The sequence below is a fragment of the Spinacia oleracea genome, chromosome 3 (assembly GCF_020520425.1).
Source record: "Spinacia oleracea cultivar Varoflay chromosome 3, BTI_SOV_V1, whole genome shotgun sequence".
NCBI classification, from domain to species: domain Eukaryota; kingdom Viridiplantae; phylum Streptophyta; class Magnoliopsida; order Caryophyllales; family Amaranthaceae; genus Spinacia; species Spinacia oleracea.
In genome coordinates, this window is record NC_079489.1 from 2854672 (window position 1) to 3138259 (window position 283588).

A 283588-nucleotide genomic window follows, 5' to 3' on the forward strand; every position below is an offset into this window, starting at 1 on the left:
TTGTCGTGTCGGGCCATGTGCCTTTTTAAAAAAATTGCGGCCCAAGCCTAGCCCACGACCCACCAATTCTTGCTCGTATCGGGCCCTGCTTTTTTCGTACCCGTGTCAGGCCGTTTTTTTTCGTGCTGGGCCGAGTCGTATCTTGGCCTGGCCCAATATCATCTTTAATTGACCCCAAGTGAAATGACGAAACTGCCCTCATGTGAGGCTTACAGCATACGATTCAAAGAGAGGAGCGCCACGAAACAAAACCAAGAAAGCAAAAACAAAATTTCAATCAATTTTCAAATCCCAGATAGGAAAAACTTGTAACGGATACTTTCTTCCCCTCTTCTCAATTCATCCAAAAAAATTCCCATTCAAAATCCCCATTACCACATTTCTCTTCTTCACTCTCCCCTAAATTACCCTTCAAATCCACTGAAATAATTAGTCTTTTCTCTCTCCTCTCACTCTTTTGGAGCAATTTTTCAGTCAATTTCAAGAATCAAGCAAAATGGGTTCGATCCCTGGTTGTAAAGTGAGAATTGTTGCTAGAATTAGGGCTGATTTGAAGAAAGATGGTGATACTTTTGATGGGATTTCAGTTTCAAAACCCTGGATTTCAGTTTTGAGACCCGACCCGGTAACCAACCCGAATTCACGCCCAAGTAGAGTGAAAATCTCGTTTGGGTCAGATCAGTCTTCTAGGTTAGTTTCTTGTCAATTTTGTTCAATTCGGAGCATTTCTTTTAATTAGGTTGTTTTCGCTGGTAATTTGAGACTTTTCATGCTTCTTGAGTGTTGTTTATGCTGTTGCTTGAAATTATCTTCAAGTTTACTGCTCAATTGATTTTTTTTTTGCTCAATTTGTTGCTCAGTTGATTTTTTTGCTTAATTTGTTGTTCAGTTGAATAGTTTTTGCTCGATTTGTTGCTAAGTTGAATTTTTTTGCTCAATTTGTTGCTCAGTTGATTCTTTTTTGCTCAATTTGTTGTTCAGTTGATTCTTTTTTGCTCAGTTGATTTTGTTTTGCTCAATTTGTTGCTCAGTTGATTTTTTCCCCCTCAATTTGTTGCAAAATTGCTTTTTTTGGGGTCAAATTGTTGCTCAGTTATTATTTTTGTTGCTCAGTTTATTTGTTTATCGGTTAACTGTTGTTGCTCAATTTGTTGATCAGTTGATTGTTGTTGCTCAATTTGTTGATCAGTTGATTGTTGCTCAATTTGTTGGTCAGTTGATTGTTATTGCTCGATCAGTTGAGAGTTGATTGTTGTTGCTCGATTAGTTGACAGTTGATTACTGTTGTTCCTCAATTTGTTGATCAGTTTATTGTTGTTGTTGCTTCTGCTGTTGGATTCTGCATCGATCAATAGGCTGACAAGTTAAAATTTACCAAATTTTGACAAAAATATGAAAAAAAATGACGCTTAAACAGAAAACAAGAGTACTGTTGACACTTGAAGTCGCTTAGGTGTGCTAAGCAAAGTTAGTTTAATTATTTGATTTTATTTTTGGGATTGGACAGTGGCAAGCAGCAAAGTTGTGAAGTAGATGAATGTTATGAGCAAGATGTAGGCAATGAGGAAATATTTTCTAAAGAGATTAAACCCCTGATCACTGGATTGTTTGGAGGTCAGAATAGCACAGTTTTCGCCTACGGTCCTCAAGGTAGTGGCAAGACTTACACCATTCAGGTTAGGGTTCTTTCACTTCTTTCACTACTTTGTGTTGTTTGTTATGCAGTTGAAGCTCCTCGAAAGAAAATTATTCATTTACTCGATAATCTTGTTCATTATGTAATTGAAGCTCCTCGAAAGCAAATTATTCATTTGTTCGATAATCTTGTTTGTTATGTAATTAAGGCTCCTCAAAAGCAAATTATTCATTTGTTCGATAATCTTGTTCGTTATGTAATTGAAGCTCCTCGAAAGCAAATTATTCCTTTGTTTGATAATCTTGTTCTTTATGTGTGCAGGGATGCGAGGAAGTACTTGGATTGGCTGTGCTTACTGTGGATGCAATTTTCCCTCAAACAGAAGAACAAGGAAACATTATCACTGTTTCTGTATTTGAGGTATATCAGGACAGAGTTTCGGACCTTTTGGATGCCAAAAGACCAGAAGTTGCAGTATTTGAGGATGCACAAGGAAAAATTAGGCTCAAGGGGTTATCTAAGGTAAGCTTTAGAGGTTTTTGGTTAACGGCTTTGATTGTAAAAAACCTCCACAGTTTTTAACATTTTTTTGATGTACAAATGGTGTATTTTTTTCCTTCTAAACTTTTAGGTCAAGGTGAATTCAACTTCGGAATCCCAGAGACTATATTTACAGGCAGCAAATTCACGCAAACAGTCGCAAAAGGCAATGGATCTTCCTCATCGGAGCCATATAGGTTGCATCATCCATGTCGTGTCACCCCAAACCGAGAATTCAAACGCCCAACTAGTGGGCAAAATCAACTTCATAGACTTGGCAGGTATGTTATCTACTCAAAGTTTTGTCCGACTTCAACATATCCCATTGTCCATGTTCATTATTTTATTTAATTGATTGTTATGTGATTAGTATATGATTGTTTTGATATTAGGTTATGAGGATTCGAGAAGAAAGAGTAGTGATGGCTCGAACTTAACGGAAGCTACAAGAATAAACAAATCCCTTTACGCTGTGCACAATGTTCTGTATGCACTGAATGCAAAAGAAGCTCGTGTCCCCTATAGGGAAAGTAAGTTGACTCGGATGCTGCAGGACTCCCTTGGGGGCACAAGTAGGATTCTGATGGTTACATGCATGGTAAGTATTTCTACGTTGACTAATTATTTACCTGAGTTGGGAAAAATTGTCCCTTAATGTAGTTTTCAATGTTTTTTACCAGAATCCATCTCTTTGCCAAGAAACTGTGCAAACAATCAGTTTAGCTTCTCGATCATGCATGGCAGGCTTTTTGGCTTGTTTAGACCCTGGAAAAAGTAGTAGAACTACTGTTACCAAGACAACAATTACCCCATCATCTCCACAAGTTATGAAATCAGCATCCAAACTGAATATAAGATCAAGTATGATGTCTCCTAAATTAGTGGAACCCATGAGTGCTTCAGCTTCTGGGAAAAAACAAGTTGGACCAAAGCTGCACAAGACAACTGCCATGTCATCACCACAAGTTATGAAGTCGGCGTCCAAATTTAATATAAGATCAAGTATGATGTCTCCTAAAGTTGTGAAACCCATGAGTGTTTCAGCTTCTGGGAAAAAACAAGTTGGATCAAAGTCGCACATGTCTATGAAAAAGCCCAAAGATGTAGCTATTGAAGAGGAAAGAAGGTTTGTGATTAAGCATGACACATTCTATTCTATTATTTGATAATGGTGATTGGGTTAACTAGAATGCTAAAATGTGGATGTGCTGTTTTGGCAGGAAACTGTTTGATGACACTAATCTTTCGAAGAAGTCAGAACTGGTATGGCTTTTCTATGTAGTCCTAGTAACATAATTTCGTATCATCTACCTTTTCCACTAGGTAGTAATTTAAAAGAACATATTCAGATTGCAGTATATCTCTACGGTGTTGAACAAAAAGTCAATTTTGTCCCTCGTAGTTACTCCCTCCGTCCCTTTTTGTTTGCCCCATTTTCCTTTTCGGTGTGTCCCTTTGAGATTGCTCCATACCTTAAATGGTAATTTTTTTTTTCACTTGTTTTCTCTCTATCTCTCTCCTTATGTGACCATGTGCAATTTTTTTTTTTTTCACTTGTTTTCTCTCTATCTCTCAAACCATGTGCAAATTTTACACCCAGTTCTTAATAAAGTGAATTTTTGCTATGGGGCAAACAAAAAGGGACAAGATATTACAAACATTATGCATAAAAGTATAAAACACAATGCAAAAATGTTCCTTGAGAAACAAACTAGCATGTTAAGTCAACAAATAATCAGATAATCCTGTCCATTACTCCTCTAGATGCCGCCTAACTGTATCTCATGAGATATTAATGTTATTTCTCAATGCAGGGAAACATAGGCCCTAAAAGTCCCTTAATCATGGATTCTTCAACACAAAGAGAGGTAGATATCCATACCCTTGAACATTTTGTGCAGACAACTCTCTCCCCAAGTAAGGCAGGACCAAATTCTTCTACTCAGCCAGAGGTTGGTCTATGATGATGTTTGTTGACAACTACTTCATATCAGTTGTATATGTCAATAATTGGGAATTTTGTTTTAAATTTAAATACTTCTCATTTCAGGCGCAATTGACATTGAGGGCTATGGACATGTATGCTACCCAGTTTCTTTTTCCAGAGGTGATGTATTTCTCCCGCCATCTTTATTAGATATTTTGTGGGCATCTTAGTATCATGTAAATAATTTCAGTAAGATTTTTTCAATTATGGTTTTGAGCAAGTAATTCATTATACATCTTAAGACAAGAATGTGGACTTCTCTCTCTAAATTGAGTACTTTGCATTTCAGGAGAAGAGTACGAGTTCACTGAATGATTCTTCTCAGCCTCCTTCTGGAAAGGTAGTGCATTTTATTCCTTCAAACTCCTCTAAAACACTTCAGTTCTAGAATTTGAGAATTGAGATCATCTTTTTTTTGAAGATGTAATGGCTTTTGAGTACATTCTTTATAAAATTTGTTTCTTTTTCCTGCATTTTTAGGATGTACTGCCAATTGCAAATCAAACACCACCAACATTTCTTTTCGAAGGTACATCTCATAAAAAGTTTACAGCATGTTGATTTGATTAATAATAATTCTTTCCGTAACTCGTGCATATGTGGGTTTAGATAAGGAAAACAAGAGTTCTGTACTTGAAAGTGAGGCATCATCATCACCGCCACTGAGTGTAAAAATACGCGAGCTCTCAGACAACTTAAAAGCACTTTCCTTTTCAACAGAGGTAAAAACTTAAAGATATCTGAGGTTAATTTGAACTTATTTGACCAAATTTTTGTAGAGAATTGAGGCTAATAATGATAGGATCACTTCTTTCAGGAAAAGTTTGAGTTTAAAACTCCCATTGCGGAACAAAAAGTTAAAGCTAATGAAAAATGTGAACTTGACAATTTGGCAAGCAGTCAGGAAACTCCCATTGCTGAACCAAAAATGCAAGGTTCCGGAATGAAGGTCCGCGTTTCTCTGCTTATCAATATTGCTCTCGTTCCTCTGCTTATCGTGCCATCTTCATCTTGCTAAACCAAAATATTTTATTTTATTTTATTTTGTAGGATGTCCTTGTTCAAACTTACTTGAAGTTTTTAAACACCGCGAGCAAGTAAGTTGAAATTTAATTTGTTCATTTTGCAATGTCCTTTGATTCTACCATATACATTTCTTTTCCAAAACGAGTGAAAATGAGTACTTTTATCTAACACATTTATGTTTGTTTTCAATTTTGATTTTTCATATCGTTTAACTTAGCTATTTTTCTTTTGTTCTTGCCCCTGTTACATTAACAGGGAGGAGCTAAAAGGACTGAAGGTCAGTTTTATATTTGGTTTAGCAACATACCTTCTGTTTAATACGAAGTATGAAGGAGTCTAAGAATTGTTTTTTCTCGTATTTTTTGTATCGCCAATAGGGAATCGCGGAAAAAAGAGCTAACCTCATTCTCGAAATGCGAGAAGATTCACCCGAACCCTTCAAACAGGTACACAAGTTTGTTAAAGAATATTTCATAAAAGAATATTTGAGTACGTAATTTATTTCATTTTCATGTGTATTAACTTAGTTTAATTTTTGAAATGATCAATTTGTAGCTTGATGATCTAAGAGATCTCGGCTTTTCAGCAAAGCGGGTAAAAACAATTTCCATAATTTGTTATTTCCTTATTTGTAACATTTCATTTGTAACAATTTCGGTGATGTTTAACTTGAGCTACATTTCATTTTGTTTTTTCAGATCATGAAAATGAAGAAAAACATGGATGGGTTTCTGTAAGAGTGTTCATTCCAAGGATTTTGCACCTTTTAGTACCAGCAACAGCATGTTGCTCTTTTAATTGTACAAGTAAGTTATTTTTAGGGTTTCTAAACTTCTTTAATGAACTCAAAAGGCATGCAATATGAAAAAAAGGTGTTGTTAGTCTTGTTGTTGATCTCACAAGGTGTACGTAAAGTGTAAAAGTCGAACATATTCGACACTGAACACCATTATTGATCTCCGTAATATAAATGGGTTTGACATGTCCTTCAGCTTCATCAGATGTAAATGTCTGGTACTCTGGTTCAATATTTGAGCTTTGCGATTCTTGAGTTACAGACTAATGTGATTCATACTGCTTGTCGTTTTAGTCTCGCTTATTCTCGTGTGTCGATTATTTTTGCTGCTACACTAATGAGTAGACCAAATACTGGGTCTTGAACAAGATTTTGTGACTCGTAACCCGACTTTATTCGAACCCAAACAACCCGAAAAGTAATGGGTTAAAACCCGACCGAACCCAATTTTGACCCGACGGATTGAAAGTTGCTGTAATTATACATCATTTTGTGGTTGAATTTGACTAAAAATAAACTTGTGTATGGAAATTTGTTAATTTGTGCGCATATTTTTTTTATTACTCAAAAATAATGAAATATAATACGCGTTTTAAAATCTCTCAGCCCGTTGGGCCGACCTGAAACTGAAAGTTCTGGGTCTTGAACAAACATTTATATACCCAAACCCAAAAGTGACCGACCCAGATTAACCCGACCCGTTTGACAGGTCTACAAGTAACTTGTTAATGAAGAAAGGTTTGCATTTCTGGTCTCACACGTCTTCTTATATCCAAATCCAGAACTCTAGTATTATTATTAGTAGAATTTGCAGAATTAAGAGCTAGCCATGGCCAACATATTCGCCTCATCCTTCTTCTTCTGTTATTGTTTTTCTGTCTGTTTTCATCTTCTTCTTCCAATTGTCTGGTCAGTTCTTCAATCCTCTGTCGTAATCCTGCAGTTCTGCTGTCAGCCAGTTGCAGAGATTTCTCTGCAGCTGATTGTGCTGCCATTGCTGCAGCAACTACTTCGTCCTTTAACTTCAACTTCTTGTTCGATACTTGTAGAGTTGTTCTTGTCTTCTCTAACTCTTGTTTCAAAATATTAACCTAGAAAATACATGAAACTGTTAATTTTCTGTCATACTTTGTTAGGGGTGGAGTCGAACAGAATTGTTTGTGAACAGTTCGTAATCGGTTTGATTAAAAGTTTGGCTCGAGCTAGATTCGTTTGAAAATGAACCAAGCTTGAGCCCTAGAATTTAAGTAATGGTTCGGTAAACAAACGAACCAAACTCAAACTCGGTGTTGTTCGGCTTGTAAGCTCGTTAATTTTAGATGATAAATGCACATTTATCAATGTCCAAACTATCAGTTAAATGACAAAGAGGGGATAATATTTTAAATAACTTGTTTTTATAATGTTAGATTAAGAAAATTATTAATATATTATTGTTCTCATTGTTGCCTTGTTGGAATGTGGTTTATCAATTTATCGAGTCAGGGTTCGAAAAAGCTTGAAACTCCGCTCGAACTTGAAAAATTCTTATCGAGTCTTGCTCGATAAGGATTTTTTTAAGCTCGAGGGGAGTTTGAGCTCGAGTTCGAATAACTCGGAAAAAATTAACCGAACCGAGCCTAGCCATGTTAGAGTTCAGCTCGGTTCGGCTCGTGTCCACCCCTATATGTTCAAACAGGTCATTGGATTGATCACAGTTAAAGATGCAGATCTGTTACCAGTTTATCATGTTCACGAGCAACATGTTTTCCAGCATCCACTTCCAATTCACAGGCTTTTCTCCATCTCTGAACCTCCCTTTCAGTTGCTTTTATTTCTGCAACGAGTTCTTCGACCTTAGAATCATCGAATGATCAGAAATCAGGAACAAAATATTAAGAACGAATGAACATGTGTGAATCATGAAAAGGAAATTTACATTTTGAGTTAGAATTCTTTCTCGATCTTCCATCTCTTTGATGTAATCGCCTTGTTCGGTGATCTGTTGAGCTTGTTTCTCTGTCAGACTCAGCAACTGCTCAGTTTCTGACCTGCATTGAACCAAAAAAATTACTTGTATCATTGCATGGTTTAGCAAAATCAACATACAATGGCAGTCTTCTTAGGATGCCTATGCAACTCAGCTACTGCGCAATACCCATAATGGCCATTGGGGAATGCTGCAGACTACCAACTTTAAGAGGTGGCCATGTGCCGGGCCGTGTAGGCCCACGTGCCTAGTTGTGCCCTAATGAACTGTACTTAGACGGGCCAAAGGAAAGTCGTTTTGGGACAGGCTCGTGCCTCTCTCCCATAAATGAAACCATGCACAACCTGTCCCACATGTGGGGCCGGATTGTGCCGTGATATGCTCTCTTAGAAATTTTAAGAATTTTTGTTATTATTTAAAAAATAAGTTTGTCGACATGCGGGCCAGCTCGACGGGCTCATGCCAAATTTCTAATGATGTCCATGCATGGCTCATGGCCTATTGTCGTGCAGTGTCGGGTTTACAACGGTATCGTGCCTGCTGGACCAATTTTGTGTCGGTCTCCAGCAGCCCGTGTGCTGGCCCGGCTCATGTCCGGCTCTACCAACTTGCTTTAATGCTTCATCTATGGTTCATTTACCCTTATGCAGCATCAAACAATTCTGGTGTTTTTAGTCCTAGAAGAACATTGTTGGAACTGGTAAAGAAATCAGAACAAATGTCCTAGATAGAAAATCATCATGAACACTGCCAAGTTTCTATAAAAAAAAAAAGGAATGAACATAAGAAAAACCAGAAAGTAATTAATTAACCTGGACTCCTCCAAATCATTCCTTAATTGAGTGATCTCGACTCTTAACCCCTTCATCATCTTCTCCACAGTCGAAACCTAATCAAAGAGTTGCAGATATATTACAAATCATTCAGTTTTCCAGAACAAAAAACCTGCACAAAAATTGACATAATATGGAGAAATTGAATAAAAAAGGACTGTACCAAACTCACAACTTCCTCTTCAAATTCAGATTCAGATTCACTACTACTCCGTATCTGAACTTTCTATAACCAATGGCTCGTTCTATATCATTGTCAGTTTCCAGTTTTTGGTTTTGAAAATAATATGATCTATATAGAATCGTGAACAAAAACATAGTCATACGTTTAATAATCATGTTGATTTTGAAAACTGGTAACAACAAATCGGAAAAACTACTTTTCCTGGTTTTCATAATTTTTAAAAAAAACAGAAAATTGGAAGAAAAAAAAAATGATTACCGAACGGACCCTAAATTTGTAGTTTTGAGTTACCCAAAACCCAACTAAAATTTCTGACCAAATTCGAATTTTTCTGGTCGGGTTGGGCTAACGGGTCGGGCTCAGATGACCCAGTCTAACTAAAAACAACAGAATATTGAATCATAAAGGACTGTACCAAACTCACAACTTCTTCCTCTTCAGATTCAGATTCACTACTCTCTGAACTTTGATCACCATTTTCCTTTCGATCTTCATCTTCCACATTACTCGAACCGCCTCCAACTATAAACCCGAACCCAACTCTCTGCAACCCTCTCTCAGCAAACTGCAACAAAGCTGTTCTACTCTGTTCATTATTCTTCTTCAATTTACCAGCAACACTCTTCTCCATTGCTTCTTTCTCAACAACAGCAACACGAAACAACACATTAACATCTCGATTCTCCTCAATTAAACTCATCACACTGCATTCTAATTCCCTCTTCTCTTTACTCACTTTTTTTAGATGAGAATTCACCTTTTCTTCAACCCTTTTCACCATCCTAAAAACAAATTCCAATTTTTCCAACATTAATTCTTCCAATTTCTCCTCAAAATTCGACACTTTTTCAGTTTCATTACATTCATTATTATCATCTAAACATTCACTAACTCTCATCAAAGACTCTTTAATGAATTCAATAACTTTCAATAACACCTGTTTTTCTCTTAAACCCTTATCAATTTCCACCTCTAAACACTCTTTCTCCCTTAACACATCATTAATCCTCCTTAACAACTCATTTTCTCTCTCCCTAATCTTCTCCTCGACCGCGAGAATCTCGGTTTTAAGGTAATCTCTCTCGATTGAGAGCGCCTCGATAACCGCGAATGTTTCGAGATTCATAGGGGTGTTTTGGTCTTTGATTATTTGGTGTTCTTGGGTATCCATAATGGTTTTGATTTGGGGTGTAAGAGGAGGAAGATAGAGAATTATCATAGTCCTCTAATGGAAGAAGAAGAAGAAGAAGAAGAAGGTTAGTTAGACACAAGGGTAACTACCGGTCCAACTTCCAACTAAAATTGGAGGGAAACTTTATTATTATTATTTCTTTTAATTGATCACCCTCTAATTTAATCGTATACTACAACCTCGCTTTGAGTTATTGTGCAACCGTCTCATACGTAACTAAGTGTAATATAATTATCCCCAAATGCAAGTTGTTATTGCAAATGCATATTCATTATTGTCTAATACGTAGTATTACCTCTGTTTCATAAATATCTGGATAGTTGCTATCTCCATAAATATTAAGACAAAAATAAGAAAAAAGTTGGTTAAATATAATAAAATATGGATAAAGTAACATAAATGTGTGAAAATTAATGAGAGAAAAATGAATAAAGTAAGAGAATTGAATAAAAATTGTAAATAATAATGGGATAAAAAGAGTAAGGTAGTAAATAGAATTGAATTGAATAAAAGATGATTTAAGTCAATTAAATGTGCTTAATAATAACACATTTGTCCAGGAATATCTGATTAGTCATGATCAATATAACAGATTATGTGAACAATTTTATAGGGTGATGAAAGCGATAAAGAATGTAAATTTTAGGAACACTATCCACTTGTCATTGTTAGATTTCCTTTTCTACGTCGAACTTTTCGGTAACTGACTGACTGCGTTATGTTCCTGTTATGATTCCTCTAGAGTTTCCCCTTAGATTCTTCAGTTTAGGCTAGTGAATTGGTCAGAACTTCGGCAATATTCGGAGAGGGATGAGTGCTTATGCGGGCAGAGTCTGCTTAACAATGAGTTAATATAGCAGACGATTGCGAATACGGGGCAGAGTTTAAAGTTTCGGTCAATACTCAAGCTTAGGGATTCGGGAGTATTTGGTTGATACTTGGTGATTTGGTAATTCTTGGTACCGATTTTCTGAGTTTAGAGGGTTGTATTTATAGTGTAATAGGCCGAAATAAGATAAACGTTAAAGATATTGAGCTTTTGTGAAATTGAAATAACTCAAAGCAATTCATATGAAAGTAGCCAAGTTAGTGGGTGTATGGGCACTAGCAGCTTTTGGTAATATGCTTTGCAATTCAGTACGCAAAACACTATTCAATTGAGCATTAGTAAGTACTCCCTTCGTTTCTTTTGTTTGTTACGTTTTTTTTTTAAGGCGTTTCACACTATTTGTTACGTGAGAGAATCTTTTCTTTTATAAACTTATTATACTATCATTTTTTGTGCCATCTTTTAATTTTAATTGGTCTAATTTTTTCAACTCATTAAATATCTTTACAAATCCAAGCATGTTAAGTTAGCAATCTTTGTGCTTTTCCATTATTGGTTCATTTTGATAAATAAAACAATCTTATTGGTTGTTGTAATGATTACTAGATTGAGGTTTTACTTGATGTTATTTTTTCAATAAAAAAGAAAAATAATCTTTATTATACGTTAATAAACGTGTAAAAGTCCAAACGTAACAAACAAAAAGAAACGAAGGGAGTAGTAACTTATACCCAGATTTAGTCTGGGATAAACTAAAGTAGTAACAAGCTACTAGTATATCATAAGAAAATCTACATTTAAGGTAAAGCAGAATAATGCTTGGCGAAGACAGTAAAAAAGAACCTTACAAAGTTAAATTAAACACTATGGTTGAAAAGAAGAGCGATTTCCTTCAATATTGAATAACGATCCAATAATTCCATAAATACGTTACTTTCTAAGTTATTTTCCACCATACCGCCCACGTAAGCAAAGGAGAAAGAGAAGTAATTTTTTATTTCCGGTTCAGCATTGAACCGTTATATGAGATAGCGGTTTCGTTTTAAAGCAAACCGCCATCTCAGATGGCGGTTCAATGTTATAAACCGCTATCTGAGATAGCGGTTTGCATTAAAACAAAACCGCTATCTCAGATGGCGGTTTGCTTAGTTGTAAATTATTTTTAACATGAATTACAGTTTAAATAGAAATATAACTTAGAAGTAACCTCTTATGACATCAATTGTGTTTGTAGCTCAGTGGATAGAGCGAGTTGTTTCTAAGCAAAAGGTCGTGGGTTCGAACCCTACCTGACGCACTTATTTTTAAGTAAACCGCTACCTGAGATAGCGGTTTAGTGCCGCTTCGTTAAAAAAAAAACGTGGACGGTACGGTGGAAATTAACTTAAAAAGTTGCGCGTTTTGGGAATTTGACGTTCTTTAAACAATATTGTAGGAAATCGCTCTAAAAAGATCATAAATGATGAGGTGAGGCAAATAAATTTCACACATAAAATATAAAAAAACCAATATTAATCCTAACTGTAAACAAAAATCAACCAAATCACAACTTTAATTAAAGTAACACTGCAACCAGTAAAGCTATTTTATTCCATCTGCAATATGTTTATTGATATCAACCATTGAAAATCTTAATGCGCCATCTCTACATATGGACTAGCCTTGTTGATAATGGGAACAAACTTTCTACATATCTAAAATAACATACATAACCTAGTATCAATTCCTGGAACTCACTTGTTGTGGGATTATAAAGGCAGTAGTTGAGTATGCCTGGATTTCTTCCATCTTCACTTGGGAAATAGAACATGAGCAAAACATCACCATTCATTTTTATTGTCTGGACATATATACCTTTTCCGGCATGATATGGTCCGATTGTAAATAAGTGTTGCCATGACAACGGGACTCTCGCAATCATCAAATTCTGTCACAACCCAAATATCAATGTTGTACAATGTGTTGCCCTGGACCTGATGGCAAATGACCAGTGCAAGAGATTCCTTATACAATGTAATTTTGGTTTGAACAGGGAAGCTCAACACACGGGACACAATATCATTTGGAGCATCAGAAACCTTGAAAACCTCGGAGCTAAAATTGAAGGATACAATCACTAACGGCCATGGCCACTCATCTATTGGCTTCAACTCTGTAATCCAATAATACACACCATTTAAGTATCCATCAGTTCCGTAGAAATCCAGAAAATACGGCGGATTTTTTATCCTCTTCCAAGAGTTGCCTTTCACAGAATACAATTCATAATATGCATCGTACCCACTTGTAGCTCTATTTAAATATTGACCCAAAACCTTGAAATCATTGGATAAAGAATCGAACCCAAATACCTTGTACCTAAAATCGTAGCTATAGTGGATATAATGTGGATATACAACAGTCTTGAATTCTCTAGTGGCTGGATTCCACAAGGCCAAAAAACTATCTTTGGCCAAATTTGATTTCCTGCGTTCCCAAGTGAGGCAAATGATGCCGTTCACACATCCGTTACATTCTATATGGAATTGATCACGACCAATGTTGATCACCGCTTTACTATCACGTTCTAGATCAGCAGTCAAATCCAAAGTAATAGATTCCCCTTGAGGCGTGTAGAGAAGGCTAAATTTGTTGTATGTCATATCCATGACAAAGTGAGGCATACTCTCATCCACTTTACCGATGGAATACCGAAGCATGTAGACCTTCCGGATAAATCGAGGGTTGTCGATCAGGGCACACCATTCTTTGCTAACACATCTCAGTCGCAACAAATCCCTAATTGTCAACCTTAAGAGTATGTCCTCCACCAAATCATCCGGAAGGATGTTATTTCTTTCCATGGTAGCAATCAAGAGATTAGATAAATTCCTTCGACCTTTGTTTAACGGTTTCTTCTCATTGGTCAATTCACTCAACATATTGTTCCTTCACAAAACAAAAAGCACATCAACAAGCTTATTTAATCTTCGATAGACAACCATAACGTCATACTCCCTCCGTCCCGGAATAATTGACTTGTTTTCCTTATCAGGCCGTCCCTTAATACTTGACCTGTTTCTAAAAATGGAAATATTCTAATAATATTATATTATTTCTCACTCCACCCCTATTAACCCACCTACCCCCTACTCCATATAAAATAATTAAAAATTCAACCCCTACTCTCCACCCAACACCACCTCTTAACCCACCTCCCACTAACTACATTAAAATAATACCCCACTATCAACTACAACCTATTAAATTAAATAAGTCAATTCAAGTCCCTTAAATTCTGTGCCGGTCAAACCGGGTCGAGTATTACGGGACGGAGGGAGTACTCTATAATGTAATACTCAAAAGAAATACTCTCAAGAATACAAGGTATAGTAGTCAGAGAGATTCAAATGTTCGCAACCACAAACTAATTTTACCTAAGTTAACATATGCGAAGTACATATTTTGTTTCCAATCGACTTATTTTCAAAAAATTGAAAGAAATTTGTCGGGCATATATACTCCTCAAAATATAGGATCATCAGACATAATGCAAATTTCCATCTAATTTATCAAAATTCTGAACACAAATTTCATAATAGTGGGAAAAAATAGATAATTAGTTCCAATTAAAAACCGCCGACGAACCCTAACACAAATAAATTGGGGGATGCGAATTGAGATTCTGGAATTGCTCATCTAATTTATGTAATGCAAACGGGAACCCTATATAGATAATTAGTTTTTCCAATTAAATTTTCAGAGAAATTTAATTTTAAACTACAATTTATCTTCAGGTATGAACTATGAAGGTAATGTAGGAATGAATAATAAAAATAATTAAAGCAACAATCAAAGTAAATACAAATAAAATGAAGAACAAAACACGAAGATTGAAAATTATTACTTATTTGAGTAAGAAATTCAAACCTTTCGAAGCATTGTTCCAGACTTCCAGCCTTCCAGAGAAGAAGATGATGAGGAAAATGATAGAGGGATTATGTGACTGATTATCTCTTCTCCGCTCATGAAAAAATTAAATCTAATGATCTCTATTTATAGTCTACAAACTTTAATGACATACTCCGTACTACACTTCGTATGTTTTACTATTCCCTACTAAGTATAAGGAAATAAATCAACACTCGATTTATATTTTACTAACTTTAAGGGAAATAAATCAACAATCAATTTATATTTTCACTAACTTTAAGGGAAATAAATCAACACTTAATTTATATTTTACTAACTTTAAGGGAAATAAATCAATAATAATTTATTTCTCTTTTTTTTTTGCAAATAAATCAATAATAATTTTTACAAAATTTTATATTAGTCGGTCTTACGCAATTGATCGTCTTAATGGCAACCAAGTTTCCCCGCGTTGCTGATGTCAGCATGACGTTAGCGTTTTTTATTTTAAAAATAATATATATAGTATATATATATATATATAATATAAAAACAAGTAGCAAACACTAGATTATCGAAGAAGCTGGGATAATACGTTCTCTGTAATTATTTTTGTGGAGGGGAGGAGGGAATTTTTAAGGGTTACATTCATGTATACTCTTACTCAGAGTTGGGGTCTAATTTGTTCAGCGTATTCTACCGTACTCACATCACTTAGTTTTTTGTTGTGTGAGTTGTTCTTTGTTGTTTCTAAGTACTAGCAACACTGGTGCAGTGCCACAGATTCAGGCAGGCCACCTGATGTTAGTTTATTCACCGAAGTGTGCTGATGTTTTCGTTTTCTGGCTTGAATAAAGTATGCCGGTCGGAGGCAGTGCATCAAGTTAGTTCAGGCTTGTTAGGTAGTCTGATTTTCTGTTGTTGGTTGTGTTTGTAGCTCTGTGAAGTTTTAACCAAAGTGGTCATGTTGACTTGGTGTGTTGCTGTTGTTTGCTCTAAAGGGCACATAGTCCCCATGAGTTTGCATAATGGAGAATTCATAAAACTGATCGATTTCTTATTTATATATCTCTTGTGTTTGCATAATTGTAATTTTTGATCATTTTGAATCCTCATTTGTCGAAATTGGAGGTGTTGCAACATGATATATTACAACGGATTTTTCATGAAATACCCCTCAATTTTCACGAAATTCACCAAATACCCCCCAACTTTCAGAAAATCACCAAATGCCCCTCACCTTTAATATAATACCCAAACTACCCTTACTAATGACACGTCGTTAGTCCGTCGTTAGTCCGCCGTTAGCCTACTTTTCTAATTCACCAAATGCCCCTACAATGTAACTTATTTCAACAAATACCCCTATTTTAAAATATAATTCACCAAATGCCCAAATGTAAAAATTACCTTTTTAAAGCCAAACGACAAGTTTTTTGGGATTGAAAAATAGCCGTAGTTTATTGTTTTAGTATAAATAACCCTGTTCTGAGTATTTATTTAGTCACCAAATTGTTTTGTTGTAGTTTCATCTCACTTTGTGTCATGAGTTATCATTCAAAATCATCATCCACACATAATGAGTCTATTACCTCTTGTTTTGCATGAATATAAGTTAAAATCACTACTCAAGGAAAGGAAAGGAAAAAAGGGCCTCCATATTGCAGATAACCAATTGATATTACACTCTATTACCTCTACTAATGGAGTATCATATTCCTGTTATCCAAGCAGATAAGCGGGAAGAAAGTCATGTTCTTAATTTCGTTTCGTGGCCTCAAATAACCGTGAACCAAACACGCATCAAACTCATTAAGTGGTGTTAGTCTTTTGAGTAGAGTTTCATTTGGTTGGTCTTTTATTTTGGAGACATTCTCTTAATTGTATCGCTCTTTTCATATGCCACTCTATAAGAAATGTAAATAAGTAAATTGAGGCATTATATATTTGTATCAAGTGTATTGCTTGCATATACAAAGTACCAAGTAGTACTTGGCCTAACCTAGTTGTTGAGATTGTATCTTACAACCTCAAAGTTGTATTTTGGGGTGAGGATTCCCTTCCCTTGAGTATCCTCTTATACTCAAGGGGCTTACTTATTAACTCGGGTCGAATAGTTCTAAACTGTAATATACCATTGCCACAGTATCTATCATCACACTGCCTTATATCTTCCATAGTCTCAACTCTCAAGTGACTGGAAAGTTTTGGTGACTAAAACAATAAGCTACGACTATTTTTCAATCCCAAAAAACTAGCCGTCGGGCTTTAAAAAGGTAATTTTTACATTTGGGCATTTAGTGAATTATATTTTAAAATAGGGGTATTTGGTGAAATAAGTTACATTGTAGGGGCATTTGGTGAATTATATACCTCTTGTGTTTGCATAATTGTAAGTTTTGATCATTTTGAATCCTCATTTGTCGGAGTTTGAGGTGTTGCAACATGATATATATATACAATGTATCTAGTTAGTGTTGCTGAGGAAGGTCTTGATATTCGACCAATGGTGGACAAGCTACTTTCAACCTAATAAAGAATTCTGGGAACAACAATGGAATAAGCACGGAACGTGCTCTAGGCTGTCAGTCAAAAGTTACTTCCAACGTTCTCTCGATCTGTTCAATCAAAATCAAATGTACAGGGAAATTCTCATTGCTCTAGCAAAGCAGGGTAAGTATTTAATTTTATGAGGTTGTAACATTTTTTAACGAGAGAGTATCTTATTATGTTTTGGTTTTGGGCACAGGGATACGTCCTTCTACCAGCACATACATAAGATTTGCACACCCGGTCAATGAATATTATGCTGCTATGACTAATATACTCGGCTTTGAGCCAATCATTTCCTGCCAGTGGCTTCGGAATGAGTTGTATGTAGTTGAAGTCAGACTTTGTGCCACAGCAGATCTCCTGTATTTTCGAAATTGTACTGGCCCCCAGGTTAAGCGACTGCCTGGTTGTGTACCAAAATCCCAAAAAAGTACTTTTCTACTTAAATCCTAACAATGATGGTTTTGATAATAAATCATAGTATTAAGTATTAAGTGAGAAACGAAGATGTTTATGGGCCTGATGCCATTTTTTTAATAAATGAAGTTGTTTTAAGTTGATATTTCATATTGCTTTTGTTCGATATATTACCATTCAAGATTCAATTCATCAGGGTCTGAAATTGTCTATCTAACTTCTACAACGCAAATGAAAACAAAACATGACAGAATAATACTTTGTAATACTTTATTGGGCCATTGAAATAACATATGGTTTGCCCATTTGACATGGCCCAATTTTAAATGATTTTTAATAAAGGACATGATAAGTAAATGCAAAAATATTGAAATAAGGTGAAAATGATCAATGTATTATTTTTAATAGAGCGTTAAAGTCAAAAGAATTAATAATTTCTGACCTTAGAGAAACCAGTAGAGGTGGATCTAGGGGTGGGCCTATGTGGGCAAAGGTCCACCCCATCATTTAAAGTACCTTTATGTATAAAAAGTTGCATATTAGTTTGTATTGAAGTATAAGGTTCAAACATATATTATATTTTATTACACATATTGCACATATATTGCACATACATTCCACATATATTATACAAAAATTATACATATATGATACAAATATTGTACAAATTAACCTATATTGTATAGGTACATAAATTGACATATGTAACAAGATATCTCTAAAATTGGTAATTGCATTGAACCCACATGCTATCTTTCTCATTTTAACTAGCTAAAATAAGGGATCACATATTCATATGCACATTTAAATGAAATTTATGGGTTAAGTGTTGTCAAATGACCCTCATTATTTAATCATAACTCCACCCTTGTCTCAAACTATAACCTTAGTTTTCGTTTGAGAACAAAATAAAGATCTAGTGTATAGTCTGGCCTGCAAGGGCCTCCCCCCCCCCCTAAAATTTAGCCCAAACCAAATTATATCAAACAACTTTAGTAAGATAGGCCCAATAAATAATATAGCCCCCAATAAACTTGGCCCACTGAAGAGACGAGTGTAAACACATAACAATTTGCTAGGCCAGATTTCTTTGTTGTAAAAGCAATATATTTGGGTAAGAGACCACATGAAGTCATGAAGGAAACGGGAAAGAAGAGAGAAAGAGATAGACAAGAAAGTGATGTCTTCTAAAACTAAAAGGAAAAGGACAAGAAAAATAGGGAAAGAGGGTCATAGTTTCATAAAATACTCGTAGAAGAAGATATAGAAAAAGAGAAAAAGGATAGAAAGTGAAAGAAAAATAGGAAAAAGTAAAGGGAAAATGTTTTTATTTACATAATATGTTATACTTATTCTAGGAAATATGGTTAATCATGAGAGTATTTTAGTTATTGGTAATTTAATTTACTACGAAATTGAAAAAAATAGAACTAGAATATTATTATTTTAACTATAGTTAACACGGAGTACTTAATAATAATATTAATACTACTATAATAGATGATAATAATAATAATATATTTAAACTTGCTATTTGCAATTACCAAAAAAAGAAGTTGGTTTTTGTATCGGCTAGAATTTTACAACATATAATTATTTTTCCGTTCGTCAAGATCCGCCACTGATAAGGGTGCCACATAGGACAAAGACGCATATTTCTGGTTGCAGCTAATAGCGACATTTATCATCGCCCTTATTTTAATTGATCACCCTTTCGCATATGCTAAGATCCTCTCCATTTTCTTTCTTAAGATGATGAATTGATGACATGTGCTTAAACTGTCAATAAAAAGAAATCCCCGAAAGAAACCCTCTATTATTCTCATTCACGCATTCACAACCATTGATATAGGAAATGGACCAAGAAATGAAGAGGCCGGTCTCCCCAATGCGCACACTACAACATCACTTTTGAGTTATTATGCAACCAGTGACGAATCCAAAAAATATAGCTTATGGAGGCACTACTTAAGTATTATTTTTCAAAAGTTAATGAAAAATTAACTAAAATTAAGTAACTTTTTTTTGTCAAGTGGGGTCACGCGACCTCACTTAAACCCCCTGTATCCGTCACTGTGTACAACCGTCTCATACTGATTTTTGTTATCGTATAATATAGCTTAAAAGATCGTATAGGATATTATCTTGAATAAATTGAGTATCCATGAAGTTAGTGGTCGATGATCAGCGACAGAGTACCAACATTGTTTTGCAAGAAGTACTTGCGATGTTTTTTAATTTTTTAATTTTTTAATTTTTAATTTTTTAATTTACAAAAGGAAGTACTTGCGATGTTGAAAGCCTAAAGGACATACGTTCAAGACTTTTGAGCTTCATTCTATTCACACGTCTAGCTTTTCGGCCAACCATAAATCTTAACACAGTACATAACGTCTTACGTAATTTAAAGTATGCAACATTGCTTTAAGTTATTGTGCAACGGTGCAACCGTCTCATATATAAGTGACTGATGTAACGTAATTATCCCCAAATGAAAGTTGTTAGTGTACGAAATGGATATTCGTTATCGCATAATAATTCCTCCATTCTTTTTTAAATGACACAATTGTACTTTTGGCACTATTCATATAATATACTTTGACCATCAATTGTGATTTATACTTAACAAAAAATATAGTCATGTGGGGTCTTGTTATAATCGTCTCATCCTATAGTTTTATAATATCAAATTTTTATAATTTTTTACCATTGATAATAAAAGGTATTAATGGTTGAAATATTGCATTGACAAACGTGACAAAAAAAATTGTGTCATTTAATAAAGAATGAAGGAAGTATAAAAGATCGTATCGTATATATTATCTCGAATAATTTAGGATTCTTGATGTTAGTGAGCGACGAAGTGCCAACGACTTTGCAAGAATGAAGTACGTACGTACCATGTTGAAAGCCTAATTAAAGGATGTTCAACCTCACTTTTGAGCTTCGATTTACACACTACTCTGACACCAGAAATCTTTACACGTACATTATTAGAATATACCTTGAAACGGCCTAGTCCCTTTAATGCAGCACCTCAACACGGTATCTGTTATTTTTTACTAGAATTATCCGTTTTGTACATGTTTTTATAGGTTTTTCGCATTTGTCTAAAAAATACTATATAAGCTCTTGAGATCATAACTTATATAAGCATATTGGACTAGGGTTATCTGATCATTACCATCCATTATCATTTGGGGAGTGAAATTAGGTGAAAATGCAAATTTACGAAGAAAAACGCTCAGTTTGAGAGACAAAATTTCATTATCACAGACATCATGATGTTATTTTCCTGTCAATATCATTCATTACTATTTGGGGAGTGGTATTTGTCAGAAAATGCAAATTATGAAAAAAAAAACACTAAATTTGAGACAAAATTTCACTACCATGGACATGATGATGCTATTTTCTTGACAAACAACACTTAGATTTATTCTTATTCCGGTCATTTATATATTACAGGCTACAAATAGAAGGTATATTCTTTCTTTATGTTTTTAATTGTTTTTCTTACTTCCGTTGTAACATACAGTGCACAATGGCATATTCTATGTTCCAAGTTATGAGTTTAAAGCATTGCATATCGTTCATTCGAATAGACCAGTCTACCTACTTAAAAGTTAAAGGATCGGACAGCATCTATGTTCCAACAATGTTCGATTCGATTTAAAACATCAGAATAAGAGATATGATGGGAACATTGTTATGTTTGCGTCACGTACTCATGATCTTGCTAGGATTTCGCTTTTCTGTCTTTACCAATACAATGCACGGCGGGTAGACATTTGGGGGTGTAATGTAGACCTGATCAAAAGGCGGGTAGTGTAGGGTTTGGAACTTTGGATCCCGCGGATATCAAAATCTGTTTATTATGTCGGGACGGGTCAAACTTCGGGCAATTTTTTGTCCCCAAAACCCGCTATTTCGGGGCAAAAGTAACGGGTTTTTTGGGTCATTTTGAGTTGGACGAAATTTATAACTAAAATTGTAGTTTTACGTTGTCTAAAGGCCACACATTTTTTTAAAAGTCCGGGCGGGCCAGAATATTCTGCCCAAAACCCGATAATTTCCGGGTTGGGTCAGCGGATCGGGCCCATGTTGACCAGCTCTAGTGTGATGTTATTCGAGCACTTAGTGTTGGTAAAATAACTGTTGAAATAAAATAACCGTTGGTACTATCTAGCCCTATTGGGCTCGACTTGGAAAACTCTTTACGCATTATTATTTTCGCAGTCACTAGTTTGGAGGACTATCTGTTCCTAAACTATTGTCGCTTTAATAATTTTCACAGTTCCCAAATAATTGTCCTTTTTAGAATATCAATGTAACTTTCACTTTAACAACTTAAGTTGTTGCAGTAAAATATCAATTCTGTTCAATTGAGCCTCACCATCTGCTTGTGCTAGGGAGTGGAGTTTCCCTTATATCCACCCTACTTCAAACTTTAACCTATGTAGCTAGATTGACTGGCCTAAGACATACTTCCTCCGTCTTTTAATACTCGCAACGTTTGGACTTTTGCCACTATTCATATAATCTACTTTGACTATTCTTAGTGCTTTTTATATAATATAAAACATAGTCATGTGGGATCTTGTTAGATTCGTCTCAATGTGTATTTTCAAAAATCAACTTTTTATAATTTTTGTATTTAAGATATAAATGATCAAAGTTGTGCATTGACATACGTGAAACTAACAAACGTTGCGAGTATTAAAAGACGAAGGGAGTATAAGGATACGTTATAGTCCTTCATCTTACCTTATTAAAAAAAATAAAAATAAAAATAAAAATTCCTTTCAACTCTTTTTTTTACAACCCATAAGTATCTTTTACATATATCTTCCACAAACTAAAAGAACGGACCACAATAATACATCAACATATATTAGTTTAAAATCATTTGCATGATTAACTTACATAGACTAAATAAATAAATAATTTATTATTTATCTAGTTACAAATTTACAATAATGAAACAAGCACACAAAAGTGGAACAACACAATTAACAACATTTAAAATGATGCCATAGTTAGTGGGTAATGCTTGCTGTCCTCAGTTTTACCAATTGCATATATTCATCATTCATATATGAATCTAATCCGAGTATAGTACTTCCTCCGTCTTTTAATACTCGCAACGTTTGGACTTTTGCCACTATTCATATAATCTACTTTAACTATTCGTAGTGTTTTTTATATAAGATAAAACATAGTCATGTGGGATCTTGTTAGATTCGTCTCAATGTGTATTTTCAAAATATCAACTTTTTATAATTTTTGCATAAAGAGAATTTAAGATATAAATGATCAAAGTTGTGCATCGGCATGCGTGAAACTAACAAACGTTGCGAGTAATAAAAGACGGAGGAAGTATTATTTTGTAAGTCAAAAAGATGAACCAACAAAAGCTATAATTACCCAAATTAATTAATTATAAAAAAAAACATTTCCTGATAAGCACTAACGGCTGAAAATGTAGAAGTTGGATACGAAGGTTCACTTTTACTTTGATAAGTGCACTCAAGTCTCACTAACCTACTCTATTATCACTCTATAATTAGGAAGGTGCAAATTTTTATTTGTCCACCCCAAACACTTCTTTATTTGGTTTACTTTTGTTTTTAGTCAAAATTACTTTGTTTGATTTGTAGTGGAAAACAAGTCACAAATGCACCATGGTTTAACTTGTAAAGTACTTTTGTCATTGTGTTGTTTCTCCTAAATTGTTACTCCCTCCGTCCCATTTGACCAAAAAACGGATTTTAAGAAAAATGGAATATAGTACATGAAAAGTGGAATAAAGTACAAATGAAGATTGAGTTGTATGGAAAAGAGGAATAAAGTACATGGGAAAAAGAATATAGTACATATGAAAGTGAAATATAGTACACGGGTGTTGTTTTCAATGCATTTTTAATTAATAAAATACATGAGAAAGTGGAGACCTTAATAGCCAAAATTAGAAATAGGACTATAATTTTGGGACGCCCGATTTGAAAAACAGAACTATAATTTTGGGACGGAGGGAGTATGTCTTAATCTCTTTCTTTTCTTATTTTAGACTAATGTTTTTTTTTACGAAATTACCCTATGAATATATATGCAGCCCTAAGAGCTACATATTAGAAATTAAAAATGAAAAAATAACTTAACACACTAAACATTATTTACCCCGATGAATGCCTGATTTTGGCATGCATTAGTAAATAATTTAAATTAATAAAAAATATATTAAATGCTTAATTACAGCCTAAGAACTGTATACTTCCTCCGTCTTTTAATACTCGCAACGCTCCTTAGTTTCACGCATGCCAATGCAAAACTTTGATCATTTATATCTTAAATTCTCTTTATGCAAAAATTATAAAAAGTTGATATTTTGAAAATACACATTGAGACGAATCTAACAAGATCTCACATGACTATGTTTTATCTTATATAAAAAGACACTAAGAATAGTCAAAGTAGATTATATGAATAGTGACAAAAGTCCAAACGTTACAAGTATTAAAAGACGGAGGAAGTATATCATTACCCTTATAAAAGATTAGAGATGCTTTTTTTTTGACGCAACATAGATTAGACCTACTTTTGGTGGTTAATTTATATAACCACATTCACGATTAGTAATACTTAATTTTCATACTAGATTGTGCATGAAAATGCATCAACAAATTATAACTAAAATAATGCGGAGTAGTTTAGTAAGGGAAAAAATCATTTAACTGATTTTAACTTATCTAAATTTTATAAACATATCATAAATTATTTCAATTATGTATTGAACTCGGAAGTCTTTATTTTACCTAATAGTAGTACTTATCCGGGATTTATACGAACTATCTTTTTATGCAAATATAAATTACAAATGCAAAGAGAAGATTCAAACATATGACTTATCATATACAGTTTTTCAGTCTCATTCAGTAAGCCAAGATCACAATAATGTATTGGAGAATTTATGAATTTAATTAAAACAAAGTATTGTCCACCAAATTTTGACTTAGAGATCTTTAAAATCATTGTCGATCCGGTGGATTATGCGCAAAGCTAATAACCTGTACGGAATATCATGGTATAGTCCATATACTCCGTACGAAGGCATATTATTTCAATCTTTCGTCTACTCTTGTTGACAACATGTGCATATGTTAGTGGGGAGTTTAATATAGAATAAAATAATAATTATTATATTATTAGTGTATGCTTAAAATCTTAAATGAAGAAAATTCAACCCACTCAATCATACTTCATGTTACTGTTGAAAATGTCAAATTACAAGTAATAATTATCTTCTCGCACTTTTTATAGGGTACAAAAGATCTTGCCAAATATTATTACGAGTAGTGATTAATTACCCCATAGTGTATGTTCTATGCTTAATTATAATAACATGAACAACGTTTTAGTGATAGTTAAAAAAAATATCGTAAATATATTAAATCTGGTTGATTTGATAGGATCGGATATGATCAAATCTAAAAGGAACGTATCATACTGATTAAAAAGAGAAAACTTAAAAAAGTCAACTTTTATAAGACCTGATCGATTGGAACTTATGGACCTATTACTCGAACTTATTAGACATATGACTTGTTTGTATATGGTGAGGAGAACTCACCCTAACTGTTAGAAAGTAACCCATTTTAGAAAATAACCCATTTCGGAAAATGAAAATAACCCTCACACCGTGTTCTAGGCTTATGTTTCAACACTAACTCCATCACAACCCAACTAATTGCAAGTTGTAATATACGTAATACGTACTTATGAATAATTTATAACTTCCTTTCAACGAAGGTTCATTCATAAGTTAAAATTGCTCTAATATTCTCTTATGCTTTACAATATTCCATTATTTGCACCTTTTCCTTGTAAGAAATACTCCTAATTTTTCTTTACAATATACTTTTGAAAAATTATACTGTAAACATTACACACACCAGTTAGAACATCACATTGCGCCATACTTTGACTAGTTCCACCACCATTGTGCCATACTTTTTTTTTCTCTTTTCCACTTCTCCATATAAGGAGTATTTAGCAACTTGTATAATACCAGTAATTTTATATCACGTTTAAAGTACAAATGTATACGTAAAACATGATAGAAATTTGAGGACGCACGCGGAGGTTTTAATGGACCTGAACAATATAACAAAATTGCATTTTTATAAATGATTACATTAATAAGAATTGTACAACAGTATTTGCATTGGTAGAACACTTGTTTCTACCCCTCATATTTTGTGGGAGGTCTCTTGATTAGCTCACCTTAACTTATGCAAATACAACATATTTATAGTGGTTGTATCCTAGTTTCTAGATTTCTCTATACTTCTCTAATATTAGATATTTCCCCATCACAATGTCTAAGATATTTCTAGATACATCATCACTTGATTCTTCATTACATATCTAAATTATTCTAGAGTAACGTCTAATCTAATATATATATATATATATATATATATATATATATATATATTTTATATATATATATAAAGGAGTCATATTTGCTGAAATATCAGAGCGCCACCTATGATTACTAATGATTTCGGCCAATGAAAAATAAGATTTCTAATTTATTTTTGAATTAAAAATCGAGTGTCACCTAGATAATTAAATAGGTGGCACGTAGATATTTTAATTAAGTAATTACTAATACATACAACTCCATCTAAAATCAAACACTCTAATAATTAAAAGATAAAATCTAAAATAAAATTCATCCAAAATCAAACACTAATCTAAAATAAAATAAAATTCAATCCAAAATCAAATATTAATCTAGCATTAGAGCACCACGTAGGAAATATAATGGTTTTGGCCAATGAAAAATAAGATTTCAAAAATAATTTTGAATTAAAAAAGTCGAGTGTGCCACGTAGATATTTTTATTAATTAATTATTAATATTAGTATATTACCCATATACAATTTCATCCAAAATCAGTCACTCTCATAATTCAAAAATAAATCTAAAATGAAATACAATCCAAAATCCAAAATTAATCTAATCTAATACGGATTATTTAAAATTGGTATATATAAGAGTTTTAACTTAACAATTTAATAGAGTTCGTGCATCGCACGGGCTAAAATCTAATAAAACATATTACAAGTCAACTTGGTTTTCAATTGTGTTTAATTGATTTTCAATTTTCAGAGATTTTTTAGGTATTTAAGGAGTCACGATAAAAGAAGTAATACCACATATCGATTATTATACCACTTGCTAGTTGCCAAATACCAAATTGTTTATCCACTAGGGTAATTCGCACCAAATTTTTGTACAATAATAGTTTTCTTATGCAATGTTTGGTTAGAACTTTTTCATCCTTTGACAGATATGATTCGAATTTTGTTTATTACTAGTCAAATGGATGTACTACGTAGATGATAAATGCAACAAATAAGCTAAGCTTTATTGACAACTTGGATGACAAGAAATTACTACTCCGTACTATGTATATTCTTATAATGGGCCATTCTTTAAATAATGTCTGACCTAAAAAAAACAAGGATTTAGATCGGATTACATTTAAAGAACGGTGATCGAAGTGTACAAGTTGATAGAAATATTAGAGACGCACGCGGAAGTGATCGAAGTGTACAAGTTGATAATATCGATGATGGTTCCTAAAAGTAAAATATTACCAACTTGTACACTTCGATCACTCGATATAACAATGCGTAATAAGAACTTAAGTACTTCAATTCCTCCGTTTTATAAATATCGAATCATGATTGACTTTTACTCATCTAACACATTACTTTGACTCTTAATATCTCAAATCACATTTAAGTAAAAAAGTATAAATAAAAATTGATATTTAGAAAATATATATCGATACAAATTTAACAGACCCCACATGATTATAATATTCGTACGTATAAGTCACAAAAAATGGTCAAAATCGGAGTGTGAATAGTGTAAAAAACCTTAAGGTACGATATTTACAGGACAGAGGAAGTATATATACGATATTAATTGAAAACAATTGGACTAAAACATATCTATACATATAACCGCCGACGAGGGAAATATTCGAGAACCTAAATTCTAATACATCAGGATCATCATCAGACCTCAGTCTTAACCATACGAATACAAAATTAAGGCATCATTGGCTAGAAAAAGCTTCTCTAAATTAATTAAAGAATCAAAATTACATCCCACTAAGATCATTACATCAAACATAATGATCTCAATCAATTAGTTGAATATTATCTCATTAATTAAGCCAACAATTAATTAATGAACGAATTTGTTATCCATTTACACTACGTTACCCTCCTACACATCTGTAGTACGAAGTATTATTAATTACTCGTGTTATATACTAATCATCTGAACTATGCTGACTATCTGAATTACCCACCGTAAAATTCCCATCATCAACCGGATTAACCGACGTAATTAACGCTAATTCAGCAATAGTAATCACAATTTCAGGACATTGATTATCAACAATATCAGAAACTTGATTATTATTTTCTGGTTTTGGGTTGACCTTCTCAAAATGTGCTAGGATTGCAAGATCATAAGTACATTCTGCAATTTTCTCCGTACAATCGACGATATCGATAAGGAGAGAAGCAATAGTCGCGATTGGTATGATTTGTAATAGTTCGTCTGAGTTTTGAGTCGTGTATATTGATGATGATGATGTGAGGAAACACGTGAGGCTTTTGACGGCGGCTTTTGAGCTTACGATGTGGGCGTTGACGGAAGAAGACGGGTATGTTGTTGCCCGAATGCAGGATCCGAGTTTTTTTAGGGTTTTGCTTGATTCTAAGCTTATTTTTGTGCATGCTTCTCTTATTTCTTCTTGGAATTTTTGTGGTTTCTGTAACAAATATCAGGCAAGAAAAAGGGTTAGTGTTATATTCTCTAGTTGTGTATTAGATCAGACCGGACCAAATCAAATCAGAACAGAAACTAGAAAAAACAGATCAAGAACAGACCAGAAACTAGAAAAAACAGATCAAGAACAGACCAGAAACTAGAAAAAACAGATCGAGAACATACCAGAAACTAGAAAAAACAGATTAATAACGGACCAGAAACTAGAAAAAACAGATCAGAACAGACAAGAAGCTACAAAAAACAGACCATGATAGACCAGATGAAGAGAACATAGTCTTAATTAGGCTAGTTCATCAATTTAAGAAAACAGTTTTAATTAGTAAAAATAAGTTTCGTAAGGCTTAATTAGGCTAGTTCTTCAATTTAAGAAAACAGTTTTAATTAGTACTCCCTCCGTCCCGGAATACTCGACCTGGTTTGACCGGCACAGAGTTTAAGGGACTTGAATTGACTTATTTAATTTAATAGGTAGTAGTTGATAGTGGGGTATTATTTTAATGTAGTTAGTGAGAGGTGGGTTAAGAGGTGGGGTTGGGGGAGAGTAGGGGTTGAATTTTTAATTAATTTTTGTATGGAGTAGGGGGTAGGTGGGTTAATAGGGGTGGAGTGAGAAATAATATAATATTGTTAGAATATTTCCATTTTTAGAAACAGGTCAAGTATTAAGGGACGGCCCGATAAGGAAAACAGGTCAAGTATTCCGGGACGGAGGGAGTAAAAATAAGTTTCGTAAGGCTAGCTAGCTAGCTAGCGCGATTTTGTAACATATACCTGTATGTCGGGCTTGCAGAAAGCGTTAAGAGCATCGATCCTATAGGCACATTGTCGGATTAGACCTCCTAACTTAATGTATTGATTCCATGGATGATGGTATCTGAACTTCCCATGTCCCGGCTCCCATCTGGCGAAATTTGCCTGAAATTCGAGCAAATTAAGTATCAGATATGAAAGGTGATTATTCCAAAGAATAATTTCGATTCTTCTAAAGAAATCATCATTTTTCAAAATTATTTCCTTGGCAGAATCATTTGCCGTTAGATTTATAAATCAACTTTTTAAGACCGAACATAGAAAATAGAAAATATAGAAGTTGTGAATTAATTACCATGTTCTCCTCCACATTTTTGGAATTTAAAACACTTTTATATCCTTGAAAAGATGATTTATTATTCCCATCCTTTGAATTATTAGTTTCATCTTCGGTTGTTTTCAAGTATTTAGCTCCGAATCCTGCAAGAACAAATCTTGTCACGTTAGTTAGTTAACTACGTGTATATGAGTAGGAAAAAGTTACGCACAATTCAAATATTGTATGTATGAATTATGATGTATACCTTCTAAGAAAAGACCGAGTTTTTCCATATTAAGAGCAATTGAATTATGCAATTCTTCACCGGCCCAAACCGGAAAAATGAGTGAATTTATAAGCAAGCTAACGGATCCACCTATCGCGATAGTTGTCAATCTCTTGTGTGCTAATTCCAATATTTCATCTGCTCGATACCCGGATATGGATATAAAACTGAACGTCAATATGAAAATCAAGAATCCATAGTCATATCGCGCTTTTATTTTTGGGAAAAATCTCATGAATGTTGATGCTGCAGCTGCATTTTTATCAACCAAACAATGTTCGTATAGTAATTAGTAACGCATTTTAGATGTACTTGTACAAATATGTTATAAACTAGACAAAAAAAATAATAATTACAAGTTTGAAGTTTATTGTTATTACCAAAAATGTATACAAATAATCCAATAAGGACAGGTTCACCAATCTTGCCACAAAGATTAGCCAAATGATGTGCACCAACTCCTAATCCACCGGCTATTAAAGTCGCCATTGCTCGATTAAACCCTTTTCCTAATGTTGCCCCTGCAAATAAATCAACCCAAGATATTTAGTTACTAAATGCACCAAATGTACCACGTTTTATTCACCTGATTTTCACTTGTTTTTCCTGAATTTAACTTAATTTATCTAAACTTATAAGAACTTATTTTAATTATAAATTTTAATTGGGTAATCTTTATTCCTTATTTTTTCTGAATTTATCTTATTCAAACTTAACTGAATTATCCGAACTTAATTTTTCTGAAATAAGTGGAAATATGGTGAACAGAACAGAGCCTTATCTAGCTTTTCTTATCGTTAATGGACATGTTCAACGGGTCGGGTTCAAGGTCAGGACCGTTCTAATTTAAATGGACCGGGTCAGACTGGACTTAACCTATATTTTTAATGGGTCGGGCCAGGCCGGGCTAAACCTATATTTTTGAGGGATTCATTAATTATTCATTATATTTACCAAAATTAGTAAAAGAATATGTAACAAAAGCTTACCAACAGTGAACTCAAATACAACAACCACAGTCATAACAGCCCACATAGCAGAAACACCAAAACTTTTATAGAGGGGTTGAAAATAGTAAAACAAAGACACCAAAGTTATGGCTAGTCCAACTTTGAAGGAATGTACAACCCTTCTTGGATCATCCCTAGCCAACTTATTAGCCATTGTCGCGACCCCAACCACCTTGGCGACTAGCTTCTCCGGCAACTGACGAGCCCAACACCAGGCCCGGCCCGCAAGGCTAAGTTTAACATCGTTGCTATCTCTAACACTAAACCCCATTGTATAAAGCTAAGTTTGTGTGTTTAGAAGTTTTAGAGAAAATAATAATGTGGGATATGATGGTAATTATGTGAGTTGAGAAATGACAAATAAGCTAACATATTTATAAGGGAAATATGTTAATTAGAAGTAATGTCATTTTCAAAAGGAATTGTGTACTTGTACAATGCAAGTACAAGGGGGAATTTTTATTCATGGTTGATCTCATTGTTGTCACTTTCTGCGGTCTACTTTTGGGTGATGGTTGGTTGTTAAGTAAAGTAGGATTATTATTTGTGATTTTGTGACTGTCACTTTCTATGTTTATCTGTAGGCCATTTACATTTTAAATCATCATTCCGTACTGTTAAATACGAGTTTGGATTTCACCCGTCATCAAGAGAGATAGCCACTTCAGAGTTCAGGCTGATTAACTCTCTTTTTTTTTAAAAAAAAAAACAAATCAATGTAGGACTCTCATACGTAATGTTTAATGGGTTGGATCTGACTTAAGGAGCTTTTCAGTCATTTCAATTTTTCAAAATGAGAAAACTGATCAAATGAGGAGAAAAAGTACCATCGAGGGTCTGTTTGTTTCAACCTATTTTGACTTGTTTTAGCAAAAATAAGTTCAGATAAGTTCATATAAGAAAAAATAAGTTTTTCAGACAATTTACACACGCAAATAAGTTTTTTCAGCAAAAATAAGTTATGTTAAATTCAAATGAATTAATATCACTAAAAATCAGTTGAACCAAATAGAGCCTAAATGTCACCTCTAGCCTCTAAGTGTACTCGGATACACGATAGATTTTGTAGATGCGTGACAGAACTTATGTATTTACAGTGGAAAGGAACTTTCCTAGACTTTCTAGAGATCGAAAATTGTTTTACCTGTGGTAAAAGTGATTTATGTGATAGTCAAAATTGGCACCTAAACTAATCTTTGAGGCATTTCCTTAAATAGTAGGAGATTCCTTTCATTACCTTAAATATGTTTCTCCTATTGTTTTAAAAGACATGGTATATTCATGCAAATATTAACAATTTGGTTCGTATTGTACTGGTATTTTGAAATGACAACTAATATTATATGATACTTAATTTTAGTTAATTAATTAAGCGGTGAGTACTTAGGAGGAGGGAGAATGCTCAGACTGGAACGAAAATCCGTTGAAAAAGAACTAGGTAGCCCTAATTTGGTGAAAATATATTATATTTATCGGCGTATGAATAAGAGGAAGGCACATGAATCCGAGTAATCGAATGTGACCAATGGCGACCTTTTCACGAACGAAATGTAATATCCAGGTGTACGTGCATGTGCTTATATAATTAGTTTGGTGGTGTTGAAAGGAGTAACGTTGTGAGACATGTAAACGGATGAACTAATATTATCACAATAAACAATTGTTGCCTTACGCAAAGGACAATGAATTAGCTAAATAACAAAACCAACTGATTGCATGATCGATTTGATTCGAAAAAAGCAAAACGAATAAAAAGGAAAGAATGTTTAATGTAATTGGTTAACAAAAAAGAAGTTGAATAACAACGTTAATAACAAGCTTAAAACTCTAAATAATGCATATTGCACAACGTACTATCACTATCATATATTCATATAACCTATGGTTATTATTTGGCCAAAAATGAACTACATATATTCCAATAATTACATGTGCAAATGTACTTGTAACAGATAGATCAGAAATGTATACATATCTAACTATATAATCGACATAACTAGTTTTTTTTTTTCACAAGGAAAAATATAAAAGTTAAGATAGTTTTCAATTCTCTCAAAACTACAGTATATTGTAACTTACAGAAAGAAAAAGATAAATTTTGATGCCTATAAATAGGTTGATATATATCCTGGTGGAGTGGTGGGTCAGAAATATATCTGGTTATTGGACATGGTAGCCCGTTTTGTCACGGTCTGAGTGTGTTGACACCGGATCGTGCGGCGCGATCTTGCCTATGGGGCGGCAAGGGCGCAAGCCTTGTGCAGAAAGTGAATCTCAAGGCTTGGGGCACGAGCGGATGTTTGCTTTTAAATGGACACTCTTGTCTATTGGCGACAAGAGCGAGGGGCGAGGGTCGATCGGGGCGCTTTTGTGCACACATCAGGCACAAGCGGGACCGACGACGGAAATTTATTATCCTGGTGGGTCAGAAGTAGACCTGGTTATATATCCTTTATTGGACAAGATCGATATAAGGTCAGAATGTTAGCACATTGATTTAGTAAAATAAAATAGATAACGCAAAAATAAACATAAAATAAATTAGTATTTACATGGATTGCCTATTAGCTCTCTTTTTCATCTCCTCTTCTTGCTAGTTTATTGACACGCCCGTTATCTTCCCGCTATTGGCCTTGTCTCGCACGACCGCACCAACCTGACCCGCTTTGTCCCTTTTAAAAGTGACCCTTCAATAACCCGCTACCTGTGCGCTAATGACCCGCACTGATCCTGACCCCACCCACCCGATAATTAGTTCTAGCCTAAACATAATGACATAAAGATACAACATAATCTGATGCACAATTAACTTAATCTTAATAAACGTGACGTAAATCAACAGTGTCATGAGAAAAGATGCATGATGTCACCTACCAGCAACTGGATTTTCCAAGTGCTCTGAGCTTTACCCTGCAAAATACTAATAACCAAGAAATTGATACAACTAGTTGATAAAACAATGGCATGGTAAGCAAAGTATGTAAAAAATGTAATATTCTTATTACTAAATTTGTATGAACATAATGCTAGTATGGTTGGATTAGAATCGATCCTTATCCAGAGGCCTAAATCAAAAGTTATAAAAGCCTAACATGGATATATAGTACGAATCGTCTTTTTTGTTCCACTGATAGGATATTACATGTTTTTACTTGTGACATTTTATCTTATCAGATCAATATATAATAATGTACGTACGTCTCATTTACGAGTTAGGCGCATCCATGAATATAATCGCATGTAATTTATTTATATATTTTAATTCTAAACAACGTGGTTATTGATATTCTATTAATGGATCTTAAACGGGAATAATACGAATGAGGTTAATTAACTAGATCATGATACTTACACTACAAGAATTTATATCTTTAACGACAACCTAATTACTACGACGGATCAAAAATCCCGTCGCAAATGCCTTTTGCGACGGGGCTAACAACCAAACAATGACGGGAATAACCGTCGCAAAATGTCTTTTACGACGGGTTAACGACGCGATTTTCTATTAACGACAACCCCCTTTTATGACGGGTTCGCGATAGAAAATCCCGTCGTTAACCAATGATTATTGACATTTTGCGACGGGATTTCCCGTCATTAATAGTACAATTTCTTGTAGTGTTAAGTATCATTGATGCATCATTTATAAACCTTCCCGGCTAGGAGTTTGAATCTTTTATCTCATAAATAATCATATTATATTTGTATGTCATTTATTTTTACTAAGTACTCCCTCTGACCCTTAATACTTGCACTGTTTTGACTTTTTTCACTATTCACATAATTCACTTTGACACTATTTTATTTCTAATATATGAAAACAAATGTTAGTATATAGTATATTTTTGGCTTCTTCTTAATATATATTTTCAAAATATTGGGGTAATATTTTTATAAGTTTTTATAATATGTAGTTAAAAGTATTGGTGATCAAAATTGTGCATTAGCAAACGTATCCAGTCAAAATGGTGCGAGTATTAAGGGACAGAGTGAGTACAAGTTAATATGTGTGCTTGTTGATCCATATGTCTCTTGCAAATTTAAAATTATATTATTGTTAAGAAATATAAAAATATAAATTACCCCCTTGTGAGTAGTTGGGTTGATAATTAAAAAATCAATTAAACTAGCCGACTTGTTAAGAGTACGCCCTAGCCAAAATATGATTTATATACCGAGATGTACAATGCTCACCGTGTTCATTGGGCCAAGCCCAATGAGCTGAAATTATAAAATGAGTTGGCCCAATGAGCAGAAATTATAAAATGATATATACATGGCATCAATACATGTAACATATTTAAGTGATCTAAGAGCTAATTATTAATATATAGATACTTATCTACGCATCTATGCGTGCATACTAGATAAAACGACGTCGTTTCTGGATTAAAGACCACCTCCATCATAATATCACCCATAAATTCAGCATATACCCATTTTCTCTCTCCTCTAACCTCTCACCATCTTCTCTCTCATCAACTCCATTTTCTCTCTCCATTTTTTTTTACTGATATGGCAAATCACCGGCGGCGCCACCACCACCTCCATCATAATATCACCAGCTACATTGATTTTCTTGGTGGTTTCTCCCAGCAATTACCTCCATCGTCGGCGTTATGTTTCTCTGTTTCTTCGTCCTTTCCTTTTTCGCTCCTCGTCCTTCTCGCCTCCTTCACCGTGGTCGCACTCGCAGCTAGCTCATCCTCCTCATCTGTAATCTCTCTTTCTCTCTCCTTCTCCGAAACTGCGATTGCAATTTGTTGAGTTTTAATTTGCTAAAATTAATTAGTGGTTTTTGTAATTATTTGTCGGAGTTTGGATCTCTTACGTTCCGGTTAGAACATTTGTTGCTCTCTCGATCTTTTCAGAGAGCAAGGAACACGAGATTGACGGAGCTGAGCTAACGAATATGATTTGATATTGATTTAGGTCAGATGTTCTTGAGCTTCTGGAGCTGATTCATCGTCGGCGATTTATAAATCTCATAGATGCGTGAATTACCTCAGGAAGCACAATTTTAGTTTTGTAAAGAAGCCAAAAAAGATGATGCAGAGGATGCAATGATCTAATTTTTTGTTCAGTTGCTTTATGGTTCGTGCTCAAGTACACATGGTACATTTCATCCCTTTATGTTTTCATTTCCTTTTCATTACTATTGTAATGTGGCTAATAGAAGAAAAAAAAATGTGGATTGTCCTTTTTTATGGTTTGTGCCTGTCAGAAATTGTTGAATGGTAATTGTCATGTACTCTATGAATTTTGATATTAACAAATGTTACAATAACATAATATATCTCGGTTAATGTTCACGAATAAGAACCTTTTTTGTGTGATGTTCAATTTCTCAGAACTTATGTTCAACTTATAAAGAATCATGTTCAAATAAATTCAAATTGTAAAATTAATATATGTTCAATATTTTTGTGTTATGTTCAGTTTCTCAACTCTCGTGTTCAACTTATAAAGAATCACGTTCGACTAAATTCAACTTATAAAAGTCATGTTCACAAATAATAACATTTTTTTGTGATGTTCAGTTTTTCAACTCTCGTGTCACTACAACAAACCAGGGATGTAGCGGCATTTAATTTGTTCTTAGGCGGCATATAAAATTGCCGCTAAAACCTGTAGCGGCATTTACCTATATGCCGCTAGATCCAATGTCGGGAGAACTTCTAGTGGGATTTAATTGATTTGCCGGTAAAGAGTGAAATAAATGCCGCTAGAATCCTATTCCTAAACGCGTATTATTGTCCTGCATTCCTACTTATGCTTTCACTTCTATTTCATCTCACTTACATTGAAATCTTCATATTTCACTTCCCATAACAATACACAAATGGATAATAGTTGCAAAATAATTAATGTATATATATGCATAGTTGTAGTTACATTATCCAAAGTACACAAAATTCTCATTACATTTTGCATGTTGTCGAACTTCTAATACACACTTCGTACTACTTATAAAGTACACAAAAAAACTCATTTCAAAGGCTATGTTGTACACTTCACAAGCTTCCGAAATCAGCAAAAACCAGCATCAAACCTTCACGAATAATATAGACGAATTCGCCCTACTCGATTAAAATAATCTGAAAACAAAGATCATGTTAAGAAATAATGTAATGGAAAAAGAAAAATAAGGATTCAAGTATAAATTATAAAGTATACTTGGTCAGTACAACACCTTTCATCACATATCATTTTGCTCAAACTCATCCCTAAATGAAAAGTGTTAACCATGCAAGATGTACTAAGTACCTTCTCATTAACATAACAAGCAAAGCTTTTTGATCCACCAGTATGCGCCATAACTTGTAGCTCACGACTCATTCGAATTTTCTATGTATACATAAAATCAAAATATCACACAGAGGGGAGACAAGATAAATAAATTATCAATAAAACCTTTTCTTTAGGGGAATTCCAATATGTTACCAACCAAAGCCACTGGCCCTCCGACACACAATCAGGCCTAGGTTTAAGAATATTTGTTATTTCATTTGAAAACAAGTTTGAGTCTCCCATATAATTTTTCCACTTCTTTCCCATTGATTGTTTTACATACTTTGATGCTAACAGGTGATGAATGATGCTTTGAATTTAAAAACAACCAAAACAAGTTAATCAAAATGTTACTCATAAAAAATCATCATACAATAAGGGTCATATTTGCAAAACAACCAAAGCATTAAAATTATTCATAAATTACCTTGATATTTATCAAGTGCTCTGTCTTTTTTTTTCGGGAAATAATCTACAATCATCTGCATTATTACAGATCAATAAATCAGGTTATTTCTCACGAAAAAATTACATATTGGTCTCAGCACTATTTAAAAACATTAGCAAACACAAATGAGGAAAGTTCCATTACCTCCTTCCCAAATCCTCAAAGATCAATAAATGGGGTTATTTATCTTTTAGTGGTCTGCACGGCTTTCACCTGGTCAAGAGTACAAAATTAAATGAAGTTGTTTAAGACTACAAATTTATTTGTGTTCAAGGCTCAATTTCAAACACAAATGAGGAAAATTCTATTACTTTCGCCAATAAGCTTGGCTCTAAGAAACAAGAACATTTACAAGCGTATAAGACCAAACAGAAATGGCAGCAAAGTCAAAAACTTTAGTAATGCAACTTTAATGAAATCAATTTTGAAACTTAATTCATCCATTAGACACGAATTACCATCTCAAATTAAAAGCTTACATATTATAAAAGTAAAATAAAATAAAATAAACCTTAATTATGAACTTTAACTCTTAACAAATAAAAAGAAAAGAAAAGGAACTTTGAGTATACCATCAAGATCAAAGAAGATCTACTAACAGCCGACCAATTAAACCCTTGCTGCCGCCATCACCATTGCAGCAACCGCCTCAAAGCTGCGCCTCAATTGTTCAATTGTGAGAGATAATCCGAAAATTTGTAACGACAATAAGAATTTCAACACTATTATGCCAAGGATTGAATCTTTAATTTTGAGCAGATAGAATTGTAGATAAGAGAGAAAATGTTTAAAGGAGATGAGGGTTTGAGACCTAAGTTTTGAGTTAGGTGAGAGTATGAAGATGAGGGTTTTTGGGGGTTGGAAAAACCTGAAGTGCGATTCAGTTTCATTTTGCCCAAATAAGCGCGCCCAATGGGCTATTGCACCGCATAAAAAAATTTGGGCTTTTAGTGGCATATAAAAAAAATGCCACTAGATATGCCGCCTAAAAGTGTAATGTAGTGGCATTTACTATATATGCCGCTAGACAAATGCCGCTAAACCCATAAATTGTTGTAGTGTGTTCAACTTATAAAGAATCATGTTCAATTTTACGCAAAATATGATACCGAATAGTTCTTCGATCGTCATCGTCGCTGTTTTTTTGCGTAATTCTCTTGCTCCCAATTTTAACCTTTAAAGATTAAATTAAACTCTTATTTTTATAAATTCTAATTTGATTTTTCGAGGGTAATTTTAGTTAGGTTTGGTCTATTCCTGTTAGTTTCCAGTATCTTTCATCTCCTTGCTTGTGGTGACAATCATATAGATATATTATTGATCTATTGATAGCCTGGGAAATGCACTTAATGAGCGGATAGCTTTCTGTACACTGTCGATTGAATGCTGCTAATCGCTAACTCTTCAAATTAAGATCTTATTTGATTTAAAATTTTCATGTTCAAATTAATATTGTCGATGAAATAAATAATAACACTTTTGAGTGATGTTCAATTTTTTAACTCTCTTGTTCAACCAATAAAGAATCATGTTCAACTAATAAAACGATATGTTCAATACTTACTAATATATTTTCTATACTGTTGTGTGATGTTCAGTTTCTCAAGTCTCATGTTCAATTTATAAAGAATCATGTTCAATTAAATTCAACTTATAAAACTATGATATATTCATAAATAAAAAACACTTTTGTGTGATGTTCAGTTTCTCAAGTCTTATATTCACCTTAAACAGAATAATATTCAACTAAAAACATTATGATTTTCTTGCAGGAAGGTAAATGTTAATAAGAATGCGGCAACGAAAGAAAAAAATTGATTTAGAAATGGAAGATATGGTATGAAGAGATGTTGTAAGAATTGAAGAAGAATTGAAGGCAGAAGCAACAAGAAAAGAATCTGGAAATAAGGTCGCAGATAGAAAGAGAAAAGAGACCGATGTACATAAAAAGTGAAAGCCGAAAGGAAGGAAGCAGAAAAATTAGAAGCATATAGAAAGAGAAAATTGGAAGTAGGAGTAAATAAATGAAATGTTCATTTTTTAAACATGAATGTTCATTTGTGTGTTTTTTATGTGTGCTTCTTGTATCTTACTCAAATGTTCATTTTTTTTTTTAGGAAAACAAGTGTGATAAAAAAGTTTTTTTAAAAGAAAAATTCAAAAAAAAAAAAAAAAAAGGACACAGAATAATGGACTAAAAAAAGAAAGAAAAAATCACACAAAACTGCTAAAACGAAATATTTGTAGCTCATATGCATGCAGAATTGCATGCATAGGTATGCAGCCAAAAATTTGAGATTTAAGACCCTCCAAAAGTTTGACAGTTAGAACTAACCAACTGGGCCTAGCCCACTTATGAAATAAGCCCAAACTTTATGGGCATATGCTGTTATCATTAGTGTTCATGACGTGGCCTGATGAGTGATGAACACTTTCTCAACAACATAGGAAAAAGGAGGATGAAGGAAAGTTCTAGCAAAAGCAAAACCCTCATTTTCAACATAAATAATTTGGAAAAAATTAATATAGTATTGATAAATTTAAAATTAGTCGCATGACTAAATTAGGATGCAATTAGAAGTCAATTGAGTGTTGTATTACCCACTAATTAACTTGAGTAGTCCTTAAATTTGGGGGTTGATTTCCGCACACCTCTACTTTATAGTCGTACACCTTCAGAAAATGAGACGGACAATTAAAATACACATGTGATAAGAGAGCCGATATCATTTTTGGTGTGTGGATATTACCTTCCCCTCGATCTAGATGAACACATGTTCATATTTTTTTTCTTTTTTTTTTGTTAACATTATACTTGCGTGATCATACTCCTATACGTAGATTAATTTGTGTCACTTGTGACTTTGTGAGTAGGTATGGAGATGTACATTATTTTGGATGAAAATTAATTAAGAAAATATGTTTTAGATGATTTTTACACATGTAGGTTTTATGTACTTAGTCATATCATCCGCTGTAAGTAAATGAGATAAAGCTTAATGTATAGGAAAAATTGATATTGACCGTTCCAACTATGGCCGTTTAACTTTTAAAGGTCCCAACTTTTGATTATTCTAGAGTAGTCTCAACTTTAAGGTGTGTTTTCCAAGAATGGTCCTTTGGTTTATTAAACTACTAATTAAGTTGATTTAAGCATATCATACTGTTCCATTTACTTCATTTAATTAAAAAATATGATTATTGCACGAGAGATATGAGTGTTAATTAAGTTATTTAGCACTTAATTTTAACTAAGGGACCATTTTTGGAAAACACTCTCTATAGTTGGGACCACCCTGACATAATCAAAAGTTGGGACCTTTTAAAGTAAATCGGCCATAGTTGGGACCGATAATATCAATTTTTCCTAATGTATACTACCTCCGTTTCAAAAAGATCTTTACAGTTACTATTTGCACGGACTCCAATGCAATATTTAACTACTAATATTTTCATTTTCGTATGTGAAAAAATTATAAAAATTTGATATTTTGAAAATACATCACGAGACCAATCTAACAAGATCTTACATGTAACGTTTTGATATATATAATGGTGAGAATTCACGGTCAAAGTTTTTATACTTTGGACACATTTTCCAAAGCGTAAAGAACTTTCTGAAACGGAGGTAGTACTTTGCATGTAAACCAATGATGTCTTGGCCTAGTGGTTAAGACTGAGGGCCTGTGTACAATAGGTCTCAGGTTCGAATCCCCTGCCCCAATTTGTAATTTATATTGCCCTTGCGGTTCATTTGCACCAAAAAAAAAAAACATACTCCGCATGTAACATGACCTATGTTGAAGAAAAAACATTTTGATAGTCTTACATATATGTGCCATTGAAGTTGAACCCCTAGTATGATTTTCATGCTAGATTAAAATAACAAATTAAAAAATGAATTCGTGCTTGTAAAATGTTCTTTTTGTATTAGATCGATTGCTATCAGAGAAAATCAATCGGTTTAAGCGTTAAGCTTTATAATCTCATAACCAATCACATATCCAATGTTTCGATTCTCACAATCTTCCGAGTTAGGCATGTACACCCTCAAAATTTACTTTCTTTGTTTTACAATAATACATATATATACTATTTTGACGCCGATATTATTTATGATACACGTTGCACCTATGCCAATAGTTAGTGATAATCTAGTTATTAGCCACATGCATGTGATGATGCACCAAAGCCCTAATCCCATAGTTAATGCTATTGAGGCGAAGTTTTTTATTTCGGTTTTTTCATGAAATGCCCCTGAGGTTTGCAATAATGCACCAAATACCCCTGCGCGTTTCAAAATTCATAGAATACCCCTAATTTTTCCAAACTGTTCATAAAATACCCCTATTATGACTTTCCGTTAGTCCTCCGTTAAGTCATGTTTATAATTCATAAAATACACCTACATATAAAGTTATTGCATAATATACACCTATTTATAAAGTTCTTTGCACCAAATACCCAAACTCCTTTAAAACTGCAGAATTTGAATTCAACGGCTAGTTTGAATTTCTAATTTTCCTAGCAATGAAGTAGTACAGTTTGTAACAAATTTCCAGCAATAAATAGGAATTATATTCCATAAAAAGCCGATTAATTTGCAGAGTAGCTTTACAAAAACTCTGATTATATTGCCATTGCCATTACATTTGAAAGTCTATAAAAGCTCTTGAAAATTCAAAGTAAGCCGGTAATAATACCCTTGCAATGAACATTTACAATCACTCTTGTACTACAATGCATCACATTCTTGGTTACCTTGCTTGAGCCATTTCCACCCTTAAATAGAAACAACCACACCAGTAGAACGCAAATTAGTTTTGCAGTCCCAATTCCAACAGCAAACCAAAGTAATAACTTCAAATATTCCGCCTTTAACCTTCATCTGATAATCTATTGCAGCTGAATCGTGTTTATGTCACCAGCTTCACAATAGAGCTTTAACTGATATTGAGCTTCAGAGTGTTGTTCAGAGACATGATATAATGATGTTTAGGAATTTGAGATGCACAATTCATCTATGAAATAAAGAAATAAATTCTTCACCATTATTGTATCGAACGAAATGGCAATCGATATCACAACCAGCAAGGAGTTCAATCAACTATAACACTAGTGTTCTATCACTTCTATGCACACTAATAAATCAATTCTTCACCAAAGATAAAAACACAATTGGCAATTTAGCAGCTCACAACTTGAATAACTAACATAAAAAATAAAGGAAAGTTGAATCAAACCTTCATCCTCGTCATCCTCAGGCAAAGGGAAATCAATCCAAGTCTCAGGATGCATAGCATGATAGCAACATCCCTAGCAAACGACACCACCTCTTCTGTGACACCAATGACACCTCGTTCAGTGTAATTCTCAATCGACAGTTCCTCCTCCGAAGCAAACTGCAATATATTGAAAGCGATCTTCCAACATCCGAAAACCGCCTTATTACTTGAGAGCTTCGAAATTCTGTACCGAAACTTCCCGGACTCAAAACCCTAATTTCTCCCACCGAAATCGCCGCCGAATTCACCCACCATGACCACGCCAACCATGGACGTTTCTGGTGTTGTCTCTCCTCCGCCATCTCCGCCCAACGATGGTGGAAGCTCCTCTTCCTCTGCAACCCGATTTTTCCTAATTCTCTCTCCTCCGCTTCGGGATCAACTCCTCTCGCCGTCTTCTCCTCCCTTTAATCAACGCCTCTCACCTTGATGAAATCTCACTCATCGACAACACCAATGGAGGAGATAGAGAGTTGACCGGGTCACCGATGCCATCGACGGTGCACCAGAGAAAATCAAACCCTGGCTGAGGTTGGCGACGGTAGCGGGGGCGAAAATGGTGACGGGGTGAGGAGTGGTGTTGGTTCAGTGGGAGGAGAGAGAAAGTTTGGGTGGGTTGGGTGGGAGAGAGAGAAAGTATACAGATGAATGGGATTTAAGCCACATAAGGGTAACAACGTAAATTCATACTAACGGAGGACTAACGGACGTTAAGTCCAAGTGTATTTTATGAACAGTTGGAAAAAATAGGGGTATTCTATGAATTTTGAAACGCGCAGGGGTATTTGGTGCATTATTGCAAACCTCAGGGGCATTTCATGAAAAAACCGTTTTTATTTTTTTATTTTTCCCAGAGTATTTATATTATTATGTATCTCTATTATATGAGTAAACTTATGAGGAATTTAGTGTCCAGTTATCCACCTAAATTGGATATAACCCTTATTCAAAGTTTAAATTGTTGAAAAACATTTACTCCGTAGAAATGTTATAACATTCTTACATATAAAATCAAAATTTGAAAATGTTTGCATACATCAGTGAATATAGGATTAGTAAAAATTATTACTCCGCACAAATCAGAATAAAATACTTCAAATATAAATAGCGCCAAAAGTCAATACTCCGTACATTATTATAACCACAAAAAAGTATCATCTAAATTTTTAATTTTTTTTTAGGTCTTTGCATTATTTAAGAAGGTAAAGAAAAAAGCACTTAAATAAAGGAGAATAATATGCCATCCTTCTACTACAAGCATTACCAAAGAGAAAGCATTTGGCAACTGCCACTTGTTATGGCAACTGTCTTGTCACAGACCACCATTGTAAGTAGTAAATATATTTTCTTCTGATCTTTGCCGTTTTTCCCAACCAATTAATGCAATCACCCTCAAAAGCAAACTAATTCTTAATTCAATTTCTAAAAAAATCAATAAAGTTTCTGCCTTTTTCACCGATTTTGATATGAACATTTGCATTTTTCTTAATTTTCATCAGAAAAATCGAAGAAAATTTCTGGGTTTTGCTGAACAGATTGAATCAGGAACTGGGTAGTTCTTAAAATTATTGATTATGGGAAGTAATTATGAGAAAGAAAATGAGGAGCAATTGATAAATTATTATGCTGAGAATACTGTTTTTGTTGCTGTGGGGAAGAATTTGAATGAGAGTGAATCTGTTCTGACATGGGCTGTTCAGAAATTTTCTGGGAAGAAGAGGATTTGCATCCTTCATGTTCACCAACCTCACTTACTCACTTTTTGTAAGTCCCTTTTCTCTCTCTTATTTTTCCTACCCTTAAATTTGAAATTGTTGTTGGAATTATGGATTTGTTTTATGATTTTTGGATGATTGAATTTGGTGCAATTCTGGGGTTGATCTGAAATTTTGATGTTGGGTTTTGTTGACTGTGTTTAGTTGTAATACTTTTTGTTTTCCTGATGATCTAATGGAACAGTGAATTTACTTGTACTCAATTTGTTTGGTAGGCGGTAATAAATCGTGGTAATTATTGGGATTGAATGACAATTTCTGGCTGATTTGAGGTGATTTATAGAGTTATAGACAGATAGACTAGTGAAGTTTTGGTTTTGGATTTGTTGATTTTGTTTAATTGTAATACCTTTGTTTTTAATGATCTAATGGAACAGTGAATTTACTTACTCATAGACGACTCGTTTGGTAGGCAGTAATAAATCGCGGTAAATGAACAAGATTGAGTGACTTTTTTGGCTGATTTGAGGTGATTTGTAGAGTTATAGACAGATAAACTAGTGAAGTTTTTGTTTTAGTTGATTGCCATTATTTTTTATTGGATTAGGTGTCGTAATCTTAAGTAAGGAAATGGATGAAAAGAAACGGAGATGATCCTAACACAATTTCTACACCCTTTGGAAGATCGGTCCGAATTCTGGAGTGTTTTTTTCAGTTGAATGACAATGTTGGCTGACTGAAGTGTTTTTTTCAGTTGAATGACAATGTTGGCTGACTGGAGGTGATTTATAGAAAGAAAGTTTAGTGAAGTTTTGGATTTGGGTTTCAGTTAATTGCCATATTTTCTGTACTCTTTGGGAAATCGGTCTGAACTATACGAAGTATTGAATATGCTTTGTATTAAATCATGTAGTATTTTTATATAATTGTGAAAATTTGTCCATTTGGAATGAAGCCAAAAGAACAATTAATATATGGGTTTGGATTATAAAATTTAAATGAATACTAATCAAGAGGGCTTATTAAACTATTTGTTCGTCTTTTCAAGGGTGAAGTAGCTGATGGTTGTGTTTCGGCCATATTATGTTGTATTATTTTAGATGCATTGAGGTAACTTTGTTGTTCGGCTTGTGAGCAAAATAGGGTTGACCTACTTTATAGTGGAAGATAGTATGTTGTGTTGAGAAAAATTGTAATTTGCACTTTTGTATCGTCATGATTAGTTTGACGAAAAATGCTGAAGTAGTAGATCCTTCATTTCAGTTGCGCCAGCCGCCAGACTATAGTATGGCATGATCACACTTTTTGAACACTGCATAGAAAATGGTACTTTGACACTTCAAATCAAACCAAAATCATGGGAAACTTCCTCAAGATTTCCTGATCCAACCCTTAGATCTCTCCTAGATTGGATCCGTTTCATTGAATCCAACATATCTCATTGTTTTCTTTAATACTTAGAACTATGAGGTATGATTTAGACTCGAACATTTAAATGGTTGAAGGAGAGGTGGACATAGCCATGATTTACTGAATTTATGGACATATTTTAGTTCTGACTTCTGAAACAAGTTTTTCGATGTCAGAAATGGCGTTTCACGACTGATTCTTTATCTTTGTATTCACTTATATGAGTTATATCACGGGTTTGGGATCATTTGCTGAGGCATTTTAAGGCTATAACTAGGACGATCTGTCAAGTTTCCTGTGACGGATCTGCGTACTGTAAAATATTAGTCTTTGAGCCATCATGCCAATTTCAGTTCTTAAAACCAAAATATTTTGGCAAGTTTTGATTAACGGACTGATTACTGATGCATTTTGATCTACTTTTTAATACTTGAATCCTTGATATTCTGATCACGTGGAACAGTTGAACCACCATTTGTTAAAGTACTCCTGCTATTTCTAATGTTTAAAATACTTCAGTTGATGGGAAGCTGTCAATCAGCAAATTCAAACAAAGAGCAGTAAAGGCACTCCATGAATCACATATGCAGAAACTTCATAAACTCATCAGTCAATACGTTCTCTTTGTTTCTCAAATGGGGGTAATTCTCACTTTCTTCATCCTTCTATACATCATAATTCATATTTAAGCATGCTATTCTTTTAGATTAACGCTAGCTATACTTCATAATGCGTATTTAGGCAAGCTATTCTATTAGATTAATGCTAGCTATACTTCATAATGCGTATTTAGGCATGCTATTGGTTTAGATTAATTTATTTGTCGGCTTGTTCTTCTATAAGACAGTTGCCTGTATTAACTCGTGTTCCTAGGTGCGTGCGGATAGGATGTGGATAGAAACGGAAAGTATTGAAGACGGAATAGTTAAGATGATTGCTCAGCACGGTATCAAATGGCTGGTTATGGGAGCAGCAGCAGACAAACATTACACAAGGTATGAAGAGCTTTTTTGAGTTTGTATGGTTTTAAGACATTACATAAGCAGGAGGATTTGCAATATAACTCATTCTTCAACTAAGGCTTTGTTCTGTTCACCTTATTCCCACTTATTTCAGGAAAAATAAGTTTAGATAAGTTTAGTTAAGTCAGTTAAATTCAGATAAGATAAGTTCAGGAAACATAAGGGTTGACCAAGTACAATTTATGACTAAAATAAGTTTTTATATGTTCAGAGAAGTTCAGTTAAATTCAAATAAGTTTAGATAAGATAAGTTCAGAAAAAGTAAGTGAAAATCAGGTGAATAGAACGCACCTAAATGACGAATGCTATTAAATATAACTAATAATTCAATTAAACCGATAAATGCTGCAGGGAAATGGCAGTGTTGAAGTCCCAAAAGGCGATATTTGTCTATGAACAAGCCCCGGTTTCCTGTCACATATGGTTTACTTGCAAAGGAAAGCTCATCTGTACAAGGTTCCTTCTTTTTCCTCTTCTTTTACACATTCCTTCAGTAAACATATGTGATGTTGCAAAAGTTGATTCCTTTTCTCTTCTTTTTCGCACATTCTCATCCCGTCTCTTCTTCGTGTTCTAAATAGCTGATCCATTAACTTACTTAATTTAACAGGGAGCGTATTGTAAATGATCCTGTGGTGTATACGTCCGAGGCAACTGAATCACAAAATTCAAACTTGGACACCAAAGAGTCGGATAATACTACTAGATTAGGTAGTGCTGGTGCAGAATTTTCCTCTAATCCACAACCAGTAGATTTGAATACTGTGACTAAAGAAGCAGAACATCTGACAGAAGAAGCTCCTGATAGACAATCATTGTATTCAGATGTTTCAACAGAAGAATCTGAGTCAGAATCTCTCGAATCAGATGTTTTAACTGAAGCAGAAGAAGCAGAACATGTCAGATTAAATACTCTTGTTGCAGATACACTGTCGTCAGAGCCGCATGTTGTTGCCAAAGAACCGGGGCCCGTAAGAATAGATCGCATGGCTGGTGAGAATGGATCGCCCCCCCGGTTGACATTTCGAGAACGTGGGTCCATTCTCCGTGCCTGTTCTGTTGATTTCAGCTCAGATTTTGAGAAACGTATGGTGTTATATTCTCCAAAGAATTGCAGTACTTCACATGATTGTATTGACATAGAGAAAGAAGACTATCAATCTGAGGGAAACTCGCAGTTGTCCGAATTCCGTTCTTCAATCAGATCAGTGTCGTCCGAAGGCAAAATGGTAGGCCCCATGAAATCTCTAGCATGACAATCTTTGCCTAGCTCTTAAGTTGCTGAAAAACAACGTGATCCGAGTCTGATATTGTTGGCTTTTTTGAAGAAATTAATGAACAAGACTAGTTTGTGGTTAATAAAATTTTGAACAGGCGGGAAAAGATAAATTGCAAGCGCCAAGAGAAACTCATGGTAGACTGGAACAAGCCATTTCAGATGCTGAAAACTTGAAAAAATTGGCATTTCATGAATTAGTCAAGCGATGGAAAGCTGAGGAGGATGCCGTGGATGCCAAGAGAAAGGTATTCCTTTCATACATTATTATCTTCCTTTTCCTCTATATTTATGATATTCCTACAATGAAGTAAGGGCTAAAGACATAATTTTAGACCTGATCATCATGAGCCTGACCCGCTGGCCCGGCCAAAAATAGTGGGTTTTGGGCAGAAATTTTAGGGCCGTTTTCAAAAAAATGGGATGGGTTTTGGCCAATTCAAAGTTCATTGGTCCAGCCCGAAAGCCAGATGTTTTGGCCCAAAACAACGGGGTTTGGGCAGAAATTTTAGGCCCGTTTTTAGCCCCATCCCGAATTCGAAATTTTGTGGACGGGTTTTGGGCAACTCAAAATTACAGTTTTAGTTAAAAAAATTGACTCGACTCGAAAAGCCCGTGTTTTGGGCAGAAAATTTCAGTCCGAAGTTTGGCCTGTCCGACCTACTGTGCAGAATTTTAAAGGTATGGCCCAACCGGGCCTGCCCGCAATTTAATCAGGTCTAGGACATATGAGAGAACTGGAGGTCAACAATCTAATACTGTGTAGGCCACAACCCCAGTCGATCAAAATTGCTGTAATCACACATAAATTTTTCATTGTTGCAGGCTGATGCTGCAGAAAGTAAATACATCGAGCAGATAAAACAGAGAAAATCCACGGAACAAGCTCTGGTAAAACAAAATCTCGAATGTGAAAGTATCAAAGAAGAATATGAGAAGTATATGAAAGAACTTCCAATCATCCAAGATCAATGTTTTGGCCTAAAAACCCAGATAAGAGAATCTGAAACTGCAGCTAAAGAATTGGAGGAGAAGATCATTTCAGCTGTTGAGCTCTTGATATCTTTCAGGAACAAGAGGGATCAGCTACAAACGGAGCGTGATAATGCTGTCATAGAACGTAACAATCTGAAGAAATTGGAGCAAAGGAGAACTTCAGCATTATCGGGCTTACAATTTTCAACGTTTTCCTTGGTCGAAGTTGGTGAAGCGACTTGTAGTTTCGACCCGAGTAAACGAATTGGAGATGGGAGATATGGAAGTGTTTATAGAGCGATCCTTCGACATGTGCATGTTGCTATACAGATGCTTCCGGATGATGGATACTTGAGTCAGCAGATGTTTGAACACGGGGTAAGTACGTAGATGTACCATAAGATAGTACAAGCATTTCTTTTTATACTAGGTTAATTAGCACCTGTGCATGTAGAAACCTTTTCTTCTCAGTTTATATACTTTTAGTATACTCCGTTTTAATAGAGAATAGATTAATACAACGAAAATTACGAATAACAAATTTACATAATGAAAAAGGTGCCATCTTTAACAGAGAATAGATTAATGCAACTTATATATTTTGATAAAAGAACAAGAAGAATAGAAAGTAAAAGATGCATTTATTTTGGAATTTAGAAAGCGTGTAAATTAAATTCTAACCCATCTTAATAATTTATTTAATGTAAAAGCATAGATTAATGACATCAACTTTAGATTTTGGAGGGAAATTTTTTCTTGTGAGGTTGCCATGTGGACAGTAATGACTTCAGCGGTTATTACTTTAGTAACTAGTGTACTAGTGTATGGCTCGGACGCTGTTCTGGATTTTACTTTTAGTGGGGTTTACTTTTTGTAAAAATGTGCACATTTTTAAAGTTGTATTTTACATTTATATGGGAAAATATAACATACATGATACATTGTAGCTAGCTAAGATGGTAGGAAGTGAAACTTTTAATCCAAAGTTTGGTGTTCGATCCTTGGTACATGATTATTGGTGGTGATGTGGCGTAATAGTGAGGTGTACACGTAACACATACATTTTCATAAACGCCTTTTAATATATTAGCATAGATAGTTATAGATATGCTAAATCTGAACCTTGCATGTTACTGATGTTATTGAGAAAATGTTCATAATTTCTTATGTGTTGGAAATTGCAGGTCGAAATTCTAAGCAGAATAAGACATCGAAACATAGCTACAATCATCGGTATCTGTCCAGAAGCACGATCCATCATTTACGAGTACCTTGAAAAAGGTAGTTTGGAAGATCAACTAACATGCAGGGGGAAAACCCCCCCTCTGCAATGGCAAACTCGAGTTCACATTGCAACAGAACTGTGCTCAACCTTGATCTTCCTTCATTCGAACAATCCTCCAATTTATCATGGAAATTTGAAGCCCTCGAAAGTCCTTCTTGATGCAAATTTTACCAGCAAAATTGGTGATTTAGGCATCTTCTTTTTAACCCCACAAAATCAACACTCTAATTCTGTGTATATAGACCCGGTATTTCTCAAGACTGGAGTTCTTACTCGAGATACAGATGTGTATTCATTTGGGATGATAGTTTTACGACTTTTAACTGATAGACCTGATACTGAGATTTTGAAGGATGTTAAGTGTGCTTTACAGAAGGATAAGTTTGAGTCAGTGTTGGATTTTTCAGCTGGAGATTGGCCGGTTAATCAAGCAAGAACACTGGCTCGAATGGCGTTACGGTGCTGTGAGAGGAATTTGACTAAGAGACCGGATTTGGGTTCGGATATCTGGAGTGTTCTTGAGCCGTTGAGGAAATCGTGTGATGCTCAAGCATCATCATGCTTGCAGAAGAAGGAAAACATCCGGCCTCCCTCCCACTTTGTGTGTCCAATTTTTAAGGTAAAATTAGCATATCATTTTCAGATGCAACTTCATAATTTTACAAATGTTGGTGATACACTGGCAGCTAAAGATGGACGTGGGGTTGGGTCGGGCCGGATCGGATTGGGCTTCATGCCAATCCCACGCCAAGCCACTTGTTTCGTGGCAAGCCGTGCCGAAAGTTCGAAAAGGATGCCCAAGCACGGCCCAAACCCATGTTCCCTCGTGTCGGTCCGAGTCTTCGTGTCTAAACCTAATTTTAGCCAATTTAACTTGCTTTGTCGTGACGGGCTGGGCCGGGTCGTGCAATGGCTGAGCCACGCCAAACCCACTTGTTCATGGTGGGCCGTGTCGGAAATTTCTAAAAGGAGGCCCAGGCACTGCCCAAGCCCATGTGCCCTCGTGTCGGGCCGGGTCTCGTGTCTAAGCCTAATTTTAGTTAATTTCAAGTGTCTTTCTCGTGTCATGCCTTGTCGTGTTTTTTCCGAAAAATGGGCTCCAAGCCCGGCCCACGACTTCGTGCTCGTGCCAGACCATGTTTTTTTCGTGGCCAGGCACTGTGTCTAAGCCTAATTTTAGTCAATTTAACGTAATTTGCCGTGCCGGGTCGTGTTTTTTCCAAAAAAGGGATCCAAGCCCGGCCCACGAATAGATTTGCAAGTTTATTCATCAGTGTCCATAATCATAGTATGTCATATGGAATGCAAGGAGTAGAATTTATGTTTTTGACTGTTTGGTTTCTGTGACTTAATACAGGAAGTTATGAAGGATCCTTGCACAGCAGCAGACGGCTACACCTACGAAGAAGACGCGATAAGAGGATGGTTAGAAAGCGGGCATACAACTTCACCCATGACAAACCTGAAACTTCCAACCTGCAACCTAATCCCGAATCACACGCTTCAGTATGCAATCCAAGAATGGCTGCAACGCTGCTCATAAATCGTACACAACTACACCATTTCTAACCTTATGTTGCACATAATATTTCTCCCCATACTTCTGTAGTTCTTTACCTGTCACACTTGCTCTATATACACCAAAAACCTTACACAATCAATAATAACTAACAAGCCTATGTGGAATCCAAGAATTACCCTAGTATTTATCTTTACAGTTACATTTTCTTTTTAGAAGGTAAGATAGAAGGACCCTACTGTACTGGTACCTCGCACAGGTATTTCCAGCCAGCTTTGGAGCTTTACTGTTACATATTATAGTTACTAACATGATGATATACTTGTAGTCCAGATCAGACGATATTAGTGAAATTGAGACTGGTAATTAGGTAGGTTGAAGCTCCATTTATGTTAAATCAGTGTAATAGCTAGGTGATTAGGGATTCAAATGATTGGATTAACTATCTCAAAGGGGTTTGAATGGTTTGATGAGGAGCTTTAACATCTTTGATGTGATTACTATTGTATTATCCATGACAGGAGTTTTCTACTGTATTATCCATGATACTGTCAGTTTTCTGCTGCATTATCCATGATACTGTCCGTTTTCTGCTGTATTATCCATGATACTGTCAGTTTTCTGCTGTATTATCCATGAAATTGTCAGGTTTGTTTCTGTAATTAACAGCAGTAATCACTTTGCTAAAAATTCATGAAACATTGCATATGTGACAAAGAGAGTAAATTTCCCATCTAAAGTACAAAGTACAAAGTCAGGCCACCATGGCAGCCTGGCAAGTAACACTCCAACAATAAAGGAAGTTGCTTGAATAAGGAAATAAGGAAATAAGGAAGGTCTCTTTGCTACAAATACATGAAAGTAGATGGAGCTACTTTTATTTGGGTTGGGTAGGTCCACATTTTTGCTCCATGGATAAATGGGAGTTGTCACTCATCTTCTCATCCCCCCTTGGCCTTTCCATTATTTGGTCTAAAAGGTAAAAGACAATTGGGGATAATAATTGTAGTAAAATTATTATTGGAGCGAATGAGCCATCAGCCCAATACAATTTATTTTTGATGTCCTGTTTGTATACAATACACAATACATATTTCACCAATTTCATGTTTGTATGCTCAAACAACTAGAATATTGGAAGTGATGTTTCATGTTTGTATACAATATACAATACATATTTCCAAAATACCTCAATTTCACACAAGTATACACGGAAAAATATAACTCATATCCGTGTATAAATTAACAACGCAAATTCTTAATTCGTACAAAAGATCGTCTTATAGTTAGTAAACTGTCAAATTATATGTCACCTAACTCTTACCTATTTGACATACTATTAGACATGGATCATGATATGTCAGTTAGTTAAGTGTCAGACGACATGATAGGATATGGAAAAATCCGTGTCTATCTACCGGGTAAACTCCTCATGATCACCACCGTATAAAAGACTGTCTTACAATTAGTAAACTGTCAAATTACTGTCACCTAACTCTTACCTGACATACTATTAGACATGAATCATGATATGTCAGTTAGTTAAGTGTTAGACGACATAATAGGATATGGAAAAATCCTTGTCTATCCATCGGGTAAACGTACTACTCATGATCACCACTAATAAAGAGCATTGAGAGTGGAATTCACGCGAACTTTAATAACTATTTTTTAATGTTCTATTAATTTGTTGCATTGAGTAGGTGTAGCAATGTCTGCATACTAGCTGAACAAATAATACCATCTTCGATATTAGTTTTGGGTTCGGACAGTGCCCGCTTTACTACATAAATTTTATCCTTATATCGACATTTATTATTATTTTATGTTGAACATCTAATATAGTAATATGTAATACGGAGTGTTGAATAGCTTAATGGTTAAATTTTTTATATTATACATTTTACTTAATGTCTCGATAAACTGAAATGATTAAAAGAGAGCACCACGACACAAATACATACCTTCTTTTTTTTGACGGGGAAGAACAATTTCATTAGTAATCAGTCGTACGACATCTACAATGTTAAAATAGATCTGTATACCATAGATTCAAAGAAAATACATAACCATTAAATCAAAATAATTACTATTCCGCATCCTAAATTACATCTCATATTCCACCGCTTCTAGCTTAACGCGAACAGTAATTTTCGATGTTGTACATTTTTTTTTAGAAACACCTAATGTCAAACAAAGTACAATGGACAAGGAAAAGAAAATAAAAATTTTGAATTTCTATAGTATTTAAATTTCCTTGATCTCTCTATTATTAAAGTGCAAAAAAACCAAAACAATTAAAAAAAAGTGAAATAAAAAAACAAAGAAAAGGTGGCATTTCTCTTGCTCTTCTTCTTCCCTTTCTCTTCCTCTCTTCACCGTCTCTAAGGTTTCGCCGACCACCTTTCTTCACGTTACTTGCCCACCCCGTTTTTTCCCCAGAAACGTTTCTCTCTCTTCAAACCCAGAAAACGCCGCCCTCTCTCCTCCGATCGACGCTTCTGACTCTCTGAATCACAAAGTGTCAACTCACTACTGGGGTATGTCACACTTTTTCAAATTACTATTCAGCTTTATAGTCGTAATAAATGAATATGATTTCAACATGTTTGTTATATTATATGCCTTCCCAGATCATTTTGATGCCTGAAACTTTATCAAGTATTTGAAATTTGATCTGATTTTTCTGGGTTTTTGGAATTTTGGTGATCTGCCTCTCCTTTTAGCTGGGTTGTAGTCATTATTTTGAGAACTTTGGTATTTTTTGTTGATTTGGGATCATTGTAGATCCAATGTAGATTGTGGGTATCGTAGGATTGTTGCTCTATTTGATTTTGGGTATTTATTTGGTGGGTTTTGTTTTGTGATTTCCCTTATACATTTAATTGATTTGTGTGATTTGAAATTGCTACTTTTTTTATTTGATTTGTGCCCCTTTTCTCTTGTTTTGAAGAGAGGTATTCTGTGCGTTTGCTTTGGGTTTTGTTGGTGGATATCCATGTACATTATACACTATGTTGTTAGGAAACATGTATTGTGTTGAAGTTTTTAAGACGTTTTTTTTTAATTGATTTCTATTACTGCTCGGCATTTATGGAATACATTGCTTGATTGCCTGAATCAGTGAAGTTTTTCGGGTTGCACGGTCATGGTTTGGTACTTTGCCTTTGACCCTTGTGAAGAACATTGCAAAAATTAATAAGAATTGGTGGATGGATGTTCGGTGGTTTACATATCAATAGGAAAATCTTAGGTTTCCAGCTGTTCCACTGTTGCCACTTCTGTTCAGTTGAAAGGCTATGCATTATACTCAAAGCTTTCAAGGATTGATATGAACCTCATTCTATTTGGAAATGCAGTTTTTGAGAATGAATATGATCTCAGCTTTTATCTAGAAGGAATTGGAACGCAGTTGTTGCTGGTCCAAGAACCAATGGGATAGCTAATTAAGTGAGAGTTATTTTAGCAAGAGAAAGTAATACTACATTACCAGTATGTGAGTATTTTAGCCGTTTTTATTTAAGGGTGTGCCAACTGCCAACTTCCAAGGGAAATAAGCAGATTATGCAGCGGAATGCTGGTCAACGAGGGAAGATGATTGAATCAAATAGAAGTTTCCCATTAAGGCACTTGGTTCTCTGACGTGGGAGGTAACAACACGTTCTTGGATCTTGGATCTTGAAAATTGAAATATAGTGGTCATATCTGTCCTGAATTTGGCATCTATCTATGGATTGCTACCAAGATTTGATTTCATGAAGTTCTGAGGAATTCGCTATCCAGCAAATAGTTTCTCTTGTTCCTTTATGTATCATCTATAGTCTCACTGACTTGGTGACTACTTTGCATAGACATTGTCTCGGAGACCTGCAGTTCAAGATGTCTGGAGCAAAATTCTGATTGTCTTCTCGACAGTATAGGGGGCTTAGGTAGTTCGGTGCAGCAAAGTAAATTTTCCATATCAGTATTCTGTTTCTTACCTCACAAAGTATACCCGTAAATTGCAGATTACTAGAAGTTGGGGTCAGACCAATTTGTATGCTGTTTTAAATGGAAAGATATCTTGGGATTTTGATGGCTATCGGCTCTCTTAACAAGTTTCTTAGTTCATCAAAGACATGGAAAGGGTGATTAAGACAATGACCTTTCAGGAAAAAAAAAAATCTTTTGTGGATCTTACTTCTTGAATACCTTTGTGAAAGCTATCAGGATCTTTTTGACCATTGGAGCAGCAATTTATTTGGTTTTATTTGCCACTGGAATTTGTTATCGCATTTTGCAAGCTGTTGTAGAAGGAATGAGATGAATGTTTTTCTCCACTGCACAGATTCATGTTTGATGTATGACTAACTTCTACGTTGTACTGGCATGTTCATATATTGAACTTTGAAGAGATTCGCCATCTATTATTGAGTGTGTTGACACTTTTTCATTTACTTTTTATGAAGATTCCTGGTTTTGTGAAATCTTTATTATTTCATCAATAAAATTTCTTGACCTAAAGTACTATTGGTTAAACGGAAGTTGTTTTGAAAATGTATGGGCATTTTTCTGCTGACATCGTGTGATCCATTTATGGGGTTACTTTAAGTAGGATGACTATGATTTATATGTTGATGTCTTACCTGAAACTTGTTGCTGTTATCTGCAAATATTGTCTCACTTAATTCATTTTCTTATATTTTCTGAACCTTTTCTGCCTTGCCTTTACTATGTTTTTCTGAAGGAGAATTTCTTTTGTAGTACATTTTCCTTAGGTTGCAACCATTAATAGCACTTGGAGGATAGATGCCGCTTCCGAAGATCAAGGCCTCTGGTGTAGCAGACGCAATGAAAGTGGATGATGGAAATGATTCTTTAGATACATTCATCAGACAAGCAATAGGGAAAGAGCCTTCTCTTTCTTTCTCAAGGGCAAATGACAGTCCAGTTCAGTGGATTCAGTTACTTCATGCCTTGGATCAACAAGGTACTCACAAATTTTCTAGTGTTCTAGAGTTAAATAGGATAAAAGTAACTGAAAGAAAACTCTAGAGCATGTCGTTGTTACAACTCTCTTATGCATCTGAGGTTATTTGTTCAAAGGAATCTTTTCATTATGGTTAAATGTGGTGGACACCTTAAAGGTGCGAAGAATGTCTTGGCACTTGCTAAGGCCGTGAGTCTGAAAATGTTGTCTTTAGCAACCTAGCAGGTTTGTAGTTAGGCGCTAGGCTTAGGGTGAGACTTTTGTAGAATCACTTTTTCTAATTTCTTTCTATATATACCATGGTAGATCTGCCAGGGTGGCCTTTGCTATCTCCATTGAAGGTCCAAATGCAGAAGTGTGAAAAGTGCTCTCGTGAATTTTGTTCAACCATCAATTACCGAAGACATATGCGTCTACATAGGCGGAACTTGAACCTCGATAAGGTATCTTTCTCGTACATGCCCTTTGTACCTGGATGAAAGTTGTGAAATCGTTTCTAAATTATGTTTTTTAAAATAACTTTTAACCTATTTGTCATCCAAATATATGTTTGGCTTTTAGACTACTTTTTTCTTTGACTAGTACCCTCTTTTACCTTGGCTGATGTTGATATACGTTCTACAGGATTCAACTGTGAAAAATAGGGACCTGTTGCAAGCATTTTGGGACAAGGTACTTTATTTTTTATTTCTTGTGCGACCTCTGTTATGATAGAAGCTCTTATTAACTCTGTAACTTTTCCGGTTTTTTTTATGCAGCTTTGTCCAGAGGAAGCCATGGAGGTTATGTCATTTGATGACGTTTCTCTTGAGGTAATAACTTGATCTTGGATCATGGTTGGCTTCACAAGCTTGTGATTGCTCTGAGATTGTGTACTGTTGGTTGCTTGTTTTTGGCTATTTTCACCTTTTAGTTATTATCTGCAATAGTGTCCTACCGTTAGAGACAACGCCTATAATATATTAGATTTAGTACACTAGTTGCACATGTCATTTAAAAAATATCATGTATGTAGTCTCATATAGGCATATTACATACTACTTCTGTTTCATGAAGATAGTTACGCTGTACTTTTCACAAAAGCAATAAAATTATTCGAAATCGTGGAATTTTGTAAGAAGAATAATAAAGTAACAAAAGTAGTGGAATGTTGTAAGAAATAGATAATAAAATAATGAAAGTAGGGGAACGTTGTAAGAAATAAATAATAAATAATGATGTGTATTAGTGGAATGTTGTACGAAAAGAATGACAAGTAAGGTAAGTGGGGTAATAATGGAGAGAATCATTTGTCTAAAAATAGAAAAAGTGAAGCGTAACTATTTTTGTGAAATGGAGGATTAATGATTGTGGAGCTCTTGATTCAAACCATCTCTTGTTTTTGTAGATTTTTTAGTAGCATCATCTATTTTCCGACATTTTCTAGACATATTTGGAACACCTGGATTATTAGTTTAATTATTTTTTAATGATCTGTCATTAGGGAGTTAGTGGGTGTTCGATTGTAAAGGCATTGGCATCATTTATTCGGAAACCTGGATTTTCTCTACCTCAGAGTTACGTAAAATCTGGATCTGCACTCCTGGTAAGTGACACTTTTGTTTCTGATTAGCTACACCAGCTGCTCTCTTGTTTATTGTCTCCAGTCAAACTGTTAATTTATGGTATATATATCTTTTCCAGTATAATCTCCTTTTGGTTGCTTAAGAACAATTAGGAGATTCCCTAGAAGAAATACGGAATCTTAGTTTTAACAATGCTGGTTTATGTGGCAGGACCTTGTCCAGGGTAGACCGTCCAGGTTCCCTATAACATCGCAGGAATTATTTAGTATCTTAGATGAAGCAAGCGAGAAAACATTTCTATGTGCTGGAACAGCTGAATCATTACAGAAGTATGTGTTTGACGGTGAGGCTGGGAAGATTGGGCTTGAGATGAGGAACTTGGTTGCTTGTACTAGTTTCCTTGTTGAGCAGAAAGTGGTACGGATTTGACTGATTCTTAAGATTTGTGATGTATTTTTTTACAAGCATGTTCTTTAGATTTGCAAATGTTTATTAACTTTTCGTGAGCAGGTCAAGGCATGCCTTGCTGATATGGATGCTGAGGCTTTGAGGCACCAGAAATTGCTTGTGGAGGAAGAAGAAGCCGCTCAAAGGAGGTATCTTGCTGTTCTTTATGTTTATTTCAACTTCATTGACTTCAATAGTCGACATTCTTTCTCATACTAATAGATATATACACCAATCCAAAGTAATTGCTCGTGCTTGACTTTTGTGGTCAAACCCTGTGAAGAACATATTGTTGATCAGATAGAAAGACAAGTGACAGTCTAATCTTGTTGATCAGTCTTGCATTGTTTACGTGTGTATTCCTTTTATGGAATTATGTTGTTGTGAAGAGCTTCGTTTTTGGTTTTCTACTGCTTCGTAATAGAAACAGTAATTGCCTATAAAATTGGTTATGGATTTCATTGGGTAGGCCAAACAAGTTAGTGTTCTGGTAATTTGGTCAAATAATTTGTTTTTTAGGATTTACTGTTAATATCATGAACTTGGTGACAAGATCCTAAGATATGTAGCTTCCATCATTCAGTTATTGAATGAATAGGTGTCCAACCTCGGTGTTCTTTAATTTATACTCCCTCCGTCCCTTTTCTTTACTTTTGGTAACATGCACGTGATTTAACGATTAATGAATTTAATTGGTTAAAATAATCCTTAGCCACAATTTTTGAGAGAATATTAAGACATTTATGTGACAATATAAAAGTTAAGATTGTCAATGTAAAGAACAAAATGGGACACCGTAAACGGAATACGTAAAGAACAAAAAGGGACGGAGGGAGTATTTGTGTGTGTGTATTGGGGGGGGGGGGGGGTGATTAGGAACTGATAATAAGCTTAACTTCAAGCCTACCTCTACAAACGTTGAGCAGAATATGCTTTCTACGAACTATTGGAATTTAGTAGACGTGTTACTTGAAATTTTGACTTAATTTGAGGATGTTGACCTGCGGGTTGATCCCTTTTAAAAATTGAAACTGATATACCTTGGATATACATTATCACAGACAAGCTGCTATTTTGGAAAAGAAAAGACAGAAGAAACTTAGACAGAAAGAGCAAAGGGCGAAGGAGCAAGCCAGTGTAGAAACATACGATTCTCCCGAAGAAAGTTCCCCTTCCCCACCAACATCAAGCCCTGTCATCACCCCTGTCTCTATTCTAGATGTTCCCGAAATTCCTCACGACTTAACTCTGTCTTCTTCTGATCCTGTTCAAATAATGAATGTGGAAGAAGCAGACAATGACAAAATTCATGAATATGAATATTCAGATTTGGAGAATTCCCAATATGTATATCCTGATTTGGGTACTTACCACAATGTTGAGCATAATAGAACATCGCATCGAAGTGGCCGAAGATACACAGTTAGCTCTCGTTGGCAAGTACCGAAATTGCAGAAAACACCTAATGGCTTCCATAACAGTCACAACAACAACTATCAGGCAACAAAGCTTGGAACCATGCAAAAGCACACCTCTTCTAGGGATTCCCGCTCTTCTGCTGCCGCCAATGGTACTAAAGTGTGGACCCCAAAACCAAAATCAGACACTGATGAAGAGGGTTGCAAAAATAGGTTACAGATTGAAGCACCTAATCCACTTGGTCAGGATAAAAAGCATGAAGTTCTAATTGGTTCTATATCTATCACACTTGGAAACTGCAATAACTTGCAACATGAAGAAAAAAGTGCATCGGAGCTTTCTACACCAGATGTAAATGGTGTTCACGAAAGGGTTGTGAAAAATGAGGCGGTTCAGGGTACGGCAAATCGGTCTACTGTTAAGCTGTGGAGACCTGTTAGTAGACATGACCAAGGAGGTCAGCTTCCCATCGAAAACGGTGGCAGTGCTGGTGAAGTTGGCACCATCCCTTGCAATAACAGTAATGAAGTTCAGCAGACATGTGAAGCAGAGAGTTATTCGGACTGCCGTGGAGAAAATCATGCTTCTGTTGAAGGTGGATTTCAGAGAGGATCAAGTTTTTCAAGCCATGTAGCAGAAGCTTTTCTGGCAACAAGTATGTTCTCTGTTCCCAAATGCTCACCTTTCTTTCAAACTTAGTGTTTCAGTTATTGAATATTAATAGTATGTAGATAGTAAGAGACCTTGTGCTTTTCTTATGGCCTTGCATGCTCTTCTAAATTTCTTTTGTGGGGATCAGGGAAATGTTTTTATCAATGACTTCAGTTAGGGCATGTGGTATTCTTAGCAGGGAGAAAAAGTTCACATTTACACCCTGAAAGAAATGATGGGAAAAAACAGTATGGAATTCATACTTCCTCCGGAGTTATTTTTTTACTTGCACCATTTGGGTTGGGCACAAAGATTGAGAAAAATTGAAAATGTCAAAATTGCCCATATAATACAAACCAAAGAGAGGGAAAAGGTTAGGTAACAATGTGAAATGTGAGTAAGGGTAAAGTGGATATTTAGTGTGTGAACACACCAAAAAGCATGTGAAAACATTACCATAAAAAGAAATGGTGCAACTAATATGCAAATTCCGTAAAAGGAAAATGATGCAAGTAAATAAAAACGCAGGAAGTATTAGAAATATTAAGGGAGAGGGAGTTTTTTTGAAGCATATGTGAAGTTTGTTTGGGTGTAAACCACGTAAATACGCACATTAATTAATTTACAAGTGGTATTCTATTGACATCTTTTGCATCAAAACTCATGTAGGATGGAAGGAAGCTATTGCATCAAACCATGTACAACTAGTCTTATTCACTGAAGCTAGACCTCCTGGATGCCCCGAGATACAGAACGAAACCCAAGAAATAGTTCGCTTGTCCAGGTTAGAACAACGTGGCATCCTTCACAGTGCGGAGAACCGTTTGGAAAGTTACACAAACAACCTCGAACATTCAGTGACAGTCAAATCAAAGAACAGAGCTAAAGCAGAGAAGGGGGGCAATAAGGTCAAATACATCCCAAAACAAAGAAGCGCGTATTAAAAATAACAAAAACTCGGAGATTTTCATAGGTGGTATAGCATATGTGCAGTTTTTCATCTACTATATCTTTACATTCTTAGCAGAGGTTCCAGTTTTAACAGCGGTCTTCTGTCCGGAAAATTTTGGGGGAAGTGATTGTTAAGTAGTGATTATCTATTTTCTTTTTCTGGTTTCAGGCTGCAGTGAGCTCTATTTTTTTCGCCTTTTCGGTAGGGGTAGATTTATTTTTTTCCCATGTAATAAACTGGGTTTTTAGTGTTATTGCAGATTTTACCCTCTGGCTTTTTTGCTGGCAATATAAGGTTTTGCATTTCTCCTGTCTGTTTGAAGTTTTGAGTTTTTTAGCTGCCATTGCTAAGGGTAGTAAGGTAATTTCACTCCTTTTTGCTAGCAAATTTTTGATGTGATAGTCTTATTTATATTAGGGGTATTAAAAAATACTCGACCCGCATTACCTGACCCACCACAAAATATCCGGGTAGGGAAGGTTTTATTCTGAAATTTAACGGGCTGGGTACCGACCTGGTAAACATGTAAGTATCTGTTCATATGGCATGACCCTCTAGGCCTCTAGTGCAAAGTTACCACTTCTTTTCATTTCTCTTTTTATTTTTCAATCATTTCCTCGCTTTTCAGAGCGAGTGTAATCATTATTTCAAAACGGGAAGATAATGTATGAAGTATATTTTATTAATGAAGCATAAAAGTATGTTATTGGAAATACTTATTATTAAAGTTCCTCGTTGTTTAGTTGCAACGTTGTGACTTTTATGCTTGTCAAAGCACAAGTTTAATCAGAATGTTGCGACTAATAAAAACGTAAGAAAGTATTAAACTTAAGGTAGTGATTACTGATTAATTAGATAATTGTCAATATCAGGCTGTCAGAAAATCTAGACCATAAAAATTCAGTGAAGTAAAACTCAAGGCAGTGTGATTAATGAGATAATAGTCAATGTCAATGTCAATTAGTACTATATTAAGAGGTTAACCCTCTTCCATTCCATAATTGCACAATCAAGAAAATCCATTTCTAAATCTCATAATTTTTTTCTGATGCCGGAAATCACACTCAGGCCGTACAAATTATCCGACGTCGACGACTTTATCCGGTGGGCTTGTAACTCAGAAGTCCTACAATACATCAATTTACAATTTTGGGTGAATGTCAACTCTTCAAGGGAACAAGTTGTAACCTATTTCAATGAAGTGGTCATAACCCATCCATGGTACCAAGCCATATGTTTGGATGGTCAAGCCATTGGCTACGTCGTTCTCGAACGAGAACCCGGGAAGTACGGGCTTGATCGGGGTAGGGCGAAATTGTCTTATGCCTTAGGTCGCGAGTACTGGGGCCGAGGCATCACCACTATTGCGGTCAAAACGACTATTCCGACTGCCTTCCGGAAGGTTCCGGATCTGGTTAGGATCGAAGCTTTGGTCGATATCGAAAACGAGGCGTCCGAAAGGGTGCTAAAGAAGGTAGGTTTTGTTAAGGAAGGTTTGCTTAGGAAGTATGTTATGGTTGTGGATGGTGAGGGTATTGATCTTAATATCTTTAGCATCTTGCCTAATGATCCTATACTTAATTGAAAGCCACTTTCTAGTAGTATTGATTTGTGTTTGCTAAATTAATGAAGTAGTATTAATTTGTGTTTGTTTAATTGTTAGTTATCCATCTCATTGTGATAGCGGATACCTACCCATAGATTTCCTCGAGGTTGGCTAAATCCATATCAGAGCTGGTTTATTCTGGACGCTAACAAGTTTCATGGATACAAATTAGTACAGTTTGTTATCTTTAGCATCTTACCTAATGATCCCATAATTTATTGAAAGCCACTTTCTATGTACTAGTTACTTAGCTAGTGAAATAGTATTAATTTGTGTTTGTGTTTGTGTAATTGTTAGTCATCCATCTCATCCTAATAGTGAACCACCTACCCATATGATTCCTCTATTACATCTCATCTTAATTGTTTGTATTTGTTTAATTGTAATGTATTCTTTTCAGTAACAAGTAAAATTGAGCATAAGAGAAAGGCAAAGGTTACATCTAAGATAGATCCCACATTACATATAGTACGTAAGGGTTGTCAAAAGTTGACACGATCCAACCGATTTCTGACAAAAATCGAATTGACCTGGAAAAAAAAATCTCAAATTCAATCTGCATAAGCATAATGGCCTCGTACAACTACATCCGATTATACCTGAACCGATTATACTCGACCCGTATCTAACCGATAACCCGATTTGATTGATCAAATCATATTATTCATATGATCATATCCCATCATACTTCCATTTAAATGTCATCATATTACACAATTAGAAATTTGAATTATTGGAGGCATCAAACATGATCACTATGCTGAGTTGGTGATGATAAGGAATGTTCCATCTGGATATTCTTTACATTATTATTTCATGATCATAAGATGGAATTCATGACATGTACAAACAACAACTAACAACGATGCCTTTATCAGTCCACAACACTATGTGCATGAATCTACAATAACTCCCAAGATAAAAGGAGAAGAAAAGTTACACACGCTACACCACCTAGATTTAACTAGATCAGATCAGATCAGTTACAACATATATTCATCGATTCACCCTTTTCATAATTAGATGAAATGATTTTAACTGTTAAAATGTACTACCTCCGTTCCTAAAAGTTCTTTACGCTTTCCGTTTTAGTCTGTTCCTGAAAGTTTTTTACACTCCTACTTTATTCCATTTATACTCTTATTTGGCCCACCATAACTTACCCACTCACAATACTTTAATATTAGTTTCCACCCACTCACATTGTTGGACAATTTATAGTCACTCATTTTCCATTTGTTACCCCACCATCACATGTTCACCAAAATTCCTTAATTACCGTGCAAATAGTAACCGTAAAGATCATTTAGGAACGGAGGTAGTACGTCTTTACGCCCCGACAATAAGAATGTTCTCAAGATCACTCATCGACCGTCCGATAGCCATTTCATTGTCTTTCTCTGACCCGTTGATCATCCATATCTCTGGAATTGCTTGTGCTAGGTTATTCACCGATTCTAGAGCGTAATCTGCCTCTTGAGTTTTCATTGTTCGCCCAACCTGACAATAAATTAAATATGGACTTTTATTGTTTATATAGTGACTATAAATCTATAATAAACTAAACACCAAATTTCTGTGATATAGTAACCATTTTTGGAATCATAGTAACCATGTAATTTTAAAAGTGAATTGTGACTTAAAATCAAATTATTCAAGCACAACATGTATCAACAACACCAATTTGATATTTTTTTCATAACAATCCTAATAAACATACCAAAACAAATTAAGAACAAGTTGTTGACCTTTTTTAGGCATGGTCCACAATAAATTTATTGTGGACTTGATCCATTTAAGAATTTGTGAAGTTAGTTTATTTGAATCATAGTACTACGAACTAATTAACGCTGTATAATATTGTATTCTTGTTTTATTCTGTTCAAATATTAAGTTCAAATTACTAAATATTAAATTATTGATTTTGGGTCCACACTAATATTATTGTGGATCAGATTCACGTAAGAATAATCCAACTAACTTTGTTTTTTTAGGTAGACTTTGCTATTACTCCATTTGTCCCGCACCGTTTAGTTTTGACTTTTTGCACTATTCACACAATTCACTATGACTCTATTTTATTTCTAGTATATGAAAATAAATGTTAGTATATAATATATTGTTGGCCTCGTATTAATATATATTTTTAAAATATTAATATTTTTATAAGTTTTATAATGTGTAGTTAAAGATATTGATGGTCAAAATTGTGCATTGGCAAACATATCCAGTCAAAAACGGTGCGAGTATTAAGGGACGCAGGGAGTAACAACTAAATAAGACACGCAACTACACAAGGAGAAAGTTGTTTGATGATGATAGGAAGATGAGATAACCAATGACCATATGCCATGTAGATTATTCGTAATCTATCTATCTATATATTATACTAAAAGAGAGGAAATCAATGTGGTGATGACAAATGTCACTCATTGATTGGCCTCTCTTCTATATATTGAAAAAAATTATAAAGAAATAAAATATTTGATTCTATAATTATTTTGTTAACTTTTATGTCAAAAAAATATTTGATTCTATTTAATTTCTTCAAAATAAAAAACGATTTCATTCTATACACAAGGGGATTATTTTTTAAAATTATACATCTTTTCTATATTTGGTTGTACTTATTTTCTATATTTGATAACAAATATAACCAATATAAAATTATCTTTTTATAAAAAATTCATCCATTATACGGAGTATGTAGTACGGAGTAAGATTTTTATATAAAAAATTTAAGAGTAGTATACTTATTTGTATTTCGTACTTACATAATTTCAATACAAATAAATTAGAAAATCAATCAAGCATGAATAAGATTGTGTAAAAAAATTACAATAGTACTCTATAATATTTTAACAACTAAATGCATAATTATAACCATCATTGGTTGTGTTATTTTATACGTAGTATATCTATATACTACCTTCGTTCCTTAATGTTCTTTACCCTTTGAAATATGTGTCCAAAGTATGAAAAATTTTAGCGTGAATTCTCACTGTTATATACATCAAAATATTTTCATGTAAGATCTTATTAGATTGGTCTTGTTATGTATTTTTAAAATATCAAATTTTTATAATTTTTTCACATACGGAAACGGATATATCTATTACTATATAATAAAAGAGACACCAGGAAAAAAATATTAGATTATAATTTATGGCAATAATAGATACCACGTAATAATTATAATATTTTCGTCAAATCGATACATTAATAATGGAAATTATATTCACTCGATATGTTGGTCAAAGTAGCATATTACACATATATAATATGCATATTAGATAACATAAATATAAATGAGTATGTTTATTTGCTTTTTTAATTATGCAGTAGTTTGGGAATATTTAGTTAAATATTTTGTAAAAAAATTATCATAATCCGTGCGTGCACGGGATCTAATCTAGTTATTAATAAAAAGGGTCGTGTAGGTCTCGTGGAAAATCACGTGTTATTATTTGCGAAGTATGTAAATGGACAGTTGGACACGTCGCACATGAAAACAATACGAAACGACCGTCACTATGGAGAGTACATACAAAACAAAACAAAAAAAAAAAAAAATTCGTATGAGTTAAACTCTGCGTTTTGTGACTTTTGTCGGTGGAATTAACTAACTTACCAGCACCGTTTTCAGTCCTAAAGCTTTGCCAGCGGCGACGTTTCTCACATTGTCGTCCAGAAATAACTGCAAACAAAAAGGCCAATTCACACATTTATTAGTTTTACAGTTCAAAACTATTATTCTGCGACAATTTTTGTGTAAACTCGCCTTATCGGAAAAACCATTTTTATTTGTTAACTAATTGGTTATATTGTTTAACTAATTTGTTTCATTGCTTAACTAATTAGTTCCATTGCATGCTTAACTAATTGCTTTCAATGCTTAACTAATTAGTTTCAGTGATTAATTTATATAACACAAATATGGTCTTTGTATAAGACCGCCTAATATAAAAGTTTGTACTTATCCTGTTAGTCTGAAACATTTGCTAAGACACTAGTTTAACTATAAAGAGGTTTTCTAATTCCCGGTAGAGATTAAAAATGGTATACTAAGGACAAAATAATAACTTCAGAGGGTATATTAAGGGCTAAATGGTAACATCAGGTAATAAATTGAATCTGGCCACGAAAAATAACATTTATCTTTGACTTGTGAGTAACAATTTGGTACTTAATGAAAATGCAAACTAGTACTCCCTCCCGTCCCAAAATTATATTTCAAATTGAGCATCTCGTAATTATTATATTTGAACATAAAATAATTCTCATATTGCCCTCATTTGGGACCACAAATAAAATTAAAAATGCATTGAGAATTTCCTCATGTACTATCCCCCGTCCCCATGTACTTTATTTCTTTTTACATGTACTATATTCTACTTTCTTATCATCAATGTACTATTTTTCAATTTCTCGCTCACTACATTCCACTTTTTTTAAAATCCGTATTTTTAGTCAAACAAGACTATAATTTTGGGACGGAGGGAATATAACATTTCAAATCTCTACCGATTATAAAACAAGATTTCCCCTTAGTATAACCGTCATTATAGTACTTAGTACACACTAGTAAAAACTTTTTTAAAAAATGATACTTCCTCCATTTTTTTATAATTGCACCATCTTAGGTTTTGACACTATTCACATATTCTTATATAGTTATTTTTTGTGATTTATATGTAAAGAAAAATATATTCATGTGGGATCTTGTTAGATTCGTCTCGAGATATACTTTCAAATTATCAAATTTTTATAATTTTTTCAATTGTATAATGAGAGATATTAATGGTTAAAATAGTGCATTGGCAAGCGTGAAATCTAAGACGGTGCAATTATAAAAAAATAGAGGAAGTATAATTTAAAGGAGTACTTACGGTGCGATGAGGATTGATATCAGCAGCAGAAATAGCAATTTGAATAGCATCAATCGAAGGTTTTAATACAACAGGGATCTCATCTGGACGAGTAGCCATTGATAAGTTTGGATTAAGAGTTTCAAAGCATATAATTTGCTCAAAACAATCCCCTATTCCGAGCCTGTTTAACGCCTTCTTAGCATGAACCCGATCCGAATTTGTAAAAATCTGTCCAACAAAAAAAAGAAAAATTAAATAAAAATGAATCATCAAAGGTTTCTTAATTTTAATCTCTATTTGGCTCCATTCTATTGGACTTATTTTTTCTGAACTTATATTATCTGAACTTATTAAATTTGAAAAAAAAAATATTTTGTCTGAAATAAACTTATTTGTGTTTGAAATGTCTAAAAAAAACTTTTTTTTTTGCTGAATCTTATTTGAACTTAACTGAACTTATATGAATTTATTTTGTCTGAAATAAGTCAAAATAAGTTGAACATAACAAGGTCTCAGGCTCCGTTCTATTGGACTTATTTTGACTGAACTTATATTATCTGAACTTATCTGGACTTATCTGGATTTATCTAAACCTATCTAAACTTATCTGAACTTATTTGTGTATGAAAATATCTGAAAAAAAACTTATTTTTGTTGAACTTATATTATCTGAAGTTAAGTGAACTTATTGAACTTAACTAAACTTATTTTTTCTTAAATAAGTCAAAATAAGTCGAACATAACAGAGTCCTAATATGACAATTAGTTCCGGGGTGAGAAAGTTTTTGTTTAATTAAAACTCACAATTTTCCTTTGGGTGATGCTGAGTAAGATGTTACGTAGGTGAGGATTTGGCTTAATCTGTGCGTATGGCAATCTCCCATGTACGAAGCTGACCAATATTATAAACAAATTTACAATATTTTATTAGAAATTTAATAAATCAATTCAAAATAGTACACAATGGAGTACTAATTTAACAGACCAAGGTATAAATTAACTTAATAATTACGTGTTTAACAACTAAATTGGAACGTAATTCCTCACCTATGGTAATCATCAGCATCAACATCATACCCTAATGCCTGCAAATCCAATATACAATTAAGTCAATAATCTATACCTAGTATTTAAAAAGGAAAACCACAATTTATTAGATGACATGTGTCAATACATTTGATTAGATAACATATGTCATCCATTCTTTCCTCCATCAATTTGGTTTTTATTTTATTTTTTCTTTGTTGTTTGATATATTATACAACTCCAATCGATTCTTTCAATCCATCTTCCTCATAAAACATCAATTCACTAATCCATTCATTCAACATTTTCCACTCCATCTTTCCGATTAACACTCAATATTAATAAACTATTTAATTTATGTATTAATTAAACTTTTAAAATTTACCTCTATTTAATCATATATTCTATCTAAAATCACACGCTCAATAAAATTTGAACTTAAAAAGATAAACTAAATACAGAGTAACCACTACACAATCGCCCGTTCTTTGAACGGGCTCAAAAGCTAGTTATAATTAATCAACTACGGTCTACGGAGTATTATTATCATCAATCAATTATTATTATTATTATTATTATTTTATTATTAATATTATTATAAAGAAGCGATTACACAAAGTTAGATGGGAGCCTAGCTACTAATTTTGATCCAACACCCTTATTATTATTATTATTATAATTATTATTTATTACAGAGTATTATCGATGTATTGTGATGTTTACTTGTTCTTTCAAATCATAGCGTAATCATAATAAGATGGATTAAAGAAATGGTCAAGTAATAAAAATGGTACGTTAAGGTTTGATCAAATGTTCTGATTAGAAACGTACTAGTCAATTTTTAACCTTTACGAATTATGCAACACTACGTATGTTTTCTTTTATTTATTTATTAATATTTGGTCTAACAAGTAAATCTCGTTTGAGAATCTTAAAGTTCGTTACAGTTAATTAGAGTACCTAAAAAAAAATATACGAAGTATATTTTTCATGTATCTAAAAGTATCTCAATTTTCATAAAGAAACGAGCTCTCGCAAATATTGTTGTACAATTCTTGTTAATGTAATCAATGATAAAATGCAATTTTGTTATATTATTAGGGTTCATCAAAACTTTCGCGTGCGTCCTCAAATTTCTATCATAGTATCAGAGCCGCAAAAGTGATTACGACAAAATTGAAGACCGAAGACCCAAGACATGAAGGGTTACAAGATTTGAAGAAATTATGGAAGAGAAAAGAGTGATGGGTGGTGACATGAGCACCACAACAAAAGAAAAAAAAAATGGAGAAACAAATGACAATGGAGAAAATGAAGAAGAAAATTTTGAAGCTTGCTAATGACAAGAGCATTAGCGGGATAGTTGGTGACATGAGTACCAATAACAAAATAAAATTTGAAGAAAAATTTCAAGAGATGACTGGTGACATGTGTATCAGTGGGATAGTTGGTAACATGGATACCAACGAGAAAATGATCAAGACTAATAAAAGATATCGATAAGATGGAGGTTGGTAACACGGGTGCCAACATTAATAAAACTCGAGCATTCATGACGATTGGTGGTTGGTGACAAGTGCATCAACGAGATTTTTGAAATATAAAATATTTTTAAAGTACAAGATTTTTCTAGATTAAGGGGGAGTGTTAGATGTTACTCTAGAAAAATCTTCATGAGTAATGGAAAATCAAGTGATGGTGTATCTAGAAGCATCTAGGACATGTGATGTGAAATTATGTAATATTAGATAAGTGTAGAAAAATCTAGAAAGTAGGATACACCAACTATAAATAAGTTGTATGCATAAGTTGAGATAGTGAGCCAATCAAGAGCTCCCACAAATATGAGGGGTAGAAATAAGGGTTCTACCAAAGAGATAAGTGAGAGACATGAGCTCTCGCAAATATGGTTGTACAATTCTTGTTAATGTAATCAATGATAAAATGCAATTTTGTTATATTATTAGGGTCCATCAAAACTTCCGCGTGCGTCCTTAAATTTCTATCAATTATTATATCGGTTTCTCCCTGAAAAAAGTTTGACTGTACATTTTCCCTATTTTGTATATTTTTTAATATGTTATTTAAATGTTATTGTGTGAGTTTTTTTTTGAGTTGTCTCATTTTAAATTATCAACTTTTCATTTTTCTTATATAAAATTAAACATATCAATAGTCATATTTTATATTAGAGTCCGTATAAATAGTTTAGTTGTAAATACATTACTACAAAAAGTGAAATAAGAAACACAAGCTAGAGAACGGTCTAGTGAGATGAGCGATTTTCACCATTATAGAAAACGAAAACGTCTTTCATTGATCATTGTTGTATTGAAAATAGAATAGACAACGCCTTTCTCAAATACCCGTTTACCACAATAAAATAAAAAATACTTCTTCTATTCTTATTTATATGACACAATTGAGGTTTTGACACTATTCAAACAAGTTTCTTTGGTTTCCATTTGTGATTTATATCTAAGAAAAAACATAATCGTGTGGGGTCTTGTTTATTTGTCTCAATAAATATTTTTTAAATATTAAATTTTTTATAATTTTTATTATTCACAATGGTAGATATTAATGTTTGAAATCGTGTATCGGCAAACGTGACTAAATAATTGTGTCATATAAATAAAAACAGAGGAAGTATATTGTTTATAGAATAGAGAACGGTTTTCTCATGTATCGTTAAGGCTCTGTTCTGTTCGCCTTATTTTCACTTATTTCAGGAAAAATAAGTTCAGATAAGATAAGTTCAGGAAAAATAAGGGTTGGCCAAGTACAATTTATAACTAAAATAAGTTTTGATAAGTTCTAATAAGTTCAGATAAGTTCAGTTAAGTTAAGATAAGTTCAGATAAGATAAGTTCAGGAAAAATAAGTAGAAATCAGGTGAATAGAACGCAACCTATCTTTTACAAAAAAAATTACAAACCCATAATTGTAGCCTTTTTTTTCTTTTTTTTCATCCTTTTTTTAACTTCATCTTCTCTCACCTCTTCATTTTTCGTTCCCTCATAAAGAGTAGTTATATACTTATATTATTATATTAACAATTTCTCCATAATTGTATTTTTTCCATTAATTCCTTCTTAAAAATTTTGTAATCCTTTAATTAATAAGGTAAATTAAATACTAACCCGTAATCCAGCAAGTGTGCTACCATAAGATTTGAAGAGTTCAACACGAAGAGACGAAGCTTGATCAGTTGTGAACCCAAGTTTCTCCACCAAAAAATCTGCATATATAAGTTTTTAATAATTGATTAATAAAATAAAATCTTCAATCATCATATTATTATTATTAATATTTATTATTAATGAAAGAACCTTGAATATTCTGTTTGAGAGCAAGACCAATTCCAGTGTGGGAAGAATACAGAGTATCATCCAAATCTGCGTAATAAATTAATTTAAGCATCATTTAATTTAATTTCCATCTTTTTTTAATTTCCATCTTTAAATGTACTATTATTAGTAAATAAATAAATAGAAAATTAAAACATGACACAAGTAAAAAGTAAAAATATTAAGCATCTATCATCATTGACTAAAAAGTTGATCATATTAACTTATTAAGTAAGTAGTTAATTACCAAACATAACACAATCAAAGGGGGAGGAGGTGGATGATCGTGATAGCTTTCCAAAATCCATCAAAAAAAACAGGGGAATTATAAACAAAATGTGATTTTATTTTTTATTTTTTTTTTGAGGGAAAAATGTGAAATTAAATTTGAAGAATATATTGTTTTTGTATAAGAGAGACAATAAGCAAGTAGGAGCTTTTAGGGAGGAGGGAGGAGGGAGGAGGGAGGAGTAGGTATTTATAGGAGAGAGAAAATGGAGGATGAGGATGAAAATGATGAGAATGTTGATTGCTGACTCACTTTCACATTTGATTTTTTTTCATGGTGGGCCCTCATTGATAAGTTTTTTTTATGGTGGACCCACATTTGATAAGTTGTTGCCCTGTTTGACAATTGGTTGTTGGTTGTTGGTCGGTGGCTGTTTTACTTGGCTTGTTTGACTAACTGTTTGTCTATTTAACTGCAGATTTTCTAAAAATGTGTTTGGTAAAGTTGGATGTTGACTACTAGCTGTATCATAAAATGTACTTAGTAAAATGAAAAGGGCAACAACCAATGTAAAAAGCTACTCTTACTAGTTTTTAGATTTTGGCAGAAAAGCCGACTTTTTAGCCAAGGAAAAAGCCAACTTACCAAACATCTATATTGGTTGTTTGACAGCATGAAAAAATCAAAAGCCAAAAGCCAATGAAAAAGCAAATAAAAAGCCAATTAACAAACAAGCCATTGTTGTTTAGGCTATGTTCTATTGGACGTATTTTGACTGAATTATATTATATGAACCTAACTGAATTTATCTGAACTTTTTTAATGTGAAAATAAATTATTTTATCTGAAATAAACTTACTTTTGCGTGTGAAAATGTCTGAAAAAAAATTATTTTTGCTGAACTTATATTATCTGAACTTAAGTAAACTTATCCGAACTTATTTTGTCAATACAAAACCTTAATGACTTTTACATTTGATAAGTTTTTTTTATGGTGGGCCCTCATTGATAAATTTTTTTGTTTTTATGGTGGACCCACATTTGATAAGTTATTGTGGTTTGCTTATTATTATGGACTATGCTTTGAAGTTTGACAAGCATATTTAACGTTTCATATTCCAGCAACAAGTGCACTGTGGCCCCACACGTTGTACGTATACTTGTATATCTTTGTTACACGTTTATTTTGCAACTCTACTAATTTTTTTTTTTTTTTTTTTACATGAACTACTAAAAAGTTGTTCCTTTTGAGATTAATATTTTCTTTGATATTCTTAATATTCCTTATTAAATTAGATAATCAGTCTTTTTTTTCCTCATAAAATGAATAAAAAGATGAATATCAGAAAGGGTAAGAACAATTATTGTTTAAAAAACCAAAGATTAAATAAATCCCTATTCTATTATGGGGGAAGTGTAAATAAATGATTTTACACGAGTAGTAGTATATATTTGCTCTATATTTTTGAGGAGCAAAACATCTTGGTTTACCGCACGAAGAAGAAGATGGAGAGAAATTTCAAAACAATCCCCTTAATTGACATATCAAGTGACATTCTCGTAATTATAATGAAAAAATATACTTAATATATTGGGATGGTATGTCAATTTAAAATATCAAATATATTGAGATGGTATGTCAATTTTTAGATGGTATGTCAATCCCAATTTCATTGTAAAAATTGATATATTGGGATTGATATATTGTACCATCTAAAAATTAGGATGTACAATATATTTGATATTTAAAAAAAATAAAAATAAAAGAAAATAATTTTAATATAGAAAGAGATTGTATATTTAAATATGTCGAATTTGTATATTTTCACATTTTATTTACGAAAATACCCTTTGATATATCATGAAGATTGAGAGTGAATTTTAGATCTACAAATGAGAATAAAGCAGACAACTTAAAGAGTTTTTAGGGATTTTAGAGTCAAATGGGCTGGACTTTGAGCATTTCAATTACAAGTTAGTGAATTAGAATATCTTTTAACCCAAAAAAAAAGTCCAGTGGGGTAAGTCAGTAATGAATAATGACACTTGCAACTTTTGGAACCCGAACCAGTACCGGCGAGATTGGGTCCGGGTCCGGAACCGGCAGGACCTTCGCGGTTCCGGTTCCAGGATCGGGTACCCGTTCTTTTTGCTCACCCCTAATTAGATATTTAGCGTCTCGAAAACATACTGAATAATAATATTTATTTAGCACCCAAGAAAAAGTCTCGAAAACATACTGGACAATATTATTTATTTAGCTATGAATACAAAAAATAATATATAAATATTCCTTTTCAGGAAACAAATTACATAAAACAATTTGTGGGGTATATAATCAAATTAACAACTTCATTAAATCAATTTATAAAATAACAAATACTAAAGACGGTGTATTATAGGCTTATAGCCTTCATTTTATGAACTATCTAATTCGTCTCTTAAATGCCATTTTAGTCGATCTTTGTAAAAATAGATGTTGTTTGAATCAAGGGGCGCAATTTCATAAAAAAACAGATGTTATTCGAAACTTACTTATATGACCATGAGACGCATTCACAAAAAAAAAATTAGAGGTTTCCAAGACATAGTTCCGTAACCTCCAACTTTGGTAAAAAACGATGTATTAACCTTCATTTTTTTGCAAACTTGAACATGTTTAACACGTTAATATTCTAAAAGTTTAAATTGTGTGCACGTTTAATATAACCGGGGGCATATTACAAGTTTTAAGCACCAATTATGTTACATCTAATATCGACACACTATCAACCGTTTCTAACAATTAAATTCGGCACACCATTTGAAATACGACAACTTTTGTGTAAGACTGTCATACCGAAAATGTCGATTTGACTGCTTAACTAATTGGATCTAATGGTAGAGTGGTAGACTAATTAGTTTCATTGCTTAACTAATTGGTTTCATGCTTAACTAATTAGATCCAATATTTAACTAATTATTAGTTTCAATGCTTAACTAATTGGTTTCATTACTTAACTAATTGTTTTCATTGTTTAACTTATATGACACCAAAACGATCTTTTATATAAGACTGCCTTATATAAAAGCTTGTATTTTAAATGTTGAAGAAATGCACACTATAATTTCCTAAAAACTATGCAAATCATTTAGTTGATTTTTGCTCACCATTCCATATCTTTAAGTTCTCAAAAATGTTAAAAATAATAAAGTAAAAATGACAATATGATTTCCTCTTAGTAAACCACGTCATGTGTCATTACATCCACATAAGAACGTAACAAACCTCAACCTCAATATCTTCTTTCCTTTTCCTTAGACACTTATCTTTCTCTCTCACAAAATACAACCAATTTTCCTCCCAAAATTTAGTAAACTCCCCAAATTTGACATCAAAACACCCTTTAAAAAAGCCGGTTCGAATCCTCTGTCCCAAAATCGTGTCTCGTTCTTTATCCCACTCGGCCGATAACCGGCAAAATGTTCTTAAATTTTAGACAATTGAATTGTTTAGCCATTATGGTTATCTTAGGTGCTAGTGGCATGGTTAGTCTTGGAGATTTTGGTATATTTGTTTTCTCAACTATTTACATGTGTTTTCTCTCCAAGTTTGCCTTCCCTACTAACAACTCTCAAGATCAAGCCCAACAAAAACCCGTTTTCGACCCGAATAGCACGATTCTCGGCCTTTATATCCTATTTGCCGCGGTTATCGGGCTTTTTTTACCCATTTTGTACATACTTTATGGCATCTTAGAAGGTGACAAAGATGGGATCAAAGCAGCTGGTCCTCATGTTTTTCTCCTAACAAGTCAAGTTTTCATGGAAGGTGTTTCGGTTTCGGACCGTTTCTCGTTGCCTATTCGGGTTTTTATACCCGTTTTCTTTAATTCGTGTAGGTTAATCACTCTTAAAGAGTGGCTTATAGAGGAGATGTTGAAGGTTGGGGAAGATAAGTATGGTGGGTGTTATGTTAGGTTGTGTGTTGGTAGAGTTCTTGCTGTTGCTAATTTGGTGTTTTGGTCTTATAATTTGCTTGGGTTTTTGTTGCCTGTCTATCTTCCTAAAGCTTTTAAGAAGTACTACTCTAGTAATGGTTCAAGTACTTCAAAGGAGGATTGAAGAATATAGTAGGGCCGTCAAATCGGATCATCAGACGGTTTCAGAATGGGGTAAATTCAGTTTGCATATCCGATAATGTTCTATGCAGGATCATTGTGCTCATGCGGATTGAATATGTGAAGCCTTTTCTCAGGTCACTTTGGTTTTTGTAAGATGTCGGTCGAATCGGATCGGATTTTAACAGCCTTTAATGACGGGGTATAGAATCGTCAAAAATTAACTCGTTCTCGGGAAAAAATATTGGTCTCGAACAAGATTTTGTGACCCGAAGTTAGAAATTGCAGGGACCTAAATAACCCGAAATTTTGTACCGGTTTAAGATTGACCCTTTTGGTCTGGTACATATAATGTGTAAGATATAAAGTAGTCCCGTAATTTTCGTTTTTCAATGCCTTCTTCATTGTGTCGTAGCAAATATTTCCTCCGTTCCGGAAAAATTGTACCATGTTGACTTCACACTTCCCAATACATGATTTGACTCATTATCTCTTGAGTTATGTATAAGTAAGAATTATCAAAATTTGATATTTAGAAAGTATATATGGATTCGAATCTAATAAGATTCCTACGTGATTACATACTTTTTACGCATATTTTACAAAAGATGGTCAAACGCACAACGTGAATGTGTAAAAGTTAACATGGTGCGATATTTGTGGAACGGAAGAAGTAGCATAATTATATTTTCGAATGGTTAGGCCTTGCCTAGTTGAGAGAGAAAATACTAGACCAGTAGACTTGATCAAAAGACGGGCCAGATTCGGGTCAGGCCTCGACTTAAAATACTGTCGATTATGTCAGGTCAGGCCAAGTTTTGGGACAATTTTCTGGCAAATTTTGTGTGTCCAAACCCGCTATTTCGGGACAAAATAGCAGGCTTTCACCCATTTTCAGGCCGGGCCAAAATTATACCTAAAAGTGTGGTTTACATTGCCCATAATCCACCAAAAAAATTTAAAATCCGGGCTGGGTCAACAAGCCGGACTCATGTTAATCAGCTCTAGAAAATACATTGCTCGGATTGTACATTATAAGGCCTTTTAAGGCATTCAAACTTCCCTTCGATTCCTTGACCTCTATCTCTGTTATACTTTGCGAAAACATTATAAGATCTAATTCATTCGAGATCGAATAGTAAACTCATTCGAACATAAGTGTATAATAGGAGGAAATAATAATCTTTTACATTTCAACTACTGAGAGAGTGATAGGGTTCTTGCTATGACAAAAATCTGTAAAGAAAATTTTACCGTAAATAATCTGGAAAGATGATTTACATTCCATAACCTCTGATATGTGCAAACACATTTCGTTTGTTCAAACGGGTACAGAAAACCACTGTATTCAAGCCAGGAAAACTCGCAAACTCGTATAGGGGAAAAAAGTTAGGGTGCAGGAAAAAATGCAAAGAACAAAGCTATTAGCCTATTACATAAATGAAAGGTATAAATAACCAACAAGAAGTTCCCACTCAACCTCGAAAATATACAGATGTTGCAACTAAGAAGCCTAACCGTCCTTTCCCATCGCTTGATTTAGCATGGTAAATGCAGTGTGCAAGATGTAAATATATGCTCACTATCAGGACGAACAAACTAACCGAGAGAGAGGGGGCTGAATCAATAAAGTGTCGGCATATCTCGCTCCATTATTATCTTCGTTGCAAACCTGGTTTCACAAGTCAAACGTTTCAACTCAAATAGTTTTCATATATTTATAGCCACAATTACAATGCAGTGATGGATTTTAGTACGACTGTTATAAATTGAGTTAGAAATGATGAGTTTATGTGCAGTTTTGTATGAAATAATCCATGTGAATGTCTATGGTAAATAATGTTTTATAGTGTTACGTTTGTACTAGTCCATAATTAGTAGCACTAGTTACTTGTTATCACCCTTGATAAAAGAAAAGGAAAAAAAGTGAAGACGTTTACCATATAGACTCACATGTGCTAAATCAACCAGAAATTACACAAATTTACCATCTCAGTTTATGAATTGTACCGAACAGACTGCCTAAGGTACTAGCATTTCCGTAGATCTAAGACATACAACTATACAAGTACGTTGTTTCTAGTTAATTACCATATTCTTTTTATCCAAAACATACGTCGTTTTATAAAACAACGCAACATTAAATTCATTTTATTATATCATACTACTTACTCCGTACAACATTATATAACACATTTTAAGTCATTTTGCAATGTAATACAAGAGTAAAGGACACTTGATAATATCAATACAACTTCACTATATTTTATAAAAACTTTTAAATAAAAGTTGCTTAAATGACTTATATTGTCAATCAAAAGGAGTACTCATTTGGTAAGCAAAAGAAAACTGGCAGAAGTCAAGGAAACAATAAAATCACTTGAAAGGCTAACCTGTATATCTTTGTGCAGAGCCATTGCCACTTATTGATAGAGGGGTTAGCCTTCTTCCTTGGCCCAAAGAAAGAATCTCTTGCATTCTTTCTGGCCAATCTGCATTCAATATCCGAGCAAAGTCCTCCACCTCCCTAAAATAAAAGTAAACTACCATTAATGAATACTTCCACATGAAACAAATATGAAATATTTGATAATGATTACTCTGCTGGGGCAATATATCACACGTGCACATTTCGAAATGGTAATGACAGTGGGACACCCCTACCACATTCGTCCCACTTCAAGTTCAAGGCCCTTTTCTTTTACACCAGAATATATCTGATCTTATTTTGAACCTTGCTAACCTAACTGGGCTAATCAAAAAAAATCTGAACTTCTATAAGAATCAGTATATAACGTAATTTGAAGAGAAAAAGGCCCTATTTATCTCCAGATCTTCAGTTGTTAGTCATATAACGTTCACGTATGTTATTTTTCCTTAGAAGAAATAAGTATCATCGCATAAATGTTTTGATAATATTGAGATCCTTATAAAGGGTTGAAAACACATTCCATTTCTATAATTTTTGAAGAACTAGTAGAAATTCGATGATCAGACATTTCTATTTGAAAGTTTTCAAGGCTAACTGAAACAAAATAGCTTCTTTCTATCTTTTTCTACCTAAATATCTTAAGGAGTACATTTTAACAGGCAAGCTACGGCCTCAATCATGCAGGAGCCCCCTCTTCACATATCCTAGGATATTTGCTACAACAACAGCACTATCAGATTATAACACCATTATAATTGGACCCAGAATGGCTCTTCGAAGAAGACTAGATGAGTTATCTCGGCAGAGGTTCTTAATACTTCTACTTATAAAATTCAATATGAAACTCCATACACCTTAAAGTTCAAAGGACAATCAAATCTTCCACCCTGTAAGTTTTACATGGGGTTAAAAAGAGAATCCTATCACTTGTTCCGATCATTTGGTTAGATGCTAGTGTAAGCTTAGCCCAAAAGTTAAGAAAAATTTGCTAGCAACAGGATGTTGCTGGAAGAATATCTCTGTAATTGGAATGCTGGATAATTTCCCAGGTAATAAGATGTTCCTAGCAACACATTATCACTTTCGAAAACTAGAAAAGAAAATAAAAGCAATTTAGTTACACTACACAAAAAAAAAAAAGTCTGTGCTTGGTTCAATAGATTCAAATCCTGATGTTTTTTGTAGCGCGTGATGAATGTACTATTTCGGCACAAAATTTGGTCATGAATGCAAGCAAAATATTCCAACAAACCTGTCAAGTTCTTCCTTCATTGCTGGATCCAGTTCGTCATCAATATCACCGTCATCAAAGTCGAGCTTAGGTGAAAAAGGACTCATTGGATCCAGTGATTCTGAACTAGGACCAGAATCCAACAACGTCCCATCATCAGCATTGCCATTTTCATATAAATGGGAAGTACTGTTTGCCTCCTGATTATAGATCACAAGAAAATCAGTATGATTTACCAGGTGAGACAAGTAGAAATAAATAGAAGGTAGGGCACTAACCTTATGGTCTCCGCACTCATTGTCCGAGGACACTTTGCTGTGGGTTTTCTTCCGACGATTTTTCTTCTTACTTTTACTAGTTTTAGCTCCTTTTGTTTCTGCATATCCCAAATAAAGGTTGAAGCTTAGGTGTCTTCAGAAGACATAATAACATAAACCCATTCCAAACAACATGAAGAATTCTCAGCAAAAAGTTAAACCGAGGTCTACTTTCAAAATTTCAGAATTCATTAAGCTGCAGGTACATCTTAATGGAGGAGCTTGTTGACCAATGTGATTTAAACACCTGGAAAGACAATGTGGCCAAGTAATTGCAACTATCTACACTTTGAAACAAACATTTTCATCTCTCTAAAAGAAATACTGGAAACTCAAGAGGGAGGTGGGGGGATGAAGACAGGAAAGGAAGCTACACGTAATTGGCACAAATACAGAGTTCATCCAACGAGTGAAAAGCTCTATTATACTCCGTATTTTATAATATCACCAGTATCAACAAGTAGAACAGAGTAATAAAAAAACAAGGCATTTGGCGATCCATAATAAGAAGTTAGATTATCAATATCACGACCAGCTGAAAGCCTGAAATTGAAGTTCTTAACAGTATCATGTACCTTGCTGAGAAGCACCTTCTCTAGTATGCGATTATCCTTCTAGAGAATATAGAACATTTGATAGGAGCCAACTTGCTCAAACATCGCATGGGAAAGTTAGGGAGCTGAAAGAAGGTATATTCTTCTCATGAAGTGGTACTTGAAAACCCATCTTAAGAGGTTGGATGGCCATTAATCCTTGTTTTCAAGATAAAGATCTTATGAGGATGTTGTTTAGCAAAAGAGTTATGAGAGGTGATAAACCTTAGAGATCCAATTTCCAAATACCCTAAAAAATGGCCTCACTTAAGGAGGGCTTGTGGGTAATAACTTGGAAAGGTAAGTAGAAAGTTAGAAACATTCAGACAGTTCTTTTCAAGATTTCCTATTCATGGGCAGAAGATTAGGTAGTAAATTTGCCAGATAGCTATGCACTTAAGGAGTCCGATCCCCGTGGAAATGAGAAGATGATTTGGCTGCATGATGAATTTCATGCAGCAAGTATGAATTATGATACTACATTTAAATTAATCGAGATTAAGCTATAAATTAAGTAAAAGATAGCCCAAAAATGTAGGTATCATGGATACTTCTAACAAGTGCCACGATAACACATGTACACATTATAGTCATAATTTTCAAAATATCATGTCTCCAATATAGCCACTACAGGTTCACTGGTTCAGTCACATATAGTAAAGTAAAGCACTGTTACTTTTTCCAGTACATGTGCTATAAGATCTAATATTCAATTCCACACCCAAAAACAAGTAATGGGAGTAGTAAAGAACAAATGCATTCCCACGTCGCTTTTGGGATCCAAGGTTTGTTGTACTATGTATGACCATGAGTCCATGACAAACTTTGAAACACCCGACTCATAAAGTCCTTATATTCAAAGGCCAAATCACATGCACCACAACACCTTGAAGGCTTGAACCACTGAAGTTACAGTTATGAATATGTTATCTCTCGTCTGAGAAAAAACAACCCTGTGAAAAATACATCTTTGGGCATTTTCTATATCTTCCCCAAATCATAAAAACTTGTCACGCAAGTGTTATCACAGGAACTAAGGGCCCTATTCAATTCACCTGGGTACTTTTTTTTACTAAACTGGCATTAAATTTACTGATTAAGTTGGTTTTTACGGGTCGAAAACTTGAAGTTGATTATTACATTCATTAACGTATATTTTTACTGATTAAAGCTGATAAATACAGAATAGTTTTTGAGTTGAAGTGAGCAGAGCCTAAACATCATTGCAAACAAACAAACAAAAAAAAAAAATTCCTCCACTTATCAGTTCTCTGAAACCTCATCATAAATTTTCTCCAATCAATCAAATGGTGGAGAACAATGGAACAAAAACCTCAGTCTCACCTTAACAGCGATTAAAAGGATAAAACTCTGAAAGTGTAAACTATAAAGAGTCCTGCACATCTTTCTTTTTTTCTTTTAGTGGCAGTACTGCATTTTAGTACTTGGTGATAATGTCCACCAAATGAAGGAATGCCATGATAATTAACAGCCTAAAAGTAGAACTGAACTCTGAAAAGGAAAAATGTTCCAGTTCTTTCACACTTAACTGACCTTATTGAGCTATTTGATAGTTGATAGAATAGACCAACGCCCAAACAGATTGGTGGACAATAAGAGAAGGCTCCTATATATGTCCAACTCAGACCTTTTTTACTTGCAAAATCACCTAGAAGGGTTGCAGACAGACTCCTGCACGTTTGTTCATGATGAACAGGTCTCTCTCACCTACCCTCTTGATCAGAACCCCCCTCACCCTCTCGCTCACCCAGTGTCAAACAAATTCAAAGAAATTAAGAACTAGCAAAGAGAGGCATCAAATTTAGTTGCAGGTCAAAATTCTGGGAAACTACTTTTCACCACATGATTTTTCTTGGTTTTCACAGAGGCTTCTTCTCACCAATTGATAGAGCATATGTTAAAGAAGTTAGTTAAACAAAAGTTTCAGTAGTACCTTTTTCTCCACCATTTATAAATGACAGGAGATCATCAACTGAGCGATCATCAATGTGCTCTTCTTCAACTTCAGCATCCTGAAATACATGAAAGGAAGAACAAAGGTTATCAATGCTCAGAATTTCTACAGTGAAATTTTTAGTGAACTGATACTACATGCTTTTACAGACTTTCTCAATTCTCATACAAAAATGCAAACAGCTTTACCAAACAAGTTAGTTTCTGGTCATTAATTAAAGGTGATGACTCAAGCAGCCAAATTTTGTACTGTTGAGCATCCATTTTTCCATTCTCAGTAACATTTAACAGCATTCCCTGGAACCTATTGAAACAGATCTTCTCCCACCAGCCATTATAAGTTATCCACAAATTCAACCCCGGTAATGTCGAATCCGCTGTAAACAAGTATTATCTAATACAAAAATAAGATACATAAGTCTATACATTTCAAACCAAGCCTGGCCGGCTTGGGACAGGCTTGCTTGAGGGTTTTGGTTAAAAGCCTCTTAGCAAGGGAGAGGCATTGTGGTAACACCGTAACAGTAAGATGTAACCTCTTTTACGTCACAATTATAATTTTTGGAATAAAAGGTTCCTACATCCTACTTCCTAACAATAACTGGTGCTTCGGAAACAAAAGATGAGCAGCAAAATAATAATGAAGCAGAAACTGCAGTAGCAAGCACCTTCTTTTCTTCTCTTTCTTTCAATTCCTTCCTTTTTCTAGCATACAATCGATTTAGCAGTCGAATACGGGGATCATCGGTCACATTTTTCAAGGGCTCCAACTTCTCTTCCTGCAATACAAAATCAACTTTTCGTCAACAAGATGTGTGCCACATAACCTATACGCATTAGTCTAGCTACTAACAAAAATTAACCTCTGTAAGATCATCAGGTAAATTGAATATCTCGCGTATCTCCTCTGGAGTCTTTCCTTCAATTATTCGAGCAAGTGTACGGCTTGTAAGATCAACCAAAGATTTTAGCTGAAGGCTATCTGCAGCAGATGTTAACTCGCATAACTTTTTGGTGTCTAATCGGATGAACCTATCATCAAATGCCTTCCGCTCCTAGGGTAACCAAACACGGAAACAAAATGAATCAGTATAGCCTCTAGTACAAGACATAAGATGTTCTTCATGCCTGATCATCGTCAAGAAAATAAGATGAAACAAATAAATAAAAAGGAGCTGTAAAATTGAATTTAACTCTCATATCCAAGATCTACTTTGCAACATAAACACAAGCAATATAAGCAAATCAAACCACAATACGGCTGGAAACAATATTCTGCCACAACAACGAACCTTAATGGAGTGGCCAGGCACTTGATGAAATCGGCAATAATCCAGAATTGAACCCAGGGTTGCTGGATTAACCCGTTCTGGGAGTACAATAGCATTTAATTTAGAGGACCCCATGCTTTTTTGAAGTATTTCTCGGCATATAACCGGACAAAACATTGCAACTTCTTCCTCAACTTGCTGGATTGAGCCATCATTAGTTTGTAGCCAAATATAGGACTTCATCTACATGAAATAAATCACAAATCAGATCCTCATGCTGACCACAGAAAGTACTCAAGACAGCACAAATTGCCTCAAAGTGAATGAGTCTTCCCCTCATTTGTTCGTTGGGCCTGTAAGCTCGGCCTGGTCTCGCTTTGAATGCTCAGTCAGTTAAGCTCATAGTGCTCTAATTTTGTACTAGTATTAGAATAATTTAATACGAGTGAATTTATAAAACTTCTGAGTCTAGATTCAACAAGAAGAACGAAAAAGTAAAGAAAATTGAACAAAAATGGAGTTTACCTATGGGCTGCCATATATATATAGACCGAAAACTAAGAAAATATACAACAAAAAGACTGAACTACAAACAAGTTGGAAAAAGTAGATTTAGTGATGTGGGAGGGGAATTTCGAGAAACTAAATCACCAAAGAGAACAAGAGAAAAAAGTTCCTACAGGTGTTGGAGGGGAAAGTTCACTTAGGAAAATTCTTTTCTATTCTCTCCGGTGATTTAGATTCTTCAGATTCTAATACTGACATCACCAAATCTTTTTTGTTAACATGGTTTTTTCTGGTACATTTACGTACTTAGTTCAGTCTATTATAGTATCACGGCCCATTGCTTAGTCTATAGTTGTTAAGTTTCTCAAAAGAAAAGAAAGGCCAAACTAACCACAACCCAAGCCGAAGCAATGGCCCTTACATTGGTCTGGCAATTTGCTGGCAAAACTAAGCCTTAGCCTAAACTATCTTGTACTGAGATGAGCCAGAGTTAGACAAGACAGGGGGGGGGCTAAGCATGGTCACACCCTATCCATAATGCTCTATCTAATTCCTAAAGTCGTATTTCCTTCTTTGCCTTTTTTTTCCCTTTTCTGTTATACAATGTGAAGAAATATCGTTACATTGGTTTGAGATACACTTTAATATAGAGTGCCATTCAATAAATTCTACTGAATATTAAAATTAAAGAATATTTTCATCATGTAATCCTTAAGGGTTAATAACATTCACCATGTACTCCTGACGCTTTAGGTATGGTAGAAGTTTTTTTCAAAAAAATGCCCCTAAACCTGAAACCATGTTGCCAGTCTAGGCACTTTACAGTAAATTGCCACAATTGAGACTATCATAAGAAGCAATTCCATTTTTATCAATTTTCATCACCAATTAGCTTATCCTTCATGCCTTACTGGCAAATATGCATAATTTAAACGGTAAAGGCGTAAAGCTAACATTTAGACTACAGTTGAACCCTAACAAAACAGGGCATGTCTACCATTGATGTAAAAATGGGATGAGTGAATGTTGTTTTAACACCATCCTTATGTTAATAAGATCACAAACTATAGTAATATAGACAAGGACCTGAAAGCTAAGAACCTCGTAACCTAATATAAAAAGCTCATCTGCAAGCAAATCGTGAAACTGACAGACAAGCAATTGGGCATACCTCTGCTTTGACCACTGCCATTGCGCCTTCTGGCATTAGCTTTTACCCTTGTCTGTAACTTGATGTGCTGATGATGAGAACAGTCTCTTATTCCTTTGTGAGGGAAAAATTTGAAAACCAACCACCTAATTTAAATATAAGTATATGACTTTGTTCCACTTTACAGAGTGAGCTTTATTATTGTGATATGAGTCTTAATTCCTTGTACACAACTTTCATTCACTATGTTACTCTGTCTTGAACAAGGAAAGGATGTGACCATGACACCGAACACAGTATTCCTGCAAATGGGACATGCAAAATGTAAATATCAAGATTTTATATGCTGGTGAATCCATGTGCACAGACCACTAGATGCAAAAACAAAAGAACTACATGCATATTATTTTCAGCAAACTTTCAGAATTCAGCTAACTTTCAGAGTTCGGGTAGACCTGTTCTTTATGGAAAATTACCCTGTGTATTTCCCATTTTGCCATTTTGGTGCCTTAACCTAACAGTAAGTGACAAATTTATCCTCAACTAGAGCCCAACCCTTGTACCCTGCAAGATATTTTTTTTATAAAAGCTGGTCTACAGAAAACTTGTTTAGAAGTATACAAAGATATCTTCATTTTCGTAATAATATTTTGCACACCCTCAAATACCCATTCGGTCATATCAGCCTATCAGGCACAATAGCCATTTATATTCAACGACTTTTGATCACCTATTTCCAACCAAAAAGAAGATACCAAATAGAACTTAAACCTCTCTTTTTCTTTGTCACCTAATAGCAACCTACATGTGATTCTACAGTGGGCCGGAATTTAAGTACAACTTCTGAATACAGCAGATTGAACAATCTAGAAAAGAATTCACATGGCCTGTCATCTGATCATGTTTACAGAAGGATACAAGTCTGCTTTCATCTGATCATGTTTTAAGGACGAGTAATGTTTCAACAACACATTCACACATCATACGGAGTACGGCATCTCCATCAAGGGGAATGAAATGGACACGTTTTTTTTGGCATGGTAAGCACCTGTGATAATATTTGTAGTAATTTGGTCTTATTTGTTTATTTTTTATTTGATTTAAGGGTCGAACCCCAAGCTCACTGATGACGAAATTGACAATCTGATATGATTCCATTTTTGTATTAAAGATTCTTTTAAAAGTATTTTGTATTAAAGATTGCTTTTAGACAAGTCTTTAATATCTACAGAAAAGAGCTATATCTTTAATACAAAAATTAATTGCAATCAGATATGATCCCTCATTCTAGTTTCATTGTTTCAACTTATGAAGGCATATCCCCTGAAGAACATGTGCAGAAGCCACTAAACCAGCATTGCAGATGGTTTGGAGATTTCACATTTTCCTTAAAAGATGCTTCCTCCGTTCGTTTTTACTCGCAATGTTTTGACAATTCACACTATTCACATACCATACGTTAACTATTTTTAATGATTTATATATATAAGGAAAAATATAGTCATGTTTGGTCTTGTTAGATTCATCTTAATGTATACTTAAATACCAACTTTTTATAATTTTTATTTATTGACAATTAGAGATATTAGTGATTGAAATAATGCTTTGGAAAACGTGAAAAAAGAAACGTTGCAATTAAAAATGAACGGAGGAAGCCATTCATGTTTAAATAGCCAAATAAGAAAAGCTAAAACAACACTGTAATCAAGTTAATATCACATCACCAATCCAATAAAATATAAATCTTTAATCAAGTAGATAAAAACCCATCACTCCAATCAAAAAGAAATCTTTAACGAGTAAACTGCGGAGTATAACATCATCAATCCAACATTAAAAAAAAAAACTTTAATCAAGCACACATCACATCTATCAATCCAATTAAAACAACCCTTTAATCAAGTAAATATTACATCATCGGTCCATTTCACTTGAAGCACTAAATAACAACAGTCTTGAATAAGATCAACATGCGAAACCCATTTCCATTTCATCAACCATACAATCAACACTATGTAATTCAACTATCTAATCAAACACTAGAAAACACTATCATTTGTAACAATTTACATATGAACAACGGCAACAAATGTTTTAAAAATCACAAAAAGAACTCATAATATCCTGAAATCACCAAAGGCATCATACAAGAACAACATTATTCAATTCAATTCTCTTTATAACAGTCTCAACAGTAACATCAACATAGAAGTATTAAAGATAGTTCATTTCATCAATTGAAGTACTGAACAACCAAACACTAAAAAATGGCAAGACAAAAGAAATGAACTATTAAAGAAAAGCTCAAATTCGCGTAAAATCGCAATTACATAAAAAAAAGAAACAATGAAATCAAACACTAAAAATGACAACATAAACTGAAATGAACTATTAAAGAAAAGCTCAAATTCGCGTAAAATCGCAATTACATAAAAAATGAAACAATGAAATCAAACACTAAAAATGGCAACATAAACAGAAATGAACTATTAAAGAAAAGCTCGAATTGGCGTAAAATCGCAATTACATCAAAAAGAAACAATGAATAGATGAAACTAAACCAATTCAGCTCCAAATGAAGAACAATTTGTACTTGATTAGGCAGAAATTACAAGTAATTATAGAAAGAAAAGAATCGGTAAAACTGACCTTGAGGTGCAAAATGAGAGACGAACTCCGGCAATTAGTACTGCGGCGGCGAAGAATGGGGCGGTTCGTCGGCGGTGGAGAGATAGTGGGAGGAGATCGACGATGAAATGAGGGGTGGGGAAATTTGGGTATTTTGGGGGAGATTTTGCAGAGGGAGAAGGAGAAGAAGAGAAGTGGGTTTCCAGTGTTTAACTTCTATCTTGTGCAACCTCGTCCTCGTGCTCGGCCATCTGGCCCAACAACTGCACTTTTCTGTTTTTACCCTTTTTGTTTTTATTTTATTTTTTATTTTCAACCCAATAAATTAAAAAAAATTACTGTAATTTTTTTTAATAAGGATAAAGAAAACGAGGTTAAACCCTTAAAGATGGAAAACGTAACTCATTATTTCAACACAATTTGGATTATACACCCGGATGCATAGTGTTCATTGTGCACCGTGTTGAACATTTATTGAAAATCTAATGAACATTGAGAATGATTTCAATGTACATGTACTAGTGAAATATTTAAACTATATGTTCTATGGATTTGAACTATATGTTAATTGACTATATGTTCTTTGGATATGAACAATATGTTCTTTGGATATGAACAATATGTTCTTTGTATTTGAATTATATGTTCATTTAAAAACAGGGTGCACGGTGAGCATTGTGCACCCGGGTGCATAAACAAGAAGGAGAGGAAGGCTATGTTCTTTTGAGCTTTGTTTGGCTGAATTGACCTGAATAGAGTTGAACTGAATTGAGTACTTGGAACTGAATAAACAGAACTGAATGGAATTGAATTGAATTGAACGATATGGAACTGAATAAATAATAACTATAAAAAAGTATGCACACGTACGTTCTTTTGAACTGAACTGAAATGAAATAAAGCCTAAAAGAACAAGGTCGAAATGATCAAAAGACGAAAACATAATGACAATATTATGACAAGAGCTTTTTTTTGCCGCTTTTTTTTCTTACTCTTGGCTTACGTGTTTATGAAAAAAATAAAGAAAATAATTGTACATGGGAAGATAAATGCAATGCAACGATGAAGGGGATAATTTATTAACTATTCAAACTTTGCAACAATGTGTCACTTCTTCCTGAAAAATTCAGTTGTTTGTGGATGGAGTCAAACACTTGATTTCACATTTGGACAATTATTCTTGTCGTCATATTTATCGAGAAGCTAACCATGCAGCGGATTCTGTTATGATCATTGGTCACCTCATTTAGACCTACCAAGATATGAATCCTCTTATTGATAAAATAAAATAAAAAAATCTTAATTTATTTCCTTGTATAAGTTTGGATATAGTCTTGATAAAAGACTATAATAACTTATGTTCATTTTCTTTTTTTTTGAAAGATAAGTAATTTTTTTTTTTATTATTATTTTAAAGAAGTATCGTAGATTTCAAATACTACCACAAAGAAAATCAGGTACCCAAGTGGGTACTTATGTTCATTTTAAATTAATAAGGTTACACTTATCTCGTTGTAGTTGTGTATTTGTATTGAATGTTCTAGTAGGATATATAACACAAATTATTTGTGTATATGAAGTAGTGTAATTGATCCATTATACGCAATTGACTAATGGCTAGCTGGTAAATCTGAAGCCTAATTATGATAGGTCCCACTTAGACATTTGTATATGTTTTTTTTTAAGGTACATTTGTAATATGTTCATAACAAGGGATAAAGTGATTATATTATATGAAAGGATTTTGGTCTAAATTGTAATTTTTTTCAACTTATACGTCCTTCATTCTTTTTTGTTGACATGCATGTTTTGACTTTTGACACTTTTTACATATTCTATCTTTTTTGTGATTTATACATGAAATATAACAATCAACAAAAATTGTGAAAAAAACTTACGATTGTAATTGTTTTGTTTGAAATTATCTGAAGTTATTTAAACTTATATTATCTTATTTGAACTTATCAGAAATTATCTTATCTTATTTTATGAGAAATAAAGCAGATATAATCTAACATGTTTACATGTGTATATGATAAGGTATATGATGTCAAAGTTTATGATGGTGTGTTTTGGAAGAGAGTGAGGGGATAGAGTCGTGAGGAAGTGATTTACTAAACCACTATGAAATAGAGTTCATAATGATGTAGACTATGACATATATGGCACAAAATGTTATTTCTATTCCTTCATTGATGACCTTGTTGGAAAATGGAAATTAGAAATGTGCTAATTACTATTACTTGCCACTCCTTGTGTTAATTTATTTCATGGTTGAATTAAGGTCTTCAAATTTTATTTTCTTCAAACAAACGACACTCGATTTGTACCGTCCATTATCCACTCTCCTTTTAAAAGATGGTCATATAACCACCCTAGTAAAAATGCAAAATAACACAAGCACAAGATATAGGCGATACACGACTACACGAGTATCTTATTAATAAGATAAAACTCGATATATTTTGCAGGAACAATATAAAGTTCGATAAAGCAATTTAAATTTGACAGTTTTCACGAAATTCTATCTATTTTTTTTTATTTTTTATTACGGAGTATACAAACTTCAACAAAATTCTCTCTACTTCTACGCTTTTCCCCCATATTTACCCTAGACGACTAGACTCACTTAAAATTTTATAAAAAATGTGTAATAATAATATCCATTCTCTTAACAAACCAACTTGAATGAGCCCGTTAAATACTATGTCTTAAAGAAAGTTTGTAATTTACAAATCCACCTCCAAACTTTCTCCGCACTTTATTACAAGAGTCTTGCATGAGACCCTTTACACCGACTTAAATGATGCCTTCAAATAAAAGTCAACAACTTGTTCCTAATTTATTTTGGCATTTTATCAGGATAATTATGAAAAAAATATCAAATCAGTGTCGTTGATACATGTTATGCTTGAATAATGTGATTTAGAGTCACTGTTCGCTTTTAAAAACACAGGGTTACTATGCTTCAAAAAATAATTACTATTGTCTAAGAATTTTGGTGTTTAGTTTATTATAGGAAGTCTAGTGACTATATGAACAATAAAGGTCACAATGAATGTAAAAAATTGTTAGAAAAAACTATTAATTTTAGGTCCACACTAATATTATTGCGGACCAACGCAAAATAATCCGACTATTTAAGGACTCACCTCCAGACTCGAGATAAACTCACCCGAACAAATCTAATTAAGAAAAGAAAAAGGAGAAAAAAAAAGAGGTAGGGTTTTGGTGACGTCACAAATCATCTTTAGGTAGACGAAACAAAACAGATAAATACGTCTGGCTTAAGTGCCCCAGTGAGTCAACTCACTCACTGCTAGAACAGAGGAAAAAAAAATGTGGTTTTTCGGGGGAAAAGGGGCATCTGGGTTTTCTAGCTCTTCAACTGCTGACGAAGTTACTGATGGTATCGATGGTTCTGCTCTCACTGCCATTGTTACAGGTCTTTTCTTCTTCTTCTTCTACTTCAATTCTTTGTATTTTTTGTTCAATTTATTTGTATTTCGAAGCTCAAGTTTCTGTAAGATAGGTAGTTTGATTGTGATTTTATGATCAAATTTCTAATTTATGATAAAATTTCCAGGTTGATTGTAATTAATTGCTTGATGGGTTTGATTTGATGATGCCAAATTTAGGTACAAACCCAAAATTGTGTAAAAATAAATCAGTATTTATGTGTTTGTTATGGTGGGGTCTTCCGTTGCCTGTTGGGTATCCTGATTTAGGTTATCTGTATTGATTGTTGGGTAAAAATGAAGCAGTGTTGTGAAGTTTCTGTAAAGTGGGTAGTTTGATTGTGATTTTGTGATCAAATTTCCAATTTTTAAGTAGATGTTCTAATTTATGTTAAAATTTACAGGTTGACTGTAATTAATTGTTTGATGGGTTTAATTTGATGATGCCAATTTTGGGTACAAACCCAAAATTGTGTAAAAAATGAAGCAGTATTTATGTGTTTGTTATAGTGGGGTCTGCACTCTGCAGCTGTTGGGTATCCTGATTTAGTTTGTTTGTGTGATTGTTGTGCTTGTGTTTCTTTTGTAATCAATATTGTCACCAAAAAAAAACAAAAAAACAAGTGTGAAATACTAAAATTCAAGGAAATAACTTTTGGTAGGTAAGTTGAGTATGAGTAGTATGAAGAAGCCAGAAGCATATGCAGTTACTATTTTTAGAAGCTGTGTTCATTTTCGAGTGCGTGGGATAACATTAAGGTAGTTGACAGTTGTAGAATTAATTTGTTAACATGGTGATAAAGGTGACCATTCAATGGTTGCTTGCCTAATTCAAGTATCCGCGAAGAGCTTAAAGTGCCTACTCCTTCCATTCCTAAAACAAGTGAACATCGTAATTTTGATCGTATTTTTTTTAATAAGCAACATTGTCGTGTTGGAATTTCGTTAGATTTATTTCAATGCAAAAGGTGAGTCATGGAACCAGCGAATGTTAATTTGTTTAAGGGTAAGTAATGTATGTCTATCAAAGCTAGCCTTGGCTGGAAAAGGCTTTATTACTGGTTCAAGGGCACCTTGGAACTGTCGAACTTTGTGAATTTACCTTACTAATTAATATTGGGATATTTTGATATTTACCACCTTATCAAATATAATTTCATATCTATCACCTTAATTTTATGAGAAGTTTTATATTTACCACCTTTTGACGAATTTCATCCAAATTTCCGTCAATGTGGGCCCTATTTACCTAATTGTTTTAATTGGAAACCTAATGAAAGAGGAGGAAAGTTTAAAAAAAATTGGTTAAGAGAGGCCCACGTGGACGGATAATTGGATGAGAACCGTTAAAAAGTGATGAATACAAACGAAAAAACATTTTATAAGGTGGTAAATACAAAAACTTGAAACTTAAAAGTTTGTAAATATGAAAAAATCCTCAATATTATGACCAAACCCTTCTTTGCTAGAAGATGTTTTATGGGTGTCAGATGTGTAAAATTTCTTACCCTTTTTACTTAATATTTCATGGTTTAACATCATGCAAGTTAATGTAATTAAAACAAATATACATCTCTTTTACAATGTTTTACTTGGCTCAACTATTGAAACAGGAGCGTCAAGCGGGATTGGTGCCGAAACCTCACGTGTTCTTGCATTACGCGGTGTACATGTTATCATGGGAGTTAGGAATATGGATGCAGGCAAAGTGGTCAAGGATAAAATAGTTCAGGAAATTCCCGATGCTAAAGTTGATGCTATGGAGTTGGATTTGAACTCAATGGCATCTGTAAGAAAATTTGCATCAGACTATAATTCCTCGAAACGTCCACTTAACCTTTTAATGTAAGAAGCTCCTGTTATTTATATTTTTTTTATGAGATTTCGCCCTTTATTTGGCAATGGTGTGCCGTTTATTTAACTACAAGTCTACAACTATACAACTTGGTTCATATATATGCTCTGTGTTTCAAGTTTCAACCTTTTGTGATTGAATTTTAACCTGCAATTCCATCATTTTAAGTAACAATGCAGGAATAATGGCCACCCCTTTCATGCTCTCTAAAGACAACATAGAGCTTCAGTTTGCAACAAACCACTTAGGTAAGTTGGTGTAAAAAAAAAAATATGACAGTTTTGTCTTTTTACATTGGGATACATCAATACATCATCTCGTTTATCTTGTTAAACGACGGATCTTCATTATGGCTGGGGTGGGCCTGGCCCCGACCCCTAAACGAAAATTTCCGTAGTGTATTTTTAGTTTCGCCCCCCCCTAAAATTTTAATATAATTGTATAAATTAGTTTTGGAGTACTATATTGCTTACTTTTTCTACTGGCCCCCTCGTAAAACTGTTCAAGATCCACTGATTGCTTAATTTATCTTCCCCAAAAGATTGCTGTTATTTTCCGTGAGGAGAGTATTGTTAATGCCTTCATGATTATGTTTTATCTTCAATTTTTTTTTAGTGATGTAAATCAGATTTTGACGAGTCTTTTCTTGAGCCATTTTTCAAACCATAAAAGATAACCCCTGAATCTTTATGTCTTTTACAGGTCATTTTCTTCTAACACATCTTCTGTTGGACACCATGAAGAAAACAGCTAAGGATAGTGGTAGAGAGGGAAGGATTGTTAATGTCTCATCAGAGGCTCACCGTTTTCCATACTCTGAAGGAGTTCGCTTTGACAAACTCAATGAATCATCAGGGTAATATGTTATGTCCTGATCGTGGCTTGTTATGTTATCAAATTTACCGTTTTCCCTTTCGTGTTAATATGTTACGTAGTCGTAGTTGATTCTTCATGATGGGCATTATAGTATTTTCATGGACTGTACAGGTACAGCAGTTGGCGTGCATATGGTCAGTCAAAGCTTGCTAACATTCTGCATGCTAATGAGCTAACCAAACGTTTAAAGGTACTGCTTTGATCTCTTGGCCCGTTTGGTAGCCGGTAATAAATGGTGGGAATGAAAATAAATTTAAGTGTTATTTGATAAGGAAATAACATCATGATGTCCATGTTAATGAAATTTTGTCTCAAATTTAGTGTTTTTCTTCATAAATTTGCATTCCCACCTAATACCACCCCTAAATGGTAATGGAAATTAATAAAGAAAAAGAGATAATTTTGAGTGAACTAGCGTCATGAGAATGGATATTTATTTTCCTTACAAATTTACGTACAAATTTATTCCCATTGACACTATTTATGACCGACTACCAAAAGGCCGTCTATGTGAGAAAAAAAAGTAGTTCAACAACAAACGTCTTCCTTCTTTCAGTCATCGTCTCATCTTTCTATTTTTACTTTTGAGAGGAGGAGAGAGCGGTTATTGTTCCTTATGGATTTGATATTTTTGTCAAACTATGAAAAGTGATAACTCGTGTTTCGGTTGCCTTAGAGATGTACCAGTTATAAGTTGAATTGAGTTGCTGTTATTTTGTTGTAACTTTCATATGAAGTAAATCTAAGGTGATAATCCATTTGTTGATCAGGATGAAGGGGCCAATATAACTGCAAATTCTCTTCATCCCGGTGCAATTAACACAAATCTTTTCCGCTATAACAGCTTTATGGACGGTACGCTCTTCTTAATGGCTTTCTCGTTGAGTTTGCATGTGCAATGTGTTACTTAAATTACTTTCATATAATGGTGCTCGATGTGGCAGGTATGATTCGTAACCTTGGCGGCAAGTACGTCTTGAAAAGTGTTCCACAGGTAGGTCTCGGGATGTCCTTAAATCGAATTGTAGTCTACTTGTGTTATCTGGCCGGGTCGGGCTTCAGGCCGAGCCCACAGACTGTGGCATGTACAGGCCCGGTCCATGTCAAGCTTGTTTGTATCGGGCAGGGTCGTGCCAGGCTGAAAAAATAAAAAATGGGGCACATGCCCATGTGTCCTTGTGCCGGGCCAGGTCAGGCCGTCGTGCCTAAGCCTAATTTTATCGTTCTTTGTTGTGTCGTGTCTTGTCGTGCTTTTTCCAAACAAATATGGCCTAGGCCCTGCCCACGACTTAGTGCACATGATGGACCGTGCTTTTTTCGTGTTGGGTCGGGAATCGGGCTGACCCGGCGCACAACCATCTTTATTTCCGATGAAGTAACAGTACATCTGAAAATGTCCTCTCATTCTAATCCCGAGCTTATATAATTGCAGGGAGCAGCGACAACTTGTTACGTTGCTATGCATCCACAAGTGAAGGGCGTAAGTGGTGAATATTTCAGTGACAGCAACCTAGCCAAGACTACTCCGAAAGCTCAAGACGCTAGCTTGGCCGAGAAACTGTGGGACTTTAGCATGAAATTGATCAAAGTTTGATGATATAACAGAAAGAAAACTGTAAGGCCGTGGTTCGGGCCTAAAGAACGGGTTGATTATAATCTATTTTTATTCATTGCTTAGAATGAATTCCCTTTGATATTGCTGAAGATTGTATCTGCAGTGATATTTATATACAGAAATGTTAATACAGAAATATGAGATTGTTTGTTTATAGGTAGGTGTAGACCCGGCAAAAGTGACCCGGACCCAAACAAACCGATTCGATTGACCTTATCTGTCACTGGATTTGATCCGAAACGAAGACCTGAAATCAACTCGAAATCGAAATTTATCTGATCAGAAACTGAAACCGTCATGGAATTGACTTAATTGGAAGTAATTCGATACCCGAACCGATTTCACCCGAAATCGAAGTAAACCGAACCGAAAATAGCCATAAAATTAGAATAAACCAGAACCCGAATGGACCATAACCACACCCGTACCCAAACCGAAGAAAAAGTGACCGGAAATTGATCAATGTTCGGGCCTAAAGAACTAGTTGATTTGTGATCCAAAATTTTTCATTGCTTAGAATCCTTTGATGGTGAAAATTGTACCTGTAATGAGTGATAGTTATATACAGAAATGTACATCGTATATTTTATGAGATTGTTTGTGTTATAGGTAGGTGTAGACCAGGAAAAAAGTGATCCGGACCCGACCTGACCTGTCACCGGATTTGACCCGAAATAAAGACCTAAAATCAACTGGAAATCGAAATTGAATCCGATCCAGAACCGAACTCGACCGGAAATAACTCGATATCCGAAGCCGATCTTCACCCGAAACTGAAGTAATCTGAACAGAAAATAACCATAAAATTTGAATAAACAAGAACCCGAATGGACCTGAACCACACCTATGCCCGAATTGAAGTAAAAGTGACCCAAAATGACTCTATCCGAATAAATCTTGTCTGAATTCGATGCAAACGGCTCGTTTGCCGGGTCTAGGTAGGCGGTAAAGGGAGAAAATATGAGATGTTCTGAGCTTGGGATAACTTTCGAGGGACACAACTCGAATTTAGGAAAAACGACATTCCATATTATTTTTTTAACGCAAAACCGACGATATATAAATATATTAATTAATTAGGGTTTGAAGCCCTAATTATGGCAAAATTTCAGACCTTCCATATTTGATCACAACATTCATGAACTTTGGGTTTGAACTTTAACCCATTTTTTCCACCCAAATTCTACCCGTCAACGGTCAACGGAGAGAGAGAAACAGAGGAGAATGTGGTTGTTTAGCAGAAAAGGGTCATCAGGATTCTCAGGAAATTCAACAGCTGAGGAAGTTACAGCGGGGATTAATGGCGATGGTCTTACTGCCATTGTTACAGGTTCATCAATTAGCCCCTTCTTTCAATTTTGTTTTTACTTAATTTTGATTGTAAATTCAAGCAAAAACCCTAGAGATTTTAGGTGACTTTCCTGAAATTTGTAAAGATTTCAGAGTATTTTGAGCTTTATCTTCAATCTGATAATGCTGATTTTTTATTTGGTTTATGCAATTGCTGATGATTGATGAATAACGCACTAGTAATTTAGTACTTCCCTTGCTTTTTATTACTCGTGAATCGTGATGTTCGTGTTTCACGGTCTCCAATGCACAAGTTTGATCGTATCCTGGCATTACGATTTGGTTGTACTAATTCAATTCATTATTTATTCTTGGTGATACTAGTGTTGAAATGCTAATTTTGGATAAGCTAATTGTTAGAACTTTCGAAGGAACTCCTTTTAAGCAACAATGTGATGAAATTGCATGTCAAAAAGAAACTGTGTAAGACAATATTGTCAATCTACACTACATGGACTCTTCATTTTACCTCAAATAGCCGTGTCGGATCCTCGACACTAGGGCATGGGTATGGACACTTTGATACTTCATTTTGGACCAAAATCATGCAATTATTTCAAAAAATAGCCCCGTCGAACACTTGGATACGTACCCGTGTCCAATATGGGTATCCGAGTTCGGGTAACATAGTTGTCAATACATCACATAAGACTTTAATTGTTCAAGTGTGGAAGAGGTTTATTCATTTGTTAATTTCTGATGGATGTGGGTTGTGGAGGAAACACTTATTTGTAAATAGTCAAACAATGAAAGTGAAGGTGGTTCCGTTCAGCTAGTAATCCCCCCATGCCTTATTGCAGGCAGACCTAATAAGCCTCTAATTACTTATTGAACAGCTTAAGGCCCGTCCTTCATTGTGAATTTCAAATGAATATAAGATGAATTTTGACACATTTTGTCCGTTGAGTATGGAATTTTGTTATAAATTGTTGAATTTTCTCTGAATTTACTGATTTTGTTGCTGAATCCTGCAATGTTACTGGTCAGTTACCCCCTAAATGCTGTTATGTTATTGTTCGTTGTGAATTTCAAATGAATATAAGAGGAATTTTGACACATTTTGTCTGTTGAGTATGGTATTTTGTTATAAATTGTTGATTTTTCTCTGGATTTGCTGACTTTATTGCTGAATCCTGCATAGTTTCTGGTTAGTTACCCCCTAAATGCTGTTATGTTATTGTTCGTTGTGAAATTCAAATGAATAAAAGAGGAATTTTGACACATTTTGTCTGTTGAGTATGGAATTTTGTTATAAATTGTCGATTTTCTATGGATTTACTGATTTTGTTTCTGAATCCTGTAATGTTTTTGGCTTGTTATGTTTACAGTTTCCCCTTCTCAAATTTTGTGTATCAGGAGCAACAAGTGGAATTGGAGCTGAAACTGCTCGGGTTCTTGCACTGCGTGGGGTCCATGTTATTATGGGGGTACGGAATATGGCTGCGGCCATGGAGATAAAAGAAGCAATGGCAAGAGATATCCCTTCTGCAAAAATTGATGCTATGGAACTAGACCTCAGCTCTATGGCTTCTGTGAGGAAATTTGCTTCAGAATACAAATCTTCCGGCCTTCCACTTAATCTGCTTATGTAAGTTCATATGGATGATCTGGTTTAGAAGGTAGTGTGATGAGCTAGTGTTCTTTCTCCCTTTTGGTTTGCTTGGATTGTACTGTCATGTTTGGCTAGCTTGCTTCTCTATCTAACGCCTGTTTTGTGTGTGTGTGTGTGTGTGTGTGTGTTTGTGTGTGTGTGTGTAACTAAACCTGATAGTGTATCAATAAACTTTTGGAAACAATCTAGATGTGTTCAAACTGAAAATAATTAAAACTGTTTTAATTGGTGAACTGCTTTAGTAGACATGTCTTGAGATATTCTAGATCAGCAGGTTGAATTTTGGAGTACGTTAACCTGAAACCGCAAGAATTTGAATGCATTTCTGTCCTATATCATCAGCATGCCCTCAGGCAAGGCACAACACAGGATTCATAACCGCCTAACTGGTGCATCACCTTATTTCCACTTATTTCAGGAAAAATAAGTTTAGATAAGATCAGAGAAGATAACTTCAGGAAAACAAGGGTTGACCAAGTATAATTTATAACTAAAATAAGTTTTGATAAGTTCTAATAAGTCCAGTTAAGTTCAGATATAAAATAAGTTCAAGAAAAATAAGTGAAAATCAGGTGAATAGGACGCACCCTATATTGTCTTGGCCTTTTGGGTGTTTTACTTTCCAGCTGAATATATAGTAAATTAGAGTTGCAACAATTTTCACCCGAAAAAGACTTGTAACAATTTTCACCTAAAGAAAAGTAGTTGTAACTTGTAACAATGCAGAAGCAGTAGAACTTATTATATGTAGGAATTCTCTTTGTTTTGGCTTTTTTCTATTGGGAAATGACACTTACAAAATAATCAGTCTTTATCTTTCCTTCTTTTCCCGTCTGCAAGTAACAATGCAGGCATAATGGCTACCCCTTTCATGCTTTCCAAGGACAAGTTTGAGCTACAATTTGCAACCAACCATTTAGGTAAGGCGACATATTCAGTGACGATAGTTTGCTTAAAATGGGAAACTCTTGATTACTTTGTGATTCTTAACGGATTAACCATAGATTCTTGAAATGTCAATCTTTAATCAGCAAATCAGTTATGGATAAAAGTACAGGGCAGAAATGTGTATTATAGCACATTTGTTTCTTGAATGCCTTTTATGTTCCTCCCCTTCACCTCTCATTAAACTTACTTTTGGTTATACTCTGTAGTAATATCTTCAATATGTTAACATGCATTCTATCCCTCATGTAGGCCACTTTCTTTTGACAAATTTGTTGCTCGAGAGAATGAAAAAGACTGCAGTAGAGAGTAATAGAGAAGGAAGGATTGTAAATGTATCATCACGACGCCACCAGCTATCATATCCTGAAGGAATTCGGTTTGACAACATCAATGATCCCTCAGGGTAATGTTATAACATTTTATCAGAAAACTTCAATTTTGTATCGAATATGATATAGGTTGTACACTTGTGTTTGTGTGTACATTTCTAAGTTAATGACTAGTGAACTTAAAAATTGTATTGCTGCAGTAAATTCTCATTGTGAAAATTCTCACAGGTACAGTAGCCTACCTGCCTATGGCCAGTCAAAGCTTGCAAATGTTTTACATGCTAATGAACTCGCGAGGCATTTAAAGGTGTGTACTTGTTGAGTTGTTGCTGCAATTAACCTTATAACTTCAGCCTCGTACTGAATATATTATCTAAAAATGGTTTGGTTAAGTCAAGAGCTCTTGTGTTGAGTAACGAAAATGCTGATAGTATAAGCTGGCCATTTATTCGGTAATTATCATACACCTTTGACTCTTTGATCTGTGTTGATATGACTGGCATTTGCCTTGATGTGTTGTCAAGATATGAGTTGTTCTATGCTGTAGTAAACGGTGTTGTCAGAATGAGATGATAGTAATAGTCGTGTTGTTAGAGTGAGATGATTGTAATAGTCGTGTTGTCAAGATATGAGTTGTTGTAGTAAACGGTGTTGTCAAAGTGAGATGATCATAATGGTCGTATGGAGTCTTTTATTTGACGTTGCCTTGTTGTGCAGGAAGAAGGGGTGGAAATAACAGCCAATTCAGTTCATCCAGGAGTTGTTGACACTGATATTTTTCGACATCACAAACTTTTTAGAGGTAACAGGTTACGATCCATTGATGATTTGATTCAAACAGCTGATATGTTGTGTTGTTATCCAACGCGTGTTGAACGCTACAATGCAAGAACGTCGTTTGATGTTGTTTATATCTTTTTCCTTCCCTATCTGGTGTGCAGGTCTAGTTAATCTAGTTGGTCGATGCATCGTCAAAAGTGTCCAACAGGTAATTGCTGCATTTTCATGTTCGTTATTGTATTTATTTGTTTATTTTTTTGACAAAAAGTTCATTCAATGAAAAGATTAAAACCTAGTCTACGAAACTAAAGCAAAGAAAATTACAACCAGCCGCATACTAAAACAAACAAGAGTTTTGCCTATACCACAAGGCTGTCAAAGGGCATACCACATCCCGCACATTGAACCCGCGGGATAAACCTTACCTGAAAAACACTGAGAGAGAGCGAGAAAGGTGAGGCAACTGGAATCAGAGAGCTAGGAGCATAATGAAGAAACCATAAACCTAGGGTTGTCAAAAACTGGCCCGATCCAGCCGATTTCTGACAAAAACCGAAGTTCCGATTTTTCTTTCACACATTCAATCAACATAAGCACAATGACCCCGATTATACCCGAACCGATTATACCCGATTACCCGTAACCGACCGATGACCTGATTTAACAACCCTTGATAAACCCATGATGACGGAAGACGCTGCGAACCAGGACCTTCTTCAAAACTTGATTGCCATGCCACACTGGGCGAGAACTTATACTCACCACCCAAGGCCCTAACGAAGGGTAAACTTCTTGGGACTTTGACCACGAGTTACTTTCCGTAGTAACTCACAACGGGGCATCTTCTGATTAGAAGAATGTCGAACCAACGAGAAACTTGTTCCGATCCGTATTGTAATATAGGTTAAACGGATCTTTTGACAAATATGCACAGAAACAACTAGCTAGCAAATTATTTTGTTCTTGATTAAGGAAGTATACACATTACTCATATTAGATTGATGACACAGGGTGCCGCAACAACGTGCTATGTAGCATTGCACCCGAATGTGAAAGGGATTCACGGTAAATATTTTGGCGACTGTGGTGTAGCCAAACCAAGCTCACAGAGTGACGATGTTGATCTAGCCAAGAAATTGTGGGAATTTAGCTCAAATCTTGTCAAGTGAATTACCTACCTTGTACGGAGAAAATTATCTATATATTTATATACGAAGTATGTATTATACTATCATACTATCTTCGTTTCAAAATGATATTTACACTTTCCGTTTTGGTCCGTTTCATAATGTTCTTTACACTTTGATTTATTCTATTTTTGGAAATAAAAGTTTACCACCTTACCCTCCTTACCCCATAATCTTTACAATTTCCACCTACTTTCTCTTACTTTATTCATTTTTTTTTCTTTACATTCACCAAACATTTTACACATTTGTCTTACTTTATCCATATTTTATTATAGAATAAATTGTTTTTTACCACTTAAAAAAAACAAAAAATTATTTTTTACCACCTCAAAAGAATTTAAAACTTATTTTTTACCACCTGAAAAATGGAAGAATAGATGAAAATGTTATGTGGGGGAGAACCAAGTAAGATAAATATCTGAGTGTTGCATCCCCGCAAATTATATTTTATTAAAAAGAAAAAAGAAATACAAAAGGTACCATACTTGGTGTACAATAGGAAAGGGAGAACCAAGTTGGATAAATATGATACAACAAATATATCACACAAACTACCTTACTTATTCTTTAGCTTAGCCATCCTGACAACAAATATATGCTACTATATCACACAAACTACCTTATCTATTCTTGAGCTTTGCCATCCTAACAACAATGGCCACATACAACCAGTCTTGTGCAATGTATAAAAAGGCTCAAGGCGCAACAAGGCGATTTGGAGTTCCCAACGCCTTAGGCGCGCCTCGGTGCGCCTCATTGAAGTGAGGCGCCCTAATAAAAAGTAAAAAAAAAAAAGTGAAAAAATGGTGTGTCTCTTGGTAGGTGCGCCTTTTTTGCGCCTTTTTGCGCCTCAAAGTGCGCCTTTTTGCGCCTTGGTGCGCCTTTTTGCGCCTTAGGTGCGCCTCATTGAAATCGCCTCCCCTAGACAATAAAAGGCGCTGGCTCCAATCGCCTTGCGCCTCAGAGCCTAGGCGCGCCTTTTTATACACTGGTCTTGTGCATCTTCAACACGCCTAAAAAAAGCATGCCTCTAACTCTTTTTCAGAAATAAAGTCCCAACAACACACCAAAACCCGGTACCAAATCCTGACATCACAACCAGGTAGAACCACATTGTCTCACGCTTGTCCTCACTTTCTGCATCTTCGTTGTGTTGAGCCCCTGACGTACCATTTGGTGAGTCATTATCGCCTTTGCATTTCTTGGAAAGTGGGTATCCACAAAGATGTGGATTATCTATGTAGGAAGAGTTGGTGAAGGTTTGCAACTGGCTTCCAGTTGGGATTTGACCAGAAAGATTGTTGTAGGATAAGTCAAGGAACTCCAACGAGTATATGACACCCATGCTTGTTGGGATTGTTCCCTGGAGTTTATTCCTTGATAAATCAAGAGATTCCAAGGATTTCAAACCACCTATTCTACCAGGGATTTGTCCTGATAATTGATTGTAAGATAAGTTCACGCTGAGCAAATAAGAGAGATTTGTGATCTCCTCAGGAATGCTACCAATTAGTTTGTTGCATGAAAAGTCGATGTTCACCATGTACCCTAAGGTGGTTGTATATTCACGCTCTATTCCCTTGATAACCTCATTGACGTCATCCTCGTAAGGAAAGTCTTCTAGACGATCACCGAAATTCATCTGTGTGAGGTTGCTCAGACAGGAAGGAATTGTTCCAGTTAAATAATTATGGCCAAGGTCCAAGATTTGTAGGTTAGACAATGAGCACAACTCCTCGGGGATACTGCCTTCGAGTTTATTATTTCTCAGCCGAAGTATTCGCAAGCCTTGAACATTGAATGTTGGTATCTCACCTGAGATTATTTTCGCCAACATCCAAAATGTTAAAACCCGAGAGGTTAGCTAAGCAAGAAGGGAGTTGTCCACTCAACATATTTTCATTTAAGTGCAGATATGACAGGGTAGTAGTACTATAGAAGCAAGGAATATCCCCTGAGAGCTTGTTGAATGAGAGACTTACAAATTCAAGGTTGTAAAGGTCACGCAAACAATGTGGTATTGTCCCTGACAGTCTATTCTTTTGAAGATTTAGAACTTGCAAGGTTGTAAAATGACACATAGACTTTGGGATTGAACCATTTATCTTGTTATTAGATAGGAGGAGAGAACTCAGAGCAAGCATTTCATGAGATAAATGTTCAAGAAATTGCCCTGAAATAAAATTATTAGAGAGATCAAATGTATTAGCATTATAATTGAGTGTAGTTCTACGGCTGGTATTAGTCATATATTGGCAAGATAATGAATTATTTGAGAGATCCAATTCTTCAAAGTTAATGGGAAATATGAGACACCCAGAAATTTGATTGTTGGAGAGATGCACATCAGTAAGTGATTGCATATTTTGTAACCATTTTGGCAACGGCCCATGAATTCCCGCACCAGACAAATCCAAACTACTGAGATTCTTTTGTGTTTTGAGCCATTGAGGGAATGGACCATGGATTTTGCAGGTTCTAGCATAGAAGTTTTGAAGTTGGAAGGGAGGCACCCAATCAGAAGACAATTTCAAAGTTAGAAAGGTTTGATCCATATACAGATCTCTCAAACTTGAGAGATTAGCAAAGTGACTTTCAGACAAAACAACTGCTTCCAAAGGATTATTGGAAATGTCCAAGTATTCCATGGATGATAACATTCCTAGAGAAGTTGAGATCTCACCTGATATTTTGTTGTTGGAAATGTCTAAGTATTGAATGGCTGATAACATTCCTAGAGAAGGTGGGATCTCACCTGATATATTGTTCTCATTGAGAAAAAGGGATTTTAGGCTTCGAAACTCCTCTCCTAACCAAGAAGGCATCCTACCACTAATTGAATTTTGAGACAAATCTAGCATTTCCATGTCAAAATGGGTGCAAATGGTTCTGGATATATTTTCACGACCTTCCAACAACTTGCCTTGGAACATATTGCCGTTCAGATCAAGTGATCTCAAGTTGCATAGGTTGCGTACGAGGCTCCAAATATTTCCTCCTTCAACACCAGTGAAACTAGAGTATGCTAAGTACAAGTGTACAAGGCTTTTATGTTCACCTATCCAAAGTGGGATTTGGGATCCAAAATTATTAAGTGAAAGAACAAGGTATAAAAGATGGAATTTCTCCCTCCAAGTTATTAGTTGAAAGGTCAAGGTATTCAAGGGAGGTCAAGTATTGTATAAAAGATGGAATTTCTCCCTCCAAACCATTACCACTAAGATCTAATTTACGGATAGATAGTGGATGTGAAGCAATTGATGGATTCTTCAAGTTCAACTGGGTGGTTATTAAGCTACACACAGATAAATCCAAGACTCTTAAATAAGGAAGTGGCTCAATAAGTGAATCTATCAAGCTATTGACCCGACTTAAATTCGTACCAGGTAAAGCTAGGTGACGCAATTTCCGAAGATTCGAAGCCCATTTCAAACTATTTGTAAATAAATTGGTTCGGTAATAATATTTTAGATCGAGGACTTGCAAGTTAGTGAGATTACCAAGTTCATCAGGAATTTTTCCGTAAAGGGGATTACTCATATATGAGAGGTTCAGATACCTTAGTTGCTTCATTAAACCCATGAATTTCGGGATTTTGCTACTACCGAAGTCGTTACCGCTTACATCAAGATGCTCAAGATGATTCAACTCCAACAAATATACCAAAGACGACTCCATCTTTCGAGCTTCAAACAAGTTATCACATGTAAATTCATCCCCCGGGCAACTTCCATGGAGACGAAGTTTGGTGACGTGACCGGTAGTAGGATTACACGTAACCCTACGCCAGCTGCAGCAATCCTCGCCTTCCCAAGAAGATGAAACAAATTGGTCATAGAAGGTAACACTGCTCTTGAAGTCGAGCAGTGCCTTCCTTTCAGCAGGCTTACACCCCAACTTCAGCAAATGACTGTTGTTGGAGTACATGCCACAACTATACAACTTCATATTTTCCATTAACAAAACAAAAAGGAGTATAATAGTAAGCAAATAATTGATTTGCAATTTCACCATTTTTTTTTGGGAGGGAATGTCTACAGCAAATACACTAAGACAATGCTAATAACAGTATTTTTTGAGAGATGATTTTCTGTGATGCAAAATTATGCAACTGCCAATCAGACTTTATACTATTACTCACTGACTTTATAGTTTCATTGTAAGAGTTTGTTTTCAATTCAATGTTTTGTTTTTGGTGGGCCTTATGATAGTGAATGGTACAAGTCTAACATGTTTTTTTGGTGTTAGACATTTCCGACCATATAAGTTAATAATTAAGTTCAATAATTTTTTTCAGAAAAATTAATTTTCTTGTATGGATAATTTCAGATAGCTCAAGTACGTGAAATTGTACCCATGCTAAATTCGGAACAAAAACTTTGGGGAAGAAAGATCCTACATATATTCTTTGTTTGATATGGGAATTTTAATTCTCATAGTAAGTTGTAATTAAAAGGACATTAGTTCCCTTGTTAAATTCGTGAGAATTAGTTAAAGTTGTTTGGTTGACAACATAAATTTTGATTGACCAAGGGGGGGATTAGGTATTTTGTGTACTTTTTTATGTCAACCAGATAACTAGCCGATGTATAAATTTCCATGAATTTTCAATTCTCCCATTTTTAGATGTCTACCAAATGCTAAGAGTCTAAGACATACGTTGTATTTCGTAGGAAAATAATCTGACCATATTGAGTTCAACAAGAATGCAAGATACTATGTCAAAAAAATAATGCAAGATACAGAGTACATACCAAGGTCCAATCGGTAATAGCAGAGTGCAAAATTTTATATAAGACGGTCGTCTTGGTGTTATATGTTAAGCAATTGAATCAATTAGTTAAGCAATAGAAACAACGAAAATGATAAAGGTCGCAACATGCGACCTTTAAGCCGTGTCACAATGATGACATGGCATACTTGTGTGTCATGATTTAAATTGGAAACTAAAATATTTAACTTATATAACTATTATACATTTTTCAAAAAAAGGTAAAAAAATCTTAATATTCTAATTTGTTTCCTTCTTTATATCGACTACCTTATTTACATAATTTCATAGTAAAAATAATGCATTGATAGTAAAAATATTCTAATGATGCATAGCCTACGTGACGCCTATATGTACCAATTAAACAGCGACACGTAAGATTGCGACAACTAAATGTCATCGCAACTTGCGACCTTTATCATCACCCTAGAAACAATTAGGTAAAAAATGAAATTAATTAGTTAAGTACTGGAACCAATTTGTTAAGCAATGGAAACAATTAGTTAAGCAATAGAACCAATTAGTTAAGCAAGGGAACTAATTACTTAAGCAAAAAAACTAATTAATTAAGCAATTGAACCAATTAGTTAAGCAGTAGAACCAATTAGTTAAGCAATCAAAACGGTCTTTTAGTAAGACGGTCATACACAAAATTTGTCGATACCAGAGATAGCTCGTAGTGTACTAGTTTTATAAGTTGGTCATCTTTCTTTATATTTCTTCAATACTACCAACTAATCTCGACTCCCATGTTGATTATTTCCTACGAGTAACATGTATGTCGTATATCTTCTCAACGTTGGATACTGGGAAAAAAAATAATATAGATAATAATCTACCTCAAGGTTCCGTTTTATTAGACTTATTTTGACTTAACTTATATTATCTGAACTTATTTTGACTGAACTTATATTATCTGAACTTATTTTAACTTCTTTTATCTGGAAAAAACTTATTTTGTCTGAAATAAACTTATTTGTGTGTTAAAATGTTTGAAAAAAACTTATTTTTGCTGAACTCATATTATCTGAACGCATCTGAACTTATTTTTTCTGAAATAAATCAAAATGAGTCGAACAGAACAGAGCCTAAAAGAGCAAAATTAAGGGAGTTTTGGAAATCAATCAGGTCAAGCAAAAATGGGTCCAAAACCTAGAAAACAAGAAGCAAACTTCCAATTCCAGCCAAAAAATGAATATTACGTGGAATATTGCATAAAACTTTCAAAATGGCCCGCAAAGGAGACAATAATCAAAGATTTCAAGATGAACATTATAAGCAACACGCATATATTCTTTGTATAATGGCCAAAAGCTTTCTTCGTCACAATCAAATTATTCACATAATCACATGTTATTATTGCAAGCCTGCAAGACAATCACATATTCACATGTAACCACTTATTACTCTCTCCGTCCTAAAATATGGTGCATGTTTTTCATTTCGGGTGTCTCAAAATGTTATGCCTACTTTTAAAATTTCCTATTTGATCAATTAATTTTTTCCCAATATACCCTTATCAAACAACTTAATTACCCTAATTATCTTATTTTTACTTACAAAATGTGGTCTCATATTTAATTTTTGTACCATGGAAAATAGCGTGGTCTCATAATTAATGTTTCTATCATGAAAATGTGGTCCCAAAATTTATTGTCTTTTGTGCTTTTGTTTAAAAAATAAATAAAATTGTGCACTTTTCTAGTAAAGTACTCCGTATAACAATAATAATAGTTAATCATGTCATTTCTTAACTTTCTTAAATTCCGTGAATAATGTCAAACGAGCACTATATTAAACTCACCTTTCTTAACCTGTCTTCATTGTTTTCTAGTTATAACGAATGAAATATATTTACTCTTTTTTTTTATTTGAAAAATTAAACTCACCTTTAAACATAACAAAAGCCGTGCATGGCAATTGGCACGGGGTCATATTTAGCATATACTCGTATATATATAGTCGTAACTTAAACAAAAAACTATATATTAGTTAACAATTTTATTAATAGTGTAACCGGTAATTAAATTATTAATAGTGTTATTGTTATTATTTGTTTAATTATGTACTACGTACATCGTTGTTAGAGAATGAGTACACAGTACGGTGCTAGTGTAAGGCCGATTAAAAAATAGTGGAATGAATTAATAACTCAAATTTTAGTTGGTAAAAAAAGTTGCGCCGTAATGTAGCTTTTATTTTAAAGTCTAATTTCTTACCCCCTTTCCTAAATTTTTAGATCCGCCACTACTTACAACGGATAATCAAGCTGACTCTATTAGCCGTTGATGTATCAAAAGTAAACTGCAAGAAGTTAGAGTTTATTATCCATATATAAGAATATTATGATCCAATGTCAAAATAAAATAAAATTATCCAGCTTGTAAATTAATTAATAACTAAAATAATAACTTTCCCTACTAACCTAGAGTTTTAATCAAAATAAATTTCCAAATCAACCTACTGTACGCAATAATAACAAAAACAAAAGAAACCCAAAAAGAGTTAGGAATTTAGGATAGAATTAGGAGAGTTAGAGTTATATTTATGTTAGGTTTCCTATTATTTATTATGATTATTATAGGTTCGAGGTATTAGTTTCCTATTATATGTCGATATATGGTACTATAAATACATGGATATATTCGTCCATATTTCCTCGACATATCGTTCAAACTTAGAGATAAAATAAACAATGGCGGGTGGAATAATTGTTGATGGTGGTAAAGTGGGTAAAGACTATCCAGGAAAACTGACTGGCTATGTATTTTTGAGTTGTCTGCTGCCGGAGGTTTGATATTCGGTTATGACATCGGAATTTCAGGTACATATTTGATTTATTAGATTATTATATTATCAAGGTTTAGTTTAATTTAATTTAATTTCATAATTTGTATGAATTGAATGAATCAATCTGGTGTTATTCGCTTAACTATATAGTAAATCTCATGCATACTCGTATATGGATGCATGCTAATTAATTAAGAGTATTAATTAATCGTTATGTTAATTATTAGATACGTCAATTAACATAATATAATTGTCATATATGTAGGTGGAGTTACATCAATGCCGATGTTTTTGGAGAAATTCTTTCCATCAGTTTACAGACAACAGATGGCGGATTCTGGAACGAACCAATACTGTAAATTTAATAGTGTCAAATTAACTATGTTCACATCCTCTTTATACTTGGCTGCATTAGTAGCTTCTATTGTGGCATCCACTGTCACCAGAAAGTGGGGACGCAAGCGATCCATGTTTGCTGGAGGTCTCCTCTTCCTTGCTGGTGCCATTGTTAATGCCGCTGCTCAGAACGTTGCCATGCTTATCATCGGCCGTATACTTCTTGGTTTTGGTATTGGCTTTGCTAATCAGGTACGTACTCCTCGAAGGATACCAATATTTTTAGTGTACCGTAATTGTACTGTGTTTTACTTGATAGAGTTATCGTTTTGCTAATTTATACTGATAGAGTTGTCGTTTTGCTAATATTTGTCAATTATGCATATGTAAACAATATTTATAACTGTACTATAATTGTAATTAATATTTGTCAATTATGCATGTATAACCAATATTTTTACTGTAATTGTAATTGTAATTGTAATTGTAATTGTAATTGTAATTGTAATTGTAATTGTAATTGTAATATGTTTTACTTGAGATATTACTATTAATTAGCGGCAGAACATGGATAATAACTCTTGTTTTTAAGCATAATTATATTGCACTCGATCTATCTTAAGCTACTACTATTACCAAACGATTTATATCAAAGTGTTAATGCATTATGCATATATAACTAATATTTTACTGTAATTAAAATTGTATTGTAATATGTTTTACTTGAGAGATAATTACAATTAATGGCAGAACATAACTCTTGTTTTTAAGTACAATTATATGGCATTCTATATTTCTATCTTAAAGTACTACGTAGCTTATTACCAAACGATTTATATCAAAGTGTTAATGCATTATGCATATATAACCAGTTAGTCTCATTATATATACCGTTTCTGCTAATTTATATATACTTATTGCTATATGACAGATACATGCAACCAATTAATATTTGTAATTGTAATCGTAAGTTGAGATTTGTTTATAAAAAATTAAACTAATTAAGTAAATTATTGGTTGTTGTATACTATTTGCAGTCAGTGCCAGTGTTTCTGTCAGAGATGGCACCTTACAAGCACCGTGGTGCACTAAACATGATGTTCCAACTGACAATCACAATAGGAATCTTGATAGCCAATCTCCTTAACTACGTATTTGCCAAAGTTGACCACATTGGATGGAGGTTGAGTCTCGGGGGAGCTATGGTTCCTGCTCTCATTATCCTTGTTGGTTCTTTAATCCTTCCCGAAACCCCCAACTCCCTCATTGAACAAGGCAAACCCGATGAAGCTAAGAAACAACTGTTAAAAATCCGAGGGGTTGACAATGTTGACGCCGAATTCCAAGACCTAGTTACAGCTAGTGACGCCTCTAAGAAGGTGGAAGACCCTTGGAAAAGCCTCTTAAAAGACAGACAGTATAGGCCTCCTCTCATCTTCGCCTTTGCAATTCCAATGTTTCAACAACTTACCGGAATTAATGTGATCATGTTTTACGCACCGGTTTTGTTTAAAACAATTGGATTTGCAAATGACGCCTCCCTCATGTCGGCTGTTATTACCGGTGGCGTTAACGTAGTTGCTACTTTGGTATCCATTTACGGTGTTGATAAGTGGGGAAGGCGATCTCTCTTCCTTCAGGGTGGCATTCAAATGCTCATTCTCCAGGTAATCAAATCAATTTCTTATATCTTAATTCAATTGATTGATTAATTAATTAATTGAATACTTATCTTAATTTGTTGCGTTGTATTGTCAGATCTTGGTAGCAATATTCATTGGATGGCAATTTGGGGTGACAGGGGATGCAACAAATTTGCCACAATGGTATGCAATTGTAGTTGTATTGTTTATATGCATCTACGTAGCTGGATTCGCATGGTCATGGGGACCTCTAGGGTGGCTAGTCCCTAGTGAAATCTTCCCTCTCGAAGTTCGATCTGCTGCACAGAGTATCAACGTATCAGTCAACATGATATTCACCTTTATTATAGCCCAAGCTTTCCTCCCAATGTTATGTGCCTTAAAGTTCGGACTCTTCATCTTCTTCGCCTTCTTCGTGGTGATTATGACTATATTCATCTACTTCTTGTTGCCCGAGACCAAAAATGTGCCTATTGAAGAGATGAATCTTGTCTGGAAGAACCACAAGTTTTGGGGTCATTTCATTCCTGAACATGTTGTTACTCCCGAGATGCCCGTGCTTAAGGCGTAATTCCATTATATTTTTTTTAAGAAAGTGTTATGTTTTTTTAAGACTGTTAATTTGACAAGTATTATGACAGATTTTAGTAGATATTTATGTTTAATTGATTCATTCATTAACCGTACGTTCTGAAGTTATACACATTTTATTATCCATTAATTTTGTCTTGTGTGTTTAGAAATAATTATTTGCGCAATTACAAAGGTTAAAGTATATCAAGTACTTGGCATATATTTTTCCCATAGTTATAGCATTTGATTCTTTTGCGGCAAATTAGCTAAGTCACTGAACTATTTAATTAAACGGAAGTGAAATTGACTAATTAATGAGGATCCTATATGATATGATATTGTATGTAGTAGAATTTTGTTATAACTAATCAACTTTATATGTCTTAAATTGAAATTGACTAAAACCAAACAAGATTCATATGATCTATTTGCCAACTTAATTTATTCAAAAGGTCTTGCGCGTACAAGGTGTACAATAAATTTATTGTACACCAAGATAGATAAACATTTTAAATGGTTAGATGATTAGTTTTATACATTATTAGTGATTTTGAAGAAATAAGTTTTATTAAAATAAAAAAAAAAATATTAAGCATTTTGATTTAACTTTTACTCTGGTGTAAAATATTTATTATACAACTCTTATAAATAAGAATTTGTGAACTTTATTAATGATGTTACACTAGTTAGATATTGTTACAACGTTCAAAGTTAGCAATTACTTTTAGGTTTCCTGTAATAGAAATCCTACACATTACCCTGAAGTCACCCCACCGCTTTTCATACATACTTCGTATGAAATAGAGGTGATTAAAATTCGGGCATGATCGGGCCGGGATTTTAACAAAAAAATTCATCCCCATACTCATAAATTTGGTGTGGGCTTTTTTGGTCGAAATGGGATTTGGTCTAAACATGTGTATTTGAAGCTACCTAAACCCGCACTTTTTCGGACCCGGCGCGGGCTATATTTGTTCAAGTCTAATATGGAGTATGATGCATCGTCTTCTTTGACTGTCCCTCTCTTCTCGTTGGATTCTCATTGAGTGAGGATGTTGATCTAGCCAGTAAATTGTGGAAATTTAGCTCAAATCTTGTCAACTGAATTACCTACCTTGCACGGAGAAAATTATCTACATAACTATATTGTATCGTACACTTTAGCACGTACATTTAACATTACAAAACGAAAGAAAATCAAATTAATTAAGTCATTGTCGTCCATTATTTATATTACGGAATTGTTTTCTTCGCCTTCGAAAATGATAAAGGTCTCAACACGCGATTTTTAAGCCGTATCACAATGATGACATGACATGCTTATGTGTCATGATTTAATTAAATTGAATACTAAAATATTTAACTTATATAACCTATTATATACTTGTTTCACAAAAAATTGTAGGAAAATCTTAATATTCTAATTTGTTTCCTTTTTTATATCAAATACCTTATTTACATTTTCATAGTAAAAATATTACATTGATAATAATAAGAATATTCTGATGACGCATAGGTTACGTGACGCCTATATGTACCAATTAAACTCCGACACGTAAAATTATGACAACTAAATGTTGCTGTAACTTGCGACCTTTATCATTACCCCTTCGTGTTATCCCTTATTGGTTATTAAATTAATAAGTAAATTTGGACTTAGCTATTCGACTTTCATCTAGATTTTTTAATACATGCCCCCTCAAAAGTAACTATCGGCTAGCAGATCAACAGAACAAAAGTCAACCAAATTATGTTTCGATCTTTCAACTGATAATCAATTAAGCTGACTATATGGCTGTTGATGTATCAGAAGTAAACTACAAGAAGTTAGAGTTTGTTGTGGGAATAGGGGTAAAAAAATGAAGGACATATGGATGAAAAATCCAATAGTCCATGTGATGCGGATTGGATCATATTTATTACGGAGTATATTATATTAAAACAGACACCAGAATTTCGGATCATATCTATTGCAAAAACTTCCCTCCAAAAAAACCATTTCCTATAAAACATATCTATTTTTTATAATATGTTATTTTCTCTTCTTTTGTATAAATGGCTACGTATGAAAAAAAAAATATAATATGTATAAGATTATAGAATATTATAGTATTTAGACTATTTAGGTAATTTTTAGTCAAATTGACCTATCAATCATTGAAAAATATATTTATTCAATATTTTGGTCAAATTAACATGTTAAGCATATCAAATATTGTAGTGGTTGAAAATTTCATATTAGATTATTAAATGAAAAAATTCAAGAGTTATTGGTTACGCATTACATTGAATGGATAAATGTTTCAATTAAATATATTTTTTAAAAAGGTTGTCAAATAATACTTTTTGATTATCCGTGCATGTACAGGACCTAATCTAGTACTCCATAATATTATACCTCGTATAATTAATCCCCTTAAAAATACTATAATGAATATTATCCAGCTTGTACTAATTATTAGTAACCAATTACTCCGTAATTAATAACTTGAAAAAAAAAACCTAGAGTTTTAATTAGAATAAATTTCCAACACTCTCTGTACGCACAACAAAAACAAAAAAAAAGTCCAAAAGGATGAAGTTAGTTATCTTATAATCGTGCAACTAATACATACAAATATACAACGGTTCTTTTATGGACTAAAACTCTTGGTTTTGTTCCTTGTAAAATTCGGTTTTGCTTCTTCTTGTTAGGATAGAATTAGGAAACTTTTTAGAGTTAGGTTTATGTTACGTTTCTTATTATATACTTCATAGAATTTTAGGTTCGAGTTATTAGTTTCCAATTATATGTCGAATAGAATTAGGAGAGTATAGGTACTATAAATACGTTGATACTTGTGCTTAAATTATTCATCCATATCTTTTCAATTGATCAAAGTTAGAGAAAAAAAAATAAACAATGGCGGGTGGAATAATTGTTGATGGTGAAAAAGTCGGTAAAGACTATCCAGGAAAACTAACTGGTTACGTCTTTTTGAGTTGTCTTCTTGCGGCGGCTGGAGGTTTGATCTTTGGTTATGACATCGGAATTTCAGGTATATATTTTATTTATTGAATTGTTATATTATCAAGGTTTAATTTAATTTGTATGGCCTTGAATTGAATGAATTGATGTAGCTAGTATTATTCGATTAATTTTTTTGAGGGATAGTGTTATTCGCTTAATTAGTAAATCTCATATATGGATGCTAATTAAAAGCACTAATCGCACTTGTGTTATTAGATACGTGAATTAATATAAGATAATTATCATTAGTACGTAAATCTCGTATATGGTTTCTAATTAAAAGTATTAATCGCATGTGTGTTATTAGATACGTCAAATAACATAATTTAATTGTCATAAGAGATGTAGGTGGATCGGAGTTAGATTAATGCCGCACGTGTGTTGTTAGATACTTCAATTAACATAATATAATTGTCTTATATGTAGGTGGAGTTACATCAATGCCGATGTTTTTGGAGAAATTCTTCCCATCTGTTTACAGACAACAGATGGCTGATTCGGGAACGAACCAGTACTGTAAATTCAATAGCGTTAAATTAACCATGTTCACATCCTCTTTATACTTGGCTGCATTAGTAGCTTCTATTGTGGCATCTACTGTGACCAGAAAGTGGGGCCGTAAGCGATCCATGTTTGCTGGAGGTCTCCTCTTCCTTGTTGGTGCCGTTGTTAATGCCGCTGCTCAAAACGTTGCCATGCTTATCATTGGCCGTATACTTCTTGGTTTTGGCATTGGCTTTGCTAATCAGGTACGTACACCTCGAACGTTACCAATATTTTTACTTACCAATATTTTTATTGTACCGTAATTGTACTATGTTTTACTTGATAGAGTTACCGTTTTGCTAATTTATACTTATTGCTATATCACTGATACAACCAATTAATATTTGTAATTGTAAGTTAGAGATTTATTTATAAAAAATTGAACTGAATAAATTATTGGTTGTATAATATTTGCAGTCTAACCTATGTATGGCATTGATATTGATAGAGTTATCGTTTCTGCTAATATATACTTGTTGCTATATCACAGATACAACCAATTAATGTTTGTAATTTTAAGTTGAGATTTGTTTATAAAAAATTGAACTAAGTAAATTATTGGTTGTAGAAGTATAATATATGCAGTCTAACCTATATATATATGACACTGATATTGCTAGAGTTACCGTTTCTGCTAATTTATACTTATTGCTATATCACAGATACAACCAATTAATAATTATTGTTGTAATTGTAAATTGAGATTTGTTTATAAAAAAATTAAACTAAGTAAATTATTGGTTGTTGTATAATATTTGCAGTCAGTACCTGTGTTTCTCTCAGAGATGGCACCTTACAAGCACCGTGGTGCGCTAAACATGATGTTTCAACTGACAATCACAATAGGAATCTTGATAGCCAATCTCCTTAACTACGTATTTGCCAAAGTTGACCACATTGGATGGAGGTTGAGTCTCGGGGGAGCTATGGTTCCTGCTCTCATTATCCTTGTTGGTTCTTTAATCCTTCCCGAAACCCCCAACTCCCTCATTGAACAAGGCAAACCCGATGAAGCTAAGAAACAACTGTTAAAAATCCGAGGGGTTGACAATGTTGACGCCGAATTCCAAGACCTAGTTACAGCTAGTGACGCCTCTAAGAAGGTGGAAGACCCTTGGAAAAGCCTCTTAAAAGACAGACAGTATAGGCCTCCTCTCATCTTCGCCTTTGCAATTCCAATGTTTCAACAACTTACCGGAATTAATGTGATCATGTTCTACGCACCGGTTTTGTTTAAAACAATTGGATTCGCAAATGACGCCTCCCTCATGTCGGCTGTTATTACCGGTGGCGTTAACGTTGTTGCTACTTTGGTCTCCATTTACGGTGTTGATAAGTGGGGAAGGCGATCTCTCTTCCTTCAAGGTGGCATTCAAATGCTCATTCTCCAGGTAATCAAATCAATTTCTTATATCTTAATTTAATTAATTTATTGTTTAATAATTAATTGACTACTTATCTTAATTTGTTGCGTTGCATTGTCAGATCTTGGTAGCAATATTTATCGGATGGCAATTTGGGGTGACAGGAGATGCAACAAATTTGCCACAATGGTATGCAATTGTAGTTGTATTGTTTATATGCATCTACGTAGCTGGATTCGCATGGTCATGGGGACCTCTAGGGTGGCTAGTCCCAAGTGAAATCTTCCCTCTCGAAGTCCGATCTGCTGCACAGAGTATCAACGTATCGGTCAACATGATATTTACCTTTATTATAGCTCAAGCTTTCCTCCCAATGTTATGTGCCTTAAAGTTCGGACTCTTCATCTTCTTCGCCTTCTTCGTCGTGATTATGACTATATTCATCTACTTCTTGTTGCCCGAGACCAAGAATGTGCCTATTGAAGAGATGAATCTTGTCTGGAAAAGCCACAAGTTTTGGGGTCATTTCATTCCTGAGCAGGTTGTTACTCCCGAGATGCCCGTACTTAAGGCGTAATTCCATTATATTTTTATATTTTAGGAAGTGTTATGGTTTTTAAGATTGTTAATTAGCCAAATATTATGACAGATTTTAGTAGATATTTATGTTAATTCATTCATTCATCAACAGTAAGTTATGAAATTATACACATTTTATTATCCACTAATTTTGTCTTGTGTGTTTAGAAATAATTATTTGTGCAATTGCAAAGGATAAAATATACCAAGTACTTCCACATATATTTTTCCCATAATTATGAACTAAGTATCTGTGAGTTTTAAGTCTTATCAATGTTGGAACTAGTTATATAAACAGAAGTGTCGCATGTTTGACCTAAGAAAAAAATTTGTGATATAAGGTGAAAGAACAAATAGCTAGCGATTAATGAAATACGAAATTAAACATGATGTTGAAATAACTACAAAACTAAAAAATCTCCATTTATAATTGGTAAATTTTGTATTCTGGTGACTTAATCAAATGACTAATCGGTTACTTGTATAACGGTGTGTTTTATTTACCTGATTTTCACTTATTTTTCTTGAATTTATATGAACTTAATTGAACTTATCATAACTTATTATAACTTATCAAAACTTATTTTAGTTATAAATTATATTTGATCAACCCCTATTTTCCTAAACTTATCTTATCTGAACTTAACTGAACTTATTTTTCCTAAAATAAGTGAAAATAAGGTGAACAGAACATAGCCTAAGTCTTAAATTGAAATTGACTAAAACCAAACAAGATTCATATATATGATCCATTTGCCAACTTTATGAATGATGTTACACTAATTAGATATTGTTACAAAGTTCAAAGTTAGCAATTACTCTTTAGATTTCCTGCAATAGAAATCCTACACATTAGACCCTGCAACCAAATTGAAGAGCCATGGAAATGCATGTTTCATTTCATCAAATATCACTGGATGTCAAAAGAGTAAAATTACAGTCTGAATGAGCACGTACATTTCTGTACTAATATAGTAAATGTACAGAAACAGGGTAAACAATATTACTACATAATAATCATAATCATAATCATAATAATAATAATATAGACAATTACATCAGAGCAGGTATAATAAACGGGCTCCAAAACAGACTCGAACCCTTAATTGGTTAATTAAGCATATTCTGAACTCCATTCCCATGGCTGTATATCCAAATTAGACTCCTGTACAACATAAACTTTTACTAAACCATTCAAAATCCCAGCTTTCTTGGTTAAGTTCTAGCTTTGTCTGAGATGATGACCTAGAAAAACGCAGGTCCATCCGAAACTTGAAAACCTCTCTTCTAGAACCGCTTTCTGCTGAACGAGCTTTTTTAGTCTTAGGTCGGTCTTAATGACTCTATTATCAGAAAGAAAAAGAAGAGTTCTGAATTTGTACAAAACATGGCAGTTTACCTCCCACATTGAGATTTTCAAAAGTGAAATCCGCCATTTTGAGCTGCAAAAACCCCGAGCTGTATGTTGCCACCGAAACAGAGTACTCTTCAACGTTTGCATTGTGGTTGATGACCAAGTGCCAAAATAAGACCAATCGAGCTTCAAAAATCCAAATTCAACCAACTCCGTTCTTCATTTTTCCTTTTATGTCCAAAATGCCAAAACAATAGAATTATCCGGTACACGGGCGGGGTGATGAATGAAGCTAGAGGCCATGGTGGGTCCGACTAGGCAATGTGGAGCGGGGACTAAATTCAACGGAAGGATTTTGCTGCTTTACATGCTCCCGTAATAGCTGTTTGGATACACGATCAACCAATATGGTGCGTCCATTACAAGGGTCCCCCCCTTGACACGATCTTTCTCTTTCGACCTGTTTTACATGGTTTCCATTTTTGGGACTCACTAATGTTATAGCATGGGGTCCAGATCCAGATTGCATCCCTCGAAGAATATTTGGGTTCGGGTCATGGTAACAGGGCGCATTCTGGAAAACACTGTTTGGAGATTTAGGCAAGGTTCCGAAACCCTCTTGCATGTAAAGAGACTGCTGTGACTGTGAGTGATGAAATGGAATAGCACCACTAACACCAGTAAGGGGTGTTGATGAGCCAGATGTGGTTCGGGGGCTCGATATAGGAGAAGGTGACATCATACCGTTTAGGTGTTGAGGTGACCTTGGATTCAACAGTGGGCTGCCAATTGGTGAGACAGGACAAGATATGTTCCGCGGAATGTAATACTCGCTAAGAACACAAATAAAAATAAAAATAGGATCAAAATCAGATCACGGCATAAAAGAAATATCTTAGTTGATGTCTATACAGGAAAATGGACCAACTGAATGAAAAAAAAGTGTCAAGGAAAAAGTGGTCAAATTAAGAAACCTGGAGCGAGGTCGAGCAGGTGAAACCCTGGATGAATGAACAGCAAGTCTTTCAGAGTCCAAGCTGGAAAGGTTCCTCTCAACTCCCACCCCCTGAAGATGGTTTACATGACAATAAAATTTAGGTCATTGTAGATGCACAATATATAATTAACTAGTTAGCACCTGTGCAATGCACGGTTTATTTATATGTTTTTGAACAATTAGTTTATTCAAATATTGCATTAATATGGGTGGAAAATGGTACTTTTAAAGTGTGCATGAGTTAACACTTTTGATTTTCAGTATCAACAACTAAAAAAAGGAGTTGAATTTAGATGCAATAAATAAAAAGGAGATCATTTCATAATTATTCCACATTGGATATTTAAAAGTCATCATTGTTTCCAGAATAATAAATTTGTGGTAGTTCTTTAATGTCTAAAAAACTAAATTAAAAAAAAAAAAAAAAGAGAGAGAGAGAGATTTTGGAAGGAAAAGAAAACTGCGGTTTAGTATAATATACATATAGATATAGATATGAAAAGGCAATGGATGAAATAAGAACATAGACCAACATCAAAGAGACAATTTGGATCAGCCAGCAAAAAAAAACTGAAATAAATGAAAAAGACAGAAACCAAGACGTACCAAAGACCTCGTCCCATTTAGAATATTAATTGGAATTGGAGTATCAGCTGGCTCGGGACTTGGTATAGGCCTCACTAGCGGAGCAGTATTCTTGACAAATGGGTGTTCAAGCAGTTGAGCTGCAGAAAGGCGCTGTTGTGGATCTCGCTGCAGACATAGCTTCACAAAACTTTTTCCTTCATCAGATAGATGATCGGGAATAGCTGGTAATTCTTTGCTGTTGCCTATTTTGAACATAGCAGCAACCTGCAAAAGAAACGTAATTTATCAACACAATCTACTTAGTACAGAAATATACAGTATTCTAATACGAGGAAATAAACGACACAAAATAAACCAATACATAACCCACAAAACGAACGGAAGTATTACAAAAAACTTGGGTCATTACAACTTCAATACAGCATGAAGAACTTATAATACACATGAGAATGTTTTGTAAGACCTGACACAGATTAAAACTATACATCCAATTGGCGTCCTGGTGAGGGTATCGCTGACTTGGAGTACGCAGAAAACGATAATTAAGAAGATAATATTATGTTTAGGAGTGTAAATGAACCGGTTATAACTATTCAGCCAATTGGAGTCCTGGTGAGGGTATCACTGACTTGGGAGTACACAGAAAAAGATACTACGGAGTATTATGTTTATGGTTATGCATATTATTAAACAAAGGACAACAAGTGCAATTTCATAACTAAAAGGAGAAAATTGGAATTTAGCAACAGATCCAGCAACAAGCAACCAGAATAATTGTCAACAGCTACAGAAACATTAAAGCAATGTCAGACGAAATTGGTAACATCGAAACCATCAATAATGGCCTGGCTTAATGACCATGGTGCTTTGAAATAACAGATACAAAATCGGGCCTTAAACATTCTGCAAATCACCAGGGTGCTCAATGGTTGTCATCAGTGTTACCTAATTCTCTAATCACCCCACGAACCGCGAACCAAATAAACGAATTATAACATGAAAATGGTAGAATTTTGGTCTAATTTAGCAAATTCGATAGCGAATTGCGTACCCGTACCCAGTCTCATACTAGCGAATCAGGTAACAGGGTTGTCATAGTTGTTTTTAACAAAGGCGAAAAACAAGGCAAAAAAAAACAATAGGACCTCAGAAAAGCAACTTTGATTCTTTCATTAACGTGATCATAAAGCACATACCCCTTCATACTGGCTCCATGGTGGTTTGGTTGTCGCCATTTCCAAGACAGTACAACCAAGGCTCCATATGTCAACAGCAAGGTTGCAACCATTTGAATTTTTAATAACCTGCATTTGAAAGAGAACTGAGGATGAAAATACCATCAGGAAAAATACAACTAAACCCACGAGCAGAGATAACATTCAGATGCTGACCTCCGGTGCCATCCAGTAGGGGCTTCCCTTAAATGACAATGGACATGACTGTCCGGTAATCTGCAAAAACAATATAAACCAGTAAGTAGGGTTCTTACCTTTGATATGAAAACAAAGATGATCTGAACAATCTTGAATCAACCTATATTTCTAGCTTTTTTTTTTTTCCCGGCTCAGGGACCATTAAAGTGGATGGGGTACTCACATGCTTTGCCATACCGAAATCTGCCAACTTAACACGGCCATTGGGGTCAACAAGTAAATTTGCACCTTTGATATCCCTGCAAAAGGTAGCTCATGAACAACAAATACATCTCTTTCCTTCACTGAAATTACAACTCTAGAAACTTGTACTTTATGACACAGAAAAGGTATTAGCCAATAGCCATTAACAAACATTGACAGCAGCTAACATATTTTACCTGTGAACAGTGTTTTTTCCATGAAGGAATGCAAGCCCGGAGAGTATTTGTTGGGTATAACTACGTATTGCAAGTTCACCAAGCTGTCCATATTCTTGAAGAAGCTTATAAATAGACCCACCAGACACGAATTCTAAGTATATGTATAGTCTATCACCAACCTGTAAACAAATGAAAAAAAATAAAGGATTAGACAAGTGAAACAAATGAGAAAGGTACAAATCTGTAGTATCTGATTCTCCAAAACTAACATAAAAACCAATACTAAGACGGCCTGAGAAAACTAACTTTCATATGCTTAGGGATTACCAACGCTAAATTCAAGAATGAAGGGAGAAGCAAATTTACACTTTAACTTCAATAGGATCTAAAAAACTGACTTAAACTTACAGTTTCTGAACCATAATACTGCACAATATTTGGATGACGTAGGCGGCTCAACAAAGCAATTTCCTGCACAAGGGGTAAAAACGTTTATTTTAAACGATAGTGACGGTCAACTATTTGCTAAATGAAAGGCCTATAATTAGAACGAAGTCAATGGACAATGGAATAGCGGCAGCATAGAGCTCACAGAATCAAGGGAATGCAGTTACAATGTTGACACATACTTTAAAAGCAAGTCATTGTATAGTACTATAGTGAACCTACATAATAGCCTAACAGCAGTTCGCAACAACTCCAGATAGAGAAATTACCTAGTTAGCTTACATTTTGGGTTCCAATGATGTTACTATTAGGTAAATCTAAGCATTTGATGTCATTCAGCACACCTGAGTCGTAGAAGAGATATATTCCGGTTCTTAAGTATATCAACAAATCACAAAAAAGAGGGCTAGAAGCTTACGGAAGTAGGTTCGTATAAACACCGACAAGAAACATCTTACAGACTAAAAGATTCCAATTACCATACACATGAATAAGTGACGGCCATATATCAAAGTAAGAAAAGAAATGCCTCTAATGGCTTGTTATATTTCAATGCAGCAAGATAAGCTAGAGCTACAATGTGGGAGGGGGCTAAATACCTGTTGAAGCTGCTTAGCACTTTCCTTCGACTTTGGATCATCAGAAAAAAGTGTGACCTCCTTCATGGCGCACATTTCACCCGTTTCACTATGTCATGATAAAAAGAAAGACCAAGTCAGGAAATATTCCTCACTAAACTCTCTATCAGTTAATTGAAGTTCAAAGAAAAAAAGGTAACAAGAATCTAGAACTGTAACCACCTATTAAACCCAAGATAGACGTGTCCAAATGTTCCTCGACCAAGCAACCTCCCTTTCTTCCAGCGTGAGGTGGGGCTCGGAAGATTCTCTGCTCTAGCTGGGCTTCTTGGAACAGAGGGAGATGTTGCTGCTGAATTCCCATGAGAGAACGGAGAAGGACTTGGAATGGTAACAGGAGGAAGAGGCAAACGATGACTCTGCTGTTTTCCATCATCACCCCAGCTTGCATGCATATCGGAGCCGGAACCTGCAGCTCTAGGATGAATAGGAGTCACAGCACCACTTTGAACTCTAGAGCTTGGCCCAGGGCTAGTCATTCTGGGACTAGGTATTGGAGAATACTCTGGACTACCTCTGCTTGGTTGTTGCCAAAATAGCTGTCCTGAGATATCCCCTCCCATAGAATTGTGGCCAGAGTTTTGGCCTGAACCTGGACTAGAGCAGTGACCAGATCCAAGTAAAGTCACGTCAGGGTAAGGTTTACTAGCCCAGAAGGCAGCATTCAAAATTTGCTCAGAGTTGGGTGTTCTCAGTGGACTTCTGGAGGGGCTAGACATCGAGCTGTCGGGAGCACTGCAAAAAGCACCATGTGGAGGTACCAGCAAATTGGGCACATGATTGCCCAGAGGCCTTCTTCTTCTTGGGGAGGCAGTAGTACTTTGATTGCTTAATGGAAGGCTAACAGGTTTTTGTGCTTCTACATAATCATTTTGAGCAGCTTTGGTTGCCTGATCCTTGAGTACCACACTAGCAAAAAGAAAATATTAAGTCACTAAAATTATCAAGTACCCATTGTATAATCTTCATTTTGAAGAAATAAAATGAGAGAAGACAACAATTGCTAAAGGGTATCCAAAATCAAGAAAACAGAGAAGGCAAGAAGCTTATTCCTCACCTAGAAGGGCTTCCAGCAGCAGTTCTTGCCCCAATATCAAGGTCAAATGCTTGGGGACTACGCAGCCGGGACTCAGTAAGATCATCACTTTCTATTGAGCTTGCACTCGAAACGGAATTAGTAACAACATCACTGTCCAACTCTGCAGGATCTGCCCTGCTCCTAATGCAGGAAGGTCTTGGAAGAGGGAGAAATAATGATGACTTGGAGCTCTTTTCTGTTCTCGGTTTTGACGATAAACTGATTCCAGAATCAGTGCGACTTACATTGGCAGGATGCAGACCAGGAAGGGGAAGTGGCTGCGCATGAGGCCTTTCAGCAAAACTTTGACACCTTCCGACATGCTTGGATACTTTCGACGGAGAAGGGGATCTGGACTCCGCCCTAGATTGAGCACCTCTCTCCGAAACTGTGTCAATGCAATGCCTACGAGATGCTCCTGATCTACTATCTAATTTCACATCAGATGAGTTTCTGAATTTTCGCCTTATTGCGTCAAGGATTGTTTCATCGCCAGTTTTTTTCTTTGCGTCTTTAGATGATGACTTCCCCCACCATGAAGGCATAGTTTTGTTTTCAATTATTTCACTAAACCAAGTCAAGGGAAGATTCTCCAGTAACAAGTGCAACCCAAGTTCACTCAAGTATACAGGGATAAGTTATCATAGTATGTCTAAAGTAATAAATTTGAGCACCATCATAAACCTCCATAAACACTTCAAGGAACTTCGTTGTTACCAATGGTTATATAAACTGGTTTGAGTACACAATAGAACCAATTCAAAAGATAGTGATCTGAAAAAAAGAAATACAAATATCAATGACAAACTTTCTTGAAAATGAGGAATGCTATTCATTACTGCAGGTACAATGCAAGCTGCCTGCAAATTACATCGGGAGCAAACCAAGCAATTAAGCATCAAAGATAATCAACTCTACTATATAAACGTAGAAGCGACCTCCAACAATTCCATATTCTAAAGAACCTTTGACCAAGTTCTGATAGTTGATAGACTAACTGTACTAGTCCACCAATATGCAGTCCAGCATGATTTATTCAAACAAACAGATCTTGGAATAGCTCAAAAGATAAGTGACAACTCTCCCCTTACCTATCAAAACTTGTTTTCCATGTCCAAATCGGAAAGATGCTACCATACTGCTCCTCACAAAATTCAACTCCGTACATAAACTCCTTACTATTTCCTCTCACAAAGGCAATCTTTGCCTGTCAGATTTACTTACTAACACAGGAAGAGAACACGACAAATGATAAATCCAAGTAAGAATTTAATTTTTTCCAATGAAGTCAACTTAGGGAAATGTCTAAGTTGATTTCCTTGGAAGAAGTGAATTCTTCCTTGGATTAATCACATCCTAGAGGACCCAGGTAGAGAACAAAGATTATTCTTGTAGATTCATTGTCAATACTACTGACATTCCATAAGGTACACTGCTTCAAGTTTTTCCCTTTTGCTTGGCGAACCACAGGAAATGGTAAACCATTTCCGAGAATGGTATTTAGAGTACACTATCAGGAGATTTTCTCCCGGAAAACCTCCCATTTAATTCGTGAAAATTCAAAACTTCCGCCCTAATTGCCTACGAACCCCAAAAAAACCCGCATGTGCTCTTGGAGATTGGGTTATCATCCCTCAGCAAAACCCCAAACCATACCTCCAATAACCCACCCGAAAACCCGACCACACCTCCGATAACCCACCTAAAACCCCGACCACACCTCCGATAACCCATCCCGGAGAACTTTTCACTCTCCTTGAAGTGTCGAAAAAACAAGGCTTAGTGCCTTAGTGTCTCAATTATAACTTGACTAATTCCACCGATAATTTGTTTCCTAAATTAAAGTCTGGATAATTTCTTCAACTTTTTCCTAGTCAATTGTCAACTCCAAATAATAATCTTTAGTCTTCCCCATTTTAGAACCAGGTCTCTGATATACCATTCCTTGAAATTAAAAAATCCTACTAATCATTTATAAGGATCTTAATTTCCTAAAACGTCAAAAAAGGTATCCAAATATCCCAACCTCGATAGAAATAGCATACCTAACAACCAAGTCAATCCAGTCCTAAAATAAACGAAATTGTTGCTAAAAATCATACTAACACACAAATTAATTCCAAAAATAAATTAAAACTAAGAATTAAACACTCAAATTATATCCTTTAATAAAGATCTGACCACCTACAACAAAAAACAGATCCGAAATTAAGCAAAAAACAGCAGTTAGAATTTACCTGAAATCACCAGCACCAAATCGTCGAAATAATCCGACGAATCTCAATCATTTCATTTCCTTTTTGTTCCACTAAAACTAAAGCAGTAAACCAACGAGTTCAGAACTTCTGGCAAAATTATGCACCAGTGAAGTGCGTTACACTGAAGCGAAGAACAACGAAGAGTGATTGTTAACTCTGGGAAATTAAATCTAGATTACAGAACAGGAATTGAATAGTTAAGCTAAGGAAGTGCAGATTGAACTGAGAAATTCAGCCGAAAAAAACTGAAAACCCTAGAAATTTTGATGAAAACCCATTTATTCGAAATGGAAAATAAAGAGGAGAGAGAGAAAATGGGAAGAATTTGAGAATTTTGTTGGAGAGAGAAAGTGAGAAAGGGATGGAGAAAAGAGGAGAGAGAAAGAGAGTGTTGTTGCGTCTCCTTCGTTGAGCAATGGAAGTTTTTTTGTTTGAGCGTTGATTTTCCGCATTTATTTTGTTTTCATTTTTTCTACTAGTGTTAATAATGGAGTACATGCTTATTTTTCATGCTTTTGTTATCCGAAACGATGAGTTAGGTTAGTCTTATATTACGGGTTAATTTAACTTTATTTTTATATTAAAAATTTCTTAATTTTCTTTTTAATTTTTAAAAGGTTATCCGAAAATGATGAATTAGGTTGGTCTTATTACGGGTTAATTTTATTTTATTTTTATATTAAAAAGTTCTTAATTTTATCTTTAATTTTTAAAAGGTTGTTTATTCCTTTATGTCTCCGTAGATGAGTAGATGTCATAGGTAAAAACAAACATAGATGTTTTTTTTATAGGTGTTCATAGAATGTTCGTGAGTTTAATCAGTAAGTAACTGAATCTTTATCGGATTTTTATATGGCGGCATTGTAAAAACTAATTCAACATTTGAAATATGGAGAGAAGAGGATAATCGTGAATTTAAAGTAGTGGGTTTGTTAGGATGTTTTCAAGGTGAAATGGTTATTGTTAAAATTATGAGTAACTCGATTGCAAATTTGCAGAAATTGAGATGGAACAGAAAACAACCAACAACACGACTAATTTGAAAAGATTTATAATTATCCTAAAGCATGAAACATTCATGGATAAAATATGTGTGTAATTTCACGACTCAATTTCCTAATATTCGTAAGTGTTAACAAAATTTTCAGGATCACTTGTAGAAATATTTATCATCTAAGTACGTGAAAGCATTGGGAGGTGATTATTCTAAGGAGGAATTAATTTCACTTCTTTCGAAGAAATCAACATATCTCAAAATTGATTTCATTGGAAGAAGTGAAACCATTATTTGGAAAAATCATTTTTACCCAAAAAAAACATACACAATTTAAATACATGAAAGCATTCACAAATTACTTGAAGTTTGACCATGAAAAAGGCGGAGTATAGTTGAAAAGAAATAAATGTAGTTCGCACAATAACATCCAAGAGAATAAGTTCTTCCTATAGTAAGTACGAAGTACTATATAGTGAATCTAGGTGCAATGAGCAAGATGCTTCTTTGCACGGTAAGATCTAACACAATCAAATATGTACGGAGTAAAAATGCAATATTCAACAAGTGGGAGCGAAATACACCATGGTACCAAAACTATCATACAAGTGATTATCCTCTCCTCGTGTATTCTTCCTTAAATAGTAATCGTATACGAAATACAGAGTAATTATTTTCTACCTCAATGACAAGCAGACGGGATTACCCTTTAAATTTAAAATGACGTAAAAGTGAGAGTTAACAATATCAATTTAGAGTCCATAATGAAAGAAAAATGATCATGACATAAACATTACATCATCAAATTACATCATTAATTAGATTCAAAGTAATGTATATAGAGATTATCCTTATACATGTCATCTTCTAATACTCGAAGAAATCACAAAAATACTTAAATTGTAGAAGTTTCCAAAGACCAAAAACGAATTAGTCGGCTGCTATTTTGACATGGAAAGTGGAGCAAGTGCATGCACTAAACTACTCATGTACATTTCCCAACTTTTTTTTATAAATAATAATTCAGATAATAATAAAATAAAATAAAGAAATCGTTAATGAGTAGCACCAAATTTAACAATGAGGCCATGGGCCCATGAGAAATTAATAAAAATTAATAAATATTTATATTTTGTTATTTAAAAATAAGTGCTAGAATTAGTAAGCCATCTCTTGACTAGTTGAGTCTTGCCTATGAATTAACATCAAGACAGTTTTTTGCAGTCATGAAAAATTGAAAATGATGCAACTAGGATTTTGGTGTTTGCCGTTTGGTAACAGGGATAAGAATGTGTTACTCCCTGTGTATTTATTTAAGAGATACACTTGTTTTTTTCAGCCGTATTTATTTAAGAGATACACTTGTCATTTTTAGTAACTTATCAACTACACCATCTAATTAAATAATACATCTAATTTACCTTATGACCCATCATCTTATTAAACAAATAATTTCATATACCCACCTCACCTCCCACCCCACAAAATGACATGGTCCCACTTGTTTACTTATTAAAATATCTATCCAACCCCATTTGCTTTATTATTTTATTTCATTCAATTTTTCTTCTTAATACCCGTGCCCGGCCAAGTGTATCTTTTAAATAAATACGGAGGGAGTATAAAGTTATAAACCATGTGCATCCTTAACCCTCGGTCAAGTGTAAAACAATTTATCTCTCATGCTTCTCCTCCTTCGGTCCTTCCATCTCAATCTCCACTAACTTGACATACCTCTTGCTCCGACCCTTTTATTTTCTCTACAACCTTGACCCAAAATCTCACCTCTCTCCAACCTAATTTTTACATATATCCCTCCTCAAAATTTAAAAGTTAGACAAAATAAAGTCATAAATAAAAATTTACATGGAGCATCAGATTATTTATCTCTTGAAAATTTGTTCAAGGCCCACAAATGTATTACGTGGATGTGTGTGCCAAAGCTTGACATCGGGGTCAGATACCTGACCCAAGTCAAGAGGTGCAACTACTTGACAATACTAATATGTCAACATTGATGAGTTTATGCATGAAAGGTCAAGTTGCATTTGACAGTAGTGGTAAGTAGACCTGGTTATCGGGCGGGTCGGGTCAGGGCGGGTCAAAAGAGGATCGGGTATTAAAAGGGTCATTTTTAGCGGGTCGATAATGGGCGGGTCAAAAGCGGGTTGCAGGTCAATAGCGGGTCATTAGTGGGCGGGTCAATAAACGAGCAATGAAAAATGAAAAACAAAAGAGCCATGTGCAAGTACAAGTGAATACGAAGCTATACAAGTAATTTTTTGTATCATTACTATTTTAATTTTCAAAATAATTGTAGTATAAGTTTGACCCTATAATGACCCTGTCCAATAAAGGCCCTGTCCAATAAGAACCCTGACCAATAAAAGCCCTATTAACTTGACCCTAACCCTATATCCATTGGACTACCCTGTCCAATAACCAAACCTAGTGATAAGTCACCGTTGTATATGCTCTAAGTGATGACTGATCAGTGATACTGTACATCTATGATAACAGGGTGCATACGTTTTACCTTAAAAAAACAAGTTCTTGGTTTAATAAGTTTTGTTTTTCCAACTATTCCAACAAATTACATAATGAATTTCTCAAAAAAAACAAATTACATAACAAAATTGTTCACCCTAATTGTCCTCCTTGCTAGAAGGTGGGCTTGGTGGACAGTCGACGTACTTACTTTCATGATAAGGACAAAACTACGTTATACCTATACGTAGTAAGTTCTAATCATGTTCAATGTTTTTACTATCTTAAATTTACTCTATTGAAATTTTCCAATAAGGTCCAATCATATCTAATACGTTCCAATCAGCTAGGTTTAATCTGATCCAGTGGTGGATCTTGAACTACTTACAAAGGGGTAGAATAATTAAGTAATATAATATAAAATTTATACAATCATATTCAAACTTGAGAGGACTAGACTTAAAATACACTACTGAATTTTTGGCCCAAGAGGGCCGTCACTAGTCCGATCCAATAAGTTTCAGTTAAGATAATTAAGGAGATTTCACGTGAAAAGAAAGCCATCTTTATTTCTCAGTAAGTGAGCTCTAACATTATTTCATCATTGTATATATTTTCCGTAAGTGACAATAAAAGCTACAAAAACTATTTGAAAAAGTGATGACCATCCTTGATTAACAAAGTGGAATCGAATTAATTAACAAAATTTCTTGATATATTATACCTTCTCTCAGAAGTAGACCTGGTTATTGGGCGGGGCGGGTCAGGGTCGGTGCGGGTCAAAAGAGGGTCGGGTATTGAAAGGGTCATTTTTAGCGGGTCGATAATGGGCGGGTCAAAAGCGGGTCGCGGGTCAATAGCGGGTCATTAGTGGGCGGGTCAATAAACGAGCAATGAAAAATGAAAAACAAAAGAGCCATGTGCAAGTACAAGTAAATACGAAGCTATACACGTAATTTTTTGTATCATTACTATTTTAATTTTCAAAATAATTGTAGTATAAGTTTGACCCTATAATGACCCTGTCCAATAAAGGCCCTGTCCAATAAAAGCCCTACCCAATAAAAGCCCTATTAACTTGACCCTAACCCTATATCCATTGGACTACCCTGTCCAATAACCAGGTCTACTCAGAAGATCATTGGTACATGACCTTTACAAAACTTCGAGTAACAACCCCAATTTCATAAACATGAAGGTACTATACAACATTATGTACACAACTAAGAATCAAGTATAGGCTCATATATAGCTTGTAAATCCTTGTATGAATTATCAGATGAATTGAAGAGTAATCAACCTCTAATGAGAAGCAAGCCAATAGCAGTAACAATAAGTGTAGAAGGAACACCAAATTTAAGGTGTCTCCAAAATGTGAGATTGTACCCCAAATAAGGAGCTTGTCTAGCTTGTTCACACACTATTAAGTTAGCTGCTGATCCTAAGAGTGACAAGTTTCCAGCCACAGTGCTTACCCAAGCTAAGATTAACCATGCTTTTCTCTCTTCTGATGCTGATATTGTTGCTGCAGATGCTGCTACTTGTGCTCCGAGTAACAGAACTGTAAAATAATTATACTGTTAGGAATAACTATTTGAAGTAATAAATTAACCAGGTTTTTACCTAGGATAAATATCATGTACTTGTACAAGGTTCAACACAGTCGTATATATTGGCTAAAAATCCATTATTGTAGTGTAAATTTGTCATCTAAGTTTGTTCGGTTTTGTTACTTTTGTTAATGACAGTGTAGGATAACTGGAAACTACTGCTAGTAGCTTGTTTGAGCACTGATTTTCAATCTACTACAGGCGTGCAACTAGGTTTCTGCAGTACTTCTGCGTGCCTAAAGACTCTAAGGGATGTCAATGACTCAATGGGGTGGGGCTAAAGATGGCCGGGTCGGGCTTCGTGCCGTGCCCATGGGCCGTGGGCCTGACCGGGCCGTGGGCCCATGCTGTGTCAGGCTTGGTCGGACCGGGCCGAAAATTTCAAATCCGGGCCGGCCCGTCGTGACTAAGGCTAATTTTTCAAAATTTTGCATGCTTTGTCGTGTCGAGTCTTGTCGTGCTTTTTCCAAAAAATTAAGGCCCAAGACTTCATGCCCATGCTGGGCCGGACTTGGTTTATTTGGTTTAGGGTTTAGGATTTAAAAAATTCGGTTTTAGACTTTCCAGTCCAATCCAAACCATAAAACCAAAATTTTAAAAAATCTCGGTCAAAACCGAACCGAATTTCTTATTCGGTTCGGTTTTTGGTTTTTTGCTACCAAACTTTCACCCTAGGAACCTGTACTACAGTGATCTAAGCTTGTTGCTACGAAATACTCTGAACTTATTGATTATGCAGAAGTGGAAAATTCATTAGTTGTCCTGCAACAGATATATACAGTGTAAATTTATGATCTAAGCTTGTCTGTGTTATGAGTTTTTGTCAGTGACAATGTAGGATCGACTGACAGAACATTGTTAGTAGCTAATTTAAGCACTAATTGTCATTAAACTACAGGTTTCTGCATTACTTTTACTGTCAATAACCTTGTCATTCCAAAATAAACTGTCACAATATACTGCGTAATAAGTTAACAACATAAAAGCTAAGCATTCTCATAAACCATTTACCATTACCTTAATGAAACTCAATTTAAAAGACTATTAATAAAGACAAAATTGTTTTGATAAATTAAACATTATGCCAACTAAAACCTATTCTCTTAAACTAGTTTTGTAAAGATTATGCCAACTAATTCTCCAACTCAATGATCTTAACAACATAAGAATCCCCAAGTTTCTGGCACACAACAACTCGATCATTTGACTTAATAATCCCCAACTTCTTCCCATGATCAACCGCAACCTTCAACACAGACTCATCAGACTCGCTCTTCGACTCAGCCGGATGTCCGGGATCAGCCAACATAGGGAAAATCCCTCTGACAATCAACGACTGTCTAGCTTCAAACAAACCAGTAAAACTCCATTTCAGCTGATCAGTCGTCCTAACCCTCGGGATAACGACCGACAATATCGGCATTGGCGGCCGATACTTAGCAAGCAACCTCGCCGCCTTCCCGGAAGAAGTGAAACAGATAATCGCAGACGCCTTCACCTTCAACGCCGCCTGAACCGCCGAACAACTGATAGATTCCAAATGAGACATACTGTGACCTACATGCTTAACAGCTTTTTTGAAATACTGTTCTTGATTGAAAACCTTTTCAGCCTCGAAACAGATCCTGTCAACAGTTCTGACAGCATCAACAGGGTACAAACCCCGATGTGTTTCGGCCCCGAGAAGGATGCCATCACAACCGTCTAACACGGCGTTAGCAACATCAGTCGCTTCAGCACGCGTTGGTCTTAGGTTATTCGTCATGCTGTCAACAACTCGTGTAACAACAGCAGGTTTCCCTGCCATGTTACACTTATATAGAGCCGCTTTCTGAAACAAAAACACCTTCTCAGGTGGTAGATCAATCCCTAAATTACCCCTCGACAGAATAATCCCATCAGCTTCTTGTAAAATCTCATCAAAATGTGTTAACCCTTCTATTGTCTCGATCTTAGCGAAGATCTGAGTCTGGTTAAGTTCAGATAAGCTCGATAGTAGTGTACGCGCTTGACGTACATCTCCCGCGTCACGGGTGTACGACAGTGACAGGAAATCGATCTTGTTTTCCACACCCCAGGTGGATATTACTTCTTTATCCTTGTCCGAGAGTGTAGGCATTTCGATACGGACTCGGGAAACGTGCAGAGTGAAGAGTTCACCGTCTAATGTAGCGGAGTTTTTAATCACGCACGTCACATCCACACCCGCCACATCACTCACCTCCAACCATAACGATGTCGTTTCACTCCCGTTAAACAGATACTTCCCCATGAAAATCATATCTCCCTTTTTCACCATTTTTGACAGTCCGTTAAAATTAACAGGTAACACATCTGACGTCACCTCCACCTCATCAGGGGTGAGGGTAACGACGTCGTTTTCCTTCAGTGAGATTTCTTTCCCGGTTCTGTTAACGACCTGTAACTCCGGTCCGACAGTGTCCAACATGACGGCGCAGTGTTTCCTTGTCGCTTTAATGGCTGTCTTCAGATTCCCGACAGTGGTACTGTGAGTGTTGATGTCTCCGCAAGAGATGTCAAACCTGGCTACTGACATGCCGGCGTTAAGGAGACAGGATATGGTTTCGACGGAATCCGACCGTGGGCCGAGTGTTCCGATAATCTTGGACATTGCAGGGAAGAATGATGATTTTGATGGCTCGAGAATCGATGCCATTCTGATTGGTTCTTGAAGGAGTAGATTTGTTGAAGGCATGGTGAGATGATTTTGAGGCGAGGGTTTTTTTTTTTTTTTTGTTGAGGTTTAATTATGAGATGGGATTAATTAAGGGTGAGATTATGTTTATTTGTAGGGTTTAATATGGGTTGGAGGAGAAGAACCTAGGAAATTACACTTTCCTAAACTTGGTAGATATGTTTATTAAGGAGTAAAATATTATATTTCCTAAAAACTTTTCCACCAAAAAAAATATAAACGTTTCCACCAAAAAATATACTTATATTTCCTAAACGTAATTATGATTTTTATTTCTTAACATATATGGAAAATGTATGTGATAAATGGTGTGTGCATTATTTAGGGACGGAGAGAGTAGGTGCTTTAATATTTAAAGGCCGTCATAACTCGTAAGAGGCGCGATAATTGAGAACGTTGTGATGGTGAAATGTAACTTAACCTTAGAAAAAAAAAAATCGTGGATACGGTCGTCATTGTGATAACTTACGATCGCGAAAGCGCTTCATATTAACATGAGGCATTAAGCATGTTAGTACTTTTAAGTTTAAAAAATATTATTTCAACACTGTAGATCACCAAACCTATCCTAATACGAGCGAGGAACATTTCATGTGAACAAATAAACACTCAACATATCACTAAATAATTTTGGCCGATTTGTACAAAAAAACGGTTGCAATAGGGGGGAAAAAGTCCAAACGCTGCGAATTACCGTTATATAATGAATGACGTGGGGAGGAAGTCAGGATGGTGTGACTTTTGTCGCACCATTATATAATGGTTTTGCGGAACGAAAAATCCAAAACTCGTTACAGAACGACCGTTACGTTAACGGTCGAGTTTTAATTCCATGATCATCGTGAATGAATGTAACCCTAGTCATGCTTTTGCTAGAAGCTTGAATTAGCCTAACAAAACGATTATTAGACGGCTAAAACGGTAAATCCCTAACATGATCAACCTGTAATATGGATGGAAGATGAAGTATATGAAGCAAGTATGGAAATGAAGGAGAAACATTACCAGTTGGAACATTTGATACCAAGTTTGAAAGAATAAGAATAACCACTGCAAGAACAGCAATTCCACCAACACGATCAACCTGCGAATGCGGCTCCATAATCTCCCACACTTTGCCCGGGATCCCGGTCTTATTGAACCCATCAACCGTGATGAACATCCCACAGAAGAATATCAGAAGTGAATATGAGACCTGATTCAGAAATTCTGAAACACATCAGGACATTTTTTAAGATAGAACCTACCAATATCAGTTAAAATTCAACCCCATAAACTAAAGATGGTTGTGGGTCGGCCCAGCCCGAGGCCCAATCCGGCCCGACAAGAAAAACCCAGCCCGGCACGAGCACAAAATCGTGAGCCGTGGCCGGGCCGCAATTTTTTGGAAAAAGCATGACAAGCTGACAAGGCACGACACGAAAAAAGCACGGCCCGACATGAGCACAAAATCGTGAGCCGTGGTCGAGCCGCATTTTTTTTAGAAAAAGCACGACAAGCGGACAAGGCACGGCACGAATCGACCCGATACGACAAAACATACTAAATTTAGTAAATTTAGGCTCACGCACAATAGCCCGTGGACATGGGCCCTGTTTTGAACTTTTCGGCCCGACACGAGCACACAATCGTGGACCGTGACTGGGCCGCATTTTTTGGAGAAAGCACCTGCACGACAAGCCGACAAGACACGACACGACTCGACCCAGCACGGCAAAGCACGTTAAATTTAGTAAATTTAAGTTTAAGCACGACACCCCGTGCTCGTGCTCCCTGTTATGAAAATTCTCGGCCCGACACTATGCAGAGTGGGCTTGGTGTGGGCCCGGACCCGATTAGGCCCAAAGCCCAACCCGGCCCACAACCATTTTTGCCAGAAGCTAAGTATCCGGGAAACCATGAACTCAGAAACTGTTACCTTCTCTAATGAGGGCCGAGCATCCTTGAAATCGAGAACAACAAGAGCGAGCGCAGCAGTGATCGCAGTCCACGACATGTTTAACCCACACAGCAGAGCAATCAGCATGCCTGCAGTAACAAGATAGACACAGATCTTCCAAAGTATGTGCTTCCATTTTTCACTAACAACTTTCCCAGACAAGAACAGCTTCAGTTGTGTAATGAACTCTCCTTTTACTGCTACTGTTTCAGGAGTTGTCGTCCCTGCAGTTTGAAATGTTTCTGACATTCTCGAAGACTCGAAACTGTGGAACTCGTTATCAGAGGATTCAACCCTGTTTCTCAGATTCTCACTAGGAGAGCGGAAATCAATAATCAATAATCATTATTTGTGAATAGTGTAAATAATATGGTATTTTCGTAAATAAATTAGTACTGTTCAAAAGGCGGGTCCCGGGTCGGGTTCGGGCCGTGGCCATTAAAATCTGCCCATTATGCCGGCCGGGGCCAAGTTTCGGGCCAATTTTGTGTGCCCAAAAACCCGTTATTTCGGGCCAAAATAGCTGGCTTTAGGGGCGGGTCAAATTTACAACTAAAGGTGATGTTTTACGTTGCCAAAAATCCACAAATTTTTTTAAAAAATCGGGTCGGGTCGGCCCCGTACATCCGGCAGAAATATTCTGCCCAAAACCCGATAATTTTCGGGCCGGACCGTGTTGATCAGCTCTAAAATAAATCGGTAGGAAAACAAAGAAGAAGGTGGAAGTAAAAAAAAGAAACAAAAAAAAGTGAATTTTAAATGAATAAAATATAAGGTTAACAAAATATAATTTGAAGTTAACAAAATAAAACATGAGCGTAAATAAATAAAAATTGAAGTTAAATGTATATCTTGAAAGTCTATTTATTTACCTATGTGTATCTAACCCCGAAGAATTGGAAGGAGACAGATGTGATGATGACATTGTTGCAGGTGAAAACCGATGAGAACTGTATTCATCAGCAACCACTTCTGAGGCCGCGTCTTCCTCATCCTTATGAACTGACAACAACTTCCAATACATGCCTATAATCATCAAGGAATTGACCAAAACACCCACAAGCATAGCCGGAAGAATCCCTACCAAGAACAACCCGAATGAGATCTTACTCTGAACAGCAATAACCAAATTCTGCGGATTCCCAATAGGTGTTGCTGAAGACCCAATATTCGCACTAGAAGCAAGCGCGAGTAAAAATGGGTGAGGGGGAAGATTATGTTGTCTAGCAATCTTCAACACAAACTCAGTCAAAACTACACAAGCAGTATCATTTGTAAAGAAAGCACTAGAAATTGCAGAAATGATGCAGATTCTGAAAATCAAGTCTTTTGGTCCTAAACTTTTCCATGCTAGTAATTTACCAATGTATTTGAACATATCAGCTCTTTCTAGGTAAACACTTACTACCATTGTACCGAAAAGTAGACCGAGGATTGGAAGATCGATTGAGTCGTATGCTTGATCTGGGGTTATGACGCGGAATATTACCATTAGAATGGCTCCTAGGAGTGTTCCTGCTGTTCTTCCAATGGGTAGAAATGGGACTGCTGGGAAAACTGCCATTACCCAGAATACTGCAAAGGCTATTGAACCTAAAATTACCTTTGGGGTAGGTGCTAAAGCCATTTCTGGTAGTTTTTTGCTGATCTTTGAATGTTCAGAGTTTGATGATCATGGTTTCTTAGTTGAGTTTACAGTTACCCTGAAAGAAGAAAAACAAAAGACAATTTTCATGTAATGATGTGTCTCTTAATATCTGAGATTGATCAATCTTGCATACATGAACAATAAAACTGTTTTTTGAAGTTGAATTACAGTATATAACCCTGAATAGTTAATACCCTCTTTGCCAATTATTGCAATATTCAAAATTATCAGAAGAAAATTGATCAAACCAGACAAAATCCAGAAAATAATTTCTTAGTTAAGTTCACAGTTAGCCTGGAAACATAAAAACAAAAGGCAGACATATTGGAACAAATTCCAGATAATGTGATGAGAATATGAGATGCAACAAGGATTAATGAGTCTCTTGATATCCGAGATTGATCAATCTTGCACACATGAACAATAAAATTGTTTCTGAAGTCGGATTACAGTATATAAACCCTGAATAGTCAATACCCATATTGCCAAATACTGCATCACTCAAAATTATCAGAAGAAAATTGATCAAAACCAGCCAAAATCCAGAAAACAGTCGAACCGTGTCTGAAGTTGAATTACAGTATATAACCTTGAATAATTATTACCCATTTTGCCAAATATTGCACTATTCAAAACTATCAGAAGAAAATTGATCAAAACCAGCCAAAATCCAGAAAATAACTTCTTAGTTTAAGTTCACAGTTGGCCTGGTAGCAGAAAAACAAAGAGAACACACATTGGAACAAATTCCACAGATCAAAGACAATGTTGTGAGTTGTGAGATGCAACAATGAGTCTCTTAATATCCGAGATTGATCAATCTCACACACACGAACTGTAAAACTGTTTCTGAAGTCGAATTACAGTATATATCCCTCAATAGTCAATACCCATATTGTCAAATACTGCACTATCAGAAGAAAACTGATCAAACTAACCAACATACAGAGTTTCTATCTACAACAAATTGGAAATCCAAATTGAAAGATTCAAGATTGATCAATCTCGTAAACATGAAGAGTAAAACTGTTTCTGAAGTCGAATACTGCATAATTCATAATTATCAGAAGAAAACTGATCAAACTAGCCAATATAACAGAGTTTCTACTTTCTAGCTAGCTCAAACTTGAAAACCAGACTGAAAGATTCATTTTTTATAAAGCAACAAAATCAAAAGAAATGCATAAAACTATAAAAGTAAGTGAATCTTACCTGCAACAAAGATTTCTCAGACGATCGAAAGTCAAACAGTATAGTATTATCAGCATATTATAGAGGTGGTCACGATCATGAAAAGGGGTTAATCAGCAATTTTATGATCAATTTTATGAAGATAAAATGATTAAAATTCAAGTGGACCTTGTCACATTTTCTTTGAAAGGTTGAGTCTTTTATATAAAAAATTGAGTACTTTTACATGTTAGATCTTGTGGTAGGGCTTATGTGCATATATCTAGGCCACATGTTTCAACTGATTGATTTGATTTCCTGACTGTTATTTTGGCTTAAGGGCGATGATAAAGGTCGCAAGTTGCGACAACATTTAGTTGTCGCAATCTTACGTGTCGCAGTTTAATTGGTACATATAGGCGCCACGTAGGATACACGTCATTATAATATTTTTACTATCAATGCAATATTTCTACTATGAAATATGTAAATAAGGTAGTCGATATGAATGAAGAAACAAATTAGAATATTAAGATTTTCCTACTTTTTTTTATAACAAGTATAATAGATAATATAAGTTAAATATTTTAATTTCCAATTTAAATCATGACACATAAGCATGCCATGTCATCATTGTGACACGGCTTAAAGGTCGCATGTTGCGACCTTTATCATTTTCGTTGGCTTAAATCAATAAATGTTAGTTTATTGTTCTTTCCAGCAGTTGTAAAAGGAGTCACGGAGTTTATTGAAGGCTGTGAATCATATATCAGAGATTCATAAATACCAAAATGATCTACTCTTTCTCGTTTACGGCCGCAATGCCGCACGACATGACATGACGCTTTAAAAGTTGTCTTCTATTCACCTGGTTTTCATTTATATATAGATATATACAGAGTATGAACTTAACTGAACTTAAAGTTTTTTCGTTTATATATAAATATACAAAGTATGAACTTAAATGAACTTAAACTTTCTTCTGTGATTGAATCTCTTCGGGTTTTTTTTTTTACCGATTAGTGGCTCAGGGTATTTTATTTGATACCAAAGAGGCCAACATTGAGGCCGGAGCAAACCAATAGCGGCGAGGTTGTATAGCTAAATTCTTTTTTCTCTGGTGCGAATAAATTACAAGGGCAATGCAAATTACATTGCTAAATTTTTCGTAATTGTCCAATGGCAATGTAAATTTTGATTCATTTATTTTTCACTTCAACGTTTCTATTTTTGGAGGCGTTCTTAGAATTTGGAACCATAGGATGGTTTTCCGGCCATAAAATCCGAATGATTCAAGTGTCGTGATTCATGGACGGATCGGGTAGACCCTGTTTTGATCTGTATATGCAGTATATCAGTATGTTATATGGTTAGAAACAACTAAAAATGCTCAACTAGCTTATAATGAAAACACAGACACTAGATTAGCTACAACATTGTTTATTTCAACGACAAAAAATATCAGAAAGTTGCAAAAATTAAGGTTCAATATCTGTTTATTTGCACGAATGGAAAAAGACATACATATTGAAGAGTGAATAACTTTGGTAAAAGAGCAAAGAAAATTCGTTAGGGTAAATATATTCACAAAGGTGTTGAATCTGATTCCCAAAGGGAGAATTTCACTTTTTCGTACTCGTAACTACAGGGTAGTACAAAAAGCATGGCGTTGAATCGGATTCCCAAGGAAGAATTTCACTTTTTTCAAGAAAATCAACATTTTTTTTCAACGGAAGACGTGAGTTTATCCTTGGAAGAATCATTTGCCGATTCCCAATCTCAATCCCTAAATCTTTTGTTGGTAACAAAATGTAATCAACTCTAGCAAACTTAAATTAAGCGCGGAAAGGGGCATGAAATTCTATCTTATCTGTAATCACCCTAAATTTCCTGAACTTATCTGACGGGAATAAGTTAATGGACATAAAAATGTACTCCCATAACTAAAAGATATGCCACCAGTATTTCCCGAAGCACGTTCCGCAATCATACCATGCAATGTCTTGACCTAGCGGAAAAGATTGCACCTTTCGATCAAAATTCAAAAGGTTGGAGTTCAGTCCCTACTAGCAGAATTTTGAGTGAGGGTTCCCTTACCATTCCCCAAACTTTCAAAATGTCTAGCCCGCTATCCAGGGCCAGGTTGACCCGTACGGGGCTCCAACCCGGTAAGACACTTCATCTTACCTTCTAAAAAATTAAAAAAAACGTTTCGCAGTCACTAGTATAGTTAAAACAGATGGGCCAGCTAAGCTTTTAGTATTCTGGTTTCAAAGGGTACAGCCTGTAAGTAGAAAGAACCAGTGCATTAGTGGTCCAGATTCCAGACAGCATAACAAAAGTTGCTATTGTCTCTAATATCAGACAAAACTCTCCATCCAAATCTAGTGTCATCCATTAAAATGTAAGGTAAAGGGTCCATTTTCTGTATAAACTGCAGTTTCAAATCTAACTAACCCCTCTTTTCAGATCATACACTTTAGGTGTGTCCGGTTGGTCCGAATCTCCGGTCATTCTTCAGTTAAATGGCCCGGTAAAGGCCTTGTTTTGTAATTGGCTTGTTTCGGAGCAACTACGGGGTTTTGGTAATCTCGGTTACCTGGACTTTTCATTTTACCTCAAATACCCGTGTCGGATCCTCGACATTTGGGCGTGGGTATGGACACTTCGACACTTCATTGGTCCAAAATCATGCAATTTTTTCACAAAATAGCCGTGTCGGACACTTGGACACATACCCGTGTCCGATATGAGTGTCCGAGTCCGGGTAACATAAACAACCAAAAAAAGTGTATTGTAACAGTCTTAACTGAAGCTCGGTAATTGTACTTACAAACAAGTAAAACAACTAACATGCAAATTGAATACCAAACATATTATTTTACTAGCTGATCTGAACAACAGATACAAATAGCTAACACTGTCAATTACCAACTGGCCTAACAAGCCAACAACAGCTCTCTTTGGCATTCACTACTATTGCTAAACTAACTGAATTATTGTGAAGAAGAGAATATTGCATGAACATAAGATATACTTCATATGATACTAAAACATGACACTTCAAAGTTCAAAAAGCTAGAAAACAGATGAAAACATCTTCAGAAATGAGAATACACCGAAGTTCTCCTCCCTCAGATCCACATTCAGATCCCATAATATGCATCTTGTTTGTGTAAAGTATATGTATTACAGACTTACAGTCTGCAAACTTACCAATAGTTATGAGCAGGGTAACATGAAACTATTCTGGTAGAAGTAGGTAATATATTAATAAAGCTATGCAATGTGGATCCAATGAAGTTATGATCATTCTCACTGAATAATATTAATAATAATAATAGATACACTTATGAAGTCATGCTAGTAACAAAATCCTATCTTATGTATGACCATCAAGAGAAGAGATAGGAAGTAAAATAGGAAGTGATTGTAATACCAATTTCTCACGCCCAGAAACGTTGTGCTGATGCATCATCCTTTGATTTGTTGATATCAGGGCATCATTATCAGCATCTGTCACGCTGCAAAAGAACGTATCTTCGTATAATCATTTGATTTGATTTGCTTCGTTTCTGTTGCTTGAATGTCTGGGATTGTATATTCAGTGCAAAATGGCGAAGGAGAAATTGTTAGCTGACTCCTGGTTGAAGCAATGGAAAGAAACTCCAGTTGTTTTGACCCCCAATTTCCTTCCCAATATTCTCATCAGCCCACCATTCCGAGCTAAGATTTGATTTACCATTAGCTTCTATATTGCTACTATCAAAATTGAATTCTTTAACTGATCCAAGAGAAACAGAAGATTTCTTGTGTTGACAATCTTTCGTTCCACCTGAAGTTAACTCTTGGGTTTCACTTATTACCTCATGAGAACACAAGCAACAGTTTGATTCGTTGTGTGGAAAAACGCCGTTAGTCCTCGTGTATTGACCTTCCAACATCACTTTCTCGTCATAGTACGTTGGAACGTCTTCCCGGCAAAGCTCAAAGGAAACCCTATGATCAACGAGAGCCTCGGGAATTGGGGATCCTGTTTCTGAGTTAGCAAATGATGCAACTTCTGATATTTGGTTTTCTAGTAGCAGACCGTCGTAAGGGGAAAAACCTGCACCATCTGGGGTAAGAGACCCGGATCCTAACCTTGAACCCCATTTACGAGTAGAAAAACTCTTCGAGTCAAACAACTTGGAAGCATCAACCATGCGGAATTCAAGAATTGGGCGGCGGTCAAGATAAGGAGAAGATGCACCAGATGCTGAATTTGCTGAACCGGGAGATATGAGATGATGAACTTCATAGCAGGATAGAGCTAGTTTGTGATTACCATTACCCCCGCTGTTTCTCCTTGAACGTTTCAGTGACGAAGTAAGCAACTTGGCGAATGGCACTTCGGGTGATGATGGGGTGGTGAATTGCACGGGTTCGGGAGGGGGGGTCACGGCAGCAGTGGATGGTTCGGAGGTGAAGGCGGAAAATACAGGGGGTGAGACTAGTTGAGTTTCGTGTGCATAGGGACCAATGGTGAACATATGAGCACTTCCAACAGAGGAGAAAGCATTTGAAGAAAGGGGACTTATGGTAAGTAATCCACCGGGTGAGTGAATTGCAGTTGGTGGGTCTGATTGTAGAAAAGAAGTTGGAGAGGATGGGGGTGCGATAAAAGGTTGTACTATTGAGGTTGAAGGGTTTGGGTTGTCGGAAATGGTTTCTGTACTTTGAGTAACAATGGTGGGTTCCGGGACAAGGGCGGCATGGCTTATCCTTTTGCTGGTTTTAAGAGATCCGAAACACCAGTAAAGATTCCAACAGCTTCCCCACCTTCTCTTCTGTAATCATTAAGCAAGATAGTTAGGGGTTGTTACTGCATCAGATCCAGAATGTATATAAGGTAACAACACAAAGTCAATAAAATGAAGGGTGCAAGCTGTGCAACAGCAAATACTATAGGAGAAATCCAGGGTCTGAATAATGAGTATCAACTTTTTATCAAAAGAAGTGGAATAATCTAGGTCCAATTATCAAGTTTAAGAACAATCAAGCATTCTAGCTTCGTCAGCTTTCTAAATTGTGACATACTCCGTACAAAGTATTGACCAACAGGGGCAGATTAACTACTGAAATACTACGTATCAACAAAATTATGGGCAAGCTACTGATCTGCGATAGAATAATATTGATCTGCACTGTCAGTAACTGACAAGATTTTACTACATTCAGCAAAACCTTCTCATAAAACCCACATAATCATCCTATAGCCAGTTCATAACACAGTTAAACAGCATCATCCAAATACCTAACTTCTAAGAAAATCTGTAATGCTTCAAAAATCAAGTGATAGGAAGTATGCCCTGTGTTCTGCTGCGGTGTGGTGAGAATGGCACTCTCAGAATTCAAAGATTTACTTCCAGGAAGAAGAAAAAAACATAGTCAAACTGTCCTTCAGTCTCACATAATAGTTCACCAGGAATTACCTCTTTGCGTACTTCACTAAAGATTGCCCAAATTCCAGCATACCAAATTACCAATCACACTTCACTTTGGTCAAAATACTTTTACATAGAGTAAAATCAATCACAATCTTTGCAACTTGAGCTCATAGGCAAGTAGAAATACTACATTTCTAATGAATTCTACTTGCCTCCTACCCAAATACCCAATCATGAAGATGACTTGCTGGACTTCCAGCTAGAACAACTCATAAACATGATATGCATAACCCATCTCGCACACAATATAGCTCATCAAATTCCAAAACAACCTAGATTTCTTATAAACAATTAATAAACCTAAAAAAGTCCACAGTTCTTATTATACTTCACATTTTGACATCTACCCACCTAATAATAACTCAACCAAACACGATTTCACATTCATTTAATATTGATTTCATGTGGGTTGATACCTAGCCGCCTACTAATAACTTCCCTTTTAAACCTTTCTTCCCCCGAGTCAACATCAAGTTTAAAAGGCAACATAATTTCTCAATGATAATTAAAAAAATCATCCCTCTTTCACTATCAGAAAAGCTTGTAACTAGCAAAGTAGGTAATAAACCTTAAAAGTAACAAATCATTCTTAATTCTACCATCACGGGTAAAAGAAAGTTCATCAACTTTCAGGTAATTAAAGCAAATGACTAGATTGCAAAAAGGAACCCAGACATCTAATTCTAGTATACTCCCTCCGTTTGGATTTAATTGTTACTTTTTAACTTTTCACGCTTCAGTAAAACCTCAAGCCATCAACATCAAGCAATAGTTCAAACGTTATTGCATAAAATTTGTAAAAAAATCAGTGGTAAACTGTTGATTCAACAATGGAATTTTGCTTTAACATGAAGAACACCTAAAAGTGAAAATAATTAAATAAATCAAACGACGCGTGATTTTGACGTAGATTCACAACTTTATAACCTACAGTAACTATGTGTTCAGCAAAATCCTTAATTAGAACAAAACGAAGAAATTTTGATTACCGTAATTAAATACTGGAAAAATTACCTGAACTGAAACAGGTTGCACACGGCTCTCAGCGCCGACGATCGCCGCCGCAGCAGCGTTTACAGTATCCACACTATTATTCACCCTCGCCGTCATATCATCGGAAAACAACCAATTATCTAGAAAATAGCTTAATTTTGAAGCAGAACACCCGAAAACCACCAATTATCCAGAAAATAGCTTAATTTTGAAGCAGAACACCGGAAAACCACCAATTGTCCAGAAAATAGCTTAATCTTGAAGCAGAACACCGGAAAACCACTTTATAATTCGTACACCATAAAAAATCAGGAAATCAAGATCTAATACCGGAAACAATTAACCACCGGCGATCAGGACAAAAAAAAACACCGAATTCCTCGAATTCCGCGGAATTTGAGCAGATAATTACGAGATCAAATTAAAATAATCGTCGAAATTCGAAATGAAGCATCAAAATTAGAATTCGGAAATCGGAATCTTCTCTCTGTTTTTTTTTTTTTCTCTCTCTTTATCTTCGAGTGTAAAGAAAATTGAGAGTAAAATGGAAATGATTCGTGAATTATTAAAAATGGGCCAAAAAGGCTAAGCGTATATATGTAATTTTTTTTAATATTTTAAATACCATAAATGGATAAATATTTATACGAGTATATTTATATATGAGCTGCTGCTTGCCGTGTCTGTTATTCTCTTTATGGTGTTGTGCGTGATAACGGATTACACGGGAGCATATCTCTAAAGTACTGTTATGCCCCTTTGCTTGTTTTTTTTTTCCGAATAAACTGCAGGGCAATATAAATTACAAACGGGAACAGGAAAATTCGAACTTGAAACTTATCGTACACACTACACTTGCCATCAGTTTTAACCAATGGGTCAAAAGCTCATTATTTATGTTATTATGCGGTTATGCCCTTTCCTACTGGCCGGTGGAAGTTGCGGAGGCCAAAGCACTTGCAGTGGCCGTAAAGCTTGGGCGGAGATACAGGTTTGAGGACGTCATAATAGTGTCGGACTGGCAGTCTTTGATGAACCGCTTGTCGAAAGGAGCAACCTACTTTTCTAATCTCGACTCAATTCTAGATGATATTTTATGTTTCAGTATTTCCTTCACGTCTATTAGATGGTCTCATGTCAAAAGGGATGGCAATTGTGTAGCCCATCACCTTGCTAGGCTAGTTCCGTTTGGTATTGAACAACTATGGAAGAATCACTATCCGTCGGAAATCTCCCCGTATGTACTTATGGACTCCTTGTCTCTTGATTAATGAACTAGTCTATTTTTTCCCTCAAAAAAATGCGGTTATGCCCTTTCGTTTGTGATGAAATCGAAATGTAATATTTCGTACGAATTTAATGTAAAGATTTATTCATCTCCTTTTCACTTATTCGAGTGATGAAGTTATTGAAGTATTAGGATATCTTTGAATGCTTCCATCTCATTAAAAAAAATGACTACTTTCTGAAAAACGTGAAGCAATGATACAAGGGAATTTTATTATACAGTTTTGCAAATATCCAGAAACGGTTAAAAGAAGCAAGTGTCGCAAATATTTAGAAACGGCTGGAAAAGCAAGTGTTTCAAGTATTCAGATCATCGTAGGACAAAACATGTACTGCGTAAGAGTAAAATCGTGATCTCCATGACCATTTAAGGTTGCATTCTCTTCACCTTAAAAAATAGTTTCATGTCTATAAGTTCAAATGAATTGAGATAGGTTAATTGCAATAAGGTTTATAAGGTCTAATAAGATCTTAGTAATCAGGTCTAATAAGCTTCATTTAGGTCATGTCAGATCATTCGATTTTAATCAGTTCTGATAAATTAATATAAGTTTGTGTATTCATTCAGTGAAAGAAAACACCCCTTGGTATTGATGCAATCTTTTAATCACATTCCGAAACAACCGATGAAATAAATAAAAATGGAAGTATTGGATCATTAATTTTATATTTTAAAGTAGTGGCGTGACAACTTTTACAAGTCTAGGGAGTTTTATTTGAGAATGTTATTCTTAAACGCTATTAGACCGAACACAAGTCCACAATAAAGAAGAGTTTGACCACACACAAGTCTGACATGAATCAATCCTAAAATCAGTACATAATAAATTAACAAGTGATCACAACTCACAAGCCACTAATCTTATACTTCCTCCGTTCTATCGCACCATTTGTTTTTTACACTATTCACACTACGCCTTTGACCATTTTTTGTGATTTGTACGTAATGAATTTTTAGTTATGTGAGGTCACGTTAGATTCGTATCGATATACTCCCTCCGTCCCTTAATACTCGACCTGTTTTGACTTTTTGCACTATTCACATAATTCACTTTGACCCTATTTTATTTTTAGTATATGAAAATGAATGTTAGTATATAATATATTGTTGGCTTCATCTTAATATATATTTTCAAAATATTAATATTTTATAAGTTTTTATAATATGTAGTTAAAGAAATTGGTGGTCAAAATTATACATCGGCAAGCGTGTCCGGTCAAAACAGGTCGAGTATTAAGGGACAGAGGGAGTATATTTTCTAAATATTAATTTTTTTGTAATTTTTACTTGCACGCGATTTAAGATATTAAGGGTCAGGGTAATGGTTAGAGGAGTAAAAGTCAACCATAGTGCGATATTTCCGAAAAGGATGAAGTACATTGGTTTATCTAACTCTATTTCTTCAATATAGAACTATCAATCATATACTTCGTACTATCTACAAAGACAAAAATAACCCTACAAGATTAGGGGCATTGCCGTTGAAAAGAAAGGAATGTGAACAAGCAAGCAAGCAAGCAAGCAGGGGAAGAGAAACCGTTATTTATGCGGGCTATACGTGGCAAAATGGGTAGACACAATAATGAGGAAGTCTTAATATATACTGGGTATACCATTGAAATGGTATACTAATATTCTGCATTTTTATTTAGTCCAAATCACATAGTTTAGTATAAGAAAAGTAGTTGTATTTTCTCATGTAATACCAAACAACACAGTTTGGTAACATGGTTTCATTTTTATTTGGTTCCAAACAACATAGTTTGGTACTCACAAGTCAAAAATAAATGTTACTTATCGTGGGCCAGACTCAATTTATTATATGAATTTAACATTTAACCCTTAATATAACAACTGAAGTTACTATTTTACCCTTAGTATACCATTTTAATGGTATACCTAGTATAGATTCAGAAAACCTCCACAATAATACAGCTGGCAAATGACAATGGCTGGTACGGACTACGGAGGAGTAGTAGCAAAAGGAACCTTACATTTACCAAACGGAACGTTCTGCAACACGCAGGCTACATTAGTACGGAGTACAGAGCAAGGGACTCGTGAGATTTTTTATTACGGCGCGGGTCACGTGACTTCCGTGTCCCTCATTCATTACCTCCTTTTACAAGGCTTTTTAGTTTTTACCCATCACATGAAAATCCGTGTGGGGTCGTTAAATCGGGTCATTGATCAGTTAAAAGTTACGTATAATCGGTTCGAGTGTGTGGGATCATTGTGTTTATGTGGAATGAGGTATTGTTCTCTTCACCTGATCTGCTCTGAATTTTCTAGTTTTTAGTTTGGTATGGTCTGAATGTTTTATGTAAGTGTTTTTTGTTTTTTCTAATCTGATTTGATCTTATAATCAATGAGAATAAAGTGAAAAGAACAAAGCATGATTTGGGTCATCGATAAGTTAATTAAGGGTTACGTTATAATTGGTTCGGGTGTGTGGGATCATTGTGTTCATGCAGATTGAGACCTTGTTCGGTTCACCTGATTTGATCCGAATTTTCTAGTTCTTAGTTTGGTATGGTCTGAATGTTTTCTATGAGTTTTTTGCCTTTTCTGATCTGGTCTGATATTATAACCAATAAGAATAAGGTGAAGAAAACAAAGCATGATTGCATGATTTTTCTTTTTGCGGGTCACTTTGATTTTTGTCTGATGTTGATCGGTCGGATCAGATCGATTTATAACGCCTTTTATTTATATTCATTATCTTTTTTGAGTGCGAAGGAACCACAAGGGCAATATAAATTACAAATGGGGCGGGAAGATTCAAACCTGAGACCTAATACACAGATCTTCGGTCTTAACTATTAGACCAATACTTTATTGACATTTATGTTCATTATTATTCACTCGTCTCAGATGATTCTACTAAAGTATATGGGGTTGCACATTTATGTTGGAAAGTACGGCTTTTCACATTTTTTCTACTTACTTGGCCCAAAGGGATAGAGATAGGGTAGGGTATATATATATAATGGGCAGTACATTTAGGATTAAATTTTGGTTATAAATGAGGATGGGGTTAGTTTATTAAATAGCTATCACAATTGGGTATCAACTATCAAGTACTTGTACTAGATTTGTAACTAGAGTGTTAAACTTCATCCTTAGCTAGTACGAACGCAGCCACGTTGGCCCGGCCCGGTCACGTGAGTTATTTAATAATGTCTGTTAAACGTTATTGTCTTTTTTATACTAAATTACGAAGTAGTATTATTTTATGAAGTGTGATCGAGATTTTATTCTTCTAAACTTTATTTAGTTGAACTTGCTCAAGGGAGGAGCTAGTGTTCTGAGTGTGGGGTAATTTGACCCCATTTAAATGTAAAGTTTTGTCAATTTTTACAAAGAAATCAGAAATTATCTAGTTTTTTATGTGCAATTTTGGCCATCTGCACCCACTAAAATAAAGGAAAATAATTTGCACCCACTAATATATTGTTCTGGATCTGCCACTGACCGAACTTAACTTACTCCATAATTGAATTGAAATGAATGAGATTAAATTGAACTGAACATGAATTGAACTGAACTGGACTGAACTGAAATGAAATAAAGTCCAAAAAAGTCGGGCATGATTATTAAATGTTACTCTAACTAAAACTGAGTTGTGTTAGATTGAAGATATATTATACTGAAAATGATTTTCAAGCTATTAAATGTTAAAAAAAACTAATGTCGTACACCACATTAGTAAAACATCTTGTCGTGCTATAGTTCATAAGTTTAGGATAGCCTTTTTTTTCTAAAGTCATACTTCCTCCGGTTTTTAATACTCGCAACGTTTAGAGTTTTGCCACTATTTATATAATCTACTTAGACTATTCGTAGTGTTTTTATATAAGATAAAACATAGTCATGTGGGATCTTATTAGATTCGTCTCAATGTATATTTTCAAAATATTAACTTTTTATAATTTTTGCATAAAGATAATTTAAGATATAAATGATCAAAGTTGTGCATTGACATGCGTGAAACTAACAAACGTTGCAAGTATTAAAAGACGGAGGAAGTATAAATATGTAAAGTGTGTCTATTTAATATGTTTAATACAAATACAAGCAAATGTAAATAACTTTAAACATACTTGAGAACAAGAGAAATGGGTTCCAAAAAGTTTTCTTCCAATTCGTGGACTATGGACCGTGGTGCACATAAAGCATGGTGCACCAAAAGAACATATGTGCATAAGCAAAAGAACATGACACTACGGCAAAAGAACATGCGATATAATATTTCACTTTTTTGTTATAAAAATAATATATTATTTTACTATTTATTAAAACCCTAAATAAAAAAATACTCATATTTTTTCTCGTAATCAGATGTTCTTTCAATTACTCATACTAGTGTTCTTAAGGTACACCATATTCTATGTGCACCATGGTCCACCTTCTAAATTACCGTTTCCTTCTCTTATTTTTATGGATTAAGGTAATTAAGTAAAGGACATCTAATATAATTAATCAATTACTTTTTTTTCATATAGCTTGGCATGGTGTGTGAGGCCCTTTTACTAGAATTGGGTGTTGCAGTATGGTGTGTGAGGCCCTTTTAGGTGGAGTGATGCACGTGTGCATAGTTCCACTTGTTTGCTAAATTTATTAGTGAAGTTAAAATAATAATAATAATAATAATAATAATAATAATAATAATAATAATAATAATAATGACACACTACACAATTCCACATCATCTCCATTATCCTCATTCTTCTCCATAAAACACTGATAATGATTTTCCAACTTTTGCTCATTTTATGTTCTTGTATGTAGGTTACCTTTTTACGACCCATTTGCATGGTAGTTTATCCCAAGTCCCAACGGTAGATCTTAAACAGTTTTACGAGAGAAATCAGTAAAATAATTAAGCAATTTAATATGAAATTTATATAATTAAACCCAAATTTTAAGAGGGTACACCTGAAAATATACTATCAAATTTTCCGTCTGTTTGGGTCAGGTCCACCCACGCCATAAGGAAAATTTGCCATTGATTCGTCAAAGTTATTAATTAAATAATTACTTGTTAGTTCGACAAAAGTAACCCTAACCAAAGGATTAAAGTGACCCCTAAACCACGATAATGATGTGCGCGCCAACTTTTGCTCTACTTCCTACTCCTACTCCTACTTGTACGCCTCTTATGTTCTTCTAGGCATGTTACTTTTTCCGACATAGGTGCATGTACTTTTATTAATTCATCACATAGGTGGATCTTGAACTATTTATGAGGGAGACTAATAGAATAATTAAACAATTTAATAGGGAATTATACAATTGCACTTAAATTTAGAGGGCGGAATTACAAATACACTACGGAATTGTCTGCTAAAAGGGCCAGAGTCGTGAGACCAACCCATGCCATAACGATTAAGAAAGACCCACATTTGGTTTGCCAAAATTATTAATTACTCGTTACTTCGGCAAAAGTGACATGGCCAAATGGCTCTAAGCTAAATTGATAGAAATAATAATGGAATGAGCTCGCACGTCTGATCGAGCTTATTTCGAAACGCACAAGTCTACTCAATATAAGCCACTACTCCGTAATTTAATACTGTATTTCGTAATTTATTTATTTTAATTTCAAAATTTGTGATTAGTTTAATAGTTCATGCCAAAGAGAAAAACTTCCAAAAATGAATGATTAATCACTTTGCAAATCGGTAGATAGATCCACACGCACGTAATAAAAAAGAAACCTTTAAAAAGAGGAGATATTATAATAACACTACTTAATATATAGTGACTAATAAAAAAGCAAAAGTTGCTATCATGCTAGCCAAAAAGAAAGGGTCCCTTAAATTGGAGGGCATACCCACTAATATGATGGGAACTTGGAATGGTGGGATATTTGACTAGCTGGACCTTTCATTAGAGCCTTAGATGGGTTAATCTTAAGCTTATATTTATATTTATATCATTTATAGTTTATAATTATATGGTTTTGTATAATAAAATAATAAATGGTCCTACAATGTAAAGGATGAAGGGGCATATCACATGTTAGGGTTAGTTGGTGGAGTGGTTGGTCCATACTAGTAGTATGGACACTTAATTAATCTATAATACATTGTATTTAGAACAATAATTAAACACCTATTTTCTACCCATTTTGTGACAATTAAAAAGACACATCAATGCTACTTATATTTGTCAATTGTTTGACATAAGTATGTATATATCTATACAGTATAGACATTTATATCTATACTAATATTGTAAAACTAAAGGTTTTGTATGTCATGATTTCACGTGTTATCTTTTTGTTTCTAAAGTTAACAAGATTTGTACATTTTTAATACCGTTGCCTTAAGTTAGTTATATTGTACATCTTAGTGTTTAAACCAACTGTCTATGTTGTTTCATATTTTTGTACTCCCTCCATTCTCGAATATTAGTCCATTTTGGAATCTTGTCACTATTCACAATTGAATAGAATTTTCTAATTTATTTCCGGCCAATACGTATCTCTTATTTTGTTCGTCTCAATGTATAGTTTAACAATATCAAAAAAAAATTATATTTATTTACCGTACGTATTTAGAGATATTTACATTTAAATATTGAGTTAAAACGAGTAAAAAAATCAAAAGGGGACTAATATTTAAGAACGGAGGGAGTAAGCTCTTATTTTTGTTGCATAAATGTAAACGGTAAGAGTTTTGTTTGACTAGTTGTTAGATGTTTGTACTAGCTAGTTTGACTAGCTCGTTAAATTAGTTGTTTGTGTAAAGTGTTTGATAAATTAGTTGTTAGTTGTTTAACATGTAAAATGACCATTATAGACAATTATATAAAGTGATGTATGCTGGTGAATGTTGTCCTATAAGATAATAATAAGACAAAATTGTAATTTTATACCAACTTATTCAAACCTCTTATTGAGTTGTGTGGACAAATTTAGCTCATACTCGTATATTGAGTTTATTTTAAAAAAAATAGGGTGCATTCTATTTATTTGATTTTCACTTATTTCTTCTGAACTTTCCTTATCCGAACTTATAACATATCTGAACTTATCAAAACATATTTTAGTTTTAAATTGTGTTTGTTCAACCCTTATAAATGAAGATAAGATGAGGATTTTTTGTGAGTTACCACCTTAAAAAAACAAAATTTGTGTTTTACCACCTTAAAATCTCAAAAATTTAAATTACCACCTAAATTTTTTTTTGTTTTTGTTTTTCACCACCTCTTAACAGATCCGTTAACATTTCCGTCAAGCGGGGGCCATCAATTAAATTTCCCTCCAAACTATTAGCCCTAACTGCGTTCCTAGTTCCTACGTTCTTTCTCTTTACTGCAATTCTACCTAGCCCTAACTGCGTTCCTACGTTCTTCTTCATTACTGCAATTATACCTCATCTTTAATGCTGCTCTCCCTTTCATTCTTTCTCTTTACTGCTCTTCAATTCATCACCACCAATTTCTGTATTTCACCACACAAACGCACAAAAGCCACATATTTGGTGTGAATTATGCAATGTAATGGATAATACGAATCAACAGCCACATTTTTTCTCTTTTGAAGGTGAAAAATTCAATGTAGACATAGCTCGATCCTACAATTGACATCAAATACAGATTTTTATTAGTTTCTAATAATACGAATCAACATCCCCTAACTTCAATTTGTAAATAAATTAAGCATTCAACAAATCCCCAATTTCGATTTCATAAGAACCCTAACTTTTTTGGGAAAAAAAAATTGGGGCCTTATTTGATGGATTGAATCGACAATTCAGCAAACAAAAATACTAAATTCTCATACCAAATCATTCACACACAAATATTGAGTCAATTTATGTCAAAATTATCATCAATGTCAACATGAAAGTACCTACGAAATTTTAACAAACGATCGAAATTCATACCTAATTGTACCTTGATTCTTCTTCTTTCGCCCACCAAATTGCTCGAAAATTAAAAATTAATGAAACCCCTCAATCAATTTCAAGTTTTGTGATGAAAATTTGTGATTTACATGAAGATTGGAAGAAGCAAGAAGGAGCAGCAAGAAGGAGCAGCAAGAACCTTAGGTGGTAATTTAAAATTTTGAGATTTTAAGGTGGTAAAACACAAATTTTGTTTTTTAGGTGGTAAATCACAAAAAATCCTAAGATGAACAAAACATAATCACTATCTTCCAAACCTTAATCAAACACTTTTTATTTTATTTTAACGCAACGCAGGAGATATTTATATTAAGTTAAAACATGAGAGTGCAATCCAAACTTTACAAAAGCTACGGGCAAGACCCCAAAAACTTGCAGCCCGTAGAAAGTAAACACTTTTTAACTTCTTAAAATTGTCAAATAAATTCACCAGAGAAATTTCGTTTTTTTTCTCAAAACTTCTCGTAACCAAATTCCCCAATTGACAATTGTAACACAAGCTAGCCCAAACTGTAGCCCAAACTGGAAGCCCAAATTTCTGATTCTCGGCCCAATCCAGCCCAAACTGTAAGCTGTACAATCCGATTTCCAAAGTCTTTGATCTTTCTCTCTCCTCCTCCTTCCTGTCCCTTCTTTTTACCAAATGTCCAGTACCAAAAATCCATGAAAAACAAATCAAATCAAGTCAAAAGGCTTTTGAGTGAACCACAAATTCCTCAAAACTTTTCAAGAAAAGATTACCCAGAAATCAATCAATGGCTACTTCTACACTTTGTACTGTCTCATTTTGTAGTTCATCATCTTCTGTAAGTAATAAAACAACTATGTATTCTCTCCCATGTTCCTGCTCTTCTTCTTCTTCTACGAATTCATACCTCAAAACCCTCAAATTCCCGCTTTCCTCACGATTTTCTCAACTGGGTTTCTGCAATTTTACTCCCTGGAATGGTCTCAAACACATGGGTGTCTCAATTTCAGCAAAACCTACCAAAATTGGTAAGTTTTTCTCATCTGGGCAGTTGAATTTATGTTGTTTTATGCTATTGTTTATGTAATTATGCTTGTTTTGATCCGAATTTATTGAAATTTGAGTTGTAGGAAGAACAGCAAAATGTAGAGGGAAGGTTGTTTATGCTTCATTGTTTGGTGTTGGAGCTCCTGAAGCTTTGGTGATTGGGGTTGTTGCTTTATTGGTTTTCGGGCCTAAAGGGCTAGCTGAGGTAAATTACTTCCATTTTAGCAATTTGATTTTCTCTTCAATTCTTTTAATTTCATACAGTATGTTGCTTTAACTGTAATTAGGGGTAAATTGGTGTTTGCTGAATTAGCTTATTGAGTTGGAGTTTTGATTGAGAAGTAGAAAACCTTTTGAACATTAGTTATAGTTTGTATATGATGGAGATTAATGAGAGATGATGAATGGGAAGTCTGATGATTCTGTACTAGGGAAATGGGAAACGAACATGACAAACCGAGGAATCGAGGATGGTTCGAAAATGTATTGACAAGATTTAGTTATGAGTTGAAATGAAATAGGGCTAATATTGGTTCATTTAAACGATTCTTGCTCGTTGGCAAACTTTCATGTTATATTAGACCTAAATTGTACCATTTTCATGTTATAATTCACCGACAATTAGAGAATTAGGTAACACTGAAATGGATGCAAGTATACTGGATATAGTGGATATGCTTGTCCTTTTGCACGAAAACCATTTGATGACATAAATGGAAAAACGATGTAAAACATTTTGGGGTATCCTAAAATGGACGAAAATGGATGTATAATTTAGGACAGAAGGATTAAGTGGTAGTGTTATAATGTATAACAAAGTTATTGTAAGTGATCCATGATGATTATATATGGTTCTATACTTCTACTTGCTTGCAAATACTATTCATTTTGGATTTTCTCTTATATAAACTAACAATATATCTTGGTGAATGCAGGTTGCTCGAAATTTGGGTAAAACATTGCGTGCTTTTCAGCCTACCATTAGAGAGCTTCAGGTCCTTTTGAGTTAATTATTTTAGAGTTTTTGAGTTAATTATTTTAGAGTTTTTGGCCGTCTTCTGATTAGTGATCTGGATTCATCTATATAATCTCTCAATGTAGGATGTTTCTAGGGAATTCAAAAGCACCTTGGAGCGGGAAATTGGTCTTGATGATGATCCAAGGCAAATAAAAAGGACACCGCCAAACCCAGATAATTTCACCTCAAATTCACCAATTCCCAGCTCAGAGGAGTCTCAAACTGCGCCTGTGGCTGATCCAAGTTAGTAAACTCGCTCATTTTGTGAAACTTTTAGATATTATTGATCATCCTCTAAAATAATTTAGCTCTTGCTTCTTAGCTCTTGGTTTGAACACTCGATTAAAATTTGGTAGACACCAAACAGACCTTTGAAGTATGAACACAAGAAATAATGTAACTTTGTTCCCGGACCATGTATAAGGCTGCTTTGTGAACTGAGAAGTCTTAGTTTAGTAGATAAACGCGTTTCGCATTATGTCCAGAGCAATAAAGTCATGGTCAAAAGTCTTGTTGCTCGAACAGAACTGTAAACTTTTCATCTGTTTGCCTTTCTAGAATTGCTAAGTATACACTCCCAAATTCCAATTCCTGTTGCATGAGTGCTGATTGAGGAAATGCAACAAATATTGAATCAAGAAATACGGACCATGCTTTTGCATTCACCACCCCCTTGGAAAGAAATATCTGTATTTGATATGAATGACAATTGTTCATATCATTTGTAAAATGATTTTATAGTTAGTGAAGCTTCATCGTTTGTTGGCTTCCAATGCCGCCCTCTATTTCTGCAGATGGTTCTGTGTCAAACAAAGCATATTCTAGTGAGGATTACTTAAAGATCACAGAGGAACAGCTAAAAGCACAGCAAGAACTCATGTCCTCTTCACCAGAAAGCCCGGTTCAATCCGAGGTTCAACCTGAGAGTCAACCACAAGGTTTGTACTTCCCAACTTACTCTCAATCATTCCTTACAAATAAAAAACTTAACTCTTAGGCTACGTTTAACGTTTTCAGGGAAAACGATTTTTCCCTTTTCAATCATTTTACGTTGTTCGGTCTGACAAGGGATGGAAAACAATTTTCCATAACTCCCTCAAAGGTGGGAAAACTTTTTCCATTTGAAAGGGAGGGAAATCACTTTTCCACCTTTCCTCCTTACCTCCCTCTCCCTTCTTTCCCTCAATCTTCACCATCTTCTCCCCATTTTTTTTAACGAACCAAACAAAGGAAAACTAGTTTGGAATTGTGTTTTTCATTGGAAAATGTTTTCCATGCCAAACATAGCCTTAATCATTAATATCTCCCAACTTCCCGAACAGAAAAGAAAGAAGGATTGCTAACGGATTGTTAATTGAATATTAGCATCTGCAGCTTTACAGCAAGATGTCACGTCCTCTCCTCCAGAAGGCCAGATAGAACCCGAGAGTCAGAATAAAGGTACGTGCTTTCAAACATACTCTCAAAACAGCAGCAATCATCCTTTTGCACTGATTTTTGTTTGATACGAAGTAAAACATTAGAGGGGAAAACCACTGATGCTTTGTTGATAACATCTCCTGCAGTCATACAGCAGGAAGTTGTGTCATCTCCACAAGAAAACACGATTGAACCTGAGAGTCAACCTCGAGGTTTGTATACTCAAAAATCAAAATTTAAATTTTCTTTCCCACCAACTAAAGATGACTGTGGGTCGGGCCAGGCTTCAAGTCGAGACCACAGGCCATGGACCGGCACAAGCCCACTTTGCATCGTGTCGGGCCGGGTCGGAAGTTTCAAAACATGGCCCCGGCCCACGAACCATCGTGTCTAAGCCTAATTTTACTAAATTTCGCGTGCTTTGTCGAGTCGGGATTCGACCCGCCCTGGCCCACATCCATCTTTACCACCAAGGCACCAATCCCTTCCAATAAAAATACAAGATATTTTTTTTTAGTATGATGACGGTTTTTTGATTGAATTTTATCTGTTATTCAAGAAACGGCAGCTGCAACGCCCTCAGTCCAGAAAACTGAGAGTGAATCCTGAGCAAATTCCTCGGTGTTGCTTTATCCTACGATATGGATAGAGATTATCAAGCTGACTAATATGGCAGTTGGAGCAACCTCTAGTTACTGGTTGCTTGTACACCGGGATAACAGTTAATCTACGTAGTGGCAGATGCCGAGCATTCGTTATAAGAGGAGCTATTCACGTTTCAACCAAAATTTTGATCTTTCTCGAGCTTTGTAAAATCGAAGATGCTCTCATTTTGCCGCATCATTTAGTGTTTAGATACTTTGAATTTATTTTAGTGACAAACCATTGATCTTGTAAATGTTTGTTGAACTGTTATATACTTGTATTAGAATGACATTCTTTGTGCTGGAAATTGAGCCATGTAATGAAGAGAAGAAAGCTGGTTTGTTCACAGGTTTCTATTTTTAGATACTAGAGAATGTGAAGGTTTGGATATTTTTCTACTTATGAAGTTACTTTTCATGGTTAGTCTTGAGATAATTGTAATGAGTGAATTTAGAGGCTTTGACATTTTTAAAGTGGGAGAGCTTTACCTCAAATAGTTCACGAGCAGAATCGGCTCTTTAACACCCCTATCTCTATGCATGAGTGCATGTCGAGAACATTTGTGGGTTGTACTTGTAAACACAAATTTCGGAGTCTGCAAAATAAGAGAGTCAAAATATGTGACAAAATATAACTTTATTGATTTTTGAAGTTTCTGGGTACAATCTCTAATATTTTCTCCTCTGATTCGATCTCCACTTTGTATTTGACTTGGTTCACGGACTGGATTGATTTGTACTTGAATGAGGGCCTTCGGGCTTGATCTCGTTCAAAAATATTGATGTAGAAATAGAACGGCATGTCAGTTTTGTATGCTTGTTGTTCTTCTTCCACCGGGATTATTTGATGTTGATTTGATGTTGCTCACGAACTGGCTTGATCTTCTTGAATAAGGGTCTCCGGGCTTGATCTCGTCCAAGGTTGATCTTCTAGAATGGAACGGCACGTCTATTTGAATGCTTGGTGTTCTTCTTCTAGGGAAAGAGTTGTGACTTGACTGTCAGGGAGAGATTTGAGAGTTTTAGGTTTTGCCGTCTGTTTCTCCTCCCCCCAAAATGAGATGGAAATCTTATATTTATAGAGTGCAAAAGGTTTTTAGGGTTTTTGTGTGTTTTGGGCTTCTTGAATCGGACTTAATAGTCATGACCCGTTTATAACAGTTTAACCTATTTTATTAGGTTTAAGCATGCATTAATAATATCCGGGTTTTATTAAAATAAGTAAAATGGGCTAAATTAATATGAGAACCCAAATCAATTAATTTAATAAACCGTCAAATGATTTTAGAGTCAATACTTTGACTTTTGACCCAAATAATATCCAACGTGGCACGTAGACAAATTTCACGTGCCTATAGTACTTACTGGTAAACATTCACGACTTGCACAAATTTCAATAATCTCGAGATGGTTTTGAGTTTTTGAGTACCAAGTAACCATCGGGCATCGGCTTAGATTGTCTCAACTCTCAAGACACATTTTTCGTAATAGTAAATAATAAATTATTCTGCTCTCGGTTATAATTACTCTGCAAGTATAAAACCTTGCTCGAAGAGTCAAATGTAGGATTAAATATCCCTCTATTCCTATCTTCTTTTTTTTTTTGATGAGATCCTTTACCGTTAACAACCAATAAATGCGAATTATCGTCTCCTCAAAAAAAAAAAATTATAGTAACGTAGCCAAAACCATCCCATTCAAGTTCTATGGTTTAGGCATTGTTGGTTATAACTTTTAAGAGTGTGAGTAAAGATGGTTGTGGGTCGTGTCTTGTGTTGAGCCCGCGTGTCTTGGGCATAAATAAGCCTAGTTACGCCAAGCCCACTAGTATAAGGCCAGAACATGGACCATCCATGCCCCACGACTTCGTGCCATTGTCATGCCGTGCCTTTTCGGGCGAATTTTTTTTTTTTTTTTTTGGTTGGGGTCATTATTGGAATGATTGGAACGAGGGGCAAAATCCCCTAAAAAATGGCGGGAGGAGGGTAAAGGTCCAAAGAAATGAAGCGCCTTCAACAATTTTATCCAATTTCAAAATTAGGGCAACATCGCTTAAACCCTAGTTTGCGCAAACAATTCCCCCAAATTTCTGGGGAACAAAATGCTAAAAGGAAGAGAAAGTCTGAGAAGAATCATCGGAAAACGTAGGAGAGTTCTCCCTAACCTCCCTCGCATCCTCTCATCTTCTCCCACTTCATCGTCCAACTCTCTGAAAAATGGAAATGACAAGTTAATAATTCATGATTCTGCAATTACGAATGCGGATTCAAATTCAATCGACGTTGTTTCGGAAGCTGTTGATACTTCGAATGATTTCGTTACTTGTCCCGTTTGTAGCAGTCAGATTCGTGGCGATGATCGCACCGTTAATTCACATCTTGGTGAGCCTAATTTCACTTCCAATTTTTTGTTTGGAATTAGCTTATTTTATTGAACTTTGAATTGTATGATTTGTATTTAGGTCGATAAGATATATTGTTTCTGGGATTTTTACAAGTTTATGTCTTTTAGGCTAGTGGACAAGTTTACTGTAAATATTAATTGGTATTGTCAAGTTTGAATTTGATGAAACATAGTTACATTTGAGCTGCTGAATACTGTGAACAGATTGATATGTTTACTAGTTTTAATTGGCATGGATGAAGATACAGACTTTTGTTGAGGCGACTGGGTTCATTTAAACAACTAATTAGTGTAAGGTTTTTGAGGGTTGGTTTTCACTTTCATGATTTATGAATCCGAAAGGTTGTGATTACAAGTGGAAAACAAGCTATTGAGCTTGTTCTTTCGTTTGGATTTGGAAATTACTAGTCAAAACCAAGACAAATACAGAATTACAGAGTAAATAGGTATACTTGGTATCACTGCTGCTTGATTTGCTAGTATAAGATTGGGTGCGGGTTCACAATTCACTACCTAATTTGCTAAATTAGACCAAATATGTACCATTTTCATGTTATAATTAGCCTTTTTGGTTAGCAGTTCGTGGGGTGATTAGAGAATCAGGTAACACTGCTTGGTATAATCAGCTCACCTACGTTTCCGCTACTATAAATTGTCTACACTTGCAAATTTTCCGTATTACTCATTTATTCAGCGTCTTTCTCACTTGTTCTGTTTCTATGAGAAGGACTAATGTCAAATCTTGTTCTATTTATGTGCTATTCATTGAAATAGTATAGTATATTCACACCACCCACTGGTAAGGAAATAATGGTGTCAACTGTCAAGTCATCTGCGCTAGGCTGCTAGCGAATGTGTTGGTACTTAGAGAGGATAGATTTGTGTTGAGCAATCAGCTATGAGTTAATTTTGTTATTTGGTGTGGTTTTTTCTCAATTTTTTTCATTAAATATCATGTGTCTTCTGAATAGATTTGAAGTTTCCTAGTCCTTCATTTGATATAAACTTGTTTGTAATGCCATCCATATTGATGTTGAAATGATTGCTTCAGATTTCTGTCTTGTCAAAGGCACTAAAAGAAAGCTTAGTCAACGCACTCTTCTTCAGTTCAGCTTTTCCTCAAAACTCAAAAGTAGTAAGTGTGCCAATGAGGGAGTTCACGCAGAAACTAGTGTGATTCAGGATTGTGATCCGACGAAGGATGATCTTCCTCAGTTGACCAGCATTAGCACTGATGAAGTAACTTGTGCCAAAAGTCAAGGTGAAATGACGAGACCTCAAGATGGAACCTCATCGGAATCATCATTGGCTTTAGAATCTGTCACAGAACATGCAGAGAGTTCAGAGAAGAATATTGGTGTTGATAATAACGATGAGATTGTTTATTCTTATTCTGTGCCCCTTGAATCTGGAGCACCAAACTTTGATGTGGAAGGAATTCTTACCGAGTTATCTGAGATGGCTCTTGAGACGTACATTGTGGGTCGTAAGTATGTAGATACAGCAGAAGTTGTTTCTGGAGCTTGCATTTGTTTTCTTAGAGACCCTACAAACATTAAAGATCAGAATGCCATCAAGGTTTTTACCTGCTATTTATGTTTTCTTCCTTGTTAACCTTGTTTTGTTGCTAATCTTAGTATAGACAATGTTTGGTCCGCTGAGGCCAGGTTGTTTCTCCAGATTCTGACAGTGGAAGAGTCCTAGGTTTTCTTCCTCGGGAATTGGCTCAGCATTTGTCACCTTTGATTGACAAGTATCAGCTCAATTTCAAGGTAGATTGTTATAGTTTATCTAATGTCTTGTTCTTTAGTTACTTTTGTTTTTCTTCCCCCTCTCCCCCTCTACTGGTACAATAAATCATCTTCTTTGCTTATACCATGAGTGGAATATTTTACCTGCTAAGTTGGCTATTTGTTTACTTTTGATTTTTTTGCTGCCATTGTAATAACTTTTTCCTTGTCTTACTAATATTATTTTCACAAGCAAGTTTTGCAACTACTAGCTCAACATGTTTCCTCATTTGAAGATTGTTCGCCATTTCCGGTCTTGTTTACAATGGGCATGTTTTGGCTTAGACAAGGATGTCGTTCTTTCTCACAGAAATCCAATTTTTTTTCTGTTACTAATCTTGCTCAAATACACAATGCATCAATGAACATCCTGTAATCTGATTGTACTTAGTAAAATAAGAATGGTGGAAATTTTGCAAACAAAGACATTCCTAGGTGGTTTTCTGCTAAAGCTTAAAGAAAAGGAAAGTGATAGCTTTGTGCAAACACTTTTTAGAGGGTTGTTATTTGCAAGAAATGCCTTTCAAAATTCAAGTTCTTTCTAGCTCCATTGCTGTCACTTGTTCTTTGCTCCATATTAGCTACTATGTTTGTCGTATCTTATGAGGAATTATACCACAGGGAGTTATCACTTCAGTCCCGAAGAATTCCCTGGATATTGTGCCCGTCGAGATAATGTGCCTTAATGCAGCATCTTGTAATGACGTGGAAAAAGATGACGTGCCTATGTTAAAGTCTTTGTGTGTAAATATTTTTCGTTTGATGAAGTCCGGTAAGATATGTCCATCAACCCCCATAAAGTACCAGGAGAATTTCCGGCTCATGATGGAAGGAGCTTTAAAGGGCAACCTTTGTCTTTTCACAGATGCTGAGAAGTTATTCTTAGGTAGGCTACCCCCTTAGGCTCTCAGCTCAACTTCCAACATTAATGGCATATACTTATCACTGGATTGTTTTGAATAATGGTTCATTGTTAGCAGATTCTTTCAGCTCGATGTCAGATGACAGCCAAAGACTCTTTGTACGGCTCTACACAAGAAAAGGTTCTCCATCCATGTTCTTGTCTTTTCAAGTTCTCGTTTTTCAGTGGTGGAAACGGTTTTTATTCTGTTTGTAGACCTTCATCCGGACTTGTGGAGAATTCTCAACTTCTTTTTGCATCTGTTCTCTCCCTTTTCATTTGTCTTGAGACTAGTGACATTGCATATGTCATGGTTAGTGCAGTTCTTCACCTGCATACATGATTGACCTTTGGATAATACGGAAGTTGCCTTTGAAACCAATGTGGCTTAGTGGCTATACCTACATCCTTAAAAACATACTTCTAATGAAACAAATAAATAGGTTGACAATTTCTTTGCTGTGACCTAGTGGTGTTGTAGTACAGTACTAATACATCTTATTTTAGCAATGAGCTATTTATATATATTATCTGGTGTGCTTTGTTATGGTTATCGGTGGTGCATTGGAGATACCAGCACTGAATTTTCTGAAAGGGGTTGCAAAATGTATCTTTCGCATCATTCCCTTGGCTTATATAGTTATATTCTAATTCTCAAGGAACAAACTTCATTGACATTGAGAGATGCATGTGTGATGCGTAATTGGATGTCACTCAAAAAGCTAAAATTTCTATTTGAAATTTCTAAGTTAAATGTATTTTTCTTTCAGGACCTTGGTTTCGCATATCTAGTTTTTCTTATCCAGAAATACTGGATTACCAACAAGCAGTTAATGAGCTATCAGGTAAATATATCCGTGTCAGCCTGTGTTTGTGGGACGTAAAATTTTGGATATCAAGGTCAGTAATTGAATGATGGATCTGTTGAACGATATTGTCCAACAGAAGCATCTTATGCTTGTTCTTTTGGCCATAAGAGTGAAGTTAATGACAATGATATGGAAGAACTCCTGAATGTTCTTACAGTGAATGAGCTGAGTGAGATCTTGAAAATACTCAAGAAGGTGCGCATTAGCTTTTCCTTTTAATTATTCAAAATATTACGTAAATGTTTGTTTTGTTTCCTGATGATGAAGTATTAGTTTCTCTCCTTTTTCTTGCTTATTCCCGTTAGGCTTTATTTTTTCCGCCAAGAGTTTCTATTGGACAGGACTATCAGTGAGTGATATTTGATAGTAATTGTTAACAGTCAGGGTGTTATTAACTTAATTATACAAGTGTCCATTGACCCATTCTGTTTTAGTTGTTTATTTTCATATCTGTCCGATGAGTTGTGTTGTTATGTTTATGGCAAAGCTGTGTACTACATAGATGTTAATAATCTCCTCTGGTATAGAGGCAAGGTGCAACATTGGAGCATGATGGATGGATCCTCCTAAAGTTTTGGATGATTTCCTGATGAATGCTCCTAAAGTTAGTTGACTTCTGATGACTGCATAGTAAAAGATATGCTGTGTGGACAGATACGGGCCAAACATTCACATACTCTGTTTAATAGTTGTTGCAGACTGATGGTGTGCAATTTTCACCCTGCCCAAACACTGTATTTGAGATACTTAGGTGCAAAATCATGTGAACTTATCTGTCAAATTGTTCTAGACTCTTTTGGTTGACCTAGATCTAAAATCACATTCCCTTAATGTATGTAGGATTTTGAAGGAAAAATGTCAACTTATATCATGATTTGCATGACTCTCTCCACCCTTGTGGACTATAGTAGTTGGTTGTCGAACATTTTGTGCTACTATTATTAAGCTAGGTTTTGCCTCGAGAGAAAACGAAAGAAAAGAAAGTAATGATTGGTTGGTAGTGCAGAGAGAACCTTACTCTGAGTTTATTTCTTTAATTTTAACTTGAAGGTGGAAATCCTGACAAAGAATCCTTTGGAATTCAGCTTAAGCCTTAAACTTGATAACTAAACCAATTCCTTAATAGCTTCATATCATTAAGATCTCAAAATATTTATTTGAATTGTGATGGCTCTATTTCTATTTCCTTCCCCTGGCCAAAGAAAATAGTGATGCGTATAGAAAGTAGGAAGAGGGGAAGGAAAAAGCGTAGGGATTACGGTATTTCTAGTAGTTGTAAACATTATGATGTTTGTGATGTATTTTAATTGGGGATTCAGGTCATTCTTCAGGATTCCAAAATTGTCTTGAGGAAGAAGGAACTCATTGCATTACTTTATTCTTCATATAAAGATGGACTCTGGTACGATGATGAATTTTCTGTTGTGAAGGAATATTTTGTTTGCCGATTATATGTATGCTTTAAGAGTTTCTCTCTGGTACTTATGCAGTCCTCTCCTGCCAAGTCTAATTGCTGACAGAACAGCAACATGTGTTCGAATTTCACCATTTGCTGAATCTCTCCTATGGCGTGTTCAGGTGATGCCCAAAACGTGCAAATAGCTGACATTTTTTTGTTTTACCTTCTTTTTGTTTTACCATTTATCCTCAACATTGCAGTTTCTTTATGCAGAGATTATTCTTCCTGGATGGAGAGCAGGATTTGTCTTCTTTCCTTCTAGTCGACTTACAAATACTGAAGTATCCAGAGTACAAATGTACGATTTCCTGTCCAGTATTCTGTTCCAGAAACGACTTGCTTGCTTATGAAGAGGTTAGGTCTAGTCTATGCCAAATTACCAATAAATAATGTACCTAAGTTTCTTTTTCAACTAGTGTTTTGTTAGTGCAGGCAATTGAAGTCGCGCAAGTCATGGACCAATCCCTCGACGAAGGCAACTCAAAATTGGTGCTACAATGTATAGAGATAGCGGAATATCAATTGTCAAGCTATTTTAAAATGAAAAATCAAGCATTGCCTTTGGAGTCAGAGGCTCCATTTCTTCAGCGCTTTTCAGCTGCTTGGGTCAACTCTAAAGTAGTTTTGCTTGGTGTTTCCTTCCATGAACAAGAACGTAGGTATGTGTACTTCGATTTTCAGTTGTTTTCTGTGGTTAATTTTTTTATTCGATATTCATACAGCTGATTTCAATTTGTTGGTGATATTTATGTGAAATGTTGAAAGGCGAAGATTAGAATACTACCATTCATGAACTTAATTCCAGATTTGTTTTTTTCCTATATTTTTACTCTTACTCTTTTGGTTATATGCAAGTAGACCTGTCAAAATTCAACCCGAATCGAAAACCGACCCGAACCCGAAAGGCTTTTGTCTTGAACAAGCATTTGTAAACCCGAATCCGAATTAACCCGAGCCCAAAAGTATTTTTTATAACCCGACCCGACCCACCAGTTTGACAGGTCTATATGCAAGTCCTTGCCTTTTTCTTTTGTATAGTGGTAAAAATCATACCTGTATGTCTAATGTGACTTAGCAATGTAAACTGGGGTTCAGTTGATTTGTGTGGTGCTTTTAGATCACAGTTGACTTGTGGTTTGTAGCTGAAATGCACTTTATATATAGGTACCAGGATGCCATCAAATTATTGAAGCTGTTGCTGAACTGTTATACTTCTGATGGAAGAAGAGGATACTGGACATTAAGATTGTCAATCGATTTAGAACACACGGGCTGTATTGAAGAGAGTCTCTCAGTTGCAGAAGACGGGGTACTAGACCCATGGGTTCGTGCTGGTTCAAGAATGGCATTGCAGAGGCGGGTCATACGCTTGGGAAAGCCACCAAGGCGGTGGAAGGCCCCTAGTTATGCCGCTTCTGTCAAAAGAAAAATCACAGAGGTAATGATGTAGAAATTTTAACAGATGTTCTTCTAGAAGCTTCTCAAAAATCAAAACTTAGCAGTTGAACTAAAAGCATTATTTATACTACATAGGTTCAAATCCATGGGAGACCGTTAAACGGTAAAGTAGGAACGAAGAGCAGATTTTATGGCGAAGACGGTGAACAATGTGGAGTAGAAGAGCTTGCTTTACAGTTTTATGCAGGGGAAGGGGGTGGCTGGCAGGGTGTCCATGCAGAGAGTGGCATTTGGCTGACTATTTATGGTCTTCTTATGTGGGATGTAATATTTTCAGATGTACCAAATACCTTCCGTACTAAATTTCAGGTATTATTGCGCATTTTCACATACTCTTGTTTTAATTTGTACCGGAAAGCAGGATTGAAGCCATATTGAGAGTTAGAAGGGTTAAAATTCATATTGAAGCATTTGAAAATACTCCCTCCGTTCCCTTTTGTTCATCCCGTTTGGAATCGGGGAGGAATTAAGAAAAAATAGAATCTTCTAGTGATTGGGTCTAAGAGAAGTGATTAAAGTATGAAGATTCTACTTTATGGGATATAGGAAAGAGTGATAAATGAATAAAGAAAGAAAGAAAGTGGCGATTTTTGATTAAAAGAATCATAAAATAAGGCGAATGAATGAATTGTGGAGTGTGAATGAATTAAAATAAGGTGGATGAGGAAATCAATGGGAATAATTGGGTAGGCGAATGGAATAAAGGTAGGATATGTAGTAAATTAAATTGTAGAAAGAGGGTATTTTGAGGGGAAAATTTGCCAAAAAAGGAAAGGGTTCACAATGAGAAGAACAAAAAGGAACGCCAATTCGGGAAACGGGAAGAACTTTTAGGAACAGAAGGAGTACATCTTAATTTGTAATGAATTTGACAATGTCCCCGCAGTTATTTTTGTATATACTTGTATATTTACAACATTTTTTTCGTTGTACTTGCCTGCAGAACTCCCCTTTAGATATGGACAGTGATTCTTTCTACGACACCAGAAAAACCATTATCGAACCTCAATTACAGAACATCCATGAAGGTATGGCCGAAGCTATCCTCATAATGTCATGGGAGTTACATCAAGGAACTCTTTGCAGGGGTGTCAACTGGGAAAGGAACTCACTTTCTGAGCTTCGTGCCGCTGTTACATGCATTGGTGGGCCCTGCTTGGCAAATCTTTGCCGGCTTCTGGCTCAGGATTACCGGAGTTGGACCAGTGGAATGCCTGATCTTCTCTTATGGCGCTTTAACGGAGACTACAAGGGTGAAGCGAAACTTGTTGAAGTTAAAGGCCCTAAAGATAGACTCTCTGAACAGCAACGAGCATGGTTGCTTATATTGATGGATTGTGGTTTTACTGCAGAAGTCTGCAAAGTGAACCCTCCACTCCAGCAGTAATGTGAAGTAGGGGTGAGCGGGACCCGGTACCCGGTCAAAAATTAAGGAACCGGAACGGGTCATAACCGGAACCGGAACGGGTCGCGCCGGTACTGCAGAAGTCTGCAAAGTGAACCCTACACTCCAGCAGTGACTTGAAGTTGCTAATACAGCTGACTTGAATTCAGATGAATGGTGTGCCTCTTTTGTTCCTGTTGCCCTGTTGTATTTCTGGGTCTCTGTAGGTAAACAGTGGCGGATACGGATACAGATACAGAGGGTTTAAGTGGGGTCACGTGATCCTACTTGCCAAAAGAATTTACCTAATTTTAGTTAATTTTTCATTGGGTTTTTTTTAAAAAAAAATACTTCACATAATTTCAGTTATTTTTTTTTATTGATTTTTAAGTAGTGACCCCACTACCTATACTTTCTGGATTCGCCATTGTAGGTAAACCGATATTTGAAGGTTTACAGAAGTTGGCTCTTATTCAGAAGCTGATTAGAGAAGATTAAAGCTACGGTTGTTGAGAACATTGTTTCTGCATCAGTTTGGAGTTGGGGAAAGGAAATGGAGCTTGCATATACAGTATGGACTATGGAGTAATTTAAAAGTGGCAACTGTAATATGATCACCACAAATACACAAATTCACAAGCCTTTAAACAATGCTATGTTGACCTGTTATACTCTGTAATTTTTTTTGATTGAGAACGAGAATGAAACATTAAGAGGCTCTCTGCTGTAGGGTGACGTGTGATCTTTTCATACTATGTATGAGATTCAAGTAAATTTTTTTGAAGTACTCAAAATCTCAAATAGGTTGAGGGGATGAGGGCCTCGTTGTTGAAACTTGAAAGTGTGTGACCAGGGATCAAACCGTGTGAAATGCCAAATCTAGGGATTCAAATTTTAAACTCCATTGTCTTTCTCCGAATAAATTTTGTTCTGGGTTTAATTTTACTCTTGCTCCGTATTATTTTTGTTCACCTCTTATATCTAGTTTTGTTTTAAAGTACTTTTTAAAATGAACATAATGATGAAAATATTGCATACTTATAAGATTTGTCGTTGAAATATAAACGATTTTACAAGAGATACGTCGTAAAAGTAAATAATTAATTATTAAAGTAATTACAAACTTATAATTAAAACAACCATAGCCTCACTACAGTCACGTGCTATTTGATGGGACCTATATACAGTCAACATTATATTTTTGGAATACATCAACAACCTTGTAATATACCTGTCAACGACTAACAATATACAATAAACATCCATTAATATGTATCAACAACTATAAAAATACAGTCAATCACTTATAATGAACAATATTGAATTTTAGTACTACATAATCACTCATAGAATATGCAGTCAACGACTAATACTAAACAACTAGTTTTTAGGCCCGGGTGATGCCCTATGTTACTGCATTAGTAACATTTATATTATTCTTACTTTGTATTTGAAAATATTATTAATCAGTTCCTTTTTATTACATTTATTAGTATATATTTTTTTACAATGATAGCATGCAATGTGTTATAGCTCACGTGAGGTCGCGGGTTCGAGTCTTATACATGCTACATTTTTAAATATATGAAGTTTACTTGAAATGAAATAATCACAAGCAGAGCGCCACGTGGCACATAAACTTCTTTGGAAACGCCTTTTAATATATACGGAGTAGTATATAGATAACACCAATTAATATACAATCAAGAACAGATAAAATTATACTGCCTATACTTTCCTTGCAAAATAGTTACGAATTTGCCATTTGATTGGAAAGTTTTACTTGGAATTTCTCTATTCTTATAATTCTCACATAATTTCATAATAACGCTCAAAATTTTGTTCATTTTAAAGTGAAACTTATATCGATAAATCTAAAAACGCCAATTATAATAGAAGATAAAATGAATTAAGGTGACAATTAAAAAGAAACCATTTGACAAATTTCCATTCTTCTCAAACTCCAATTTTTGGTTCCCCAAATGTGGCAAATCGGCATAGTCACATGATCTCCTCTGCATCTCCTTCCTCCTCTTCCTCCCGCATTCTGCATCTCTTAAAACCCTAACAGAAAAACCAGCTTCTTCTACTTGTAGTTGTATTCACAGTCGGCGGCGCCGCCTCTGCCAACCACCTCTCCTTCTCTGTCTGCTATTGCTATTCTCGGTAATTATCTACAAGTCTTCTGTATCGATTTCTATGCTGATTTTATGTATCTTTATTGATTCGAAAATGTAATTCTCTAACTATCTTCTGTTGGATTTTTTGTTAGCTTTGTTTTGATATGATTCGATTAGGTTTTACTAATTCGAATTTTCTGGGTTTCAATTTGTTAAATATGTTACGCTGGGATTGTTTTGGTGTTGTTTTATGCTTAATTAGTCTATACCCACTTCATAATTCTACTTGAAATTCGTATAATCCATTTTTGTATGATTCAATTTTTCTGACAATCACTGCCTCGGGGATGGGCCTGTGCCTTTGGGGTTTTCGTATTTGTCGGTATTACATTGTGGTTGGAACTAGGTAATGGGGTATATGATGCAAGCATATTGTCAGGGTATGAAACTATGAACTAGGTGGTCATTGTAGATTTGAATTTCAAGCTTGTGAAATGGGGGAATCGACTTGGGGAGGGGGGTGGGGCCAGGGGAAATAACAGGTTGCAATTTCTCTGTACTGTTTTTGGGGATTTCATTCATCTGGTGATTTGAGGATAAGCTGCACTACAATCTTAGTTTTCTTTTGAGGATTTCCATTTATTTTTCTTAATTCTTTTTATTTGTCTTTATAGGTCTGTTCGAGAAATTAGTGTTTAAATAACGTTGAGTGACAAATCGTTGTTCAAAATCCGGTAGATTTGGGTGATGGATTCACCCGAGAGAAGTCGAAGTTATGCTAAAAGGGAAGTAGAGGATAGTGGGGATGTCAAGAGAGAGATTGCCGGTGATGATGAGGAGCGAGAGGGTGGTGGGAAAAGGAGGCATAGGCTAAGCAAATCAAGAAGATCAAGTAATGGAGAAGATGTTGATGGATGGGATGGTAGTGGGAGAAGGAAGAGTTCTGGAGAGAGAAGTGAGAACAGGAGAATGTCCACTAGAGGGGATACTGATGAAGGTGATTATGATGCAAAGAAGGATTCGATTTCAAGCTCCAAGCTGGTAAGGAAGAAGCAAGAGGTCAGTGCTTTAGAAAAATTGAGCAACTGGTATCAGGATGGGGATTTAGAAAACAGGCATGATGCAGGAGATAAATCTGGAAGTAGAAGCCATACTTCTAGAAGTGATGACAATGAGCGGAATGCGTTGAGGAAAACATCTTCCAAAATCTCTGACCATGAAGGCTCTCATAGGAGTAGTAGAAGCAGAGACGAAAGAGCTCGTGATGGGGAGGACGAAAAGGTGCTGGAAAAAGATTCATATCATTCGGAAAGGAAGGAGAGCAGTCGAGAGAAGGGGCATGGTTTTACTGAAGATTTAAAGAATAGGAGAAGATGGGATGACTCTGATGCTTCCACAAAAGGTGAGGATAGTAGTTTTAAGGGTAAATCTGAGCCTAAAAGCGGGACAGGATCAGAATCCAAGCATGAGTCCTCCCGCGAAAGGAGCGCATCTGCTAGACTCGATTCTGGTGAAGGAAAAGAGAGAGTGTTGGAGTCAACCAGCGACAAGGGTAAATCCTACAGCAAGGAGGAAAAGATAATTGATTCTGATAGGTCCAAGAACAGAAGGTCAGATGCTGTCGAAGAAGATAATAAAGCTAGTTCTTTAACTCGTGAAGATAAAAATAGTAAGGAGAAAGGTGATAGACATAAGGAACTGAAAGATTCTGGTCGCGAAGCTGTAGATAATAGAGATAGGTCATCTATTCCGGAAGAGGATGTCAACTCCTGGATGAAAGACAAAGTTGCAAGAGAAGTTGGGAATTCTCGGCGGTCAGGAAGCCCTGAGAGGGGTGGGCGGCATCGCCATGAGTTGGAGAACACGGAGATGGAATTTGAAAGAGGCAGCAGTGTAAAGCGCAAAGATCTGGAGAAGGATAATTTCAGAGATGATAGAGCAAAAGGCAGAGAAAATAGCTGGAGTGATAGGAATAGGGAAAGGGAAGGATCCAGGGAAAGCTGGAAAAGAAGGCAGCAGCCTGGCAATGATAGGGATATGGAATTAGTTCATGATCGTGATAGAGATCGCGACTTGCCTAGACGTGGTCGTGATAGGATGGATAACGATAGGGGTCTAGGTCGAGCTGGAAATAGAAAAGATGGGAGGAGCGAAGCTGTCAAGGCCTCTTCGAATTTTGGAATTTCAACTGAGAACTACGATGTCATAGAGATACAACCTAAGCCTCTTGACTATGGAAGAGATGATCCTGGATCTGGTTTTGCTAGGAGAACAGAAGCCGTTCCACTACATGATCCAAAATCAAATACACCTGAAGAATGGGGACGTGCACAAGATGATCAGCGTAGGGCTGATGCAGATGGGGCAACTGCTGATGACTCGAGTGTAAAATATGTGGATGAAGCTACATCTTCACAAGATCAAAATGCATGGAGGGATGATGCTGATGGTAGGCCAGGCCGAGTGAGGGCCCCACAAGCTTCTTTATCTGCACGACCTTCTGTTAGCCAAAGTACTTCTGGTGGTTCTCAGCCTCCTAATAGCAATCAAGAGGCAAGTAACTTTAACAGAATGATGCAACAGGGTCCTAAAGGTAATAGGCCGAGTAGAGGAGGTAGAGTCAGGCCACCTGGAAGAGACAACCAGCAGGTCAACATCCCAGTGCCCTTGATGGGGTCTCCTTTTGGACATCTTGGTATGCCACCACCTGGTCCAATGCAACCCATGAACCCTGGTTTATCTCCTGGTCCAGGTCCTCCGGTTCCCCCTGGCATGTTTGTTTCACCATTTTCATCACCAGTTGTTTGGTCCGGTGGCCGGGGTGTTGATATGAGCATGCTGCCTGTCTCCCCTGGTGTTTCCTCACTTCCTCCTGGGCCACCTGGGCAGCGATTTCCATCAAATATGGGGGCTCCCCCAAATCCAGGCATGTTTTTCAATCAACAAGGCCAAATAAGAGGAGTGCCTCCAAGTGTATCTGGACCAGGGTTTAATGCCATTATGCCTGTAGGTCGAGTTCCTCCTAAAAGCAGTGGGCCTGCAGGTAAGGGGCAATCTAGAGGAGAGCAAAATGATTACTCTCAAAATTTTGTAGACACTGGATTGCGGCCCCAAAATTTCATACGAGAGCTAGAACTTACTAATGTTGAGGATTATCCAAAGCTTCGGGAGCTCATACAAAAGAAGGATGAAATTGTTGCAAATGCATCTACTGCTCCCATGTATCACAAATGTGATCTTCGGGAGTTTGTTCTGTCTCCAGAGTATTTTGGGACCAAGTTTGATGTTATTCTTGTTGACCCGCCTTGGGAGGAATACGTTCATCGAGCACCTGGTGTGACTGACCACATGGAGTACTGGACATTTGAAGAGATAATGAATCTTAAAATTGAGGTAATTTTCCATAAATGTTTCCTTATGTAATGTACTCCCTCTGTCCAAAATAGTTGTCACATTGTCTTTACTCTTTCCTCTCGTTATTAATGATATTTTTATACTTATATTGAAAAAATCCTTTCTAATAATTTCACCATTCCAAATTCTCTCCACCATCCAATATAAGTAGGGGAATCCTGGTAAATTTTATCATGAATTACTCCCCCTTTGTCCCAAAACAAATAACTTCAAAGGTTATGAACACGTGCTAAGGAGTTGTTTATTTTTGCTTCTGGAATTTAATCGGACATGTATAAATAGTGGTTTGTTAAATTACTAGTAAATTTGTATTGATAAAGTAAATGTCATATGACATGGTACAAGATAAGTTAATTAAGTGAGCAATAAAATGGAATTGACAGGATTTTTTTTTATGAAAGGTAACAACTTTTTCGGATATCCCAAAATTGTATTTGTGACTATATATCAGTATTATGGAATGATACGAGAGTCTGGTGAAGGCTTGTTTGTATGATGGCCCTAATTTTTAACTCTGTATTAATTGCTTGCAGGCAATAGCAGACACACCGTCTTTTATATTTCTTTGGGTTGGTGATGGTGTGGGACTTGAGCAAGGGCGACAATGTCTCAAGAAGGTAAGCAAGTAGAGCCTTTCTTTTGGATTGGGGCAGGGGAAGGATCATTGGCCAATTGTTTCATTTTGATCCATTGTTAATTCAAGGAGTCGTGTTCCTCTTTTAGCTCATTAGTAAATGAGTACACTCCACCGCTGAATATCAATTCTCATTTCTTTCCTTGTTCTTTTTATTCAGTGGGGATTTAGGAGGTGTGAAGATATATGCTGGGTAAAGACAAACAAAAACACAGCAACTCCAGCATTGCGGCATGATTCTCATACCTTATTTCAGCATACTAAGGTTAGTCATAATCTCGTCTAAATATCAAAGTGGAATTGTTTGTGCCTAAAACTGTGCTATTAATTATGGTGAAGGAACACTGTCTGATGGGCATAAAGGGAACAGTTCGTCGCAGTACTGATGGGCATATAATCCATGCCAATATAGATACTGATGTAATTATCGCGGAGGAACCACCTTATGGTATGTGTCTTTGTTAATGTGCTATACTCGTATATTTTTTTCCCATTCATGGTGTCTGGATTTTAGTATGAAATTAGTGCGATCTATTGAGGCTTGTCTATATAGACCACCCTCTGTGAGTAAGGTAAAGGACTTGTAATGTACTCCCTCTATTTCAAAATAATGGTTACACTTCTCTTTTCATTAGAACCAGGTAAACTTGGTGATCTTTACTAAAATGGTAACTATCTAACCAATACTCACAGTTTATAAAATTTGATATTGACTTGTTGAGGACTTGAGGTAGCTCCTACCTCGTGTAATGGTGCTTATGGAAGACACTCGGCCCATTGATTACACTTCTTATGTGTATGTTCTTTCCTCGCTTGGTTATATAATGTTTATGTAATGGTCCAATCAATAAGACACTTCTTACTTTATGTTTAATGTTCTTTCCTTGCTTGTTCAAGAGTAGTTGACCCTTATAGGCTGGCTTATTTGCTCATCCTTTTTAAATGTTTGTTTGGGACACAATTACTCTGCATTTTTTGCTTATTTGTCTATGACAATTTCCGGTAACCAGAAGAGAGTAGAGAGGGTAAAACTCTCATTTCCGAGCGTATCTTGAATATTTGCTTGATGCCCTGGAAACCTCATGGTTTCGGACTCTGGTAGGGATATATTGTAGGAGTATGATCTTATGAATGTTATTCTAGTTTGCTGGACATCTGGACTCTAACTTCGGGAGGGTACCTGCATCTGCATGTTCAAATTTATTAATGAGTACTTTGTATGGAGTACTACAGAAGCAGCTATTGCGGCATTGTTGTTATGTTTCATTTTTAGGTATCTTACGGTTGTAAGGCCTCTCTTTCTTTTGAGATTTTAGTTTTGCTTGTGATCACTACAAGATTATTTATTTATTTATTTGTTTGCACATGCACCTAATCTGGATTCAGAGTCACTTTTATATTTATGCTGATTTAGTTGTTTACGAGGAGAATTTGCTCAACAATTTCTATATAGGTTCCACAGCTAAGCCTGATGAAATGTACCGGATTATCGAGCATTTTGCTCTTGGTCGTAGGAGGATTGAGCTCTTTGGCGAAGATCACAATATCCGATCAGGATGGCTGACAGTTGGAAAAGAACTATCTTCGTCAAACTTTGATGCCGAGGTGAAGTGCTTGAACTTTAAAACTCAACTTCTTTCTGAACATACATAGGAAACTAGGTGATCCCCCCCCCCCCCCACACACACACACACACACAATCCTATAGAAAAGAAAAACTGATGTGAAGTGAGGATTTCCAGAGTCTTGGGAATGGTATTGTCTCATTTAGCGATGAATGAAAGTGCTTCAGTTAATGCGGTGATAATAGCTTAATAGGACACCAAAAATTCCTATTACAGACCTGTAGATTTCTAGGCTTTTGTGTTGGGCATCATTAATTTGTTGGAACATGTACCGGACTTCTAAAATTGGCACATTCAGTTATTTTGCATCGAAATGTACATTTGGACCTTTAAAATATCATGGAAATTAGGAAGAGAAAGTCCAAATTCTGACTTCCGCCTTAGAGAGAATATGATGGCTGGTTCAGGTATTGTGATGGTTTATTTTTTTTATGTTGCTGCCATTTCTTCTGCTTTCTGAGTAAAATGGGTGAATAGAGGGGAAGTGCATCGGTGAATATACTCGGAAATTGTTGTAGTAAATGGTGACAAATGAATGCGTCAAATGTCTGGTGAGGTTGCATTTGGGTTTACAAGTGAAGAATTAACTCTAAGGTATCCATGTGTTTGGAAGGTGTGGACGTGGTGGGATATTGTAACTCTTAAAAGTCTGATAACATAGGTTCTCATCGTTGTTAGACGTGTTCGGTTATTTGGGCAGGAACAGAAACAGTTGAAGGTTAGTCCGTCTCACGATAAGATGTGTGGACAAGTGTTTTGCATTTTTAGGTTTATTGCTTCTTCAGTTCTGGTCGTGGAGTGGAATTTTCTTTGGTTCATAAGGTGTAAATATGCCTGAACTTTTTGAGATAATGGTTGGTAGTGGTGAAGTTCTGGTGAGGTATTTTTTTTTGTGCGTCTGATAATACCTTTCTAGAGGCAAGAGGTTTTCACAGTAGACAACTTGTCAGGTTCTTTACTTCACGTGCTATTCATGACTTGGCACATAGATATGGTTTCTTTACATTTTAGAAAATATATATTATTTCCCTTTCCCATCCGAAGGTTCTAGAATGGAGAAATAGTCAGGTGTCCAGCTATATTGCCCGGACTCGGATACCCATATTGCACACGGTACATGTCCAAGTGTCCGACACGACTATCTTGTCAAAGAATTGCTTGATTTAGTCCAAAATGAAGTGTCCAAGTGTCCATACCCATGTCTGAGTGTCGGGAATCCCACACGGGTATTTGGGGGTAAAATGAAGAGTCCGGGTAACAGAGGTGTCCAGAACCTAGCTCTGTATGTATGGAAGTTTATCTTAATATGTCTTTGTTCCCTGTCCATGCATAGTAGTACTGAGTTAGGTCATCCATTCTTTTGCAGGCATATACGAGGACCTTTTCAGACAAGGAAGGGAAGGTTTGGCTAGGTGGGGGAGGACGGAATCCACCACCAGATGCACCTCATCTTGTCCAAACAACACCTGAAATAGAGGCTCTTCGGCCAAAATCACCTATGAAGAATCAGCAACAAATGCAACAACAGTCTAACTCAATTTCTCTAACAACAGCAAATTCTGGTAACAGAAGAGCCACTGGAAATTCTCCTCAAAACCCTAATCCTTTTACTGTTAATCAGGAAGCTTCTAGTTCAATTCATCCTCCACCTTGGGCTTCATCAATGGAGGGCTTCAAAGGTCCGAACGAGAATGCTTTCGACAACATGTATGGTTATAACATGCATCCGATGCCGCCACCAAATGGGGAGTTTCTTGATTTTGAAACTCAGAGAATGATGAATATGATGTAGTGAGATCACCAGACAAAAGTATAACAATTTAGGGTTTGAATGCAATTGCTTGCTTGTCGAGGAAGAAAGGTTTGAAGCAGATCAGTGAGTAAGCATTTGGGTGAACTTGAAAACAGAGGTAGTGTTGTATTTCATAATACCAATAAGAAATTCATGCATGATTTCAGGTTGACTGGGGAGAAAGCATGGTGAAAGAAGATAGATTACACTATTACAGGAGCATAAGTTGTTTCTTATTGCAACAAATGGAACAAGGTACGGACAATTAGGCCGAGAATTGGAACTATGAGATTTCAGCTGTAATATCTTCAAGTATTTTCTGAAGTTACATGTGAAATCTTGGTAATTTCATTTACCAGATGATCAAAATGTAAGAAAATGCAATTTTGGCTATGCCATTTTTAGTTATTGTAATAGTTCTAGCAATTTTGGCTAAAAACGGTCTCTTGTAATGATTTGTTCTCTTCAGTCGCCAATGTCCTCCATTTATAGGGATGGACTTTGCAATTTTCTTTCTCAGTTTAGTTTGTTAATATGTATCTTACTTAAACAAGGCTTTCATCATGATTGGAATTCATTGTTACATAGCTCCCAACCTCTCATATACTTTGTACTTCGTATTTTTTTGGTGGGTTAAGTCGGAGTTTTATCCTTATCCCTATCCGTAAACCCGTTTATATGGATCTCGTGCGTATATGAGAGGTTATCGAATGACTCGTAAGATCATTTCTACAATGTGACTTTGTTTATTGCTTCACAAAAAAAAACGTGTCTCTCTTATATCGTGTGCCACAAAATTGTATTTGGTCGTGGGGATGACCTGGTCGATAATCCCTCTCCCTTTATATTGTGTGCCACTAATACTATGTAATGTAATTAAGCACCCACACTAAATAAAAGACACAACGATTTATCAACACAATTGTACAACAATATAATCTTTGTAATATGTTTCATACAATAATAAATAATTAAAAGAGGATACATTTCCTAAAAACATTTCACTTGTAATAATTATAACTTTCAACAAAGCCTCCTAATGACAAGAAAAATGGAGCTAGGCAAAAATCACACCTTTTTCCCACCATCAAATTGTCCAATTGTTTTGCCTAACCCCATTTTTATTGTAACTCCAATCATTAATTAACAAATAATACATTTCCCAAACATAAATAATAAAACTTTAATTATAAAAATAAAAAACTTCAAATTTACCAACATTTTTATGAAGATCAAGTAATTAATCAAACCACCTCACCATCCATTAAGAACTTCTTATCCCTTTCCAAATTGTCCATAGCCTTGCTTTCCAAACTAATCTCCACATCAATCCCATTCCCCCCTCCTTTCTCCGAGTACAAATAAACCATTCCATCGAACCGGTTGTTCGCCCCGCTTCGGACCCGCTCGGGTTTTCCGAACCCGAAATCGACATCGTAAACCTTAAACCGCGGCGAGCTTCCGACGGCGACACAGTTCATGCCGGCATCCTTGTATTGGAAAATGATAGGCTTATCCTCCCACTCCTTGTTTCGCTTATCGATCGCCGCCGCGTTGTGGGCACCAATCGCCGCCTTGACATAGCCGGCGGCGAACTCCGGCGGGTGGCCGAGTAGTAATCCGGCGGCGGTGCCGGTGAAGATTGCCTGAATCAGGTTGCCGAAGTAACTTTCCGGCATAGGTGGGTCCACCCTTTTCCGGCAGTCAGCAAAGATAGTAAACACAGTGGGATCCTCAGGTTTGAGCTCACGCGCCGCCGTGACGGCACGCCAGATATGGGAGGAGAGTGACTGGAAGGTGGAGAACGGTGGCCCAGCTGGGGCAATGGTCCCATTAGTGGGCCCCTCTGAATTGTGTTCCTTCTTGATTTTCTCGATCGCGGTTGCTGAAAACCTGAAGAGCTTCTCCCTAAGCACTGGCGCGGCGGCGGAGACGGTGCTGAGGTCCGGCTGCGGCGGCGCTTGGGGAATCTCTAGGCTGACGCGCGTGGAGCGGGCCTTGGTTCGCTCCAAGAAGGGCTGGATTGAGATTGATTCGGCCCCACAACAGAGTTCGGCCCATGAACTCATGAAATGCCAGGTTGCTGACCCATCAAGTACGGCATGGTTGAATGCGCACCCAATTGCTAGCCCATCACGAAGCTTGGTTAGCTGTTACAAAACAAAACATTAAAAAACTAAGTCCATATTTTTATTGTTTTTAAGGGCGAACTTTTACTACTCCATCCGTCCCTTAATACTTTATTTTGAATGGACATGCTTGTCAATGCACAATTTTGACCACTAATATCTTTAATTACATATTATAAAAACTAGAAAAATGTTAATATTTTGAAAATATATATTAAGATGAATACAACAATATATTATATACTAACATTTGTTTTCATATACTAAAAATAAAATAGGGTCAAAATGAATTATGTGAATAGTGAAAAAAGTCAAAATGATGCGAGTATTAAGGGTAGATGAAGTATTATTTCTTCCATCCCAATTTAATTGCGATATATATGTACATTTATATTTTTGCCTCTGTTTTGTTTACTAGCAATCCGTGGACTATGGACCATGGTGCACATAGAGCATGGTGCACCATGTGCACCAAAAGAACACATGTGCTTAAACAAAAGAACATGACATTACGACAAAAGAACATGCAATATAATGTTTTACTTTTTTGTTATAAAAAATCACAATTTATTAAAAATATAAAAAAGATATATGTCCATGTTCTTTTTACGTAATCAGATGTTCTTTTAATTATATATTAATGTTCTTAAGGTGCACCATACTCTATGTGCACCATGGTCCACCTTCTAAATTGCGGTTTACTAGATAAGGGTGTGTGAATTTGAAAGCGAAACCATTCTTAGAGGGATAGAGACTAGATAAGAATTTTTTAGATCGGAAAAAAAAAAGTTACAAAAAATATTCAGATCAGAACGGAAAAATTCAGACTAAATGAGACATGATTTGATCAAAAACTAGAAAAATCATATCAAGTCAGAAAAAACAAAAGGCATTCACAGAAAACATTTAGATCAGAATAAACAAGACTGGATCAAACACTAAAAAAAATCAGATCAGATCAGAACAAGTGAAGAGAACAGAGTGAGACTATTGAATGATACTCCGTAACTCCTTAATGAGTAGGCCTATATACGTGTGAATTTATTAGCATGGACAAAGCTGAGCCGTTATAGTTGTTGGCCTTGTTGCTATCACAACATAGACATGCAAACTCCCAACTAGATTCATCATCATTTTATAGGTACATTTTTTTTTTTATGTTCAAGTAATTACGAGTCGTTTTACCATTAATATATTACCGTAATTCTACACCGTAAAAAAAAGAAGAAGAAAAAAATAGTGAACCTCAAGCTTTATCCATAAATTGGACATACTTCACCATAGTACAATAATAGTACATAGAATAAAGTCTGACCAAAATATTAAATGATGTATGCATAAACATAAACATATTCCTAAAATAAAATTGGACTATTGAAACAATAGTTCAAACACACACATGACATGACACAGAATATTAAACTCGACTTCTATAGGTTTATTAACACTCCGAAACATGAACAATAGAACGAAATTAATATATCCTATTAAGAAGATACGTAGTACGGTTTAGCAACAAAGTTTTGACAATGTAGATGTCAACCATCTTTGCTGGTAAAGTTTTAATAATCAAGACTTGTGATCGAATCATGTCTACGATTTAAATGATCGACTAATAAATTATTATTTTAATATGATTATGACCAGAAAGTCAACAATAATGAGTCAATGACCAAGAGTCCACGACCATTGTTTTTCAATTTCCAAGATGAAGACAGCTAGATGTATTTATCATGCATGTGAGGTTCATTACTAATACTCGTACCAGAAACATTTTGTTCATTAATACAAAATCAGACGTTCTTTTATAGAATTACAAAATCTCAATTAACTTTTAACCCTAGTTGTATGATTTTGAAAATATTAAGAATTTAGTAAAAATTAATCAACATAATTTCAAATTGTAAATTCGCTTATTCGGCTCGCAACAACTATATGTGGGCGCGCGCCTTAAAAGCTGTTAAAACGGTTATTCAAGTCGGTTTCGGATATTACAATGACATACAAAACTTGGTAAAATGAAAGAACATGAAACAATCCAATTGGCGAATTCATACCCCACTGAAATCAATGGCCACATTACACAATTTGAGGCTAAAAGATTCAGTAAATGCTTCCTTTGACTTTCTACCATTTTTTTGTTTTTATTAATTTAAATTGGGTTATAATTATTTCATGTACAATGGTTCAACCACTCAAAAAATTAAAAATTCATGCATAATTTATTAATTTTAGTTCAAGATTTTACAACGTGGAATTCAATTGTGAGACCCCCAAAAACATAAACAAAAAACATTTATTTATTTATATTTGAAATAATTAAGTAAATACTTCACATAAATTTATATGTCAAAACAATAGTCAATACTCACACTAAAAGTCAATTCTTGTCAAAAAAAAAATGACATTTTGAGTATTAACTGAGCGATCTTAACAATGTATCAGCTACAACCACAACTGATTTAAACATCAACTGATAGCTAAACATACATTGTCCAACCTATAATACTCGCAAATTAATTAGTTAATTAATTAATTGAACACAAACAATGTTAATAATTAGAGTTTAAAAAAAAAGATTAGTTTGTAATTTACCTGAATAGCCAAGAGAGGACGTTGTAGACCCTCCAAATTAAGGACACCATTATAGGGCAACAATTCTTTCATGGCACTAATATCATCTTTTGATGATAAATCATCAACACATACCATCATACCATCATCATTACCATCATCATTAACATCAACAATTGCTTCTAAAACCTCAACACCATCCATATCATCATCATACATGATCTTAAACACACCATCATCATCATCCCTCCCTAATTTACCAGCCAATTGGTAAAAATCTTCCAAAACGACACTCAAACCCTCTTTTAACTTCTTCACAGTCTCCTCAAACTCGTCGTTTTTGTGTTTGTAGATCATTAGTTTTTGGTTGTAGAAAAAACCCAGATAAGGAAGATCAAATGTGATTAATTGACACTCTTTTCTCCCTAATTTCTTTCTGGGTTGGACATGGCTTTTCTGGGTTATTTTCACCTTAATTGATGAATCTAATTCCTCAATCCCAATTCCATTTTCTTTCTTCTCAATCCCATTTTCTTTCTTCTCAATTCCATTTTCCATTTTTTGGGAAAATTAAGGAAATAAAAGGGTTTTGTAAATATTAAAATTTGAGTAAAAATGAGAATGGGTTTTGAAATTAAATTAAAAAAATGGAGATGGAATTTATAGAGAAGAATTTTATGGATTATAGTTGGCTAAAGGGGGGGGTGGCATTAATGGTTAATCACAGAGAGGTAGCTGTGACAACATTTAATTTTTCTTACTTCTTTCTATCTCTATGTGCTCTTTTTTGGGTGGGGGAAGTTTAAATTAGTACACATTTAACCTTTTTGCTATTTTGATGTTTGCCAATTTTCAAACCAAAATTTCACTAAGTTTTGATGCTGGAGATGAAACTGCTACTCACCTATTTTAAGTATTTATTTTCGTACTTTGTTTGAAAATGCATGGTTAAAGAACTGATAAAGAGGTAAAATAAGTAACGCAATGTAGTTAGTTGTAGTAAATAATCACGTTGTAGGTAGTTGTAGAGTGATCCATGATAATATATCCCATCATACTTACTCGTAAAAGTGTAATAATATAGGTTGGCTCTTTGGTACGGACACTACAATAAATTACCACTAACGACGGGAAATTCCGCCGTTAAAGGCCTATAATCGTTGATTAACGACGGGATTTCCTGTCACGAACCCGTCATATATAAAAGGGGGTCGTCGTTAATGGAAAATTCCGTCGTTAACCCGTCGTAAAAGACATTTGTGACGGTTGTTCCCGTCTTTGTTTGGTTGTTAACCCATCGCAAAAGGATTTTACGACGGATTTTTTGATCCGTCGTCATTAGGTTGTCATAAAAGATACAAATTCTTGTAGTGTGAGTTTTTTTTTTTTTTTTTTTTATGTTTGCGAAATGCGAAAACATATTTCACTAATTTTACCGATAAATCATGCATGAAGCTGGAGATGAAACTGCTATGTACCCGGAAATTTCAAGCTTGCCGCGCCTTTAGTTAAAGAGAAAAAGGTTAAATAAATAATGTAATGTAGTCTTTTTTTTTTTTTTATAATTAAATTAATTCATTGATAAAAAGTCATTCGATATCTACATAAAGATTTGAATCTAAAAAATACATAACAATCGAATCAAATAAAAACTTTCTTTTACCATAGCTACGATCGTATCAAACATTCTGCATACCCTTTTTTATATTGTCGTGTAGTTAGTTATGGTAAATAAGGCACGTTGTAGGTAGTTGTAGAGTGATCAATGATACTCTGTAATACTTACTCATAAAAGTGTAACAATATAGGTAGGTACTATAGAATGGAGATAGTAGCATTATGGGTGTTTTTTTGCATGGTAATGAATAAAACAGAAATCTTTCATTAAACACTCCCATCCTCCTTTTTGTTACTTTATATAGTCCTAGTAGCAAATTGACGTTATATAATGTATCATTCTCATAAGTCCAATGTAAAAAAATCTTCCTACCTAATTAAAAAAACCGATCATATTTTGGATAGAATATGTGTTAGTTTAGAAGATCGAACACATATGTGAGACGAGCACGAGGTCTTTGAGACTTAAGGCTTTGTTCTGTACTTCTGTTCGGCTTATTTTGACTTATTTCAGACAAAAAATAAGTTCAGATAAGTTAATTTAAGTACAAATAAGTTCAGACAAGTTCAGTTTAAAAAAAAAAATAGGTTTTTTCATACATTTTCACACATAAATAAGTTTTTTCAGATAAAATAATTTCTGATAAGTCGCGGTAGTCATGCAGTATCGTCCAAGACGTGGAGAAAGACAGCCATGCATGCATGATTGCATGGGATAGGAATGGTCTTATGGAGTATATTTATATTTTAAAAAAAAAAATTGAAAAAGAGATTAATGGAATACGGTCCTATACGGAGTATGTAGTATAATACGGAGTACCAGATTTAACAGCACTAACCCAACTAACTTGGAGGTGCCAATTAACTACCCCGGCCCGTTTATTTAAGGACGGTGATTAAATGATTAATTATACGGGGCCCATTTTAATTTAACGGAAGTCATTTATTTTCTTCCCTCTTTCGTTGAACTCGGCCCATTCTGTAATGTATTCCTTTAAACTCACAAAATGGGCTGGGCTAATTATTACTGGGCCCATGTTTGGTTAACTTGCCTTAATTCTTGAGGCACTAATGCATAACGAAATTATTGAGTAACAATGTACGGAGTATCGTCAATTGTATGTTGATTCAGTGGTGATTGATGCTGAACTTGGTACGGAGGATTCCGTGTTCGATCCCCCGCAATTACAATTGGAAGGGGACTGGAACCTATCCACTTAGAACTCGTCCCGAATCCATATTAGCCCTAAGAATAAATCGGGTGGTACACTATATATATATATATATATATATATATATATATATATATATATATATATATATATATATATATATATATATATATATATATATATATATATATATATATATATATATATATATATATATATATATATATATATATATATATATATATATATATATATATATATATATATATATATATATATATATATATATATATATATATATATATATATATATATATATAGTCCTTATCACTCTGTCCTTATCTAGACGTGGTTATTGTACACGTAGCCGATTGGGTAAAAGGTTAAGGTCGACGTAAAAGGGTTTTTATTAGACAGAGTTATTAGTGGACAGAGTGAATACAGGGTCAGAATGTTAACCCAATAATTTATTAAAAGAAAATAGATCACGTAAATGTTAACGTATGAATAGATTAGTATTTACATTGAGTGTCAATTGCCTCTCTTTTCCATCCTCTTTTCTTGTTATTTTATTGACAATTTGACATGTCTGTTATTGACTATTGACCCGTTGACCCTTTTAAAAGTTACCCTCTAACAGCTGATCCTGACCCTGGCCCCGACCCGACCCGACCCGATATGACCTGCCAAATAACCAGGTCTATATGTATCTATTACATAATTACATCTACATAGTACCAACATCATTTGGAGTTTGAACAATGGGGGTGGTAAAATGCCATCAAAACCGTTGGTTGTTTTTATTAATACTTCCTACTCGATCAACTATGTAGAACTAATTTGTTGTATTTTTACAGGAGTAGACGTCAAACAATTAATGAAGTTGAAAAGGAGACACAGAAATTAGTTGAATATATATAGACAGATGGATTTTTGTATGATGTGTTTGTGTTGTCGTGGGTTTGCAAGAACTTCAACAATTTTAATGAACTTTTAATCTTTATACGTACAACTTTTCATTTTATTTTATTAGGTAAGAATAAGTGACCCTACTTACCCACCACTTATCATAGGTTAAGCAGTACAGTTGCGCAGGTCTTTGCTTGAGTTGTTCCCAAATATTTGGCTGCTGATGGGATCGGTCTTTTGACCTCCAAATCACAAGTTGAGTTTTCCACCAACTCCATCAACTTGTGTTGGTTCTTTATACGTACAACTACATTGTATTGCATGCCTACTTTTTTTTTTGGTGTTAGCACCCGATTCACCCTTAGGGCTGATTCGGATTCGGGGCGAGTTTTGGGTGGTTAGGTTCCAGTCCCCTCCCAATTGTTGTTGCGGAGGATCGAACACGGGTTCTCCCTACCAAGTTCAGCCTCAATCACCATTTAACCAACAAGCAATGCCTATTTGCTAGAATGCATAATTTGTAACCAATGTAATTTGATTATTTTGTAATTACTAGAATAGCCTTAGCGAAACCCTATAGATTATAGAGTCAAAGAGGCATTGCCTAGTTTGATAGGTTTAGGTACAATTGCTGTTAATACAAATTTCATTTTTGTAACTAAAATGGAAGCTCCGACGGTACACGCTTCTTTTTTGCACAATTGATCCCAGATCATTATGTGTAATGTCTTTGTGGTTCATTCGAATAGTAATGGTTTATAAAAAGCCATAATAAATGGTGTGATCCACAAACTAGTTCTTACTGGAGTAAATTCACCGTTTTCCATAAACTAGCACATTTGCAGCTCTTTAATTTATTGCCATGTTTCTGTTTTTATGAAACTTTGTTAAAGTCATGTTTCTATTTATATGAAGTGTCATATTTGCAACTAATGTAAGAGTTACGGAGTATATAGTAAACATGTGATATGTATAGAGTTATGATAGGTTTAGAGTCTATAATTTTTGTTTTTTATTTTAATTTTTTGACATAAGAAACTAGAGTTGTGTAGGGTGTTTAATGTTAGGTTATTGGGTCTTATACTCTTATCTACTCCGTATATTATAGTTATGTTACAATTTCATATATAAACTTCAAATGTAACCAAGTTATAATCAAGTTGTGTAGTTCAGCTATAACGATAATACGAACTACTTTATTTTATTTTATTTTGATATCCCATATGTCCATAACAGTATTGGTTTAAAATAGAAAGTTCCAAAATACGTACATTTAATAAGGTTGAATAATGAATATAGTTTAGGAGTAATTTGTGTCTATCGGCGCATGATTTTTATATGAATTCCTATATTAATTCCAATTTATAAAATACATTAATGCTTATTTGAAACTTTAAAGACTGCATATATATATATATATATATATATATATATATATATATATATATATATATATATATATATATATATATATATATCACTATCCTTTTTTTTATCGATATTTAACCGATTTAATTCCTAGATGAAAGGAGCTAGGGCAATAGATGTACTCACTTTCGTTTCTGATTAAACGTATCACTTGAACTTTTACGCTATTAATATTTTTACTTTAACTTGAATATTGTACTTATTAATACATAAAAAAAAAAAAAACATATGTTATCATATAATAATTTGTTGTTTTTATTAGTCACATGACTCGTTATGCATATTTTCACAATATCAAATTTATAACCTTTAAAAATATAGAATTAGAGATATTTGTATGCTGGTCAAAGTTGTGCATTGAGAAATGTAAAAGTCAAACTAAAGAACTTCTTCAGAAACAGAGGGAGTACATACTAATACTCTAATAGTATTTACAACGGATTTACACAACTATACAAGCTAGTAATAATAGGATTAATTAGTTTCATGTCATCTTGAATGCAAGTCCAATATTTCTTTTACAACTAAATTCCTAGCTCTATTAATGGTCATAAAACAAAGATACAAATGTTCTTCAAGTTCATCTACTTGATCCATAAAATTTGAGTCATTCTTCCTAAGCCGCCGCGCCACTTCTTCACCGGCTTGAGCATGTAGGTGACAATCGGCTCGAACCGTCAAAAACTCGACCATGTATCGTATATGTTCAAGCTCATCATCAAGCCGAGCCACAAGCCGGCTAATCGTATCCAAATCCCTATTCAATATGTAGGTCCCTTTAGCGGCTGCATCAAGCTGAGCCGATGTCTTAGCCAGTTGTTTTGTCGAGCTCGGGCCGCCTCTTATAGCCATTATAAGGCCCGGTACCGCCATAGCCATGGCTACAAAATGGGTTATGACTACGATAGTTATCGTAGTCGTTAGGGCTACGAGAAACACAGCCGAGCCGACTTTTAAGCTGTTAAGTACGTGCAGCTTGGCTTTAACCTTATCACGACGTGACTCAAGCCGTTTAAGTAGCTCGGAACAGCTCGATTTCACGGCTTGAAACCTAGCCGACGAGGACGAGGAATGAACAAACGGGTTAATGGATTTAGTGATTTCGGTTAGTCGGGTCGAAATTTTTGAGAAATGGTTATAATTAGGGAAATCAAAGGATTCTAGGGTTTTCTTTAGGGATCGATACTTGATACGCAATCGATCCGTATCTTTTAGTAATTGGCCACATAAAATCGAAGCGTTAGCCGTATGCTCGAAATAATTCGAGAGAAGGGACGTGTTTTTCGGTTGGTTTTCGGTTACGGATAATAATTTGGTCACGGTAGGTTGATCAGGGTCTAAAAGATGTTCAACGAAGATCCTATAAGAAAGTAACCTTGTTGCCGAGGTTGGTCCCAGAGATTTCCGTGCGAATGTGTCTTTTTTACATGTCAGTGCCATGACACGACCCCAAAACTCGTTATATGATTCCGTTCTAAAGGCGTTTGCGTATTCTTCTCGAACATCCACGTTAGAATGGACATGAAAATCACTCGATGTTGAAACTGCAACATTAAACCCAGGAAAAAAAAAAAAAGGTTAGCCCGTATACTCGTACGTAGTACCACGTAACATTCAACATATTCTTGTGACAAAATAATTAATGTGCTCACAAAATCGGGTAAACAATTAGTTAGTTGAAGACTTGCTGTTAGATTAGTACCATTAATAAAAGTGACAATGACACAATTATGAAAAGGATGGGATTATAAACTTAAACCACAAAAACAAAATCCAGCAACGTAACACTTATAACAACCAACCGTATTATCTAGTTGTTGCTTCACCCGGATGCCTAGCTGTGATTATATGATCCAAAGTTTTTACTAACCTCCGTTTCAAAAAGATCTTTACAGTTACTATTTGCACGAACTCCAATGCAATATTTAACTACTAATATATCCAATTTCGGATGGGAAAAAATTAACAAGATCTTACATGTAACTTTTTTATGTATATAGTGGTGAGAATTTACGGTCAAAGTTTTTATACTTTGTACACATTTTCCAAAGCGTAAAGAACTTTCTGAAACGGAGGTAGTACTTTTTTGAAAAGTTAAAGGTATACGGAATACGTACGAATATACGACTATACGAGTCAATCAACTAGGAATCTTAATTCATCGATATAAAATAAGAAATTTTGTTTATCTATATAAAGGTCGATCAATAATTTAATGTATTTGAACATATTATGTTGCACGATAAGCAACGAATCACTATCTAGTTATCAATGCTTATAAGTTTATAAGATTTTTCTAAATTATGATTGTGATACATATTAATTAACTAATTTAAGGTGTCAATTATTATGTTGTCACACTCCATGATAATACTTTAGCACCGGCATAGTTTGAACTCACAAAAATGTCCAACTTGTTTTGCCCCAATTTCTTCGTAACATTTTTGATACTCCGTATTTATTTTTGAAAAACACACTAAATATTTGGTTATGTTGACTCTTACGTCTCGTTTAATATTAGGCCAACATTATGAAAAATGTTGGTTGTTGAATAATAATAATCCTATGTTTAATTTATTAGTTCATCAAAATGCATAACTAGAAAGTGTACTAACCGACTAACCAATGACTTAACAATAATAATAAAGATCGAAATCATAAAATCTACTAATATTCTATTAACAAAATGCATTAAGTAATTTACGTGGTACAAACTTGTATCAATTTATTTATTTATTTTATTAGGATCTTATTAACACTTATCACATGTTAGCCAGCTCACCTATGCAGACCTTATTTGAGCCACTCTCAAACAATTTTGCTGCTGATGTGGCTCGATTTTGTGACTTCTAAGTCACAAGGTCAGTTTCCAACAACTTCATCTACTTATGTTGATTAGCCGATTGAATTATGGCACTCTATACAGGACTCTCCCCGTAAAAAAATAAAAATAAAATATACATGACTCTTGAATGCACAATTTATTTTAGACACTTTGGGACCATTTTAGTACCATTTTGGAGATCGCATATCGTATTTCCGCGCTGTCTTAAACTCTTAGGCCCTTAGGTAAAAAGTACTAGTTGATGAAATACATGTAGTAATAAGGGCGACCTATGAAAGGTGGCATTGATTTTAATAGCTTGATTGTTTGGCCAACCTTGGTGCCCTAATAATAATTGTTAGTTAGTTGTTGCCTTGTTTGATCCTCTATATGCAAATTAATTTAACCTACCCTAAACTTTCCCTAACAAATAATGCAACAATGTCAATTGTTTGGCTTAATTGATAGAATTGTTAAAGAACGGTATGAACTATCAACATAGAGTTGGTAACATGTTTAATTATGTCATTAAATTACATTCCAACTTCGATCCCTATCAAGGTTTCATAAGAAATACATAGCGGGCGACTTATGTTAACTACACTTAGATTTAGTGACCAATCTTACTTAGGGTAAACACATAGACACTCGTTGTAACCTGAACTTGTCACAACTGGATTTATTGGAACTGCTTGAACCTGATTGATCTGGTAGAACTTGGTTGAATCTGATTGGAACTTTTTTGATCTGATCAGGCGTAATTACAAGAGAGTAAATGTATAGGACCTGATTGGAACTTATTATCATTATAAAACATGGTTTCAAATTTGTACTTATTAGACTTATAACTTATTTTTAGCTAGCTTAACTTATAACCAAGGTAACCATTACCTAATTGATAAGTTAATTTATGGGTTGGTGTACATTAGAGAGATGAATTCCTGATTTTGGGACCAAGGGTCTACCACCATGTTAGAAGTGACCACGTACAAATGTACAATGAGAGTGAGGTTCAACTGTATTTGTTTGCTAATAATTACGGAGTATTTGTATAATATAATTATCAACATACCGTTGAAATATTGAATTATGGTTTATGTACCACTTTGAGTTTTCGGACTCGAAATATCATTAATGGGCTTTTTTTTCTTTCTTTTTTTGACATTGATCCTTAATGGGCTTAATGGCCTATAAAAGTGTTTAATTTGGGCCGACATGGTTAGCTATATATTGGCCATATTTATAAGGACCTTTTTGACAAAAACTATCTTAAAAGTATTTAGGAAAAATTGATAAGAATAATCCTAACTTTCACTCATCTTCTAAAAATAATCTCAACTTTGAATTATTTAGAATAATCCAACTTTTGAGGTTACCTTCTCAAAATAATCCAAAGTCTTTTTTTCTTGTCATTACTAAACCATTTTGAATCTATTATACATAGGCAAATTAATAGTTTTATTTTAAGAAAATATGTTCGAAAGTTAGGATTACTTTAAGAAGATGAGTGGAAGTTGGGATTATTTATTTCAGTTTTTCCAAGTATTTATTGTTTTTTACTACCTAAAACAAAAAACACATTTTTATGTTAGAAACACTACCACGGTACCACCTTGCAGTTTTTTTCTATTTTCGAAGCATTACCATCTTACGATTATATTAATCTACAATTTAACTTTCTATTTACTTATGCATGCATATAAATTGTTCTATAATGGAACAATATAATCTAACTAATCCACACCTTTTAAGCCTATACATATACAAGTACTAATAAAATGCACATATCAATGACATATTGGCATAGTGATTAAAGCTGAGGGCTTACGTCTCAGGTTTTGATTTAATATCTCCTTATTTGTAATTTCTATTACTCCTGTGACTCATTCGAATAAGGGAAAAAAAGCTAATAAAACTCTAAACACATCAATTAGAGAATTTCAATATTACTTTTACTAAGCTAATCAAGCATATAACAAATGTTAAGAAAACGAAGAGATAGAAAACATACCACTACTTGAGAAGACCTTTTTTGTTCGTGATATTATTCTCCTCATCTTGCCCATTATATTTAATAAACAATTTAACAATTCACTGCAATGAAATAACACAAATTTTAGTTTGAACTTAAACAATTCACTGCAATGAATTAACACAACTTTTAATTTTTATATATTCGCGTGCATATAAGACTGATAAAAGGAAGACGAACCTTTTAAACTTCAATTAAGGAGCGCACGCAAAAAAATATCAAGGAAAATGAAAATAATGTAGAAAAGAAAAGGGCAGAATTAAGAAAAAGTGAGAGAAATGAAAGAGGGTGGATTTATATAAAAGAATTATTGTAAAGATTTTGAAGATCGAGATTATTGCTTAGAAGGGAAAATAGAGAGAATTGAAGAATTAAACATTAAGCATTAACTAGGAACCTCAAGTTTAGTGAACTTATGGTATAAGGTATGTATTTAAGCACACGTCTATATACTTGAAACTTAGAAGCAATAAATAATGAGCATTATTATGATTTTGTGTTGGTTTTTGTGGTGCTCATCTTATCTCTCGATCATAGTCATGAGATTGAGACTTGTATAGGTTATACACCTATATTAGATTGAGTATGATAGTATAAAACGGTTGACATTGTTAAGTGTATTTCACATGTGATTGTTAGACTTGTTATCACCCATTGAAAAAATAAATAGAGATTGACTAACATATGAGATTGTTGGTTTACTCTTAAGATGGTTGTGGGTCGGGGCCAGTCGGGTTTGGGCCGAACCTAACCGGGTCGGGCCCACACTAGGCCCCACGTTTGTCATGTCGGGCCGAGCCATGTAGAAAAGTTCAAAACAGGGCCCAGGCCGGCCCAAGCCCACATGCTTTCGTACCAGACCGGGCCATGCAGAAAAGTTCAAAGCAGGGACCAGGTCGGCTCAAGCCCAGGGGCTTTCGTGTCGGACCGGGCCATGCCGAAAAGTTCAAAACAAGGCCCAGGGCCGGCCCAAGCCCACATGCTTTCGTGACAGGCCGACCCGTCGTGCCTAAGTCTAGTTTAACGAAATTTAGCGTGATTCGTTGTGTCGGGTCGAGTTGTGTCGTGTTTTTTCTAAAAAATTAAAGCTCAGACCCGGCCCACGACTTCGTGCCCGTGTCAGGCCGGGCTTTTTTCGTGCTCGTGTCGGGCCGGGCTTTTTCCGTGTCGAATCGGGTTTCGGGCTAGACCCACATCCATCTTCAGATTACTCCGTCTGTCAGCCTATCATCATTGATTTTAGGATGGAACTTTGTCACGCTTACGTGTAATCAATCTTGATAAAATACCAACTTATAAGCTTAAGGAATTATTGTCACAATTGTCAATTGGTAAATGATTTTAGTGTAGAACCATCATTCGTTTATAAGTGGGTTGTTCAGACTCATTTCATATTGTCTAAAATTTACATGATATCAGAGTCCACATTTGTTGGGTTTTTCATCTTTGAGAATTATTTTTAAGTGATTGATAAGGGCTATAATACCTTCCGGTGTATCCTCCATAGTGAATTTTCATGGATACGGATTAATCTTCTTTCTTCTATTTACATGCATCCGGAATTTCGGACTCATAAATGGGCTGGTCTATATTACTGATGGGCTAGGCCTAGACCTTAAAAACAATAGCAGATCAAACAAATTGTGAGTGAGCCCATAATTTAAAAGTCCAATTTGGAGCCCATTGCGTTAGTTGCAATTTGCAATTATTCTCGTCGCATTTGTTGTCTGCCAAATGCCAATGATAATTGATACTAAAGCATAGGACGAATATGCCTCATCCAATGGCTCTACAAATTGCACTCATCCATCAAATAGTTCAATACCAAAAGGTGGTTCTCCTCTGTTCTTATTTATATAACATAATTGGTTTTTTTGACACTATTCGCATATGCTCATTTGACTTTCTTTTGTGATTTATGCTTAATAAAAAACATAGTCGTGTGGGGTTTTATTAAATTCGTCTCAATAAATACTTTTTAAATATCAGATTTTTATATTTTTTTCTTATTCATAATGGAAGATATTATTGTTTGAAATCGTGTCATTTAAAAAAGAACGGATGAAATATTACATAATACTTGCAATGATCTAGGTTATAGTCTGGTCTGAACCAATACTAACATACTTATCCATCTAGCTATAACAGGCCCGGCCATAGGGCGGTCTCATCGGATACACAGCACAGGGCCCCAAATTTTGGGGGCCCAAAAACAATTACACACTGTTGGGTAAAAAAAAAAAAAAAAAAACTTCCCTTTCCCGCAGCTTCTTGAATAAATCAAACATGGAAACCCAAAAATACCTCTTCAAATTCTCTTCCAATGGTCATTTCCAAAAATTAGTGAATTACAACCTTCATCAACTACTCCACGCTTGAATCTTCGACCACCATGGCACCATTCCTCTTCTCCCTCCTTCGATTCTCACTTTCTCTCTCTTCCTTTCAAGCCTCCAGGTAATTTTCTTATGCTAGAACCTCAATATTTGATTGTTTTGTTGTTGACTTGTTGTTGTTGCTCTTAATTTATTCTTGGATTTCAATTTTCGGTTAGGGTTTTGAAATCCAGTAATTCATCTGAGAAATTTCGTCGAAGTTCGATGGTGAAGGCGGTGAATTTGGACGGATTTGGAACTCCGAGTAGAAATGAACGCCGGTGGAATTTGGTCAATTAGGTAGGGTTTATTGAAGATTTTGGGTTTGATTTTTTCGATTTGATTGTTATTGTTATTGCTGTTGTAGAATTTGTTTAATTTAATTGCAAAATGGCGTGTAGTATATTAGTATGTGAATTTTGAATTAGTATTGTTCATCTTTATTTTCTTATTTATTAATCCATTTAATTCATTTTCTAAAAAAATCCACCTAAAAGTTATCCATCAAAGAGGAAAAATTTGACTGTTATTATTGCAAGAAATTTGACAAAGCAAAGAGGGGCCTCATGTGAACTTCATTCATAAGTTTAGCACAGGGCCACCAAATCACCGGAGCCGGCCCTGAGCTATAATACCTTGTTCTCTTCACTTGGTCTGATTTAATTGTTTTTTGTAAGTGTTTTTTGTTTTTGTTTTATATGGTCTGATTTTTCTGATCTGGTCTAATAAACAATAAGGATAAGGTGAAGAGAACAAAGTATAATTCATGTATATTTTTGTTAAATTTTCAATTCAGCTTTCATTTTGGGATATTCTTCGTAATTAGCCAAAAATATTAGTGGAGCGCTACTCAATAATATATATTTTATATTTTATGTTTTTAGTAGAGTCTAGCTTGGTCAGTCACCAGTCACCACCCGTCAACTTTGCCGTGCCACAAGTCTCTAGTCTTTAGTAGACTCTTCCTTAAATACTTTTATTTTAAAACTTAATTTATGTAATTCTAAATTATCGTTGAAAGAATCTTCTAGTCTTCTAGAGAAGTTCTGACGACCCTTGTTGAGTTTCTTTTTGTAAAAGAGAAATGCCCTTCCTCGGATATTAATTAGCCTTAATTTCAGCAATCCTTTATGATAGTGACAAAGTGTGTATCATAGTGTATCATAGATTCATAAGTAAGATGAATGGTGGGGATGGATTCCATCCCCGAGTTAGAGGACAAGACACTGGAAAAATATTAGCGAAATTAAACCCCTAAATTTTAGGTTGGAAGGTTCAATTATTTCCGCTATGTCAAACTTTGCTTTGTCAATGTGTATCATATTCATACCTTTTAACCTTCATATATACTCTATTAGGCTCTGTTCTCTTCGTCTGGTCGGGTCTGGTCTGCCTTTTCATTTTGCTGGTCTGGTCTGATCTGGTCTGATTCATGCTGGTCTGGTATGATCTTGTCTGGTCTGATTCATACTGTTCTGGTCTGGTCTGATTCATGCTTGTCTGGTCTGGTCTGATTTGAACTTTTCTAAATAATAAATAATTAATAATTAATAATTAATGACTACTCCGTACTTCATAAAAATAACTAATACATAAGTTTTAATAATGAATAATTAACAATTTTTATTTATTAAAAATTAATAATTAATAATTGATATATATTTATTATTAATTATTATTAATAATTAATTGTTAATTATTAATTTATAATTATAACTAATTATTAATTATAATTAATCATTAATAATATTTAATTATTAATTTATAATAATAATTAATTGTTATTATTATTATTTTTTATCATTATAATTATAATTATAATTAAAATAAAAATAATAATAATAAATAATTAAAAATTCTTGGTCTGGTCTGGTCTAGTCTGAATGTTGCTGGTCTGGTCTGGTCTGGTCTGAATGTTGCTGGTCTGATCTGGTCTGGTCTGGTCTGGTCTGATTTAATAAGGTGTGATTCAATAAGTAGCAATAATAAGGTCAAGAGAACAAGGCCTTACTCTGTCTTATCAAGGTTTCATAGGTGAGAATTATACATTTATACCTTGAACCTTTGAACTTTGGCCCAATGGAAATAAAACGCTGATCCAGGATGGATTCTACGCGATATGATAATTTTTCTCTAACACTTCAATATGATTCTCAGTACAATTTATAGTACAAATTACGGAGTACTACGTATATCTTAAGGGAAATTTGATTTTGGCACACCTCTATATGAATTAAAAAGCTAATTTCTTTGCTTTTATAACGAGTGCACCAAAATTTATTTTATGTGTCTTAAATATTAACCAATCACATGTTAGAGAGACGAGATCCCATTGGATCAGATTTGTCATTCACACAATTACATTGTAGATGTTTCCGCGTAAATGGCACACATAATAAAGGGTGTTCATTTCATGGAACAAAATTAAGATATTCTTTACACAATTTGGACTATAAATACCACTTGACAACCCCCATTCTTCCATTCTTAACGTATTTTCCATTTCCTACCCAAAAAATAGTCTTCATTTCAATTAATAACCAATATAAAAAGGCTCTAAAACAAGTTTAATTTCTCATTAAAAATCCTCAAAATTGTCTTTGATTAATCTTAATTAATGGCGTCAAGATTTGAGGTAGAGGTGACCTTGTCATCAGCCAAGGACCTCAAGAACGTTAACTGGCGTCACGGCCCGATAAAGCCGTACGCCGTCATGTGGTTCGACCCGGCCCGTAAAATAACGAGTCGGGTCGACGAGGAGGGCGACACCACCCCACATTGGAACCAAACACTCGTTATCCCCCTCGATCGCCCCATAGAAGACGCCACCCTCCACATCGACATCGTCCACGCGTACGCCGACGAGGACACCAAGCCGCTCATCGGCTCCGCTAAACTGCCGCTGAGAGAGGTGGTTGATGACGTGGGTGTTGGCGGTCGGCTTAATCGGAGCTTAAAGCTAAAACGGCCATCAGGAAGGCCGCATGGGAAGGTTGAGGTTGAGGTGGTTGTACGTCAGCCACGGTACCACGCCCCTGATCCGTACGGTGCGCTACCGTATGGAGTCGCATCTAAGGATGCAGGATACGGTGGCGCGCCCTATATGGCCCCACCAACAGGGTATCCCCACATGGCACCACCACCTGGTGGCTCTGGGGGCTATCCTTACGGACAGCCCGCTTACGCGCCGCCTTCATACGGACAACCAGCTTACGCGCCGCCGTCATACGGGCAGCCAGCTTACGGGCAGCCTGGATACGCGCAGCCGAGTTACGGGCAGCCAGGCGGTGGTGGGTACGGGTACGGGCAGGTGGCGGAGGAGAAGAAGAAGGGTGGTAAATTTGGAGGGATGGGGACAGGATTGGCTGTGGGTGCGGTTGCAGGGGCGTTGGGTGGACTTGCATTAGTTGAAGGGTTTGATAAATTGGAAGATCATATTGCCGATGAGGCGGCGGAGAAGGTGGAGGATGATCTTGCTGATGGTGGTTATGATGATGGGGATTATGGCGGTGGTGATGATGATGGATGGTAGATGATTGATTATTTGATTTGAGTTTATTCTTAATGTCTAAGCTAATTACATCTGATTATTACTCCTTCCTTGAATTTTACATTTGTGTCCTTGTATATTGTTTGAGTAGCATTTTGTGATGTTATGATTAAAAAAAAAAAAAAAAGTGGAATAAAGTTTTCTACTTTAAATTTGGTCCAATCAATCGATTAATGTCTTTGTTTAAAAAAAAATGGACTGTTTTTATTAGAAAAGTCTTGATAATACATACATGAGGTAGTACCAGCACTAAGCCAACAAAAAAGGATCACCTTTGTTCAAACTTGGGAATCCTAACTTGTATTACAACTTACAAGTGTAATATGGAGTATGAAATAAGTAGTCATGTAGTGCATAGCTTGGTTGGTAAAGAATAGAGTACGTGTTTAGGGTATAATCATTTGAGAAATATAAATAAAAATATAGGATGTTCGTGTGGCTGGGTGGTGACTGGTGAGGGTCCTGGAGACGAGGGTTTCACTATGTCGAACATGAAATATGTAACAAATAGTACATGTATGTGATTATTATTTCAAAATAGAAGTCTAGCATCTCAAGCTCTTACCAAAAATATAAATTACATTTCATTGTAATATGTAGTTCTCTTCTCCTTATAATAATATGTTTTGGATTCTCGAATAAGTATAATCAGGTCCACTAAGTTCAACCCAATTATAAAAAATTTAATCTTTCAAATTTTATCTCTTGCAATCAATTTCATTCTATTCTACTAAGTTCATTTGAGTTTCGTTCGGATTAGTTTAGAAGATTTCAGGTGAAGAGACCTACAATACGTTTAACTTATTTTTCTTATTTTCTCACTACTTAATAAAAAGAATACCCTGTCCTATCATGCATACCTTTAATATGCGTGTCCAAATATAATACCGAGTAGGCAGTATAATTGTATAAAGATTGTTTACAAATGGAGGGAGTACTTCCTAAGTCCTAACTAGGAAAAAGAATGTTTGTGAGACAAAGGAAATACTATACATTATCGAGACAGAGGGAATATTATACAAGTTCAAGCACTAATAATACCAACGAGACTTTGGCCTAATGATCAAAATCAAATGCCTCTACACGAGCAGATCACATGTTTATATCTTCTCGTTCCCCTTTATAATTTGAATTGTACTTGTAGCTCGTTTGAACAAATAAAAGTTGAACACAAATGCGGAGTACTGTCGGATGAGGAGAGCGGCGTACCCCATATCAGATATGTTTTTACAAAAACAGATCACCCCACTAAACGACAAAATAGAGATAAGACAAACATTAAAACAGATGCCTTTTTCAAAGAACATATGCCATTTTTAAAACATGGATGCCATTTTTATAAACGGATACCATTTTCCAAAAAGTTTGATTTTGTCATTAACATTTATCTTTAGTCTATTTTATTGTTTAGTGGTATGATATATTTTCGTAAAAATATTTATGATATTGATTTATACTTCCTCATGGGATGAGTGCATGACAAGTTGACAACCATGGGCACACATTTCTATAAGAAACCTCCTTGAATTAATAAAATGCATGAAGCACAAATGAATTGGCTCATTTTGCAGAATGGCATGAACATGCACTCGTTTAATTTACTTTTTCTTTTATAATGAAATGACCGTTTCCTCCACCAAATTGTCACAAAAGGCATGGACCATCAAACGGGGAAAAGGAGTGATGTTTAAGTTATTTCTGCAATATGCATCCGCGGATATCACACGGCAAAGATAAGGAACAATTTGGTCCTTATTCCATAAGTAAGACATAAAATATCATTCCATATAACGAATTAGGCTCTGTTTTCTTCGTCTGGTATGACCAAATTTGATATTAATTTTTATTTTTTTTACTCTCTGATCTACTTTGTTCTAACTTATTTATCTTATCTAGTCTTATTTGTTTTTTTAAAAAAAAAACGTAATCAACAAAAAAAATAAGGTTTAAGTCATTCTAGTCTGATTACTGCCTTTATTTTATTTTTAATTACAATTTAACTGGACATGTTATGTGTAACCATCAATATCATTAATTTTGTATCAGAAAAATAAAAATAAATAATGCGATGAAGATATATCCAACAAAATATTATACAATAACGTTTGCTTTTAGTATATTACTTCCTTGTAAAATTAAGTCAAAATTATTACTCCACATATAAATAGTGGATTACAAAATATCAAATAAGAGCATTTTTTATAGTTAGCTAATAGCATTTGCATTTAGGAATATATGCTATGTCGGTTTTTCAAGCAACAATATTTTCTATCTAATACAATCCAATAATTATAAGGTTGCTTGAGATCTAATTCACAACGTTACATACTAAATAAAAAATATAAAAAAATTAAATCTTTTTTATCAATTTAATTAGCTTAGTCGAGCTAATTTGCTTTGTATGGCCAATAAACTAAGAATATACTCCATGCACTTTAATATGCACTCATGATGACCCACGCAAATGACGCGCACAAACTGAGGTATAAATAGGGCATATACTATGAGTATACTACAACATATCATAATATTCTTAGCTCAATACTAAAACCTTAACATAAATCTTCCTACAAAAAACTTATAGCCTTACACTAGTAAGAAATGGCCTACTCTAGGTACGAAGTAGAGGTGACATTGTCATCCGCCAAGGATCTCAAGAACATCAATTGGCGTAACGGTCCCATTAGACCGTACGTCGTAGCATGGATCGATCCGGATCGTAGAATTACGAGCCGGGCCGACGACGAGGGGGACACATCCCCAGAGTGGAACCAGACACTAACTGTCCCCCTCGACCGTCCCATCGAGGACGCCACCCTTTGCATCGACGTTGTCCACCACACGTCACGTGGCGAGGACATCAAGCCCCTCATCGGGTCGACGAAGCTCGACCTGTGCGACGTCGTGGACGACGTCGGTATCGGGGGTCGCATGACACGTAGTCTGAAGCTCAAGCGTCCCTCTGGGAGGCCTCAGGGGAAGCTTGAGCTCGAGATCGTGATATGCGATCCCCGGTCGTACCGTGGGTCGGATCCGTACCCCGCCCCACAACATGTTGACTACGGTGTCGTTCCCAAGGGTGGATACGACAACTCACATGTGGGTAACAGTGAGTTTCAACATCAAACGTACAACACAACACCCCAGGGTGGATACGCATACGAGCAGCCCCCGGCTTACGGGCAGGCTGCCCCGTATGGTAACCCGGGGTACGGGCAGCCCGGGTACGGGTACGGGTCGGAGCAAGTGGAGGAGAAAAAGAAGAGTGGGTTTGGAGGAATGGGGACAGGATTGGCTATAGGTGCGGTAGGAGGGTTAGTGGGTGGTATAGCTTTAGCAGAAGGATTTGATCAATTGGAGGATCATATTGCAGATGAGGCTGCTGAACAAGTAGAGGATGATCTTGGTGATGAAGATGAGGATTAAATTAATGGTGGTGGTTGCATTATTGGCTTTATCAACTTAATTAATTATAATACTAATCTCTTCATGTATTTTTTCTTTTAATCTGCTTAATTAATCAAAGATGTTGAAATGCACTTATTTATAATGTGTATTTGTGACGTTACATTAAAGTTGAATAAAATTTGCTTTAAAGCTATACTAAGGCTATGTTTGGTTCACTGAAATTGGCGTTACGGTCCCATAAGGCCGTACGTCGTAGCATGGATCGATTCAGATCGTAAATTTACGAGTCGAGTCGACGACCAGGAGGACACATGCCCAAAATGGAACCAGACACTAACCATCCCCCTCGACCATCAATTTGAGCATGCATACGTTTGTGTCGACGTGGTCCACCACGCATCACGCGACGAGAAAGACATCAAGCTCCTCATCGGGTCAGCAAAGTTCAATCTATCTGACGTCATAGATGACATGTTTCAAATTGGTGACCTTTTGCCACATAGTCTCAAGCTCAAGCGTCCCTCTAACAGGCCTCAAGGGACGCTTGAGCTTGAGATCTTGGCACGCTATCCTTATTCCCCTGGGTCTGACTCATATCCCACTAATGGCTCGACACTACAGGGTACTGGATACCCATACGAGCAACCCCCGAATTATGGGGAGTCTGCATCGTATGGGGACCCTGGGTACGGGAAGCCCGCATCTGAGGAGAAAAAGAAGAGCGGCAATGCGATCGAGACGTCTAAGAAAGTAAAGGAGGATCTTGATGATATCGAAGATGATGATGATGATGATGATGATGTACATGAATGTGGGTTGTTGTAAAAAGTCAATTGTTTGACTCATAAGGAGAAAACTAATCATTATTACTCCTATCGTCTCTATTTGTTCTTGTTGTTTGACTCAGAGGGAGGGCAACTAATCATTATTACCCTGTTTGACTCTAATTATCCTTTCTGATTTGACTTAATTCCTAGCAGTAAGAATAAAAAGAGACGGGTGAAGTATCACATAACGTTTTACATCTCTTTCCTAATCATTCTTCTCGATAATCATTCCCTTCGATAATCATCAGAGAAGTTATTGAGTACTTTTCAATATGAGTTCACGGTATGGTGATTGAATGGGTGTGGTGAAGGTGTTGCATTATTGGCTTGATCAACGTAATTAGTTATACTAATCTTCATGTATGTTTACCTTTTGATCTGCTTAATTAATCAAATATGTTGAAATGTACTTACTAATGTGTATTTAACAAGTTAAAAAGCTGAATAAAGTTTGCTTTAAATTAAGTTATATGAATGCTTCAATTGGTGCTTTGGCTTTGGGCCTTTTCCGTCTATGAATTGTGATTATTGAATACCCAAATGCTCGGTTAGCTTCCCTATAACAGTGTTCGATAGTAAATAACCATGTCAAAGAAAAAAGAACCAAATGACAACTCCCACAAATTATTACTCCCTTCGTCCCGGAATACTCGATCCGGTTTGACCGGCACAGAGTTTAAGGGACTTGAATTGACTTATTTAATTTAATAGGTAGTAATTGATAGTGGGGTATTATTTTAATGTAGTTAGTGGGAAATGTGTGAAGGGGTGGGGTTGGGGGAGAGTAGGGGTTGAATTTTTAATTATTTTTTGTATGGAGTAGGGGGTAGGTGGGTTAATAGGGGTGGAGTGAGAAATAATATAATATTGTTAGAATATTTCCATTTTTAGAAACAGGTCAAGTATTAAGGGACGGCCCGATAAGGAAAACAGGTCAAGTATTCCGGGACGGAGGGAGTATTGACAAACTAAAGTATGTATAACTAGGGGATATACTATGTACTATTTCACCACCTAGACGTATCCTTACAAATGGCCTCTATGTACGAAGTAGAGCTAACGTTGTCATCCGCCAAGGATCTCAAGAACATCAATTGGCGTCACGGTCCCACGAGACCGTATGTTGTGGCATGGATCGACTCGGATCGTAAATTTACGAGCCGGATCGATGACGAGGGTGACACATGTCCAAAATGGAATCAGACACTAACCATTCCCCTCGACCGTCAAATTGAGGGTGCCACCCTTTATATCGATGTGGTACACCACGCCACACTCGACGAGGACGACATCAAGCTGCTCATCGGGTCAGGAAATTTCAATCTATCTGAAGTCATAGACGACATGTTACAAATCGGTGACCGTGTGCCACATAGTCTCAAGCTCAAGCGTCCATCTGGCAGGCCTCAGGGGACGCTTGAGCTAGAGATCGTGGTACACGATCCTTATTCTCGTGGGTCGGACTACTCATACCCTACGATTAATGGGTCGGCCCCTAAGGGTACTGGATACCCATACGAGCAACCCCCAAGGGGCAGCTCGTATGGTGACCCTGGGTACGGGAAGCCCGCATACGAGGAGAAAAAGAAGAAGGACGCGTTCGGAGGAACGGGAATGACAGGGTTGGCTATAGGTGCAACGACAGGGGTAGTGGGTGGTATAGCATTAGCGGAAGGGTTTTATCACATTGATGATGAAGATGATGATGAATATGAGTTCACGGTTTGGTGAAGGTTGATTTATTGGCTTGATCAACGCAATTGTATATACTAATCTTCGTGTATTTTCTTTCTTTCTTTTAATCTGCTTAATTAATCAAAGATGTTGAAATGTACTTATTATAATGTGTATATGAGCTTACAAAGTTGAATAAAGTTCGCCCGAGAATGAGAGTTATAAGTCAAAATCTTCTATCACACGATTTCTGTATTACTCTGTTTATTGGTTGGTATTTGTATTGAGTCAACCTTTTTTAAAAGTTGAACAAATTGACACATAATTGGTACACAGATTGTAGGACAAAAGATTTATTTTCAAAAGGTAAATGGTTATGTTTTTTTGTTTTTTTTTTTTCTGGGTGTGATTTTCCAATTTTCTAAATCAATAACATACGGAGTAACATACAACCTACTCTTGAACCGCTGTAAAATTTGCGAAGACACAAGTATACAAGTAATATAACAAAGTGATGATACTGATATCCACTAAGAACTAGGTATACTACATTACTACTACAACTAGTCTCCGTTGTTTATAAGGTAAGATGAAGTGCTTTATCGGGTCAAACCTTGCACAGGTCAATTTGGTTTTGATTCTCGAGATATACACTATGAAAGTGAGAAGAATGGTAAGGAGAACCCTTGCCTCAAAGTGCCCCTAGTAGAGATTCAAACCTAACCTTTTGTTTTTTTAATTAGAAGGTGAAACTCTTTTCACTAAGCTAAGATGTTGCTTGGTATAAGTATTCAACTAGTGATAGTCACATTTTATTGTCTACAAGAGCTTGTGAACTGAAACATCTTAGTAGTAAGAGGAAAAGAAAGCAAAAACGACTCCCGTAATAGCGGCGAGTGAAAAATGAGCAACCTAAGCCCCTGAAAGCGGGGTGGTGGGAGAGAAATACAAGTCTCGTGCTGCTAGGCGAATAAGTGGGGTACAATACCCTAGGCGGTGGAAAGACCAATAGCCGAAAGCATCACTAGCCTATGCCCTGACCCGAGTAGCATGTGACACATATTTAATGATACCGAAGGAACTTTTTGGCATTAATTCGACCACACTATTAAATTAGAATGTACTTGTATCGTTGTATGTTTAGAATGGCCTTAATATCCGAAGTTCGATTATAGATGTCGTATGACCTATCAATAATATAGTCCTCCCCTAAGAAATCTTTAACCATACAATTTAGTAATTTACATACATAGAGTTAAACATCTAAACAATATGGGTTAAAGTCCAAATCTCAAAAGACGGCCATCTTAGTTGAAAGTTAAAACAAACCAAAACCCAATAACAAGTCTAGGCCCATTAAGGGTAAAATCGTCCTCCCACCCCAATATGTCAAACCTCAAACCCTAAACCCTAAAAAAAAAAATCCGCCCATCCTTTATAACAAATTTATAAACCCTATTCGTCTTCTTCAACTCTCGACTGCACATTTTCCTTAAACCCTAATTCACTCCTTTCTCTCTCTTCTCTGCAATTTTGCTTAGTTGAAGATGGCGCCACCAGGAGGAAGAGGAGGTAAATCGCATATTGCCATAACTTCTTCCACCATTTTTATTTGATTTTTCAAAAGTATTTTCAGTCTGTAGTTTTCAAATTGAGCTTTCGTTTTGCTCTTTTTAGTTGAGAATTTGTTGCTAATAATGAGTAAATCTTTATTACAGGAGGAAGAGGATTCGGTGGCGGCCGAGGTGGTGGATTCAGCGGTGGACGAAGTGGTGGCCGAGGTGGCGCACTTAGCGCACGCGGTGGTATCTCAAAGCCCCGTGGAGGATTCGGCGGTGGGCGCGGTGACAGAGGTCGTGGAAGAGGAGGAAGCCGAGGTGGCGGAAGAGGTGGAGGAAGAGGCGGAGGAATGAAGGGTGGAAGTAAGGTGATTGTAGAGCCACACAGGCACAAGGGTGTGTTCATTGCAAAGGGGAAAGAAGATGCTCTTGTTACTAAAAACATGGTTCCCGGTGAATCTGTCTACAACGAGAAGAGAATCTCTGTTCCGGTAACTTGTTTATCATTTTAAGTTGTGAACTTTTCGATTTAATTTGAATGTCTATATTGTTTTAATTGGTAATTAAATGTTAATGCTGAAATAAGTGTATATTAGTAATTAAATGTTAATGCTGGAATGTGTATAAATGTAAATGTTAATGTTAATGTCTGTGTTTGTCTAGTGTTCATGAACTTAGTTTGAGAAGTAAAGTTAGTTTGTTAATCCAATTTTTGAGCAAGAAGAAGCTGGTTTAGGGTTGGAATGTGTTATTCTTGTTCTGTTTAAGCTTCTGCGATAATGGTTTGGATGTTCCCTTCCCTTAACCAGTTTATTTATTTAGCTTTGTCTAATAAGAATGAGAGATTAAAATTCCATAGTTTATTCGTTATAAAAGGTTGTTTTATTGTTTAACCTGGTGATAAAAGCAGGGTCCTATTGCCTTAATGTGAATAGGTCTCTCGTAACCATCAGGGAAATTAGTTGTGCATTGTTATTGGGTGAACCACTTGAGTTTTCTCTATGATGGCAGGTTCAGTAAACGATGCTACATCCTTTTGTTTTCAGTAATTGAAATTAGTCTTTGACTAGTGTTGAATATGAGGAGGTTGGGGTAGAAATAGAGGATGAATGAAGGGTGGAAGTAATAGTGTTAGCTCAAATAAATGAAATGATTATGTGATTTCCAATTGTGTGGTTCAGTCATGGGTAGTCTAGGTGAAATGGAGAGTCTTGGTAGAATAGTATTCTGGTTTTCTTGTAGTTTTTCTGGGATTGTAATCTGCTGAGTGAGATTCTTTGTCAGTGTGATTAAACTGTGTTATTCAATTGAAGAAGGGTTTTATATTGCTTTATTATTAAATTGTATTTTACATTATACAGCAAGAAGATGGAACCAAGATTGAGTACAGGGTTTGGAATCCCTTCAGATCAAAGTTGGCAGCGGCCATTCTTGGTGGTGTTGATAACATTTGGATTGTAAGTATTCATTGCAAGAGTAATATTCACAAATCTTTTATGTTTGTGTTTGTTATTTCTAACTGGTGGTGAATTCATTTTCTGTTTAATTCCAGCAACCTGGAGCCAAGGTCTTGTATCTTGGTGCTGCTTCTGGAACAACTGTGTCTCATGTTTCTGATCTTGTTGGCCCTGTAAGTTGCATTTGTGTTGTAAAGTAACTTAGAAATATGAATTCTTATTGTGGTTTCGGATTTGATCGAATTTTTTTTGCAGGAGGGATGTGTTTATGCAGTTGAATTTTCTCACAGGAGTGGTAGAGATTTAGTTAACATGGCAAAGAAAAGAACAAATGTCATCCCTATTATTGAAGATGCTAGGCATCCTGCAAAATACAGAATGCTAGTTGGCATGGTTGATGTTATCTTTTCTGATGTTGCCCAACCTGATCAGGTCTTGTTTCTTTTGTCAAATTTAGCTGGCTTTACATCATTCTTTTTTAGTTGGGTTTGTTCTTTTGATATTTGTTTTCTTCCTTATTATAAATTGTTTTTATTAAATGGGTGGCTATAGATTCCAAGTATTAAAAAAAATGGTTCATTTGAATTTTTTTTGACACATTAGTGTTTTTTGGTTTCCACTGTGAAAAAAGGTTCTTTAGTTTTGACTCAAGCTTTTCTAATTTAGAGTTTTAAGTCTTAATTTCCTTTTTAATGTTGCCTATTATTATTAAATCAAGCACATGATGAGTTTTATCGGATTCCCCTTCAAGACTTCATGGGTGATGTAAACTCCGACTATCTGATGCGCCAAACTTTTGTTTTTAATTATTTTTTATTTATTTCTGTTTTTTGAACTCGTATTTACAGTGTTATTCAAGTCTTTATAATTGATTTTAACTAAACTCTTGGTATCTGATGAGTTTATCGGATTCCCCTTCAAGACTTCATGGGTGATGTAAACTCCGACTATCTGATGCGTCATTTTTTTCAATTGTTTTTATTTATTTCTGTGTTCTGAACTTTGAGTTTTTACAGTGTTATTCAAGTCTTTATAATTGATTTAAACTTAACTCTTGGTATCTGATGAGTTTATCGGATTCCCCTTCAAGACTTAATGTGTGATGTGAACTCCGACTATCTGATACACCAAGCTTATTTTTTAACTTAATAGGTTTGTAGTGTTTTTGATTTTTCACCTAGCACTAGATTTATGTCATTGGTTCCAAAATTGTGCTTGCTTTGGTGAATTATAACTCGTCCCTTGCATAGTATTTGGGAATCAACTAATTCCTTTCAACATTGATTCGAATGATTCCCCAATACTACACAAGTGCTTTTATAATTTTCTTTTAAAACAATGCTTTTGGAGTATATTTTGATTGTCTTCAACTTTCAGTAGCTGTGCCGAATAGTATATATTCATCAGAGTTTGGAAATGAATTCTGGACCTTTGACTAGAACTTAATCCCTCTTCTTCTTTGAAGTCTCCTCTATAAAACAGTGAGATACGATTAATTTATTATTATTGTACTATCATCAGCAGTAAGTATATCTTTCTGGGAAATGTTGGCTTCATTTATTTATCATACTCCCTATGGTTATCTGAGAAATGTTGCGATAAACAAATTAATGCTTGTGTTATTGGTTTGGCATAAACAAATGTTACTCATCCTCATTTCAATCTGTTTTCCATTCATGCAGGCTAGGATTTTGGCACTAAACGCATCATATTTCCTAAAGGCTGGCGGCCACTTTGTTATTTCAATCAAGGCTAACTGTATTGATTCAACAAGTCCAGCCGAAGCCGTCTTTGCTGCAGAAGTGAAGAAGCTACAACAAGACCAGTTCAAGCCTATGGAGCAGGTAACCCTTGAGCCATTTGAGCGTGACCATGCTTGCGTTGTCGGTGCTTACCGTGTTCCCAAAAAGGCCAAGAACTAAGAAAACTAGAAGTACACACTAGTTGTGTTATTAGAGATTTCAGTTGTGTAGCTAGCAATTGTTATCAACCTATTGTACAACAACTTAGTTTTGCCGGGCTTATGTTAGATACAATGTCAAGGTTTTTGTTAATGTAGTTGGATAATAGAATTTTCATATGATCTATTGTGCTCCTTTTCTTGTCTACTACATTTGTTTTCTGAATCTTCCATTTTTTCGGTAATGCTGTGATTTATTCTCGATATTGGCTTCTTGAGTACTTCATTATGATTTCGGTGTTTTCATGAAAGTTTAACGCGCTATTGAGAACCTTTAAATTGCGCGTTACACTCGGGAAAAGAAGTTTATTGTTCATAGTTTCTCTCTATTAGCTTTGGTCTTATAATCTTTGGTTGAAGTTAGTCACACATTTGTGGTACATGGTATTTTTTGAGTTTGAATCAGGTAAATTATTGAGGTTTCTCTATTTTCTTTAGGCCTTTTTCTTGGTATATGTATGTAATTAGATGTATTAATATGGCTGAAACAAACCTTGTTTGCTAGAAAATCGGTATCAGCCTGGAATTAGATCAGATACACATTCGATCTGTATTGATTTCTAGTATATTTTGTCCTCTGTTTTGTGCTGCCAACGAAATGTACAAAGAATTTGACGAAAGTTTCAGTTGAGTCCTATATATATTAAGCTCAGTTTTTGGATGTTATATGTTCAAGGTCATTTTCTCGTGCTTAAGAGCACGAGCAATGGTGAGGTTGTTCACAAACCTAATATCTCTATCATCTTCAACATCACCTTTCACTATCTCGAGTCATTATTATGAGTTATCTTTTATAGGTTCCTACAATGGTGATCATTTTCACAATTATCTTTCTTCTAAATTTATCAATTATGTAAGATGAAATGGGTGGAGATGGACAGAAAAAAATCAAGCAAGTAGGGTGAGTCGGTGACGTGTCTTGTGAACCTAGGTTGTTAGTGACCCAACGGTCACTATAACCTCATACCATGGGGATGTTATGGGGCACCATCAATAATGGTGAGTTTATCCACAAAGAGGAGAGAAGGTGTTGTGAGTCACTAGAAACTCACCACTGCTCATGGGTGAGTCACTAGAAATTCACCACTGCTCATGCTTTAATACCTTGGGTCAAGTTCACTCGTGTCAGATCGACCATAAAGCCTACTATATCTGTCAAACGGGTTGGTCGGGTCGGTTTATAATTCATAAGTAAATTCGGGTAGGATTTTACAAATGCTTGTTCATGATCCAAACTTTCAGGTTCAGGTCGACCCAATGAGTTTGAGAGATTTTAAAACGCTATATTTTGAATAATTTGCATGATAAATACGGGTTTTTTCATGAAATTCCCCTGAGTTTTGAACAAATTTACCCATCGGGTTTCCATAATACATAAAATGTCTCTAAAACAAAATTTAATACCCCAATTACTCTTAATTCAATTCTCAAGTCTTATAAGTGACCAGCCACACTATCAACTGGCGTGTTGGTGTTAATACAAGGAACCTCTAACATGAACTGCATTAAAACAAGAAAATTAACTGCGAATACAGTGTACAAGTAACACCGGCATAGAAAGTCAATGAGCACCAGTTTATACAAGAAACCTCTAACATGAAATTGAATAAACTGCATTAATTAAAGTAACACCAACACAGAAAATCAAGTAATATCAGTCTATACCAAAAACCTCTAACATGAAATTGAAGAACCTACAATAAAACAAGAAAAGTAACAACGAATACAATGTATAAGTAACCCTATTATATAAGGAGCCTCTAACATGAAATTGAAGAAACTACCATAAAACAAGAAAAGTAATCGCGAATACATGTATAAGTAAAACCAACCTAGAAAGTCAAGCACACCAGTCTATACAAGGAACATCTAACATAAAACTGCAATAAAACAAGAAATGTAACAACGAATATAATGTATAAGTAACACCAGCATAGAAAATCAAGTAATATCATCCTATACAAGGAACCTCTAACACGAAATTGAAAAATTGCAGTAAAACAAGAAAAGTAACGACGAATACAATGTATAATTAATACCAACATAGAAAGTTAAATAACACCAGTCAATAACCTTCTCCATAATAGTTGCGCGTGTCACGCCATCAAGTTGATTGTGTAGCTGATCACACAGAAGACGTGTTGTAATACTTATTCAACCAAGTATCGCAGTGCTGCGATTCGGGGTAAGCAAATTCAATTGGGGAGTCGAACTGGAAAATTGGGGATTTGGGGAGGTTGAGGCATGGAGGAGTGAGAAATCTTGAGCTTACCTTTAACGATGGTACGTGGTGGTGGTTGGTCTTTTCCGGCGAGCAGCAACGAAGCAAGCGAGCAACAACGAAGCAATGAAAGCGGTGTGAGAGAGGAGAGATACGGGCGGTGGAGGAGGTTGTTGGTTGTGATAGAGGAGAGAACAAAGGCAGCAACAGGGTGGGCAGCTGAGTAAAGGCAAGGGAAGAAGAAAGGAGGAGAAAAAAGGAAAAAGTAAAAAAAAATGGGTTGATGGGTATGTTAATTAGAGGTTAGTGGATTAATTATGTGTTCATTGAGTTAATTAGGGTTGATGGCGTCAACAAGGGTGTTTGGTGTATTAAGTTTTATTTTAGGTGTATTTTATGTATTATGGAACGCCAGGGGCACTTGGTGAATTTGTTCAAAGCTCGGGGACATTTCATTGAAAAACTGTAATAAATATATCCATATATGAATAAAAATACAAAATATGCACACAAATTAACAAATCATCATACACAATTTTACATACTGTCAAATTTAACTATATAAATCGTATAATTTAAATCAAAATCATATTACACCCAAAAATAGTAACAACAATATGTTTATGGTGATTAAATTTCTTCATAATCTTATCTAATACTCCGTACATTATACTAAAACATACACCATAAATGACACATGTCATTTTTTGGTGCAAAATTTTCCCGCCAAAAAACTCTTTCCTAAAAAACTTATCTACTTTATTAATTGTTTTATTTTCTCTCTCTTATATATAAACTGTTACATATGGAAAAAATATTATAAAATATTACAATATTATACGATTTTGGTAATATTTTAGTCAAATCGACATATCAATTGTAGAAAATATATTTAACCAATATTTGGGTAAATTTAACATATTAAGCATATCAAATATTTTGGTCAAATTATCATATTTAAAATCTAAAATATCTAATACATATTAAAGAGAAATTTTCATATTACATGATTAAATGAGTACGTTCAAGATTTATTAATAACGCATTACTTTTAATAGATAAATATTCCAGTTAAATATAGGAAGGTTTTTCAATAGTTACAAAAAAATGTAGCTATTGTAATGTTTTCAATCTCAATCATTTAAATTTTGGAGACTAATCATGTCCATCCAATTATTCGATAATAATATTTTTTTAAAAGTACTTGTTAATTAACCGAAGTTATGAAATATTATGTGGATGCCCATTATACCCCTAGTATATTTCTGGAATATTCTAGATCTAGGGTTTATTGTTCTCCAAACAAACCCTATTATATTGTATGTATATATACCCTATTGTTCATGGAATAAAACACATAGTTGTTCTCTCCCAATTTCTCTATCTCTTTCTCTCTATTTCACAACACGTTATCAGCACCAAACCCTAGCCGACTGAATAAACAAGAAACAAAGGAAGTCATTTATGTCATTGAGGATAACTAATCGTCATTGTCGAAACATTAACTTCACCAGCCGACTTTCTTCTTCTCTCTTCTCCATTGAAATACTCCATCCTTCATCCTCTACTTCAAGCAATTAAATTAGAGAAAGACTGGTTATAGCAGAGAAAAGAGAGGACTAACACGAGCTTCTTGCAATTGCATTGATTAATTTAGGTGGAGGCATGAGGTGTTCTTCATTCAAGGTACTTCATTTTTTTGTGTACATTAATTTACGGGTAATTATATAATCCTTCAATTAGATTGATTTGTTTTGAGTTATACGGTTTTTTATTAAATTGATTTATTTTCTCACAAGTATACTAAATTTGGTGGGAATTGTTTGTTCATGATTTGAGTTATTTTAATTTCTGCATACCCATATGAAGGTAATCTAAAAATTTAACATGAGTATCTTTTGAATGTTGGTCTAATGTGGTTGTGTCTACTGCTAGTATTTATAAACAAAGTTCATGGGGTTCCTTTATGTTAATACGATTCTATTGCGATGCAACTTTTATTCTTTGAGTTGGTGAATATTGGTTTTAATTAATATAGCTTTGTTTTTTTTTTTTTGGTTCTACTACGAGGAGTTCCCACCACCTTCGGCGAGGTAATCTCCCGTGGGAGTTTGCATGGGTACCTCGATGGGCAGCATCCCTCCCAGTTGAGATTTTTTCCATTCCCAAGGCTCGAACCCGAGATCTTGGTTAAGGAGCAAGAGGCCCTTAACCACTCATGCCAACCTCAATTGGTATTTACCCGTGGGAGTTTGCATGGGTACCTCGATGGGCAGCATCCCTCCCAGTTGAGATTTTTTCCATTCCCAAGGCTCGAACCCGAGACCTTGGTTAAGGAGCAAGAGGCCCTTAACCACTCATGCCAACCTCAATTGGTATTTAATATAGCTTTGTCCTATATCATATGTTTCGATTAATACCCACACTTGTCCTATAGAATTTGTAATGTCCTATAACATGATTTCAAGGGAAAGGTTGATTACGGCATCAATCTATTTGATCTTATGAAAGCCTAATTTTTAATTTTTCGGTTGGCTTTATATTAAATTACTCCTTGATAGTTTTATGTTGGACATGATTCGGGTATATGTAAAGTGATTTTAAGAATATTACTTTTCTGACTTAAATTCTTCTAATCGCTACTTTATGATTTCGTTAAACTACGATATTTAATTACTATTTGATCAATATATATATCATAAGTGTAAAGGTGTACATTATTTAATATTTTTTTTTAGTGATAAATGCATCTATGTTTTTAAGCATTGTCGAGTACAAAATTACTAATGATATTTTTGCATAATAGATTATTGAATAATTTATTTTTATACATGATCATAGACGGTAAATTCTAATGTGGTTATTTACTTTGCTAACATGTGTCTTGAATTTTAAATAATGACATTGTTTTGATCAATATATAAGTTTAGCATTGTCACTTGCTACATAATGTATAAAGGATTGATCGAGTTGATTGATTCCATATTTTGTACACATGTCATGGTTTGTGATATAAATCTATTTGATTACAGTTTTGTTATGAAATTTGTTGTTTGGGTTTTATTATTAAAAGTTAGGTCAAACTTGATTTGGTATTTATAAATGAGATATATACTTAATAATTTTTGAACATAAATATAGATGTTGTAGCGCATTGTTATTTTAGTCCACCAAGGACTATGCTTATTATATTCCTTGGATCATACGGTTGGTTCATGCATATAGAGTATTTGATCGATTAAATATAAGATCGTTGTGATATGTGAAATAAGTTGTGAATTGGTATTTGGGACATTCGATTATTCAAGTAACTACTAACTATTTTGGTAGAAGATCTATATAATACTGCGTGAATTATTTATTAATCCATTTATTATCATCATCCCCGATAGAAATGATCAATATCTTTTCTTACATCTTGTATAGTATTATGAGAAGGTGAACCAAATCTATTATTAAGTTAATTTATTTGAAAGGGTGAAAGTTTCATGTGGAATTTATATTTACTACATTATAAATATTTGTCAATTGATATTTTTGTGATCCACTTGATTTTGTACTATAAAACCTAGAAAAACACGAATTTGTGGGTGTTATTTTTTTTGAAAAATGCCGTATTTATAAATGGTCTTAGATGCTAAAATACACATATCAACATATGTGCTTTGAGTTTTTGTGAAGTCACTAAAATAGAAAATAAGACAACAAGTTAAAGAGGTGCATGACTTAAGTCTGAATATTTGACTATTATAGACTCGCAAACCCTCTTATATAGTCCAAGGGAAATATGACACATAAATTGTAGTAGTTTCGAAAGTGTGTTGCCAATAAGCTCTATTCTTCATGGAACTAGTATTGTCTTGTAGACACGATAATTATGAGAAAGTTTTAAGAAAGTTTTTAAATAGTTCATATATTTTCTTTTGGTGGATGAACAAAATAACGAACTCTTGAAAAAATATGATCACATTTAACTATGCCAACCATTCCCAGAAGTGAATGAGATATTGTATGAATAAAATGGTAAAGTTCATGCCAGTAGTCATGAGGCTCATGACCGACAATGTAAAAGTAAATACGACATAGTCATGGCGGAATAAATGAGTATGAGTGTAACTTTAAAATACACATATACACCAGAAGTGGGATTGAAGTGATGAAAAGTATGTAAAAGTTAATGATGAGAAAACTCAAATTTTATATTTTTTGGGTTGGTTGCGGAGAAAAAATAATAATATTGGGCCCATTGCACCAAAACATCTCGTTGAGCTTTATTAACACTCATCAAAAGGGAATAAATTATAGATAAACATGGTGTATGGAGATAATGAAAATATATGTCTAATAGACATTGTAGCACGCCCTCCGAATCAAATTTATATACATGCAAGGATTAGGGGGAGATAGCTTTCAACATAATAAAATTAGTAGTATATGATCAAGATTATAATTCAATTATCTTGAATTTGGTACAAATATGAAATATGTGTTCATATTTTATTGACTCGCTTTATGAGAATGAGTACAAGACTACATTCTGGAGAAGATATGTACCAAAATTGCAATGGATACTCCTGAAGAGTACCATCTATCTTCCATAAGTTTTGTTGAGATTGTCTTGCCGTTAAAATTGAGACACCAGTTTGTGTCGTTATATCACATCACAATATGTTCAAATTATAGTATTTTATAACTATAGTGATCACTTTGAGAAGATAACCAGCAGTTATCGAATGAAATATTTTATAAGATATTATATACGCATGGTGTGATAATCCAGGCCATCCGGGTTTAAGAACACCCGTTATGAGAATTTGAAAATTCTTGTCAAATAAAATTTTATGTGCTGACACTCCCTCATATGTTGTATATATTCAAAGGCAGGACGAAATGATGAGGTTGAGTTGTATTTCAATCAAATAGTTATAATGAATCGATTGAGAAAATAAATACAAGAGATATTAATGATTTTGAAAAAATTGTATAATGATAGGTGATTTAAAGTTCACCATGATAGTAAGTGACCCGAAGTTCACCAGAATGGTAGTAGGAGACTTGAAGATCACCAATAAGTTTACAAGTGTTTTTGTGATTGATTTAAGTATTATAAATAAGCATCATAAATCTCTTGATTGGGGCAATCATACGTCAGCACGAAAAGAGAAAGTATGAAGAAAACAACTGCATATTATATCTACTCCCCATAATCAATGTTGGTCTCCAGAAGAGAACAAAAGTATGTAATATTTATCAAAATACACGTTGAAAAGTATATTAGTTGGTGAAACTTTATGCCCCATAACATATTGAAAATATTTTCCCAACTTAGGGGGAGACGAGCAAAAATAAGTTGGCAAAATTGAAAGATAGTAAATTGATCCCCATATGAGAAAGTGTACATGCCAACTTTATGTCCTCGAAGTATGTTTGGACATAAATATCTATGACTTAATTATGTTAAGTTTTATAATGTCTAGAGACATAAAGGTATATGACAGTCATAGTGCTCGATGTTACATATATTAAGTGTTGAGAATTATATATCTTGTCAATATTTATTTAAATATATACACCTGAAGTGTAGATTATATATACGGTTCCAACATAGTGATTATATGAAAAGGATGGCAAGATAATGCAGTTGATGATATTTTTGAAAATAAAGTAAACACTATTAATTATATAGTGTATGAAATACCTTTGAAGTGGTATAGATATCTGAACAATAATAGATGGCCCGTGAGGAAAAATGAATGTTACCTATTGAATAAGTATTCAGATATAATTGATAAATAGCATGCAAAGTATATGTTGAAAATTTTTGATGATACCGGTAGATGATGGAACCGAAATATAATGCATATGCGAGAAATAATGGATTTTGAATAGGGGATCGTAAATCTATGTCTGTTTCGATGTAGACATAACTATAATGATCAAATGAGCTCATGGACCTGAAGTCCAACAAGTTATGGATTTGAAATATCCACACTGTACAGTGTTTTGCATTTGAGTCTTCATATACATGTGTAGTTAATAGGTAAATGCATCATTTATCATACATTTAGATTGTTTTATATTTTATCATGGTATGATGTAGAATTATCTAATTATAATTTCATATAACATGTTTCAAAACTATTATGATGTCGTATATGAAATATGAATCCAAAGAATGTTAAGACGAATTTGCAACTTTATGGAAATTTATAAGATGAGATTCTTGCTTCATTGGAGATTCTTGCTTCATTGGGCTATTAGTTGCAAAAGAAATATAATATTGATTTAATAGTATGTTATGAATCATGCAAATAAGAAAAGTTCCTGAAGAACTTATACATGATGTTCTTAAACATCTAGCCCTGTGAGTTTTGCATATGAATATCACAACATTGATGAGATATTATCAAAACTTTAAAAGAGTGTTTTTGAAATGACAATTCAACCTGAAGTTTGAGTACGTAAGAGTTATGAAATACATATACTCAATTATTCATAGAAGAATTCTTGTACAAATATGAATCATCTTAAAATATAAGATAAAGGTATGTAATGTCCTTCCAATGGATATTATTTCATGGTCCAGAAGAACCATAAATAACATTATTAGCTATATTTATACCTCCAAGTTGGACGATGATATTATTATTTATCATGTATTTTCATGACCAAAGAAATTTTGATCATTATTGATTGAAAACTACCATTTATGACCTCCAGAAGAAGGTATATATGTCCAATATGTATGAATAAGTTTTGTATAAGAAAATGTATCTATCTAAGGTGAAGCTAAAATATTATGTTATCGAGAAACTCGAAAACAAACGTATCGAATGAGAAAGAGAAAAACAAATGATCTTACAGGTATTATTTTCAAAGCATTGGTGATAAAGATATTCACTTCATTTGTTCAAGTGGAGAATTGAAGATTCAAGTTAAACTTTGGAGAATCAATTTTCAAGGAACTTCATGCTGCAACATTTGAGAAGCTACTCAACAATATTGGATGGATTGCACAAAAGATCTCAATTGATGTATTCATCAGGGGGAGAAATACGTGTTGCACTCTTTTTCCCTTAACCAAGGTTTTGTCCCACTGGGTTTTCCTGGTAAGGTTTTAATGAGGCAACATCTCAAGCGTATTATGAAGAATGATGTACTCTTTTTCCTTCACTAGGTTTTTATCCCACGGGGTTTTCCTAGTAAGGTTTTAACGAGGCATAATCTTCAATAATGGACATCCAAGGGGGAGTGTTATGAAATATTATGTGGATGCCCATTATACCCCTAGTATATTTCTGGAATATTCTAGATCTAGGGTTTATTGTTCTCCAAACAAACCCTATTATATTGTATGTATATATACCCTATTGTTCATGGAATAAAACACATCGTTGTTCTCTCCCAATTTCTCTATCTCTTTCTCTCTATTTCACAACAACCGTAACTTAAACATAAAATTAAAAAAAATCTGCTGAAACCGCTGCTCTTCAGTTTGCTATACCTCAAAAGTTTTACTAAGCTTCATTAATGAGGCTCCAAAATCAAAGCAATACATGACATATTGGCCCTGTTTGGTAACTAGAGGTTAGCGTTTAGCTGTTTACTGTTCACATTAGCAGTTAGCGGATTACCTTTTTGTTTAGCAGATTTGACTGCGGATTTGACTAGCTGATTATATAAATATGTTTGGTAACAATTAGAGGTTTCTTAAAGGTTTTTTACTATTCCATTGTGCAAAATGACAATTTTGGACATTGATCTTTTGTAATATTATTTTTTAAAATTTTTGCTTAAAATGTAAAGGGTTGTAAGTAAGTACAAATTTATAATCACAAAATAAAGAAGTATATAATCACCTTTTTCCATCTTCTCTAAGAATCATAATATTTCCAAAATAAAGGTAAACCCATATACCCAAAAAGGAAAAAAAATCACAAAAGAGAAAATAAATAAATTAGAACCCACCTCCTTCTCCCACCTTATTTCCATCGCCAAATGAAAAACCACCCTCCTCCATTTTTGTTCAATTTCTTCAAAAACCCACCATCAAAATTCCCAACTTTTGACCTCCTCAAATTTCCATTAATACTTACTCTTGATCATCTTCATCTCCCGATCTCCTCTTAAAATTCTCCATGATTTATTTCCAAAAATATTAATGATTACAAATCAGATTTCATGGTTACAAACTTACAATGGAACTCAATATGCAACAGAAGTTGGAGGTAGGAGAAGCAACTTAATAGTCTGTAACCTTCATATTATTTCTTAAATAATAATTTATACATGTATTTCACTTGTAATTTTGTTTTTTATTGGGATTTTTTTTTGGCAATCAGTAAACGAATTCTTCGTCTACAAATATTTGTTTTCCCTCAAATTTTTTTATTTATCAAAAGAATTACATCCATTCAAGTAAGAGCAAATTTCCCTCAATATTTATTCCTATATATTAATTTATCGTCAATTATGTGCTTTAATTATGTTGCTGGAATTTCTGAATTTCTCATTTCCATATATTTTCTATGAAGAGTAGTTAACTTCAATGGCTGTTCAAAATGATGGGCATGAATGGTAATTCAGCAATAATACCAAATCCTCCTTCCGAAAACGTTGGTATTTGGAGCGTATTCTAAAATGGAGGTTTAGGCAAAATCCGCTCATACAAATCTCTGTTTACCAAACACCCCAATTAGTGGATTGACCAATCAAACCTCTAAATTTACCATCAATCCACTAAAAGCTGGTGTATCCGCTTGTTACCAAACGCAGCCATTAACAAATCAAATTGACTAAAATCATAATTTTTGTTCTTCCGGTAATTCACTACAACCATAAACTTCATAAATTGAAGGGAAAATCTTGTTGCTATACATGATGATCATTGGTAATTTTGCAACTTATTTTATTTTCCATTGCTAAATTCTATGGTATTTGTAAAATTAGTTTTATTTTTTTTCATAAAGTTTCAAAATATACAAGTTAGGTTTTAATCCAAATCAAATTTAACAAATTTAAACGAAAAGTTCGATGGAAGCAAGGAAAGGAAGGAGAAGAGATATTTATTGTTTGTTTTTTAATATTAATTTATTTAATAATTATTTTATTGTTAAAATATACTTTCTCCGCTTTTTAATACTCAAAACGTTTGTGTATTTTACACTATTCACATATTTTATTTGAATATTGTTGGTGATTTATACGTAAAATAAAACATAATCACGTAGGGTCTTGTTAGATTCGTCTCAATTTGTATTTTTAAAATATTAACTTTTTATAATTTTTGCTTAAAGAGAATTAAAGATATTAATGATTAAAATTTTGCATAGGTATGCGTGAAAGTTACCAACATTGTAAAAATTAAAAATCGGAGGAAGCATGAATTATTAAGTCAACTTAAAGAGTTGCCTTGACTTAATACAAGAAATTCAACGTCAAGATTAAAAGGTAACAATGGCTACGAAATTATTGGATCTTTTACCAAAGTGGCTAATTTTACAATTTTATTTACCAAAATGACTATCTTTTAATTTTATTTCCCAAACTAGCTATTATTTAGATTTTAAACTAGCTATATTTTAATTTTGATTTTAAAGTAAAAGCAATGAATCGGTCTAAGTTTTTATTTTTATACTGAACCGGTTTGAGCTTTTTTAAAATAGTGAACCGCTTTGATTTTCTTTTTAATAGTGAACCGGTTTGATACATATTTTTTTTAATAGTGAACCGGTTTGATATTTTTTTTAAAAATAGTGAACCAGTTTGATTTTTTTTAAATAGTGAACCAGTTTGGTTTGAGTATTTAAAAAACAAAATATTAAACTGATTTGGGTTTTAAATAGCCTCAATTGTCTACTTGAGCATATTTGAATTTGTACCTTCTTTCGTTCATTACCCTATTTATGTCATTTTTTTTTTCCTGAGTATCGAGTTCTACTGGGAATACATGTTGCTTTGGACGAATATTAGGGACAATGGTTAGTTATGGAGTTATCATATTTAAGTTTACGAAGTTTTTAAATTTAAGTTTAAAGGTTTTAGTGTTTATTAATTTTTTTTTGTCTAAAATAAAAAAAATATAAAACTGGTTTACATATATATTAAAAAATAAAAACCAAGCCAGTTTAATGGTTTTTTTTTTGTCTCAAAGTCAAAATAGTCATTTTGGTAAATAAATAATACGAAATAGCTAGTTTGGGAAATAGAATTTAAAAGTAGCCATTTTGGTAAATAAAATTTTAAAAGTAGCCAGTTTGGTAAAAGATCCGAAATTATTGTAGTCATTGTAAACCTAATGTAGTAAAAATCATGCTTAATTTGTTGAATATCATATCCATGCGATTCTCCGTTTCTGTCTGCCTAAATGATTTTGCGATCATTATCAAAGGGTGAATCTTACGACTCCGCTGACATTAACGATGTACCAATGTTTCTAAAAGCTTCGCAAAACTTGATAATATTCAGAAGGAAATTGGTAAATTGCAAGGACCATATGATAATGCAACAACTAAACTCTACAAATTACAGTCCCATAAAAAAAAATTAGTTTACATGTATCTTTTGAAAGTTAATAGTGGTGAGAAACTTAACAATACACTAGCTCAGGACCGTGTAATTAACAAATGTTACTAAATTTATTTACGATCGAAATACTATTAATTATTCGTACACAATAATTTACAATTATGAAATATTTTTAATAATATACAATTTTTATTTGTATTTTGTTTTATATGATTGAGAAAATATGAGATAAAAATTAAAAACGACGACTTAGAAGAATATTATATTTATGTAAATAATATTTAGTTCAAATTTTCCAATTAAGCACAGTTTCTATTAAATTTTTAAGTTAAAATTAAACTCCTATATATACCAACCGCTATATTTTATATGTTACGTAGTAGAGTGCATTAGTTTTCATTTTTTTAAATTAAATTTCATTTTAGATTTATTTTTTAATTATTAGAGTGTTTTATTTTGGATGAAATTGTATATGCGTAATATTAATAATTAACTAATAACAATATTTATGTGGCACCTAATTATTTATCTACGTGGTACTCGAATTTTTTAAATCAAAAGTAATTTTGATATCTTATTTTTCATTGGCCGAAACCATTAGATTTCCTACGTGGCGCTCTAATATTGGATTATTGTTTGATTTTGTATTGAATTTTATTTTTGATTAGTGTTTGATTTTGGATGATTTTTATTTTAGATTTATTTTTTAATTATTAAAGTGTTTTACTTTGGATGATTTTTATTTTAGATTTATTTTTTTTAATTATTAGGGTGTTTGATTATGGATGAAATTGTATATGCATAATATTAATAATTAATTAATAAAAATATCTACGTGGAGCCTAATTATTTATCTACGTGGCAATCGACTTTTTTTAATTCAAAATATTATTTTTCATTGGCCGAAAGCATTAGATTTCCTACATGGCGCTCTAATTTTGGATTAGTGTTTGATTTTAGATTGAATTTTATTTTAGATTAGTGTTTGATTTTGGATAATTTTATTTAGATTAGGGTTTGATTTTGGATGAATTTTATTTTAGATTTATTTTTTAATTATTAGAGTGTTTGATCTTGGATGAAGTTGTATATATTAGTAATTAACTAGTATAGTACCCGTGCGATGCACGGTTTATAATCTAAAAATAAATTTATATGAAACCTAGTAGATTATAGATGTTCTCCAAGTTAAAAATATGATAGATAATTTGTTATTGCTCATGCGACGTCGTCTTATTTATTGGAATAATTGAAACAAATAAGTTGGGTACATAGATAAAATTATTTCCATTCTCATTCACCACTTGTGTCAAGAATAAAGGTATCGCTTCCACCCTTCACTTCGATAGTAAAACCCACTTAATACACACACGTTCCCCCATCAACCTCATTACCAGATCATTTAACACGTACCTACACCATTTACTTTATTCATTTAGAGATGACTTTAAGGCAGGGTGAGACCTGCACACCCGTACCCGCCTTCAATTCTCATCCTCATCCACGCCGTTCACGATAGGTATGATACCCACCCCTCTCAATCCTCATTTTGATAGATACAAAATAAAATGCATTCACTTCATCACCCTCCATGTATCCACATCCCCCTCAAACTCAACCCTAGACTCAACATTTTTTTTTTGGCAAAGGAGCTTTGAATTTTAAAACTTTAATCTAGAATCTTTTGACAATTCGTTTGTTTAATTAGAATAATTAAGTAAACAAAACATTATAATATGCACTCTTAAGTTAGTACGGAGTAGTATTTTTTTCTATATTATTCATAATCAATTATATGTATGATTAGCGGCGCAGGCGAGTCCAATCTAAAATCCATCATCGCCCTGTCACCCCATAACACATACATTTTTAAACCCCGTCACCAACCAAACTTTCCTCTATCCCCGTCCCTTAGGAAGGATGCACATGGGAATCCACAAAAAAACTTGATCCACAGGCAAATCTGACACCCCTATATTTGATAAATAATCCACTTTTGGACTGCACATCTATACCCCCCTTACAATTCTCATCCCTATCCCCTCCATCCACGACAGTAATGATACTCACTCCTCCCAATCCCCGTTTCGAGAGGTACAAAAAAAAAATGTATCCCCTCTTCATAGCCCCTCCCCATGTTTCCACACCCGCCTCAAACCCACATCTAGACTCAATTCTTTTGTTGGTAAGACAATTTTCAAATTTAAAACTCTATTAATTCTAGAGTGTTTGGCAATTCGTTTGTATGATTAGAATAATTAAGTAAATGGACAAAACATTATAATATTTTAGTTATTAGTAACATTTTTTTTATATTCATAATCAACGTGGTAGCACTTTTAGTAAGTGTCAGTTATACATATTATATTTGGTAGAAAGTAATAAACCATTTGATATTACGTTTCTCAACCCTATATTTAGGAATTTGCATACTATTTGCGTCATGTCGATTATAGGACTGTATTGTTGTAATTTCTTTTTTAAGTTTAATTATATTAAACCGTGCATCGCACGGGTACTATACTCGTATTATACTAAAAGAGAGTAAATCAATGTGTTGATATGATAACAAATGTCACTCATTGACGAATCAATGAGTGATATTTTTCATCACAACATTGATTTCCTCTATGTTAGTACGTAGAATATATAGATAGATTACTATATATTAGTCAAAATTTCAATCAAAATGCCCTTAAGACTTCAATAATATGAGTGAATAATTATTATTCGTCATAAAAAAGTAATTTTTAGAATGCCGGTGGCCGTGGACGCTATTGTAAATCTTGCATCGCAAAGGTGGGTGATGAAGTATGGATGAATTTTTATTTTGTACCCGACCTCTCGAGACGCGGATTGGGAGGGGTGGGTAGGCGTTAAGTGATCAAATAATGAGGTAAATAAGTACTAAGTGGTATGACTACCGAAGGAATGGTGTATGAGATAACTTAATGCTTGACAGGGGTGAAAATAATTTGTCCATGTACCATTATTTGTTTTAATATTTTTTAATAAATAAGACACTGATAGGGGAAATAATAATTTATCCGTCATTATTTTAATTAGGAGAATATCTATAAGCACTATTTTAATGATAATTATCTACCAGATTTTCATATAAATTTATATTTAGATTATAAGTTGTGAATTGCACGGATACTATACTACACAGTACAAAGCACGAATAATAATTATCGTTAAACGTAGTGTTAGGATCTTCAACCGTTAAGGCATAGGAGCTTGGGAGAGAGTAGAGATACAATTTATTATTGTGCTTGATAATGATTATAAACGATTAACAATATTTTCATTTTTGTATGGAAATTTACATAGATTTCATGGTAGTGAGCAGTGGGAGTTTGCAGAATTGCAATAACTCAATAAGGGATGAGGGAGGAGAGAAAAGAGACGGTAAAGATTTACCCAGTTAAACAAAAAAGTGAATAAATAAATTGAGTAATTTTATGATGTGGACTAATGGTATTAAGTTGTACACAGTGGGATAAAAGAGTGGGATAGAGAATTGAACACGTAAAGTATTTGATGTTTTTATTTTTTTAAGTTAAATTATTTATATTAAAGGAGATGACAATCAATGAATGACATTTGTCATCACCACATTGATTTCTTATCTTTTTGTATAATATAGATTATAAGATAATCAAATAAAATAACGACACTTGTCATCACTATGTAATCAGATTTGTACATAGTTTGAGGAAAAAATAACATATAAGAATGTTTAAAAATGTAAATCTTGATAAGTTATATTTTTACGGTATATTTTTAGGATGTTTATTTTATCAACAGAATCTAAAGATTTATAATGGCAATCAATAATATTTTCTTTGGGCATATTTTTCCTTAAATAAAACAAATAAATTTTGACTAATATTTTTAATTATTTTTTTAATATATTAAAGGAGAGGCCAATCAATGAGTGACATTTGTTATCACCACATTGATTTCCTTTCTTTTAGTATAATATATATAGATTAAAATATTTACGTGACACCTAATTGATTATATATATATATATATATATATATATATATATATATATAGATTAAACGAGTTCGTAAGTCAAAACCCTAACTCCCAAACCTCAACCAGTCCTCCTTCCCCGACCTCTCCTCTCAAAACCCTCCAACAAAAAAAACGCAGAGCATCTTGTAGTCGTAGTCGGAGGATGGGTCTACCTGTAACAACCACCGGAGAACGGAGGAAGAAGAAGACGAACAAAAACCAATCAGAAGAAGAACCAGAAACCTCCCCAGAAATATCTGTAATGGTTTCTGCAGAGAAGAAGAAGAGGAATAAGAAGAAGAAGCGCGAAGAAGCCGATGACGGCGACGAATTGCGAGCTGAAACTGATGAAGGAGAAGACATAGAAGAGGAGGATGAGGAAGAGAGAGAAGAAAACGGTGGTGAAGATGAGGAGGAGGTTGAGAAAATTAAGAAGAAGAAGAAGGAGAGAGTGAATAGTGGGATTGGGATTATGAGTGATCACTCTTTCTTTGGTTTACCTGTTTCTGAGCTTACCAAGGATGCAATTAAGGATATTGGGTTTATTAATATGACTCAGGTTTGTCAATTTTACCAATCTTTTTTTTAATTGCGTTTCTAATTTTGTTTAATTGTTGTTTTTGTTTGTGCATACTCGAAGAACAGTGCTGCAATTGCACAAAATTAATCAAATATTTCCTTTTTATATATATGCTTGTATGATTAGTGTAGGATTGAGGTTTTTTTTGTTGTATCATGTTTTAATTCCTGGCCTCTGGTGGATGAATGTAAAAGCTAGTGGATTTTTTACCAATCTTTTTTAATTGCGATTCTAGTTTTGTTTAATTGTTGTTTTTGTTTGTCCATACTTGAAGAACAGTGCTGCAATTGCACAAAATTAATCAAATATTTCCTTTTTATATATATGCTTGTATGATTAGTGTAGGGATGAGGTTTTTTCTTGTTGTATCATGTTTTTAGATTTTTACCAATCTTTTTTAATTGCGATTCTAGTTTTGTTTAATTATTGTTGTTGTTTGTGGATACTCGAAGACAGTGCTGCAATTGCTCAAAAAATAATCAAATATTTCCTTTTTTATACATGCTTGTATGATTAGTGTAGGATTGAGTTTTTTTTTCTGTTGTATCATGTTTTTTATTTCTGGCCTCTGGTGGATGAATGTAAAAGCTAGTGGGTTTTTTTTTTATGAAAATAAATATGAAGAGGTTAAGTAAACTAGCTATGAAGCCTGAATTAGAGCTAGAGTTTGACTGAGGATTGAAGATAGATTGGGTCTATACTGTCATTTATATTCATGAATATCTTGTTTTTATTTGCTTGATTTTGAGGTTGTTCTTGTTGAAGATTATCCGACTCATGTGTTTTAGGTTTAATCTAATTAAAGCTGAACTGAATTCCTTGCATATAGATTGTTCATGTGGTTTTGAATGTGATTGCATTCAATTGTATATGCCGTACAACAGCTAATTAGGCTTGTTTAAAGAGTGTAATTGAGCTGATATAGAATGAGTAAGAACATGTAAGCTCATCAAGTCGTCATTGATTTTACTTTGGACAGGCCCGACTTTTCTAGCCTCTTTTAGATTCCTTATCATATGAGATCAAACATGTTCGTTATGGATAAAAGTGCATTGCAATCGTGTACCACATGTACACACTCTGGTTAATTTATGCAAGGGCAAACAAAAACTCACAAGTGCCCGAAGAAAAAAGAGAATGTAATTAGTAATCATATTGATAGAAGTCCCTAAACATATGCACCTTATTTTTCCATTACAGTAAAATAATTTAAGTGCCAATCATGATCTTCTTATTGAAAGATATGTACTTTTTATTACTGAATTGACTAAATAAGGTGGCACCAGAGCTGTGTTTTTCTTGTTGTTGAAAGCTTGCATTTCTTTAGATTGTGACGAGTTTGAGAAAATCGTGTCAATTGTCTATTTGTAGAAGCCTAAAATGCAAGTTCATTTGATGGTAGTTAGAAATAAAAATTTCTATGTTAGCTAACGTTTTGCTTTACCATGTTTGCAGATTCAAGCAAGGTCCATACCTCCTCTCTTGGAAGGAAAAGATGTGCTTGGAGCTGCAAGGACTGGTTCTGGAAAGACCCTTGCCTTTCTTGTTCCATCTGTGGAATTGTTGCACCAGGCTCGATTTACTTCTCGCAATGGAGTTGGTGTTGTCATTATTTGTCCAACGAGGGAGCTTGCGATACAGGTGAAACTTTGTTTTGTCTCAGAAAACTCTATGATTTCTGTTTTGTGGTTTGTAACTGCTTGGATGTGGGACTTTCTTTCATTTGTTTGCTCTGCTTCAAATTCACTTAACAATTTCCCTTGTTTTTTTTTCTTAATGATGCAGACACATGCTGTTGCCAAAGACCTTCTGAAGAATCATTCACAAACCCTTGGCTTGGTGATTGGTGGTGCAGGGCGAAGGGGGGAAGCAGAACGACTTGCCAAAGGTGTCAATCTTTTAGTGGCAACACCTGGACGACTTCTTGACCATCTTCAAAATACTAAGGGATTCGTATTCAAGAACTTAAAGGTGATCTTTTGCATATATATGGAACATGATTTTTTTTGTAGTGCATCAAAACTATTTCTGAGAATTTTGCTCATTTGATGACAAGTGAATGTAGTTCCTTAATATCACCCTGTTAATTTTAAAGAACTGTCATTGCTGAGTCTTGCTGTCATGTTTTAATGAAGAACTGTTCTCTCATCTGTAAAATTAATTCTAGGTCTTCATTTTGTTCTATATAGAGAATCAAAAACATTGTTTAAGTAGCTAGGTTTTCAAGACTTCTTCACACTCGGACACTCCTTACCATACTCCTGGAAATGCTGGAAAGTGACGTGCTAATTCCATGAAGGAGCATTTCCTTAGTGTCTGTCAATCTTTATTGTGCTTCTATTTACTAGGGTATTAACATCTGTAATTGTTTTATACTTTTATGCTGGCAGTGCTTGGTGATTGATGAAGCTGACAGGATTCTTGAAGCTAATTTTGAAGAGGAAATGAGGCAGATATTAAAGATTTTGCCAAAGGTCAGAAATCTGATTTTAAGTTTTTTGTGCTATCTTTTGTCTTTTCAGTCCCAGATTTTATATCGTGGAAGTATGATAGTTTGTGGTGTTTGTAGCATTTTGGAAGCTGTATAATTACTGCTTTAGAAGAATTTGTGTATGGAAATGTATATACTTCCTCCATACCATATTGGTAGCAACACTTTGACCTTTCACGGTGTAACCATTGATATCTGTAGTTACATATTAGTAAAAACTAAAAACTATTAAAAGCTAATATCTTGAAAATACACATTGAGAAGTAAAGGTCTATAATAAGATCCGCATGGCTATTCTTTTTCGTATATTGGTGAGACTAGGGTGAGCACATAACGTCAAATTCTTTGCTTTTTGTTTGTGTTTCCCATTTTGTGATTCCAGGGATTGTAATATGTTATAACCAGTTTCATGCTTTTTGTGTCTTAATCAAGCCAGTAAAGTTTCTGATTTTGTTTGTGGTTGAAAATTTTCTGGCAAACAGGAACGGCAAACAGCTCTTTTCTCAGCCACCCAAACCAAGAAGGTAGCTGTTGAAATTGTGATTTCTGCCATCATTAGTTTCACAGAAACATGTCAGGTTGAGTAGGTGATAAAAATAATTTTTGTCTGCAGGTGGAGGACCTTGCACGCTTGTCGTTGTCTAAACCTATATACGTTGATGTGGATGAGGGGAGGAGAAAGGTAAATTATAGTTGGTGCATTTACTTAATTCTTTATACGAAGTATATGTTATCTTTAGACAATTTTTTTTGATGATTTTTTTTTTTTTTGATGAATATTTATATTGAATGTTGGCTATCGTAGGTTACCAACGAAGGTCTACAACAGGGCTACTGTGTCATTCCTAGTGCACAGAGACTTATCCTTCTCTATTCTTTCCTGAAGAGGAATCTGTCTAAGAAAGTTATGGTCTTCTTTTCTTCCTGCAACTCTGTTAAATTTCATTCCGAACTCCTGAGATATATTCAGATAGACTGCTTCGATATCCATGGGAAGCAAAAGCAGACTAAGAGGACAACAACATTTTTTGACTTTTGCAAAGCAGAAAAAGGCATACTTTTATGCACTGATGTTGCTGCTCGTGGACTTGATATTCCCTCCGTGGTTAGTTGTCTTATATACCGTTCTCTTATGAATAACAGTTGTCTCCTATGTTACCCAGACTCTTCATTTTACCTCAAATACCCGTGTCGGATCCTTGACACTCGGACACGGTTATGGACATTTCGACACTTCATTTTGGACCAAAATGATGCAATTTTTTCACAATATAGTCGTGTCGGACACTTGGACACGTACCATGTTCGATATGGGTATCCGAGTCTGGATAACATAGGTTGTCTCAACAGATTAAAGCCTTTTTTTTTCAAGCAACAGCTCTTAGAGTTGAATGGTGTGTTCTTTCCTTGAATCTTCTTGTAGGATTGGATCGTGCAGTATGATCCACCAGATGACCCAAAGGTCTGCCACTTGATTCACTCTCACTCCTCCCATCTGAAATTCTGAATAGCTTTATTTTGACCCAATAAACTGATATAATGTTATTTTTAGGAATATATTCATAGGGTTGGACGAACAGCTCGTGGGGAAGGTGCCAAGGGAAATGCTTTGCTTTTCCTGATTCCAGAAGAGTTGCAGTTCCTCGGTTATTTAAAGGTATGAATATTTCCCACTGGCAAATTTTTTAAGTTCTACTCCCTCCGTCCCTCAAAGATTGCCCCATTTTGACTTTTCACGGTCTCCAAGACATGACTTAAAACGTAAAAAACTCTAATTCTACACGCTTAAAAATTATAAAAGTTGATATTCCGAAAATATATATTGAAAGGAATCTAACAAGATCCCACATGATTATATTATTTCTTATAGGCTAATGATAATTCATGGTCAAAGTTTTCAAAGTTTGACCCAAAAAATTGCAATGGGACAATCTTTTAGTGACGGAGGGAGTATGAGTCGTATGACGCAAGTGAATGATAGATATGGTTTGCCTTTTAAAGTCATGAATGTAATTAGGTTAGTGAGATAGTTTGGAGATGAATCAGAGAGTTTTTTTTTTTTTGATGTGTCAAGAATATTGAGTGCTGACTATATACATGGAGCAGAAAAGCCTCAGTCGAGTCTTCGGTTGTGCTAGCCTGCTAGGTAGATCGAGTTTGTTTATCCTAATTTCTTGCTAGCTCAATGTGCACCATTTTTCATGCAGAGTGAGAAGGTTCCTGTTAAAGAGTACGAGTTCGATACAAAGAAGCTGGCAAATGTGCAGTCTCATCTGGTACTGAATCTTCCTATTTCTGTATTTTTTTCCCAATTAGTAAAACACCACCTTACCTAGTAATTGGATTTTTGCAGGAGAAATTAGTAACAAATAATTATTACTTGAACAAGTCAGCTAAAGAGGCATACAGGGCCTACATATTGTCTTATAATTCGCATTCCATGAAGGATGTTTTCAATGTTCACAAACTTGATTTGCAGGTAATTTTTTCTATTGTGATTCATGGAATAATAAACCAAGGGGGGGTTTGACCCTGACACCCTGTCCTGATTTAGAGACAATGAAGGGTTATTTTATTATGAATGGTAAAGTATGAGTTAAAACCAATGTGACTACACAATCCAACCATCATGTTCACGTAATCCCTAAATGGTTCCCCAACTTTAAGCTTTGACCGTAGGATTTGAGCATTTGTTTCATAGACATTCTAATCTCTTCCCGATATCCCTCAAATGCTTGATTAGCATAAACTGTTCATTGCTTATGAACCTTTTGCGCCAATCATCAGGATATTGCTTAACATTAGACTCATAACTTTACTAAGATCCCAAGTGTCATGTCCTTTTTGAATAATAGCTTGGAACTGCCATTGAGTTTTAGTACCTCATCAAATTTCTGTTCCCATTCAAGAAAATTCGTTAGGTTCAGTTTGATATCCAGAATCTCTAAACCCTTTAGGACGTGTTGATTGTTTTCAGACATTGAGAATTACATTTGAAAAGAATAAACACTAAATAATCCTTCATACATACTCTTAATAATTTTCGAATTATGCATGGTGTCGATTTATCAGATGATGTATCACTTGTTTACTCAAGATTCCATAGTCATTATCCATTATTCCAAGATTCAAGGGTGCAATTTTTATTTTATATTTTGGGGATATACTCTTTGTGCTAGGTTTGATAGTATTATTTCAGAGTAAGCATTAAATCGCTTGTTTGGTTCAATTGTGCAGGCGGTAGCTACTTCATTCTGCTTTTCTTCCCCACCAAAGGTGGATATTAAATTAGACAGCAATGCGTCGAAATTCAGGAAGAAGAGTCGTAAAATTGAAGGGAGGTTCAACGAAAGCAATCCTTACGGGAAGCGAGGTGGAGATGATTCTAGGCAATTTGTTAGGTATTAGATTTTTTTTTTGTCTTCCTGTCCCGTCCCATCCCGTCCCACCCCATCCCGTTATGTTTCAATTGGAAATCGCCTCTCCGCAATCGCAGGGGTAAGGTTGCGTACGTCCGACCTCTCCTTATCCCGCAAAATCCCGCTTTTTGCGGGAGATCTTTGAAGGGAACGGGGTAATGATAATGAATATTTTGAAGACATTTCATGTAGGCAATTTTGCGTCTTATGCGTATAGTCTGTAACACAATTCTTTTACAGTTTGTAAACTACTTTATATGACTATATGAGACCTTGAATTTGAATACCAAATGTTTATTTAAAGAACATTGATGTTTGCATATACTATGTACTTATTAGGGTTACTGATTACAGGAATTTTGTAGACGTCGTACCAAAAGTAGAGATGTTGCAGCTACTTTTTGGAGCAGTCCTTTCAGTAGCGACGTGGTGTTGTCCGAATTCTTCGAGATTTTTTAAGTTTTAGGAGAAAATGGTCAATCTGATTCTTCAAAGTATATAATTTCTCCGTTCCGGAAATATTACACCATTGGTTTTTTGCACTATTTGACTATGACTTTGGGTATTTTTTGCGATTCGTAGGTAAAGAAATTTTAGTTATGTGGGGTCCTGTTAAATTCGTAATATATTTTCTAAATGTTACTCCATCAGTTTCTTTTTATTTATTACGTATTCTTTTTAGGATGTTTCACAATGGTTGTTACGTGGAAGAATATTTTCTTTTACTCCCTCCGTCCCGGAATACTTGACCTGTTTTCCTTATCGGGCCGTCCCTTAATACTTGACCTGTTTTTAAAAATGGAAATATTCTAACAATATTATATTATTTCTCATTCCACCCCTATTAACCCACCTACCCCCTACTCCATACAAAAAATAATTGAAAATTCAACCCCTACTCTCCCCCCCACCTTTTAACCCACCTCCCACTAACTACATTAAAATAATACCCCCACTATCAACTACTACCTATTATATTAAGTAAGTCAATTCAAGTCCCTTAAACTCTGTGCCGGTCAAACCGGGTCGAGTATTCCGGGACGGAGGGAGTATAAATTTATTATACTATCATTTTTTGTGCCAGCTTTTAATTTTAATTGGTCTAATTTTTTCAACTCATTAAATTTCTTTACATTTTTCCAAGTATGTTAAGTTAGCAATCTTGTGCTTTTCCATTATTGGTTCATTTTGATAAATAAAACATTATTATTGGCTGTTGTAATGATTAGTGGATTGAGGTTTTACTTGGGTTTATTTTTTTAATAAAAAAGATTTTTTTTTATTATACGTTAATAAAGTGCAAATGTCCAAACGTAACAAACAAAAAGAAAAGAAGAAAGTAATTTTTTATGATTTTTACTTGCACACGATTTGAGATATTTAGAGGCAAAGTAACGGTTAGATAAGTAAAAATCAACCATGATGCGATATTTTCAGAATGGTGGAAGTACTAAAATAACATATAGGTCAATCCGTCACGATACATTTATTGCAGGAATGTTTATTGTGTCGTGTGAATGCCGGTATACAAAGATTGTGTTTGTGCCGGAAATTCAACCTTGCAAAGAAAGAAATATGGAATGTGGTTATTAACACCAGATTTTATACGCATATAAATTGCATACGGAATGGTTTAGAATTTAAGATTTTTAGAATATACATACCTCTTATCGTTTCGGAAAATCGGTCAAGAGGAACAACATAGTGGGCACTGGCGAATACAGGGGTTTAAGTGGGGTCTTGCTGCAAAAAAATTACCTGATTTTAGTCTATTTTTTTGTATTAACTTTTACGTATTGACCCCACTACCTACATTTCTAGATTTGCTAGTGACGGTGGGCAGGGAAGGATTTTCCACTCGTCATTCGAGACAAGAATGATATCTACCTTGAACACTGAAATAATTCAATAAATGCAAGGACAGGGTTATATCGTGAAATAACTAGTTAACATCGGATTATATACTAAGATTTGAATACATAAATGCATATGTTTTGTTAATGAAATTAAAAGGGTTGAGTTATTAAGGCACCGAAAATACCACTTAAGCATAATTTTAAAGTACGTGTTACCTTTTTAGCAACGAGCTGTAGATCTAGACGGAATTGAGTTATAATTAACATAAAATAACAACATAGTACAATATAATATGGTTTTTACTTGTTCGTCCGGATTACATCCTAAATTTGAGTACATAAATACAGGTGTTTTTTGAATAAAATCAAAAGGGTTGAGTTATCAAGGCATTAGGCATTAAAAATACCACCTAAGTTTCATTTTAAAGTGTTACCTTTTTAGCAATGAGCTGATTACCGTCATACATGCAGTTCTATATAGATTGTGATTTGCAATTTTGAGCTACAATAACATAAACATAATCTGCACAAGCTAGCACTTAAGCCAATCTTTCAAAAACAGATTCTAGAGAAATTCTTGGGTGTTTAGACTGTTTAATATACCACGTTTTAAAGGTTTTGCACGTATAAGGTGTACATTGAGTTTATTATACACTGGCATAACTTTTACCCAATTTTTGTAACTTTTACCCAGTTCTTATGTAACTTTTAATATGTTTTTATTAACTTTTATATTTTTAAAAAAGTAGTTGATGAATAAACATTTAAAAGATTTAATTAGTAGTACATTACTAGCGATTTTGAAGAAATATTTTTTACTAAAATGAATTTTTTTTATCACTAATGAATAGATAAATTTAAAATATATTGGGATAACTTTTAAACAATTTAATTTAATTTCTATATCTACTCCCATATACAATATTTGTTATACACCATTTATAAATAAGAATTATTTTAAGAGCACTTTTGATAAGCAACATAAAGATTAATCAACTTAGATAGTGCAAATTAAAAATGTTGGAAAATTTAAGAAAAATGAGAATAACATTTTAGAAAGCTATAGAGATCTGTAGAAAGATTTAGATATGCATGTTCTAATATTTGAGATAGAAGCATGAAAAATATCTAGAAGTTCAATAATGTAAAAAAAATGAAAGCTCAAGAATTCTCTAGTATATGGCAGAGTGGATGAGAAAACCAACACCAACAAGTATAAATACACAAGTTTGTTCATTTGTAATTTCCTATGAAATCTTTCCCTATTATGGCGTTTTATATCTACATACATTAGAATATATTAGATCAAAGAGGACAATAAAATTCGCCTTTTTGATACAAAAATTGCCCAACTACCTTACGAGAACGATTTTATAATCGCTCTCATATATATCGCCATATTAAGCTCGTTGTATTATCTTCGTACGGAAAATGTTTAAAGTCGTCATCTTTGCTTAAGATCAACGACGACAAAGCTTTTTGCCCCATTTGAATGAGATCAAATATGGCAATTACGTTTCGTGTTCTTTGTCTTCAACCAAAGAGACAATTCAAAAAATCTCCCTCTTTGTTCTCAAGGAGAACAATAAAAAAAATATCGCCCTCTTTGTTCAATTTTTTTAACCCACGTCTGATAATTTGTACATACGTCAAATTTGAATCCACGTTTTTGTATATTTGCACAATGCTCAACCTTTGAGCTAGTAGTTTAGTGTTATGAGTTCATTAAAAATTTGGAACTAACAAGACTCTAACTAATAATCATTTTATGTAAAACTACCAATACCCATGGATGCTCAAGAGCTTTCATTGGATTTAATTGCATACATAAATTTCAGACACACCATTCAAAATCAAAATGAAGCTATTCTTGTTCTTCAAGATCAGATTAACCAATTGACCCAGGAATACAAGGAAGCTTTGACATCATTCCATGCCAAGGCTTTAGCAATAGAGCCCGATGTGGTACAATGGAGAGAAAGCGGACACGCGTGTACCCATCTCAGAAATAGAATCATGTAGTCCACGGAATAACTAATAATGGATTAATGTTTGATTTTGGATTGAATTTTATTTTAGATTAGTGTTTGATTTTGGATTGAAATTTATTTTACATTACTGTTTGATTTTGGATTGAATTTCATTTTAGACTTATTTTTTAATTATTAAGAGTATTTGATTTCGGAAGGAATTGTATATATTAGTAATTAATTAATTAAAATATCTATGTGGTACCTAATTAATTATCTACGTGGCACTCGATTATTTTAATTCAAAATAAATTAGAAATCTTATTTTTCATTGGCTGAACCATTAGTAATCCTACGTGGCGCTCTAATAATTCAGCAAATATGCCTCCTTTATATATATATACTTCGCCAGTCCCTTAATACTCGCACCGCTTTCCTTTTCAGGCCGTCCCTTAATACATGGAATTTTTTACCAATATTATATTATTTCTCACACTTACCTACTAACCCACCTACACCCTACTCCCTACAAAAAATCATTTAAAAATTCACATCCCCACTCACCACTCCTCATCTCTTACCCATTTTCCACTAACTATATTAAAAAAATACTCCACTATCAACCAACACCCATTAAATTAATAAGTCAATTCAAGTGTTTTAAACCCCGCACCGATCAGAGTATTAAGGGACGGAGGAAGTATATATTAGATTAAAACTACCAATAGCACATATACCAGAAGTGGGATTTGAACCCACGCCTATCGAGGGACGAGAACTTTAGTCTGGCGCCTAGGGGTGCTTATGAGCTCCCCGAACTCGCGAGCTACTCGAACCTAACTCGTAAGTTAGGGGCGGAATTACGTTATAACGTGAATTAACTACGTACATAATACAATATAGTATGGTTGTTACGTGTTCGATCGAATTATATCCTAAATTTGAATAAATGAATGTGTTTTTTTTAATGAAATTAAAAGGGTTGAGTTACTAATTTAGACATCGAAAATGCTACCTAAGTATCATTTAATTAGGTGTTACCTTTTTAGCAATGAGCCGTAGGGGTGGAATTAGGTTATAACGTGAATTAACTACATGCATAATACAATATAATAGGGTTGTTAAATTAAAAGGGTTGAGTTACTAAGGCATCGAAAATACCACCTAAGTTTTATTTTAAAGTGATATAAATGGCAGAGATGAGAATTGATCCCAATATCATTTGGATCTGGAAGGAAAGCTCTAACCAACTAAGTTATCCCCCACTCTAATACCCACCATTACGTTATTACCACAAATTAAATTATGAAATTGAAGTTATATTTTAACAACATTAACACACATTTATTAAACAAGATTATACATGCCATAGTATTTTTTTTTTGAAGTACTTTCTTAAGTTCTAGTAGTACTCATTATTACTTTATTCACCAATTTTTTATTTATATTTTATTATCTCTTACCCCATATATCTCTCCTCCCCCCTTAAAAGTACCCAATCAGTGATAAATTATTTTACCTCAGTTTCTGAAATTACTTTCAAGTTGGTCCATATTGCACTTTTTCGATAGTTTCTGATACAATAAAGTATAAATATCGATAAGTATATAATTTACGTACGGTGTTGTGATATATATTTTGTTGGTTCATTTTTTATTTGCTTACTTCGTGTTTTCTTAAATATTGCTAATCTAATGCATCTGTTTCAATTATCTAACATGAGAGCTTTTGTTATATAGGAATGTATATTTCATGATCGATCAGAGGGAACAACATAGTGGGCAGTGGCGGATACAGGGGTTTAAGTTTGGTCTCGTGACCCCACTTGACACAACAAAAATTACCTAAATTTAGTCAAATTTTCATTAACTTTTAAGTATTGACCCATTACCTATATTTCTAGATTCGCTACTGACGGCGGGCAGGGGAACATCTTCCACCGAACATTCGGAACAATCCTCTAATAATTTTTTTGAAATTATTAACGTACTATTCAAGCTAATATATACAATGTACTAATTGAATGTATTTATATTCAGTAAGACATACATTGAAGTTTCAAACCTCCACCCTTTATAAAAATTTTGGCCAAGATCCGCCACTAACGACAGGAAAGCCATGCAACATGCATGTGTCTCTTTCAAGAAGTGCACGTCGTGGCGGTTTCCGGTTGGATGTATTGTTGAATATATATATATCAGTAACTCAATCAGCTAACCATAGATTCTTGCTTTGTATAGATTTATATATAGTATGCTTGTAGTTCTTTTAAGCTCATTAGTTGTAGTATTCTTCTAATTCTAATTATAATTATAGTAACATTAATCTTGATTAATAATCCAAGTTTAGTACTGCAACTCTACAATGTTGTTACACTAAATAAACCTTAAACCAACCCCACATTATGTAATTAGTTAATCAGTGTATATTAGCTTATTCCTTCAAGAATCCAATAATCTCAAAATGGATGATTCATTAGAATCAAATTAATCATGGATTAGTACCTCGAGTCAGATGCATGGTAATGTGTACAGAGTACTTAGATCAGATTATCAGAATAAATCACAACTGATATGATCTGATTCCATAAACACACAATTCTCTCCCTAATCCAAAATTCACAAAATCCAATTTCTTGATTAAGAAACAAATCATCCTTAATTTGCTACAGATTTCAATTACCTGAACCTGATATAAACAATATGTATATGTTCATCTTCTGCAACTTCCAACAACAAACCTTCAACCATGTCTTCTTCATCATCATCATCAACTTCTGCAAACCCAGATTGGGCATGGTTACCAGAAAACACCCTTTTCCTGATAATAAGCCATCTGTTTTTACTATCAGACATTTTCTCATTTGGCAGTGTTTGCAGTAACTGGCATTCAATCTCAAAACACAGACTCAAAACCTTAAACATCTCCACCAACAACATCTTCTTCAAAAAAGGACTCCCTCTGCTTCTAATCCCAACAACACCAACAACAGATAGTGATGGTGAAAACACTGAAAACACGCGCAGTCTTTACAACCCTGCAACTGGTGCAACCATATCTGATCTGAACTTATCTGTACCGTACAATAACAGGTGCATTGGTTCATCTCATGGTTGGCTAATCTTTATCGAAAATGTTTCGTTCTCAGTGACGTTGTTCAACCCTTTTTACTTCGGTAACAGTAAAGCAGGAACCATAAAACTCCCACCATTTCAAGAAGCAGGAGTTGTTAGACAAATGACACAGGCATTTGAGTGTGATTTCTTCTCTGATTATTTCATCTGTAAGGCTATTTTGTCAGCCGATCCGTGTTCTTGTAACGATGATGGTTATATTGTTATGGTGATCCAAGGAGACGAGAGGCGTTTGTCTTACTACAAGTCCGGGGATGCAGCTTGGACGTACATCCAACCGGACCAACAGGTATTGTTGATAAATTTACCGGGCTGTATATGGGCCCGTACATGAGAAGTGATTCACCGCATATAAGTATGACGGGTTCCACCCTAAAACTAGGGCTAATGTTCTATTGGACTTATTTTGTCTGAACGTATATTATCTGAACTTAACTAAACTTATATTATTTGAACTTGTATTATCTGAACTTAACTGAACTTATATGGACTAATTTTATCTGAAATTAACTTATTTGTGTGTGAAAATATCTGGAAAAAACATATGTTTTTCACACTTATCTGAACTTATTTTACCTAATTAAAATAAGTTAAAATAAGTAGAACAGAACAAAAGCCGCATTGGTGATAGGTGGAGTAACCCAAATTTCTTACATGTTGGTTCGACTTGGTCAAATTGCGGTCCGGGCCAGATCTTGAAAAGTCTGCCCATTTTTGAGTCGGGTCGGGCCGGATCGTGGCAACCTTTGGGCCAAATTCTTCTACCAAAACCCACAATTTCGGGCCAAAATAGCAGGTTGTTCGGATCGGGCCAAATTTATAACTAAAATTACAATTTTGAGCTTTTTTATAACATCAATCTCTCTTTGTTTCTCTCTCTGCGAGGACAATTAGTTTCAACTCACACGGTGGATTAATCTTCTTAACAGGTATTTTTCGACATCATATACCACCAAACATACTTCCTAGGAGTCAACTTCTGGGGCGAGGTTTACACATGTGATGTCAAGTCCAACACCCCAACATTCATGCGTGTGACCGAGTCCGTACCCGGCCCGTTAGGAGAGACAACCCGAAGATACATAGTCGGGTCACCAGACGGTTGCACCCTCCTACAAGCTGTGAGACTAGTACACACCTGTCACTGTACTGAAAATGACCCCATTATAGGCACAAGTGCGTTCAATGTCTACAGGATGCAGGCTAAGACGGGCACGGGCACGGGCACGGGCACGGGCACGGGTACGGGTACGGGTACGGATTTGTTCGAGTGGGTCCCGGTTAACAGTATTGAAGATGGGGCGTTGTTTTTGGGAGATAATTACTCTACTTTTGTTAAACCATCTGAGTTTAAAAACATAATTAGTAATTCCATTTATTTTACTAGTGATTATCATGATGTTTCTGCTATGTATCATAAGCCTTATCAGTTTGGTGGATATAAGGATAATGGGATATTTTTGATTAAGGATAATATGATCCTTAATCATTATGTTTCACCACCTGAAAATAAGAATCTGCCACCTCCTATTTGGATTCTTCCCACCATATAGGAGGAGGATGATCTTTTTCTGTATGTTGTTGGTTTTTCGATGAAATTACAAGAATAAAGGATTTGTTTTTGGGGTTTAATTTCGATTTTTGGTGTTTAATCTATGTCCATTATTGAAATCTCTTTGTTTCAAACAAGATACATGCGTAAATATGTTTAAAAAAAAAAACAAAAAAAAAAAAACAGATCTAATTGACGTTTATTTAAAAAAATATAGAGTTTAAAAAAGATTAAATTTTGTCAGAAGTGGGATTTGAACCCACGCCCTCGTAAGAGGACCAGAACTTGAGTCTGGCGCCTTAGACCACTCGGCCATCCTGACTTTGTTGGTTAATTGAACAATTTTAAGTACTTGTATAACTATTGTTACCGTTAATTAGATAGTTAAAGTATCAACTTAATTTTTTTTTATTGTTCACCCTCAATTTGGATAATAAAAAATAGTGTAGTCTAAAAGAATTTACACACAATAAAAAGCTTATGGAATGAATTTACGTGTATATTTTGAAAGATTGTTTATGTTTTTGATACATAGCAGAAACATCATAGCAGAAACATCATGATAATCACTATTTATTTTACTAGTGATTATCATGATGTTTCTGCTATGTATCATAAGCCTTACCAGTTTGGTGGGTATAAGGATAATGGGATATTTTTGATTAAGGATAGTTTGTTGGTTTTTCGATGAAATTACAAGAATAAAGGATTTGGTTTTGGGTTAATTTTGGTTTTTGGTGTTTAATATATGGAAGGTTTTTCAATGACTACAATAAAATGGTAGCCATTGTAATTGTTTGAGATTTGAGCCGTTTATTTTTAAGGAGCAATCTTAACCATCTATTGCTTTGACTTTTTTTTTTAAAATAAAAAAATTCAAAAGTAACTGCTGCTAAAGCATACAGTTAATGTTTATTTTTTAACGGAAGAGTTCGATATGTCCTCCATGAAATTAGAATGAAACTTATCAAATGCATAACTACCCTCAATTACAGTCACCTATCCATTGATTAATCCATACAATCACATAAATCAAATTCAAATTATATAACGTATAATATTTTAAAGTTGCCCCGGCCCAAATCATAAAAATTAGTTTAGACTTCAGACATTAATCTATGCTCTCGTAAAAAAAAAAAAGTTAATCTATGCTCTCGTAAAAACAGATCTAAGTGACGTTTATCTTTAAAAAAAATAGATTTTAAAAAAGATTAAATTTTGTCAAAAATGGGATTTGAACCCACGCCCTCGTAAGAGGACCAGAACTTGAGTCTGGCGCCTTAGACCACTCGGCCATCCTGACTTTGATGATGAATTCAACAATTTAGTGTACTTGTATTATTACTGTTACCATTAATTAGATAATTAGATATATGGTTAAAATATCAACTTATTTTTTTAATTGTTCGTCCTAATTTGAAAAAAAAAAAATTGTAGTGTATTATATGAAAGAATTTTCGCACAAAAAAAAAACTTTTCGATCCTAAATCTTCGTACGTGTATGCAGAAAGAAAAGGTAGAAGAAAACTGTATTAAATCTTAACGATGAAAGTTGTTAGTATGTTACATGCATGTTGACATGCATCCATACGACTACGTATCACAATGTGAAATGACTGATAGCTATGTTGAACATCGAAATAATTTAATATACATCCCAAAAATGCAAGACAGGGTTATAACGTGAAATAACTACTTGTTAGATCGGATTATATACTAAAATTTGAAAACATAAATGCATGTGTTTTTTTTTAATGAAATGAAAAGGGTTGAGTTATTAAAGACATCGAAAATACCACCTAAGTATAATTTTAAAGTACGTGTTACCTTTTTAGCAACGAGTTTTAGATCTAGGCGGAATTGAGTTATAATTAACATGAAATAACTACATAATACAATATATATTGGTTTTTACTTGTTCGATCGGATTACATCCTAAATTTGAATACATAAATACATGCTTTTTTTTAATAACATTAAAAGGGTCGAGTTATCAAGGCGTCAAAAATACCACCTAAGTTTTATTTTAAAGTGTTACTCCGTACCTTTTTAGCAATTAACTGATTACCGGTCATGCATGCAGTTCTATATAGATTATTATTTGCAATTTTGAGCTAAAATAACATAAACAATCTTTCAAAAACAAATTCAGAGAAATTCTTGGGTGTTTAGACTGTTTAATATACCGTGTTTCAAAAGGTGTACAAAGAGTTTATTGTACACCGGGATAACTTTTACTCAATTTTTGTAACTTTTACATAGTTTTTTTTTTAACTTTTAATATGTTTTTATAAACTCAATTTTATGTTATGAAACAAAAATTGATGGATAAACATTTAAAAGGTTAAGTAATACATTATTAGCGATTTTGAAGGAATAATTTTTACTAAAATGAAAACTTTTATCACTAAAAAATAGGTAAATTTTAAATATATCGGGGTAATTAACTTTTAAACATTTGAATTTAATTTTTTACTCTTTTATATATAGTACGATATTTATTATACACCACTTATATATAATTTTAAGAGCCCTTTTGATAAGCAGACATAAATGATTATTTACTTAGCTAATGCCAAAAATGTTGGAATAATTCAGAAAAATGAGAGTAATATTTTAGAAAGCTCAAGAAATTTGTAGAAAGGTATAGATACATGTATGTTCTAATATTTGATATGGAAGAATGAAAATATATCTAGAAAGTTCAATAACGTATAAAAAAAATGAAAGCTCAAGAATTCTCTACAATATGGCAGAGTGGATGAGGCAACCAACACCACCGATTATAAATATGCAAGTTTGTTCATTTGTAATTTTCCTGTGAAATTTTCTCCTATTAATGCGTATTATATTATATCGACATATATTAGAACATATTAGATCAAAGAGGACAATAAAAATTGCCGATTAGGCTAGCTATAAGGACGATTTTAAAATCGCTCTCAAATATGACAATTATGTTCCGCCTTCTTTGTCTTCAACCAAGGAGGGAAATTCAAAAAACTATCTCTTTGTTCAAATTTATTGTAAAAATAATAATTTAATCAACTTACCAACGCTTAACTCATTTCTTTAATAAGAAAAACAGTTTAACAAACACATCATATAAAGAACTTATATGGGATTTGAACCCACGTCTTCGTACATCTGCACAATACTCCCCATTTGAGCTAGTAGCAAAATAGTGTTATGAGCTCAAACGAGACAAAGTTTATTTGAATCTTACATTATCGTGGAGATGCCTCAAACTTAAGGAAGGTAAGATGGTCGGAAGTAGATGCCTCCAACGTATGTGTAAAACCTGAAAAAATTATAACTAATAATTGTTTGGAATAAGAATTGTATGAAAAAGTACCAATAACACACAATTCTGCCGAGTGAAAAAATGGAAAAAAATGTCAGAAGTGGGATTTGAATGTAGATGAATTTGAGTCTGGCGCCTTAGACCACTTGGCCGTACTGACTTATTGATAAATTGATCAATTTTATCTACTTGTATTATTAATATTGTTTCCATTAATTAGATAGACGGTTAAAATATCAAATTAGTTTTTTAAATTGTTCATCACAATTTGGTTAATAAAAAATAGTGTATTATATTATTGTAGTATATGAAAGAATTTACACACCAAAAAAAGCTTATGGATCCTAAATTTTCATAGTTTGGACGTGTATTCGAAAAAATTAAAAGTAACAGAAAATTCGACCCGTGTCGCACACCTTGCTTATGGTGGGTGAGTCTCACAACAAGAGTTTCTGCATACGGCGAGGCTCGGACCCGAGACCTCCCTTAAGTGGCATCAAGCTGTTTACCACTTGAGCCAACTCTATGTTGGTAAATGCATGGGTTTTTTTAATGAAGTTAAAAGGGTTGAGTTATTAGTCAAGACATCGAAAATCTTACCTAAGTATTATTTAACCGTGTTATCTTTTTAGCAATGAGTTGTAGGGGCGGAATTAGGTTATAACGTGAATGATCTACATACATAATACAAATCAGCGCGTCTCCTGTGAGACCAGTCACACCATCAACTTGATGGTGTGACGAGCGCGAAACCAATAGTGTACCTCCCCTAAAACTATAAAAAAAAAGTAACAGATCTAAACTATAGAAGTAACATACCTAAACTAAAAGAGTACCTCCTCTAAAATTATATATATATAAAAAAAAAAAACATACCTAAACTAAAAATGTACCTCCCCTAAACTAAAAATATACCTCCCCTAAAACTATTCCGTATAATTAAAAAAAAGTAACATGTCTAAACTATAGAAGTAACATACCTAAACTAAAAAAGTACCTCATCTAAAATTATATATAAAAAAAAAGTAACATGTCTAAACTATAGAAATAACATACCTAAACTAAAAAAAATAACTCCTCTAAAATTATTAAAAAAAAAAAAAGTAACATGTCTAAACTATAGAAGTAACATACCTAAACTAAGAAGGTATTTCCTCTAAAACTACTCCGTATAAAAAAGTAACATGTATAAACTATAGAAGTAACATAGCTAAACTAAAAAAAGTACTTCGTCTAAAATTATATAAAAAAAAGTAACATGTCTAAACTATAGAAGTAACATACCTAAACTAAGAAGGTATCTCCCCTAAAACTACTCCGTATAAAAAAAGTAACATGTATAAACTATAGAAGTAACATACCTAAACTAAAAAAAGTACCTCCTCTAAAATTATATATAAAAAAAAAAGTAACATGTCTAAACTATAGAAGTAACATACCTAAATTCGCAAGTGTGAACTGATCTCACCATCAGTTGATGGTAAGGACAGTCTCATATAAGAATTTGGGAATACAAATATGGTTGTTACGTGTTCGATAGGATTACATCCTAATTTTGAATAAATAAATGCATGTGCTTTTTTTTTTTAACAAATTTAAAAACGTTGAGTTACTAAGGCATCTAAAATACTACCTAAATTTCATTTTAAAGTGTTACCCTTTTTAGCACTGAGCCGTAGGGTCAGAATTAGGTTATAACGTATATTAACTACGTGTATATATATAATACTACCTCTGTTTCAGAAAGTTTTTTACGCTTTGGAAAATGTGTCCAAAGTATAAAAACTTTGACCGTAAATTCTCACCATTATATACATCAAAACGTTACATGTAAGATCTTGTTATATTGGTCTCGGGATATATTTTCAGAATATCAAATTTTTATAATTTTTTCACATACAAAATTAGATACTCCCTCCGTCCCGGAATACTCGCAACGGTTTGACTGGACACGCTTGCCAATGCACAACTTTGACTATCAATATCTTCAATTATATATTATAAAAACTTACAAAATATTAATATTTTGAAAATATATATTAAGATGAAGACAACTATATATTATAGCTAACACTTATTTTCATATACTATAAATAAAATAGGGTCAAAGTGAATTATGTGAATAGTGCAAAAAGTCAAACCGTTGCAAGTATTCCGGGACGGAGGGAGTATATTAGTAGTTAAAACATTGCATTTGAGTCCGTGCAAATAGTATTTGTAAAGATATTTTTGAAACAGAGGTAGGACATATAATAGGGGTGTTAAGTGTTCGATCAGATTACGTAATAAATTTGAATAAATAAATAAATCCATGTGTTTTATTTTAATAAAATTAAAAGGATTGAGTTACTAAGACATCAAATATACCACTCAAGTTTCATTTTAAAGTATTATCTTTTTTGCAATGAGCTGTAGGGGCTGAATTAGGTTATAACGTCAAAAACGCATACTCCCTCCGTCTCGGATTACTTGAACCGGTTTGACCGGCATAGAGTTTAATACAAAGTAATTGACTTATTATTTAATTAGTTGATAGTGAGGTATTTTTTTAAAAAATATAAATAAGGTTATGTGTCAACTTTTTAAATGGGGTAAGGGGGTAGGGGAGGGTGCATGTGACCACAAAGTGACATGTGAAGGGGTAGTTGATATAATATTAATAAAATTTTACTATTTATAGAAACGGTGCAAGTAATCCGGGACGCTTGTATAAGGAAAGTGATGTTAGTATTCCGGGACGGAGGGAGTAATACAATATAACTAGCTTTTGAGCCCGTTCAAAGAACGGGCGATTGTGTAGTGGTTACTTTTTATTTAGTTTATCTTTTTAAGTTCAAATTTTGTTGAGCTTGTGATTTTAGATAGAATATATGATTAAATAGAGGTAAATTTTAAAAGTTGAATTAATACATAAATTAAATAGTGTATTAATATTGAGTGTTAATCGGAAAGATGGAGTGGACAATGTTGAATGAATAGATTGGTGAATTGATGTTGTATGAGAAAGATGGAGTGAAAGAATCGATTGGAGTTGTATAACATATCAAACAACAAAGAAAAAATAAAATAAAACCAAATTGATGGAGGAAAGAATGGATGACATGTGTCATCTAATCAAATGTGTTGACACATGTCATCTAATAAATTGTTGTTTTCCTTTTTAAATACTAGGTATAGATGTGGTTGTTACTCGTTCGATCAAATTACATAAATGCATGTGGAGTTTTAATAAAATTAAAACTGTTGAGTTATTAAGACATCGAAAATAACAACTCGGTATCATTTTAAAGTGTTACCTTTTTAGCAATGAGTATTGCATGGGCGGAATTAGTTATAACCTGAAATAGCTACATAAGGCTGATGATAAAGGTCACAAGTTGCGACAACTTTTAGTTGTCGCAATCTTACGTGTCGCAGTTTAATTGGCACATTTAGGCGTCACGTAGGCTATGCGTCATCAGAATATTTTTTTTATTTTTTTTTTTTGATAAAATGCGTCATCAGAATATTTTTACTACCAATTCAAAATATGTAAATAAGATTATCGATATAAAGAAGGAAACAAATTAGAATTTTAAGATTTTCATACCTTTTTTATAACTTGTATAATAGATTATATAAGTTAAATACCAATTTAAATCATGACACATAAGCATGTCATGTCATCATTGCGACACGGCTTAAAGGTCGTATGGTGCGGTGACCTTTATCATTTTCGATCCAATATAATAGCAAAAATGTTGGAATAACTTAGAAAAATGAGAACAATACTTTGAAAGATCTAGAATTTGTAGAAAGATTTAGATACACGCATGTTCTAATATTTGAGACGGAAGAATAAAAAACAAATCTAGAAAGTTCAATAATGTAAAAAAATAATGAAGTTCAAGAATTATCTGGTGTATGGCAAAACCACACCAACAAGTATAAATATGCAAGTTTGTTCATTTGTAATTTCCTATCAAATCTTCCCATGTTAACAATCAGATATTACCAGAAATTCGAAGGAGTTGCACCAATCTTCTTAATTTATGATGGCATTAATAGATTAAGTAATTTGTTTAGTTTATTTATGAGTTCTCATTTTAGAAGAGCGGGAAATACAGTAGGCCATATTATAGGTAGATGGAAATCAGGAGTAATGTATTTGTACGTACTCATTTTTCAAAGTATTCAAACTTTGCTGGAACTTGACATGATTTAATAATAAAATCATTCAATCTTTGTCTCAGATAAATAAAATATAATAAGATATTACTAGAAAAAAAAAATTAAGATGCTCACACAAAATCAAAATCTCAAACAGAAATAGAACCCCCTTTCATGAAATTCACTGGGTGATGAGTTAATGTAGTGTTGCAATTTATTAATTAACAAATCTAATACAATAGAAATTGGAAATTGATTATTAGATAGTTGGAGAAAAGTTGGAAATGGCATGTATATAAGGGAACAAAAATGTAATTTCATTTGGAAGAAATAAAACCATTCTTAGATGATTTCTCATTTTTAAGTTGTATTTTTTTTGGGTTCCGTCTAGTTGTGAGTCAGAAGCGACGAAAGCTCCATCCTTTCTCTGCAAGTAGGAGAATAGGTCTGATTCAATTTTTATCCTTTTTTTTAATACTTTCTCATCCTCTCTCTTCATCAAGTGCTTAATATCATACACCATTGGGAAATAGATATTGATCAAGTTGAAAAACCCGGCTTGTGTTTCAAGTAAATTCCTGTAAGTCAACAACTTTAGCGAGTACCCGAAATCATACCCACTGTGAAACGTAACCCACTCGATACAATCATTCAACACGATCCCAGGTGACATAAGAAACTCAACAAATCGAGCTGAGTCGATACCATCTCACTATTCTTCTTAAAATCAATTCCACACTGTTTCAAAAGCTCAATGGAATCACTAGCATAAACATCTTCTCTAACATCTAACTCCCTAAAATTAAACTGCCAAATACATAACTTATCTGTGTTCAAGTCGACAAGTTACCGTCTTAATCGGAAAGGTTAAACCTAGTTTGATTAACTTCAACATATCAACGTTATCGGTTATCTTTTAGGGTTTTGTAATTAAAATCTGTAATGCATTTGTTTCAATCATCTAATATGATCAGCTACAGCTTTTGTTGTATGGGAATGGCTATTTCAAGATCTATCAGAGGGAGAACACGTTAGCGATATCCATGGTAGTGGGAGGAGAAACTATTGTGCTATCAATGCCACATATAGTGTGCTTAAACGTACATAACCATTGTCTATTTGTGTTTAGAGGTCGAGTGTCTCGGGAAACAAAGACCTTTTATGGAGAGAGGAATTGAAAGCAAGACACAGAAACAATAATTAGTATCTGGCTAGTTATACAACCTATCTATATCTTGCTAAATTTACAATATATCAATATATTTGGCGTATTAATATATACAACATATCAACGTATCCTTTAGAATCATTCAGAATATCCATCCATAGCCCCATAAGGATTCCTGTAATAAAAGGAGCAATGTACTACTATTTCTCATGAATGTATAAAAGCTTCTTCCAACTTTTCACATAATGCATAATCTCCATTTTTCAAAAACTATTTCAAAAGAAATTCAGGGATGTTTAACAAAAACATTGTCTTAAAGAAGCATACACAAATTGTTAAACATGAATAAGCCAAGGAAAGTGGCTCTTCCAGTATCGTTCCATGACTCCTAGCTAGGTTGGTATGTATCTCAATTCCTGGGAGTGGTCGGGTGTCATGTCTGAGTGTTCATTCAGGGTGTATTCTTCGTCAGAGGTTTTCTTCACTTCTCATCGGCCTCCATCACAAAGTGCTTCAAGGTTTCTGCAATTTAAAGGTCCCTATACCGGTGTCATAGTTCCACCATCGTCATTTCCAGGCTTCGAGCTACTGCCTCAATGCAAGGCATTTCCATCTCCGTGTTCATTGGTTGTCTTTGTTTGTATGTTTTTAGTCAAGGCCCATGTAATAGTTTAGTATCTGGCTTGTTGTATTCGCTTTTCTTAGTTTCCTAGTTTAGATTGTATTTTTTTTTTGGTTGAATGAACTCTTTGTCAAAAAAAAAAAATGTATAATGCCTTAGAAGAGAATAAAACAAATTTCATATCTTCTGCAAAATGTTTAGGAATACATGTTTGATGAGACCATCTTGCTAGGGCTTCTAGACAAGCAATGCCTTTTTTTTTTTGTTTAATGAGAAATTAACCCTCAATCACAACACGTGCTCTGGATGGGTAAGCAATAAAGCTCGGGGGAATAGAGTAGAGATTCGGGGATTCCACACTATGGGAAACAAAATTATTCTCATCAGCATAATGACTTGCAGTCCTCTTTACTTAAACACGCAGTTTCCGCAAGAATTTTCTAGTGAAAGAAGGATCTAATACTCCGCTAAGTCAACATCAAGTGATTAGAGAGCCTAATGTGACATCGATCAAGAACATTAATTAGTCAATCCAAGTCACTCATACGTCGTTTCTCAATGTTATCCGTCTTGATATCCCGGGCCTCCTGGCCCTCAAATGTTATCGGTCTTGATGTTTTGGGCCTCATGGCCCTCAATGTTATCCGTCTTGACGTCCTGGGCCTCATGGCCCTCAATGTGATATGTCCTGATGTCCCGAGCCTCAATGTCATCTGTCTTGGTCTTCTGGCCACCCCACTTGTCCATGCGGCTACTTGTTTTCTCCACCTGCATATACATTCTTCATAAATCTAATGATAAAGTTTTTCTATTAAGTATTTAGGGAGAGTTGTACAAAATAAATTAAAATATAAAAAAATAAAAAGAGATTTTAAATTGGTGACAAGTGGCACGCAAATCTTCATGTTTTAAAATATTATTAAGATAGATATGCGGGAAGTTTCATGGTATGTTTGTGTTTCATACCCTCATAGCTGGACTCAGGCCAAGCCGCCAAATAATAAGAACATAATAAAGAATGCCCTAGACTTGCACAGCCAAAACAAGCTTAGTCATGAAGTAAGTTTGTGTTGCATGTGGAAATAATAAGGTCAAGAGCTTGAGACAAAATCATGCATTCAATTTCAAGCCTATGAAAGTTGACACAAAAACTCTGCTACAAGTTTCAGATTCAGGCAGTCAATTTAAGGCTTCGTTTGGTTTACCGTAAAACATTTTCAAGATAACAAGGAAAAACACAATTCAAAACTTGTTTTCTTTTGTTTGGCTCCTTACAAGAAAAATAATAGAAAAAGGAAAATCGGAGAAGATAGGTGAAGATTGATGGGAATTAAGAATGAAGATGCAGGTAAGGAAGAAAAATGGAAAAATGGTTTCCCTTCATTTCAAATGGAAAACTGATATCTGGTTGCATACTTGCAATAGTTACAAATAACAGTCACCAATGGATCTATATGTAAAGAACATATATCTTCTAATTTTGACAAAAGCCGGCCTTTTAGAGACGTAGTTAACATTGGCGGATACAGGGGGTTTAGGTGGGTCACGTGACCCCAGTTGACAAAAAAAATTACCTAATTAGTTTTATTTTTTTAATTTATAAGTAGTGACTTCACTATCTACACTTTTTGGATTCGCCACTGAACCTAGACAGAATACAGTCAAATGACGAACTTACCTCTGAATTCCAGTTTGTTCGGAAAAGAATGACGAGTAGAATAAATGTCTGCAAGGCAGTACCAGCTATCATGCCCCCCCAAATGCCCTATCATCATCATCATCAATGGAACATATATTAGAAACTAATTGTGAATGTTAGAGGGGTAAGAAAAATGTTCATGAATGCAATTGGAAAAAGGAAATTTATTATACCGTCACTCCAAAATCTGCTACATATCCGAGATAATAGCCAAGAGGTAACCCAAAACCATAATAGCAAAGCAGGTTTAGTTTCGCCACAATGCCTTGCCATCCCCCTCCAATAGCCACTCCTGCATAGTCAAATCAAGGAACAGATTGGCATGGCAAAGAGTCAACAAGATATAAAAAATATTTACAAAAAAAGTTTCCAAGAGCCCATCGCATATAAAGATGGTTGTCGGTCGGGCCGGGCTTTATATAGAGTCCATGGGCCTAAGCGGACCCATGCCAGACCCACTCTGCATCGTGTCGGGTTGTGTCAGACCAGGCTGGAAAGTTTAAAACAGGTCCCAAAGGTCGTCATGCCTGAGCCTAATTTTGCTAAATTTGCTTTTTCAAAAATAAAAAATGCAACCCGGGCCCAGCCCATAGCCCACAACTTTGTGTTCGTGTTAGGCTGGGCTTTTTTGTGTCGGTTTTCGGCCCGATCCACAACCATCTTTTCACATGATATTTAATGAATCATTATACTAGATCCATTCCAAAATGATCTTTGCATTTACTATTTGCACAAATGTTTAAAAAAATGTGTAAAAAAATAGGTAAATATAATAAAATATGAATAGAGTAAAAGTTGTGTAAACAGGTTAGAATAAAAAAACAAACTACTCCGTAATAAAGTAAGGGAAATTGAGTGGATGGTTATTAAATGTTGTGGGGGGTTATAATAACTAATATGGGTAACAAAGTAAATTCTCATGTATAAAAATAGTACAAAGTAAAATGTAAATATCATTATTAAATGGACTACAACGTAAAGTGCAAAGATCATTTTGAAACGGAAGTAGTACGTACTGTAGTATGTAAGTTAAGTACCTGAAACGACGGGCTGAACACTGTTAAGAACCATTGTTATACCAAGAAGCCAAGCTAATTTAGAGACTGCTTGTTGCAACACCTTACTGTCAGTGTAAATAACAGCAAAATGGTCTCTAGCAAAAAGGATAAGGACCATGCACAAAATCCCCAGAACGAAAGACTGGAAAACTGCAACGTAAACACTGTATTTGGCTGCCCTTGGATGCTTCGATCCTAGCTCATTTGATACACGAATACTGGGATGATTAAGAGCGTAAAAATCACTTCAGAATGGATTAAAAACATTACAATTACAGTAGATTTGATAAGGAATGCTATTTGTCAGTCTCTTAACAAAGTAAAGAATGTTGACAGGGATAAGAGAATTGCAGTATTTACCTTACAGCAGCATTTACTCCGATGAATATCATAGCTTCAATTCCATTTATATTCGTGCTGAAAAACAGAAATAAGAGGATTGCATTAACGACATCGGACTTTTTAGTACAGAAATGATAAATTCTTAAAGTTTATCGTTTATCTTCCGTTTACTCTCTGATTCTTTGAATTAATCGTGAAGTCTGCATCTACGAGTTAAGAAAGTTACTTCTTTTTTTTATTATTATTATTATTCGGTTTGAATCAACAAAAAATTGAATACTAGTAAAGATGGTTGTGGGCCAAAGTGGGCCGGGCTTTTGGCCGAACTCACGGTCCATGGACCAGAATGGGCCCGTCCATACCAAACCCGCTTTGTACCTGTCTGGGTCGAAAGTTTCAAAATAGGGCTCGGGCCCATTGGTTGTCGAGTCGGGGCGGGTCGAGTCGTCGTGTCTAAGCCTACTTTTATTCAATTTACCGTGTTTTGTCGAGTTGTGTCGTGCCTTGTTATGCTTTTTCCAAAAAAAAATGTGAAGGGCCATGTTTTTTTCTTGCCCGAGTCGGGCCGAAAATTTCAAAACAAGGCCCAGGCCCAAGTCCATCGTATCTAAGCTTCATTTTATTAAATTTAGTATGTTTTGTTGTACTGGGTCGAGTTGTGCTGTGACTTGTGTTTTTTCCAAAAATTGTGGCCCAAGCCCGACACAAGCACGAAGTTGTGGGTCGGGCCATGTTTTTTCTTGCCCGAGCCGGGCCGAAAATTACCAAACATGGCCCAGGCCCACGGTCCGTCGTGTTTAAACTTCATTTTATTAAATTTAGCTTGTGTTTTTTTCCAAAAATTGTGGCCCGGATCCCGACACAAGCACGAAGTTGTGGGTCGGGCCGTGCTTTTTTCGTGCCCGGCCCGATCTACAACCATCTTTATCCACGGGGGTGATTAGAACAATAGGATTCATTCAGATAGATAATAAACAAAAAGTTCAGCAACATACCAGATAGAAAGAGACCCAACAGCAACCACAGCATTCGGAAGATGCCCAGCAAGAAGCGAAATACTCATCATATACCAAATCTCAAGACAAATCATAATAGCAGAAGCAACCGAAAGCCGAACAAACGCCCATATCTCCTTAAACGCCGCCCACGAAAACCCCGACCAAGAATCCTTACACCACCCAAAAACATAAACCACCTGTGCTATCGCAACCATCCAACTCGTGAAATTATACGCCGCCGCAGCCCCACTCAAACCCCAACCAAGCACATTCATAAAAAGCCATAGAAGCATAACATGTTCAACCAAAGCGAAAAACCCGATCCAAGCCATTACATTGACCTTGCTTTGAGACTGTAGAAATTTCTGGGTAGGGAAGTTTAAGGCTAGTGAGAATAGTTGGGGAATTGTGAGGATGGTGAATTTTCCGGCGAGGGTTGCTATGTCGTGGTTTTGTCCGATGAGTTTTAGGAGTGGTCCGGCGAAGATGTAGATGGGGAGTTGTACGAAACAGCTGAGGAATAGGATGATCCATGAGCGTTGTAGGTATGATCCTAGCATGGTTACTTGTCCTGCACCGAAGGCTTGGCCGCATAAGGTCTCGAGTGCGCTTCCCATACCAAGCTACAATGTTGAACACAAAAAAAATTGAGTTAGAAAGAACCGGTCGAGTTTGTGAGAAAAGATCTTATATGAGTGGCAGATTGGGACGTTAATGAACTGTTATTTTATTGACGTATCGAGAGTGATTCGGTCATATGCCGATCATATTTTTCCGGTATTGACTGGCACGTGGATTAGTCAACGCCGGGAAAATGGGGGCAACGGTCGTTTTCCGACCTAAGGTCTCAATCAATAAAATAAAAGTTCACTTGTTGTCGAAATGTCATGCCCATGTCATGTCAAAAAATCATCTATAACTCATGTAACCAACCGAGCCTTAATTGTTTGCTCTAGTTGAATTTTAAGGTCTCTAAAACATTAATTAAAACATAAGTATATCCAATCTTAAATGGGTAAGGAAAATATAAAAGTTGATATGCTTGCTAAACCGAATAAACTTATCCTTCCAAGGTATAGAATTAATTGGTGCACTTTCTAAAATCGACGATTCGACGATGTAAAAAATTTCCTTAATTTATAAATTCCTTCTTACCCAAACGACCACACTAGTAATAGTTTATGGAGTATCATTTAATTTTTGTTTTTTTTCCTTTGAGTAATTTAACACTCTCGTTATCTTTTACTACAATTGTATATTCTCCATTTATCCACTTACATCTTATTTTCATAGTGAACATTTTCCGGACATAAAATTTTCACCTTACTTCCAAAATCACTCACGTCACAAATAATGTCACAATGTCACACCAACAGTTATCTAAGAAATCAATTTAAAATCCAATATCATAAGAACTAATCACACAAATTCATGCAAATAATACGCCATAACCAAAACCAGATAAACAGAGATGAGAGAGAAAGATAGATATAGAGAGAGGAAAGACCAGTAAACCGAAGGAGAAGGTGCCGATGACGGAGAGAGAAATTGAAACAGCAGAAAGTTCAAGATCACCAAGATGACCAACAAACATATTGGTAAGAGCACCGGTACTAAACTGACAAACTATGTTGAACACTATCGGACAACCAACTTTCCATAGCTTCGCCGTCTCTAACCATAACACCGATTTCGCTTCCTTAAAGTTCGTCACCACCGGATAATCACCGTCATCTCCGGTGTCGGATCCGGCGGCGTCAGGTTTCTCCGATTTATCGTCGCCGTGCAACATTAACAACGGTGCCTCCATTTCCTCCGATTTATCGACGCCGTGCAACAATGAAGCCTCCATTTCCTCCGATTTAGCGACGCCGTGCAACAACGGTGCCTCTATTTTCTCCGATTTAGCGACGCCGTGCAACAACGGTGCCTGCGTTTCCTCCGATTTATCGACGCCGTGCAACAACGGTGTCGCCGCTCCCTCTTTCTCTCTCTAGAAAGAGAATTGAGGATGGAGAATTGTGGAATCTGGAAATGGAGTGGTGGTTTTAGAGAGTGAAAAGAGGGGTTGTGAGTTTGAATGAATAAATAAGAAGTTTGAGCAAAATGAGCGCCTGATGAAACTGCTGTACTACCGTTAGGTAGTTAGAGAGTGTGGAGTTGTGGAGTGGAGAGTGTCACGTGGTGTACTATTACCAATTTACCTTATTACCATAACATCAAAAAAAAAAAAAAAAATCTAATACTTCATGTCAACTTTGATGATTTTGGCATGGAACATAATTTAATACTTCATGTCAAATTTGATGATTTTGGTATGGAGTTATAAAGTCATGAAGATAGCATTGAGGCGGGTCGATCCCAGGACGGCACAACATAGAAGAAAAAATACGGTACATCACGAGCATGTAATCGTGGGTCGTAGGGTGGTCTCATGCCACATTTTTTTGGGAAAAAAATATATGATAAGGCACTGCACGATAAAGTATGATAAATAGAGTTAATTTAAAATGCTTAAAAAGTATCTATATTTTAGTGATAAAAACATACTTTTTTCAAAATCATTAATAATGTATAAAGGTAACAATTTAACTTGTTGATCCATCAATTTTTTCATTATATAAAAGTTAATCAAAATATGTTAAAAGTTAATAAAAATTTTGGGTAAAAGTTATTCTGATGTATAATAAATTTATTGTACACATAGGTGTGGAAAACCTTTTGATGATGTATAGTATAAACAAAATGTAGAGACTTTTAAAAATGATTTTTGCATTGCAAGGTGGAAAATAAAAAGAGATTGTGATCTTAAAATATAGCATAAAATAAATACAATGAAGAATTTTATGATTATACACATTTTCATTTCAAGATAGTTTTTTTTTCAACGGGAATTATGTAACTTTTTCTCAAATGAAAACAAACATTTCTGAAATACAATGTTTGTTGCTTTTATTCCACCAAATTCTACCCAATACAAGCCTTTAATGGCAAGAAGTCGTTCAAGAGTATAGCCTGACTTGACATAATTAAACCTAATTAAAACTCGATCTCTGTTAAGACTTGACCGATTCCGAGCACATGACGTACTTAATGTGTTGGTTATACATCAAATTTAAACGTTAATTACCTAATGAAATGAAATACATTTTTGGTAATTGGGTGGCAGTTAAAAAATATAAAATTGTTCAATTCATCAACAAAGTCGGTGTGGTCAAGTGGTCTAAGGCGCCAGACTCAAGTTTTAGGGCATGTGTTCAAATCCACTTCTGACTTGTTTTTCGTTCTTTGGCATCTACATTCAAATCCCACTTCTGATATTTTTTTGACGTAGGTTCAAATCCCACGTAGGTTCTTTGATTTGTTGTGTTTATTAAACTGGTTTTCTTATTACATAAATGAGTTAAGCTTAGTAGTTGACTAAATTGTTTTTTTTTATATAAATTTGAACAAAGAGGACGGTATTTTTTTAATTATTCTCCTTGTCCGATAACAAAGAGGGCGGTTTTTTGAATTGCCCGGCCCTTTTTGGTTGAAGACAAAGAAGGCGAAACGTAATTGCCATCTTTGATTTCATTCAGAGAGAGCGAAAAACTTTGTCGTCCTTGATCTCAAGCAAAGAGGACGACTTTAAATATTTGCTTTATGAAACTAATACAACGAACCTAAGAGTACGTGCGATATGTATAATCGCCCATGTAGCCTAATAGGGCGATTTTATTGTCCTATTTGATCGAATATGTTCTGATGTATGTCAATATAATACGCAAAAACAAGGGAATATATTTCATAGGAAATTACAAATGAACAAACTTGCATATTTATACTCGTTGGTGTTGGTTTTGTTCACCCACTCTGCCATGCATATACAATACTAGAGAATTCTTGAGCTTCATTTTTTTATATTATTGAATTGTCTAGATATTTTTTCATTCTTCCATCTCAAATATTAGAACATGCATGTATCTAAATCTTTCTACAAATTTCTAGAGCTTCTACAATATTATTCTAATTTTTCTAATTTATCCCAACATTTTTCGCATTAGCTAGGTTGATTAATGTTAATTTGCTTATCAAAAGTCTCCTAAAATAATTCCTTTTTATGTGTAAATTCTTTCCTATACTACAATACACTATTTTTTATTATCCAAATTGAGGATGAACAATTAAAAACATAAGTTGATATTTTTAACTATCTAATTAATGGTAACAATAATAACACACATACATAAAATTGTTCAACACATCAATAAGGATGGCCGAGTGGTCTAAGGCGCTAGACTCAAGTTTGACTACTTCTTCTTTTTTTTACTTTTTTTCATCATTTTTTTCATCTGATCAAACCTGATTTTTTTAGTTTCTAATCTGGTCTTATCTGGTTTTTTTCTGTTTTTTTTTCAAGTATCGTTGAATTTTTTTGTCATTATTTTTTCCCTTCTAGTCTATTCAGGTCTGGTTTTTTCCGGCCTGATCTTAAAAACAATTTATCTATTACTCCGTATGATTTTAAGAAAAATAAATAATAATAATAATAATAATAATAATAATAATAATTATAATAATAATAAGATGAATAAAACAAGGCCGAAAGATGTATGTATTATGTATAGTCGTGGATTAGAGGACCTCGAAAGTTACCTAACATAGCATAATTTTTTGTTAGAGATGGATGATGATACGACGACGTATAGAAAAATAGAAGAAGCTAGTCGTGACATGCTTCATGCATGATGCCATATGATCGGTTTTACTGTAGTCATCATTTGTAACAAATACTACAAAATATCTTACCTGTAATATCACGAGGTCTACAATTTACCATGTTACATAATAAAGCTTACATCATTAAGTTTTACGGTACGTCAGTTGTTAACCTGTGAGTCGTATATAGAGTTCGTAAAATTTTAACTATGTCGTAATCGTTAAGAGAATTTGTAATTTTATTACTTTTTAGGAAAGATTTACCAAAATTGGATGCCAAACTATTGGCAAGAATGATGTAACATTGTTTGAGGAGTACAAGAATTGCAGCTTAAGGTTGAACAAATGGTACGTATGCAAAAAAGAAATAAACGTGTTAAAGTTGATTTGTGTTAAACTCGATTAATCATTTAATTAAAATTGTGGGTTAGTGTTAAGAGTTTTCATACACGAATATTTAGCATAAACATACGGGAAATTTATAAGGATTTCTTTATTGGCAATTTGAAGCTAAGAATTATTTCTCGAAAATATCAGTATACTAAAAACGCTCGTTAGGAGTTAGCTAAACCTAGTTTTTATTTTGAATTTAATGTCCAAAAACCTAAATCATTGATTTAATGATAAAATAAAATCCCTAAAAAAAGTGATATAATAAAATAAGACATGAGAAATAGCTAATAATGTGACGGTCTTGATTTGTTCACCTATTTACACTATAATGAAAAAAAATCAAATAAGATAAATTCAGTAAAAATAAGGATTATTCGAATACAATTTACAACTAAAATAAGTTTTTATAAGTTATAAGAAGTTCAAATGAGGTTAGACAAGGTAAGATTATGGGTAAGGGGAGGTCAAAGTTAGGTGAATAGAAGAAATCTTAAGTAGTTTTGTTAAAATTTACTTGGCCAAACACAAACTCACGAGTCACGCCAGAAAGGAGTCTCGATACAAGTCGAGTGTGAAATATGAAGGAAATAATGCCCTTGGTCCAAGTATGCATTCTATGTTAAGTCTAATAAATGTGGTTCAGTATTAATTAACAAGTTAATAATTCAGTGAGATCAAGTGAGCTGAATGCCTAGCTAGAGGCCGCTTCAGTTCAAGTGGAATTAATGATATTAATCCACAGCTTACTCTTGACTGAACCCGTAGGGTCACACAAATAGTACGTAAACGGATCAAGTATTTAATGGCATTAAATACTCTATCTATGGATATTCGGAATCGACGGATCTTGGTTTCAGTGGGAGCTGAGATCGTCACAGGCAAGAAATGAATACTCCGGAAACGATGATATTGCCGGAAACGGAAATATGGATCGTATCGGAAATATAAATATTATCCAAGTCGTAGATGTTGCCGGAAACGGAAACATGGTACGTATCGGAAAATATTATCGGAAATGGAAATATTACCAGAATCGGAAATATTGCCGGAAACGGAAATATTGTCAGAATCGGAAATATTACCGGAATCGGAAAATAATTCCGGAAACGGAAATATTAAATATTTGTTCGAAGCGGAAATTAATTCCGGAATCGGAAATGTTAAATATTGTTCGTATCGGAAATGAATTCCGGAATCGGAAATTTAATCGGAAGCGTATCGTACGAATAAGCATCGGACGAGGCCTGCCGGACGAGGCCCAACACGAAGCCAGGCCATCGCCCAGCAAGCCAAGCGCGCCGCACAAACAGCCACGCCAGGCCCAGCGCAAGGCCAGGCCCAGCAGGCCGTGGCAGCGCGCGCAGCGCGCAGCGTGGGCTGCTGCTCGCGCGCACGCATGGGGGCCCATCGTGGCTGCCGTGCGTGTGTGTGCAAGTGTTTGTGTTCGTGCACGTTTCCTAAAACATGCAGAGTTCGGTTAATGATTAAATTCCTAATTCTATTTGATAAATTAATTAAAATAGAGTTCTTGTAGGATTCTAGGTTTAATTAATTTGTATCTGAATAGGATTTCGATTCCCTTTCCATACCCCTATAAATATGAGGCTAGGGCTCACAATTTATAACGAGTTTCAAAGTATTCAAAGTGAGTTTTTGAGAGAAAAATTCAGTCACACATCTTGCTCAAAAGTGCTGAAAATTCTAGTACCTTAAGGGCGATTCTAGTTGGTCAATCTTAAGGCGGATCCGGACGTGCTGTGGACTATCTACGGAGGGACGACACTTGGAGTCCTAAAGACTTGTTCTGGCTCGGTTCGGGCGCAGCTAGGGAGGGCACGCAACAAAGAGTATGCATCTAAATTATGCTATATGATTATGTGTAAATAATATGTAATCCTGGGTTAATGGTTGTTTCCGCATGATTTATGTAATATCATATGTATCATAACCTAACAAAATAGTCGGACTAGTCTGGTTGGCCACCGGGGAGGATCTTCCATCGAGGCCATTCAGGGCCAGATCCGTGATAAGTTTTTTGAAATTATTAATTATACAAGTCAAAATACAATTCGTACATATAAAACATCGGTGACATATTATTCCAATTCATTTATATTCAGTAACATATTGAAATTTCAAACTTTGACCTCTCATAAAATTTTTGCCAAGATCCGCCACTGCTGGCTACCAATCTCACGTCTGGATTAATTCCTCTCTCATCAACAAATGTACTCACTATTCTACTCCATTCCAACACATAACTCAATAACACTGGGGAAATCAGATAAGATACATTCAGTAAAAATAAGGGTTGCTCAAATTCAATTTACAACTAAAGTAAGTTTTGATAAGTTATACGTAGTAACAAGTTCAAATAAGATCAGATAAGATAACGCATCATGAGTCGTTTTGTTAAGGGAAGTCAAAATTAGGTGAATAGAACGCATCATGAGTCGTTTTGTTAAATTTTACTTGGCGCAAACACAAACGCACGCCAGAAAAAGAGTCTCAATACAAACCGAGTGTACGTGAAACAGTTGGAGTAGTCTGGGTACCGGGAAGGATCTTCCATCGAGGTCATTCGGGGTCAAACCCCTGACAAAGTTTTTTGACATTATTAATTATACAAGTTAAAATATACTTCGTACATGTAAAATGCCAGTGACATATTATTCCAATTCATTTATATTCAATAACATTATTGAAGTTTCAAACTTTGACCTCTCATAAAATTTTTGCCAAGATACGCCACTGCCGGCTACCAATCTCACATCTGGGTTAATTATTCTCTCATCAACAAATGTACTCATTATTCTACTCCATTCGAACACATAACTCAATAACAATTCACAAATGTCAAGATCTTTCATAATTTTCAAACCCTTACAATATTTTCTTGAACAATTAAAGTCTATAATTAAACTCTCTGCAACTCTCAATTAATGATGAGGATAAAGTTGTGTGTATAGTTCATCTTTTAGTACCTACTCTTACCAAAGATCATTAATTTGATACTGTTGCTGTTGTATGGGACAAACTTGCATGAAAGGGATTGTATTTAATAAACTTTGGAGTATGAAAATGTCAATTTGCATGTGTATTTTAGTGTGTTTTCCTATTTACAGACTATACAAAGTGTTAGGTTTATCTTAACATTGAATACAAGGATATACTCCTGAGTCCTGAACTCCTGATCGAGTAACGCAATTTAGATGTCAAAAAGTAATGAATCATTTTTTGTTTATTATTTTCATTTATGTTTGTTAACTAATACTACCTCTGTTTTATAAAGATCTTTATAGATACTGTTTGCACAAATATTAAGATAAAAGTAGAAATGTTGGTTTGTATATAATAAAATATGGATAAAGTAAGAGAAATGTATAAAAAAGTGGTAGGTGTAAGAAAAAAAAAATGAATATTTCCTCTGTTCTCGAATATTAGTCCCTTTTGAAATCTTGACAGTATTCACAATTGAAGATAATCTTCTAATTTCTTTCCAATACGTACTTCAAAACTTATTCATTTGAGATCTTATTTTGTTCGTCTTAATGTGTAATTTAACAATATCAAATTTTATATTTTTCTAACATACGTAATTGGAGATATTTACGTTTAAATATTGAGTTGAAACGAGTTGAAAAGTCAAAACATGACTAATATTTAAGAACAAAGGGAGTAAAGTAAAAGAACGTGAGTGGAAAATTGTAAATATTGTGGGGTAAGAAAGGCAATATAGTAAATTTTCATGTCGAAAAATAGAATAAAGCAAAATGTAAATAATATTATGATACGGACTAAAACGGAAAGTGTAAAGATTATTTTGAAAAGGAGACATTAGTTGTCTAGTTCCATGTAGACCTGGTTGGCTGGTTATTGGACATAGTAGCTCGTTAGGTAAAGGGTTTTGGTCAATGTCGTTATGGTCAATGTCTTTCATTGGACATAGTCACTAATGGACATGTCTTTATTGGGCAGGGTTGATACAGAGTCAGAATATATGTTAGCCCAATAATTTAGTAAAAGAAAATATATAACTTAAAATTAAACATATGAATAGATTAGTATTTCCATGGATGGTCTATGTCTATTGGCTCTATATTCCATCTTTTTATCTTGCTAGTTTATTAACCTGCTTGTTATTAACCCGTTATTGAACATTGACCTGTATCAACCCAACTATTTTAGCCCTTTAAAAAGTGACCCTATAATAACCCGACTTGCTAGTGACTCGTACTGACCCTGACCCTGACCCTGACCCTGACTCTTCCCGTCCATGTCTAGTTGGAAGTAGAAGGGTCCAATTGGCCATTTAGTATTTTCTTATAAGGTCGAATGGGTAGAAGGGCCCAATTGGCCATTTAGTATTTTCTTATAAGGTCGAATGGGTAGAAGGGCCCAATTGGCCATTTAGTATTTTCTTATAAGGTCGAAAGGCCCAAACCTTCATCAGCTTATTTTAAGTAAGGTACCCTTATTTTGAAACTTGAATTTGAGGAACTGACCCATCTTCGTTGTAAACCACATGAGACGTATAAACAGAGGGGGTTGTTACTTGTTACTCCGTAGTTTCAAATTTCCTTCGGAGAGTGAGTCAGCTTAACTACTCGGGTCAACACTTGAGAGTTGAGAGTAAGGGAATCATTATTAGGGTGAGTAAAAAGTCAGGGTACTCTGAATCGGAACAGGAACCTGCTGTTCTAGAAATCGAAACTTGTTGTGCAAGTTCAGGTTTCGGCTAACAAATTTGGAAATTTGTTGCAACAAGTTCCGGTTTTGGTTCTCATATTTTTAAAGCGGGTACGTACCCTGTTGGGTACCGTGTACTCACTAATTATAACATATAGTACCCAAAATAAGGAATCGGGCCATATAAAAATGTTTCATATTCTCAAAATATAAAACAATCCAAGCTAATTATTGAAAATATAAATATAAAATTACAACTTAAGCCCAAACTATAAAACAATTAAATCCCAAACTATGAAGTAAATAGTTTTCAATAACTTATTTAAATTTTCAAAAAAACAGGGTACCCTGAATAGGAACCTGTCGCAACAGGTTCCAGTTTCGGTTCTCATTTTCAGTAACCTGTTGCAACAGGCTCATGTTTCGGTTCCCATTTTAAGGAACCTCTTGCAACAGGTTCCGGTTTCGGTTCCGGTTCCTGAAATTTTAACAGGGTACCCTGTTGTGCTCACTTCTAATCATCACTTCTAAGTAAAACATAAATGGTGAGGCTCGAACTTGTGGATTCTAAGGATGCGTTCCATTTACCTGATTTTTACTCATTTTTCTTGATTTTTCTTAACTGAACGTATCTGAATTTATTAAAAACTTATTAAGACTTTTTTACTTGTAAATGTACTTTTGTAACTTTATTTTCATGAACTTATATTTTATGAACTTAACTGAATTCATCTGAACTCCCAATAACAGGTTCTTACACGTTACTCACCCGTCGATATTATGAAATTCCGTATCATAAGTATGTAATGTTCTATGAAAGTACTACGTAGGAAGTATGAAACATTGTTCGTTGTATATAACACAAAATAACGTAACCAAAAGTTTTATGCTATTATGCTCGATCACATTTTTCATGATGCCCTAGTGATAATAAAATCGACAAGCCGCATAACAAACCCATGATCTTTATACCATTAAAAATACAAAAAGTATCATCTAGTTGTGTTACGCACCAATGATCATCAATCCATATCCAATTATACTTATCACATTATTTATGAGTCATGGTATCTTATTAGATTATGCTCTTTTATTTGGGTGAATATATTTTATTATGCTCTTTTTTAAATCAATTTATATATATACCTTAATCACATATGCACATGATACAATTATGGACCAAATCTATCATGGGTCGGGTTTTTTCTGGCCCATCATAGCTAGAACGTGTAGTTTTAGTAGCTAGGCCATTGGGGCCATGCGATGATGCTTAAGTAAAAGTTCTTATATGCACTCCAATGCGAGGTTATCAAAATCGTGATTCTATTTTGAATTAGGGTCTCTTAGAATCTGATTAAAAAATCGAAATTGTATAATCGTAAGTCCTACGAACAAGTATAATCAAGATTTTAATATCAAATTTCATTTAAAGTGCTTATATTATAGGTAAATACTTAAAAATTGAAATATATAATGTTTAATAGCTAAATAAGGAATAATTAACATTATTTACTCCCTCCGTCCCGGAATACTCGACCCGGTTTGACCGGCACAGAGTTTAAGGGACTTGAATTGACTTATTTAATTTAATAGGTAGTAGTTGATAGTGGGGTATTATTTTAATGTAATTAGTGGGATGTGGGTTAAGAGGTGGGGTTGGGGGAGAGTATGGGTTGAATTTTTAATTATTTTTTGTATGGAGTAGGGGTAGGTGGGTTAATAGGGGTGGAGTGAGAAATAATATAATATTGTTAGAATATTTCCATTTTTAGAAACATGTCAAGTATTAAGGGACGACCCGATAAGGAAAACAGGTCAAGTATTCCGGGACAGAGGGAGTATCTATTAATAACTTTCTCATCATGATTTAAATTTACGAGGTTTTCGCTAGTAAAAAGTGTACAATCGTGTAGAATCGTAAATCGAAACATAAGACCACATTTAAATCGAACAAAAGCAAAATTATACACTTTAAATCGCGATTTTAATAAGCATACTCAACTGTACCAAATTTCAAATGGTAATTGTTTTGGGAAAGATGTTATGCAAAGATAAAAAAAAAAACACAAAAAAATGATACGGTCGTGGGTTCGGGTCATGCATGGGTCATCCTTTTGAAAACGATAGAACAACCGAACAATACATAGACAGTAGCTGGTAGATCATGGCTTCATGCCATTGCATGTACGGTGGGTCTCAAGGCCCATCACTCTTTTATACCTCTTTTATATAGTTGTGGTTTACATTTCTTTTGGACAAAACGGTTTATAGATTTGTTGTAACCGTAATAAATACTTCGATCCCGTGCAATTTATGTCTGATTTTGGTTAAGATTGTCTTCATTTTCGATTCCGCGCAATTTTTTACCAAAAAACAACCTGAACTAAACTAAACATGCAAAACTTAGCTAGAATCAAACTCATCATATGGATATTTACTACATTGAAAATACGTAGTTTCATTGAAATCATTAAGAGAAAATGTCGAAAATAGGGTCTTTTCTGGTCTAAAAACCCCTAATTCTTGTAAACCCTGAGAAACTCAATTACTTCGTATAAATGTATAATAGATTCTTTTTGTTTGAATTTTTTGTTCGAAAATGATAAAGGTCGCAACATGCGACCTTTAAGTCGTGTCACAATGATGACATGGCATGTTTATGTGTCATGATTTAAATTGGAAATTAAAATATTTAACTTATATAATCTATTATATACCTTTCAAAAAAAGGTAGGAAAATCTTAATATTCTAATTTGTTTCCTTCTTTACATTGATTACCTTATTTATATATTTTTATAGTAAAAATATTAAATTGATAGTAAAAATATTCTATGACGCATAGCCTACGTGGCACCTATGTGTACCAATTAAACTGCGCCACGTAAGATTGCGACAACTAAATATTGTCGCAACTTGCGACCTTTATCATCACCCTTTTTTGTTAATCAAATAACGTAGCACTTTATGACTTCCCGTTAGTGGCGGACCTTTGGTCTAGCCTAAGCAGATTAGCAAACCCCACACACCGGAAATTTTGTAGTGGAAATTTAGTTTGCCCCCACCCTAAAATTTGGGATTTATTGTATAAAAATTTGTACTACATTCCGTATTATCTAATTCTTCTACTCGCCCCTAATTAAATTGTTTCGAATTCCGCCATTGCTTCCACCAAAATACAAATCTATTACTTTATACTAAACAGACATTAGGAATGACACATATCACTTACTGATGCAATTTTTTCCCGCCAACATTGAAATTACAAATATATATTGTGAACCAAGGAAAGAAGTAATGATAATGGCTTTAAACGCTTTTTTCATCCAACTTGCAATAATCACAAATGCTTCCGAAGGATCCATTGGATCAAATCTGTGAACATAAATCATTTATCAAAAGACGACCCACATTCATCAATAATTTAAGATATCTCTCGATATATATATTCTGCATATATTCATGATCAAATTATAATATGTCATTGAAACCTAAAAAAAAAAAGTTATACATGTCATTAAAAATACTTATATTTTCACAAAAGTACTTTACATTTTTGTAAGGAATTGTTGTAGATGTTAGTTAGCTTAGTTCGTATAGCCTTAAGAAAGACAAATGATACCCAAGAGTAAAAAACCAGGCTAAGGGAGTGTACGTACTGTCGTGAGATGAGCACTCATCCCGTGATAGTACCTTACTACCTTGTATGTACGGAGTATCAATGTTGTCTTAGCCTAGTGGTTAAGACTGGGGATCTGTATACTATAGGTCTCAGATTCGATTTTCCTCCCTAATTTGTAATTTATTATCGCCCTTGTGACTCATATGGGAATCCTCTCTTTAAAGAGCATGTGTGGGGTTTGATCTCCTGACCATGAGATTATAAGGCCAAACTTTCACCACTATTTCGAGTTGTGTTTGGTACTCCGTAAAAGGTATAAGGTTATGTTATCGATCTTTATCTTATACTTATTGCTTATTAGGTTATACCAGAGAAATCAGACCAAATCAAAACATAAAAGGCAAAAAATACTTACATAAAGATGAGACCATACTAGTAAAATAAATAAATCAGACCAAACCAGATGAAGAGAACAAGACGTAATTTGCACCAGCTAAGTGCAATAAAATAAGCCAATAAAATAAAACAACTAAGGCGGGAAAGTAGAAGTGGGGAATAAAGACAAATTAAGCTAAGTACACCTACGACTAGAGGTGTTCATTGGTTCAAACCTGGACCGGATCGGACCGAAAATCAAAATTATGATAATTCAAGATTCGAATACCGGACCGATTATCCTTGGACCGAACTCGGATCGGACAGAAAAAATCGGTCAAAAATTCGGACCGGACCGATTTGGACCGGTTGTAGACCTATTTCTATATTTTATTTATTTATTATAAAAATTATGATAAAAAAGAAAAAATATATAAAAAAAATAGCTATTTGTTTGAGGTCTTTCTTGGAAGCTAAAATAAAATATATCACAATAGATTAATATTTACAACATATTAAAAGAGAGAATTAAATTTTTAACTAAGTTATATTATATTTTATTAAGGAAAAATCAATCCGGTCCAAAATCTGGTTTTGGACCGGACCGAACCGAAGACCGGAAATTGATATTTCTCGACCCGAAGACCAGACCGATTGTCTTCGGTCCGGTCCGATCCGGTCTGAATCGGTCCGGTCCCGTCCATTTTTTCGATCTGGACCAATTTTTGCACACCTCTACATACGACTACTTTTTGAGCATTAATTTTAATTATGGCATAGTAACATTGCAATTTTGAGCAAGGTTCGTAGAACGATGATAAACAAATTTTAACATAGCTGGAAAAGAAGCTGTTTAGATGTGACCCTTCACGAAACTAGTTTTCATAATCATGCTTCTTTTCGTCGGTCAACAAGCAATTCTTAATATTATTACTCGTATTACTTTATTATTACTCCCTATTAGCTAGCCATGCTACCAACGAACCAATAAAAAAAACAATACATAATTATCTTATAAAAGAATTATAAGCACAAATTAATAAACTATTTATTAGGTGTTTGTGATTTTAAAGGGAATACATGAATTAAATAAAGCATAAGTTAAATAGAAATTAATATTAATATAAAGTGGATGAGATTGAATGAATATATGAAAAAAATAGTGAATTGATATTGAATGAAGAAGATGAAGTAGAACAACAAAGGAAAAAATTGGAAAAGGAAATCAAATTGATGGATAAAAGGAACAGATAAGCATCTACGATTTCGATTGATATAGACTAGGTATAGATTTGAACTAGATGGATGCATTATACACCCATGGCATATAAAGATGGTTGTGGGCCGGGCCGGCCCGAAGCCCGACCCGACACGAAAAAATCACGGCCCGGCACGAGCACGAAAAAAGCACGTCCCGGATCGGGGCATGAAGTCGTGGGTCGTGGGGCGGGCTTGGGCCTTAATTTTTTTGGAAAACGCACGACAAGGCACGGCACGACTCGACCCGGCACGACAAAACACGCTAAATTTAGTAAAATTATCCTTAGGCACGGCGGGCCGGGACGAAAGCTCGTGGGATTGGGCCGTGCTTGGGCCTTGTTTTTAACTTTTCGGCACGACACGAAACAACATGGGCCTGACGTGGGCCCGACCCGTAGGCTCGACCCAAAGCCCGACCCGGCCCGACCACACCCATCTTTAATGGCATATGCTTCGTACTTGAGATCAAACCCCACTTAGGGGATCTTTGGAGGCTAGTAAGGATTTTCCTTAAATCACTCCACTTTCAATGAATATGACCTGCAAATCTAACTGAAAATACATGTGCGAGGTTCCAGTTTCAGTAGGGTCATTCATCTTACTTGTAAAAGAATATACTTCATAAGAAGAAAAAAAAATGAATAGATATTTCTTCTGTTCTTCTTTAGTGGCAATGTTTATCCCAATTTTTATAATGCAGGTGGATAGATGTAAATTAAATTTATGCCCCCGTTTTTAGATACAATTAGGGGGAAATGTGAGTTGTTGAATATGGATGAGGTTAGTTTGGTAAAGTCAATTGGATGAATTTGCCAAAAACAGGCTGCAGCTGAAAAAACTATCACAAATAGAAATGTTGCAACTAAAAGAAAACGGGGGAAATAAAATCACGGATGACTATGTTTTGTTTAATACAAATCACCAAATATGGTTAAAGTAGTTATCTTACTCCGTACTTCATAGACAAGGGTTAATGGATGTGGGAAATTTTGTAATCAATAAAACGCGATACTAGCAATTTCTTTTTTATATGACACAATTATTTAGTCACGTTTGTCAATGCACGATTTCAAAAGCATTTTGTTCAACGTACGAAGACGTCTAGAAAAATTTAGACAATCAAGAACTTTAAGAATCTCGAAGATCTAGCTTGCAAAAGTGTAAGATTTTGATATCTTTTCTTAGAATCTTGTCTTGATTTTAAAATATTAGCCATTAAATTATACTACCTCCGTTTCAAAAAGATCTTTACAGTTACTATTTGCACGGACTCCAATGCAATATTTAACTACTAATATATTCAATTTCGTATGTGAAAAAATTATAAAAATTTGATATTCTGAAAATACATCCCGGGACCAATCGAACAATATCTTACATGTAACGTTTTGATGTATATAATGGTGAGAATTTAAGGTCAAAGTTTTTATACTTTGGACACATTTTCCAAAGCGTAAAGAACTTTCAGAAACGGAGGTAGTAGTATCTAAACATGTAAATTTGAGATCAACTTTAATTTTGATGATGTATTAGATTAGAGGCTTTGACGATAGCAAATAAATATGTATATAGTGAGTGACAAAATAGAGATTGTACTTATATACTTCGATCCTAAAATATATGGTGACATAGTACTTGATAAGTACCTTCAATCTTTACAAGGCCATTTCTAGTCATATGTATACGGAGTAAGGATTTCAAAGTATATTTACGGTTATACTCCGTAACTATTTAAATATAGGAAAACATAAAAAGACAATGATGTAGGCGAACTATCAATATATTCCAACACGAGAGTGATGGATAGCTCAGTTGGTTAGAGCTTCCATCCCGGTTCCAGATGATCCTGTGATCGATTCTCATCCCCGCCCTTGTGGCTCATTTGCACCCAAAAAAAAAAAACCAACATAATTGTTATCCGATTATTTATATGTATTACACTCATACGGAGTAAACTACATTGTATTATGAACTTCTCTCCAACTTTTAGCAGAATATGATTTGCAATAATATTTAAATTTCAATGATACCTATGTACTTATGTTTTAGGTATTTCGTAATTGATAGACATTACAACCATAAACGGTAATTGGCAAAGGAAGAGGGTTACTCCGTATAAATAGAGGTCATCAAACCTCGGGCCGGTTCGGGTTTTACACAAAAAATCATTCCCAAATCCGTAATTTTGGTATGGTCTTTTCAGGCCAAATATAAATTGGGGTTTTCGGGCCGAGCTCGGGTTTTGGTTTAAAAATTCGCATTCGAGGTTGTCCGAACTCACTTTTTCGGGTTGGGTCGAGTCGGGCCTAGTGGACGGGCTATAGTTGACCACATCTATAATACTGGACGAGTAGATGCATCTTTTACGCTTTTCGTTAGTGTTTTTTGTCTTTCCTAATCTCTGATTTTTCTTATTTAATATAATAAACAATAAGAATAATATTTTTAAGTATGGGCGTGTTCGGCGATAGCGTTTGAGGTAGCGGTTAGCGTTTTGACCTAGTTAAGACGCTACTTGTAAAATTTGTAAGTGTTTGGTAAAGTAGCGATTTAGGTAGCGGTTAGCGGTTGAGGTAGCGGTTGGGTAGCTTTTGTCAAACGTTAAAGTTAGTAGCGTTTGACAAATTTATAATAAAGTTTTAAATAAAATTCATGCTTTTATTTTTATTTTATAATATCAACCGCTATTTTTAACGAACACTCATATTAGTTACCCGCTACTTTGACAGCTAACCGTTACCCGCTACTTTGACAGCTAACCGTTACCCGCTACTATTCACCGCTACTCGCTACTTTAACCGCTACCCGCTACCGTTAATTTTGCCGAACATGGCCTGTATATTTTGAGTTTATGGCTAAAAGTAGCTCTGGGTATATCTTATTAAGTTATAACCCATTACAATGAAACCAGAAGGGAACTAAGTAGGGTTGAAAAAACCCTAAGTCACAAAGAGGAAATGGGTGATATATGGACATATGGTACTCGGTGTATTGATGAATTTGCGTGTACAACAAATTTATAAAGTGATTAAACGAAACGACAGCTAAAGAGCACCACCACATAAATATTTTGGTACGTGGATCAATCTTTTTTCAAGTTTGGTTCTCAAATACTGAAAAGATAATTAAATTAAATTAAATTAAATAGTATTTCAAAAAAAGTTTCAGCCAATCAGAAGCTGAAACGTAAGATGGTTTGTTTCTTTCTGGTGAATCTGGCAAAACAACATTACTGATCATTGTAAACTGCCTCACATTCTGGATTTTTGTCCATTATATTTTCTTTTTTGGAGTTTTTATACTCCCTCTGTCCCGGAATACTTGACCAGTTTTCATTATCGGGTCGTCCCTTAATACTTGACCTGTTTCTAAAAATGGAAATATTCTAACAATATTATATTATTTCTCACTCCACCCCTACTAACCCACCTACCCCCTACTCCATACAAAAAATAATTAAAAATTCAACCTCTACTCTCCCCCAACCCCACCTCCCACTAACTACATTAAAATAATACCCCACTATCAACTACTACCTATTAAATTAAATAAGTCAATTCAAGTCCCTTAAACTCTGTGCCGGTCAAACCGGGTCGAGTATTCCGGGACGGAGGGAGTAATTAAGCAACAAATATTATATTTGAATTGGAAAATAGACTTTACTACTCCACGGGTACATTATTTTATCCTTAATTTTAAAATTGTTCTTATTTACTTTATAACCCGTTTAGGCAATACGTACATAAACCGATAAACGGAATGAGAAAATGTTGAGGATAACTCTTTGAAAACTCTTCAACTCTCACGTAAAAAAAAAAAAAAAAAATTGGTTTGAAACAAAAACATTTTACTAGTGTTGATGTTAGTGGAAAGGATAGAAGCTAAGGAAGGGAAAGGAACTTTATAAAAGGAGTGATGCATGACACGCGTACTCGTAAATTTAATTTTTGCGCATTAGTTGTGTATGGAGTACTCCCTCTGTCCCTTAATGCTTGCATCGTTTTAACTGAATACGTTTGTCAATGCATAACTTTAACCACCAATATCTTTAACAACATATTATAAAAATATTAATATTTTGAATATATATATATTAAGATGAAGCCAACAATGTATTATATATACTAACATTTGTTTTCATAAATTAGAAAGAAAATAGGGTCAAAGTGAATTATGTGAATAGTGCAAAAAGTCAAAACGGTGCAAGTATTAAGGGACAGATGGAGTACTTCGTATTAGTGGCGTATATTCCTTATGGCTTGGGTGCCCCCCCCCCCCAAGACGGAAAACTCCATAGTTTACATTTATTTACGAAATTTGTTGCTCAGTAATAATTGTATAAATTGCATACTACTCCGTACTTCATATATTATTTAGTTCTTCTACTAATCCCCTTGTAAAATTGCTCAAAACCCATCACTTTTTGTATGTCTTATATACGTACCCTCCATATTCCCCTTAAAATGAAACAACTTGTCAAATACGATTTGGAATATTCCCATAATTAGCATAGTTCAGGCCATAAATGTTCAAATACAGTGTTCAAAATTATGTACTTTCATAAATGTAAATATGATATGATGAAATGTAAAAAAAAAATAAAAATTAAATTACTTAGCATGGTTTTGGTTCGGGCCAGCAAAGTGGTAAAAGTCAACTGTGACTATAATTCGGGCCAGGAAAGGTAGTGAAAGCCCTAAGAGTTTAAGACCAGCACAGGGTAATTAAATAAAGTCAACTATCAACTAAATTCAAACACGTGTACTTCTTACTCCAAATTTTCTTTTATTTTTTTAATTTTATTTTTGGGTAAGACACCAACTAATCGGGAAGTGATAAATCCAAGGAAAATTTTACTTCTTCCAAGGAAATCCATATTTTTTTAAAGTTGATTTCCTTGGAAGGAGTGAAATTCTTCCTTGGATTTATCATTTCCCCAACTAATCACAGTTAGGTTATCATAAAAATGACATTTCTTCTTAAGCTTGTTGTTTTGACTTTCTCACTTCATACACGGTGAGCAACTGAGCACCAACTTTTTGGGTTGGTTGCCCATTTTTATTTTAAAAAATAATTGGATAAGATTTATTATATTACATTATACGGAGTACTACATTTTTTATATATATAATTAGGATTTAGGATAATGATTATTTCGACTATTTTTATTGGAATATTTATTATCGTTCAATATAAGCTCACGTCGAATGAGAGTCTTACCTCATACAAGGCGAGGAAGATTTAGCTCTTAGAATAGATGTTGCAAGGAGAAGGAGATCGTCCCACAGAAGATGAAGAATTTCAATTTCTGGTTCTTTGACACGTTAAAGACCAGCGTTTGAAAAATAGGTCAATTTTAAGAGGAAGTCTAAATACATGTCTGGCATGTATTTGCAAAAACATGCCAACCCCAAATAAAAAGATAAATGTAAATGTTAAATATTTTTGGGGGGAAATGTATAACGGAATTGTAAATTTGTAAAACGGGGTGGTGATTTGGCATTGCTGAGTTGGTATTGGTATTACAAAAATGGTATTGGTATTACAAAAATGGTACTAAACTTTTTTTAAATGGTACTCGTTTTGTACTAAATTTTATAAAGTGGTATTAATATCTCAAAAATGGTGCTAAATATTTTAAAATGGTATTCATAGGATCCAAGTTGGCAAACGGGGTTGACTATTCAACAATTTCAAAATGGCTGGGAAATTACAAACAAGCCCATGGCATGTATTTCATAATACATGCCTGGCTGCGATTTTGACGCCCTCCAATTTTAAGTCGTCAGAAAGCTACATATAACACTAGACTGTAGAGAAGCTTGGACTCCCAACATTACCCTACACCTAGCTACACTGTCTAAAAAGCGTTAGCCACTTTGTTTTCAATTATTCTCACCTCTTAGGCGAGATAAGCTACCATTTAGCTTCTTTTATTTTTTGGCAAATAAGAAATTTTCATTAATCATTAAATGGGACTGCATTAGTACGTAGTATAATTTGTTTACATAGTATCTTAAAATCGATTGGTAATAGGGGAGTAGCCCGTTAATTTTATACTTCCTCCATTCATTTTTACTCGCAACATTTCTCATTTTCACGCATGTCAATGCACAATTTTGATTATTAGTATCTTTAAATCTCTTTAATTAAAAATTATAAAAAGTTGATATTTTAAAAATACACATTGAAACGAACCTAAAAAGATACCACAACATTATATTTTATCTTATACGTAAATCACCAACAATATTCAAAATAGAATATGTAAATAGTGTTAAAACTTCAAACGTTGCGAGTATTAAAAATCGGAGAAAATATATACTATGGTCCTTCTCAATTTCTCATTTTTTACATTCACTAGTTGTTGGATCGTGCGCTAGCGCGCACGATACCCCAAGGTATACAAAATTATTTTTGTAAAAATGTTACTTAAAAGCTAGGAACTTACAATTTATGGTAAATGCTAGAAATGATATGTTAAAGTTAGATGTTGGATTTACATGTAACAAGAAATAGAAATCATATGCGTTTTAATTGATAGTTCGAATGTACAATATATAGAAAATTATACCCAAAGAAAACAATACATTTTGTATAGCAATGGAAGGGTGAAACCGTAAATGCTCTATTGTTAAGAATAAGACAAAATAAAACAAAGAAGGAAATGAGGGGCATGCACGTAAATGCACTATTTGGTGAATAATAATCAAAGTATGAAGCTTTATAAGTGTTAGGATTCTATGCGGGATAACTATTCTTACACCACTTGTGGTTTATTCTCAACCATTAGTGGAAGAATATTCTTTTAAATCACCTTTAATTTCCATGTAGCTATGCTATTTTATGTGTAAGTAGCTAAATGTCATTCCTTCAAAATAAGAGGTTACTCAACCAAATTAATTGATACCTTAAGTTTAGACGAGTAGAAAGAAATTTACAATTTCAAAACCACAAAATAACTAAGAGCCAATTTGAATTGTATTTTAATCAGTTTTTACTTTTTACTTTTATGATTTTAATGTTAAACCTAAAAGTTGCACATGCATATAATTAACTTAAAATTTATCATATCTATAATAACTCTTATTTTATTTTATCTTATTTTTTTTTTTAAGGAAAAAAATACAACAAACGACGATGTGAGACGAACTCTTAAACTATAATTGAATAATAAATTAATCAAAAAGATATATTCCCAAAATAGCACTTGTGAAATTCATTCCTTGGAAACAAAAATAATACAAATCCATGAAACCAAGCATCCTTTTATGGGATGGAGTCTTTTTGGAATCATTAATAAATACAACACCGTAGTTGGGTTGTTACTTGTTAAAGCTCTAGATGCTTCAAATTGTGGTCAATTTTTTTGATTTTTTTTTTAAAATCACTTGTATAATACTCCTCCCGTCTCTTTTTTTTTTTTTTCTTTTTCCCCGAGTCGTCTCTATATAATTTTCTCGTCTGTTTTCACTTTACTCTATAGTTAATAATTAAAGTCGCCATATTTATTAGATACTTTATCTATTATCGCGCGTATGTTTAATGATAAATCTACGAAATACTCACTCGGTGACTCATTCAATACAACTCTTTCAAAGGCCCATATTGAAAATGGGATAATCTTTTAAGAGCAAATCAGCTAAATGGGGCTACCTATTAAACTCGTATATTAATAAAATAAACTTTTAAAACGTATAAGGTACATCCGAGCGCATGTCACACCATTCCACGCACCCCCCACGTACCCACCCCACCCCACACGTGAAAGAAATTGCCATACGATCATCAATGGACATGAAAGTAAACTTAGATGTCTAGTACATCCGCATAAGACCTGGTTACTGAGCGGTGCAGGTCAGAATTGGTGCAGGTCAAAACAATCCATAATGGGGTGGGTCATAGCAGGTCGTGGGTCAATAGTGGGCCGATGATAGGCATATCAATAAACGAGAGAGGAAAAATGAAAAAGAATGAGCATATATATGCGAATACAAGTGAAACGAAACTATACACATAATTTTTTTATATCATAACTATTTTAGTTTTCAAAATCATTGTGTTATAAATTTGACCCTTTATTGAGTTCGTCTAATAAAGTCTTGTCTACTAAGAATTTTGCCCAATAAAAACTTTTTAACTTGACCCTAACTATATTTATCGGGGTACATTGGTCAAATCCAGATGTATCTGTACCTAATTTTTTTTAATAGGGCAAGCTCACCCAAGTCTTTGGATCTAGAAACCTAAACCGTTGGATTAAGTTGACAGGTGACCGGGTTAACCAGTTAAACTCATAGATTTTGGTGTTGTGTGGGGTACGGTATGCCGTCAGGTTAATCAATTTGGCGTGTGTCAATTACCAATTTCGTTTTTTTATTATTAAGAAAAAATTAATTTAAGCGCGTGGGAAAGTGGGCGCGTTAGGTATTCGAAAATGTGGAATATGGGAAAATAGTGGTAGTTCTGTGAAAAGTGTAGTGTGGCCATTGGGCGGCGTTACTGAAATCCAAGGATTAAAGCTTCCACTCAACTTATCATTTTTTATAAAAATTAAAATAAATTAACTGACTTGGAATTTTATGTCTGAAAATTGTTAAACTCAATTTTTAAATTTTAGTCTGAGTAGTCAAGTCGGGTTGAATTAGTAAACACTGACCTAATATATCAACTCAACTGTATCTAACTCAATAATAAAGTGTTGGGTTAAGATTTTTAACCCGTTTAATTAAATTGATCAAGTTAACTATACGCTTTTAATTAAATTAATCGATTTAACTAGACTCATTTAATCAAATGAGTTGGGTCAGGTTGAAATTTTCAATCAGATAACAACTCGCCAGATTCGTTTAAGTTCAAACAAATATGTAATATTTCCTCCGTCTTTTAATACTCGCAACGTTTTAACTTTTGCCACTATTCATATAATCTACTTTGACTATTCGTAGTGTTTTTTATAGAAGATAAAACATAGTCATGTGGGATCTTGTTAGATTCGTCTCAATGAGTATTTTCAAAATATCAACTTTTTATAATTTTTGCATAAAGAGAATTTAAGATATAAATGATCAAAGTTGTGCATTGGCATGCGTGAAACTTACAAACGTTGAGACTTGAGAGTATTAAAAGACGGAGGAAGTATAGATTTGTATAATGTTATTTGAAATATTTTATTTATCGTTTTTCTCTTTAACGTTTGAATAATTATTTGACGCTAATGCATATTGGAGTACGGACTATTAGTTTTTTCTATGAGATTTGCCTCAAAAAAGTTTACCACGTAATTATATAGCTATAGTTAAGTCAATTTACACTTAAAAGAGAGAAAGAAAATAAAACTTGAATAATTATAATCAGGTTGGGTTGGGTTGATCTCAACCCGTTTAAGTAAACAGGCCGGATTGGATTGGAAAATTCTCAACCCATTTATAAATGGGTCGACCTAATTCCGACCCAACCCAACCCATTGCCAGCTCTACCAATAACCAAGTCTACTACGAAGTAATAGTTACGAAGTACATGCATAGTGCACGAGTTGTAAAAAACTGACATAATCTAACCGACATCCGACAATATCGAATTAATCGGGGAACAAAATTCACACATTCGTTTAATTCTCACGAGCACAGTGATGGGCCCACACAAAATATTATCAGATTATACACGATCCGTAACTAAACGATGACCCTATTTTACAACCCTAGCTAGGCTAGCTAGCATAGATTTGGTTTGAAGAATTGCGTAGGTTGCGTTGAAGTTTCGTGATACGGAGTATGTTAATTGCTTCCAACAGGCAACAACAACTAGATAGTGGTGTCTCCCACTTGATTATTATTTGATTTTCAAGGCAATGATGTTTGCATTGCCTTGCTCTAAAGTTTAAGATAAAAAGTCTTAATTAATATGTACTCCATTTAGTATATACTCGAGGATTGTTAAATTGATAAATTTCACTACACTAAGTCGAGCCTATACTAAAGATATCGGATTTGTCCATAAATAAATATGACATGGTTTCATCCTAAAAATAATTGATTATAGGTGGAGTAGTTTACCAGTCTTGTATGTCAGTCGTCATCATTTTTCTTTAATCCATGTGATAAAGGCAATTAGGTTCCATTCTATTCGACTTATTTTGTCTGAACTTATAAATTTGAACTTGTTTTAATTTAATTGAACTTATCTGAACTTATTTTTTCTGAAATAAACTCATTTGTGTGTGAAAATGTCTGGAAAAAAACTTATCTTATTTGAACTTATATTATCTGAAATCATCTGAAATTAATTGAACTTATCTGAACTTATTTTGTCTGAAATAAGTCAAAATAAGTCGAACAAAACAGAGCATTAGTCCCATATGTCAGTCCAAGCAAGTTGCCCTGATAAAATATTCATACAACGTGTGTTATTCTTCCTAACATAAATAGTACTACCCAATATTGTATAATTAATATGAATTTATCGTCCATTATTAGCCATTAGCTCATTATTTAAAATATACTTAATGAAGAGATTCTAGGGCATATAAATCTTGAAAAGTTGGTATATAAATGTGTGGATGGTGCAAGTTTAATGAACAGTAATTAAGCAAATCTTGATTCATGGCTAGTTAATTTGCGCGTGGGGTAAGATTTGCCAATTGCAATTAGGGGTGTTCATGGGTGGTTAACCGTCCTGAAACTTGATTCGGTTCGGTAACCGAAAATTTTGGTTAGGCATTTTCATGAACCGTAACCGTACCGTTTAAACCGGTTACCGTTTAAACGGTTAACCGCGGTTTCGGTACGGTTACCCGGTTAACCATAAACCGCTATTAAATTATTTATTTTTATTTTGGATCACATTTATCGTATTATTTTTTTACAAAAAATAACAATCTGAAATAGAAGATCAAGTCAAACAAAAATAAGTGTAAACAATGTCTAAAATTACACAAGTTCATCAACTTCAAACAAAATTACGAAGTAACGTACTTATTGTTTCAAGAAAGGACTAATGGGCTAAGAGCCTAAGAAGTAAGTACACTAATAGGGCTAGTTGTGCACAAACAAACATTTTTTTACTTAAATACTTTACCTATAATTTTGTGATTTTGTCACCTCCAACTAAATTAAATTGAATTATTTTTTTGAAAAAATAAATTTCGGTTTATTCGGTTAACCGTTTTGTCAAAAATTATAACCGTAACCAACCCGTTTAACCGTTAATTTTGCCGGTTCGATTACCGTAACCGTTTATATTATTTTTTCGGTTCGGTTTACCGCCCATTTAGGTCGGTTTTTCGGTTTTCGGTACGCGGTTACGGTTTTTTATGAACACCCCTAATTGCAATAGTGTTAAACTTGTCAA

The 283588-nt window shown here is 34.7% G+C and overlaps 31 protein-coding genes, 5 long non-coding RNA genes, 6 other non-coding genes and 1 pseudogene across 55 annotated transcripts; 26 read left to right on the top strand and 17 right to left on the bottom strand.

The window, feature by feature from the left end:
• Positions 1 to 244: 244 nt before the first annotated feature.
• LOC110784157 (kinesin-like protein KIN-10C) lies at positions 245 to 6171 on the top strand. The gene is made up of 18 exons (XM_021988584.2): positions 245 to 690; positions 1508 to 1676; positions 1958 to 2158; positions 2268 to 2457; positions 2569 to 2774; positions 2857 to 3302; positions 3397 to 3439; positions 3991 to 4128; positions 4227 to 4283; positions 4453 to 4503; positions 4644 to 4692; positions 4773 to 4885; positions 4981 to 5112; positions 5214 to 5260; positions 5445 to 5466; positions 5567 to 5635; positions 5745 to 5783; positions 5888 to 6171. Exons 1-18 carry the CDS (start codon positions 497 to 499, stop codon positions 5924 to 5926), a joined length of 2205 nt encoding a protein of 734 aa, XP_021844276.1. The 5' UTR covers positions 245 to 496; the 3' UTR covers positions 5927 to 6171.
• Positions 6172 to 6513: 342 nt separating this feature from the next.
• LOC110784193 (uncharacterized protein At3g49055) lies at positions 6514 to 10196 on the bottom strand. 2 transcript variants are annotated; one of them, XM_056838329.1, is made up of 5 exons: positions 9396 to 10196; positions 8767 to 8843; positions 7904 to 8015; positions 7704 to 7820; positions 6514 to 7076 (listed from the first exon to the last, which is right to left on the bottom strand). In XM_056838329.1, exons 1-5 carry the CDS (start codon positions 10188 to 10190, stop codon positions 6711 to 6713), a joined length of 1467 nt encoding a protein of 488 aa, XP_056694307.1. In that variant the 5' UTR covers positions 10191 to 10196; the 3' UTR covers positions 6514 to 6710. The 2 variants fall into 2 exon arrangements, with proteins under 2 accessions (XP_056694307.1, XP_021844322.2); XM_021988630.2 differs by having other exon boundaries at positions 9387 to 10195.
• Positions 10197 to 12553: 2357 nt separating this feature from the next.
• On the bottom strand, positions 12554 to 15046 carry LOC110784156 (putative F-box protein At3g16210). Its single transcript, XM_021988583.2, has 2 exons — positions 14902 to 15046; positions 12554 to 13920 (listed from the first exon to the last, which is right to left on the bottom strand). Exon 2 carries the CDS (start codon positions 13911 to 13913, stop codon positions 12813 to 12815), a length of 1101 nt encoding a protein of 366 aa, XP_021844275.1. The 5' UTR covers positions 13914 to 13920; positions 14902 to 15046; the 3' UTR covers positions 12554 to 12812.
• A 12792-nt stretch (positions 15047 to 27838) lies between these two features.
• On the bottom strand, positions 27839 to 31430 carry LOC110784192 (aluminum-activated malate transporter 2-like). Its single transcript, XM_021988629.2, has 6 exons — positions 31079 to 31430; positions 30470 to 30610; positions 30069 to 30341; positions 29840 to 29964; positions 29506 to 29649; positions 27839 to 28714 (listed from the first exon to the last, which is right to left on the bottom strand). Exons 1-6 carry the CDS (start codon positions 31368 to 31370, stop codon positions 28208 to 28210), a joined length of 1482 nt encoding a protein of 493 aa, XP_021844321.2. The 5' UTR covers positions 31371 to 31430; the 3' UTR covers positions 27839 to 28207.
• A 4048-nt stretch (positions 31431 to 35478) lies between these two features.
• LOC130470618 (uncharacterized) lies at positions 35479 to 39846 on the top strand. The gene is made up of 3 exons (XR_008931336.1): positions 35479 to 35818; positions 36035 to 36217; positions 39614 to 39846. It is a non-coding gene; the product is annotated as an uncharacterized lncRNA (long non-coding RNA).
• A 2550-nt stretch (positions 39847 to 42396) lies between these two features.
• On the bottom strand, positions 42397 to 43223 carry LOC130470646 (uncharacterized). The gene is made up of 2 exons (XR_008931356.1): positions 43085 to 43223; positions 42397 to 42862 (listed from the first exon to the last, which is right to left on the bottom strand). It is a non-coding gene; the product is annotated as an uncharacterized lncRNA (long non-coding RNA).
• Positions 43224 to 44308: 1085 nt separating this feature from the next.
• Positions 44309 to 52957, top strand: LOC110784155 (U-box domain-containing protein 32). Of its 2 annotated transcripts, XM_021988580.2 has the most exons (10): positions 44309 to 44453; positions 44626 to 44890; positions 46771 to 46892; positions 47125 to 47246; positions 47625 to 47729; positions 47884 to 48502; positions 48648 to 48797; positions 49375 to 49902; positions 50709 to 51428; positions 52167 to 52957. In XM_021988580.2, exons 2-10 carry the CDS (start codon positions 44701 to 44703, stop codon positions 52350 to 52352), a joined length of 2742 nt encoding a protein of 913 aa, XP_021844272.2. In that variant the 5' UTR covers positions 44309 to 44453; positions 44626 to 44700; the 3' UTR covers positions 52353 to 52957. The 2 variants fall into 2 exon arrangements, with proteins under 2 accessions (XP_021844272.2, XP_021844274.2); XM_021988582.2 differs by lacking the exon at positions 44309 to 44453 and having other exon boundaries at positions 44750 to 44890; positions 47139 to 47246.
• A 1645-nt stretch (positions 52958 to 54602) lies between these two features.
• LOC110784153 (uncharacterized) lies at positions 54603 to 62644 on the top strand. Of its 4 annotated transcripts, XM_056838331.1 has the most exons (13): positions 54616 to 54868; positions 55688 to 55978; positions 56180 to 56257; positions 56336 to 56668; positions 57072 to 57297; positions 57604 to 57740; positions 57922 to 57969; positions 58056 to 58109; positions 58781 to 58882; positions 59073 to 59279; positions 59373 to 59458; positions 60371 to 61383; positions 62049 to 62644. In XM_056838331.1, the coding sequence occupies exons 5-13, from the start codon at positions 57117 to 57119 to the stop codon at positions 62321 to 62323; spliced, it is 2103 nt and encodes a 700-aa protein (XP_056694309.1). In that variant the 5' UTR covers positions 54616 to 54868; positions 55688 to 55978; positions 56180 to 56257; positions 56336 to 56668; positions 57072 to 57116; the 3' UTR covers positions 62324 to 62644. The 4 variants fall into 4 exon arrangements, with proteins under 4 accessions (XP_021844267.2, XP_056694309.1, XP_021844270.2 ...); XM_021988578.2 differs by having other exon boundaries at positions 56180 to 56668; XM_021988577.2 differs by lacking the exons at positions 56180 to 56257; positions 56336 to 56668.
• Positions 62645 to 63379: 735 nt separating this feature from the next.
• Positions 63380 to 63916, top strand: LOC130470721 (uncharacterized). Its single transcript, XM_056841244.1, has one exon. The coding sequence runs from the start codon at positions 63380 to 63382 to the stop codon at positions 63914 to 63916; it is 537 nt and encodes a 178-aa protein (XP_056697222.1).
• Positions 63917 to 64709: 793 nt separating this feature from the next.
• On the bottom strand, positions 64710 to 73636 carry LOC110784152 (uncharacterized). 3 transcript variants are annotated; one of them, XM_021988573.2, is made up of 8 exons: positions 73432 to 73635; positions 73167 to 73232; positions 72978 to 73075; positions 69856 to 69893; positions 69613 to 69700; positions 68827 to 69036; positions 67569 to 67634; positions 64710 to 65437 (listed from the first exon to the last, which is right to left on the bottom strand). In XM_021988573.2, exons 1-8 carry the CDS (start codon positions 73490 to 73492, stop codon positions 65267 to 65269), a joined length of 798 nt encoding a protein of 265 aa, XP_021844265.2. In that variant the 5' UTR covers positions 73493 to 73635; the 3' UTR covers positions 64710 to 65266. The 3 variants fall into 3 exon arrangements, with proteins under 3 accessions (XP_021844265.2, XP_021844266.2, XP_056694310.1); XM_021988574.2 differs by lacking the exon at positions 73167 to 73232; XM_056838332.1 differs by lacking the exons at positions 69613 to 69700; positions 69856 to 69893 and having other exon boundaries at positions 73432 to 73636.
• A 3043-nt stretch (positions 73637 to 76679) lies between these two features.
• On the top strand, positions 76680 to 78002 carry LOC110784076 (uncharacterized). Its single transcript, XM_021988477.2, has one exon. The coding sequence runs from the start codon at positions 76876 to 76878 to the stop codon at positions 77515 to 77517; it is 642 nt and encodes a 213-aa protein (XP_021844169.1). The 5' UTR covers positions 76680 to 76875; the 3' UTR covers positions 77518 to 78002.
• Positions 78003 to 78633: 631 nt separating this feature from the next.
• On the bottom strand, positions 78634 to 89867 carry LOC110784150 (SKP1-like protein 21). The gene is made up of 10 exons (XM_021988571.2): positions 89637 to 89867; positions 87009 to 87289; positions 85352 to 85573; positions 84923 to 85114; positions 84728 to 84838; positions 84040 to 84118; positions 81454 to 81551; positions 81197 to 81375; positions 79907 to 80040; positions 78634 to 79185 (listed from the first exon to the last, which is right to left on the bottom strand). The coding sequence occupies exons 2-10, from the start codon at positions 87042 to 87044 to the stop codon at positions 79169 to 79171; spliced, it is 1068 nt and encodes a 355-aa protein (XP_021844263.2). The 5' UTR covers positions 87045 to 87289; positions 89637 to 89867; the 3' UTR covers positions 78634 to 79168.
• On the top strand, positions 87775 to 88536 carry LOC130469268 (uncharacterized). The gene is made up of 2 exons (XR_008929699.1): positions 87775 to 88027; positions 88302 to 88536. It is a non-coding gene; the product is annotated as an uncharacterized lncRNA (long non-coding RNA).
• A 3027-nt stretch (positions 89868 to 92894) lies between the features above and the next one.
• LOC110784151 (short-chain dehydrogenase TIC 32, chloroplastic) lies at positions 92895 to 97573 on the top strand. Its single transcript, XM_021988572.2, has 8 exons — positions 92895 to 93060; positions 94687 to 94918; positions 95097 to 95176; positions 95631 to 95784; positions 95916 to 95994; positions 96575 to 96659; positions 96749 to 96798; positions 97237 to 97573. The coding sequence occupies exons 1-8, from the start codon at positions 92955 to 92957 to the stop codon at positions 97396 to 97398; spliced, it is 948 nt and encodes a 315-aa protein (XP_021844264.2). The 5' UTR covers positions 92895 to 92954; the 3' UTR covers positions 97399 to 97573.
• A 937-nt stretch (positions 97574 to 98510) lies between these two features.
• On the top strand, positions 98511 to 108241 carry LOC110784148 (short-chain dehydrogenase TIC 32, chloroplastic). Of its 3 annotated transcripts, none has more exons than XM_021988568.2 (8): positions 98511 to 98749; positions 100126 to 100357; positions 101222 to 101301; positions 101579 to 101732; positions 101887 to 101965; positions 102376 to 102460; positions 102600 to 102646; positions 103449 to 103790. In XM_021988568.2, the coding sequence occupies exons 1-8, from the start codon at positions 98644 to 98646 to the stop codon at positions 103605 to 103607; spliced, it is 942 nt and encodes a 313-aa protein (XP_021844260.1). In that variant the 5' UTR covers positions 98511 to 98643; the 3' UTR covers positions 103608 to 103790. The 3 variants fall into 3 exon arrangements, with proteins under 3 accessions (XP_021844260.1, XP_056694311.1, XP_021844262.1); XM_056838333.1 differs by lacking the exon at positions 103449 to 103790 and adding an exon at positions 106104 to 107785 and having other exon boundaries at positions 98512 to 98749; XM_021988570.2 differs by lacking the exon at positions 103449 to 103790 and adding an exon at positions 107958 to 108241 and having other exon boundaries at positions 98513 to 98749.
• Positions 104440 to 106119, bottom strand: LOC110784149 (receptor-like protein EIX2). Its single transcript, XM_056838334.1, has one exon. It carries the CDS (start codon positions 105463 to 105465, stop codon positions 104659 to 104661), a length of 807 nt encoding a protein of 268 aa, XP_056694312.1. The 5' UTR covers positions 105466 to 106119; the 3' UTR covers positions 104440 to 104658.
• A 281-nt stretch (positions 108242 to 108522) lies between the features above and the next one.
• On the top strand, positions 108523 to 113883 carry LOC110784191 (sugar carrier protein C-like; annotated as a pseudogene).
• A 2503-nt stretch (positions 113884 to 116386) lies between these two features.
• On the top strand, positions 116387 to 119383 carry LOC110784190 (sugar carrier protein C-like). The gene is made up of 4 exons (XM_021988627.2): positions 116387 to 116779; positions 117178 to 117500; positions 118059 to 118688; positions 118783 to 119383. The coding sequence occupies exons 1-4, from the start codon at positions 116644 to 116646 to the stop codon at positions 119236 to 119238; spliced, it is 1545 nt and encodes a 514-aa protein (XP_021844319.2). The 5' UTR covers positions 116387 to 116643; the 3' UTR covers positions 119239 to 119383.
• Positions 119384 to 120110: 727 nt separating this feature from the next.
• Positions 120111 to 128854, bottom strand: LOC110784147 (mitogen-activated protein kinase kinase kinase YODA). Its single transcript, XM_021988567.2, has 12 exons — positions 128375 to 128854; positions 126117 to 126911; positions 125222 to 125968; positions 125021 to 125108; positions 124383 to 124445; positions 123993 to 124153; positions 123776 to 123851; positions 123571 to 123630; positions 123376 to 123483; positions 122198 to 122443; positions 121569 to 121660; positions 120111 to 121427 (listed from the first exon to the last, which is right to left on the bottom strand). The coding sequence occupies exons 2-12, from the start codon at positions 126680 to 126682 to the stop codon at positions 120887 to 120889; spliced, it is 2748 nt and encodes a 915-aa protein (XP_021844259.1). The 5' UTR covers positions 126683 to 126911; positions 128375 to 128854; the 3' UTR covers positions 120111 to 120886.
• Positions 128855 to 132823: 3969 nt separating this feature from the next.
• LOC110784145 (silicon efflux transporter LSI2) lies at positions 132824 to 141175 on the bottom strand. Its single transcript, XM_021988566.2, has 5 exons — positions 141002 to 141175; positions 139014 to 139844; positions 138121 to 138454; positions 137208 to 137397; positions 132824 to 133437 (listed from the first exon to the last, which is right to left on the bottom strand). The coding sequence occupies exons 2-5, from the start codon at positions 139766 to 139768 to the stop codon at positions 133172 to 133174; spliced, it is 1545 nt and encodes a 514-aa protein (XP_021844258.1). The 5' UTR covers positions 139769 to 139844; positions 141002 to 141175; the 3' UTR covers positions 132824 to 133171.
• On the bottom strand, positions 134444 to 137201 carry LOC110784144 (pyruvate kinase 2, cytosolic). The gene has a single exon (XM_021988564.2). It carries the CDS (start codon positions 136200 to 136202, stop codon positions 134619 to 134621), a length of 1584 nt encoding a protein of 527 aa, XP_021844256.1. The 5' UTR covers positions 136203 to 137201; the 3' UTR covers positions 134444 to 134618.
• Positions 141176 to 144248: 3073 nt separating the features above from the next.
• LOC110784143 (uncharacterized) lies at positions 144249 to 148049 on the bottom strand. Its single transcript, XM_021988563.2, has 2 exons — positions 147463 to 148049; positions 144249 to 145788 (listed from the first exon to the last, which is right to left on the bottom strand). Exons 1-2 carry the CDS (start codon positions 147556 to 147558, stop codon positions 144592 to 144594), a joined length of 1293 nt encoding a protein of 430 aa, XP_021844255.1. The 5' UTR covers positions 147559 to 148049; the 3' UTR covers positions 144249 to 144591.
• A 7803-nt stretch (positions 148050 to 155852) lies between these two features.
• On the bottom strand, positions 155853 to 157183 carry LOC130469269 (uncharacterized). The gene is made up of 2 exons (XR_008929700.1): positions 156625 to 157183; positions 155853 to 156312 (listed from the first exon to the last, which is right to left on the bottom strand). It is a non-coding gene; the product is annotated as an uncharacterized lncRNA (long non-coding RNA).
• An 83-nt stretch (positions 157184 to 157266) lies between these two features.
• Positions 157267 to 161132, top strand: LOC110784142 (sec-independent protein translocase protein TATB, chloroplastic). 2 transcript variants are annotated; one of them, XM_021988561.2, is made up of 8 exons: positions 157267 to 157641; positions 157744 to 157865; positions 158596 to 158655; positions 158762 to 158921; positions 159473 to 159616; positions 160044 to 160118; positions 160244 to 160309; positions 160657 to 161132. In XM_021988561.2, the coding sequence occupies exons 1-8, from the start codon at positions 157401 to 157403 to the stop codon at positions 160704 to 160706; spliced, it is 918 nt and encodes a 305-aa protein (XP_021844253.1). In that variant the 5' UTR covers positions 157267 to 157400; the 3' UTR covers positions 160707 to 161132. The 2 variants fall into 2 exon arrangements, with proteins under 2 accessions (XP_021844253.1, XP_021844254.1); XM_021988562.2 differs by having other exon boundaries at positions 157272 to 157641; positions 160053 to 160118.
• Positions 161133 to 162708: 1576 nt separating this feature from the next.
• Positions 162709 to 171945, top strand: LOC110784141 (fanconi-associated nuclease 1 homolog). Of its 2 annotated transcripts, none has more exons than XM_021988559.2 (14): positions 162709 to 163122; positions 164196 to 164722; positions 164812 to 164916; positions 165556 to 165820; positions 165915 to 165977; positions 166606 to 166680; positions 166781 to 166899; positions 168024 to 168106; positions 168195 to 168282; positions 168377 to 168517; positions 168596 to 168822; positions 169328 to 169601; positions 169697 to 169930; positions 170565 to 171945. In XM_021988559.2, the coding sequence occupies exons 1-14, from the start codon at positions 162843 to 162845 to the stop codon at positions 171006 to 171008; spliced, it is 2925 nt and encodes a 974-aa protein (XP_021844251.1). In that variant the 5' UTR covers positions 162709 to 162842; the 3' UTR covers positions 171009 to 171945. The 2 variants fall into 2 exon arrangements, with proteins under 2 accessions (XP_021844251.1, XP_021844252.1); XM_021988560.2 differs by having other exon boundaries at positions 168036 to 168106.
• A 961-nt stretch (positions 171946 to 172906) lies between these two features.
• Positions 172907 to 181185, top strand: LOC110784140 (N6-adenosine-methyltransferase non-catalytic subunit MTB). Of its 3 annotated transcripts, none has more exons than XR_002532263.2 (8): positions 172907 to 173171; positions 173800 to 176518; positions 177073 to 177156; positions 177334 to 177438; positions 177513 to 177621; positions 178627 to 178778; positions 180165 to 180678; positions 180758 to 181185. XR_002532263.2 is itself a non-coding variant. In XM_021988557.2 (7 exons), exons 2-7 carry the CDS (start codon positions 173873 to 173875, stop codon positions 180588 to 180590), a joined length of 3522 nt encoding a protein of 1173 aa, XP_021844249.1. In that variant the 5' UTR covers positions 172907 to 173171; positions 173800 to 173872; the 3' UTR covers positions 180591 to 181185. The 3 variants fall into 3 exon arrangements, 1 of the variants encoding a protein (XP_021844249.1); XR_002532264.2 differs by having other exon boundaries at positions 180165 to 180674; XM_021988557.2 differs by having other exon boundaries at positions 180165 to 181185.
• A 314-nt stretch (positions 181186 to 181499) lies between these two features.
• On the bottom strand, positions 181500 to 186033 carry LOC110784139 (BAHD acyltransferase DCR). Its single transcript, XM_021988556.2, has 2 exons — positions 185315 to 186033; positions 181500 to 182740 (listed from the first exon to the last, which is right to left on the bottom strand). Exons 1-2 carry the CDS (start codon positions 185849 to 185851, stop codon positions 181835 to 181837), a joined length of 1443 nt encoding a protein of 480 aa, XP_021844248.2. The 5' UTR covers positions 185852 to 186033; the 3' UTR covers positions 181500 to 181834.
• A 4736-nt stretch (positions 186034 to 190769) lies between these two features.
• On the bottom strand, positions 190770 to 195659 carry LOC110784075 (UPF0496 protein At3g49070). Its single transcript, XM_021988476.2, has 3 exons — positions 195456 to 195659; positions 195255 to 195337; positions 190770 to 191963 (listed from the first exon to the last, which is right to left on the bottom strand). Exons 2-3 carry the CDS (start codon positions 195307 to 195309, stop codon positions 190909 to 190911), a joined length of 1110 nt encoding a protein of 369 aa, XP_021844168.1. The 5' UTR covers positions 195310 to 195337; positions 195456 to 195659; the 3' UTR covers positions 190770 to 190908.
• Positions 195660 to 197436: 1777 nt separating this feature from the next.
• LOC110784074 (uncharacterized) lies at positions 197437 to 198087 on the top strand. The gene is made up of 2 exons (XR_002532256.2): positions 197437 to 197732; positions 197830 to 198087. It is a non-coding gene; the product is annotated as an uncharacterized lncRNA (long non-coding RNA).
• A 2023-nt stretch (positions 198088 to 200110) lies between these two features.
• LOC110784138 (protein SRC2-like) lies at positions 200111 to 201362 on the top strand. The gene has a single exon (XM_021988555.2). The coding sequence runs from the start codon at positions 200268 to 200270 to the stop codon at positions 201180 to 201182; it is 915 nt and encodes a 304-aa protein (XP_021844247.2). The 5' UTR covers positions 200111 to 200267; the 3' UTR covers positions 201183 to 201362.
• Positions 201363 to 203704: 2342 nt separating this feature from the next.
• On the top strand, positions 203705 to 204743 carry LOC110784136 (protein SRC2). Its single transcript, XM_021988554.2, has one exon. It carries the CDS (start codon positions 203802 to 203804, stop codon positions 204624 to 204626), a length of 825 nt encoding a protein of 274 aa, XP_021844246.2. The 5' UTR covers positions 203705 to 203801; the 3' UTR covers positions 204627 to 204743.
• Positions 204744 to 205079: 336 nt separating this feature from the next.
• LOC110784188 (uncharacterized) lies at positions 205080 to 205433 on the top strand. The gene has a single exon (XM_021988625.2). The coding sequence runs from the start codon at positions 205080 to 205082 to the stop codon at positions 205431 to 205433; it is 354 nt and encodes a 117-aa protein (XP_021844317.2).
• A 612-nt stretch (positions 205434 to 206045) lies between these two features.
• On the top strand, positions 206046 to 207333 carry LOC110784187 (uncharacterized). The gene has a single exon (XM_021988623.2). The coding sequence runs from the start codon at positions 206468 to 206470 to the stop codon at positions 207164 to 207166; it is 699 nt and encodes a 232-aa protein (XP_021844315.1). The 5' UTR covers positions 206046 to 206467; the 3' UTR covers positions 207167 to 207333.
• Positions 207334 to 208522: 1189 nt separating this feature from the next.
• On the top strand, positions 208523 to 212289 carry LOC110784135 (rRNA 2'-O-methyltransferase fibrillarin 1). The gene is made up of 6 exons (XM_021988553.2): positions 208523 to 208681; positions 208828 to 209159; positions 210030 to 210125; positions 210221 to 210298; positions 210381 to 210557; positions 211808 to 212289. The coding sequence occupies exons 1-6, from the start codon at positions 208657 to 208659 to the stop codon at positions 212045 to 212047; spliced, it is 948 nt and encodes a 315-aa protein (XP_021844245.1). The 5' UTR covers positions 208523 to 208656; the 3' UTR covers positions 212048 to 212289.
• LOC130471216 (small nucleolar RNA snoR74) lies at positions 209569 to 209702 on the top strand. Its single transcript, XR_008931877.1, has one exon. It is a non-coding gene; the product is annotated as a small nucleolar RNA snoR74 (small nucleolar RNA).
• Positions 210841 to 210913, top strand: LOC130471189 (small nucleolar RNA snoR60). Its single transcript, XR_008931850.1, has one exon. It is a non-coding gene; the product is annotated as a small nucleolar RNA snoR60 (small nucleolar RNA).
• On the top strand, positions 211013 to 211084 carry LOC130471190 (small nucleolar RNA snoR60). Its single transcript, XR_008931851.1, has one exon. It is a non-coding gene; the product is annotated as a small nucleolar RNA snoR60 (small nucleolar RNA).
• Positions 211181 to 211252, top strand: LOC130471191 (small nucleolar RNA snoR60). The gene has a single exon (XR_008931852.1). It is a non-coding gene; the product is annotated as a small nucleolar RNA snoR60 (small nucleolar RNA).
• A 16614-nt stretch (positions 212290 to 228903) lies between the features above and the next one.
• LOC110784134 (DEAD-box ATP-dependent RNA helicase 51) lies at positions 228904 to 236040 on the top strand. Its single transcript, XM_021988552.2, has 13 exons — positions 228904 to 229418; positions 230895 to 231080; positions 231225 to 231410; positions 231830 to 231913; positions 232413 to 232454; positions 232544 to 232612; positions 232736 to 233035; positions 233354 to 233392; positions 233483 to 233587; positions 234138 to 234206; positions 234284 to 234409; positions 235168 to 235331; positions 235704 to 236040. Exons 1-13 carry the CDS (start codon positions 229023 to 229025, stop codon positions 235813 to 235815), a joined length of 1878 nt encoding a protein of 625 aa, XP_021844244.2. The 5' UTR covers positions 228904 to 229022; the 3' UTR covers positions 235816 to 236040.
• Positions 236041 to 241923: 5883 nt separating this feature from the next.
• On the top strand, positions 241924 to 243862 carry LOC110784186 (F-box protein SKIP23-like). Its single transcript, XM_021988622.2, has 2 exons — positions 241924 to 242598; positions 243239 to 243862. The coding sequence occupies exons 1-2, from the start codon at positions 241924 to 241926 to the stop codon at positions 243860 to 243862; spliced, it is 1299 nt and encodes a 432-aa protein (XP_021844314.2).
• A 237-nt stretch (positions 243863 to 244099) lies between these two features.
• On the bottom strand, positions 244100 to 244183 carry TRNAL-CAA (transfer RNA leucine (anticodon CAA)). The gene has a single exon. It is a non-coding gene; the product is annotated as a tRNA-Leu (tRNA).
• An 897-nt stretch (positions 244184 to 245080) lies between these two features.
• On the bottom strand, positions 245081 to 245164 carry TRNAL-CAA (transfer RNA leucine (anticodon CAA)). Its single transcript has one exon. It is a non-coding gene; the product is annotated as a tRNA-Leu (tRNA).
• Positions 245165 to 253259: 8095 nt separating this feature from the next.
• Positions 253260 to 259472, bottom strand: LOC110784133 (protein DETOXIFICATION 35). Its single transcript, XM_021988551.2, has 7 exons — positions 258709 to 259472; positions 257199 to 257824; positions 256222 to 256278; positions 255841 to 256079; positions 254977 to 255095; positions 254783 to 254869; positions 253260 to 253872 (listed from the first exon to the last, which is right to left on the bottom strand). Exons 1-7 carry the CDS (start codon positions 259051 to 259053, stop codon positions 253699 to 253701), a joined length of 1647 nt encoding a protein of 548 aa, XP_021844243.1. The 5' UTR covers positions 259054 to 259472; the 3' UTR covers positions 253260 to 253698.
• Between the last annotated feature and the right edge of the window lie 24116 nt (positions 259473 to 283588).

What these genes read in the sequence shown, in the direction of transcription:
- LOC110784145 (XM_021988566.2), bottom strand. Translation starts at nt 139,768, where the DNA reads ATGGCTTTAGCACCTACCCCAAAGGTAATTTTAGGTTCAATAGCCTTT. An exon ending in CTCGGCCCTCATTAGAGAAG is followed by an intron (nt 137,398 to 138,120) that starts GTAACAGTTTCT and finishes TTTCTGAATCAG; the next exon opens with GTCTCATATTCACTTCTGAT. An exon ending in GGTATCAAATGTTCCAACTG is followed by an intron (nt 133,438 to 137,207) that starts GTAATGTTTCTC and finishes ATTATTTTACAG; the next exon opens with TTCTGTTACTCGGAGCACAA.
- LOC110784075 (XM_021988476.2), bottom strand. Translation starts at nt 195,309, where the DNA reads ATGGGCAAGATGAGGAGAATAATATCACGAACAAAAAAGGTCTTCTCA. An exon ending in AAAGGTCTTCTCAAGTAGTG is followed by an intron (nt 191,964 to 195,254) that starts GTATGTTTTCTA and finishes TTAATGTTGCAG; the next exon opens with TTTCAACATCGAGTGATTTT.
- LOC110784076 (XM_021988477.2), top strand. Translation starts at nt 76,876, where the DNA reads ATGTTCTTAAATTTTAGACAATTGAATTGTTTAGCCATTATGGTTATC.
- LOC110784136 (XM_021988554.2), top strand. Translation starts at nt 203,802, where the DNA reads ATGGCCTACTCTAGGTACGAAGTAGAGGTGACATTGTCATCCGCCAAG.
- LOC110784138 (XM_021988555.2), top strand. Translation starts at nt 200,268, where the DNA reads ATGGCGTCAAGATTTGAGGTAGAGGTGACCTTGTCATCAGCCAAGGAC.
- LOC110784150 (XM_021988571.2), bottom strand. Translation starts at nt 87,044, where the DNA reads ATGCCAGAAGGCGCAATGGCAGTGGTCAAAGCAGAG. An exon ending in TGGCAGTGGTCAAAGCAGAG is followed by an intron (nt 85,574 to 87,008) that starts GTATGCCCAATT and finishes TATTTCATGTAG; the next exon opens with ATGAAGTCCTATATTTGGCT. An exon ending in TACCTGATGATCTTACAGAG is followed by an intron (nt 84,839 to 84,922) that starts GTTAATTTTTGT and finishes TTTGTATTGCAG; the next exon opens with GAAGAGAAGTTGGAGCCCTT.
- LOC110784153 (XM_021988575.2), top strand. Translation starts at nt 57,117, where the DNA reads ATGCCGCTTCCGAAGATCAAGGCCTCTGGTGTAGCAGACGCAATGAAA. An exon ending in GGAACTTGAACCTCGATAAG is followed by an intron (nt 57,741 to 57,921) that starts GTATCTTTCTCG and finishes TACGTTCTACAG; the next exon opens with GATTCAACTGTGAAAAATAG. An exon ending in GAAGAAGCCGCTCAAAGGAG is followed by an intron (nt 59,459 to 60,370) that starts GTATCTTGCTGT and finishes ACATTATCACAG; the next exon opens with ACAAGCTGCTATTTTGGAAA.
- LOC110784139 (XM_021988556.2), bottom strand. Translation starts at nt 185,851, where the DNA reads ATGGAAAATGGAATTGAGAAGAAAGAAAATGGGATTGAGAAGAAAGAA. An exon ending in GTCCTCTCTTGGCTATTCAG is followed by an intron (nt 182,741 to 185,314) that starts GTAAATTACAAA and finishes GTTTTGTAACAG; the next exon opens with CTAACCAAGCTTCGTGATGG.
- LOC110784147 (XM_021988567.2), bottom strand. Translation starts at nt 126,682, where the DNA reads ATGCCTTCATGGTGGGGGAAGTCATCATCTAAAGACGCAAAGAAAAAA. An exon ending in CCTACTGGATGGCACCGGAG is followed by an intron (nt 123,484 to 123,570) that starts GTCAGCATCTGA and finishes TTTCAAATGCAG; the next exon opens with GTTATTAAAAATTCAAATGG. An exon ending in TAAATGGGACGAGGTCTTTG is followed by an intron (nt 121,661 to 122,197) that starts GTACGTCTTGGT and finishes AACCATCTTCAG; the next exon opens with GGGGTGGGAGTTGAGAGGAA.
- LOC110784133 (XM_021988551.2), bottom strand. Translation starts at nt 259,053, where the DNA reads ATGGAGGCTTCATTGTTGCACGGCGTCGATAAATCGGAGGAAATGGAG. An exon ending in GGAGTAAATGCTGCTGTAAG is followed by an intron (nt 256,080 to 256,221) that starts GTAAATACTGCA and finishes TAATCATCCCAG; the next exon opens with TATTCGTGTATCAAATGAGC. An exon ending in TGTTCAGCCCGTCGTTTCAG is followed by an intron (nt 255,096 to 255,840) that starts GTACTTAACTTA and finishes TTGACTATGCAG; the next exon opens with GAGTGGCTATTGGAGGGGGA.
- LOC110784155 (XM_021988580.2), top strand. Translation starts at nt 44,701, where the DNA reads ATGGGAAGTAATTATGAGAAAGAAAATGAGGAGCAATTGATAAATTAT. An exon ending in GGAAAGCTCATCTGTACAAG is followed by an intron (nt 47,730 to 47,883) that starts GTTCCTTCTTTT and finishes TTAATTTAACAG; the next exon opens with GGAGCGTATTGTAAATGATC. An exon ending in AGCAGATGTTTGAACACGGG is followed by an intron (nt 49,903 to 50,708) that starts GTAAGTACGTAG and finishes TGGAAATTGCAG; the next exon opens with GTCGAAATTCTAAGCAGAAT.
- LOC110784157 (XM_021988584.2), top strand. Translation starts at nt 497, where the DNA reads ATGGGTTCGATCCCTGGTTGTAAAGTGAGAATTGTTGCTAGAATTAGG. An exon ending in GGCTCAAGGGGTTATCTAAG is followed by an intron (nt 2,159 to 2,267) that starts GTAAGCTTTAGA and finishes CTAAACTTTTAG; the next exon opens with GTCAAGGTGAATTCAACTTC. An exon ending in ACCAACATTTCTTTTCGAAG is followed by an intron (nt 4,693 to 4,772) that starts GTACATCTCATA and finishes ATGTGGGTTTAG; the next exon opens with ATAAGGAAAACAAGAGTTCT.
- LOC110784148 (XM_021988568.2), top strand. Translation starts at nt 98,644, where the DNA reads ATGTGGTTGTTTAGCAGAAAAGGGTCATCAGGATTCTCAGGAAATTCA. An exon ending in CTTCCACTTAATCTGCTTAT is followed by an intron (nt 100,358 to 101,221) that starts GTAAGTTCATAT and finishes CCCGTCTGCAAG; the next exon opens with TAACAATGCAGGCATAATGG. An exon ending in AACATCAATGATCCCTCAGG is followed by an intron (nt 101,733 to 101,886) that starts GTAATGTTATAA and finishes AAATTCTCACAG; the next exon opens with GTACAGTAGCCTACCTGCCT.
- LOC110784134 (XM_021988552.2), top strand. Translation starts at nt 229,023, where the DNA reads ATGGGTCTACCTGTAACAACCACCGGAGAACGGAGGAAGAAGAAGACG. An exon ending in TGGATGAGGGGAGGAGAAAG is followed by an intron (nt 232,613 to 232,735) that starts GTAAATTATAGT and finishes TGGCTATCGTAG; the next exon opens with GTTACCAACGAAGGTCTACA. An exon ending in ATCCACCAGATGACCCAAAG is followed by an intron (nt 233,393 to 233,482) that starts GTCTGCCACTTG and finishes TGTTATTTTTAG; the next exon opens with GAATATATTCATAGGGTTGG.
- LOC110784142 (XM_021988561.2), top strand. Translation starts at nt 157,401, where the DNA reads ATGGCTACTTCTACACTTTGTACTGTCTCATTTTGTAGTTCATCATCT. An exon ending in AGCAAAACCTACCAAAATTG is followed by an intron (nt 157,642 to 157,743) that starts GTAAGTTTTTCT and finishes TTTGAGTTGTAG; the next exon opens with GAAGAACAGCAAAATGTAGA. An exon ending in CTACCATTAGAGAGCTTCAG is followed by an intron (nt 158,656 to 158,761) that starts GTCCTTTTGAGT and finishes CTCTCAATGTAG; the next exon opens with GATGTTTCTAGGGAATTCAA.
- LOC110784188 (XM_021988625.2), top strand. Translation starts at nt 205,080, where the DNA reads ATGTTTCAAATTGGTGACCTTTTGCCACATAGTCTCAAGCTCAAGCGT.
- LOC110784144 (XM_021988564.2), bottom strand. Translation starts at nt 136,202, where the DNA reads ATGCCTTCAACAAATCTACTCCTTCAAGAACCAATCAGAATGGCATCG.
- LOC110784143 (XM_021988563.2), bottom strand. Translation starts at nt 147,558, where the DNA reads ATGACGGCGAGGGTGAATAATAGTGTGGATACTGTAAACGCTGCTGCG. An exon ending in TGCAACCTGTTTCAGTTCAG is followed by an intron (nt 145,789 to 147,462) that starts GTAATTTTTCCA and finishes TAATGATTACAG; the next exon opens with AAGAGAAGGTGGGGAAGCTG.
- LOC110784186 (XM_021988622.2), top strand. Translation starts at nt 241,924, where the DNA reads ATGTCTTCTTCATCATCATCATCAACTTCTGCAAACCCAGATTGGGCA. An exon ending in ACATCCAACCGGACCAACAG is followed by an intron (nt 242,599 to 243,238) that starts GTATTGTTGATA and finishes TCTTCTTAACAG; the next exon opens with GTATTTTTCGACATCATATA.
- LOC110784187 (XM_021988623.2), top strand. Translation starts at nt 206,468, where the DNA reads ATGGCCTCTATGTACGAAGTAGAGCTAACGTTGTCATCCGCCAAGGAT.
- LOC110784141 (XM_021988559.2), top strand. Translation starts at nt 162,843, where the DNA reads ATGCTAAAAGGAAGAGAAAGTCTGAGAAGAATCATCGGAAAACGTAGG. An exon ending in TGCTGAGAAGTTATTCTTAG is followed by an intron (nt 165,821 to 165,914) that starts GTAGGCTACCCC and finishes CATTGTTAGCAG; the next exon opens with ATTCTTTCAGCTCGATGTCA. An exon ending in TCATATAAAGATGGACTCTG is followed by an intron (nt 168,107 to 168,194) that starts GTACGATGATGA and finishes GTACTTATGCAG; the next exon opens with TCCTCTCCTGCCAAGTCTAA.
- LOC110784193 (XM_021988630.2), bottom strand. Translation starts at nt 10,190, where the DNA reads ATGATAATTCTCTATCTTCCTCCTCTTACACCCCAAATCAAAACCATT. An exon ending in AATGATTTGGAGGAGTCCAG is followed by an intron (nt 8,016 to 8,766) that starts GTTAATTAATTA and finishes GGTTCAATGCAG; the next exon opens with GTCAGAAACTGAGCAGTTGC. An exon ending in AAAGAATTCTAACTCAAAAT is followed by an intron (nt 7,821 to 7,903) that starts GTAAATTTCCTT and finishes GATGATTCTAAG; the next exon opens with GTCGAAGAACTCGTTGCAGA.
- LOC110784152 (XM_021988573.2), bottom strand. Translation starts at nt 73,492, where the DNA reads ATGGATTTTGGAAAGCTATCACGATCATCCACCTCCTCCCCCTTTGAT. An exon ending in TCTCAAACAGAATATTCAAG is followed by an intron (nt 73,076 to 73,166) that starts GTTCTTTCATTA and finishes TTATATATGCAG; the next exon opens with ATTTTTTGGTGGAGAAACTT. An exon ending in GCATCACCCAAAGGAAAATT is followed by an intron (nt 69,037 to 69,612) that starts GTGAGTTTTAAT and finishes TTTGTTGGACAG; the next exon opens with ATTTTTACAAATTCGGATCG.
- LOC110784149 (XM_056838334.1), bottom strand. Translation starts at nt 105,465, where the DNA reads ATGTTGGCGAAAATAATCTCAGGTGAGATACCAACATTCAATGTTCAA.
- LOC130470721 (XM_056841244.1), top strand. Translation starts at nt 63,380, where the DNA reads ATGCCGGAAATCACACTCAGGCCGTACAAATTATCCGACGTCGACGAC.
- LOC110784151 (XM_021988572.2), top strand. Translation starts at nt 92,955, where the DNA reads ATGTGGTTTTTCGGGGGAAAAGGGGCATCTGGGTTTTCTAGCTCTTCA. An exon ending in CGTCCACTTAACCTTTTAAT is followed by an intron (nt 94,919 to 95,096) that starts GTAAGAAGCTCC and finishes CATCATTTTAAG; the next exon opens with TAACAATGCAGGAATAATGG. An exon ending in CTATAACAGCTTTATGGACG is followed by an intron (nt 96,660 to 96,748) that starts GTACGCTCTTCT and finishes TCGATGTGGCAG; the next exon opens with GTATGATTCGTAACCTTGGC.
- LOC110784190 (XM_021988627.2), top strand. Translation starts at nt 116,644, where the DNA reads ATGGCGGGTGGAATAATTGTTGATGGTGAAAAAGTCGGTAAAGACTAT. An exon ending in TTATGACATCGGAATTTCAG is followed by an intron (nt 116,780 to 117,177) that starts GTATATATTTTA and finishes TCTTATATGTAG; the next exon opens with GTGGAGTTACATCAATGCCG. An exon ending in GCATTGGCTTTGCTAATCAG is followed by an intron (nt 117,501 to 118,058) that starts GTACGTACACCT and finishes TAATATTTGCAG; the next exon opens with TCAGTACCTGTGTTTCTCTC.
- LOC110784156 (XM_021988583.2), bottom strand. Translation starts at nt 13,913, where the DNA reads ATGTTGAGTGAATTGACCAATGAGAAGAAACCGTTAAACAAAGGTCGA.
- LOC110784192 (XM_021988629.2), bottom strand. Translation starts at nt 31,370, where the DNA reads ATGGGGTTTAGTGTTAGAGATAGCAACGATGTTAAACTTAGCCTTGCG. An exon ending in TGTATTTGAGTTCACTGTTG is followed by an intron (nt 30,611 to 31,078) that starts GTAAGCTTTTGT and finishes ATTTATTTGCAG; the next exon opens with GGGCAACATTAGGAAAAGGG. An exon ending in TCTGCAAGCCCGACATACAG is followed by an intron (nt 28,715 to 29,505) that starts GTATATGTTACA and finishes TATTTGTTACAG; the next exon opens with AAACCACAAAAATTCCAAGA.
- LOC110784135 (XM_021988553.2), top strand. Translation starts at nt 208,657, where the DNA reads ATGGCGCCACCAGGAGGAAGAGGAG. An exon ending in TTTCTGATCTTGTTGGCCCT is followed by an intron (nt 210,299 to 210,380) that starts GTAAGTTGCATT and finishes TTTTTTTTGCAG; the next exon opens with GAGGGATGTGTTTATGCAGT. An exon ending in ATGTTGCCCAACCTGATCAG is followed by an intron (nt 210,558 to 211,807) that starts GTCTTGTTTCTT and finishes CCATTCATGCAG; the next exon opens with GCTAGGATTTTGGCACTAAA.
- LOC110784140 (XM_021988557.2), top strand. Translation starts at nt 173,873, where the DNA reads ATGGATTCACCCGAGAGAAGTCGAAGTTATGCTAAAAGGGAAGTAGAG. An exon ending in GGCGACAATGTCTCAAGAAG is followed by an intron (nt 177,157 to 177,333) that starts GTAAGCAAGTAG and finishes CTTTTTATTCAG; the next exon opens with TGGGGATTTAGGAGGTGTGA. An exon ending in CGTCAAACTTTGATGCCGAG is followed by an intron (nt 178,779 to 180,164) that starts GTGAAGTGCTTG and finishes ATTCTTTTGCAG; the next exon opens with GCATATACGAGGACCTTTTC.